Here is a 288,097-nt window from a genome sequence, read left to right as displayed (position 1 = left end):
AATGTTCCCATTGTAGAGTTACCTACCAGGACCAGGTGCCTTTCATCGTCTGTCTGGTATAAAGCTTAAAGTCGTCAATACACACAACAGCTAGATTTTTTTAATTTCTCATAAAACAAGAAACATGCAATGTAAAATCTCCTCTTTGGGCCTTGGATGTTATAAAAGCTCTTTTCTCAAGCCATCTTCTAGTGAAAGTGCCAAGGAGAAGGTGGTTAGATTTCCCTTAATTAATGCTATAAAGCAGCATTGAAGAGGAAAGGCTAACAGGGTTCTTTTTTGTCTGGGGCTATCAGGTTCCATAGCAGAAAAGTCAGAATCATCACCTAATGCCTTTAGAAGACAGCTCTAGAAGATGAGCAGAAAAAGAAGAAAGAACCTTTAAAGTTAATTAGCACAGAGACCCATAACTGGACAAAGGGCAGAGAGTGAGAGACTTCGGAGCATTCAGTCCTAAGCGAGATATCATCAAAAGTCCCCCGCCACCCCCGCCGCCCCTCTAGGCTCAGGGATTTATGAGAAGATGGATACATTGTAAGAGGCAGGTATGATGGAGGACTCCAAGAAAACACTGTCTTCCAGACACAGGAGGACTGATGCACATATAAATTCACAGAAACTGGCAGTGTGCACAAGACCTGTTGCTGGCTAGTGCTGGCACACACCTTTCATCTCAGCATTTGGTAGGCAAAGGCAGGTGGATTTTGGTGAGTTCAAAGTCAGCCTGGTGTACAGAGCAAGTTCCAGCACAGATTCCAAAGCTACACAGAGAAACCATGTCTTAAAAACAAAATAAGCAAAGACCCACAGGTTTAAGCCAGACAGGATCTCAGCACTGAAAATAGGAAGTGGACATAGGCTCCCACCCCTAAACAGGAAGATGCCTGCAATTAACACCACTTGGCAGAGGGAAAGTCATTTTTCCCCAATAGAGTGTAATTGTGTTCAGCAAACACACTCGAGAGCAGGCCCCATGTCCAAGAGTAGTTGTCCAACACAACATGAGTTCAATGGTATTTTTGCGAACTTTTTCTTTCATTTTGCTATTAAGTGTATTTTTTCTTTTCTTTTTCTTTCTTTTTTTTTGCTTGTTTGTTTTGATTTTTATTTTTCTGTTTGTTGTGGAAGGGGCAGCATTTTGCTTTGGTTTGCTTTCTTGTTACTTTGTTTTTAAGAGAAAGAAGGAAAAATACTTAAGGTTGGGTGCATAAAGAGAATCTGGGAGGAATTGAGAGAGGGAAAAACGTGATCAAAATAACGATATCTTGAATTTTGCAGGAAAATGGATGGAGCTAGAAAACATTATTTTGAGTGAGGTAACCCAGATACAGAAAGACAATTATCACATGTATCACTTATAGATGGTTTTTAAACATAAAGCAAAGAAAACCAGCCTACAAAACACAATCCCAGAGAACTTAGACAACAATGAAGACACTAAGAGAGACTTACATAGATCTACTCTACATGGGAAGTAGAAAAAAACAAGATTTCCTGAGTAAATTGGGAGCATGAGAACCTTGGGAGATGGTTGAAGTGGAGAGGGGAGTGGCAGGGAGGGGAGCAGAGGAAAATGTAGAACTCAATAAAAATCAATTTAAAAAAAAGAAAAATATCAGCGAGATCAAATGAGATTCAGACAGTCTATCCACCCACATTCTGACTTTACTATGCTGGCTGGTTGTTTTCTACCTATGTATTGAATGTCTGAAACACTGACAGAGTCTTGACTTTTATTGAAGTTTGAAAGTCAAAACGTGGGCTCTAATAGCCCTAATAAGGTAGGTTCAGGAACCCATTCTCAACATGCCAATTAAAGGGTTAAGTAGTAAGGGCTGGAGAGATTCCTCAGTGGTTAAAAGCACCTCCTGCTCTCCCAGTGAACCTGAGTTTGGCTCACAGAACCTAAGTCAGGCAGCTCAAAACCATCCATACGTAACTCCTGTTCAGGGGTACATGGTACCCTCTTACGACCTCCACAGACACCCACATATAAGCAGATACTCTCACAGAGACACATACATACATACATAAAAGAAAATTTTATAAAAGAAGAGTGACACTGAGAGACATGAAGATTTCATGTGGTGAGACATGGTGATATGTGGTGAGGCAATAAATAAAGAAGACCAATGACCCTTACACCCATCTTCAGAGTCCTGACAGGGCTTTACAGACTTACTGGTCACCGAAGATGGATTCTCATCACATCACCAGCTTTCAACCACAAAGAGAGGAAATAAACTCAAAACCTAGACGTGAAAGTCATGAACGTGGAAAGACAATCAGCAACATGGATGAGAAATTTAGAAGTCACAGAGAAAAAACTCAATGGGGAATCTTGGTTTCTGTAAAACAAGCCAGAGACATGTTAGAAACCAGCCAGTCGGCAGTAGAATTCATCAAACCAGATCAGGCAGCTGAAACGCTATTAGGAAGGGAAAATGAGGTTACAAAGACTGAGCATTGTACAAATATCATGACGGAAATTGTTTCAAGCATGACCACAGCCTTCAAGAACACAGGGATACTATCAGGAGACAATTTAGGAGTAAAAAGGAGCCAGGGAGTAGGGGGAACTAAAGGCACCGAAAACATACCAGGTGTAATTACAGCAGAAAATGGGACAAATGTGGCTAAATATCTAGATATAAAGTACACAAGACATTTAGGAACCCGAATAGATATAACCAAAAAAGAATTACTCCAAGATAGTCTTTCAGATATGGAAGGTGCACTGTCTTTGGTCATCTAGTGGCTAAGATTGGGTGCTTTCAAACAATAAGACTACAGAAAAAATAAGAAATATTAAATTTTTTATAGAAAATACAAACCTATAAGAACACCATCTAAACTTTGAATAGAATTTGAATAGCTACAAAATCAAGAAATAATGCATTTTATACTCTGAAAGTAAGGAATTACTGTCAAGATTCAGAGTTAGCTTTTCAGTTTGGTGAGACAAGAAAACTTTTTCAGCAAAGTATAAACGAAAAAAATTCATGGCCACTAAGATAGAATTGTAGAATAAAAACAAAACTAAAGTAATTATAGGTAGGAAAGAGTAAAAACAGAAGTGTCATAAATCCACAGGAAAAAATGAATATGTTGAGAAAAGTGAATAAATAAGCAAGAAAAGGAAAAATATCAAATCAAAAAATCAAGTGTGTTAGCTCAGGAAATCAACAAGGATCTAAGATGAATATAAAAGAAAGAAAAGAACAAACAGTATTCAAGCCAACCAGGAAAAAATAACAAAAATTATGGAATCAGACAATGCCCCAAGAGTAATCTTAAATATTAATTGTCTAACTTTCCATTTAGAAGACACAGATTAGTTGATTGGATTAAAATCCAACTGATTTTAGTCTGTAAGACATACAAATACAAAAGTTTAAAGGCCAAAGTGTGGGACACTTTGTATCAAGTAAAGGAAAGGAGAAAAGAGGTTGGAGTATCTTTCTGTGAGTGACAAAATAGACTTCAAGTCAAAATTTCTCAGAAGATATTTAAATATCATTGCATGTTAATGAAGAGAACAATTTAATACCAACAAGAAATTATAATGATTAATGATTTACTTAATTTTTAAAATAAATGTTACTGAACATAAAGAGATCATTCTATATAAATTAATTATGGTAATATACATTAGAGAATCTCATCAATAAATTGCCCACTTAAAATAATCAAAAAAGAAACTTCAGGCTTAAAGTACACCATAGACAAGTGGATTTTGCAGACATCCCTAGGATTTTCTACTCAATAACTATGGCATACAAATTCTACACAGCAACCCATGGAACTTTCCTCAGAACAGACCACATTTTGAGACATGTAAAATTTTAAAAATAGAAAAAAAAACTTAAATCATTTATGACATTTTATAATGGAATAATCTAGATTTAAACATCAATATCAAGTATACAAACATTTAAAAATGAATAATTTACTCTTGAGTGATCATAGAGAAAGTTTAAGAAATTCCTAGAAATCAGAAGAAAGTGAAAATACAACTTGGTAGTCTTAGTGTAATTATCAAATATTTGGTTTTTAAATAGGGTGAACCTTTTCAAAAAAAGAGAATCGTTTATTTTATTAAGTTACCAGTTTATGCTAGAGATAAGAAATTCCCATTTCCTCTTTCATCTCTTAGTGTGAGAAGTCCTTCTGTCTATGTGTTGCTTTTATTGGTTAATAAGTAAATCAGTTTCAGTCAGTGGCTTATCAGAATACAGCAGGAAAACTAAACTGAATGCTGGGAGAAGGAAGGCAGAGTAAGTGAGACACCATGTAGCCACCAGAGGGGAAAGACACAAGCTGCCAGCTAGAAATTTGCCAGTAGACCACGAGCCTCGTTGTGAGATATAAAATAATGGAAATGGGTTAATTCTAGATATAAGGGCTAGCTAGCAATATGTTCAAGTTATTGGCCAAAGAGTATTGCAAATAATACAGTTTCTGAGTGATTATTTCTGGGCAGTTGCAAATGAACAAGTGGCCTCAGCTCACCAACAGGATTGGAATAATAAAGGGTTTGGAAAGATAGTCCCTGGTTTATCTTCAGTATAGTATGTAGAAGCAAGCATATTCAATTATTCCAGATTCCCCACACTTCATATTAAATCAAATTATGGTACCCTGTTTACTTAAAATATTCATGATCCAAGTAATTTCTTTAAAAATATGTGAGAGGCCAGCATACTATAAATCATCTTCATACATTAGCAGATCCTAAGCCAAAATATCCTAAACTACTAATGTTACAAGAAAATTAATCTTAGGAAAATTCTCAATAAACTATATTACCAAATTATTCTCTTATGACTTTTACAGTGGAATTCCTTAATAAATGTTAGTTCTTTGCTAAATTTATTATACATTAACATACAATACAATAATATATGTATAAATATATGTATATTAATCTCAATGCCTACTACAAATATATCTAAGTGAACAAAATTTAACATATTTGGTATATTATTTGTATTGCCTAGGTTAATGTATTCCTTCCATATTCCTTATAGATAAAAGAAAATATACTAAGTCATCTATTACTGACACAACAGCACAAAAATCATTGGTTTTATAAAAGAATGTAAAATATAATTTCAAATTCTACTGCTGTTTGAACTATAAAGCTGAGTAGGTATTTCTTTTGTGGTATAAGAAGTTAATAAAGCCAGTCATTAAAGGGCATTCCTTTAATCTCAGCACTCCAGGAGACAGAGGCAGGGGGATCTTTGAGTTTAAGGCAAGCCTGGTCTACACAACTAGTTCCAGGACAGCCAGGGCTATTCAGGGAAACCCTATCTCAAAAGTAAAACAAATAAGAAAGCAAAAGAGGTGTGAGTAAATTTCACCGTAAATTTTACTAATTGATTCAGTAAAAAGGGAAGAATTAATATTTGACTCTCATTGATCATTCCTTTCCTGTCTTATTGGTCATATTCCTATCTTTAAAAAATATAAGAGGCAGGGATAAGGAGACGGCTCAGTGGGTAGGAGCTCTCACCCTTTTTCAGAGGCCCTGGGTTCTGTGCTCTGCACCCACATGTTGGCTCAGAAGCTCACAGCTGCCTCCCACTTCTCTTCCAGATGACCAAATGCCTTTGTCTGGGCTCTGTGGCCTCCTGAACTCACATGAATTCGTTCAAGCACATACCCAAACACATAAACATGGTGAATTAATCAATCCTTGACGGTGAATACAGAGGAGTTTTATGACCGAATCACTTCCTTGTGTGAGGAACAACCTGCCCTGCTGTGTTAGAGTCACTTTTAGCTTGTTAACAGTCATTGCTGACACTCTCAGTAGAGCTTCTTGTTGTCACCCTGTGTGGTGTCAAAGATGAGTGAGTAGGAAGGATTATGGCATATGACAATATATTTTTAACAATACTAAATCATTACAATAAACTAGAACTGATTGATAGAATAAACATGTAAAAGTCCATAAGACAAATATTACTTACTCAATATCTACAGCATAAAAATGACTTAAATCTATTCTTCATAGCTCGTGAGTGGATTTGTGACAGGATTCTGCCAGTGCTGCTTCATTTTGCTATTTCCTACTTCCTGCTAAGGACATTTTCTTGACATGTTTCTTGCTTTGTTGAGTTTGTCACTCAGAAGAGAATATGTTGCTCGGCATCCATCTTTAAAATTGTGCAGAGTAAAAATTATTTGTGTCAAGACCGGCAGTGATAGTTTTTCTCTTGTTTAGGAACAATGCAACTTGATAGAAAAATCCTGAGAAGGAATTGGAAATAAGAGTTGAGTGATAGGAAGGATATGAAGAAAAAAGGACAATTGCCAGCAAATCAAAAAAAAGCAAGGCACGGCACTCTGGGAAATTTGAGAACATTGCAGAATTCACCTTGGGAGTGATGTGCTTATTGACCATTTTGGCTTTGAAATTGAAAACAGGATGTACAAAGTCACAGAGAAATTGACAAAATGCTTTATTAGGCTCTGGAGAAAATGGCAGTTGGCAAGAAGCTTTTCTCCTGGGGAAGAGGGAACAGGAGGAGAGGGCTCCTATGCCTACAGCAGGTAGAGATGCTGTTTCTGATTTGAATAAGGGAGAAAATAATACAGAAATGGCCCTATACCTCATGTAATTTCTTAAATTTCATACAAGGGCACCATGATACAAGGCACTCAAATAATGCTAGTTGGGGGAAACTAGGGTACAGATCTACTATTGGTGAGATAGACTTTTCAAGGCCAACCTAACGGAAAAATCCTTTAACACTGGTTATTTAGACTGTAAGCTTCATCAACGCTACAGTCAAGGAAGCCAAAACACCTGCAGTAAGTGGCTCAGAAAGGGACTACAGATGGTTTGGAAGGGCGCCACACAGATTCTTGATAATTCTGATAATGGGATGGTATATGGACCTTTCCAAAGAGAAAAGTTGCAGAACTCAGACATAATTTTAAAAAAAAATATTTAAGAGGCTGGAGAGATGGCTCAGCAATTAAAAGCAGAGGATCTAGGTTTGGTGTCAAAATTTATGTCTTGTGGCTGTAAGTCAGTTTCAGGAGATAGGATGCCTTCTTTGGGTCTCTTAGGGTACCAGACATACCCGTGATACACATATATACATGTTTAAAACAAAACAATCAAGACAAAAATAAACAAATAAAAACTAAGAGAAAGTACTCAAGTCCAAAGAAAAGCCAGTGGAATTTTATTCATGGAAAAAAAAGTTGTACTGAAAGACAATAAAGCAGGATATTCTTCTAAAGACTTCTAATTGATAAAGAAGAGGAAGAACCACAGGCTACACAGTCCAAGGAAAAAGAAAAGCACTGTGTTCAAGAGGTGCAGACAATAAGTTCCTTCTCGTGAAGCAGGAGCAGACGTGGTAAGAAAAATTATCTGCCTCTGGAGTTTTACAGAAATTCCCAACTGACCTCCAACATAAGCATGCTTGACTCACTCAGAGCCAGCATTGAAAGTTTCCCCAATGGGCTCCTGAGTTCACTGTGCTTTCACTGCGTGGATTTCTACTCACCCATGGCAACCAACAAAAGAAATGACAAGTTTTTCTTGCTAGAAACGCAGAGAAAAGAGTGTGAAGTTAGTAGACCATCTGGAATTTTCGGAGGATTCTCCAGGTGCAGAGGAAGCAGGGTGTATGACTCAAAGGCCTTAAACTACTCAAAACTCAAAACAAAACGAAACAAAAAAATCTGAACGCAAAGGGAAGTAATATAAATGGATTGGGAAAATGATATCAAGAGGACCTGACTAGCATTTGTACATCATAAAAAGAAGTCAGAAGACCGTGAAAGTCTTCCAAAAAGTATCCTTGAAAGAAAGAGGGGGGGAGGGAGGGAGGGAGGGAGGGAGGGAGGAAGGAAGGAAGGAAGGAAGGAAGGAAGGAAGGAAGGAAGGAAGGAAGGAAGGAAGGAAGGAAGGAAGGTAGGAAGGGGTGCTGGTGTTCAGCTGAAACCTGAGGCAGGTTGAATGCCAGACCAGCCTGGGATGCAGTTGGAGACCTCTCAGCATAGTCAAATTTATGGCCTTTTCCTTTCTGTATATTTTCTAGTTTTTTATACAATATAATTTGATCTTAGTCTTTTCCTCCCCCAACTCATCCCAGATCCTTCCAACATCCCTAGCCACTTTGACACTTTTGATTGAGGTATCATTGAGAAAAATCAATCTTCCTGGGCCTAAGTAAGCATGCTTTACTTATTGTTTTTTGACAATGGTCTTTTGGAAAACATGTATTGTTCACTTGGGAAATCTGGGTTTTATCATTGGTACCTGAACTTTTCTGCCTTTGTCTACAGAAAGAGACCAGTTGCTGAAACAAGGGCCTCTTTGTTTTATCCAAGTTCCCTTTCTCGTTTTTCCATAGTTACCCCGTTCTTCCTATCTTACCCTCTGCTCCAAGGCTGTTTAGCCTATGCCACATCTGTCTCCTCTGTATGCCCTAAATAAGCACAACTCAGATTATATCCCAGGACAGTTCCCTTCTTTCTACAATCTCTTTGTCAAGTCCTCTGACTTAAAAGGTGTGTGTGTGCGTGCGTGCGTGCGTGCGTGCGTGTGTGTGTGTGTGTTGTATGTTTAGCCACACTTGCTGCTATATTGGTAGCCACAATTGAACTTTCATCAGATAAAAAGGACCCCTTTCACTCCTCTCTGGGCACGAATAGCTCCTCTCTGCCTCTGCTACCTGCAATAAGAGCACAGCTCCATACTTTGGATCAAAACAGAAAAGAAAAAGGAGGAGGTGAAAGTAATCAGAAACTCGATCAATAAGTAATATCTTCAAATTTGGGATTTTTTTTCTTCCATGTATTCAGTGCTTCTACTTTTCAGAGTTTTCTGTGGTTTTGTTTTTTGGGGTTTTTGTTGTTGTTGTTGTTGTTGTTTAACCTATGGTCTATATCCAGAGTAATTGGTTGCAATCTCTGGCAAAGAAACTATTGTGAATTTTTCTCCATTTTTATCACAAAGACAAGTATATGGTTATTTTGTTCATTATTTACTTCCTTCTCTTTTGTTCAATTTTTATGATGATATCAAACATTTGCGTATTCAGAAATGAAGAGACAAAATAATAAAAGTGTCCTTTACTTTATATATGTCTCCAGTCACTCTAATTTCCTTTAAGTGTCATGACTTTGCTTTTTCTTAATTTCAAAATACGAATTCATATGTGTATGAAAATTGTTTCATCCATCAACCTATTATTGATGACAGCTAAGCTGTTCAATTTCTTAGTTATTGTGGATAGTGCAGCAGAAGCCATGGATGTGAAGGTATATAATATTTTCCAGATGATGACTGAATGTCTGGGAGTACATAGCTTCATTACATAGAAGTTCTGCAGTTCTGCTTTAAATCATTTTAGGAATCTTCATACTGATTTCTAGCGTGGCTGTGCCGGTTTGAGTCTCATCAACAGTGAACAAGAGTTTTCTTCCATCACATCCTCCCTGGCGTTTGTTTGTTCCCAGGATAAAAATCATTCTGACTCAGAGAAATGAAAACGGAAAGCCATTTTAACTGACATATCCAGGATGGCTCTTAAAGGAACATAGACATTTTTTTCTTCTTTGGAAAACTGTCTTTTTGTTCCTTTTGCTGCAAAGAAGCTTGTTAATTTGATTCCTTGCGTCTGTTATTTGTGGGTTGCTTCCTGTACTGCTGAAGCACTGACAGAAAGCACCGCCTGGACCTGAACTGTTTGACCTCTGTTTCCTCTAGTAGTTTCAGCAAGGCCCTTCACTCAGATGGCAACCCATTTTCAGCCGATTTGGTGCAGACTCTGAGCCATGCATCTAGCTTTATCCTTCTACAGTTTCCTTTAGAGTTAGATTAAAGACTCTCTAGCTGCCTCTTTCCCTATCCCAGAAGCCACTAAACAATGAAGGGGCCCTGACGGAGCACTCTGGCTTGGGAAGTGTGTGGAGCAGTCTCATCCTAACCCCCCCAAACAAGGAGGCTTTGCAATTGTTCCCCAGTGCTGTTCTGCTCTGAGACTCCTGCTAGGCAGGCTCTGCCAGATTAGTTATGTGCCTCCTGAAACTCTGTAAGCCTCAGACTACACTTATGTCTCTGAGTTTTAAGGGAAAAACCCCTTTACGTTCATGCTGCTTTGAATATAACCCACTACGTCTTTCAGGGTCCCCCCATCATCATGATACTGTCTTCTGATGTCAGTTCCTTGATGTTGTGGGAACTCCTCCAGCCAATAGACTTTTAGATACTGGTCCATTTGGGACCTGGTTAGAGGTACTATAATCACAGATGAAGAACAGGCACATCCTTTTTTTTCTGCTTTTGGGCCAATATGATGTTTTTATTTTATTTTTCAAGATGATGTTTTTATCATGGGTCTGTAGTATAGTTTGAGATCGAGTATTGTGATGCCCCTCTGCATTGCTCTTTCTGCTTTGAAATCCTTCACTTACGTCTTTCTATTCAGTGTCTATTTGACTAGGTGATGCCTGCTCTGATTGAGAGCAGTTTCCCACCCATCCCACCAACTAACCAATACCACAGAAAAACCTACCTAAAAAACATTTCATCAATTATGTAGGCTCGCCATGACAGGAACAAAGTCTAAATTAGTCTCTACATATCCAACCACTACAAACCAAGTTACCAAATTCAGGAAGAAGTATAAATCAGCTTGTCATGAGGAAGGTGTTGGAAAATGGCCGGAGTCACATTACTAAATTTCTTTTTCTTTACCTTGTCTCCTTTTGAGCTGCTATAGCAAAATCACCAAAGACTAAGGGGCTAAACAACAGAAACTTAATTCTCACAGTTTTGAAAGCTAAATGCACAAGATAAAAGTTCCTGTTTATTTTCTCATTTAGGGTCTCTCAATGGCTTACAAATAAGCATCTTCTTCTTACAGCCTCACTTGTGGAAGTGTACTCGAATTTCTATCTTATCCTCTCCAATTAAAGTAACTAATCCTATCCTAGGGGCCCCACCCTCAAGGCTGATGTAAGTCTGCTCATCTTCTAAGATGTTACCTTCAAATATCATCATCCTGAGAGTTGCTGGAATGATTACAAATCATATATGCATATATTAATAAGAATAGGAATAGAAACTCAGGGTAGATACTAACAATCAGTCCATAGTACCTTGTGGCATATATATATATATATATATATATATATATATATATATATATATATTCAAAAAATGGATGTGAAGTTTACAGCTGAATCATCAGTGTAGAGCTGAAATTACTTAAGACAGTTTCATTACTCTCAACGTTAATCTAGGTAGAGTTGAAGCTGGGTGTATGATTAATCCTCCATCTTGTTATTAATCCACTTAATGATCTGTAATAATTATTTAAGGCCTTAAAGGAAAAGTGATTCCATCTTCAAAGAAGCAGACTGCAAAGCTTCTGATAGAGCAGATTAGGTTACATATGTAAAAGACCTATCAGTGCTTTGTATTCAGTAGGTGCTTAATAGATGGTTGCTCATTTGTGTTTCAATGATAAGAATGAATGTATTTATAGTATGTCAAGTGTTTCCAGGTGACTGACTGGGTCTTACCAAACTGAAAGTCACTTAAGTACTTAAATGTTGCCAAAACTCTAATTGGGAGGAAATAATTCATTTTAGCCCTTCTAGCAAATACTCACATGTTGGGGCTTTTTCAGAATAGACTACATTGTGCTCAGTCCTTCTCTAGGCGGCTCTAATGTCCTCCAAAATCTCTGTGCCTTGGCAGCATTCATTGTGTAAATTCCTGAAATGGGCTTAAATAATTGATTGAGGAAAAGAATGAAAAACTCATACTGCTTAAAAGATTGGATTTTGACTCTCATGAGCCTAAGTATCTTCCTGGAAAGTGCTTTCTTTTGTCTTTTAACACAATCAACTTCATCTTGATTTTGATTCTGCTCACTATCTAGGGGTATTCTCTCCAAAGGAGGTAGGGATGGTGGAGTGTTAGTGTTAATCCAATATGGTTCTATCAAGACTTCTTTGGAAGTAATTTTATTGTAGGCTCCCGATTTCATGTTTTTTTAAATATGCTTGATGCAATATCTTTCTATCCAGCTGCGCAATTTATTCAAACTCCATTGATATAACTAAAATTACTATATTTGTTGTCTTTAATGACAATGTAATATCCAGAAGTGTCATGTTTAGGAGCTAGGATGCCTTTAACCACTTGTTCATTCACTTAGACACAGTAAAAAAAAGTATCTCATGTAAGTAGAAGAAATATGTTAAGCAAAAATATTTAAAACTGGCTGCTTTTGAATCACATGAAGGATTTTAGTATTTAAAAGTACTCTGAAGTATCTCCACTGGGTATTGATTAAAATTGTCTGGGTTTTAGCAATCTGGTGCTCGTGTAATTAAAATGGAAATTCTCATTCTTATTGTAGCTGTTTGGTATAGTCAGTCCTACATTGCTGGATAAATCATGTGGATAAAGGCATTCTAATTCTCTGTATGACCTTTACTAAGACCTCCAACTGCAATCTGTCACACTGACTCCCAGGATAGAATTATTCCCGCTGCTTCTGCTTAACATTTATACAGTGACAAGATGTTAATAATGCCTGAGGGAATTGGCCATGTTTTAATATAGTTTAGAAGGAACAATTATTTCTCTAGGAGACCAAGACTTAAATTGGATGATCTATCTGAGAAGCAAAATCTCAGACATTTCTTTACAAGTAGAGTGAGCCAGAAAGGCCATTTTGGTAGTCATTTTCATAAATGTGTGCTGCAGTTTCTGGTGACATCCAGAGAAAGAGAGAGAGAGAGAGAGAGAGAGAGAGAGAGAGAGAGAGAGAGAGAGAGAGAGAGAGAGAGAGAGAGAGAGAGGATCTTGGTTGGCAATTTCACTGGATCCAGAATCAGTTTAGATATTGTAAGGAAATTTATTGATGATATTATTTGTAGTATGTAGACCCACATAAATGTGTGCTGCAGTTTCTGGTGACATCCAGATAAAAAGGGATTTTTGCCTTTCTTGTTGGCAAGCTTAGTTACCCTGTTGCTGCTGCATTGCTCCACTGATACTAAAATGTGATAGCAAAACTAATATCAAAACATAGACTGAGGTCTCCAGGAATCATCATTGCCTTTAGTACCAAATTAGTTTAGTACTAGGATTACCAAATTAGGATTTATGAGACATCCAGGTTTATGAATTAGGAAGCTACCAGATTCTAAGTCTCTCTAGCAATAAGACAGTCATTGCTTGACTATCCAAAACATACCTGGTAACCCAATCTAATAAATATCCTTTTAATATATTCTCATTCTATCAGATATTTTCCTCTAGAGAAGAGTGAATAATATAGTGTATATTGGATAAGGACACAAGGTAAATATACAGATTGTTCACATTTCTTCTTCATTATTGTGAATTTTGAGATTTTTACCCCTCACTTCCTTTCTGGTAGCAGAGTTTAAGTAAGCCTCTGAACTATAAATTCAAGTTATATATCTTTCTCTCTGTGTGTGTATGTGTATATCTGTCTGTCTGTCTGTCTCTCTGTGTGTATGTCTTTGTATTCTGTAGTGTGAGTATACTGGAATGTTTTTACAGAATTATTTTAGTCACCCTACACAGAAGCTGAATGGATAATGACATCCTAGTTAGAACATTACTATGCTGAAAGGCATGAAAAAGTTTCATCACTCACATGTGGAGGTCCTTCTGTATATGTGTTGCTTTTACTGGATGAATAAAGAATCTGCCTTGGCCTGTGATAGGATAGAGTATAGCTAGGTGGGGAAAACTAAACTGAATGCTGGGAGAAAAAAGGTGGAGTCAAGAGAAGACATGTAGCCATGGGGGGAGGGAAGGCATGAACTGCCAGCTGGAACCTTGCCAGTAGGCCATGAGACTCGTGGTAAAATATAAACTAATAAAAATGAGTTAATTCAAGAGATAACAGTGATTTAGAAATTTGTGTAAGCTAATAGGCCAAGCAGTGTTTTAATTAATACAGTTTCTGTATAATTATTTTGGCTCTGGGCAGCTGGGAACAAACAAGCGGCCCCTCCCACTATACTCACATAATAAAGCTATGTGGGGAATATCAGGTGTCCTCCACACAAGCCCAAAAGTGACGTGAAAAAGAGGGGGAAGACTAGATTGCAGTTTTAATGGTGGGTAGGCTACAATGAGAATTCCTGTGTATGGCATAAACATTCCGCAGGCATCAAAGTTATGGCTTTTTTTTTTTTAAAAAAAATCAACTTTCTCAGGTGTGAAACGAGAAGAAAAGGGAAGGGAGAGGGATACCTATCAGTAAACAGCAACAAATGAGACCAGACTCTCATTGTACCACACATGAATAAACACATAGCACACACTTGAATATACCCACTGACCCATGAGGCCTCCTGTACCATGTGTTCCCGTGAGATTCCTCTGCATCACTGGGCCTGTGGGTTACTGTATCACCCTGCATTCATCCCTCCTGTTCCCTTGTGATTCTCATTTGCATCTCATGGCCTAAGATTGCACTTGATGCAAATTCATAACAGGAATAAAAACCGAAATGAAAATACTGTACTTACAAAAGCCACTTAAATGTCTGACCGGTTACTCTAAAAGTTGATAATTCAGGGAAAGCCAGCAATAAAACGTTGACTAATACTGTTGGTAGGAATTTGCTATGCTTCTCAGGCAGAAATGCCAACGTAAACTTGGACTTTACATAACCAGTCATTTTTTTTTCTCTATAATATAAAACCATTTGCTTTGATTTGATCACATGATATTCTAAACAAATAATTTATAAAACATATACATATATATATATGTACATAAACATTATATACATGCAACCAAATGCTCACATGACCTTTGTTGGCCTGGTTTGCATCCTTGGTGTTCCATGGGATGTTTCATAAATATTTGCTTTATTTTTTAAATTATTTTTATTTAAATAACTTTGTTTTTCATTTATTTTACCTACCAACCAATTTCCCCCTCCCTCTTCTCCTCCTGCCCCCTCCCCTTTCGAACCTACCCCCATCTCCATCCACTTCCCCTCCATCTCCATTCAGACAGGGACAGGCCTCCCATGTGCTTGCACAAAGCATAGTGCATCAAACTGAGGCAGGACCAAGCTCCTCCCCTTAAGTCTAGGTGGGGCCATGTAATCCAACATGGATGAGGAGACTCAAGCAAGCTTTCTCTGGAAACTGAAGCTGACAGAAACACACACACACACACATACACACACACACACACACACCACAAATCTCTAAAATCTGACAATAACTGAACAGAGCCCAGGCTCATGAGAGGACTCCAGAAACATCCCGACCCCACACAATGCAGCTGGGGTTAGTAGAGCTCAGTGGATGGCAGCCCAGGCTTTCTAACCCAGGCATATAAGAGGACTCCAGCAACACCTCCACACCAACCAGGCTGGATGGTTTGGCCCTTTGTGATGAGGAACCATGGTCCCACTCAGGGCCGTATCTGTCTAAGCAGAAGAAAACGCTGGCCCACTGGGAACCTTGCAGCACCAGGCAGACTGCTACTATGGTGAGCAAGTGAACGGTGTGATGTGGAAGCCAGGGAGAAAAAATGCTTCATGTCTTGTGGACAGAGGTCTATCTGACGAGGTGAAAGAGATGGAGTGGGTTGATGTGGGTGGCTTCAGGGCCCCAGTGATCCGTCTGGGCCTGGGCTTCTGCTGGGGCCCATGCCTGGGGTCAAGCTCTGATGCAGAAACAATCTCTGCTGATGTCTGTGGCTCCTGATACCACTAAAGGTAGAGAGGATAGGGCTGCACACATTTGTTCCTGCCCCTCATTGGCTATAAAACTGGGAAGACTGGTCCTGTTCCTCACTGGTTAAAGCACGCAGGAGAGAGGATTCTGCGTCGCACCTGGGCAGAACAATAAAGCTGACCCTGTCCTCAAGGGCAGGGGTGAACTAGCCTTGAGGGTGTGAGAAGGGGAGAGCAGGGAACACCCCTCTTACACCATGTGGTAACATGGGGGAGGTTAAGATTACCTCTTCCCCTTGACCCTTGCCATCTACACCAGTTGGGGGACATGACCCAACCTCTCACCAGCTGCAACATTCTGGAAATGGGCCCTGCGCCTCCCAACACAAGTAGAGCTGACCCTGTAGGTTAGGGCTTGGGTGAGCCATCCCTGAGGGCATGAGAGGGGCAGAGTTAGTGGGGCACTACCTCCTTCATCTGCAGGGTGGTGGTGGGAGCCAAGGAAAGATGACCTCCTTCCTCATTCCTACAGCCTCCAGATGGCCAGGGACCTGACCGCTCTACCAACTGCAGCTTTCAGGAAAGCAGGCCCTGGACCTTTTCTGGGCAGCAAGGAGAACTGACATTGCTGATGAGGGCACAGTTGGGAAAACCTGTCAGGGACCAGCTCTGACAAGTATACCCCTTACCAGGATAGGTTTCAGGGACCAGCTCTGACAAGTATACCCCTTACCAGGGTAGGTTTCAGGGACCAGCTCTGACAAGTATACCCCTTACCAGGGTAGGTTTCAGGGACCAGCTCTGACAAGTATACCTCTTACCAGGGTAGGTTTCAGGGACCAGCTCTGACAAGTATACCCCTTACCAGGGTAGGTTTCAGGGACCAGCTCTGACAAGTATACCTCTTACTAGGGTAGGTTTCAGGGACCAGCTCTGACAAGTATACCCCTTACTAGGGTAGGTTTCAGGGACCAGCTCTGACAAGTATACCCCTTACCAGGGTTGGTTTCAGGGACCAGCTCTGACAAGTATACCCCTTACCAAGGTAGGTGTCACGGACCAGCTCTGACAAGTATACCCCTTACCAGGGTAGGTTTCAGGGACCAGCTCTGACAAGTATACCTCTTACCAGGGTAGGTTTCAGGGACCAGCTCTGACAAGTATACCCCTTACCAGGGTAGGTTTCAGGGACCAGCTCTGACAAGTATACCCCTTACCAGGGTAGGTTTCAGGGACCAGCTCTGACAAGTATACCCCTTACCAAGGTAGGTGTCACGGACCAGCTCTGACAAGTATACCCCTTACCAGGGTAGGTTTCAGGGACCAGCTCTGACAAGTATACCCCTTACCAGGGTAGGTTTCAGGGACCAGCTCTGACAAGTATACCCCTTACTAGGGTAGGTTTCAGGGACCAGCTCTGACAAGTATACCCCTTACTAGGGTAGGTTTCAGGGACCAGCTCTGACAAGTATACCCCTTACTAGGGTAGGTTTCAGGGACCAGCTCTGACAAGTATACCCCTTACTAGGGTAGGTTTCAGGGACCAGCTCTGACAAGTATACCCCTTACTAGGGTAGGGTTCAGGGACCAGCTCTGACAAGTATACCCCTTACTAGGGTAGGGTTCAGGGACCAGCTCTGACAAGTATACCCCGTACCAGCTCTGACAAGTATACCCCGTACCAGGGTAGGTTTCAGGGACCAGCTCTGACAAGTATACCCCGGACCAGCTCTGACAAGTATACCCCAGACCAGCTCTGACAAGTATACCCCTTACCAGGGTAGGTTTCAGGGACCAGCTCTGACAAGTATACCCCTTACTAGGGTAGGTTTCAGGGACCAGCTCTGACAAGTATACCCCTTACTAGGGTAGGTTTCAGGGACCAGCTCTGACAAGTATACCCCTTACTAGGGTAGGTTTCAGGGACCAGCTCTGACAAGTATACCCCTTACTAGGGTAGGTTTCAGGGACCAGCTCTGACAAGTATACCCCTTACTAGGGTAGGGTTCAGGGACCAGCTCTGACAAGTATACCCCTTACTAGGGTAGGGTTCAGGGACCAGCTCTGACAAGTATACCCCGTACCAGCTCTGACAAGTATACCCCGTACCAGGGTAGGTTTCAGGGACCAGCTCTGACAAGTATACCCCGGACCAGCTCTGACAAGTATACCCCAGACCAGCTCTGACAAGTATACCCCTTACCAGGGTAGGCGCAGGGGGTTTAGAAAAATGAGAGTACAAAGACGTGAGTGAAAATAATAAAACAGAAACCGGATGGTCCTGGGAGGGAGTGGGTACTGAAATTCCCTGCATTTAATTTTATAAACATTTATACCCCAGAACAACAGGGGGAAGAAGACAAAAGACTGCTTTAACATGATACAAAGGACAACGAGAACAGTGACTTGCTTCAATACTTAGGGCATCAATTCATTAATTCCTGAGATAACTATTCTGTTGTGTAGGCAGTGAACCCATCCTAGACCAAGTATCCTGAAGGCAGCTCCTCCCTAGGGCAAACCTCTTAATTAAAAAGAAGGAGAAGAAGTAGGCTTGAATTCTCTGAGGTTTGGTTGGGATGGAGCAGATCTACCTGTATGGGCCATCTTAATGTCCAAAACACTAAGTAACCACATCTTAGGTCAGAATATGTAGCCACACTTGTTACTGTTGATATCACCAATTTCGAGCAACCTCAAACTCTCTGACCTTCAGACAAGGTGGAAACAGGCTCAAATGTTTGGCTCTCCACAGCAACCCTGAGAACAGCATTGTGGGAGACCTAGCCTCACCCCTCATCTGCCACAAAGGCAGCATGGGTGTGGGAGAAATACCCCCCCCCCCCGCATCAACACCTGAGGCAGGTGGGAGAGCTGGCTCTGAGGTCAGAAGAGCAAGAGAGCTCGCCCTGCCCCCCACTAGCTGCAACACTTGGGAAAGCAGTCTCTGCACCTTGCCTGAGCAGCACAAGGGAACCAACCCTGGTAGCGGATGTGTAGGTGAGCCAGGCCCAACGTTGTGTGTGGGAGAGACTCGCCTGTCATGGGGCAATGTGGGCGGGGAAGAGATGCCCTCCCCTTACTCCTGACCCCATATTGCCTACAACACATGAGCAAGCTGACCCACCTCCTTACCAGCTGCAGCACTCAGGAAAGCGGGCCCAGCTCCTCACCTGGGCAGCAGAGTAGAGCCCAACCTGTTGGCAGAAGTGTCGGTGAGACAGCTCTGTGTGCGTGAGAGTGAGGGGGCTGACCACGCCCTCCTCGTTTGAACTAGCTAGGACAATGCTGGAGAGCTCACCCTGGTGGTGAAGACAGGGAAAAGCGGGCAGCCCGACTCAACTTTCCTAATGAGCCCTTTACTCAAAAAGACAATCCTTCCTGAGAGACTCCTTTGAGGCCCCAAATCTGAGACCCTTACAGTATCTAAATGTATTTCTTTTACTATAAACTTTATTTTCCTTTAAGAAAATATATCTCTGTGTCTGGGTTACCTCACTCAGGATGGTTTTTTTTTTTTGTTTTTTTTTTTCTAGTTCCATTCATTTGCCTAAATTTCAAGATGTCATTGTTAGTACTCCATTGTGTAGATGTACCACATTTTCTTTATCTGTTGTTCATTTGAGGAGCATCTAGGTTGTTTCCAGGTTCTGGCTATTACAAATAACGCTGCTGTGAACATAGTTGAGCAAATGTCCTTGTGGTGTGGGTCTGCATCCTCTGGGTATATACCCAAGAGTTTTGAGGAAGATTGATTGGAAATTTTCTGGGAAACCACCATACCGATTTCCAAAGTGGCTGTACAAGTTTGCACTCCCACCAGCAGTGGAGAAGTGTTCCCCTTACTCAGCATCTTCTCCAGCATAAATTCACATTGATGTTTTTGATCTTAGCCATTCTGACTGGTATAAGATGCTATCTCAGAGTTGTTTTGATTTGCATTTGCCTGATGGATGGCTAAGGATGAGCAGTTCCTTAAGTGCCTTTCAGCCATTTGGAGATTCCTTTGTTGAGAATTCTCTGTTTAGACATGTACCCCATTTTTAATTGGATTGTTTGATATTTTGATATCTAATTTCTTGAGTTCTTTTTATATTTTAGACATCAGCCTTCTGTCAGCTGTGGGGTTGGTGAAGATTTTTTTCCCCCATTCTGACATGGCATGCCCTTACTCATAAGTGGATGATAGATATAAAGCAAAGGATAACCAGTTGGGCAGTCATGGTGCACACCTTTAATCCCAGTGCTCGGGAGGCAGAGGCAGGCAGATCTATGTGAGTCTGAGGCCAACCTGGTCTACAAGAGCTAGTTCCAGAACAGACTCTAAAGCTACAGAGAAACCCTATCTCAAATGCACCCCCCTAAAAAAGCAAAGGATAACCAGCCTACAGTCCACAACCTCAGAGAAGACAGGAAACAAGGAGAACCCTAAGAGAGACATACATGGATTCCCCCCACCACGGAAGGGGAAGTAGACAAGATCTCTTTAGTAATGTGGCAATGTGAGGGGACAGAGGAGGGCTGTGTGGGTGTGGGGAGGGGAGAAGGGGAGTAGGGAGAAGAACTTGAGGGATTGGGAAGATCAAGTTGGGTGAAGGACTGAGAGGGAGAGCAAGGAAAGAGATACCTTGAGAGGGGGAACCATTACGGGGTTAGTGAGAAACCAGACACCAGGGAAATTCCCAGGAATTCACAATGATGATACCAGTTAATCATCTAAGCAATGGTGAAAGGGTACCTAAAATGACTTTCCCCTGGAATCAGATTGATGACTACCTTAATCATCATCATCATAGAACGTCCATCCAGGACTGATGGAAGCAGATGCAGAGATCCACAGCTAAGCACTGGGCCAAACTGCTGGAGTACAGCCATAGAGGGACTCAATACTATGAGCAAAGGGGCCACGACCATGATGGAATAACACAGAGAAACAGCTGACTTGAGCTAGTAGCAGTTCAATGACTCTAGACTGACATCTGGGGAACCAGCGAAAGACTGAACTAGGCCCTCCAAATGTGGGTGACAGTAGTAAATCTTTAGTAGTTTGTGGGGTCACTAGCAGTGGAATCAATATTTATCCCTAGTGCATGAACTGGCTCTTTGGAGAGATACATTGCTCAGCTTAGATACAAGAAGGAAAGCCTGGGTCCTGCCTCAAGTGATGTCACAGGTTTTGTTGACTCCCCATGGGAGGCCTCACCCTCTCTGAGGAGTGGATGAGGGGTAGGGTGGGGAGAAGAAGAGGGGAACAGGAGGGTGGGAGGGAGAGGAAACTGGGGTTGGTATATACAATAATATTGTTTTAAAAATAAAAGAAAAAAAACAAAACAGAATTATTTCTGTTCGTTCCACTAATGTATCTATTCTCATATTTGTTTTCTGAAGGCAAGTATTTACTTTTCAATTTACTTAGTGCAATGTGGGACTGAGAAGTAAATTACCAGAACTATAGTTTCATTTGGCATCTCAAGCATAATTTCTTTATCAGCCTCGAGCTCGAATTCCCACTTGGTGACATGCTGAGCATTTCATAGAACCAGAGCTTTGGAAGCTACGTGTTTGCTGCTCCCTTCTCTGATCTGAAGTCTAGCAAGATTCCCACTGAGAGAGCCAAGCTGATCAACCCACCTGCTTGAGATTTGACTTAGTTAAATTATCAATAATTTAGATAACTTAAATACTAGCTTCAAGGCTCCCTCCTGGCTCAGAGCATATGGCTTTAGAAACAGTTTGTCAACTCTATTAGTGAAAATAATAATGTTGAATAATGAAGGAGCCCCATAGAGCTGGAAACTCAGCACCAGACAGAAGATCCTCAATATTAAGATATATTTGTCTCTTTCAAGTCTAGCAAAGTATTAGGAGAAAAAAATTACAGAAAAATAATAGTTACAAATGCACATTTTGCATATATCAAATATAAAAGTCAAAATATTACTTTGAATTCTTTTGCATTTGGATGGTGCCTGGTTAGCTTTAACATGACATAGACTTAAAATCCAAGTGAGAGGGATCACAATGGAGATTGCTCAGATCAGACTGGTGTGTGGCATGTCGGAAGGGGATTGTATTAGTTATTAATTTCTATAGGAGGGCCCAAACCACTGTGGGTGCTTGCATTCCACAGTGAATGGTCTTGGGTTGTATAGGAAAGTTCGTTAATCATGAACGTGGCATTGAGTCATATAATAAACCAGCACTATGTGCTGTGACTTTTGCTCCAAGTTCCCACTTATAAGTTCCTGCCCTGATTTCTCCAGTGGCAAAATGCACCCTGGGGCATAGGTCAAATGACCCCTTTCCTCTCCCAGGTTGCTTTTATTTGGAGTATTTTATTCTAGCAACAGAAAACAAACTAGAAGTTTGCTTTGTTTCCATTGTTTCCTCTTCATTAAAATGACTCATAATCAGTGGGCTTTATAATCAATCTAACTCTCTCTCTCTTCAAGAAGAAAAATTGATGTCAAAAACACATACATTATCCTCTTAAATTCTTTAATTGCAGTTTCTGTAAAAAATGCTTGCTAAGCAAGCAGGAACACCCAAGGTAGGGTCCTGTTCACCCATGGAAAAAATTGGGTACAACATGTGTACCTGGAATCCCAGTGCTTGGTAGATAGAGATGGGAGAATCTCCAGAGCTTGATCGACAGCTTCAGTGAGAGAGTGTGTCTGCAAAAATAAGACGCAATCTGTAGAGTAAGGCTCCTGATGTTGACCTTTGACAACTGTCACACATACTTTGGAAGCCCAAAAAATGTGAGCCGATTTCTACCTGGACCAAAGGTCAGAGAATTGGAACTTCACTCTATTCCTTCAAGGTTATTGTGTCTCTACCTCAAACAAAGGTCCCACCTAGATTTAGATCACAGAGTTCTGCTCTCTCAAGGTTATTGTCAGCATGTGTGTTATTATTTTTGTTCCAAGGTATATGATGAATACAGCTGAGTTTGGGAAAGTTAACCACTACAGAAATTCCTATGCATATCTAACTTTTGGTAGAGCTTATTCTCATACCTTTACCAGACTCTGGTCCATTTGTGATATGGTAAGATAATAATTTGAGATGTAGTTTTTGGCTAAGGATATGAGCTATCATGACCAAAAAAGACACATAAGTAAGGAAGAAGTCAATGATGTAAACAGCAATCTTACTTATCCAACCATTAAGGTTTGGCAAAGGATTTATTAAGATAAGAAGCAAGGGCATCCAGAATCAGTTCCCTTTGCTTCCATATCTGAACCAAATGAAACCCCAAGAAAGCAAAGAGGGGAACTGAGAGTATTTAGATATTGATTACCCTTTGTGTTCTGTCTCCCATCTTTAGCACGACAAGTAACTGGGTGATCTTTAAAGTAAAAATAAGACTTACCAAAATTTTTGAGTGATAGTACAAGAGCCAAGGAGACCTGTGAATTACCAATGCTTTCTGGACTCTGGTGATTGGAAGCCTTGCTGATGCCCTCTGCCAAGATTTCACAAAATTTCTCAAGATTTCTATGAGAAGTGTTGGAAACAATGTGCTTTCTGGGCATTGTAGATGGGCCACAAGTAATCATAACCTCCCAACCAGCAAAGTAAATGAAGGAGAAGATGTAAAAGAAGGAATGGTTATCGTGACTTTGGAAGTGATTCTTGGAGTTGAGATGGAAAGCTTTAGAGCAGTAGATACGAGCAGAATTGCCAGGGATGGATTGTAAGTGTGGCTGTATATGCTAGACAGAATCTAGTCACCGAATGTCCAATCAGTTCACCACTGTGCATAATCACGTTTGTCTGTGACTAATTAAAATCAAGTGGGTTAGAGGCATGGTTTTATTTATATTTGTTGCATTTTTTGTTAACTTGGTTTGTAGTCAAGATTTTCTTGGTTCAATAGTCATAAAAACTTAATGACTTAAACAATACAATGATATATCAGTTTATTATTACTTCTCAGGTGCTATGATGAATATACCACGACCAAGGTAATTTATAGAAAGAAGAATGTATTGGGGGTTAAGGTTTCAAAGGATAAGAGTTCATCATAGTGGGGAGAAATGGCGTGTTAACCAGAGCAGGAAGCTGAAAGCTCACAGACTTAATGGTAAACACAAGGCAAAGAAAATAATCTGGAAGTAGGGTGAGACTATATAATCTCAAAGCCTCCCCCTAGTAATATATTTCCTCCAGCAAGGCTACATCACCTAAATCTCTTTGAACAGTACCACTAACTGGAACCAAATTTAAGTACTCGAACTTATGGAGACCATTCCTCACGCAAACTACCACATTAGGTCTATGGCAACGGTAATGCTCCATTAATACTCCCTAGGAGAAGGAGGGAAATAATCAGAAGTACTGTGACCCCAGTCATTGCCCCCTATTGGTTCCTCCATCAGATGTGTTATTTGGGAAAACACTAGAGTACATAGGAAGTGGAAGGATTAATATGAGAGTGAAGATAGGAGAATAGGAAACAAGATAGGGGAAGAGATTCTATATATTAACTTATGGATAAAAGACTATAGTAAGAGAAGAGGCAATGGAAGACAGGGAGCCTTCCTGACTGTTGTCTCTATGTAGGAAAAAGAACTTGCATAAAAAAGAACTAATATACAAATAATCCATCTTCAGTCATGAGGAGCTGTTCCCTTCCTCTGTTGGAGCTGGACTGAGGTCCAGGCCTTGGATAATTTCAAGCCTCTCTGTCTCTTCCCTTTTATAAAATATTTTTCCCGTAATTATCCATCTACTTCTCTATACTTGACTGTAAAAAGGCATACGTCCCTGGAGACTTCAGTGGGTAGGCTGTGAACTCAAATAGTGCCTATAATATTTGGTGAGTCAACCAGCAAAGAAATAAGAAGATGTTCTCTCTTTACAAGGTGCCAAATGACCTACTAGTTCTTCTCACCTGAACAGTTACAAATGATGGACATAATTGTGTGGAAGGTTTACAATGACCTGGAGAAATCAGATCCAGGCAGAAGCCTGGGCCCTCTGAGAAGTTTATTCATTGGCAGCAGCTGCAAAACCTGAACTTAAAATTGGAAGGTTTCTGGTGGTGAGGCTCCACATTTGGGCTGTAAGATGTGCACTTGTGTAGTGAGACAATATCCTCTACTAAAACCATTTGGGCAGCATTAAGTTATCAGGCACAGATAATCCTTAACAGGTAATGCTTACTTACGGGAGAAGTTCTAAGTGAAGAATGGAAAGCCGGGTGTGCTTTGGTCAACCAAAGAACAGTAGTAAAGATTTCCACATTAATCCTTTCCCTCTCAGCCCCCAAATCTGAACTATTATCTTCAAACAGAGAAGGCACTCTGGGGAAAAGGGGAAAGATTTATATCTACACTGATTAGAAAACTTAATGGTTTTACATGCCCATGCTATGATCTGAAAAAGAGAGGCAATAGGCAATACTGTGACCATAATATATAAGGAAGAGACTATAAATGTATTGAAAGCTTTTCAACTGCCCCATAAGTGGTGGTCTCCTTCAAAACAGATCTTTCAGAAGGACGTATAATGGTGACCAAGAAATAAACTGGCAGAATAAGAGGCAATAAAGGCAATCATATAGATCTCTTGGTAGTTAGCACTGTTCTCCTTAAAGATAGAGCATTAAAACCAAAGTATAGAATCCAGTAAAATACGGACTTTAGAATGAGAATGTAACCCAAAGGAGACATAGATCTAAGTGGGGAAGAAAATCTCATTACCCTAGACCCCACAGTGGAAAATAATAAGAGGAATATATGAGTCATTACATGTGAGAAGGGATGACATTCTAGAAAAGGCAATTTAACTGTTCCTAAAACAGGGGCTAACCACCCCAGCAAGGAATGAGTCAGGCCTGTGCTCTGTGTTTATAACAACTCTGGGCATCTTCATTCTCCACTTTCTGAACCATTCCGGAGGAGATACACTAATCTAGGAGGAGTGGCAGATTTACTAGGCTCCTATTGCTTCCTTGTGTCAGTTTCAAATTATGTTCGTGTTTGTGCACACCTTTGCTAGATAGGTAGAAGTTTTCCCCAGAAGGGTTGTTAAGGCAACTGAAGTGGCAAAGCTCCCCACAAAAGGAAACGATCCTAGGATTTGGCCTCCTCTGCTCATTTCTGAGTGGCAACAGGTCATCTTTTATATCACATGTTGTTGACTGGGGTTTCTGTCCCACCAGGTCCCACAGCCATTGAGTCCCAAATAAACACACAGAGGTCTACATTAATCATAAACTGGTTGGCCTAGTAGCCCAGGCTTCTTATTAATTAATTCTTACATCTTTCATTAACCCATTATTCTTGTCTGTGTTAACCATGTGGCTTGGTACCTTTTTTGGCAAGGCAGTCACATCTTGCTTGCTCTATGTCTGGCTTCCTCTGTGTTTGGGTGATAACCACAGACTGACTCTTTCCTCTTCACAGAACTCTCCTATTCTCATTGCCCCACCTCTACTTCCTGCCTGGCTACTGGCCAATCAGCATTTTATTTAAAAAGTACAAAAACAAATCTTTACAGGGTAAAACCCTTATCCCACAGCAACATGTAATGAAATCTATACATAGGTCCCTAGGCATGCAATTAATATCTGCATTCTGCTTGGAGGTCAAAGTCTTCAGGCAAATAAGAAAAGACTAGCCAAACTGTTAAATAGATCATAGCAAAATATTGCTAGAAAACATCTAAAAATTTACTCATTGTCTTAAAGACAGAAACACAATAAAATCTAAGTCAAGTTGAACGCCTACGATATATTATACAGAAGGGGTTTTTTTCGCACTAAATATGCTGTCAGACTCGGAAGCCAATCAGTGGACTCCATACATAGTAAAATTGGAGCAAATCCAGTGACTACTATAGGAATATGGGAACAAGTTTATACCCATTCCAAAGGATAGAACCACAAAGAATATAGACACTATGGGCTGGGTCCTTCTAGTGTTGTGGGAAGAAGGATCCACAGAATCATCAGATGTTTGGTGAAGGGACCTTATCCCGTCATGCTGAGCGCTACAATGACTGTCAAACTGGTGAGAGTTGACAACAGGCTTCATATCCCCATTCAAAACCAGAGACCTCCAACCAAGAAATTCACCTGAACACCCAGGGGAAAAGACATACAGTGTGAATTATTGGAAAATCTCTAACTTCTGTTCACAAGACAAGAATAAATGGCACCCTAATGAGTATTGACTCAGGTGTTCTGGAACATTTCTTGCTCTTGCTTCTCCTGATTATTCTAATCGCAAACCTTGCATGAGATTTTGCATGCTCCTATTAGAAGGGCATCACTACTTCCGCTCAAATAAAAAAAAACAATTTAAAACTGTTTCTCCTGGTTTTTTTTCCTTCCTCTTCCTACAGAAATAAGATATTTGCCATTTCCCAGTTTAAACAAGGTGACCAATTGATGATTATTGGCTTTGTCATAAGCTAAAACTGCACCACCAGGAACGATTATCACGAAGAGGCCTGTTTCCTTGTGGCTACCTCTCATATCTTAATTTAACCCATCTCTATTAATATGTGCATCACCACAAGGTCATTTCACCAGCAAAGTTTCAGCATATCTGTCTCCTACAGAGGCTTTGTAGCTTCTCCCTAACTCTGCCTTCTTTCTCCCAGCATTCAGTTTAGTTTTCCCCACCTAGCTCTGCTCTACCCTATCACAGGCCCAAAACTGCTTCTTTATTAACCAATGGTATTCACAGCATACAGAGAGGAACCCCACATCAGGACTTATCTTCCAGACAAAGAACCAAATACATTTCACTGGGGTGGGAGAAGGGCAAGTTTCTGCTTTTTCTCATTTTAATGGAACTGCTGGCATATCCATAGGGTTCCTTAAAGTCTTCTTGTACAATTCCAGTGTATAATCTCTAAAGGAAAGACGGTCTACAGTAGGAAACAGGGGTTCTGGGGCAAACAGACCATCCTGGGGCCAGTATGATGGCTATCTATTAGTAACTATTCTAAATCAACAATATTGAAGATGAGTCTTTTGAATTCCTCTAATAACAATAGCATTTTGTTACCCATGTAATTCCTACATGTAGGTCTGGTCTTTCTACATAAATTAACAATCAAGACAATCCTTTACAGACATGCCCACAAGCCAACCCAGCATAGAAACTTCCTCACTGATACTTTCTCACTCTGGAGGATTTCATACTGTGTTAGGTTCATAGTTGAAACTTAAGTATATCACTTTTCCTAGATTTTCCTGAAAGTATTTCAGTGTAATTTTCATTCTGTGTTTAAACTACTTCTTAGCACATGTGTACATTGAGCACTCTTCTGTGGATGCTTCGAGACTTATTTGGGCCCCTCATGAACATTTTATATATGTAGCACACACACACACACACACACACACACACACACACACACGGATAAAGTTGAAGTCAGAGCTATGATGTATATTGCCTGAAGAACAGTATTATTCAGAACATCTTTCCAAGCTTTCCAAGAATTACAGTTTTCACATACTCTTATTACTCCTAAATTAAGTCCACATACTGGGAACAATCTGATCTAATGTAAACACTGACATCTGCTGGAAATGCATACTGCCCACAGTTACTACAGTTGGCTAAAAAGAAAGAAAAAAAAACACAGAGAAACAAAATGCTAAGAAAATACCTAAAACAACCATTATAACACAAACAAAATAATTGTGAAGTTGAAAAATGTTGGGTATTTATTCTACTGAGCATGCTATTTTAAAAACAATGTTTGGAGATACACTTAATCAGCTGTTTATGACTGAATATCTATGAGTAGCCCCAATCATGACTCAAAATGGATTTGATATATTTTAACTAAAGAATTTATTATTATTATGGTGAATGATGTGTGAACATCAAAGAACAACATTATGTCTTTAGTTCTCTCTTTTCACCTTAACATGGACTCTCGGGTTCCTACTCAGGTCATCAGGCTTGTACATCAGGGGCCTTTAGCACCTGAGCTATCTTGGCACCAGATTTAAGAATCTTTACTATGAAATTTAATACATATGTCTTGACTGAAGAATTCAATTGTCATCTCATGTGAAATAGACATTCAATAACATAGCCAGCTCTCATGGGAACAAAGGATAGTTTGAATCACTGCAAAACCCTGTGTTTGTGGACCCAAAGAACTCACTTGTGACACACAGCTCATTGCCCGCTCTCATGAGTGTCCTTTCTGCCATTGTACATGTGATAGGAGTGAGATATTTGGAAAACAGGCTAAATGTAGAATACACCTTCCTTAACTCATTTATATACAAATTTTTAAGTTTAATCAGATACAAAGTACTACAACACTTATTTTTATTTACTCACTAAAACCTTTCAATATAGAGAAAATCTGAACAAGGAAACTGCTTTATTTAGTTTTCAAGGAAAAATCCTGCTTAAATCAAATGGTTATCTGTAGAAATGTTAGTTCCTAACTGCCTCATATGAATTTTCCAAGTGAAGAAGTAGTTATTTTTCTTTGTTTATTTTATCTCATAAGTTCTTCAATTTGATTAAATTTATTATTTTTCTCTCCACCCATCGTGTTGCATTCTGTTACACTGCCTAGAAACTTTAGAACCATCCTATAATCTGTTTCTCTTCCTCCTCTACGTGAGATCAATTGAAAGTCTTCCGTGAGTATTTTGACACCTCCTTGCATGCTGTGTTTTATCCTTAAGACAGCAGCGAACATGCACTTCTCAGATCTGCAGTTTGTATACAATTGACTGGCAGTCTTAATGCTACTTCATTGGATTCCCCACCACATTTTGCCCATGCCAAGCTCCTTACGGACCATGCTCATTAATGCAGATGCAGTGACTCCTCTAATAGGCAATCTTGGTTTGGAAAATCATTCTGCCTAGATAAAACTTTCTTAAAATATCCTGCAATCTAAAACTCTATTTTACCCATCTTTCCCTCTCTCTTTCACAGGAGTGATCTTAAATCACCCATAGGATCATTTCCCATATCTTCTGACCTTTTTTGGTTATTTCCCCACTAATATTTTAAAAATTTTTATTCCTTTCTTAAATGACCCAAATTTAAAATTCATTTTCCTAATCTACCACCTCATAAACAATAGCTGGGTTTCCTGAATTCAGTTTCATCCTCAGCAACCCTTGCCAGTAGTAACCCAAATATTCTGGTATAGTCCCTTGCTGAGAGTATAAACTCTCTTGGGGCTCAAAATGATTTCATAATAGTTCCAGTCTCTCAAATTTCTCCATGTCTCTCTGATCATCTTACATTTTTTTTTGGTTTATTTGAGACAAGGTTTCTCTGTGTAGCTTTGGAGCTAGTCCCCGAACTCACTCTGTAGATAAGGCTGGCCTTGAACTCACAGAGATCCACCTGGCTCTGTCTCCCAGGTGCTGGGATTAAAGACTTGTGCCACCACCTCCAGCTCCATCTCATATTTCTATGTGTTGAAAATTTAGATCTGATGAAGTCTTCTTGTGTCTTCTATTTCTTTCCTCTGTTCCTTAGCTAAAGTGGACTCCTACAGTTGGGATTAGCTTCTCATTTCTTTGTCTAGATACACAGGCTTATCAGGTGGTACCATTGAGTACCAAAAGAATTTCAATAATGCCCCTCATTAACATTGGTGCCAGTCCTTCCTAAATACCTTATCTTCATTAGCAGTGATATACCTGGCATGTTATTTCCTTTGTGTCTTCCTCATCAACTGATCTGTGGCCTCCATAAGAACAGGGAATCATCATCCACACATCATCCTCATGTGCCCAAAGCTAGTCCTTGTTGATTTTCAAATAGCCTTAGGCTGTTAGAGTTCACTCATTCTTACTTTAGAAACCCCTAAAAACAATTAACCTGGTCAAATATTTCTAAGTCATTGGAGGACAGATTAGTTATATTTCAGAAGTGATTTCCAAAATTGTGCTCCTTTGGGGGTTACAATAACATCTACTGGTTGGTGCGCAGAAGAAGAAAATCATGACCAGATAAGAATAACTCAATAGAAAATAAGAAGGAGGATAGTACATCCATTAAGATGAAATGTAAATTTCTTAGAGAGCAGGTATATTAAGAAATTATAATCTTTTTATATTTGAAATAAGATGAATAGATTAATAATTTACTATTCTAAATTTTGAAAAAGGTACAATGAGGTAAATCTTTCAACAAAATTTCCAATAAGCATTTAAATTTGAATCATTAATATGAATGTATAATAATAAATTATAAATAATAAAATATAAAGTATTAATAAATATATGTTTGGCAGTAACAAATGTGGGAATTTGACATGATGTGCTCAACAAATTTAATTGAATTAAGGTAAAAAAATCATTAAACTTTGTAAGACTAAAGTGTGGGTGACAATAATATTCTGATTTTATGAATTTCAGGCCTGGGTATTGTACAGTTTTGGAAGGAATAGAACAGTGGTCTTGACTTCTGTGAATATCACCATGTCCAAGGAGTTACATAAAATGAGAAAACCAAGGAACAGTGATGTTGGGTAGACTGTGTTCAAGTGCTGATAGACTCACGTGCAAGCTCTTCTCCATTAACCTTGGGATCAGGAACCTATCTCTATCTTTTTCCCTGCTTCCATTTCTGTTGTTGTAATAAAATTTCACAACCAAAAGCAAGTTAGGGGTGGAAAGTTCCTTTTAACTCATAATTTAAGTTCTAGCCCATCATTTCAGGGAAGCCAAGGCATGATATCAAGTAGGTGGTGACATCACAACCATGGTCAAGAGCAGAGAGAAATGGAGGTACCTATCTTGGCTACTTGCCTACTATTCAGCTAGCACTCTCTACCTATACAGTCCAGGAGCCAACTAAGTGTACCTATGTGGGCTGCGTGCCTAGTATTCAGCTAGCCCTCTCGATATAATCCAGGACACAAAGCCTTGCCTTGCTGCTGCCCACAGTAGGTTGGGTCTTTCTACATAAATTAACAAGTAAGACCATCTTTTACAGACACAAGCACAGGTCAGGCCAATGAGGAACAGCCCTCATTGAGGCTCTCTCCCTAGAGATTTTAAGGCTGTGTTTGGTTGAGAATTAAAGAGCAAGCACACCGCTTTCTTCAAACCAGTGGTTCTGAACCTTCCAAATGCTGTGACCCTTTAATAGAGTTTCTCATGCCACGGTGAAATTACTTCGTTGTTACTTCATAACTATAATTGTATTCCTGTTGTGAATCATAATGCAAACTTTTTTTGGAGATGGAAGTTTGCCAAAGGGCTCACAGCTCATGTGTTTGAGAAACCCTGCCCTAGACCATCTTCAATGTGTGTTAGTGTAAGTTTCCCTGTGTTTGCACTACCTCTTAGCATGTTACCTGGAACACTTTCCCATGGATTCTTAGATGCTTGTTTGGATCCATCATGCTGTCTTGCATTTCTCTGATAGTGTATGATACAATGATACAGATTAAAATTTTGTGTACCATTAAGGAAAGAAGAACAAATATAATGATGAAGACAGAAGACAGAGGAGGGAAGAAAGTAGGGAGATGAGATAGCTTCTTGGACCTAAACCAAACAGCAAATGAAGAATTATTCAGTCTATTCAGTCTATTTTTTATAACAAGAATTCTTCTAGGAGCCAAGACAGTCTAAAATCGTGATCAAAGCTCAGCGAATTCTGAGATTATATAAAAAGAAAGATTAAAAGCTAACTACAAACAAGTAAATGTTAAATGCACCCAGGCTGTAGTTTATATATTCTACAAAACCAATGTATACTATAATAACTATAATTTGTTCACAAGCCTTATGTTCCTCCTGTATTCTGCTGTTGATGCTAATTATCACAGGCTTGATATGCCTGGCAAAAGAAGCAAATACTGAAATGAAAACAGTTTAGCAGGTGGCAAGGAAAAGGATTTTGCATAAACAGTACCAAAGCTGTAGGTTCAGACTCAGCATTATTCGGAAGGATGTAAGGATTTGGAAGGTGCCTTTTATCTTTTGCACAGTTATTTTTTTTAATAAGTGGATAGTCATATGGTTTCCAACATATTTCAGAAACTTCCCTACTCAGAATCCCCTCTTCACTGATAACCAGTTAGATAATCACATTTTTTTTCTATTGTAAAAGGAGAGATGTTTTCATGCAATGGAAGCCATATTCTGAGTTACTTTGTTCAGTGGGAAGGTTCAGAGGGTTATGAGTGTGGCGTGTGCTAGGAGGTGCCACTTCATTTCTCGAAACTGTTTTTCAAAGAATGGAAGGCATTGTGAGCCTATCAGCATTTCTAGATGCTCCGTGGCCACATTGCTTTCACTGCCTGAAAAGCAGAGTTTGACAGAATGATTCGAATCCAAATTTTTAATCAAGACTAGGAACACAGTTAATTACAGTTTAAGTAAACAATCAGCCGGTGCCAGCAAATGTAAAATGTGGCGCTACTGCGGAATAAGGGAGAGTAGCAAGAAAATATCTGCGTGAAGAGAGTCCCAGCTGTAAACAACAAACTCGTAACATCATCACATGGCAGAATGAAAACCGAGACTGAAGGAAAAGCAATCAAAACACTGAGATAAAATAGAGCAGGGGTGGGGGAGAAAGAGGCAGTAACAATTGATGTTGGCATCTTGGGAGACAATATGGCAGCAATCTTGAGTTTCTTTTTTCTTTATTTTTTTCCCCTCAGTCTTCACCATTTATTAAAAATAGATTTTTTTCATACTATATATTCTGATTATAGTTTCCCCTCCCTCTACTCTTACCAGTTCCTCTCTACCTCCTAGCCCTTCTGGATCTACCTTCTGTATCTCGTTAGAAACGAACAGGCTTCTAAGAGACAACACCAAAACATAGTAATGAAATAAAATATGGTAAGATAAAACAAAAACCATCACATTGAAGTTGGAGAAGGCAAGCCAGCAGAGGGAGAAGAGATCTACTCCTTCACACACTCAGGAATCTCATAAAATATTAAACTGAAACCCATGCTATATATGCAGAGGAGCTGAGTTAGTGCAGGCGTGTGCAGGCCTTGGGCTTGATGTTCCAATCTTTGTGACTTCATATGAGCCTTGCTTCATTGATTTAGAGGGCCTTGTTCTCTTAGTCTCCTCCACCTCCTCTGATTTCAACACTCCTTTTGCCTCTTCTATGGGGCCCCCTGACACCTGAGGAAAGGGATTTGAAAGAGCCATCCCACTTAGAGTTATGTGTTACAAAGTCTTTCTCTCTCTCTGTCTAATGTCTCTCTGTGGGTCTCTGTATTTGTTCCCATCTGATATAGAACAAAGCCTCTTTTATGCTGGCTGAATAAGACCCTAGTCTATGACTATAGCAGACGATCATTAAGAGTCATTTTATTGTCTTTTTTAAGACCAGTAGTAGTATTTGGTTTTACCCTAGGTCTCTGGGCTATCTAGTTTCTTGTGCTTAGTCTGGTACAGGTTCTATCTGACATAGTGGGTCTTAAGTAACACTAGTCACTTGTAGGTTACTACCATGAGTTTTGTGCCACCACTGCCCTAGAATATTTTGCAGCAGGACATAATGTTTGCCTGTGGGTTTCTGCATCTACTCACATCAGTTTCTAGATGAAGTCTCTCTGATGACAATTGGACTAGATTCTGGTCGTTGACTATTACAGAGGAATAATACATTAGGAATAATTTCATTGCTTCTTTTGTGGGTTTTTTTTTTTTTTTTTTTTTTTGCCAGTCATGTTTGGTTCTATCCTAGGTCTCTGAGCCATCCAGCCTCTGGATCCTCATCATTCAATAAGTGTCAGGCATGGGCTCCCTCTTGTCTTGTGGTCCTAAGGTTAAACCAGTCATTGGTTGACCACTCCCGCAAGTTCTGCACCACTATTTCCCCAGCATATCTTTGAGGCAGGGCAGATAGGAAATCTCAGGTTTAGTGGCTGGGTTGATATGCCTCCACAGGAAGTCTTGTTTGGTTACATAACACGGCCAGTTCAGGCTCCATATCCCCCATTACTAAGAGTCTTCGCTTAGGTTAATGTCGTACACCCCAGAAAGCTTCCACTGCACTAGGTTTCTACTTCGTCTCTGAAGTGCACCCCAGTCCCAGTGTCTCTACCCACTCTCTATCCCTCCACAAACGGCACCCCACTCTGCATGCCAAAATAGATTTCAAGGGTGGACTGAGGGCAGGTGGGAATAAGAACAGGAGGGACCAAGATGGTTTTTGAGGCTATTGTAAATGAGATTGTTTTCCTGATTTCCTTCTCAGTGTGTTTGCCACAGGTGTGCAGGAAAGTTTCATATTTGTATATGTTAAATTTGTATCCTGCTCCTTTGCGAAGAGTATTTGTGAACTGTGTGAGCTATGAACTCTGGCAGTTTTCTGCCAGATGAGGTCTTTATGATATTTTGTGTGTAGAATCATACATATGCCAAAGTAATTTGACTTCTTCCTTTTCAGTTTGTATCTCCTTCATGTTCTCTTGCCTATTGCTGTAGCTAAGGATTCAAATACTATCTTGAATCGGAGTAGACAAATTTGATACTATTGATTTCTTTCAGATAGTAGTGAGAATCTAACTTTTTCTCCATGTTTTAAAACACGGGCTACAGGTTTGTCATATATAACTCTATTATGACTAAATATGCTCCCTTATCCATAATCTCTATAGGGCTTTGATCATGACATGATGTTGGATTTCATCAAACATTGTTCTGTGTGTATTACAATGATCATGTGGTTTCAGTCACTGAAACCATTTATATGATGCACTATATTTACTGATTTGTATATGAATGAAGGCATCTTGAAAAAGATGAATGAATTTTAAGTTTTTACAATTAATTTGCAAATAGTTTTATGCATCGTTTTTTATCCCTGAGATTGGGCTACAATTTTCTTTTAATGTTGCGCCTTTGTTTTGGTATCAGGTTATTAACGACTTTGTAAAACAATTTTGAAAACGATCCTTCACTTAGATGTGCTTATCTTTCTCTTCAACCTAAAGTGTTCCTTATAGTAACTAACCTCTTCAGGCTTGTGACTTGGCCGTCGTCAATTCCATTGCACTGTAAAAAATTATTCAAATGTTTCTTTCTCCTCCAATTAGAATTCTGTTGGCTATCAGTCTTGTTTGACAGACAGATAGTAGGAGGGTACTCAGTAGTAGTAGTACTTCTGACTTTTCCCGTTTCTCCTGAAAAATCATCTGCTATTCTGAAGGATTGGCCTTTTGTATAGTGCTTGAGCCTTATTTCTTTCATCTCCCCGACCCCATATATTCAGAGTTTAGATGATATGACCTGTGACACTGCTTTTCTGCTCATGTTTGTTTGTTTGTTTGCTGTTTGTTTGAGACAAGGTTTCTCTGTTTAACAGCCTTGGCTGTCCTGGAATTAGCTTTTTAGAAGAGGCTGACCTTGAACTCAAATATATCCACCTGCCTCTGCCACCTGAGTGCTGGGATTAAAGACGAAAGGTGTGTGCCACTGGACCCTGCTCTCTGTGCTTTTCATATGTAGATGATTATCTCTTTCCCTAAATCATGGATGTCTTCTATGACATCATTGAAAATAATTTCTATGTATTCTGTATAATTTTTTTTCATTTTTATCTCTATAATTCATAATTGACTCTTTTCATGATATTCCAAAGATCTTATGGTTCTATTTATACATTTATGTTTTATTTAATTTTTTTTCAATCTGTTGGATGTTGAGACAGAGTTTCATATAGCCTAGGTTGCCCTTAAACTCATTATATAGCTGAGGATAACCCTAACTTTCTGATCCTCTTGACTAAGTACTGACTTATAGGCTAAGACCACCCATTTTTCTTAGATACTGGTGAAACCCAGAGTTTCATACATCATAGGCAGGCACTCTATTAAATGAGTGACATCTCCAACTTCTGCATACATTAAACACCACACACATGCACACACACACACACACACACGCACACACAAATTGATTGTCAATGTTAAATAATCTCATTCCTCAACCTTGTCTTCAAGCTCTGACAAGTTTGCCCTCTACAATGATCAATTCCCTTGGGAAGGCTTTCTGCTGAATATTTTATGACTAATGGAATTTTCATTTCCATCTTATTTCACTTTCTTATTTTTTATCAGCATGTCTCTATTAAATTCTATTTTCATATCCTTAACTGACTATCTTACTTGATTAAGCTGTTTGTATTCTCTTGTAATTCACTGAGTTCATTCACATCTTCTTTGACATCTTTCAACACATTTATAATTGTTCTCTTGATTAGTGTCTCTAGAGTTTCATTTACTGCTCTCCCATGGAGAGTTTCTGTGGAATTTGTAACTTTTGGAGGAGACATATGATCTTACAATCTATGTTTCCTGTGGTGGCATTTGCCCCCTGAGATTATCTGGGGTTAGATCATTGACTAAATTATTTTTCTATTCTTTTTTAATACAGTTTTTCTTACTTCTTTCAGTGTAATTGTTGGCAATGTTAGAGATACTATACAGGTAGGGTACAGTAAGATTGCAGTGATGCTTTCTTCTTCTATACTGATGTCCAGAACACCAGGCTGTATTCCAGATCTTCCCTGAGAGTTGAGAGCCATCTGCAATAGCCATGAAATGGAGTAGTAGTTTAATACAACTCAGCCACTCCTTAAGTGACAGCCGTTTTACAGTAGTAAAAGAATACTAATAGTACTCTGAACAATGCTCTATTGGCTATTGTGCATGAGTACAGAAATAAAGAAAAAGAAACAAGAAAAGGGATTACTAGTTATTATGTTACTGGGTAGAAAGTCAATGAGATGATATGCAAAGAAATGTGAATGGTAGCGGCAACAATAAACTGAGCGTAGGCTGTATGAAGTTTAGGTGATGGTAAATGGGAAAAAGGAGTAACACTATCCACTCAGAGAAAGCAAGAAGAGTTCAATTGCTCTGGAGGGTGAGGAGCAGAATTCCTGTAAACCAGGGAAGCTTGTGTTATTTGAAAGACACAAAAGAAGGGGTAAAGAGGAAGAGAAAGGGTGAAAAGCTTCAGGCACCCTGCTAGATTGATCTTGGATACACTATAGTCAAGAAATAGCTACAGAAGGCAATGAGAATGGAGACTGGCTTCCGGTGGGAGTCTTGGTACAGACGTTGACCTCACAGGATTGTCTATGGTGGGGTCAATTTTAAGCTTTAGTGTCTGATGGTCAGTGGAAGGTCAGGTCCATTCTTAATGTTTGTATAGCAAACATTTTATCCATTGAGCTATCTCCCTAGTCCAGAAGTCTGACTTTTATTTAAGACAAGAAATCCAGAATGAGTGATCGCAAAGAAGAACTATCTAGAGACAATATGCTTTATTTGTGGTTTGTTTGGTTTTGTTCTTACGGTGTTGTGAATTGAACTCCCTAGGTCTTGTTCATGTTGGGCAAATCACTGCATGGCTTTTAAATTTTCATGGCTCCAAAGACATAATTCACAACCAGGATCTATATTTAAGCAAAGTTTAAGTTAAAAAATATGAGGTGGTTTATGAATATTTCTCATCTTAAAGAAATTCCTTTGGTAAATGGAATTACAAGTTTTAATTTTTTATGATGCTTAGTGTTTAGGTTCACAGATGGGACTGGAGTGTAGATGAGGTTAAATTCTAAGCACTTCTATCCCTAGGCATGAATTCTTAGCTGTTTGAACTCTTTGTTTGAAATACCAGAATAAAGAGAGTAGTGTCTCTACGAAGGCAATCTTTATAGTTGATTTCATCAGTTGTGTGCACTTTCCTTGAATCTCAGCTAGTGAGATCCTAGAGGTGAGGTCCCCTCTCTTCTCTATGAGCCTTAGTATTCTATCTTTCTGCCATGCTTTATCAGAAGTTAAAGAAGCGTTCCTGGATTCTGTGGCATAGAATATGAAAAGATGAGTCGGTGTTCTAGAGCAAAGACGACGTGGAATGTGATGACATGGTCACATAATGTCGCTTTGACTTTATACAAGACTTTCTGCTCAATGTCACCTTGGGGACACTTGCTCCTATGCATGTAGTTACCATTCTTACCTGCTTACAAATCTTCCCAAGTCATTTTGTATGACTGACTTCTTGTTAAAATTATTGTAGGTGGCTGTATCTAATTCTGGTGATGGGAGGTACCTTTTTGAAGTAGGAGGGTGAAGAGATGACCATCTGCATAAATAATTTAATGTACTAATTTAAACTGGAAATACAAACTCTAAATAGGAACAAGGGATGGCAGTAACAAGGAAACATCACCAATACAGGTAATTAAGATTATGGATTAAGATTAGGAAGGTCTTTTGGCTTTCATCACGAAAACAACATAAGATTTTTACATATTGGGTACAATATTTTGGATCTCTTCTCATCATTAAGTAAAACCATGTTTTATCTTTGAAAAAAATTAAAGTTTAAAGAACTGACTCACTTCAGTGGGAAAATGTTCTAAGAAAAATATCTAGATGAATTCAAAGTAAAATGACAAAAGAATAAAAAGATCTTTTTAAAAAGCAAGGTTTTTAAAAAGAACATTAACTAAAAAGATTTTTAAAAGAACAGTAACTAAAAAGAAAGTGAAAAGGCAAAAATTTAAAAACTAGTAAATTTGAGGTCTCACAATCTTACCTTAAAGTTGTTTTTTCATGTTAATAAGTCAATTTCAAAAGCGCTCCACAAAGAAGCCATGTTCTATAATCCCTAATTACTGAAAACAAGAGTGTTGGCTTTTTCTTTAACAAAAATGCTACCATCAGCAGGACACAGCATCGGGGTAGGGCAGCAGAGAACAATCATGTGCCGTAGGTCTACAAGGCTAGAAGAAAGCGTAGTGAACACATTTCCCTTGTAAAAAATGAAAAATGCAAACTTGTGCAACCACTTTTGAAAGCAGTGTGGCAGTTTCTCAGGAAATTAGGGATCAACCTACCCCTGGACCCAGCAATACCACTCTTGAGAATATACCCAAGAGAGGCCTTATCATACAACAAAAGTATATGCTCTACGATGTTCATAGCAGCATTGTTTGTAATAGCCAGAACCTGGAAACAACCTAGATGCCCTTCAATGGAAGAATGGATGAAGAAAGTATGGAATATATACATATTAGAGTACTAATCATCAGTAAAAAACAATGACTTCTTGAATTCCGCATGCAAATGGACAGAAATAGAAAATACTATCCTGAGTGAGGTAAGCCAGACCCAAAAAGAGGAACATGGGATGTACTCACTCATATTTAGTTTCTAGCCATAAACAAAGGGCACTGAGCCTATAATTAGTGATCCTAGAGAAGCTAACTAAGGAGAACCCAAAGAAAAACATATAGGCATCCTCCTGAATATTAACCTCATCAGGCGATGAAAGGAGACAGAGACAGAGACCCACATTGGAGCACCAGACAGAAATCTCAAGGTCCAAATCAGGAGCAGAAGGAGAGAGAGCACGAGCAAGGAACTCAGGACTGTGAGGGGTGCACCCACACATTGAGACAATGGGGATGTTCTATCGGGAACTCACCAAGGCCACCTGGCCTGGGTCTGAAAAAGCATGGGTTAAAACCGGACTCTCTGAACATAGCAGACAATGAGGACTACTGAGAACTCAAGACCAATGGCAATGGGTTTTTGATCCTACTGCATGTACTGGCTTTGTGGGAGCCTAAGCAGTTTGGATGTTCACCTTACTAGACCTGGATGGAGGTGGGTGGTCCTTGGACTTCCCACAGGGCAGGGAACCCTGATTGCTCTTTGGGCTGATGAGGGAGGGGGACTTAACTGGCGGAGGGGGATGAAAATGGGAGGCAGTGGTGGGGAAGAGACAGAAATCTTTAATAAATAAATAAATTAAAAAATGCTTGAGTCGATATAGGTTTAAGTTGGTTTACCATTAAAAATGTACACATTAAAAATACCAGTTTCCACATGGTATAAAATTTTTATTTTGTATGCCTCACTTGAAAACAAATGCCATTAAAGAACTTCTGCGGTAATATTTCTTTTACTTTCAGAAACATGCTGCCGGAATACAGCCTCAAATTCACTCTTGTTTCAGCCTGAGTGCTGGGATTACATGTGTGCACAATAATGATGCACGCGCACACACACACATGCACATGTGTGTGTATAGGTATTAATACTTGGATAATTTTTAATGAACAATGAGCTACTAAGGATGTTGATATTCCACTGAATAAGGGTGGGTGGTTGTTACTTAATCTTATTTTAAGTTACTTTGTAGTATACTCAAAAAGACTGAGACTGGTGTTGGAGATAGGAACTCGGGATAACCACATAGTTACATGGAATATTCTATTTGCCTTGCACTAGACATATCATAAGGTTCTTACTTTCTGCCCTGGTATCTAAGAATATAGCACAGTCCATAACATACTGTCAGGTATGTTTCTTGAACTACGTCTTTGATTATTGAAACATATATAATAAACTAATAATAAAACATGCAGGGGTGGAGTTTGAGAGCAGGGGTAGATCACTTGCCTAGCATTAACAAGTCCTGGATCCAATCTTCTGAACCCACATATAAACACACGCATATATTTTAAAGATTATTGGTGCTAACTTGGATGCTGCCATATTTCAAATAAATTTAATAGCACAATACACATGGTGATATATATTGTTTGATGTTGAGTATATTATTAAATTTTTAAAGGGTCAAACAGTAAAAAGTGCATGTTTCTGAATGGTTGCTTTCAAACTGACAGGGGTTAGGCATGGTCTATTATTATATCCAGCTAGGACAGGAAGTACACATTCAAAGACAATTAGAAAAAGTGACGTTAGTTGTAGTTTTAGAAATCATCATGAGAAGCACAAGAGATCTGTTACGGTGTGGTGCTGAATGGCAGCAAGATAATGTTTCAGTAGTCAACGAGGACAGAACTAATTATGGCAAAAGTGGATGGAGATGGTGTATGGAAATCTAGCTGCAATAAAAAGCAATGGGTGACCCTAAAACTAGGAGGGAAAGTTAAAGATCCAGTGTGGGGTTTGGAAAACAGATGAAGTAAAATTAGCCATACTTGTTAACACCATTACTGGTTCTGTAGTAGATTCCTTTTAAAACACTATAGATGTTAGCCTATAAGTTTTCCCCATAGCAATTAAGCCAGGTTTCTAAGGAAGCAAGTAGCTACGCTTTAAAGATCCTGCAAACAATTCCAAACTGCAGCAAAACGTAGAAACTGCTGAACTCTCCTGTAATGTTCATACCCTTGTTACTACATACTGAAGGAGGAACCATTACAGACAGCTGAAGATACTTATCACAGCCGAGGCCTTAAAGTACTGAAAAACGAATTCAGATGGTCCTGCTGTGAGCCCTTCACTTGAACTACTGTGTCTTCAGTTCTTAGTTTAAGAAAGCCGTCAGTGCACATCTTAAAAGCAAACATTTTATGACATTAGCCCACTGTGGTTTCGATTCTTACCAATCTTCGTGGCATAGCCTCGCTGGGTCACTCACATCCTTCCATTCACAAGGGGATTTGACAGTAGAGATAGAGAGAAGAGTTCCTGAGTCCCAGCTCTGACCTGACCAATGCTTTCATTTTCCAAACACAGTCCAGGAGAGAGCTGCTGTCCACACCCTGAAGACTTAGGAAGAGATCTGCTTATTCAGTGTAGCCCTGAGCAAATATGACTTGGGAGTGGACACCTCAAATGCTGTGGGCAGTGTCAGGGGCTGGCTAAGTATGGTGATGATTATCAGGGCCACCATAAAGTTATTTCAGTGTGGCATTTTGATACTGTCAGACTGAGTTCAAAGCAAGCCCTCTGGCATTTCAGTCTCTAAATTTCATTCTTGTTTCACTTCATAATGGTAAGTAGCTGGATGCTGAACATTTAGAATAAATATATACTAAGCTTTCAAAAGTCTCCAACTTCTTATAATTATAACATAGATGATTTCCCAAAGATATAGTGGACTGCCTCAACCATGGCAGAGATTGTCCAGACTCTCCAGTCAATGGAGTTAGCAAACCAAAAATTTATCAATATTGTGTTGTTGTGTTCCACAGGTTCTTTTACACCTGCAGATGCCTAGCTACATGAAGGAAACCACCACTGCAGAGTCTCAGAAAGATGACGACACCGTCATGTGATGCTGAGTGTCACGGCCATTCCAAAGCACAAAGTAAATCCCTTGTATGTGTGATAAAGTCTTACATTGAGCAAACGATTTTATTCTATGTGTGTAAGAAAGAGCTGGTGCCTAGCAGAGGGCCCCGATCCATGAACTGGTTTTTAGTAGATGCCTCAGTAATACTATATCCTTCTGAATGATGTTTTCAGGGGAATACTACTACATGCAAAATTTTTCAGTAGACTCATTTGCTGTTGTGATAGAATAGAGCTTCATGTGAAGTAATGTAAATGCAAATGTAAAAATGATTTTCATTATAGCATTTTCAGTCGATCAAAAACACCTGAGATAGGGTTTGGAGAGAGTTCAATGGTTGTGAAGACCTTAGTGCCATTAGCAGAACCCATAACTGTCTGGAACTATAGCTCCAAGAGAGCTGGCATCCTCTTCCGGCTTTCATAGGCACCCACACACATATGGGCATACACTTACAGTCAGAGAATCATGTGTGCAAGTAAAATAATAAAAATAAGTTCTTCATTTGTGTGGTGGTGGCACATGCCTTTAATCCCAGCACTCAGGAGGCAGAGGCAGGCAGATTTCTCAGTTTGAGGCTAGCCTGGTCTAAAGAGTGAGTTCTAGGTCGACCAAGGTTACACAGAGAAACCTTGTCTCAAAAAAAAAAAAACCACTAAAACAAAAAACTGGATATCTCAGACTAGAGAGAACTAGTTCTCCATTATAATTTATTTTTTATTTTATGTGCATTGGTGTTTTGCTTGCATGCAGGCATGTGTGAAGGTGTCGGGTACCTGGAACTGGAGTTACAGACAGTTGTGAGCTGCCATGTGGGTGCTGGGAATTGAACCCAGGTCCTCTGGAAGAACAGCCAGTGCTCTAAGTTGCTGAGCCATCTCTCTAGTCCCATAGGGTTTTTTTTTATGGCACTCAGAAAAGTTGTAGAGCTTTCTCTCTTTGATGAATGTCATACAAAATGGTTGCATATGTTGAGAACTCGAATCACTAACAGAACTGTTAGCGATAAGTCAACAATAAACCAGGCATTTATCATCATCATTATTCCTGAAAGAAGTTTTGGGGAAAAAAAAAGAAATGAAATTCAAATGAGAAGTGTGCAGCCTTTGACAAATACCAGAGCAAACATATAATAAAACTGAATGATAAATACAGTTTCTTCATATTAGAACTTAATTCTTCACAGCTATCTGGTAAGGGATACCACATATCACTAGCTGTAAAGACTTCAACAAATTCAAACACAGTTACACGATCACTTACACACACACACACACACACACACACACACACACACACACACTGAGGAGGTATGCAGAGTGTGACTCAACCAGCTGTTTAACCTTTGTGTCCTTCTGAATAGAGTGCAATCTTATTGACGAATTTGTCTCTCAGAGCTCGTTAATAGGAATTAACCAAGTAATTTACATTTCTTCATAGAAAGATCTAGAATTAAAAAACTCTGTTGTTGTTTTTTAACTTACATATATTTTCCTCATCTACCATTTAAGTTAGTAGAGCCAGGAAAAGTGGGCTGAGAAATTTTACAAAGCACTGGGAAAATATCAGTTATCTCTTCAGTTTAGATTCTCAGCATCGAGAGATGATGCATCAGAAAGCATTAGCTGCCTTCGCTGCAATCTTTTGAAACCAGACAATTTATACCTATGTTCATTACGGTGTATATGTAATGCATGTGAAATGCTGAGAAATAATTCACTACTCAATCTCAGATACACATATGTACTTAAGAAAGAGAAGTTTTATTAGGGCAATTTCACTTTATTTTTCCATACAGCAAAGTCAACTACTGCAGTAATAATAAAATAAGCATAAAACAAATTGCAGCCCTAGACAAAATACATAATTGTAAGCAACTACAAGCAGAAAGTAAGTTGTGATTACATAATAGTAAAACCAAGCACATTGTCCTTTCGGCAGATGAAAGTGGTTGGGTTGCTGGTAAGGGCAACATCAGCAGCCAGCTGGAGTGAAGGCTGGGCAACCAAGTCATTAATCAAGTGGCCATTGTCACATTTTGCTCTTTTGAGTACTTCCGAGTTGAAAATTAAAACTGTGAAATTTGAACTTCTTTTTTCACCTGCGGAAAGAACAAGATCTACAGCAATTAAAAAACAATCACGTAACAACTACGGGTGTGCTGTTTGGTTTGCCTGTTTATGGTTTAAATTTTGTGAAAGTCAATACTTGTTTTGAAGATTTCATTTTGTGAACAATAAACCATTGAAATTGGCAGAAACAGATTTGAATAATATATGTCCTTAGCATAGTTCTTTCTCTCTTTTTGTTGAAGTTTTAAACATGCAGTAGTTTGGAAAACAATGTAAGGAATATCTGATCCATGATTTCACCTTAATGGCTGAAGTACCTGCTATTTTTGGTAATGATCTTCAGGCAGATTTGGCCCAATGGAGTTTTGTCAGTCATGAGATCTTGGAAGGATGGCAAATCTTTCCAGCTGAAAAATCCTGGCAAACTACAAGCTGTCCACAAAAAAAGCAAAGCAACGCATCTGAAGGGTATGGAGTGCTAAGTCTGTGCCACTTTCGGAAGCAATTTTGCTCAGTCTGTCATCTCATTAGCCTTAACAAAACTCCTTGTAATTATAGACGTTTTTATTCAAAATAAGATCTTGCTATTATACAGGTTTCTCTCTTTTGACTATATACAGAAGTGCAAAAAGTCAACCTTTCTCTCTAGACTCTCCAACATGCTCAACTGCAGCATCATCAACCCTCAAGAGTTTGCACACACGCTAAAATTCTCATTACGTAAACTTTGAGTATTTGGATTATCAACAAAAAGTCCCTTGTTCTATTTATTGATTATGCAGCTTATTTATAACAAGGCCTGATATTCAGGGATTTCAAAAATATTAAACAATACTTTAACATTTGAAATGGATACAGTAGAAAATAAATTTTATTCTAATATCTAGGATCTAGATCTTCTCATAATAACTAATTACAAACAAAATAAATCATCAAAATATTACTCAATTGTCTGCCAGGATTGTTGCCATAGCAACAACTTAACTTCTTACTTAGCAATGATTATATATTTATAAGATATCCATATAAAAGATCTTTGTTCTTTTAATGAAAACTAGACAAGAACAATGACTGACATTCTTACACTGTAATATTAAATCAGTAAAATATAAATCATTTAGTTAATAATACGGATATTCATATGACACTACATGTAATTTAAAACTGAGTATGTTATGAAGGAAAAACTACTTTAATTTTTTTGTATTTTGAAAAATTCATTGGTAAAATCTAATAAAACAATAGTCTATAAACTGAAATGGTATTCAATGTTAATAGAAAATGAAAATCTAATAAATGTAGGAAATGAAAAACTACATTTTAACAAGAAAAATAAGTAATATTCTATAATGTAACTAACTACAATAACATGTGAAGTCACCATTACTCTCTTAACACGATTGAAATTACATTGGTATGGGTTCCAACCCGTAATGTAATAATCTAAGGCTTTAATAGATGTACAGTACAATCAGTAAATCAACACATCAGTCTTATATTAGAAAGCATCTCTCTCAAGCATAAAAACTTGCAGTAAACTTGGAAGTACGGAAAGTTCTATAACGGAACTCTCACTTCTCCCATTCCACACTACATCTGCCAGTAACCTGGCCCCTACTCAGCGATTTTAGAATTGCTGAACAGAGCAAAAATATCCTTTACGAGCTGCAACATCCAAACCACAAAAAAGGGGAATTCCTTTGGATGAATCCATTCTTAAAAACTGAATGCACATCTATTTTTAAAATTTTTAAAAGGCTTTCTAAGGCTATAAGCAGTTAATCTGAACAAAAGAATCACATATAAAATTCACCCATGTACTTAACCCACCCAATTACTAGGTTAATTAAACATTTCCCATTTTCATATTTTGGTTTTCATGCATCTGATGACAGTGCTGTTCTCTTTGTTTAGAGTCACTATTTTGAACGTGACTGTGATGAAGCATTGAAGCAAACGTGAAACCATTTCTGCAAAGCATTTATAGTCTTTTGACTTTTGACAGAGGCTATAAATAGAAGCAAAATAATTTCCTCAAACATTTTTTTGTTATTGTGTCTCAGAAATGGCATATCCCTTTTGAATAACATGTTATATAGTTGAGTATGCATAAATATTACACTACAATGCATTAAAATAATTTTGTATATCTATTATATATATCTCCAGTATGTGAAAGTTTATCTGTACTGACTTTGTGTTGTGCTGTCTATTGTTACTGTAGAGTGAAATTGGCCATTTCTGAGACAGCTTTGGTTTCAAAAACAAAAAAAGAAAAGAAGAATGGTGCCCTTTGATTGATTAGTACTAGCAAATAAGCAACAAAATGTGGCTCTGAAAATAATAACACTGAAGAAATAATACTCTAATTTGATGTACAGTCTATGGCACTTCATGAGAATCCTTAACAACATGGTACTTAAAGCCATGATGTGCTTTAAAATATACACAGTTGTGGTTTTGCTTGGCACATTCATCTCTGTCAGATCCCTCCCTCACCACGTCTTACAATCTATTACAGTAAAAATATTACTCTTAAACAAAAGACTGTGCATGCGCGCTCTCAGCTCTAATGGCAACTTTAAATACAAGGTGCACCTTTGTTACTTGTAAACCTTGAAAGAAATAAACTCATTTTTTAAAAAATTATATCTTGGTCTACAGACGTACCAATACATAATAGAATCATGGTTACACCATAGTCTGTCTTTTCAAGATGGCATGAATATATAGGAAACTAATTATGTATGCATATTTTAATGCATAACTCTGTGCTACAAAAGAAAGACAATGTTGTTCTTTTAGATAGGAATATCACCTCAGCACAAATACCAATTGAATGTACAAAGTGTGTAGGCAACAGTGTGCAGCAAGTTCCCATGTTGTCTTTTCTTCTGGTTAACATGCAATATGTGGATGTCTTGTGGCTGAGGGATTTTTGTGTGTGTTGCTTGACGGTATATACAATATGGCTAATGACGTCGTCCTTACTCTAACCAAGCACACTGTCCTTTCCTCTTTGATGATCTACAATGGAAAAAAGAGATAGTCTTTGTTAAAACACATTAATTGTTGAAAACATGTTCAGTATATAGTTAATATACATCACACATATACACAAACACACACATACATACACAAACACACACACACAGAGAAGACACCATGTTGACAACTTCCTCTAAACTTATAACGAACAAAGTAATGTCCTGACTCCATGCATTTGAGCAACTACGAAGGAACTGCATTTTATTTCCCACCCACGCTTCCATTTTTAGACAGGGTCTCACTGAGTATCCTTCTGAGTCTGGAGCTCATTATATGGACCAGCCTTGAGCACATAGAAACTCATAGTTTCTATGTGCTGGGATTAAAGGTGTGTACCACCATACCTGGACAGAACTGCTTTGAGAGAGCTTACAAAATGGAGAAAAATCAACTTAAATAACTTGACTGCAATGCATCTTTTGCAGGCTCCTCAAAATCTCAGTTCATTTCTTCCTTAAATGGAACTCATACTCTGCCCACCATTCTCTCTAGTCTGGGATCTATCTGTGTCTGGCTCTTGGTGTGGATTCTTCTCGCCTGGTTTTCTAAGCACCATGAAGACCTGATTCTGTCCCTTCTGCCAGGTCCTTACTCTCCCCTCCACACAGGACCTTCACTGTCCAAAAGCCTTCTCTGACCATTGAGAAGAGGAGCCCTGGACCTCTGCCTCACAGGACACTCGTTCAAAGTTCTCTTGTGCTAGCACACAGTTCTGAAATCATTTACATCATTGATGGGGCAACTTACAGAAAAGCAGTACAAAACCTTACTTGCCAATATGTCAGCGACCAAATAAATGCAGGAAAGCAACAAAAGAACCTTCTACTGACCAGACTGAATTTTAAATGGCTCTTTGCAAATTTACAAATATAAGTACCTGTCATGCTTCTGTGGACATGATCTAATTTAAGTTGTATATGTTGAAGAAACATGTACTTTAGGGAGAAAAAATAGTAAATTTTGCAGGTATTGAAAACAATGTCACAGAAAGCAAACCCTTGTGAGGAACATTAACATCTTCAGAATCCTATATCACTAAGCTAGCTGTCTTGAAGTACTATTTAACTGATAAAAATATCTGTACATGTATGTATGTATATATGTGTATATATACATATATGTATATAAAGTTATTTGACTTAGATCCATTGTTCCCTACTAATCCTGTACATGATACAGGTGGGTATGTATTATCACATAGGAATGAGTGAAATAGTAGTTAAAATAAAATTAATGACTTCTACGCAGTCACCAAATAACTGCGTATGAGCCAAATCTAGTTCACTGTCTAATTTGAAGAGTTTTCTTGAGGTACAGTCCACATCTACTTATTTCTGCATTCTCTAAGTGTTTTCGCACTACAGTGGGGGAATTGCAGCAGAAGCTGAATGCTGCATACAGACAAAAATAGCTGGTCTGTAGGCCTTGCAGAAAATTTCATCAAATGCTAACTCATGTTTTTGTCTTCTAAGTACCTTTGCCATATTTTATTCATGCTTGTACTTATTTGTAATATCAATTAAAATACCCCCAAATATTTATCCTTTGTATTTTAAGTATTAACATATTCCAACCACAAATACTGAATGATTATACTGCATAATAAACTTACTGTTTTGTGACGACAACTCTACATCTGGGTAACATACTTGTGGCTAGTCAGATGTTCGGCAGATATTATGGGTATCTAGCAAATAAAAAAATTATTTAATGAATGATCCATGCAAGCAAGCCAACCACCGAGAGATGAAAACATCTTAATATTAAATTTATACAAAACAGTGAGATTCAGCTGTGAGGTGACAGCCCTCATTGGGTCAACATGACATAAAGTTAATATAAACGCAAATGCCAGAGAAGCACCTCACTGCTTGTAATCTTCGCGTTAAGTACTACTCTACGGATGTTACCAGTACTTAGAAAGTAAGAGAAGTACAGCTATCAAAAATTCATGCAGAGCAGTTATTAAAAGAAGCCCTTTTTGTTGGCCTACACACACACGCACACACACACCCTTGTGGTTTCAAATACTTAGCAATGATACTGAAATCAAGAATAAAAAAAAATGTCTTGCCTGAGTTTGTGCAACCAAATTTCTAACATTTTCATTCAGATCAAAGTGTTTAACTTTTGACCCAAATTAAATAAACCAAGTGTGAATTATAAAAACGTGGTTCAAAAAATAAGTGGGAAAGAGAACCGGTTTGTTCATGAGCTGACTTCGGAACCTCAGCTACACAAGCTGTTGCATTTTAGATAGGCAGGGACTCGGAGAACTTCGGAGAAAATACAATGAGAAACCAATACAGAGGTTACTTTTTTCCATACAAAATCAAACATGTGACTTGATTCTTCTTCAACCTCCAATTAAAGGTTGATAATGTGGGCAAGGCAACCCCACAGGTTGAGTGTAGCCGAGGCCTGAAAACATTGGTTCTAACATTTATTTGTTTCCTGGTTGTGTGAACCTGAGCAAAGGAACTAACTGGTGACTATTTCAACTTACTCTATACAATGACACTAAGTCCATTTCAGAAAGTTAGTTGGGGTAACAATGGTCTCACATACATGAAGGCTTTTATTGTTTTCATTTTAAATATCCTAGACTATGTCAATCTTCTAAAACCTATAACTCACAGTCTGGAGTATCTATTACTATGTTCCTTTTAGTTTTAATTTCTTAGCTGACATTTTTACACAATTTTACAGCATTGGCAAATGGCACAAAAATGTGCTCCAAGCATAATGAAGCTTCTCATACCATTGTTCCTGCTGCTGCAGGGCAGGATGTTGCACCCAACAGTGTAGAAGCATCAAGGATGGGGCTGTCGAAACATACCAAGGACCTTCAACACCACTCGATGCAGATGAAGGGCCAGCTATAAACTTCTGCATGCATGCAGGCTGCATTTTGTGGCATCAGCTATTCCCAGCATTGCTAATGTACTGTAGGCATATACATATGTATGTATATGTAGATATAATATATGTGTGTATATATATATCCATTCCCTTTCCTTTGGTTGTAGAATAGTAATAGTATGAAGACCCAGGGAATTATGCATGAAATGGTCACAGCACAATGCAAAAAGTAAAGTGTCCCCTACAACCCAAGTGGCCAAGGGCATTTTGAATTTGCTTTGCTATAGTTGTGCTTACACCAGCAATTCTATAGTCATATATGGAATACACAGGAGATTCCAGCATCAATGATGTGCACCAAAAATGGACTGCACTGCATCTACTGAGATTTCGGTCAACCTATCATGCCACATATGCACAATCTAGCATTCTTGTAAATGAGTCTTCTGTGTTAGTACAAATCCAAGGGTATTTTTGATAAGTCTGAAAAACTAATGATTCTTAGCCAAGAATTATTTAAGGCTTGTCTGAAACCTAAAATTAAATCCTTTTGGCATTATGATCTCGAAAGGTTTTAATGACTATATTAATAGCTCAAAGCTCATCAACAGACGATGATATATTGAAAAAACAAAAGAAAAACAAAACAAAAAGAAAGCAGATGCTCCTCATAGCACTAACTTTTGGTTCTTAGTTTCTCTACCTGCTCCAAGGACACTATGCTAGATCCCATCTGACAAGGTTCTTTTCAGTATCACCAGGCTCCATCTAACTTCTGCCAGTGAAACAGGCATAACCTGGTTTAGTGACTTTCATGCACCACCATCCCTACTAAACTGTGCTTTCATAATTTATTTATCATTCATTCTTTCTTTTTCTTCCTCCCTAAATGTCCCATATTTATGCAGGTTAACTGTGGAAGTGAGAGAGTACTTAATTTCCTTTTCCATTTAAAGCAGCTAGAATCAAGGCTGAGAGACGCTGCATAAAAGCAATTCATTTTAATAAGCAATCTGCTTATCAAAATTAAGCTATAAAAATATATCAAAACTCTATTTACAAGAGTGGTCATTTGTGGCATAGGAATACATTAAAATATTTTCCCTTTTTTTTTTATTAAGAATTTAGGAACGAGCTGAGAAAGTATATACCAGATGCTTTAATATTAACCTCATAATTGCTCCCACATTGGGTGGCCAAAATCCTTAGACGATTGGTTGAGGAAAATGAGAATTGCTTGTGTAAATATCAGTTTAGTAGCTTCAGAAACAGAGCTGCGACACTTTGGAGCACTTATAAATGGCATAAAAGCAATCGGCTGCTTGTCATAGAGAGAATGTGTAGGCCAACAAGAGGTATCTTTGAACCCCATGCTCATGACGGCACCCTCTACAGCTCTCACACACACGCGACTCCCACTGAGCACAATGGGAGATCCATGTGCGTTAAGGCTGCTGGACTTGGCCCTATTAAGAGTTGGTTTTTAAGAAACAAAGCTGTAAATTAGCAAACCTGGTTGGCTGTGGCTGTTGCAGCGAAGGGAACACTTGTGGCAGATGTTGTTGCTGCGGACACAGTGGCTGGCGTAGCACCGTGCACCATGGGAACTTTCGGAGGGAAAATCATATAAGCAAACATACAGAAGAGTGTAGCAATATGGAAACCATGGCAACATGGAGGAGATCATTGGGCAATGGTATTTATCATAGCAAGAAGCCATGTGACAGAACATCATCACCAGCGAGTGACATGCAATCACAGCGCAAAGCAGGACAACATTCCAAAGAGAGAAGGGGAGGGAGGGATGAAAGAGAAAAAAAAAAGAGGGGGGAAAAAAAGCTTGTTACCATTAAATCAAGAAAATTGATACAAACAGGCTTAATTTGCTAAGTTAAAAAAACAAGAATTTTATATAGTATTCAAAGACATTAAAATATAAATAAAATACAGGTATTTACTTTGTATGTACAGTTATCCATTTGAATAAAAGTTCTTTTTTATTATTCACTACTATAAAAATATACAGTCATTACTTTTATGAGAGAGACTTGTTTTTATATACCAGAACTCATAGTCCAATCAAAATCCACTAATAATTAAGTGATTAAGGAAACTTGTGTGGAAAGAAAACATTTATGTGGGGAGGGGGCATGTCAATTAAATAGAAATCGGCATTTAATTGACAGGTGTTAGTAAAAAGGAAATGGACTTGCCCAATAGATACACGTTAAACTTAGCAGTGGATTTTGAGGGGCTGTGAGATGCAACGTAGGTTTAAGATAATCAAGAAACAAAGCTGGCACCTACCAACACTTGTAGCGGGTGTCATGCACAATATTGAGCCTGCCCATCATGCATTGCAACAGGAAGGTGGATTTGAAAAGGGAAAAGAATTAAAACATCCCATCACACGTGTAATTAGGAAATTCATTTGAACAAAGAAGAAAACTTGTTATTACGGGAACAGTGGCATGTAACTGTCAGCACAATCAAACCATACAGTAGCACAGTGGTCAGTTAGAACTAGCCCCAGGTGAGGAGTAAGAGCCAATTTCACTGTGTGCTGGTATACTTGCTTTCTCTGAACTGCTGCTTCTAAATAGAGCACTTTCAAGAAAATTTAAACCTATTTAATTCATTTAGAAGAAATTCTGTAATGTTTTGTTTTAATCCAGCTGCCAGCTCTTATCATTGCTTTGCTACTTCCAAATCTGACACATGCATTTTTTTTAAGACTAAACACCCTGAGTAATGAGAAATAGTGTTCATTATTAAAATGCTAAATACCCCAATGCACGAAACTGACTGGACAATGTCATGAAGCGGAAACTAATTTAAACTCTTGGGCTTTGCTTCTCTGTTCACTGTAGCAGCAACCATACAGACACAACGAGGATGTGACCACCCAGACAGAAACTTTATTCAGAGGGATAGCAAGCAATAAAAAAACAGTATGCAAAAAGGGAAAACTCTTCACTTCTTTAGTGTAGAATTCAAAGGAAGAAAAAGCATTGTGGGGGAGCATAATTTTTTGGAATCTCAAACCAGTTTCCCTGTAGGCATCTGGCAAAAGAGAGGGACTTCCACTGCTCGCTTAGACCTTTAAGGCTTCTTAGAGTCGCCAAAGTTTACAAAATCTCACAGGCAAGAATTTGCTAATTAGACTTCAGTGAAAAACCTGAGTGCAAGATAATGAGGATGCCCATGTCACCTGCAGGGCCTTAAGCCCTGATGTCCACAGAGGTGTGACTGTAAGAACTGAATATAATGCCACATTCATAGTTCCTGCTGCCTCCTGACATATTGAAGCTCTATCTATTTTTGTCAAGTATAGGCCACAGTCGCATATGGAGAACTACTGTTCTTTCTACAAAACTATTTTCGACTCCTTAAGGTTTAAAATCTAAAATGGTTTTACATTTCTATCTAAATCTCTGAATCTTGGCACATCCTGTTTAACTACGAGTAGCATCTGGGATGAACATTTGTTAGAAAAATATCTGCCAACTGAGTCTTGTCAGAAATGGTTTTACACAACAAACTGCCATTGAGAAACATAACTGAAAAGAGGATTACTCAACTGGCATTGCTGTTACATCTGCAATACATCCGCGACCACAATTAGCCCAGGGCCACTGATGCCCGGTTAAAGCGAGTAAGGGATCTAGGGAAGCAACTAATAGTCTCTAGGGAGGCATTATTTAAGACATTTGAACAGCTTTGTAATTTGCTACTACTACTGTATAAAGACTTGTGAGGGGCAACAAGAACAACAAAACAGACCAATAACAAAGAATATATTTAAAGACAACAGAGCAAGCAAGACTTAATACTGGGTCAAGATTTTGTGAAGATACTACCCTATAGGCAGGAGGATTGGGAAAGAAAATGTACAAAGGTAAACAAAGGAGTAAGTAGGCTACTTAAGGGATGTGAAAACTAGTTTAAAATATTATCCACGTTACAGGTTTTAAATTTAGTATTATGCTACAGTTTGCCTACAGTAGTTCATGTGTAATTGAGCCTGCACGCACTGGAAGTGAGGCGACCTCACACACCTCTCTAAAGCATTTAGCTTTTTAATAATTGAATTTTTCTTTGGGTTATCATCCTCATTATCAATGTAACCAATGCACACAGCTTCAAGAGGGATTCATAGCAAATAAACACAAGGCAGCGATGAAGATACTAGCTGGGGTGCAGAAACTCACAAGTATGAAGACAGTGCTGTAGGACCCTCTTACCATAACCAAAAACCATTTTTGAAATGACCATAGTAAACATCTTTACTTCCAATTGGTTGATTTACTCATAGTGATGCACAAAGAGGCAATTTAAATTTTCCCTCAGTTTTCAGCATAAGGCAGAATTTAAGAATTTGTCAATTCCCAATTTTCCCTACAAAGACATTTGCGCAGCAGAATGGTGTGGTTGGAGAAATGTGTCACTGTAATCACATTATTTTTTTAAGTTAAAATGTGAATATAAAGGTCGGGATGACAATTTGTAAGTGAAATACAGGTATAGTCACAAAGACATCAAGGAGAAAGAAATAAAAAGAAGAGAGACAATGTTAAAACCGGAGATCTGATTGGAATTTCTATATTTACTTATTTAAGTTTATAGTAAGGAGTACAAAGGTAATTTGTGGTATTCTAAAATTAAAAAAATATTATTTATTAAAAACTTGCAGTCAATTAAATTGTCAAATTTGATATTCAAGTATGTAATAGCTTCCTTATTTTTCATTATTTATAAATCTTTTTAGCATAAATAAAACTATAAATATATATACTTAAATTGATTATAATAAAAGTGGCAGACTAGAGATTTTTGTGGCATCTATTCTATAAAAATGGTCTCATCTTCCTGCCTTCCTGGACCAAACATCTACACCACCATCTAAGAGAGTTTCCTGGCCATTTCTTTATATCAGGTATAAGCTCAATATGAGCCAACAAAAAAATTGTGTTAATGAGTTTAGCTCTTTTAAAAGCTGTTCACTAATATTGCTTGAGAGAAACATACTAGGGAGAAAAAAGTGATAGGTGCTTCCATGGAAGACAAAAACATAATGGAAAACTCAAGAGGGAGGACACAGAAATCTTTGGACCCATGAATTGTTAGCCCATGGCACATTCTTTCCTTGGTGTTGACATACACTTAAGGCAGGTCTGCTGAACTCAGGAGCTCAGTCAAGGATTCTTATTGTCTAGGTGGCATAGGACCCCTGGAGAAGACGTCTATCCAAGGTCCTCTAATTAGGTAATGCTTACAGTGAGAGGCAGGGACTGAATGGGAACAGAACACTTGAAAATCTGGGCTGTAGAGGGTAGGGGACAGAGGGAGGAAGCTGCCAGCGGAGGGCCTCAAAGTTCTCTTGGGATCCAGTAAAAATTAAAATGGCCCTAGATTTACATTCTAGGCTAAAAAATAAAATCAAAAACAATGAAAATATTATTTCTAACATATCAAAGGGGTGAAATTCATTTTGTTATATAAATGGCCCCTTACATTATTCCTGGTCTGTGTCATTATTCTGCTTAGTTTTGAAGAGTAAAGGTAAAATAAAAAAATTTAATGTGTCATTAAAATTGAAACAAATAAACAATACTGAACTTAATTTAATATTTATATATACTAGGTAGAGGGTGTGAAACAGGTGTGAAGTTCAGTGATTGGTGAAGCTGGTTCTGTTTCCTGAAATTCTTTTTAAGGTAACTATATAGCTAACACACAGCTATTGAAAAATTCCCCTGAGAGCCATGTAATATGGTGATAAATTGCTGGACTTCACTAGGTCTCATATTACTCATTGGTAACATAGAAAATTCAAGTCAGACTTTGGGTCTGAGAAAAAAGGAGAAAATAGGTCTGTATTGTTTGGCAAGCACAGCAAGGAGTCATTACTCAACCAATGGTGGCTGTTTGGAATGAAACATGGAAAATAAATAGGAGGGCTGTGGGGCTGAGAGGCTGGAAAGCATGTGCCCTAACTATTTCTGGATACTACATTTCCCCCTGCAGTCAGGAGTTTGGAATCTCTAGTGTAAATACTAGCATACCGCACGGCATATAATCAATATGTGTTGACTCAATAGAAGGCAAGATGGACGCAGAGAAAGGGAGGTCGGAGAGCTAAAGAGAGAATGATACCTGGATAGACAGACACATGGGTGGATATAATCGTGAACGGTGGATTGGGTGGATGGATGCTATGTAAGTTCAGGTCTGTTCTTAAATATGTGTGTATTTGTCCTTGCTAGCTGACTAGCGTGACACTGATCCCTGATCCTTTCTCAACAAACTAGTTCCTATGTATGTAGTCAATGGTTCTATGGACTTAGCAAACTGTGCTTCCCTGCAATTTGAATGAAACAGACTCACACTTATCTACAGTTACTAAGAAGCAACCAAACCACAGGGCTCTAAAAAAACCCAGCTGTGAAAATGATAGTGTATCTTCTTAATTATTATGCCGCGATTAGGAGACTGCTTCGCTTATATGTAATTCTATTTTATATGTATTACCTAGACTTTGGGAAATAAGACTATTTTCTCCAAGATAGTACACATGTGACTGTATATAAATCTATGGTAAGATCAACTTTCTTTAGTTCTAGCAAGATTTCAGAAAGTAAAATTGCCAGTATTTTTCATTTTGTGTGTAAATACACAAATGTCCCCAAATTTGAATAAAGCCACTGTCCATAGCAATCTGTGCTGTATTTGTCTACGCAGCTTTGTCTGGTCAGCCCTACGAAGCAGAGAACCAACCAACCCCATTCACAAACACATGATGGACATGGGCCATCAGGAGGCCTTGGTACCACCTACCAGGCAATCTAAACAGTAACTAGTCCCCTTAGGCTGGGTCTGGACTCCCAGAGTTTTCCAGACTCCACAGTTCCTACTTGTTTTGGTCCCAGTGTGGCTTTTGGGGTATAGGTTTATTTTCCCCGTAAAAATTCTTCATTTTCTACCTTTCTGACTAAGGGGTGTGGCAAAAATAGAGATATCATAGGGTCATTTTTCATGTACATGCTGATATCTATGTAAAATAATGGAAGTATTTTTATTTTTAAGTCAGGATGGTAGCATTTATCTCTGGTTATATGGCTAACGAATAACTCAACCTGGCTGTACGCCCTTCAGATCAGGTTGCAAATATATATTCTTTTATATGCCTGCTATCACAGTTTCACATAATGGTATAATGGTAAATATAATATCAAGATATCAGAATATCTCTGATATAAAAATTCATATAAAATGCAAGTAGATCTTTAAAATTTCAACCTATTTCAAGTATATTTTAAATTACTAAAATATCTTTCAAAAGTAGTGGGCAACTGATTGTGAGGCATGGATCCAATTACTGTCCCCTAACTTGAGCCTGCACAGTTTAGTTTAGTTTATAAACAGACCACAAAGCTGGTAAAGGGTCAAACTGTCAGAGCCCCACTGCGCTTCACACACAACTGCTGGCCACGGTGATTTAGAGGAGGAGGAAATGTTTGAATATTAGTAAGAAATTAAAAAAAAAAACACGGATAAGATGTACTATTTCAAGTTCTCTTACATAACACATGGAAGAAGATAATTTATTTCATTTTTAAATTTCAAATAGGGAAACTATGATTTTAAGGGTAACATTTTATTCAATAGAAAAAAATGACAGAAATATAATTTTAATTTGTTTAAGTATTCTAATAATCCCTTCAAACCTGGCCTAGAGATCTGGTTATATAAAACTGAGCGACTGTTCATTGAAAACAGTAAAAATCTAGAAGCACAGAAACTTAACCAAAAAGCAAGACAATGAGTCACTGGAAGTCTCCAAACAACGCTATATAAGGAACTGAGAGATACTGTGTGCTTTAGTGTAAAAACTTCCCTAAGATCAATGAATATGTTATAGATGAAGGTCATTTAATTTTTATCCTAATCTGGCTGGACAAACTCCCACTTGAAGAATGCTATCTCAAGAGTATAGCTACCATTTTACCCTGGAGCATTTTAATAAAACAGTTCAGCTAGCTTATTTATTTATTTACTGTCACCATAGCACAAGGTAGTAGAGCCATGATGTACATACCTAGCTATCAATTTACTAATTTTTTAATAAATTATTTTATCAAAAGTAGCATATATATGTTCAAAGTGTTCTCAAAATAAAACCATGTATGGGAAAAAGAGATTACTCGTACTCTTGGTTAATTAATTTTAAAATATGAGGTGTAGCCGGGCGGTGGTGGCGCACGCCTTTAATCCCAGCACTCGGGAGGCAGAGGCAGGCGGATCTCTGTGAGTTCGAGGCCAGCCTGGTCTACAAGAGCTAGTTCCAGGACAGGAACCAAAAGCTACAGAGAAACCCTGTCTCAAAAAATCAAAAAAGAAAATATGAGGTGTATAAAAAGTGAAGCAATGTACAAAATAAAAGAATTAAGGATGTTGAAATAGTAAATTTCTAACAAACTTAGTGAGTTATTAGTGTTTTTAACCCTTAAATCTCTATGAATGAGAGTATGTGCGTGTGAGCAAGCTGAAAGGGAGCTGAAACCAGAGAGGCATGACTAAGCACTAAAGAGGAAGACCATGGGATGACTAAGCAGTAAATACAAACACCAAGGGAAGTTGGACTTTAATTTCAGCATTGGAACAAGAGTAATTTTAGCAATGCATAATTAATACGAAGAGCACATCTTAAGAGCTCTAGGATGAATACATTTTAACTGCCTCGGTCCATTTTGCAAACTAATGGTTGAAAATGTCAAAATTGAGTCATTTCATAAAACTGTGGTGTCTTGAAGGCAAAGGGGTCTTACAGCAAGAGAGCGTCATAACACAGCTTGACAAACATACAACAGTGTTGAGGAAAGAGAAAAAAAGAGAACATTTCAATTCCAAATATCATAAACACCCACAAATATATAAACATCTCTGTCTCAGTAAGCTCAAGTCTCAGTTTCAAAGGAAAGCCATTTATGAAAGCTGAGTGTTTCCCCAGCTGGCTACCTTACCTTACCGTATGACACCCTCTCTATGACTTAACGGCTAACCTGGGCTGCAGGGATTAACCTGCTCTAACAGGAGAACCCTGAGCAGGTCATCAGAAACGCATTCCGTAGCCAATCCAAGCCCTTACCTGGTGGGAGGAAGGCGGTATGCTGCTGTAACTGCATGTTGGCTAGGGCCTGTTGGTATTGGAAAATACCAGTGTTAAAGACTGCGGTGGCACCGTTGGTTTTTTCAAGAGCAGGCCTCTTTGGCAATGGGGGAAGTACAGCTTGAGGAATTCCCTGTTTAGTGAATGAGTATAAAAACAAATACCAGTAAAAAGAGAAAAAGAAAAAAAAAAAGAAAAATCAGTTGTAGGCTAAAACTGTTAGGGAGCACGAGCAAGCAAGCAGCAGAGCATTTAACTACCCAGGGAAAAATCCAGTCGACAAAACCAATTAAGGAAATTAAGCAAGATAAAAGCTTTAAAGGAAGCATTATTTCGTCCACAACGAAAGCCCACTAGTAACGAGAGCAGATGTTATCATGAGTCAGGTGTTTTATGTCCCATAATGCTTCAGGCTTTCCGTGAGAAGCCGTTGATTTAGGGAAGAAGGAAAGGCGCAGTGCGAGCTCCGTGAGGGCCGAGGAGTGGAAGCACTGTGAGAAGGTCACTGTACAGTGACTGGCGGGGACACGACCTCCAGCCAGCTCTGCCCACCCCAGTCCGCTGACACATGCAAATGTCCCAGAGCATGCAAACTCTCCTCAAATACTGCACTCTACAGGTTAAAATGTAAGAATTCTACCACTAAAGCCATGCTAACCACACAGGTACAGAAATAAATATACAGTGAAAACCACACTTTACTGTCTTCCGAGTATTTCATTAGAACACTTTACAATGGAGTTAAACTGAATGTGGGCTGCTGGATTCCAGTCTTTCATTGTATCATAGCCATTTATGTACACATTTTAAGTCTTTCTGCTCATTTTTCAGGAAACCACACTCAGTTTTTCATTGCACTTTACCATTTTAAACAGGAAAAGGATTATATATATATATATTTTTTAATTGGTTAAAAACAAAAACAAAACAAAACAAAAAAAACTAAGAAACAAAAAACCTTGTATCTACAATAAAGCTACATGCCAAGCTAAAAGGTGAAAGGTCATAGTACCAGGTCAAAGGTTGCCTCGAGGGGTCGCTTCAGTGATTTGACAGCCGACTGAGTCTTAATTAGCAGGCAGCGAGCACATGATGGCAATGGGCCAGTGGGGTTCAAGCGCATTAACATAAACAGCAAGCAGAGGTGCATCATGGGGGCAGCAGTGCATTTTGGGTAGGTGAGAAAAAACAAATAAAAAAACAAATCATCGGAATGCCATATACAACGAATAACAAGACTAAGCATGCACAATAGAGGCACTATTGAGTTGTTATTGGAGGATAATTCCTCTTTGTAGTTAATTACAAACAATACTCTAAAGAAAAAAAAGGGAGTGAAAGAAAGAGAAAAGGAGAGAGTCTGCTTTCTGTATTTTTGCTCAAGTATCCATAAACAAACACAGAAAAGACCACTCTCATTTTATGGTGTAGTGACAATGATTTTTATGACTATTTTAAAAAGCTATATATTTTATATGTAAGAAAGGATAACATTAAAACAGCTAAGCCAAGAAATGGACCCCTTAAACTCCGCTACTAGGTCATACTGAAGTTTATCTTAAAAAAAAACCATTTAGTATCTATTCTAAATGACCTGATTCTTAACTCCTTGAGTAGCGCAGTTTCTTTTTCCTTCATGTATAATGGCTTAGTCAAGACCTGGCTCTTGAACAATCGTGTTTATGCCACAGTAGGCCTTCACGCTATCTAGATGGCAGGCTATGCAAAATGTTGCAGCTAATTTAAAAACAATTTTGTCAAAGTGATTCTCCTAAATAGTTTCAGATTATGTTATTAAAAGCAAGATAAAGGTAAAGAAGAGCTCTGATGTGCAAAAGAACACACCCAAGGAGAACAACGGCTGGTCGATGATGTACAGAGACTGGAGATGGCAGTGTTGTTATGTCAAAGAGGAGACAAGTGGCTCTTTATGAAGCAGGAATGTCAGAAACCCTACAGCAAGAATAAGACAGATCCTTAGGGGTTAGGCCAAGAGGAGGAACAATCTGAACCATCTGAGGAGTTACCCTCACTTCTGTGAAGGGCAGCTTCTTTATGTATTGTGTGGGATACCTGAACAAACATATCTTCAGCAAAACATAACAAAGAGGTTAATAGATGAAGGGCTTGTAGTAGACAAATTGTTCAATATCCTTCTGACTGCAGACGAGGAGGGCACTGCTCTCTCTACTCACCATGGCAGCTGCAGTGGCCGCAGCCTGTGCTGCTGCAGCCTGGTTGACCTGGTATTGGGCAGCCTTGATCTTGGCTTGCAGGTGTGCAGGAGGGTGGAAGTATTTGCACTTCTCCCGAGAGCATCTCCCTTTGATGTAATCCATGCAGACGGTGACGGTGTTGTCATTGGTGTCAATCATTGTGCTGTCAGCAGGGTGAGCAAACCGACAATCATTCTCTCCTCGGTTGCAGTTGCCTCGCTGGTACTCTCGACACACCTATGAGGTCATGAAATGAAGGGGATTCAGTCAATGTGAGCAGGCAGGTCCTTTCTGAAGACGATTTTTCAACGATCGACTCTGGGGGCCAAGGGTGTATATGGAGGGGGGAAGGTAAACTGGAGCAATGCAGCAGCGTGATTCGGCAGTGCTTAGTATGCAAATACGGAATCTTTCCGGCGAAATGTCCTTGAGAAAGGAAAGGCGTTCGTGATGAATGGAAAGCATGAGCTATCTATTCCAGCACAGTGTTGCTGTACTTATTCATTACCAAGGGGAAAATGTGGACTTTAGAGTGAAGAAAGCCAGCAGACACCACTTTCACCAGGTGAGCACATGAATATTAAGAAAGAATGAGACACAGGAACACCACTGTATTAATGTGACTTCCCTACTTCCCTCCGCAAAAAGCCCTATCACACATGGTGTCTGTATTGTTGCCGATTGGTAAATACTAGACACACTGAATGGGAAGTATTTTGCAAAAATAACTAAACATTCTTTCAAAGTGTCAAGGTTGTTAAAATAAGAAAGATTAAGAAGATGTCGTAGACTGGACATCATGGAGCCAGAGCAAGGATGCTGGCAGGACAGTTGCTTATGTCTGACACAGCCAATGAGAGCTACCCCACCTGACAACTTGAGCTTGATCCCTGGAACCCACAGGGTAGAAGGAGAGAACTGACCCCTAAAAACTGCCCTTTGATCTTCACATACATTGTGTGGCATGCAAGTGAGTAGACATATATATGCATAAATAAATAAAAGCAATAAAAATTTAAATTAAGTCAGATTCAGGTATACAGGTCACTTGATTCACAGTAAACCAAAGTTAAATTATGAGATTTATAAGTGGTACTGGAGTTGTTTAAAATGTTAAAATATTTAGTTTAGTGAATGTCAGGCAGCAAGAATTTGGGTAAACAGACATTAGCTCTGAGTGGAAACACAAAGCACTCTAACTGGACGGCATTTCTACCAAGTGTTTCCAGAAGTCACTTCTGAGCACTGAAAATGCATTCAGAATCAGTGTGAGTGGAGGGAGGAAGATTCACTTGTGTTACTGCCTACTCGGTTTATGGCTGTTAACTTCAGTGTGGGGATCCTGGGGAAGAGGTAAAATACACGATTTTCTTATTCTCTTGCTCTTTGAGTCTCATTGAAGTTTCCAAGTCTCCCTTTGGGAGTTTGATCTTTTGACCAGCAGAGGGCCATCTAAAACACCGAACGGCTTGACTTTATTGTGTGCCCTAGCTTCAAACCTCGGTAATTTTTTTTTTTAAAAAAAACAATGCACACTTCAAAGACAGTTCTCATACTTCCAGCATGCCCCCTCCCCCAACTGGGCGAATGCAGACACTGAACACTCTGTTTTGCAGTTAAAGAGGACTGAGATGCTGGGACTTTAAAGCGACTCATAAAAACGACTGCATTTAAACCAGTCCCTATTATGTTCAGATCCTATTAGGATGGAAGGCGGCTCATACCAAGAACCTGGGTTTGGCTACATATTAAGAAGCATGCTGGAAATGACTACCGGGAAACTCCGAGCTAGGAAAAGACGTGTGTTCTTCAGCACAGCAATGGCCTAGCACCGCTCACCTTCTTACTGATTTTTTAAGCATATTGAGTAACTAAGGGTACAGATGATTTAGGAAGCTTCGGAAGGCTGTTTTAGTACTATATTCACCTTCTTGAACAGAAGCAAGGAAACTCAAGTGTAACCACGAGTTTACAATTTAGAAAGCAAATGTGGCCAAGCTGTGTTTCAGGGCACTCCCCTTCTCTAGCGGACTACAAGAGGAAGTGGTGGGGCCTTCAGAGCACAGGTTCCCGGAGCCTGTTAAAAACTACAAGCTTATCACTGAAGCCAGTAAAAGAGATACTCTGAAAAAAAAATTACAATGTAATGAGTGAGCCTACCCATAGAATATTATGTTTTATGTTTATAACGCCATGTTGTGAAGAACAAAGGTCACTTTTGTGCTTAAGCAATTCATCCAAGAGGAAGCTTAGATGGGCCCATATGCGCTCTCTCCAGCCAGTTCTCAACAATTTCCTCTTTCCCAAGTCTGCCCAGGTGAGAACTGAAGGCAAAGACCTGACGCTATGTTTCACGTTTGCCACACCGGCAGGAAGGTCAGGTCCATTGGTGCGTGTATGCTTTCTATAGGTTAAAGACTGCTTGACTATAATTTCACACTTCATTTTTTTTTTTTTTTTTTTGGAATGCTAGCAGGGAGAGTTGTACAAATGCTTGATCAGAGAAAAAAGAAGCAGAGTTTTACAGTAAATTTTAAAGTTTTGAAAATGGAAGGTTCTTTTTTTTTTGCTGCATTTTGGACTTACACATGTTTTTCCAGTGTTTTGTTCTGACCTGGATGGGGACGGACGTGGAAGAACACAGAAACTGCTACCTTCACGTTAGTTTGCTGTTCAGGGGAAACGTGAAGGAGAAACCTTGTGAGTGTTGGGCTGCTGACAGCCGGTGGGGAAGGTTTGGTGGATAGACAAACTCTGGAATGCTGGGCACTGAACGGGGACAACTTTCAAACACATTTCCTCCTAACAGTCACCACCAGTAAAATGGGGTCTAGCAATGACTGCGGAATATGAGTTTGGTTTGTTCCTTTCTCTGAAAATTGGAGGAAACTTCTGACTAGGTTTACCAACCTCATTTAAAACAAAGCGTTGAGATGTAGTTTATCTTGGTAAACTAAAGTTGACAAAATTTGCAACAGATTTAATCTCATATTCCAAAACAGGATGAGAACTTATAAAATTTAACAGCAAACTAGCAGCAGAGAAGACAAAATTAAATAAAAATTATCCGAGCAATCTTCTGACTCCATTTTCCTTCTGTGTAATTTCCTGTTTGCACACATTTTAATATGAGGATGATCACAGTTTAGCGACAACTTGGTACCTTTTTCAGAAAACAAAGCCGTAACAGCGTCAACATTTTCATCTCCCTATGTGAGGTCCAAATCATCATTTCTGATTGCACATCAGATATTAAATAGCGCACAGACTATGGGTGACTCTTGAGTGGATATATAGATTATTTCCATCATTTTCATATTACAAACAATTTTGCGAAGGAAATACAACAATAGGCATTTTGGCTAATTTCCTAATTTTCTAACATGAATATGTAGAAGCAAAATTTGTTGGTAAAAAAAATTTGGGGTATTGATAAATGTTTCTCAAACCTAAATTAAAATGATGAGATATACTGAGATATACTAAGCCATACACAAAATAGGATTCACTCAAAACTGAACACAGAGTTTCTTACTCTGTGTACATCAAAGCAGAGCTGATACCGGAGGCCAGGTTGGTCTACACAGTGTAACAGGAAATGGATAACGCAGGAAAAGCAGCACTTCAACTGCAATACTCACCAAAACCATTCTAAATCCCATTTCTAACAAAACTTCTGTAGGATAATTACAAACCTTAAAGAGTCAACAGGAAAAAATAGCCAGAACAAATATCCAAAGAAATGTCTTCATAAGTCTTTGAACTATGCAGCCCCCGAGGTGTGTTTGGTTACTACTGTGTGGTAGGAACTGCTTTCCTGTCACCGTGTCTAAAGTCCTTCAGTATACTGCGAGCAATGCTCACTGCAACTTAGCAGTCTGTATAAAACTATGAGCTCTAGAAATACATCTTCAGTTCAGAGTCACGAATAATAACACTTGAAGGGGTGCAAAGTTGAGAGTTATAAAACAAGTATTCTGAAGGCTAGTCAGTTGTCTGATGAGTGAAAAAAAAATCCTGAAACCCACTACCAGACTAGCAAAGTCTACATGAACGAGACTGCCAGATTTAAACTACCACCCCAGTGATCCTAGTCTCTGTTAAGTTGGTAAATAAATTGCACCACGTCTAATAGCACAACCAAGACAACACGTTTTCTAATTGAAATGGCCAAAACCTAAACGTGTCCCTCCAAAAGGTCAACAAATATTTAAACTTTTCCTCAAAGTTGTTATGTCTAATCACCTATCATGAATACAATCTCTGTGAGGGAATGTGTTTTTCTGTGTCTAGTTAAATTCATAGCAGGTTGGCGAGCTGACATTTAAGGGTAGGAGTTACATGAACATTACTAGTCTTATGAGGGTCCTTTCTTGGTAACAGACAACAGCAAGTAAAGGCTTCACAGGTATCCAAAACAGACCTTTAACTTGAAGGACACCTGGTATAGTTCTCAACTGGATATGGTAGCATAAATGAATCTGTGGATCCATTTTGCAGAATGAAAGCTTACTATGATTCTTTAGACTAATCAATGATTTCCATTATTACCAATGCTTTGTAATGAAGCACACACATGACCTTAAGTCTTAGTTAGCCATTTCTAATACCTGTACACACTGTAATAATTTCTTTAAAGACTCTTTAAGCATTAAAATGATGCTGGGAATTACAGAAAGAATCCCAAGACCACAAAGCAGAATTATCGGAGCGTATTTTTAGTGACTAACAAACTGGCCTCACTTTAAGAGAAAACCACAACTTGAGTGTATAGTACAGAACATATAATCTTTGTAAAAATATCCAGCAAAGAATGGATGCATATATTGATACAAATGCTACCTATCTGTGATGTGTACATAACACACACACACACTTAAAAATAAATGTTTTAACACCTCTTTTGGTTGCTGTTGAAAGACAAAGAATGATTTAAATGTGCTGTGACATTAAAGATAAAATAAACCAGTGCAAATCTCAAATTTTACATATAAGCAACATGAAGTCATGTGACAAACCAAGCTTAAGTAGTTAACTACCCTACAAGCAGTGATTACCGGGTTTCTATTTTCTACCTTCAGACCTCTGCATCCAATCTGGTCAACACTAGTACTTCTAAGTGATTTGAAATCTCTTTATTGTGTGTCAATTAGAGACAAGGAGGAAAAGATGTAGCAAGAAGAACTAAGCCAAGATCCTAACTGTTTTAGACCAATTTTACCTCAGAAGAAAATAAAAATCCAAAATATTTTATTGTAGAACACGACTTTAATCTCTAAGTAATCACCGGTGTCAACTGTGAGAAAAGAGTTGTGGGCACTTCTTCCATGTCTTTCTCCCTCCAGTACTCCAGCTCTGGAGGTGCTGGGGGTTGGGGGAGCCCTGAATCCCTGCAGAGCAGAGGCACATGCATGTCTCCCACTGCAGGCCCTGTGACTGTGACAATGACTCACATGCTGGCAACAGAAGGGACGGCATGCTCACTGCTATCAGGAACGCCCGTATGCAGAAGGAGAGATTGTTCTAGCAGTAGCAAAGGCAAATGACAAAACACAGCAGCTCTTCATAAGGAAGAAAACTAAATGACAAAATACAACTACAGAAAAACTACCTAAAATTTTAAGGGAAAAAATAGAGTTTGAAAACGTAGCTGAGTTTTTTTAAGACCATTTTCAGTGTTTTGAATATTATTACATATTAATAATTAATATACTGACATTTCTCTCAGACGATTTGAGTCTCATTAGTCAATAACAATCATGGATTAAGAATCCTGGGTTTGCTTTACAAAGACCAGGGGAATAAAGCTGACGCAAATGCTGTTGTATTGCACTTGCAGACAGCATTAAGAAGAGAACTGCTGCACTTGTGTAGTGAGAAGCCGAACAGCAGAGTGTATCCCTATGGCAAGGGCAGGCTACATGGCATCTCTTTCCTACCCCGACTTACCTCCCTAGGAAACAGTGGTAATAACAGTGTCTTCCCATCAGATTGTTCTAAGGCTAGAAGGAGTGATGTCTGTGTCGGGGGGGACATCCTGACAAAAATGCTGTGATCGGATACTCTTTCTAATACATCCCCAAAGCTTTAACGAATAAGTAAGGTATTAACACTTACTATACTTCTGCTAACTTCACTAGTTATTAGACTCACGTACGTGCCTTCACGTACTCCTGACTTTGTTGCTTTCTCCTTAATTAGTCCACGCAGGACTTTTCAGCCCAGAGTCCCCTCTATGCAGACAGGCAAGGGAAGGCTGTTGGATGCAGATCTGTGCCTTACTCAGAGGCCATTTTCCTGCGGTCTACCAAGCCTGTTAATTCATGACATGCTGGAACTCTGCGTGCTAATTTCAAATTTGGATGTATAACTTTAATTTCCTCTTCAGTCAGCAACAGCAAAACCTGGGCATCTGTTCATGTTCCACCTATGACAGCCAAGTGACGTTTTCCTAAAAGGCTCTCGTAAGGGCACATTCCACAAAACGGCCTTACTGTCTCAACGGATGTATTCCAGAGCTTATGGGAACATCTGCAGTGAGTTTTAGGATGTCTCATGCCAATGCCTTCCGTGTCTGTGAGCTCCTGAGGGCATCAATCATTTCTAATTTTTGATTGCTACAATGCCACAGCAATAAACATTCAAGAAGCAACTGTTCAGTGCCGAACGCTTTCTTTCTTTCTAAGTTTTTGAGGTATGTGCATGTGATATATTTCAAAGAAACTGATGGCATAGGGAAGTAACAGGCACCCCAAGCCCAGTTCTAGTCTTCACCTAGTAGCCTAAACACAGAAGAGTAGCTTTTATAAAATTCCATTACTCAAAACAGCAGAACTCCGGTCTAACTAAATGCTACAAATAAAATACTGAAGGAAAATCATTGCTTTCAGCGTTTAAAGTCATTTCTGGACATAATACTTAAGAACTGTCATGGAAACTACGCAGATGCAATTCTTGGTCTTACCTCGAGTCTATCTGTCCGCATTAATTTCTGTGCAGCAGCTGCAGCAGCAGCTGGCACTGGAACTCCAGGATTCCCCGTGACCAACATTGGTGCAGTAGGCAAGATTTCTGCTGGAACCAGGCTTGGGGAAACAGGCCCCAGGTAGGGATTAAAGGCTGCTGATGCATTGGTGGCTAAGCTTGGTGCAACTGAAAACATTGGCTGAAAAGTAAAATAGAAAGCAAAATTTAATTGCAGGCCTCGCTTCCAAGTTGATACCCTACTTTATACAACTATCATTTATTCTTCATATGTCACTCATTCTTCCTTCCTTCACTTCCGTTTAATTCTGTTCTGAATTTAGTCTAAAAGGTTTTAGAAAAGAGAAATTCGCTAGGTCATGTTTTTCCTAAAATCTAGCAGATGAACTTCCAGAGGGTTTCAGAAGATTTGCATCTAAAATTGGGGTTTTGTCCTGAATATATCAGTGCAGACACTTGCTTGTCGTCACCCATCCTCCACCTTTGTCCTAGCTCATTCCTAGAAACTTTTCTGAAATATACATTTTGTAACTACGGATACACTTGAAAGGTCTGTTCACAAGTGTTAACAGGATACAAGGGCCCTATCGTCTGGAGCAGGCACAGGAGTCCTGGAGCATCACTGAGTCCCCTGGCCAGTGCACAGTTAGCACATCTTGTGGGCTGTGAGGGGCAAAGATTACACTGTCTTTTGGGTGAAGAGGAGATAGCATTTGGCCTGGTCACTTGATATGGGTTTCTCAGAAGCAATGGTCAAGATTCTATGAGTCCATCACATCCTTGGGAGGCATTCGGCAATGGACTAAGCCTCACTAGAAAGAGAAAAGTCTAGCATGTGAAGACTGAAATAGAACACTTCCCAGGAAATGCCACAGAATTATTCAAGAATTACACCTGGCAGCATAGGATGGGCTGTCAGCAGACAGGATTTATGAAGGAAATACTTCGATAGATGAAGACTTATGTTACTTTTTGATATGCAAATCAGAATGTCAAAGAATAGATCTAATCTTCAATAGTCTGCTGAAATCTATTTTAAGAGTTTGTCCAGGGTAACAAGACACAACTTTCAGTTTTACTGATTATAGGTTTTCAATAAATTTAAGTTTTGAAATTTAGTGCTTTGTGTAAAAATTATTCTCTCTATATGTTTGTGTGTGTATGTATGTATATCTCTAAGGTTTTCTTTTGCTTTCTCTCTCATGGAAAAATGGTACCTGTACTTAAAGGTAATTTTTAACAGTTCTGATAGTAAGAAATAGATCTACTGAACAGTTTTATACTATGATGATATTAGATTAAAGTGCTGCCAATTCCTCTCTCTGATAAGAAGTTATAAGATGCTAGAGTATAGGAAAGACTCCAGAAAGCTTTGCAATAAAACTTTATGCAACAAAGAATATACAAATTATTAGTATAACATGAAGTCAAACAAATTACAAAATAAAATGTCATTTCCATAATACTGCTATGACATCGTGCATGCAGAGGAATAAAACAGTTTAGACCCTTCTACACAAAAAGTGGTTTTCATTCTGGGTGATTCTACCTCCCTCAGACATGTGGCAATATCTGCATACCTTTGTCACACTGGGGTGGTGCTACTGTATTTAATAGGGAAAAGCCAGGTATGCTAAAAGTGTAAATGACATTCTTTCATAAAAAAAAGTGTTAGGTCCCAAAAGTCTTCTGCAGCAGGGTTGAGCATGCATTCTACATGATAGCTGTGCACCGCACACACATTGTACTAGGAAGACTATGAACAATAGAATATTTAATGTGTACTTTGATTCACTGGAAAGAATTTATTTATAGCATAGCTCACAGTGATATTTTCAAGCTAAAATACCTAGGCGTCTAAGCATGTGATTCTGAATACCAAGCTTAGCTACTTTGACAGGTGCATGGCTCTTGAAAGATGAAGTCGCCTAAAATAAGACCTTCACCTCCACCCCCCAACCTATCCCTGTCCAAAGCAGGTATCCTCAGGCTATAAGAAACTGTTCATGTGTTACACTATTAAAAACCATCATTCATATCTAAAACTGAGCCCAGGGGCTTCTGTCTTTCAGCAGTTCCTTGAACAGCAGCTGACTGCAGGATGCCTCTTTGTATCCTGGAGGCCAGGTCAGCACCATGAAAGGGGCAATCCTGCATGGTGATCACACATTATATTTCAACATCTGTCCAGGAATATACTAGTCAAATCTGTACTCTGTTCCACACAGCTAGATGTAATACATGCAAAGCCATTCAGACCAGTGCTGTAACTAGATAAAAGAATTATTAGAAATTTAGCAGAGATCTAAAAGACTGGGAGCTAGTTAATATTTTTCCTCTCTGCATTCCATTTCTGTGAATTAAAATGGGTTTCCAGAAAGCCCATTTAGTACCTATTTCAGAAAGTTACTGAAATGTTTATGTCATTGTACACTATAATAATTACTTTAAGGCAAAGGCTGAATTCATAAAGTCATTCGGATGAAGAAATATATTCTGACTTGACAAAACAACGACAGTAGGCCAATAAAACTCAGGCTCGTTAAATCTCATCAAATAAAATACAGTGAAAACCAATATATGGATGAAATGTAGCTCTTACAAACATGAGCACCTTGTGTTTGGGGCTGGTTACTGTTAGCCACTAACCCTCAGGAAATTGCACTTGTGACCATGGCCACTCCTGCATTCCCAGAGCTGTCCTGCAGAGGGCTCAGAGGATCTCAAAGATGGTAACTGATACACTGATGTTTGAAGTAGCCCTTATGTCCACTCCAGTACTAACTGGATAATGTCTAACTGTGTAACTGATACTGAGTACATCCCTGTAACAATGACTAATAGATATATTTGTTCCAAGGTCGCATAAAGGACGTTGGTTTATGGTTGCCTTTTCCCAGGGCATTTTCCAGTGAGACAAATAAATTGCACATTTACTAATTGCAGGGCTGTTTATATATCACTTGTTTTGTTTTAAATGAGACATTTTGCTTACATTAAGGTAATCAGGCTTCATTATAACTGAATACATTATTCAATTTCATATTACGATCCTAGTTAACTACATAAACATGATTATTACTAGCAATTCCCTATCTGTGGCTTGCATGCTTTACTTATATTTTCCTAATATAAGGCTTTTCTTCCTTTAAACTTTCTTTGGGGAGAGTCGGAAGAGTAGGGAGATATCTTTTAGCTCCCTTCTAAGTCCCCAAAACACAGAACAATGCCTGGCCTACAGGAGGCATTCCATGAATGAATGAATTGCCATTTTTCTGGGGGACATCATTATGTCTGTTTTCTAAATAAAATGCTGGCAAATGCTGTGTGTTCATCATCTGTAAAGGAATGAATGGAAAGTCAGGGAGTGAACACATCTGAGTCTAATTTCAATCTGGTTTGAAATCTGGTTCTCACATAATGACCAAGTGTGAATTCCAATTATCTGGAAGTCTTCGAAACTGTGATTTCCTCAGCCACTCCTCCTTGTCTGAATTCCAAGGAAAGGCACCTAGGAAGCAGGTTTTTTTTGAAAGCCTCTATGTGATTTTATTCCCAGGCACTTAAAGAAACAGGTTTCATTTCTGATTGGACATGGGGTTTCTAAGGAAACAAGTCCCTTTGTGGTTCTCTTTTGCTGAGGATGGGTCTCAGGCAACACTGACTACTCCCAGCCCACCTGTCTAACTCCTAGATATGCTTCAGGAGCCAGAATTCTACCTCTTTAAGTATCCCCAGTGAGTCCACAACTCTCTGTCTCATAGAACTCCCTCTCACTTGATTGTAGCTCTGACCCCTAAAAGCCACCTGTGTTTCTGCTGTTCCTATCAAGCTGCAGATTCCCCCCCCCCAAAAAAAGTGGTGCCTGTTTTGTACCTGTCATTCTGTATCCAACTAGCAACTGGCAATGCACCCACCTCTGTGACTATTGTATAACACAGCCATTACAGATTTGCTAATTGCTTTTCTTTGCCAGAGAAAGTACCAAACACATGATATATTTTCTAGCATAGATATCAAGATGCTAAGAGATATAATTATATATTACTTTCCACTTCAGAGTTTAGCTGTTTTCTTATGACTATTTAAAATCTTAACTTTTCTGTTTTTTAATTTTTATATTAACGCTACATCTTAAGTAGTATAATTACTATTCTGTACCACTGCAAACAACACAGGGTTTTTCATTTTAAAACACTGCAATGATATTTGTTTTTATACAATGAAAGGGTCATATATAATAATGTAAAATTTATTATTCTGAGATTATAGAACAGAAATTTTACACGTTATATTTTTCTAGAACGTATGCATGTGTACCTGTGCATGCTCGATAGAATGCATGCATGTGTACTTGTGTATGCTCAGTAGAACATGTATATGTATACCTGTGCGTGCTCAGTAGAATGTGTGCATGTATGCTTGTGTATGCTTAGTAGAATGCATGCATTTGTACCTGTGTATTCTCAGTAGAATATGTGCATGTGTATCTGTGTATGCTTAGTAGAATGTGTGTGTGTGTGTACCTGTGTATGCTTCAGTCAAACTTGCAATCAGTGAAAATCAAAGCTCTCTTAAAATAGTTTCAGGAACTACTGAGAACTCAAGAACAATGGCAACGGGTTTTTGATCCTACTGCACGTACTGGCTTTGGGGGAGCCTAGGCAGTTTGGATGCTCACCTTACTAGACCTGGATGGAGGTGGGTGGTCCTTGGACTTCCCACAGGGCAGGGAACCCTGATTGCTCTTCGAGCTGATGAGGGAGGGGGACTTGATGGGTGGAGGGGGAGGGAATTGGGAGGTGGTGGCGGGGAGGAGGCAGAAATCTTAAATAAATAAATAAATAAATAAATAAATAAATAAAATAGTTTCAGGAAAGCCTTAATATGGGCAACTGCTTTTAGGGAAGCACCATTTTGTAGCCAGAGACAGAGCTAGTCTTGGTGGGCAATTGATTTGAATGTAGACAGTGGTCAAAGATAACAAGAATTATCCATAAATTCACACTCAAGTCTTTGTCTAAGAACGTAGCATGTGACTTGAGTAAAACAAAGGCTGTTGTGGCCTCTGCTCCCTGGCTGGCTTGTGAATGGGAGGAGGAAGAGGGATGCTTGCTTTATCTGCTTCGCTATATCCTTTGATCCAGTTTTACTGAAACAAACATTTGAATAGTGGAGACTCTTTCAGTAAAACGGTTCCAAATGAACAAAGGTCTGTTCTCAGAGTTCAGGTCCTGATCTCAGGCTGCTTGAGAATTCACAGACTAATTGGTACACAGCTGGACTGATGAATATATCAATGTAACTGATGAAGAAGAGACACTATAGGATGAACTGGCCTTATCTCCTGTCATGACGGTGGGTAAACAAGACAGTAAAGCAAGAAAACACTGGTGATTTCGATGTGCTCCTTACAGGAGGACAAATGATGTCTTCAAAGCATTCTGCACCCTAGTGCTAAGCAACACTAGGAACATGGAAGGGTGGCAAAGTCAAGGGGACAAGAGAAACAACGGCACTGGAGACGTGAGCTGAATTTGAAAACTCTGAATTGGTCACATACATGTCAGAGTCACTGAATGCCTGGGGATCTCAACACAGGCTACGCGTCTCAAGGTGCTGGTGTAGACCTCAGGAACAGCTGCTTCCTGAAACTGTGCAGTAACTGCTAACCCAGGTCGCAAGTAAAGCGGGTGAGGGAACGTTAATGGAACTCCTGAGCTCATGTCCAATTCTCAGCACCCACTGATTACAAAGATCTCTCTGCAGTTCAGAGAGCTTGGAGCTGATCCTGGAGCCTAAGATATATACTAGGTGCTGCTTCCACGTTGTCATCCGGAAGAGGCAGTTCAGGGTCAGCTAGACTGTATGCCAATTTCTCATTACATCCCAACCTCCAGCCAAGATGTAGCACTTATGAAGGAACATGGAAGGTTTTTCCTTTTTGCTTTTTTTTTCTTTTGGAAACTAAGTGCTATAATCTCATTTATCTTCAAAGATCATATATTATAAAAGAATTAAAATGATTTATAAAAGAATTAAAATGAATTTATAATGATTCTAATAAATTAAAATAATTTATTAGAAAATTTAACGCCAAGTAGAGTTAAGGCCCCAAAGACTACAATTCATTATGTAAACTTTCAAGGAATTAGGCATACAAAAAAAACCTATACTTCTTATAATCAACCCTATTTTTTACTAGTCGTGTAAAATGGGAATGATGTTTATACAATTATAAAGACATTCTTGATAATGTATTTAATATTCTATCTCCATGTGGAACATCAAAGAGCTCAGTCAATCAGAAATCCAGAGTAGCAAGACAGTCTGTTCCCTGGATGCTCTTACCACATGTGTTCTGCATCTGGCCAGGCTTGGTTAACATCTTGACTTTGCTATTGACTAGCTGCGCAACCTGAGCAGTGCAGGCAACCTCTCTGAGCCTCTGGGCCTCAATCTCTAGCTCTGAGATACTGATACCTACCTCACAGGAAAGGTGTGAGAATGATATATGGAAGTGCTGTGTGCAGTAGATGCCCTCCAACTATCGTATTTGTCTCTAAAATGTTATTTAATTGATATACTGCATGACAATCTAATGAAATCAGAGAAGTCTCCTATGATTTCTTGCATTAGCCAGGTTATCAGCACCATGTCAGGGTCTAATGATTCAGTGACTGTTGACCTAACTGTCACCTCTCCTATCTTGGAAACACTGCCGACAAGTGCTGGCCACTGTGGTCCATCTGAGGCTGTCCTCTCTGGCTTGTGCTCTGGCTCTGAGTTATAACTCCTTCCATCTTCAGGGCAGAGAAAGCACTATGAGCCTCTGTCTGGATTATGGATGACCGGGCAACTCCTTACTCCTACTTCTGTCTGTCAGGAATGCAGGGATGTTTCTATGTTTCCTTTCATTTGACCACATCCGCTCTCCCCTCCTTGTTCCTCGTACTACGTTTGGGGCTTCATTCGTTGAGCACCGAGAACTAGAACATTGTCTTCTACTTGATGGCAATCTTTGTCTCTCCTCATAGGCCTTTGGTACCCTAATGCTCCGATGCCATGGCTCTGTTCACAGAATTTCCACTTTCACACCGCCACTGCCTGATCTCGTGACCACACATCCTCAGACACACACTTCAGTGTGTGTTCAGAGCCACAGTTCATGTTAGGGACAGGGCAGCTCTAGCTTAGCTGTATTCTATAGGGAGCCAAAATCAAAATTTCAGAAACCAGTTGGTTACGATCATCCCATTTCTTTCTATATTATTATCCTCATCAAAACAAGGCTGACTACGAAGGGGATCAAACAGTCTCAGGGGGGTTTTGAAGGCAAATTTCCTGTATTAAAGCCTTCTCTACAGTCATTATAGTATGAATAATTAAAATGATTTCAATACTTATTATAATAACACCATCCTGAACAGAGACTTTTCATCTATGGTTTCACAATACTTTTGCAAAGGGTAATTTTCACTGAAATATAATGATGTGAGGAGAAATTAACATAAGGCCTGTGCTCATAACTAATACAGACAATGACGTTATCTAAGTAGAAAATTTTCTAACAAAAGTACCATAAATCTGATGGTTTCAGAAATCTATGATTTAGTGACTACGTAAACACATATGTCACTAGCATTTCAGAGGATAGAGGTCTTTGGAGTTTGTCCCAGAGCTAAGCATATATGACCTTGGATCAGCCAAGAGAGTAAGACTTAAGGACAAGGTCAGGACATGGCCTGAGACATCACAGAAAGCATCTCAGAGCCATGGTGGGCATAGCCTCTTCCATCCCAGACCTATGCTTGCCCATCTCAGTGGTGTTCTGGGTCACAGAGAGCACAGAACAACAGTAAATATGATTTACAAGTTTAAGTGGAAAAAAGGACCTCATATCAGTCAGACGCAACCTTATACCCTTATACCCTAAAGCAGAAACTGCCCCAGATCTTTGAAACCATACATGAGAACCAAGCTCAAGAAAGATTTTTTTTGTCCTATATTTTCTGGAAGAGAGAATGATTGATTATACAAAACATTTTTAACAAATTTAAAATATTTATGTTATCACCATACAGACATATAAAATTAGGAGATGTCATAAAAATAAAGAGATCACATTTTAACTGAGCCCCCAATAATGTAATAAAATAAAAATCAGATTAAAATGATAGAGAATTAATTATAATATTCTCTCACCTCGACTGTACAGTACTGATAATTGGTATCACTGCCGGTGTAATATGGGGATCCCTCCCACCTCGAAATGCAATCCCCCCCTCTTTTTTGGAATGACTGTTGCATTAAGTTCTAAGAGAGAATAATAATTACATTGAGTTCAGGTGTTAAAATGTATTAGGAAAAAAATCAGTTAGCACGCATGCTACAATTAACAAACTAGAAAAACGTGTTTTCATGAGCTTATAATAAGTTAATAATACGTTAGTGATAAAATTACTGTCAGATATATTCTGATCACTACAAATTTCGTCACATACGTAAGCAATTTAGGATTTCTGTACAATAATTAACATAACACCATTTCAAACAAACAATAACTACGGCATAACTAAGATTATTAAATTCATTTACCACATGCACATCATCAATCTAAACATTTAAATAGGAATGTGTGTTCATAAGCAAGTTACCCATGCACACGGCTAGGAAAATATTAAATATCTATGATCACTCGTAGCTTATCAAATCTAGCTATTTTCAAAGGCCCTTGGAGTTCTGTCTTGGATTAGTTCTCTTTGGAGAAGGCTTCCAAGCCTGTGGTTATGACTCACCATGGTGAAAATTTGCCTAGCCTTTGTGAATACAAAGTCATTTCAAGTTAAGGTTTTCACAAAGTCTCTTTTTGGAGAAAGAAAAAAATGACAGGGATTCTCTTCAATGAGGGAAGGAAAGGAGAAAGAGCCTCAAAACCAACAACTATTATATATCTATCTTCTTTTGTTTTTAAATAAAGCATCATTATTACCTTTAAAGGCAATACAGAATATATCTTACCTAAACTGACTTTCATGACTATTTTAACAAATACCAGGCTAACACCTGCAAGTTAAATGATTAATTTTGAAAATAGTGTTAGGGGAAGCAATGCTAGCCTTTAAATTGCCAAAGACCTTTGGCACAAAGCTAAGAAACTTCACGGGGTGAAAATACCAGGCAATGGTCACTGCTGCCTGTGTTCACAGTCACTGCTTCTGCACAGACATGGAGCACTTGGCCACACAGACAGGGATAAGGATGAAAGCGTGCTCACCACGGGCTGTAATGGGGTACCAGGCATCATGGCATTGGCTAGCTGCATCTGCTGGGCCAACATGGCCATGTTCTTCTGCTGAATCAAGTTATTTCGTCCATTAATCTCCAACTGCGTTTTTAAGTGTGGGGGTGGGTGAAGATATTTGCAGTTCTCCCTGGAGCAACGACCCTGAAAGATGAAAGAAGCAAGCACCGTTGTGAAACAGAAAACTAGTGAACTGTAGAAATGATATGCAAATAAGTCATCTATAGCTATGACTTTTTCATAAAAGTTATCATTCACACCATCTTATTACACATTAAGAAAAAGTAATAAACCCAATCACAAATGTATTATCAAAACGAAAATTTAAGACATTTGAAAAGTTCAAAAGCTGAAGGAAGTTCCTTCAACATAATGTTAGTGTTACTGTTTCCATTTAAAAAGCCTATAATTACAAAGTTAAATCTAAAGCAGTGACTATTAACTAAAAAGTTCTGAATGCTGGCCACAAGGTCTTCTTTCTCAACATCATTAAATCATGGAGAGACTGATGCAGGCTTATCATTGCTATTTTATGTATACTGAATTCAAGCAAATCAGCCTGAGGACTCAAAGAACACTGCTTCTTCAGGAAATGCCTCCAAATGAACCCAGAACAAATAAAATGGAAACTGCTATTGAACTTTTACAAGTCTCATGCATTAGGGATTTTATGGCTGACAAGAGAACTACCATTTTCTCACAGCAATGGAGATTTACAGATAATCAAATACTTGTGAGAAATGAGCCTTCTGCCCTTCAAAGATAACACTGACCCATGACCCCAAACTATGAAAATAATCAGAGGCAGAGATGCTCACCCTGCAAAGAACTGACAATGAAAAATAAAACCAAAATAAATCACTAAAGCTTAATAACTATAAGTATGCATGTACCCTGGCGTGATTCATCGGAAGCATTTATTAAAGATTATAATATGCTATACTGTGGGAAATGCTTTAACCATATTGACAAATACATCTCCACAACTACTTTGACAACTTTTTCATCAGTGCATCTCCTCAGAACTCCTTGTTTGTTAAGAAGATATCACTAAGATTAAGCTGTCAATAACCTTCTTTACCCTTTTTTAATCTATAGAAAAGTAAATTCTGTTTAACTTGACTTTGCATCAACTAACTCTGAAAACTGATGCTTATGCCACAATTGTAAGTCAAATACTCTATTTAGGTTCTTCTCCTTTAAGAGTTTTTAGGACAAGTCTCTATACTGAGAGTTTAAGGCTGTGAACAGTCTATAGCTTCCTTAGTCTTTCTCAGGTCCAAAGGAAACCCCACTCCTCCAAACCCTGGTCCCTATTTCCCTCTACCAAAAGAGCCAGTCTTCAGCATTGTCAGAAGGGACACATGGCCACCCATGGGCTTCCCTTCCTCAGCTTCTTATTCCCATATAACCCTGCCATTTTGGTTAGGCACCCTCTTTGTTCCTGCTCGCTCGCGCTCTCTCTCTTTCTCTCTCTCTTTCTCTCTCTCTCTCACCATTTTTTTCTTATCTCCTGGTCAGTCATTCTCTCTCACTCCCCATCCCCACTATGGCCAAGTCCAGTCTGCTGGCCATGTGAAATCTACTACTTTCTCTCCCTGCTCTGGACCCTCCCAGATGCCTCTGGCTGTACCCTCCCTCCTATCTACAGTCAAAATCTCCCCTTCAACCACATCTTGGAGCGGTCATATCCTCAATTTATACATCTAATGCCCAAACCCTATTTTCTAAAGTCATTAGCTAGGCAAATGGCCGGAGACATTAAGTCCTTTAATTCGTGAGCTCTCTGTTCAGCACAGCATGCTTAGAAACACATCAACCCCACACAACCTAATGCCATATCAAAGGGGAGCAAAACACAACATTGCCAGGAGATGCCTTTTTACATTATCTGCTAGTTATGGCTCTTGATAGCTCCACAGAATTCTGGCTCCCAGTGTCTCCACCTCTTTTCCTTTGCTAAAACTGAACTGAAGTATAGAAAAAAGGTCATGTCTACCCAGATGACTCAGGTGCAGTCAGTTCACCGGTCAGTTTCTGTATTTATTCCCATAAATAGCACAAACAAAGCCTGGCGTTGAACTTGTAGATACTAACAGTTGCTTCTCTCGTGCTCCTTTCTAGTGCCTTCCCTCACCACGCATCACCAAGCCAGCCCTTCTAGCTACGAACACAGCGTTGACTGAACTCATGGAAAAGAATTTTATGTCCTGGTTATAAGTTTTGCATCAGTGTGTCCTTTCAAAGTTTTAAAATAATATGCCTTATATTCCACAGCATGCTCATAGAGACCGAAGAACCCACTTGTGAGAGTCACTTCTGTCCTTCCATCACATAAGTTCTGGGATAAAACTTGGGTTGCCAGGCACCCTATACCTGCTGAGCCATTTGCAGGCCCATTCGTCTTGAAATTTAGAAGTGCACACAGGCGCATGGCCTCCTTTCTGTGCTTAAGATAACTAATCAGGGGGAGAGGCATCACCTGAATACACTTCTTACCTGTTGCTTAATTTGTTTTGGTCCCTAACTTTCCAAAAGCTGTGGGTATATTTTAAACAGGATGTTCCTACTCGTCTTATCTGTCCTGTGACAATTCCTGGGGAGACTTGAGAAGATGCCTATTCATTCCACACAGAGAAATGGCAGCTGAAGTAAGGCATCCACCCAAGTTCAAGATGGCAAACCAACGTGCTGACTGGGGTTAGAGCATGAGGGAAGCTTACCTCTAGTGCCTGTGACCACAAGTTGGGTCCAGCAATGTGAATTTGCATAAGCACATTGATGGTTCTGGCATAACAGAAGATACTACAGAAGACATCTTATGCAAAGCCATAGGAATTTGCTTCGATATGCACAGAAAAAGTAACAGTAATCCACGCAAGGGATATTTCATAAACTTTTACTTTTAGGGGGTTTAAAATAGGTTGGGTGCTGACTATACTACGGAATGACTGAAGTTCCACAAATAAAAAGATCAGGAATAAGTTAGAACAAACATCCCATGCTAGAGCATTACCTAAATGTCTAAAACCACAAAACAACTAAAACCCACCAGCAGCATAACTTCCTTTGAGAATTCAGGTAACGCTAACAGCAGTATATCCTAGTGCTAATGAATGTTATGGAATACAAACCAAATTTAATACCAAGTGTTTATTCTGAGCTATGCTGACCAAATGCTTTTATTCAGAGACCAGAAAATAATTTATATTCATCACAAGCCTTTAAATACACACACACACACACACACACACACACACACACACACACACACAAAGCAGGCAGTCTGTAAGGTGATTTGGGAGGTCAGGAGATCTATGCACACATCCCTTGCATTTGTATTTGGCACCCTAAAATGTAGAAAAAGACAATACACTCAACAAGTCTAACATCAAATTTGTATAGCCTATAAAGCTCACATCTGGAGATTCATGTAGGAGTTACTATTCTCAATCATTTAGATGTCACCTCAGCACACATTAATTTTGGTTACTAGGATTTAATACCATAAAAACAGACATTTGTGTGTGTGTGTGTGTGTGTGTGTGTGTGTGTGTGTGTGTGTGTGTGTGAGTGTGTGTGTGAGCATGCATGCGTGCACGAGTGCAGGTGCCCAGTCTGCACACTAATTGTTCTTTATCCTTTGAGACAGAGTCTCTCACTGAATCTGGAGGACACCGACCGGCTAGACTGGCTGGCCAGGTAGCTGAGCATTCTCCTTTGCTCCCTCCCAGCACTGGGATTCCAGGTAAGCACAGCCTTGGTCAGCTTTTCATGCGGTGCTGATGATTTGAACTCAGGTCCTCATGTGTGCCTTGCTGCCCTTGGAGTGTATTTGCATCTGGCTTCACAGACATGTGCCCTTGCATCTATGTTGTAACTGTACAAAGATTGCTTTAAACAGCGGCTTTGCTGTTCGGTTGGGTGAGTTCATGGAATCGGTGAACTCTATGTGGCCATGTCTTCTTGTCAGAATAACCACAACAGGCGCTGTGCCTCTGTGATAAGGGAAACTGAGAAGGGCTCAGGCCGGCTTTCTACATAACTGGATACTGCACCGTCTGAATATTGTTCCTACTTTCCTTAAAGCCTTCAAGTAAGAACAAAGTGGCTCACTCAAGCACTACAGCTTTAGAAAATCCTGAAAATAAACAGGCACGGAACCCAGTCATCAATGATGGACAGGCTGCGCTTCCTTAACCATCCGCCGAAGAAAAACTCCATTCTAACCCATGTGTTCGTGTGGGATTTTTGTGTTTTGCATTTGTTGATTCCAGGTCAGTCTTACTTCCAGATTGCCATTAAACTGAATGAAATCAACAATGGTGACTGAGAACATCACACTTGCGAATTACGATATTAAAATTCATTCCATCTGAATTTAAGAACAAGCTCAATTAGCTTGAGAAATTATAATCACCTTTGTGATGAAAAGAAGTGAAATTTTGTTTGAGCAAAGTGTTTAGTCCTCACAACAAATAAATGGCTCACTCTTCAACCTTACAACTCTGTACTACACATTTAAAAATAATTGTATGGTTATGTAAACAGAGTGAATTCACAAAGTGAATGGATGGGAATCATAATTCATGCCCACGAAGAGAGAAGATGGAGACCATGGTGAGTCCCCGGCAACCAACAGGACAGAAAGGATAAAACATTGAACCAAGAGATGGGAAATCAGAAAAATGCAAAAGCTGTGCCTGAGCGATTTCTAATATTTATTTTAAAAACCTGCTAAATGACGAAAAATAAAACAGCACTTTAGTTAGAAGGTATAATAATTTAATAATACAAGAAAAAAGGTCAAAATTACATTTTGATTGTTTTTCATTAACCTGAAATAAAAGGATTCCTATGATTATGTAGTCAGAGTCTAAAAAGATGCACTGTCTTGCTGCCAAATACTAAGGATAGGTAGGACAAAATTACCCAGTCAGATCTGGGTAGACACTAGAATAAGGGAGCCAATGAAAAAATTATATACCCCTCACAAGTCTTTTCCATCTTCCTTTGGCAACACCGAGTTTCTAGTAAGGCTCCTCAAACTAGAATCGTTTATTTCAATGGTTAAAACAAAACCAGTATTTCCTTTGTGAAATCAGAGACAGAGACTTTTTTTGAAGCACTTTCTGGAGCTATTTACTGCATAGATCTTGGCCATAAATCTGACTGTGGAAGCAAGTAGCTGCCTACTGAAACTTCTTGCTTGTTTTTCCCCCCACAGCTGGTCCATATTTTCCCAAAATAAGATTATTAATGGCACTGGTCACTAAGATTTCTCCCTTCCATGAAATGTTTTCTTGTGAACTGACCTCATTGTCTAGTTATTCTTCTATGCTATTCAAAATATATTATGTGACATTAACATAGTTTAATATTTATTTTGTTTGCCTACGTGTACATATGTGCACTGTGTGTGCCTGGGGACATGGAGACCCAAATTGGGCATCAGAACCCCTGGAACTGGAGTTACAAATGATTTTGAGTAATCATGCAGGAACTGAGACTTGAACCTGGACCCTCTGCAAGAACAGAAGTGTTCTTAACTATGGAGACATTGCTCCAGCCCCTAACATATATTACAATTTTAATTTCAAGTTTTGGTGGTAGGAAATTTACAACAGTCGATATGATTTACTTTAAGAAAACTGTATTTAGTCCAAACATTCCAACACTAATATATAAATCCTTCCATTTGTCTTCTTTTAAAAGATGGTTGTGCATTCAATTAATGCTAGAAATCATTTTATGGGATTTTGCAAATGTAGAGAAAAAATTGATGCAGCTAAAAAAAACTGTACTGGAGTTTATAAAGTAGTATTTCTTAAAGCATACTTGCTCTCATGGATGGTTTATATTGGTTTGCAAGAGAACCTGCACCCTAAAAAGACATTCTATGTTTTCCAACCTCACCATTATTGGCAACTAGGGCCATATATAAATGTTGTGGTCCAGATGATTGGCGGCACCAGCTCCCTGTAACACTATCATGCCTAGGTAGGAACAAGCAGTGGCTGTCATTGGGATGATTACCAGTTGAGAAAGGACCACTGATTTATAACTGGTGAAATATAATGGACGCTCTATTGGTAGGCTAGGGACGCCATAACAAAACTACTACAGTCATTCAAACAGACATTAATTTTTTCAGTTTTAGAAGCTAAAAATTTACGATGAAGGTGTATCCTATCCAGTTCTCAATCAGAACTCTCTTCATGGGCACCTTGTCTTTGGATTCATATCACCTCTCTCAGTGTGTATGGAAAGAGGAGGACGGAGAGAGGAAGGGACGAAGGGAACAAAGGATGAAAAGGCGGAGAGACAGGGAGGGAAGGAGACAGAGACACTACTGCTCTAAGCTCTGTGGTATTTCTTGTTATAAAGACACTGACCCTGTTAGATCAGAGTTCTAGTCTTGTGGCTTCATGTTCTTAGTTCTGGCCTTAAGATCCTCATTTACAAACGGACCCTGGGATTAAGACTTCAGTCTATTAATTCTGTATGGATATATATATATATATATATATATATATATATGATAATCTAAAATTAGCTATATGTACCTTAAATATTTCACCATTTTAAATGGAGGAAGTTAATCTGGAAATTTTCTCAAACACAAAGTACTAAGTTTGTACTGAGAAATTCAAAGGAAAAGGAGCAGGTGGTTGACCAGTTATTCCTTCTAATTTAATCAACTACTAACAGCTGCAAATTTTAAAAATTTGTAATTGATGAGAAAATGAGTTTCAATATTTATCTATTTTTCTTTCACGTTTCTATAAAAAAAAGTCTAAAAGTTAATATTTTTACCAGAGGCTAGTAAGAAATACATTATGTCCTAATTTCTTACAATTACCTTATCATAGATACGGAATATGTATCCAGCCAAAACAGAAAGTGCTGGGAATTTAGGCGTTCCTCTTTTCTGGCACCCTGAAAAGCTCTTATTACATGCATCACACACAGCCTGTTGACTTTATAATTTATCATTACTTGAAAGAACACTGGCTCCATTTACTACACACTAAACTCCCTCCTCAACTAACTGGGTAACAAACGTGAAATTTAGTTAACAGTTTTAGGTATTTAAAGAGTCATTTTCAGAACTCAATAGCGGTTCTAGACGCTGTCTTGTAGAACATTCCTAAGGTTTGATGATGAAGATTCTTGTATATTAAAACCAATAGTGACATTTACGATATCCCAAAATACCCTCCTTGCTGACGCAGTATCGAGGCACTCTACCTCAGTGGGATACTGTGGCTTTCCCAGAGTGCTCGGGAGCTGGCCTTGCGCAACTGCATTAATCATCCTGGAAATGACAGAAGTGAAACTCTATACCTCTGCTCAGTGTTCTGAATGCAGGAGCTTTGGGTTGGCTGCCTGAGGGGTAGAGGGAGAAAGGGAAAAGGCAGCAAATCAAAGACATTCTTGTGACCAAAATATCATGTCTCCCTACAGCAGCTTTTGTTTGTGAGAGATCATACACACACGCAACTGTGAGAACAGCACCTGTATGGTCGTCGTCAGAAATCCAGACCTATTTAGAGCTGCCTCTGATGGCAAGGAACACAAAGAAACAGCTTTCCTTCCCTTATACCCGTGGACCCTATGCTACAGACATTAATGTCATGGAGACTTTTCTAGCCCCATCGATGTTCCTGGTTCCAGAGTCCTTGTGGGATCCCAAGATGGATTTGGTCTGCACCCCTGAACCAAAGTGGAGTCTCTCTGACCTTGTGAAGTCCAGTGACATTTGATAGGCGTCAGTGCCATTAAACAGTACAACATGTGCTGGCTGCTGTTTTATAGCAGCATAAAACTGGAAATGGCAGATCACTACATTTATATTATTCTTTTCAATTTCTTCAGTTATTTTTCACCATAGTGACTCTCAGACTTCAGAACTATGGCTCAAACACTTGTGCCATTTTATGCGTTTCAAATCAAGGCAGCTAATAATATAAAAGACCAATGTTTACATAATAATCTTTGGTGGTGTGTTTGTAGGGCATGTTTTCCAGCCGCAGAACAGAAAGTACCTCACAAACAGTACACAACTCATCCCTGTGCCGTAACTAGGTGGATTATAATATGGCACAGATAAAAAGGGGGCAAACTTAGGTGAAATACACACACGCTACTCACAACCATCTTTTAGAAGGCTTACTAGCATAGCTGTTTGCAGACACATGCTAGCTCCTGGACCATGTATAAACAAAACCTCCATCTTATATCTTCCCCTCTTTAAAGCATTGATTTAAAACCAAAAGACATCTTATCACAATAAAGGAATAATAACGCTTACATGATGCTCCTGTGTTAAGCACTATGCTAAGCACATAATAAACGTTGATCATTTAATGCCCCTGCATCACAGTTATTTTACAGGTTCTTTTACATTTGCTGAGCACACATGGTACATGCGGACCGCACATAAATACACCACTGAGCCCAGCAGACCCCAGTCTACTCGCTGAGCTGGTGCTCCTAGACACATTCCTACCGAGTGCTCATCTCACAATAAAACCACAAATGGCTCTATCAAGAACAGGTCAAAACTAAATGAAGGGTTTTAATCATTCTTGAGTTCCGTAAAGGGAAAACAAATGTTCCAAGATGTAAGCTACTAACCCTGAAAGTTAATTCACATAGTGTTCCAAACTATAATGGAATAATTAGACGTGCTTCTACATTTCAGTTTGTCTGTCACATCTTGCCCTTCCACAGCACCAACAGTAGAGGGCAGGGAAGTCAGAGTAATGCTCCACACAATTCATTTCAACAAGAAATGTGGAGTGTCAAGAGTGAGTGAATTATCCATGAATTGCATGAACTTCTTTGATTTGCATACATCTGAAATTATATAAAAGGTATGTGTATATGTATGTATGTATGTATGTATGTATATATATGTGTATATATATATATATATATATATATATATATATATAGAGAGAGAGAGAGAGAGAGAGAGAGAGAGAGAAACATATGGTGAGCCTTAAGGGGCATGGTTTTTATTCATGGATATAAAAAAACTAAAGAAAATCAAAAAGTGACAACATTTTGATAAAGTCCACTTATATTTATATAACAAAAATACTACAATTATTCCTCTTAGATCCTAAAATGCCTACAATATATAAAAATTAATCTTGCTTTTATATACTGAACTGATACTCATCATTGTCACGACAATTTTTAAAATATCTATGCTGTATACTTACACCAAATAATGTTAATATTTTTATTATAAATCTTCAAAATCTACTAGCTATGACAATATACCTAGTGTATAGAATTGGTGATTAAACAATTTCTTACACTAAACAGACAACAGTTTGTTGTCTTTTTCACATTTGTTTGTTTTTTACTAAAATTACTTCACCACATTCCTCTTCAGGCTTTACGTACATCATAACTTTGCCAAATATGAGATTCTTTCCCCACTAATATTTCAATGGAGTTCCATAACCCGACATGATTCCCTAATTTAAAATACATTGACACTTTCTGTGCTCAAAAATGCTGCTCAAGTCTAGCTTTAAAGGTTACTGTTTGTGCAAATGACACAGAAGGAAGGAAGGAAGGGTGAGCCTATCAGAGTGCTCAGCACCGGTTTACCAGCATCTCTTTCTGACAGGTCAACTTTGTACCTGAACAAAATGTGCTCAATTACACTGGTTCTTCGGTTCTTATGGGGGGAAAACCCTCTTCCCATCCCCATGACTATCCACTAAAATTGTGCATAGCTATCACCTCTCTCAGACTTGAGGCTATAGTGAGAAGAAAAAAGAAATTGTTTCATGAGCCCAGGACACAGCTCCACTGGGTGCTGGCAGCAGCAGCAGCAAAAGCAATCAGGGTGGAAAAGATCTTGAAGCAAAAAGTGGTATTATCAGGACACAAGTTACGAGAGCCTGTCTCTCTGCAAGTCTCCCATTGGCTTCCCAGAGAAGCCCCTCAGATATCTAAAGTAACACTCAAAAACATTCCCTGAAGTTTATCTCGAGAATAAGACACTACAAGGACACATTTTACACGTTTGGTGTTTGGGGAGATTGGCTCCATACCAGCAAATAACAAAAGCAAATACAAACCACAGAAATTTGGAAAACCACTATAGATGAGCTTGGCAGTGAAGTCACCCTGTGAGCATGCAATCCCGAAAAAGCTTAGTCATCCCAGGGTGCTGCGCTCTGAACAGATCCCGAAGCTGCAGAGCATATTTCAAGTGATTAGGATGGCACGGACGGAGCTGTGGTGCCTGGCGCGAGTGCAGACATGGCAACACTGTTTTCATAATAAGCCAAATGCGAATGTAAGAAAAGAGGCGCACAGAGATGTCATGCGATGCTTTTCTCCTAGTTACCAACATAGCCAGACTGGTGTGCCGTGTCAGGGTAGCATGCCTGCCATTCCTACATCCTACTCCTCACTGAAGCAGGTGGACTTAACAGAAAGACTTCTTTTTATTTTCCTTTGAGTAAAACTCTCCTCATCTGTGTATTGTTTACCCATCTTCCTCCCCTGGTGAATGTTTTCCAGAAGGCTTACTATGCCTCATAGTTCTTGTATCCACAGCCTATGTTGGGCAAAGCCTATGTCAGACTAAAGTACTGAGTCCCTGACTACATTTCAGAAAGGACCTGTTCATGAAGCTTGTTTTAGTTTAATACCTCTTAACCTTATAGTATTTAGTATCTGAACTACAACAAAACATCCTAAGTTGAGTTGCTTACAAATACTAAAAATTTATTTTCAGAGTTCACCAGCTTGCAGAATCTGAGAACAAGGCATCAGAAACATAGCCTCTTGGTGGGTCCACACAGAAAGGACATTTTGCTCAAAAAGATAGTCTCAACCGTTTTTCTGTATCTTCCCCAGAATCTGCACTGACTCACATCCTGTCACCCCTTTTCCTTTGAGTAGAGTTGCTTTCTGCTCTAATTTCCTACCATATGTTCCATTTCATGGTTAACATTGCTGGCCAGGCACAGCTCCCCGAGCCTGCAGGCAGGACTCACGGCCATTCAATGGCGTGTTCCTACCCAGCACCACCTCAGAGCCCCATGGTTCCCAAGTTGGTGGGAGAAAGCAAGAGTGCAGCTTGGAAGAAAGCTTTCTGCTCAAGTCTCACCTTTGACTCTATTAGAAGTTCTACCTTGAATGCAACTTCCTCCTCCATGAAAATGATGATCAGAGAAACCAAAGGATGATGTGGACATTAAATTAAGGAATGTCTACAAACTTCAGCTGTAGCTGGGACTCAATAAATGGAAATGACTCTCCACATCATGGGAACCTTGCAAGCCTTGCTTCCCATCACCTGCGAAGTTCTCTTAAGACTAGGTAGGGTCTTCAACAACCTATAATCTTTTGATTATAGTTTATTTTTACTACTTATTTTCATGTAAAACGCTATTGCACTATTATATAAATAGAAAATGCATATTCCCACACTATATTATTTGCTTCCAAAATTCACTATGAATATGTTGAGTCCATAAAATAATTAAGAAAACTAGATGTCTATCTGACTGGTAACACAGCACATGCACACATACTGTGTACAGGTCACGCTAAACCATGTTTAAGCCCTTGCACAAGATATGTCTATATCCACGCTTACCTAGATACAAACTGCTCTCCACCCACCCATGCCTGCCATTTCTTGGATGACTTGTCAGTGGAGTTAAAGACCCAGGTTAAGAGCCACCTTCTCCAAGAACTTTTAAGTCTCTGTTAAGAGTCCTTCCAGCTGTAACAGTGCCTGGTATATTTCAGCCGTGAGTGTGCTTATCAGGTTCACACGCTCATCCTTTTACTGTATCAGACACAGGGAAGGTGTGAACCATGGCTCTTCACAGTCCACATCATCACAGAAAGAAAAAAAAAGAGTAAGAGAGGATAAATGACTTGCCCCAAATCAGATGTTGGTAACACAGTTAAGTTCTCAAATGTTGGTCTGATACTCATTCTGCCACTGTGGTTTCCCTTCTTTCTTTTCTTTTCTTTTTTTTTGTTTTGTTTTTGAGGAGGGGCATTCAAATCAGGGCTTCGCTGTGTGTCCCTGGCTGTCCTGGAACTCATTCTGTAGACCAAGCTGGCCTCAAACTCATAGATTCACCTGCCTCAGCCTTGCAAGTGCTGGAATTAAAGGTGTACGTCACTGGACCACTGAACCACCATATTGCCTTTTAACACAGTGACTTCCCAGGATGGAATCCAAACAGCCAGGCACCCTCCATGAGTAAGACAGAAATAAGAACTATACCACAGATTGGGTGCAAATATTCAGGAGTGTCAGCTGACTGTGGCCAAACTGATCAGGGGAGTAGGGTTTGCTCAAGACAGCTAGGTCAGAGAGTTAAGGAAAGGATGTAGGCATAGCTCAAAGGAGAGTAAGGGGCCCAAATGTAAGCAAAAAATAGCCCCTTGCTGGGTGTCTTTGCAGCTGCCCTTTGGACGTCAGAACACAGGCCAGGTGAGATGGCCTAAGGGCATAGAAAGACTGCACTCATTAAACCCAAGAGCTAATAGTACTTTGGGTGGTTATTTACTATCTAACGACCTAAGGCAAAACAGCTGCCCACACTAATCAAGTGAGGAGGAGCAAGGGAGCTCCTGAGAGCCATCTGACAGTGTACACACCAGAAAAGTCTCAAATTGCTAGTTTAAGAAATTACCAGGATTATCCTGTGATGAATAATGCAACTGGCCTGAACCTGCACAAATCAAAATGTCAAAATCATTCATAATATATCCCACGAAGAGAGAAACTGTAGTCAGTTACTTCTGAAATATGATCTAAAAAGTCCAAACCAGAAGTATGGAGCCCTCGTACGTTGTTTCCCTCAGGAATATGTTTGTGTCTTATGGAAGCTTTCCTCACATCACTATAGCACCCTGGGGTAACTGCCTTTCATCGGAGCACCACCGTACTGGCAGAACACTGAGCTGTTCCGAGCTGCTGCTTTTGTAACGTATCTGCCTTCTTCCAAGTGATTTCCCTGCCCAGAGATTGCAGCTCGCCCAATTATGGCTCTTACGTAATTTGCCAGGGAGTACTAAAATAGAAGGTGGTTAAAGAAAAAGTTAAATCAGACATTTATTACTGAAAAACTAATGACTAACACTGGGCGTTTTGTTCTCCTTCTGTGCTTTGCAAAGGCGCAAATTCTGGGGTGGTTGTTTATTCAGGGGCAGAGGTAGGATAAGCATACAGGCTTTCAAAAGAATTCCACTCATTTCTTTTCTTTTCTTTTAGTTTTCAAGCAGTCCATGAGATAAAATGTAAATATGTACAAAAGGCTCACGTGGTTGAACTTTGTATCCCATTAGCGTTTTACTCTGTCACTCTGCAATTTCAGTTCTACATTTTTGTCTCAAAAAGATGCATGACATTTCATTTCATAAGATAAGGCACATAGCAATAAACACTAAAACACACACATGCGCTCGCTCTCTCTCTCTCTCTCTCTCTCTCTCTCTCTCTCTCTCTCTCTCTCTCTCTCGTGTGTCTCGCTCTCACTGTTGCTCTTTCTCTCCCTCACTCCCCAGGCCCCAAATCAGAGCATTAGTGAGAAGAAGAGCAAAGGCTCACCTTCAGGTCCCTCTTCCCAGAGCTCTTGTTTCTGGTAGGACATAGACGCTGTAAAGCATAGTCACTTTGCTCCTACCGCCCTGCATAAATTTCAGCTCTCTCCATTATCGTACCAATATCCATCTAATTCAAAACATCTTGGAGACTTGCTGTTGGCTCCTTAGTCTAAAATGGAGACGCAATAAGCAGAGGGCTCAGCAGGTCTAAGAAGCATTTGTTTTACTACTATCTTAGCCGGCTTATACTACATGGTCATTTTAATTCACGTGGTGGTGGGGTGACAAGGTATGTACTCTCTTTTAACCTTAGTGAAGATGGCTGCCAGCCACATGGTTGCTTCCATCCTGACAAGGTCATCAGCAAGATGGAGGCAATAACATGGTTGCTATTTAGAAAACATCTATTTTACTAAACAAATGTTGGATCCAAGTTACATTTATAGTATGCTGTAGCAGATCTATTTTTCTAAACATGAGTTGAATCTCAATGACATATATAGCATTATATAGAAAATTAAGGTAGAGATTTTAACTATCAGCTTTTTGTTACAAGTTTTAAGCTAACTTTTTAATTACAGATTTTATAGATTTTAAGTCACATCCAATAAATTTACAAATCCTGAGATTGAGTCTACATAATAGCTTTCAGAGATTTTTATTGAGCGCAGAAAGAAAATACATAGACACAAAAGAGTTTCAAGAGTGGAAAGTAAAAAAAGGGACTTAGAAAAAAAGAAACTTTCAGAGGTCATTGGCTTGTGTGGTGGCAGAAGTTGTTGAATATGTGATAATTTAAAAATCAAGTGTGCCATTTTGTGACCATTGAACTGTACTGAGGCTAGGCCTTTTGCAATCAGATATTAAGGCTTAATACAATCTCTTGGTCCAAGGAGGAAAAGAGAAAGGGTCAAAAAGAGGAACTCTACCACCAGGGAGGGTTCCAATAAGCTCCAGGAGGAAGCTGAGAGACAGAAAAAAATAAGGATTGCAAACAGGAACTCTGCTCCAGAAAGGATTCCAATATCACACAGGTCTAAGGAAAAAGTGGCAGGCTCCAGGGAGCCAAGGAGGGGGACAGAGATCAGGCAGCTCCTAGGGGGAAGAAGAGGAAGATTCAGGAGGCAGCTGAGAATGTATGGGAAGGGAGAAAAGGACACGGATGAGAGAGAAAAAGGTCCTGGTGACAACAACTTCAATGTGGATCATCTCCAAGTGGACGGAGAGACTTATCAGAGAGAAATGTCCCAAATCACGGAGAGGAGGCACCCCTTTTCCATATGATGGGGTCTCAGGAGGGTGAAAGTGTGGCTGTAATAGTCATAGTGGGCTCTACCCAGCCAAGAGAGACAAAGCAGGCAGTTGTGAGGTGATACTTAACCCAGTGGAAGAGGAGAGAAGGAGATAGAGGGAGAGCCAGAGCTTTTCCTTGTGAAGGGCACCAGGAGGGTGAAGTGGGCTCCAGGCAAACAAAGAGATACTCCAAATCTCAGTGGAGAAGCACAGCAGGTAGAGGGAAGGAGCAGGTGAAGGGGTAGTATCTAGAATTTAGAGACAAATACGGAGCGGGCAGAAGCCAGCAGAAAGAAATGATCCATACACACCTTAGGAGAGTCAAAGCAGCACCTTAGTTTGCTTAAGAGAGGCCGGGCCCCTTGAAAGGGGTTCATTTATACCCTACCAGGAGGTTTTAACACCAGATGTATAAACTGAGGGTTTAGACATGATCACTCCAAGGTATGGTTGTGGGGAAGGTTTTTATTATAGCTGTGGGGGAGGGTTCAGAGAGTCCACAGCAGGGAGAGAAAGTAGTAGATTTAACAAGGCCAGCAGATTGGATGTGGCCATGAGACAGAAGCGTGGAAAATGAGAGAAGAAGATGAAGAGAGTGTGGGCAAAGGAGACCAAGAGAAGGGCACAGGAGAGGAGGCCAAGAGAGGACAACAAAGAGAGAAGGGGCAGAGCTGAAATAGTAGGGTCACGAGGAACAGCGAAGCTGGGGGAGGGAAGCCTGGATGAGAAGAGCTGACAAGAGCCACAGGGAAGTGGTAGACCCTGGGAGATCCTGGAGAGCAGCACTTTTGCTAACAGATACCACAGACGGTCATCTTCTCCTTCTGAAAGTAATAAGGAAATGGTTTCTTTGAAAGAAGGGAATGAGTACCAGAATTTGGGGGAGCAGAGTTTCCTTGGGTCTGACACTGTAAAGTGAAGTCACTTTGCCAAATCTGCCATGTATAAATTTCAACTATCTCCATTGAGAACAGGTAAATTTTTAAAAACGAAATTAAAGGACTCAACGATTTTCCCTGTATTCGTAACCCATGCACAGTAAAAGAAGCTTAAGTCTGCAATTCATTGAGATGACAGTAGAGACCAACAATACTTCATCATCAATGCTCTAAATCTGCCTTGCCTACCAAAATAGAACTGGAATGGATTCCTCAGAATTTACAAAATGTGCTTTGCTCTGAGTCCACTGGGTGGGGGGCGGGAATGGACAGACATGCCCTGCCTGCCTCAGGCAACTGCATGATATTTCTCAGTGCTTCCAAAGAGGATGTCAACACTCTGTTGGTCAATTCATTTTTTCAGCTCTCACATCCACTCTATAACACTCTGAAGTGTGTCAAGGTGTTCGCTTGGAAACTATCCTGGCAATGGTGCCTGGCACATACTACCAATAGGCTGGAAGACAAAACAGTATTGGATAAGAGCTACTGGATAAATCTCAGTTACATAGCATATACTGCCATGAAGACTTTCTTTAAACACGGGACTGTAATTCTTCATCTTTGCTGTGACATATTACAATGTAAGTTTCCTTAAAACTGAGATGAGGATAAAGTTTAACAGTGAAGTTCAAAGAAGCAAAAACAGGCACATAGATTCAAAAATTAATCTTGACCTTTCCAACCTGTGATTCTGTGCTTATCGCATAAAATGGTAATAACTATACTATAACCCAGGTAAGGTGAAAAGGAGGGCTTTTACGTGAAAAGCTGTAGGGAAGCCTTGCTTCAGTGTCCAACACCTGGAGAAGACCATGAGAATGTGGCCGTTGTTAGGGAAGCTCTATCTTCATTTGTTAATGTGGATTTTCCAGTCTCAGGGCACTACAAAGACCCTTGTGCTGTTTTGACTCAACTGGAATTATACAAAGTACTGGTTTCTAGTCTGCTCTGGAGGATATCTAGACAGGGATATCCTGGCCCTGCTTCAGAACTCTCTCCCTGTATGAAGGATTCCAATCTGGGATGGAGTCACTGCTGCCTGGATGTGCTTTCCTATTACATAAAAAAGAAAGAACATTTCATTTCCAAACACATGATCTCACCCTAAATACCTGTATGTTAAGGCTGAGCTTATATGTGTGCACATACATGCATGGGGTATGTATGTACTGAGAAGAAATATCATGTATGGAGACTGAGCCCCATGCAAAATTTAAAAGCATAAAAGGTATGTGTCCTATCAATGTGGGAAAACATGAGAGCAACTAAATTAGGCTACCATATATTTTTATCCCACATTCCTGCGTCCAGCAACTTTGAAACCCACTTCCATGCTCACGTTCTTTCTTTGTCATTTAGAGCTTGTAGCATAATGAAGAAAGCTCTTTAATAATTCGGTTCATCAGATGTACTTCATAGGTAACCTGCAAAAACCATCAATAAAGGTTGTGGATGTGCAGCTGTCTCACCTGCTGGATCTGGAGCTATCATCTGGTCCAGTAGAGACACTGTCTTTCCTATCCTTTCCCACAGGTTCCCCATAGTGTATGTAGGTAGTAATGCTCAAAGTCAGACTGACTTGGAAGAAGAGGTAACAATAGCAAATATGACACTTCCAAAACCAAAAGAACTTCTCTCAGCATGGGAACTGCTGGAGAAGACAGAAGGCAACTGGCTGCATCGCTGTTCTCAACTATTAGGGGGGTTGCTGAGGGTTAAAAAGCCAAAGATTTAAAGTCTACAAGCTAGCCTTTCTGTACTAATTTCTCAAGTCCTGTTTGCACAGCATGGGTATGAGAAGAATCCTGACAATCTGATGTAGGGTGTTCCACAGATCTCTAAAAGTTACCAAATGGACCAATACACACTCCATCAGGGTTACTATTTGCTTGAGCAGACAACAAAGCCATGCTGAGGTTAACAGCCAACAAGGTGTATGAGGTCAACTCCGACACCATGATTTAAATTTCATCGCAAGCACCAAGACAGTTGTGTGTCATGATTCTTTGGTATTGTATTTTTTTAATATTTAAATACCAGAAAGACAAATTACAAGAACACGAGCAGTCTAACAGACTCATACTGATCAGAGAATAATGTTCAGGGCCCGTGGCTCTGAGAAGGGTCCACTCTGCAGGAGTTCTCCATTACTTTCTATACCCCTCTGGAGGATAGTTTTTTAAAGATGACTTAGCACTTTATTACTTGACAACACCTCTTATTTTCTTAGACTACTGAAAATAAATGCATAAGTCAAATAATCATAAAATGTGGCTACCTATACACACACGTTAGTTATTTATTTTCTAAATATGTATAATTATTAGGCTACTGGGGTCATAATTAATCAGGAAGCATATTGAAATATATAGTGAAAGTTGACTGAGGCAAAATTGAACTAATCAGTTATAAAAGTTTTCCATGACATCTGATAAAAGGAACAGATCTAAAAAGGACATGGAAACACCTTAAGAAAGGAACAGCTTTTCAGAACCCCTGCAGTGGCAGGAGGGAAAGTGAGTGACGACACACACTCGGATTCTTCGCTGAACACAGTCATGTCTTTTGAAGGTGCAAGTGGTTATTTTATCCTTTTGTAGTCTACTTTTTATATTACAACTTTAAACAGCGCAAATCTTTAATGCAGAGCCTCCCTCTTTCCAAGGATTTGCTTTGTTAGCTTTCGTTTAATAGCAATTTTACATTCAACACCAAGTGTAATGCTGCCTCGTGCTTGGTGCAGGGTTACGCTACTGCAGGGGTATAAAAATAGCAAAGGCAAAAAAATAAATAAAGAAGTCCACAATAGACAGTAATAGCTGAAAAAGAGAGGCTTTCAGATAAACCTCCCTGAAATAATTTTTAGGACATATCACTCGATTTTTTTTGCTGCAAAACAGCTCCTCCTTCATTATATAATATTAAAATCACCCTAGAGATTCATAGCTTTCTCTAGAACTATAGCCTATTAAAGTTCTACTAAGTCTCCGGAGGATTCTGAATCCAAGCTGCATTGGCCTGCTGTGTCTGTTTACTTAATCTATTTTTGTAACACTGCAGTAGCTAAATCCAACTTACCAAATACCTGCTTCAACATTCTGCACCACATTGATTCAAAAGACAGAGTGTAAGATGAACACCCAAAATCGTATTTGTCATAAATCAGTCTAGCCTATACTACTACAGTACTGACTAGGAGGAACTAAAAACCATCAGTAAATTGTCTGAAACACCTGAAACGCTGCTTTCATGGATTCAGCGGGGAGGGAGGGAGGAGGTTCAGATGCTATTTATTTATTATTTTCAGGTAGGAAAGGCTGTCACATACTTGTAAGCCTAAAGTGTCAAAAAAAAAAAAATACCAGTCTTCACTGGCTTCTTGACACAGAGCAAGGTTGAGATAGAAACATAATCGCCACAGCAACCAACCATGCAAACATAGTATGAATAATTATTTAATAAAAAATAAGCCCTGGCCCATGAACATGCTTCCTGCCAGAGAACTCTGTCAAGTCCAACTTGTACCGTGTGAAGCATCTCTGACAATCCAGTGTATCCAAGAAAAACAGGCTTGAGAGAACCAGCAGAATAGGATTTGCCAATTAAAAGTCGTTGCCATAGAAACCGAATTTAATATATTCCACGACAAATATGAACAGGTTACGCTATCTCTTCGATCATTTACATTCGAACATAAAATGTGAAAAACACGATTATAGAGAAAGGTGTAGCTCCCTGAGGGAGCGTCAAACACATTCTCTTCTTCATAGAAAAACAACCAAAAATGAACAACACACTGTTCTCTACGATTTCTCAAAGGTTATTTGACTGATATACCATTAAAGTGTGTGGTATAATTTTCCTCCTTGAAACCGAGTTCTTTCTCTTCAGAGCACTTTATTAGAGTCCTTTACAACATCTTTTGAACCATACAAGAAGATCATGACAAAGGATCCTTTGACATTCTAAACATTCTAAATACCACATGTTAAAAATATTTCAAGTGTAGCACTGAATGTCCCTGACTGTTGACTCAAGGGATTACCATGGGGCAGGCTGCAACGACATAGCCCTGACCAGTCACAGGATGTGACATGAGAACTACTCTGTCATTTTTATTACTGTTTTACTAACACAGACCATGACAAAAAAAATGCTAGACTCAGACATGGTGCACAGTGTTTGTGTAATGAACAATAACTGAGGTGACGGATATGCTAACGAGCCTGATTCACCTGGTAACTGGTCCACGTGGAATTCAGATACCACAATATTACACCCCACCTCCAAAACAACTGTGAATTGTCAACAGACAGAAAAGTAAAGGGCCCGAAGCTCTCACAGCATGCCTGTATCCTGGAACACATGCAACTCTCTGTTCAGCATTATACAGAAAAGTGTGCCTGCAGGATGCCTGTAAACAAGCTGGAGGGCTGCTAGGGTGTTAGCTCCAGGGCAGCAGCTCCTCCAGGGAGATATGAAGCCTCTGCTGATCTGGTTACAATGGATCCTTCAGGGGAGCTCAACTAGTGTGACAAAACGTATGCCCTACTCATGAAACAGTAATTCTCTGTGGGCAAACTTCCCAGACCCCTCCCACTTTCAGAACACTCTCTGGCTCTGCACAGCGCTTGCTAACAACTCTGAGGCAAACCTCGACACTCTGGAGTCACTCCTGAGAAAAATGACATGTGCCATTACCTAAGATGGCAGCTCCTTAACACCTGTGGACCACAACTATGTCTTCCCCAGGGCTTGGTGAACTTCTAAGACTCCCTGGTTTCAGGTGGGACTAAATTCTACCCCCTTTTAGAAGCTGTTTAAGATTTCGGAAAGTACGCGCAGTGACCAAAAAGCAAGGCGGTTTGAACCAACTCACACGAGGAGGTATGGAGGAAAAACAGTGCAGCCACAGGTGACAAAGCAAACACTTGGGGCCGCCATCTAGGAACCTTTGTTTCAGGGGCTCCTTGTGTCCAGGATGGCCACCAAGCAGCTCTTGCTTCCTCATCTTTGTGAGTCTGGTGAGTCTCGCCATCTAACTGAGAGCCACTCCTTTGGAAAGAGGTGACCAGGAGTTGTGAATATACCTCTGAAGTACGGAATGACCCTTGAGGGAAAGTCCGATTTCCTTGTCCAGAATGTACAAACCAGTAATAAAGTGAAGCTGGACATGATGCTTAAAGATAGCAAAAGCTGGCTTTGAAATATGAAGGAAAGCTGGGGGGAGAATAGCCCTCGCTAGTGCAACTGATGCAGCAAGAAGAAATAACGGAACAGAAGCAGTCTGCACAACTCTTCTGTCATTGAAGGAAAACACACTAAACCCACCAACAACCACGAAGGGTGGTCTGTGAGATGTACTGTGAAATCAAAATGAGTCATTTGTGTTAGGTTTCTAAAGTCTTAATTTTTCTGCCATACTTCAAATTACTTGAACACGTTGGGAGGGGTCCTCCTTCCATTTTTTCTCTCCCTGTTCTACTAGCACAATGTGCTCTCTCTAGGTTTGCCCCCTTTATGCTACATGACATGCCCCTGATGTCAAACAACCAACACAAATCTACAATGTACACTTTTGGCAAAGAAAAGGGTTTCCTTTGCCTTTATAAATTTTTAAGCATGCCGAGTTCAAGTATTACATCAGACAAATGGACAGCTAGCTTATTCCTCTCTCGGCATTTGTCTGCTATCCGAGAGAAGACAGAAGTAGGACTTCACTGTCAAGGAGGCTGAGTTTGAGGACTTCATGCTTGGGTTTGCCGGCTTGGTTAACATCACTTACTAACTAACCTCATCTAAATATACTTTTCTTACAGCAAGTGAGCAGGGGTAAGCTACACTAACTACTTAGTTAACTAAATCGGTTTACAGATCAGTTAACAAATATACCTAGTAAAGTCCCTAGAATAAAGAAACTGATTCGTGCACTGAAGCAGATTAGAATGTCAAAAGAACAGAAGCTGAAATGAGAAACCTACCTAACAACCACTTGATGTCAGATGGCAAAGCTTTCCACTGATTGCATCACATGCAAGGAAACCCTGTGCTTTGTCATGCCCACCTCAAGTGCACAGACACCCAGGCAGCAGAGGCCCCTGACCTGCTCCTTCACAGGTAATGGTCACTGCCCATTCTCCAATGACCCAAGCATGGTTTTCAATCAAAGTGTCTTACAAACCACTTGGAATGTAGCTGGGCTTTAGTCCCTCACCCCTTTCACATAACACAAATGCTAGTAAAAGGATCTACTCTTGGAACAGAATTTTTCAAAAGCAAAGCTAATCTGGAGAAGAGCAGTCCATCCATTCTATCGCCGTCCTTGACCCTCAATTTTAGACACTGTCTATCCTCAAAACTAAAGCAGAAGAACTTGGTACTAGAAGCTAAGCTAAACGAAACTACAAAAAGAACTTAGAATTCATGAGTAAATAGTTCTTTGATCCAGTCTTTCTATATAATACTATAGTAAAGCTTACCAGTATTTTAAAAGAAAAGTAGTATGTTGATTTGTACAAAATGTCGATTATACAGAAATAAAAATGACTGAGAATAAACTTTACAAAGGACACTGTGTGACACTTAGCCTAGAACACATCATATGAAAATCGTGATAACCCTAAAGGAAGGAAGACCTGATAGAACCCAGGCAGGTATTCAAATCCCACTTATTCAAGTTCTCCATAGCCATCAGGGAACGTCTGCAGTCCCCCCCCCATCCTCCCCAGTCTCCAGTGCACAGCTGCAGCAGTTACTAAATGCAAATGTCAATTGCAAATCCATGATCTGATAAACTAAATAAAGGTAATTCTGAGCAATTTGAAAAGTTTCCAGGAAAGAACACTACATCTTGCCAAATCTATAAACTACAATCAAAGCGACAGTTTGAAAGAAAAGCTAAAATGGCTTTAATTTTTTTTTGGAACCATTCAGAAAAAGTTGCTGTGCTTGAAGAGGAAAATTACACTGTAAGATACATGCTCCAAAGTATTTACTTGATATCAATGATCACTGCCTCGTTAAACGCTTTGAGAAACAGAGACTTTGAGAGCTGAGCGCTGGCTGTATAGCGGCTGCTGCTTCAGTGAACATTCTGTCAGTGTTCTAAATCCTTCCACAGAATAATCAAAGGCCATCCAGAATTTCAGTAGCAATTCATATAACAAGTATTTATATTTAATTTCCACTGCTTCCAACCTAATTTAAAATTATTCACTACATGTTTAACAAGTAGAATAAGTATAAACATTTTATAAATAGAAATATAACTGGTAGAGTTATAAATATAACTGGTTCAGGGCTGGAGAGATAGCTCAGAGGTTAAGATAGGCTGTTCTTAGAAAGGTCCTGAGTTCAATTCCCAGGAACCACATGGTGGCTCACTGCCATAATGATATCTGGTGCCCTTTTATGGCATGCAGACATACATGCAGGTAGAACACTATACATAATAAATAAATAAATAAATGTTTAAAAATGTGTAAAAATATTAAGAATATACATAACTGGTCATTATATCATATATGCAGTATAATTCCAAGTAATGGTTTACCATAGCATGCTAAGAAGGATTTTTCTGATATTATTTAAATTAGTTAAAGAGAAATTGGGGAAGATTTTAAAGAAATATTTCCATTGCAAAAAAAGGACATAAATGTACTTGAAATAATTTTACAAGTAGTTGTCTAGTTATTACACAAAAGACAAGTAAGTAAACACTAATGAAGACGTAAATAAAACCACAGTCATATTAGCAATGGAGATGTGTGTATTACATTACAATAATGTGCAAATAAAGCTGCCAACAATAAAGCAACTGGACTCCCAATTATAAGAACAAATACTCTACAGTATCTCTTGATGGACAGCACACAGATGAAATATCCTCAATATTTTGTGTTTGTGCCCATCCTTTGACAGCTGTACATTTTATGAAATAACCAAGGGATTAGTGTGACAGATCTGATCACAGAAACAGTGAGGGCACGCAATGTTAGATAAATCTAAAAGGAATAAATGTCAAGGACTCTGAGCCGTGAATTTGATCTCCAAATACAAAGACGTGTACCAAAACATAGGTTTCCGATTTATCAACATTTGTTTGGGGATACATAATAACAACATGCATTTACTGTCATGTAATGTGCTGAACATGGCCCCACGTGCTGCAGTTCATTAGCTCATTGAAGATGCCACCATTCTCAGAAGGCACAATTTCTATCTGCCCCCCTCCCCAGACAGAAGGACTTCACATGAAACAGACTGAACTGGCAACGCTCTATAGCTATGTGGGCATACTGTGGCTTAACTGGGTCCTATCACCACAACATGGGTCGCAGATCCATTCTTTCATGTTAAACCTAGGTTCGAGTCTCTGTGGTTTATACAGAAAGCAAACAGTAGGTAGTTTTAATCAGGCCTGATTCAAAGGCCCACAAAAGCACAAAGGCTAGGCTAATCCAGTGGGAAAAGGCATAATACCAGGGCACAATTTTATATAGCTTAATATATTTTAATACCCTACCAAAAAGTAGCGACCTTTCTAAAGAACAGTTATAATCCTTATCAATTCTTTCTCACCGCTCTGATGGTTCAATTACTTGGAACGTGTTCCCTGCTAAGGCTTCAGAACCCTCACTACTGGGGACTTGGGTTTCATTTTAAGTAACAGGAAGCAAGCATGTGAATCACCAACCACAAATCCTACTTTGAATCATTTTTTGAGTACAGGGAAGAAACAGAGATGGGGAAGAGGAAACAAGAAGTGAGAAAAGAGGGGACACAGAAAAAAATGGGGAGCAGGCAGCAGGCAGGCCTTGAGCAGAACCAAAAGAACCAGAGTTCCCCAAAAAGATAGAGTAGCTCCCTCTCAGACCATCTGCCAGGAGAGGGGTGTCGCCTGATGATGGGTAACCTCTGGATCCTTTACAGCACCCTTTACTCCTGAAAACACAGGAGTAAGCAACCAAATGCTCTTTTGGTTCCTCAGACTTTGGCTCTGCTTTTAGCCAGATCAAATCTAGGAACCAGGATCGCCCATGTAACTATCTGACAACTGGACAGGTTCCAGCTGTTATGACTCAGCAAGTCGAAGCCACTGCAAACATCTCAGGCTGCTTCTGAAGTAGGTCTGGCTATCAGATATACATCAAAACTAACATCAGCCCTGACGGTGAACATTTTAATTTCCAAGAGTTTAACTACAGATACAGAACGGCATCCCTGTATTAGTCAAAAGATTAACGCAGAGGAGATAAAGTAAAATTCTCTTTGGCACTTATCTCATTACAAAATGTGCAAGTATTTTTTTTTTCCTCAGATGCCTGAGTCAAATATCTATATACAGTATATCTGAAAACTTTAATAGAAAGTAGTCCTTTCCAAGAAAAACCTTACATTGAAAATTTTAGTCATTTAAAAGATGTTTGAGGCCGGGCGGTGGTGGCGCACGCCTTTAATCCCAGCACTTGGGAGGCAGAGGCAGGCGGATCTCTGTGAGTTCGAGACCAGCCTGGTCTACAAGAGCTAGTTCCAGGACAGGCTCCAAAACCACATAGAAACCCTGCCTCGAAAAACCAAAAAAAAAAAAAAAAAAAAAAAAAAAAGATGTTTGAGGATTTAAAAACCTGAAGTATTTTCTATTATACCTCGTGATGGTGTCTGCATGCCCCCTAGCTCGAAAAACAGCATGGTGGACCAACTTGATGGGATTGAAACAGAGATCTCTCACAACCTAAGAACATGTGGAGATTCCTGTACAAAAGAACTGATACTTTATTTTAGATTTTCTAAAGCAGGGGGAAATACATGGAGCTCACACTGTATCTGAAATATTCTCATTAAGAAATATAATAGTATTAACCAGCTGGATAATATCTTTTTTTAGGAGTGGGGAAATATATGGAAACTCACTCAATCTCCATTATAGTAATTATTTATTTTCATGAGTTAATTACACAGGATGTTGCAAATATTTGTATGCATAATTCAGTGGGTAATCAGCGGTGCTTTTCTTGACTGACTGATAATGCAGCACATTATGATTTCAGGGAATTCGTGTTCAGTCCTCAACACTCTGCTGTGCAAACATTATGAGCTGGCTGCCAAGAGGACCCTTCTAGTCTCAACGCTTTATATGACTTAGAAATACTACCGAGTTACCAACAGCAGTCCTTCAAAGAAGCTTCGTAACTTCAATACCTTGCAATGCGCATGCCTTAGAAACTTCTTTTTATATCACAATGGATGCCAATTGTCTTTGCCCATGGACAAAACAATTACTCTCACATCCCAAGCCCTATTGTGAACTGGGAGCTGTGGACAGCAGGTGGGTGTGTATCTACATGCGTGTGGCCATATCCGCCTTGTTAACAATGCCAACATGGTTAAGCACTCCGCTTCTCCAGCGATTTTTGCATGCTGACGTCCACAGGGAAAACTTTACTTGTTTGGTAGGATTTACATATTTTACTCATGAGGTGGGCACCACTTTCACTTCCCTGAGAGTCAGAGCCTGCCCTTTTCCCAGTCTGCTTCCTTCGGTTCCAAGCTGACACCCTGGCTTGGGTTGTCTGGCACAGAAGGTAAATGGCAGGACATGTCAGACAAGCTAAGGGATGAAGCTACAACAGGGATTGACAAAGGTGCTGGTGAACGAGCCTCTGCGGTGCTGCTGGGAGATGCTGGAGGCCGACACTGTCGGCTGGAAAGATGCTGATGGTGCTCTGAGCGTTTGTTTTGTTTTTGCTGGATCACTGCCAGTGCCCATTATGCAAAAAATAAAAAAAGGAAGAAGAAAAATTCCTGTTGCCCCCTCCCCCGCCCAGATCTCAGAAAGTCAGGTCTTTTTCACTGGCATTTTAGAAATAGAATTTGCAATACTACACAGTAATTTAAAACAGCAACTGGGTCTGCCAATGGTTTGGGATTTTAATTTTAATTATAACTTATAATTATTTAAAAATTAAATGTTCCTAAATAAACCCAAGATAAAGGGGGTGTTCATTTTAACACAGTATTTATGTGTAAAAGATAAATATACAACCTTAAATCATTTAGGCTAGAAATGATTCACCAATCATGATGAACTTCTGCATGGTGCTGCTGAGCCCTCACCTGATCTAAAAAGAAGTAGAGGAATAGAAAGAAGCAATGAGGTCAAGAAATAGGAAAAGTGTGCAGTGTATCGTGGTCAATTGTAGTACTCACTGTGCCTTAATTTCTTTTTAACTTGAAAAAAACCACTTAAGACAGTGGAAAGGCAAGTTTTGTTCAGATCGATGCTTTTAAAAGACCAAATATAGACCATGTCTAATGTACTTTTCCTTTGGAATTTACAGCTTTGATCATTTCAGGTAAATATATAACACATTTTCAATTCCATTTCTGAATTACGAACACTGTATGAATTTATTCTCTTTACTAAATAAAACATTTAATCTGATGTTCGTCAAACCGTTCCTTCCCAACAGTGGACTATTACAGCATCAACAATGAGCTTGGCAAATGAAAGTGATGTTATCTAAAGAAGTGGCCGTCTTCATTCGCCATTCAAAATAACTGACAGCAGGAAGCAATTAGTCAGATGCCCCTCATCTTCTTAGTGAATAAACAACAAAGGATTCTGACATTCAAAGGCTTGCTCAGCTCCTTAACTGGATGTGATGTTTGGGTCTATGGTGTGCCAATATATTCAAACTGCAGCCTGTTAGAATGCAAAGCCCCCGCCCAGCATCAAAAAGAGTCCTTTCCAAAATATAACAATGAATAAAAAAGTCTTTTATTCACCCTCCAAGAGAGCACTGAAAAATAGGCAAGGCTTTAGTGTTATTCAGGTGTGGAAATGTGTGTCTATCTGCCATCTTATTCGGGGCGGAGGCTACTGCATTACAATCTGAGGAACTAAGCAAGAAGACTCACACAATCAAATGTATTGAAATGGAATAAAATTAAGTGGTATCAACTTGTAGAACTCACGTGTGATGGAAGGTGTGGACCTGCTCTAAAAGCCATTGGAATCAGAGACTCGTTGTCTTTAGACCCTGAATCAGACACATCTGATGGTGATTAAGCTGAAGGTTAACATACTGAAACTCAGGATTCAAATGGTACCAAAGTCTCTGGCTATCATTATCAATCTACTTAGCAGCTCTCAGCTTCATTGCAATCACTAAAATTACTCTTTCTCAATGATAATTGTCATGGAATCCTAGAGTTAATGATATTAGTATGAGGCAACGAACTCATTTCGTTGATCAAGAACTGAAGGTCTGTGAAAAATAAATCTTAAGAGTCCCCTCTTTACATGCTTGTCCTGAAACAGGCTGTTTTGCTTATGCCTTTGAAAGTTTCTGTTCTGAATCCAAAATCTCTCTGACTCTGTCTCTCCTTCTTCCACTCCCCCCCTCTCTCACACACACATACAAACACAAATGGACACACAAAATCTTTCTCATTTATGGTGATAGAAAATCTGAAGAAAAAAATGATTTTGAAATTTATTGAAAATTTTAAGCCTTAGAAACTTTTCAAAAGATGATTTCCTAATGTAGTAATAAAAAATAGGTTTTTTTTCAAGTTTTGAAGAAATCTTAGTCATTGATACATTCACCAAAGTATTTTTAAATCAAATAATATATAAAATATGTTGTATGTCTCACTGAATCCAAAACCCAATGGACAGATACTGAGAATTCTTGAATGTAGAAACTGAGTATTGTGGCAATTACTACTCTGCTACTTTACATTTTTCATAAGTTTGAGTATTTTAATACTAAAAGTCAAAAATTAAAAATAATAAAAATAAAATATGCTGAACACATATACACAGTTAAAATAACACGATGTTATTTTACTGAGGTCACAGCTATATTCATTGTTCAAAAACAAGTTTGAAGATAAAAGGTGCAGCTAAGTATAGGTTTCTCTTTTCTATTTTCAGAATTCATAGTTTTTGAAAAACAACAGAATAAAAACAAGAAAACTTCACTGAGAAACCCACATTCCCATGGATACATGTGCAGCCACCTCTGTGTTTTGTCAGAAAAGACAAACTCAATTTACAGCCTCAGCTCCTATGGAACTGGAGGTATCAAACTTTGAAGCTGAAAGGGCTTTAGTGATTTCGAACAGACACACACAACAATAGCTTCCACATGTCAGCTGTTCTATCAATAGAATGTCATTCGGAAACGGCAAATGCTTAAACGCTTTTGTTCTTCGTTGGCATCTAAAGAGAACAGGTAAGTCATGTCACGGTTTTTCACTCAATTAGTGATGAGATGGGTGGTGCAATCATAAAAATTATCAAAAGGTATTTTTCATTATAAAAATTATCAGCAGTTTCCCCAAGGAAAGGCCAAGTGCGGAAGACTGCACTCTGTGGCAGGAGGCTGAGAGCCGGGCACGGGCCCGGTTCTCAGAGCTGGAGACCAGCAGTGAGCAGAGTCCCAGCACTGCCGCCCCATCATCACGTGAAAACCAACATTTTGTGGCCAGCAACGGAGAGCACGACAGATTGTAGCTGATTCCTTTCACTTCTGGAATAATGAATTTCCTCTCAATTCTTTTGCAGCCTGTCTCTGTGTCTGATCCAGCCCTCTGCTTTCTCGGGTCAAAGGTTTTTATTAGAACCTAATGCTACTAGTTTAAAAACATGTTCATAAGCCTGACTCCAGAAAACAGGCTGGCAAGGGAAACTATTCCAAATCAAACTCCTTAATTATGTGTAGATTTTGGTCACTGAATCAAATCCCTTTAAGTGTCCTCTGCTGGGGACGACATTCAAGGCTCCAAGAGCTCGAATGGTCTCCTCTTCCTCCTGCGTTCTGAAGTGGGTGGGTTTCTGCTAACAGGCAGGTAATGAGTGCTTCCCTCCTAAGTACAGCACACTCCAAGTGTCAAGCTGCAGGGGTCAGACACACTGTTACAAAGCCTGCATTGTTCCTTGCACGTGATCTCTGAGATCATAGAGATCATAGAGACACAAAGTTACCGTAAGTCACACCAGAGCTGAGATGTGTACACGTGTCGCTTATCTTCTGGAATTGTAAATAATAATAATAGTTCTATTAATGATAATGATAATAAAGATGGAGGCAATGCTAACCCAGAATACTACACCTCAGGCGATACTGTAGTATAGGCTACAGTAGTTCTCCACCTTCCTAACGCTGCGACCCTTTACTACAGTTGCTCATGTTGTCGTGACCATAAACATAAGTTATTTTGTTGCTACTTCACACTGTAATTTTGCTACTGTCAAGAATCATAAAGTAAATATCTAATATACAGTATTTATGAAGTGACACCACAGAGGTTGCAACTCACGGGTTAAGAACTGCTGGCTTAGATGGACACATAAAAAGGAGGAATTCTCTTTTGAGAATTATACATGAATAGTAAAAAAAAAAAAATTAAATTACATCCTGTGTTTAAAAACAAATCCACTAGTCTTATATCCGTTGTAGAAAAAACGTTTGGCTAGAAAATGATTACTGTCTCTACATAAGTTATATGTCCTGGACCATCATTGTCCGATGACTTTATCTCATGCTCAAACTGGTTCAGAAACAAAAAGACAGGTATGGCATTTTCTCATCAGAAATATCACTGTAGGTCCTTGAGGGATCGTCATATAATAAGGACCGGAGGCAGTATGACTGACCGTTAGAGTACAGCCCAGTGTGCTTTGGGATAATTTGGTTCCAAGAGTGAGGCAAAAAGAGGAAGGGGGAACAGAGAAAAGGGAAGAAGAGATAGAAAGGATGGGAACCATCGCAACACCGGGTTAAAGAAAAACTAGTTTCACTACGCTCGTTCACCTTCATTTCCTCAGAAACTTACTGGAATTCGCTTCCAGACATTAGTCTCCGACCATAGCTACAATTCAAAACAGTAGTAAAATTGCAATTATGAAGTAGCATTGAAAATAATTATATGGATGGGGGTCACCACAACATGAGGCACTGTATTAAATGGTTGCAGTATTAAGAGGGTTGAGAACCACCTGTCTAAGAGGTCTTGCGGATCCATGAATTTAATAAGTTAGCACTTTAGAATAAAAACTGGGCTCTCAGTGTGCAAGGTCTGTATGAAAACCAACAATTTAAATTCATATCCCTCAACGCTATTTGCATTTCCTGATGGTACTTTTCAAAATGTAAACCAAAAATACTGTTTATAAATACAAATAAAATTATTAAAAAAAAAGTCGTCTCCCAGTATGGCAAATCTGACTAGCCAGTACTATTTCTGGACCTCATCCTTCCTGGTTCCTGGTTTCTGCTGCTCTTCTGTGGACATGTGGACCTGTTACGGAATCTCACACACTTCATTTGAGCTGCATTTCTGTGACACTGTGCTCTGGCTTATTACTGTAATGTCAAATCTAGAAAAACTTCATAACACTTAATAGACAAGGCCATATACTCACTAGCACACAAGCATGAACACACACATAGCCACGTGCATAAACACACACACACACAAATATATATATATATATATATATACACACACATGTATACACATATACACAGACAGACTATGACAAACATAATGAAGTAAAATTAGTAATCACAGTAAGCCCACAGGAAGATACTTCATAGATACTTCATTTTCATGTTTTTAACTCTTTAATGCCTACATTTTAATCAAGGACAATTTTGTCCACAAGGAAACATCTGGACACGCTTGGTGACACAGTTGGGGGTTAGAGGAGAACAAATGCAGGTGCCTCAGATTTTCCTTTTCTGAAGGCATCTTCCCCGCAAGTACTACTCTGTACAAAACCGCCCCTGGTTCTTGGGATCGTCTCCATTTTTCATGCGTCTTAGACTTGAACTTGCCTAGTCTATTCCTCCTTGCACTACAAACTGCTACCAGAAACACTGAGGGATAAGTCTGGACTCCCTTTCTGTCGTGCCCAGGATGCCCCGTAAACAAATGGACACAGATTCTGCTCTTAAGAGTCAGGGGCTCTCTGCTACAAACAAGTGTTAAACACTAATGACTGAATAAAGAAATCAGTGAATAGAGGAATGACAGAGTGAGCATATGGGCTCCTTTAACTGCATTCAAGGGTAACAATTATCCTTCTTGTGACTGAAGCATCCGTCAGTCTCTCTCCCTCTCTCTCAGCTTGTAGTCAGGCTGTCTACTTTAAGGCTTAGCTTCAGTTCCTGTTAATAGTAGCTCTAATTCTTGATAAATGAGTTAATCCAGAAACAAATCTTCAAAAATTAAATATAATTAACTCAAACGTAGCAACATCTGGGTAAAGTTAACTAACAAAGGGAATGAGAAAGTTTTATTTCGTTTTTTAATGACCCCTGCAAGCTGTCTTCTGACCTCCACAATCATGCTATCTATACACAACAGACAAATATCTACACACATGTATACACACACACAAAAAGTAAAAAAAAAATGTGGCAAAAATGTTAACAATTAGTAAATTTACTTGAATGCTATACAGGAATATATTCTACTAACATGACAATTTTGATTTATTAGGTTTGAAAACTTTCAAAGTAACAATAAAGAAAAATAACCAGTAGTTAAAACAATAAATGTGGAAATGAATGGGACATACTGGGAAATGCATAGAGAAACAGAGGACAGAAATCCCTAATTAGCTTTGGGAGACACTTAATTAGAGGAACCATACAAATAAAGGTTCTGAGCTGAATGTAGGAAGACACTATTTGTGGAAGTTTATATAAGAAAACTGCTCTCCCTCAGAGAAGGCAGAGTTAGGCATTGGAAACCAGGGATGGTTTACTTCATGTCTAGATTCTCCTTAAGCTCTTTAAATCACGGTCAGTCTCTGAAGAACTTTCCATTAATAAAGTGACCACATCCAATAATACCTTGGGAATTATCTGGAGCCACGCTAGCTCCAATGTCCTCCTGGGATGTCAGCCCTACCAGCAGTGTGCTAGGGCCAGCCCACAGGGCTCCACAGTTTACGAGGCATCCTGGCTCATCAACTCCACCGGCAGTCACCTCCCTTTGGAAGTATGAAATCAGTAACAAAGTGAGCCATTCACACCACAGTAATCAACTGACTCGACACACCAGTGTCCTCCCTCTTCCAAGAGGAAACTGCCAATCATCAACATCCCACTGCATCTGTTCCCACATGACAATCATGAACCAAAATACCAATCTCATGACAAAGAAAAACCGACCAGAAAGTGTGAGAAAATTAGATTGTATGTATTTGTTTAAATTTGATTCAACAACCTTTGGCAAGGAAATCAGTTTGGATGCCTTTTATAAATCAAATGGTTTGAAATCTGCAATGTAATCTGTCCCGCCCAAGTGACTAGGTCAAAATATATATAGTTTCTGCTACTGTCAGCAAAGACGGAAGCAAAATCCATTTCTTGCTTATACATGTAGCTGAGGTCAAATGACAGAACAGGTGTATAAGCTTAAACTGTGTTATTTTGGGTATATGAAGTTTTATTCTCCACGTTTATTTTAGACATTGTTTATGAGGATTAAATCTAGTTTTTCAATGAGTTAAACTGTTTTCTTTTCCAAAGAAATTAGTAAAAAACATTCATTAGTATGCTCTTAGCAAATGACACTTAAAATTGTATTAGTTTTTGCAAAACCAGGCTCTTTGATAAAAAAAAAACCATAGTTCTATTTTCTTTGCAATCCATAATCAGGAAAAAATATAAATGTTTGTCATTATGCATAGAAAGGAGACGTGATACATATACTTACAGCTATCCCAACCAATTTCTCCCTAAAATCGAAAGGCATGGTGAAGAAGAAAACAGATTGAAGAATGAAATGAAATGTTTTTAAAATTTCGTTGGCCCTCTTTTCTATCATTTACCTCAATGAGACATTTAAATATCATTATTAATATCTATCTCATTAATCAATTCTTCCTTTTCTTTTTAGTTCACTAATCATAGTTATGCATTACTTCAGAAGTTAGTTGGTGATTTAAAGATTATTATCTTCATTAACAATTTTTGTTGTAATTTTACCAAATTTCAACCTTTAGCAAATGTGTATTCAAAGATAATGACATATTTATAAGGGATCAACAAAATTTTATATTACTTACAATTCTTTACATCAGTTTGTTTTAAAGTTTGTCTTTTCTTGCTTGCTTTTTTTTTTTTTTTTTTTGAGTCAGGGTTTCTATGTGCAGCTCTGGATGTCCTGAAACTCACTCTGTAAACCAGGCTCAAGAGATCCACCTGCTTCTGCCCACTGAATGCTGGGAAGAAAGGCATGTGCGACTACCACTGGACTTGTTTTGAAATTTAACGATTGTTTTATTCAAGTTTGACTTTTTATGGCATGTCAAAAGACATTATGACTCATAAAATTCAGGCTTCTAAAGTTTAAAAATCTCTTTTTCCCTTAAATATGACCTAAAGAAATCCTTATTCCTTGATGCTCTTCCATCTTTACTCCCACTTATCAATGTTTTCTGCTCCATGGATTGTCACAGTCCCATGTTGGGGTGACATCGGTTAGGGTCCAAACTCTACGGATTTGTACTTTCCAGAGTAGGGGCATTTGAATCAGAAATGTCAGGCAGACAAAACAGAAATACAAAAGAAATAAAAAGAGACACTGAACAGAGCTGAGAGAGCAACCCAATGAATACTGAATTGGTCTGCGTTTATTTTCCATATGCTTTATATACCCCAATCCAAAAAAGGAGATGGGAGCCAAAAGACTTCTTTGCCACGCTATAAAGAACAAACAGAGCATTTACCTTTTCAATATCTGAAACATCCTGAGTTAAGTATTCTGTTGTTTAGGCGGGACATACAGGGACTGCACCCTAGGCTAAGCATCCTGTGCACAGCCACTCTCTGGGTCAAACCTCCTGTCATGACCTTTCAGGAGCAAGAACAGAACTGAACCCTCTGATCTTTGGTCAAGGTGGAACATCCATGGCTTCCGACAAGGGATTCCTCATTTCCCACTTTTCTCATTTCATTGTGAGTTTTCGTCTCTCTCTGCCAGCATATACAGTGACACTAGACCTCTTATCTTATTTCTAATTCTGTTCAGTTGTGATGTAATCATCTCTTGTCATCTCACTGAAGCTTAGATTTCCTGAGTCAGTAACTGCACTCTGTCACATGACAATCTCCTAGGCTTAGGGGAACAGCTGCTGAGAGCAGAGAAGATTAGGTGAGAGAAATGAAGACCTAACATGGAGCTTCCATTTCTTGGATACTCTTGTCTACATATCCGTCCTCCGACCACATCTCAGCCCGCTACACACACAGACTCCCAGAACTTCAATTGCATCCCGAAAGCATGTTAACCATGTCTTCCCACACAGCTGCCGAGCTGAAATTCTTGCTCATAACAACACTACCTCTCAGAAGTGAGAATGCAGTGCCGAGAGAGCATGGGAAAGCTACAACTGTTTGTTTACACAGTACGCTATTATTTTCTTTTCTATAAATGTCACAACAGTCACTGGAAGTAATTAAGGCAAATGCTATCTTATTTTTAGAGGTAAGAAAATCAGCTTGAAGATGTGAAATGTTTAATCAAGGATTATGTAATCAATGAACAGGGGTGGACTTAATTATGATCATGGGCTTCTAAAAATTAGACCCTAATAACATCACTGACCATAGCTACCATTCCTCTACTTCTGACTGGGCCAAGCCCTGGGCTCTCTAAAATCACAGTCTACCAGCAGCCTAGAAAGAAAGCAAGGCATGTTTCGTAATTCAGGACTGAACGATCTTTGTTTAGGAAATAAGTAATGTGGGCTGACAAGAGGCTCAGCAAGTAAATGCTGAGGTTAATCCTGAACCTCTGACTTCCATACAGGGACAAGCATCATACAAGTACATACATGAGCATGCATGTGTGCACACATGCGCGCACACACACAAATAAGTATTTTAAGTATTTTTCTCTAAAAAAGAGAAAAATAAAGCCCAAAGCTCACACAAATAATAATCAGTGAATCTGCTCTGCTTATTCCCAGAATGTCTGCCTATTACAGGACACAATGCCGCTGGTGGATTATCTGCATGGCAGTATCATAGAGAACATGGGAGACTTCTCATTAGACCAATTTTGTAAGAACATGACACACTTACAGACACAGACCCGCAATACTCACATGCATAAAGTTACCTCAGTAAGAGAATAAAATAATTATATTTTATAATGTCAAAGAAAAAGAAAATTATTTCTACAATGATAGTCTGAAAAAATGTTTCATTGTTTTTCTCCATAAAATCTGTAACTTTTCAAGTAGTATGCACTTAAATGTGACCTTCTCAGAGGTGCAAGTGACCTCCTTAGTTCTCGGATTGGGGGACACCAGGTATGATGGGGAGGAACTTTATATCTAAATGGAGACATCTGTAAAGTGGCTTTTCAGGCCAACCTGACCATGGAGCAGGTGCCTGGACTCCTAGCACAATCTAGGAGTCAGCGGTTAAAGGAGCAAATATTAGCTGTCAAATTATTATGTATTAAACACCACACATAGTAATCTACCAAGGTTTAAAATATTCTTTTGCCTTACTTAATTAGTATCAGAAGTGATGACGTATCTTAATTTCTATGTTAAATTTAAATATTCATGTCCTATCTAAATCATAAGGCTGGGGTTGAATTTAAGAGGCAATGTTAAACTGAGTATTGGTGTGTTTCAGCGTTTGCTACAGGAATTCACTTCATCCTCCCAACAGCAATCAAGTTACCCAGTGATGTGGCCAGTCTCACTCAGGCAAACAGGGACGCAGAGCTCCAGCTTATAGCTAAACTGAGGACGCAAGGCTCTGCAGTGCCCACCTCGAGTCACAACGCTATTATGTCTCTAGGGCAGTGGAGTATATATTCACACACAGGCACACGTGCACGCACACACACACACACACACACACACACACACACACACAGCCCTTTCTGTTCCTTCATACTTTTGTTTGCTCCCACATTGCTTTAATCAGGAAGAAACTACTGAACAAATAATATTTGCTTTATAATTTTAAAAAAATAATGTAACCTCGGATACATGAAAAAGCTGTGGAGATGTTATGTAATGCTGTCATTAATCTCTATGACCCACAAGCTTAAAAGTGAAATGTTTTAATGTAGATCACTTCGCCATCTTTGCAGTACTGCCATGGGAACAAGAAGAGTTTAGGCTTAGCACACTGATCACCGCCGCAGCCTTACACAGGACAGATCAGCAGACCTTGATCAGTCGGCCCCTGATAATGCATTCATTAGCAGCCTTGTCTACATCTTCCCCCCTCTATTAATTAACTGTCAAACCATAAACTGTCCTCTTCCACTCAGTCTCAGGAAGCAAACCTGAACGTTTGTAAACAGCCTCTCAGCTTTTCCTGTTCTGTATAAAATGATGTGGTGCATTCCCGTTGCTCTAGCTCCATGGTTCTCAACCTTCCTAATGCTGTGACCCTTTAATATAATTCGGCATATTTTGGTGAACCCCCAACCACCAAATTGCTGTCATTGTTACCTCATAACTATAATTCTGCTACTGTTAGGAATCGGAAGGTAAACATCTGTGTTTTCTGATGATCTTCGGGGTGACAATCCACAGGCGGAGACCCACTGGTCTAACTGACTGAATACATACTGCTGTGGGAATCTGCAATGGTGACAAGATAGGTTCAGAGCTTTGGAGAGCCCTGGGGTTTGTTACATCTTGATTTTCAAATTAATATAAAACCCCCAAAGCGAGGGGGAGAGGTGTGGGGGGAGGGGGAGAAGGGTGGGAGGAGGGGGAGGGAAATGGGAGGCTGGGAGGAGGCTGAAACTTTTTTTCCTTTTCTCAATAAAAAAAAAAAAAAGATAAAACCCCCAAAGCTAAGATCTATAGAATTTGCAGTGCTTAATATGCCTAAATTATGACAAGAATTCAATAAATATCTACAGAATTAATTCTTCTCACTCGAGGTAGCTAAGTGACGTTTGTTTCCTAACATACCCTTGCATTCATGTGCCTCTTTATGAAGAAAACTGGAAGAGGAGAAAAAATAACAAACACAGCATCTGTATCAAGGTCTTTGCATTTTCCTAATGTTTGTGCACACACACAGATGTCTTCTCCCAGTCTCTGATGTATCAAATTGTCACAATGTCACTGTAGCCAAGACAACCTAAGAAGAAATGGGGGCTTGACTTCTGTGCAGAGACAGAGAGAAGTCAGTGTCCTCCCATCTCTGCCACAGCATGGGCCTCTGTCAAAAACCCCATGTTCATCAAAGGCAGAGCAGGCTCGGATCTCAGAGGCCCCTGATGAAGGAGTGGATTACTCCCGCCTCAAAGCCAGGAGCCTTTCTGAGCCAAGCACTGTCATCAGGATAACACCTGCTATCAGGATGACACTGATTACAGCTCTCGGCTCTGACGCTCTCCTATGAAAGATGCATACCTGACATTCAGAGCTGAAGTCTGTGATTTACTGCCAGCTTTATTTATTCTATACTTCTGTAAGTTATCACTCAGAAAGCAGACGAACACAGACTTGATAACCTAGGCCATAACCCCAAACAAGTATACCTATGTAAGTCCCTAATAAATAAGAATAAATATGTTTTAATGTCAAAACCAAAAAGCTATGCCAGAGTAAGGTCATTCCAGGACCACAAACTGTCAGTCCTGCATGCCTCTCAGGCAAATGCGGGGAACTAAGAACCGATGCTGTGGAAACATCCCTCCGTGTCTGAGCAATGGGGCAACAGAAGCTCTCAGAAGAGCTGACAGTGTTAAGGGTCCCCACTCAGAAAAGGTTTTATGAGAAGATGAAACAGAGGATGTGGAAGCAGACATGTAAGAGAAACATGTTTCAACACTCTAGGGAGGCAGAACAGCCCAGAGAGTGGTTGGAAGATGAAGGGAGGTGAGACAGGGCAAAAATGTGTTCCACTTTATAAAGTGTTTCTTTCCAGCTCAGGAAAGGGACCTCTGCTCTTGTGCTCTGTAGGGAGCATCTGAAAGGAACCAGATGTGTGCAACTGCATACCGTAAGTCAGCATCAGTCAGACTTTAAGTGATGACGATCAGTAGCAGCAGACGCACATATAAAAAGATAGAAATACAGTCACTAGTTTTTATTTTACTCAAACTAGAATTTTGACTTTTCTTTCTGTTTCCTTCTACACCGCTTTGAAAAGAAGCAAAGGGTTTATAGAAAGAACAAATCAAGTGTCTAAAATTTATAATTCTGTAGCTCTACATTGTTTAGAAATTAGAACAGCAAGACTGTTTACTTTAAATATAATGTTGAAACAAATACCATGAAAATAGTAGGCAGTTTATTCCTAGGAACTTTTTTCCCCCAAAAAACAATATGCATCAAAAGAAATTAAGCAGAAACTCAGAGCAATAGGAGAAGATATCAAGAATGGACTTCTGAGGCTTGAAATAGAATCCAAAAATGAGACAATAAAATATAAAGAGGCTTTGTCACAGGCGGGACAAGTGTGGATTCTCTGTATGATATAACACCTGGACATTCCTTAAAGGACACCTTCGGGAGGCACTCTATGTAGTCCTGAATTACAGGTGGCATAATTGTCACTTAGAGTAACGTGTGTGAAAACACAGCGTGACTTAAAAACCAGCAGTATGCCTTTAAGTAAACTATATTAGACACCTCCCTTGTGTTTACATATGAGTATGACTCTAAATATCATGGTAATATAAATATATAAATAAACAGTAACAAAGGAGTTGTTGGGATTTAAGAAATACAGCTCAACTATGAAATTATATTATGAAACACAAACTTTTTTATGATTTTGGTGGTGGTGATGGAAGTTACTCTGTACTGGGCTGGTACAGACCTCAGAGGTTCACCTGCTTCTGCCTCCCGAGTGATGGGATTGTGTGCCACCACCGCTTGGCACAGAAGTTTTTAATTCATAGAAAAAAATAAGAATCACCAAGACAAACCCAGCCTTCTCTGCCATAAGGTAGCCTAGCATACAAATCTGACTACTCTGGTAAAGGTCTTGTGTTTAGCCAAACACACACGGAAGACAATAACAATTCAGATTTGTTTTGTTTTGTTTTGGGGTTTTGTTTCTGGCTGCTAGAAATAGCACTCAGCAACTATTTGCTTTGAAAATTTTAGTCTTATCTATTTTCTGTTTTAACCAAGGATTTCCACTTTCTACGGTGAATTATGTGCCTTTGTATTATCTGCTTCTGTGCTCTCTGTTGTTTTGTTATATTGTAATATTCTTTGCAAGATCAAAACTATCTGATATAATATCCTGTCTTATTCATTTGTTTTGGAAATCACTACTGAGGTTCACTTAGGTAAGGAGCCTGGAAGCCAAGCACTGTGGTTGTGGGGCAGTCCTGCAAAGCCATCTCGTGCTAGTCAACTCCCACTCAGGATATCTGAATCCATTAGAGCCCTTGAATGGGGAGGGTTCAGCCAGTGCATGCATGGCCAGGACACAGGCCTTCTCCTCACAATGTTCTGTTAAGCTTATTAAAACAAGCAAGAACACAGGCAGTGGATCGCCCAGACAAAGACAAGGTACTGAGTGGGTAATGTAAAAACAATCTCATTGTCTAGACAGAGTCTTTATCATACTCTCTCTAAGTCAGTGTGAGGCTATCTTCAAGTTCAGACTCCAGCGCTGAATTTTCTGATACAGCCCCAGCTTCACCCACGTTTTCCAGCTAGAGATTTCTCATGCCTTGGCTCTCCACCATGCCTGTGACCTCATTGAGTGGAAAAACAATCTGTTATTTCACTATTCTTCAACAGCCCCCACGGTGCTGCTTTCTCAGCTAATACTCACTTCCCTTCCTAAACTGTATCATCTAAAACTTGATACCACCAAATTCACAAGGTAAAGTGGACAGGAACAATCCCATAAGGCTTTAGCTCTAGAAAAACTACAGGGAATTAATACTTAGTGAAGAACTGAGACTCAGTTTTCTTCAGGGATGAGGATCCTGATAGATTAGGAAATTCCCAAAAGTCAGTCCTAAGTACATATAAGAGCACCACTAAATGATTTCAATAGTTTGTGCTTATAAACTTCACACACACACACACATACACACACACACACAAACACACACACACACACACACACACACAACACATATACCCTGATTATAATTAAAGAATGAGAAGTCACAGACTTGAAAAGGAATGGGAGAGACATGAGAAACACGGAAGGAAAGAAGAGGGAAATGTTGCAAATACAGAATTTATAGTATAGGAAATTCTCAAAAAAATTAAAAATGTTTCTTATCTTAGAAAAAGGCAATGCTCCAGGCCCAACTGGTAACATTTTAATCCTTGGGGTGACTACCTGATACTTTTCCTTACCACCACATTGGAAAAGAAGCAACAAGAGCACAATACAAAAGACTGAGTGTGCCTGCTTTGTAAGCCCGACCATTTCCAAAGCACTGCCTGTTTCCCTAAGTGCATGTGAGTGGGCTGTGTGATTTTATTGTTCAAGATGGATGACTATGAAAAGTAGGAACTACATAGTTTCATATTATTAGATGAGTCAGAAATGACAGCCAGCCCCTTTCCTCCAGTTCGTTCCTCTAGTTAGAACAAAGTCAGGAACTTCTCCAGCACAGCACAGATCAAACAGAGAGCTAGGGTTGTTATCGTGTGTTCGTGTAAAGGTCCAAAGCACGTGTTTTGTTTTTCATGTTAAAATTGAGTGTTACATTAATCTAGTCAATAAATTTTTAATACATTTCAATAAGTTTTGTAGCACTTAAAACTGGTTACTTTTCTTAAAACAAGGAAGTGTAAGAACACACAACTTACTAAATGTGGTCATTTATTTGTTCACCCAAGTAAATTTTTACTCATATATACATTTAGTCATTAACACACATTTGACATATCCAGCCACTTCAGGAAACTCTTGTTGATCTAGTACATCCTCCATTCTCTAGTGTTGGTTAAAAATACATTTTTCCATAAGGAGCAGACGGTTCTGTCTTCGGTACTCACCTTCCCTCCCATTGCATTGCTTTCTCACTTAGGAAGTGCGTGTGAAATTCTTTAGGACCAAATTTTAAATATCGCCTGCCTCATGCGATGTACTTTAATAGAAAATAGTGCTTGAACTCTTCTCCGCTATCTTAAGAAGGTTAAAAATTTACACTACCAATACTAAAAACAAATTTCTTTTCCACTTTAATGTTTTTAATGAGAAACAGCAAAACTGAGGGGGAAAGACGGATTCTCAGCCCTCTTCTAAGCCTCCATTCACTGGGCATCGTTTTCCAGAGACCTTTCACGAGATGCTCAGGTCACTTTCTTCACTAGCCCCATAAAGTTTGAGGAACCAAGATGGCGCCTCCAGAGAACACAGCCTCAGGCTGCCCTGTGCGGAACCCAAACTGCCTTAGAAAGCTGAGAACTCAGGACAAATGCAAGCTTTGCTTGCTCTCTTCTCACCCGGCTTCCAGTACCTTCACTAGAAGGCTGTGACTTCCATTGAAAACTTCAAGTATATTAAAACAAGCTTCAGTAGAAACTAATCTGTCTCTAAAAGAATCAATATATCTTAGCTACTAGCAGAATAACACCTATGAAAAACAGGAAACTGAAATGCAATATAGCTTTAAAATGAAAAAGTTATCATTTAAATATTATTAGAAGGATAATTTCATTCCAATCTGAGGACTTGCAAAATATTATTTTTACAAAGATAGTACCAGTTTTAAAATAATCAAGTCTTGGATATTAGTTTCTTTTTTTTTTTTTTTTGTGCTGGGGCTCTAGGTATTGTGTCTAGAGTACTGTGTACACTAAGCAATTGCAATACCACTGTCTAAGCACAACACTTTTAAAAAAATATTTTTCTTTCTTTTTCAGACAAGGCTTCTTGCTAAGTTAATCAGGCTGGTGAATTTGCTCTGTATCCCAAGCAGCTTTGACTTTTCTACCCTGCATTGGCCTCTCACTCAGCCGGGATTGCAGGCCTGTGCTGCTAGGCCCTGCTTCAAAATGCTATTGCTGTGGTTTGTTTTCAATGTGACTTTGACCTCAGTAAAAAATATTTGTTTTAGATAATTTTTGTTCCAGAATGGTTCTCAATCAACTACCTCTGGGCTTAGATGTCTTTTTCAAGGGATCTGTTTCTACGCTGCCATCTTAAGAGTATCTGAGTAAAGTTAATGTTTTTTTGTTACCTGAGTTTGTGAAGTGTTAGGATAATGACAAAGTTGTACTTGCATGTGAGAAACAAGATCAACTATTCATTATCGGACTTTGAAAATGCAAAATACGTTACTTAATTTCTCAGGGTTCAATGCAACAAAAGTCTGTGTACAGGTTGGCCAGACCATGTCACCATAGCCACTGCTTTGAACAGGCCTGAGAGCGCTCATCACAGACTCAGAAACCACTGTGGGAAGCTTTTGCTATGTCAGTGTTTTTAATGGTCTCCTTTTTGATCCAACTTTACTTTTTAAAGTAAATGATATTGTGAACTTCAAACAGAAAAAAAAAAACAACTTTAAAAAAATTGCTGAACAGCCTTGAGTTCCAGGATAGCTGGGTCTACATAGAGAAAACCTGTCTCAAAAAAAAAAAAAAAAAAAAAGAAACTACCACTGGAGTTACTCTCTGAAAAACGTTGGAATGACTGAATACACAGTTAGTGATACTCATCAGGCTGATTCCAAATGGCAATAACAAGTGCAAAATCTATAAAAGAACTCTTCATAGGAAAACGTAGGACAATGCAGGGAAAATAAATATGGAATGTTCCAAAACTAATGCATCTAGATTATGTTATATAAAATACCTGAATATTTAGGGTTATAAGAAGGTAGCCACAGAATGTTGCCCAACTATAGGTCACCATGCAGGCCTGCCCTTGAGTAGGCTCAGCGAGGGAAAGGTAACATTTTCCAAAGGGGCACCATACCAAACAACAACAGCCTTGCCAAGGACTTGCTGTGATTTCTGTCTCTGGCTTAGCGCTCTCTCTTCACTTCCCCGTGGCTGTGAGCTCATGCGCCTCACAGATCTGACCCTGCTGACTTCTAGGCTCGATGGATTCTTACTATGTTCTATTTGCCTTTTCAAACCACTTCCCTCTGATCTCTCTTATTAAACAAGAAGTTACGGCAGAACAACAACTTCCTTAGTATTCGGTGTATTTCAGGCATGGCTCAATGCATTTGTAATGTCTATGTAATCCTCAAGGAAACCTGTGGTCTATTATTGTACCCACTACAGAGACTAGAAATCGGGGTTCCCCAGTGTAACAACATCAGGAACCTTCATGGGTAGTACCACCGTTACATGGTAGATGAAGGGGTTCCAGGATTCTCTGCCTCTGGACCTGATATTCTTAACCACAAGGTTAAACTGGAACATTTCTAATTTTACTAGAAATGGGATAAAATTTCTGGAATTTACATCATGTGATCTAGAAGTTTATATTTAGTTTACAATACTTTCACCTTTAGCACTTTTTCTTCCCCTCCAGACAAAATTCTCCTTAGGGAGAGACCTCACTGATCTCATTTATACTGCGTTATCTTATATTTTAAAACAGAGGAAAATAAAGCAAATTAAACCGCCACACACACACACATTCCACGACAAAGAAATGGGAAGCGGGGGAAGCTGCACCCTATTTCTCTAAGTTATTCATGTGTCAAAGATTTTATAATGGGTTTCATTTTTACTAGTTAATATGTACTGCTTCCAAAATATCACTAATTTACCACCTAATTAAAACACAAACAGCAAGCTGCCAAAAGAAACTAAAAGTAGGCATGAGAAAGTAAGACACAAAATGAAAATGTTTACCAGGGTAAGAGAAGACTACATCTCCACCATGGCAGAACTGTGTAATTCAAACATCAGCATCAGAAAGGCAAACGAAGAGGCCATACCCAGTCACATTCAAAAATAGTAGCGGCCCAGAGGATCCCCACTTTTTATATAAGGAGGTGCACATGAGTTCTAATTTTTCTCCATTCACACTCCATCCTATGATTACCTTTACATCTGTGTTATGTTTTTATAGCAAAGAATTTTGAAACGTGCGCTGGGTTTAAGTTTGTTCTGATGATATTCTTGAAAGTTCAGCACTATCTGAATCTTACTGGAGCGCTGCTGCAACATATGGTCTTTTTCAAACGAAGACACAAATGTTCATGGAACATTTGCTCATGTGGTTTGATTTTTACTCTCGCCTGATATTTTCTAAACATGCTCTTTATGGGCGACAGCATACACTCCCCAGAATCTGAATACAAGGCGTGAATGCATGTAGCTCAGACACCAGAATGCCTCTTACATAGAGCTGAACTCACTCCTACAGAAGCCAAAGAAAGGTCCTTCTCCTTCCCCCTTTTGTACATTGCCGCAACTGCTAATCACAGAGTGTGTGACTGAAGCCCAGTGGGCAGGTTAGTAGCCCAAGGGAGCACTAGTTCCTCCTTAGTTTGAGATGTATCAACACAAAGTGTTTGCTTTAATATGGAGCATTTCCCTTTGTTTTTTTAAGTCTTCTGTTTTAATAAAGGATGAGAGAAGCTGTTACCATACTGCATCTGTGAATAAACATCAAATGAGCAGTTAGGGTTCTAATACAAAACAAGCATCAAGCTATTCCAATAACCCCCTGCAAACATTTCAGCTTTTATACCCTTTCTCATACACATAACTCCATGACGTTTTTGTTGCAAATTACAGTTTCACAACATTGTATGTTTTAAACCATGTTTTGAGAATTTCTTCAAAAAATATTCACCAATGACATATTTCTAATACTTTGCCCCTCCATATTCTGGCATCAAACTGAATTTCTAATACTAGGTATATATTTCAGCATGAAAAACATAAAATGTGGAGGGGTTCCTGTGGTTCTCCCTTCCTCAGCGGTGATGTGTGTGCTCATGAGTGACTTTGAACACGTTATTCCTGTGCTAACTGCAGTAGGGCACATTTCAGTGCCTACATTTTCTCGGCCAGGCACTGGAAAACACAACCACGCACCGCTTCCAACCTGCAGCATCTTTCCTCATCTGTCCCTTCATTCCTAGAGATTCGTGGGGCCCCATGCTTCCCATGCCATAGCCTTTCTTTCTAATCACTTTGGCACCATGATATCCTAAAGTTAATCTTTTACCCATTTTTGCAATATATTTTCTTTCATCTAATTAAACATAAGTGTCCACTTTCTCCTAGACACTGTGCTGAAATTATAAATCAATATATAAATCCCTGGTCTTAAGCTTTTCAAATCTAGTAAGAGGTCAAAGAGTAGCAAAAACCTCGTTGAAAAAAAAATGCAACACCTTGAATCCAATACCAGCAGGTAGCATTCAAAGTTAAATCCAGATATTTTAATTTTGATGACTCTCTCTCTCTCTCTCTCTCTCTCTCTCTCTCTCTCTCTCTCCCTCCCTCCCTCCCTCCCTCCCTCCCTCCCTCTCTCTCTCTCTCTCTCTCTCTCTCTCTCTCCCTCTCTCTCTTCCTGATGAGCCTTCGCTGCTAGTTTGGGTTCTCCTTCAAAGAATAAAGATAGCCCAGGCTAGTCTCAAACTTGTGATCTTCCTGCCTCTGCCTCTTTCAGCAAATCCTAACAGCATTCACCACCAGAAAGACAATTATCATATGTACTCACTCATAAGTGGTTTTAAAACATAAAGCAAAGAAAACCAGCCTACAAATCACAATCCCAGAGAACCTAGACAACAATGACGACCCGAAGAGAGACATACATGATCTAATCTACATGGGAAACAGAAAAAGAAAAGATCTCCTGAGTAAACTGGGAGCATGGGGACCATGGGAGAGGGTTTGAAGGGGAGGGAAGAGGATGGGAGGGGAGCAGAAAAAAAAGTATAGTTCAATAAAATCAATAAAAAAAGAATAAAGATAGACTATTCTATCATCTGTGTAGCTTCCATTACTCTCACTATCTGGGACACTCCAGTGTTAGTAGCAAACATTAGGCAAGATGAAAAGAATGTCTTCCCTTCTCCAATTATTTGGGTTCAGTCTTTGATGTCCTTCCCCCTTTTCTACTATCTGTCTGTGTCATGACAAAGCTCTAATAGGGAACACACTTTTGTCCTTAGACAGTGGAAGGCTGATCTACCTCTGAATGGTTTTCACTAATCAGACATGTCAATTTGATTAAAGACACTATGCGGTTAAAGAAATGTTCACATCTCAGTCAACAGTTAATAAGAGTCAATAGTTATTGGAGCCTTTAATTTGTATTTGTATCATTTAATGTCTGTGATAATACATGCAATGATTCTTTAATTTTATTATTTTTAACATAATTTATAGGAACAGCAGAGGGATTAAGAAACTTGTTTAAGATCACAGCTTCTAAACGCTGGAAGTGAAGTTCTAATTCTCAATGGAAAAGTTCATGTGACCCACTAGACTCAATGGTATTTACTTCTACCTCTGCATTCAACACTTATCATCCATGTATGTGTGTGTGCGTGTGCGCGTGTGTGTATCAGTGGAGAGGGAAGACTAAGGTTCAAGGTCCAGAAGGAGTATGACATTTGTTTTACAGCTTCTGTAGTAGCTTGTGTGCGTGTGCATATGTGAGTCTATCTATTCTAGTTTCATTTACTTTTTTATTCACAAACACTTGGATTTGAGTTGTGACTCAATCATTTTCCCGCAGTGTGACCTTGGAAAAAATGACACAGTAACAGCCACACTTTCACCATTTTCTGTATGCTAGCCACTGTGCTAAGTGCTGGCACAAACTGTCTCATTAAATCTTCATAAAAACTCTGACAAGGAGATAATATTATGCATATTTTAGAGAGGGTGAGACGATAGCTGGGAGAAGACTGCAACTGAGCAGCCCAAGGTCACAAAGCCAGATAGCAGCTTAGAATGAACTGGGTGGGGGCTGTGTTGATTCCCCTTGGTAGCACTGAGCTATCCACAGGATGAGAACAGAAGGCTGGCACTCAATGCTGAAGGTGTTCAAAGAGCAAAAATCTTACAGTCAGCTTCTGTAGCTACAATTTCTGGTGTCAGTCAGGAGTAAGGACCATGGTGGGCCAGTGAGCCCTGGAGAAAAAAGCATGGTGGGCCAATGAGCCCTGGACGGAAGACCATGGTGGGCCAGTGAGCCCTGGGGTGAAGACCATGGTGGGCTATTCAATTTCATAAAGTCTTACTTTGTTCATCCTCATGATACAATGATAATAGTATCATGTTTCTTTTTATTAATTTTATTTGACGATTTCATACAGATACATGTATTATCATTACCCTCTCCCCTACTCTTCTCTTACCTCCCTCTTATCCCTACCTCAAGTTTCATATGAAAAAAATTAGATGTGATTCAAAGGTAGACAATCAATAAAATATGAAAATTAACAAAGAGATCCTTTTAATTCTGTAAAACTGATCAATATGTCTTTAGCTCTATATAAAAATGACTAATAAATAGGAGTGTTTTACAAATCTCTAAAGTATCAGCATGTGGTCATAGCCCTGCATTTATCTTTACATTCAGTTGCTCTGACAAAGCACAGGTCTGTTCTTTTATTTCTTTTCTACATGGGCATGTCTAATGAAGCTTACAGACTTTGACTTAACTGTTACAGTGAGTAAAATAAATAATAAAAACTTTATATTTGCTTGGTTCAACATCTATTGTAAATACCACCACCCCCGACCCCATAGAGGTGTCTGCTCCAGGGAAGAAGAAAAAAGGCAGGGATGGACAGTATTTAAGTTTCAGCACAGCTGAGTTATGCAGAAGCTAGGGTCTGGATCTTATTTTATGAAAATACTTATTATGGACAAGAATTCATACTCTTCCTGAAATAACTACCATTGGCAATTAATTTACAGGTATTTTCATTAGTTTTGAGAGTTTATATTCTTATATTCATCTGTTATTTCACCCCAAGAGAATTTAAGCTCCCCCTCTGGAAAAATACAGCAAGGGAGGTGCACACAAGGCAAGCTTCAGCATGATGTAATCTCCTAGTCTTGTTCTCCACACCTTGGTTTGTAAATGACTAAATGGGCTGAACACAAACAGAATAGAAACAAATATTATCAAATATATTTTCAGTTCGCAAAGTTACCAGCAAGGATATACTTTAACTATAGTTAGTACTTTAATTAGGTTGAACTTTGGTTCTAGCTTAAGAGTATTGATTAAGATATTAGATTTGTATTTTTAAAAAGGTTTCGAAAAGTTATGAATTGATAGTAATGCTGAAATCAGATTAGTGCCTGTGAGGGCAGAGTGAAGTATGCTAGAAATAAGCTACGTGCAGGCATGGTGCTGTGCTTCTGTGTGCATGGTTTGCACTACCTCCTTCCACAGCTCAGAAACAGCAGCACTAGCACCCAATGCAGATCCTGTACGTACTCACAGGTACGTTTCCCTCGTTAACTAGACATAGAGGGATAACCCTGAAAACTGCAAACAGGCTCAGGTAGTGGCTCCCACTTGTAACCCCAGCACTAGAGACTCGGGTGGAAGAGTTGGTGTGTGTGTGTGTGTGTGTGTGTGTGTGTGTGTGTGTGTGTGTGTATGTGTGTGTGTGTGTATGTGTGTGTATGTGTTTGTATGTGTGTGTATGTGTGTGTATGTGTGTGTGTATGTGTGTGTATGTGTGTGTATGTGTGTATGTGTGTGTATGTGTGTGTATGTGTGTGTATGTGTATGTGTGTATGTGTGTATGTGTATGTGTGTATGTGTGTGTATGTGTGTGTATGTGTGTATGTGTGTATGTGTGTGTATGTGTATGTGTGTGTGCATGTGTGTGTGTATGTGTGTGTATGTGTGTGCGTGTGTGTGTGCGTGTGTGTGTATGTGTGTGTATGTGTGTGTATGTGTGCGTGTGTGTGTATATGTGTGTGTGTGTGTGTAGCACATCTGCACTGCACTCCCGCTTTCCAGTTAGAAGAATGGAAGCAGGCAACTCGTTTAGTATTTTTTGTTTTAAATATTCAATGGAGGGGTAACTAAAATACAGGCATTTTCGATAAAATAGAAGCCTTTTATTTTTTATCCATTTTAAATCTCAAAAAACAATCTTACTAAAGACACAAAGAAGACTGTGAGATGGAGAAACAAGATGCTTTAAAATTCCAAACTCAAAACATGAAGTAAAATACTTTCAGGTTTGTTCAATGCCAAAATTTTGTATAAGTAAAATAAGAATAGAAATAAATAAAATAGAATAGAAAAGCAAAGTTCACACAGAGCCACCCTACCCCAAAAATGTTGGCAGTAAGTATTTGTCCATTGAAGGACAAGTTTTGGCTGTGTTAGCAAACAAGAATTCTCTATGTATTTATTACTAAAATCCATTTACGTTAAACCCACAGCTAGAGGTTTTGTTTTCTTTCCATCTGAAATAACTTCCTAGAGAAATCAGAATCTTACCTTTTACATATCTTCTGGAGAAGTTTCCTGGCGAACTCTTAAAATTCTTGAGGTCTATGTCAACAGCCACTCTCTTCCTCCCAAGGCCTTAGGAGTCGGAGAAATCCCAACACCTGCTGCTACCACTGAGTGTCGAAGCTAGGAAAGTTTCAGGGTTTGGACAGTAGGACCACTGAGCCACAGCCAAAGCTCGGGAAGCCTTCGCAAATGGAAGCAAGTGTAGAGGGCTCTGTGGGATCCAACACAGAGCTCAACTGTAGCAGCAGGGGGAGGAATACTCCCCACCCTCACAAGGGTTTAGAGGCAGCCATCCAGGGACCATGGTTCTACCAAGGGGCAGTGCCAAGGAGGTAGAGACATGACCAGCCAGCACAAGACCCTGGGAGGAGAGCAGCAACCAGCACAGAGTTCAGGTAGCAACTGAGAACAATCACCAAGATTCCCACCAGGACACAAGAAGCAATGGAGAATTGCAACAAAATACATGGGGCAGCCATTCACACATCCCACAGAAAGCCATGGATGAAGGGGATGGAGAGCTAGTTCTAGAAAGAAAAGTGAGGGACACATGGAATGGCATGCCTGCTGTACTACTGTTAAAATTCCAAAAGTGGCCTAAAACTACTACACCCTGTCATTGCAACCCTCATATCAAATTAATTTATAAATGTTAAAAAAAAAACACTCTCAGGAAGCTGGGTCCACAGAAAAAAGGTAGAAAGCCAATGCTGTGTAGAATTGGAAGAGAAAATAGGAAGACACAGATTAAACTCAATTAGTTTTTTTAAAAACTACTTGAGAGAAATAATTATTTTCTAATTGTGCAACATATATTTCATCAACTATATCACTTTCAACGAGATTCAGATGAGTGTGAACAGGGAATTTGACCAAGAGAAGAATCTGATAAAAATGAAACAAAACAGGCAGGTATTTAAGGAATGTACAGGCTTAAGAAGGGCAAGAGATGAAGCTAAGAAAGACAAGAGAACCAGAGGGGAAAGGCAAATGTGTCAGTCCTGTCCAGTGAACCTCTCATGTCTAAGACTAGGACTGCCCGCACTGCACGGCTCCCAAAGCCTTGAGGAGCCCATGCAAGTTGCTTACTATGTCCACTAGATCATGCAGGAGATAGATCTCAGGCAACTCTGCTTCGGTAAGCAGGATGAAACTTAGAAACTAAGTATAAATGTTGAGAAGATGTTAGTAATACCTATTATATATGAAATGGAAATGACTGTGATAACTTGGGCAATTTCTCTTTACAAAATTATGAGCAAATTAACGACGAGCAATACTTTAGACTTGCTTATGGACATCTGAACATAGGTGTGAAAAGACATAATGATAGCTTCATGTGTGTAATTCTTCACTTTGGGTATCAACTTCAATTTCAGAGCAACTGGATTGCTAACAATAACCTGTTTGGTTGGTACATAAAAGCTCAAGTAATTTAATGAATGTTTAAAATAACCTTTTTAAAACAAAGTTAATTCCCTTCCCCATACACAGTCAATAATATATGAAATAAAGCTATTTATTAGAGGAAAGGGAAGTTTACCTATGTCTGATAAGTCACCAAGAACCAACTATTGTTATAAAATAAAACAGAAACAATGCTATCATATAGCCAGCTCTCATTAAGCAATTAGCATGTTAATTTGGAAGAAATTGGGATTTTATAAAGAGAACAAAGAATCTCAAATTCTGTTTTTAGAAATTTGTTCTCTCTCTCTTTGTGTGTGTGTGTGTGTGTGTGTGTGTATACATAGCATGTGGAGGAGTACATACAAGGAGGGCAGAGGACACCACTGTGAAGTCTTTCTGTCCACCCGTAGTTGGCTATGGGGATGAGCCTGGTCTCCAGGCAGTGCACAGCAAATGCCATTTGTACACTAAGATACTGTGACAGCCTTCCATTTCCCTTTAAGTGTCCTATTTCAGTAGGCTTAGATTTTGGAACACGTTTGTTTCAGCGCTATTTGCCACAGCCTTTACCATTTACATTTAGTTCTCAAATGTAACTGTTACAGATCTTAGAAAATATCTCTTAGGTATCTATTAATATAGGCTAATTAGTCTAGGAAAAGGTGTGGTCTACAGACTTAGGGAAAATTTAAAATTAGTATTTCTCCCAAACTATGAAAAAAAAACACACAAGATGTTAATGGGTGTGTTATTAGTGCCTGATACAAGTCATGAGAAAATGGATCTCTATACCAAAAATGAGTTCTATTTTGAAGACAGAAAATACTAGTTCATTCAGAGTATTAATGAATAATATAAAAGTAAGGCACTATCTGATTAATATAAGCATTATTATACTAATTTGCTTACATAATTCTCTCTACTTGAAAATAATGTTCCTGACAAGACTCATGCACATCAATTTAATTTAAAATCTATAACCTACTAGTGTGAATAAAACAGGCGTGCATTAGAAGTGAAAGGAAAATAGTTACTTTCATCTAAGAAAGCATAACCGTGACTCAAGTAAAGGGCAAGAATAAAAGATAAAGAACAGAATAAAAATTCTATGGTAAACTCTATCCCTTTGGTTGAACTGTCAATCCAGTTTGAGAATTAGCCTGATCTGTGAGTAAATGCCACCTCTACTTAGGACGCTAACTAAGCAAGCTACAGATCAGGCACTAACGTGTAGAACACCCCTTTCTTAAGCAAGCTCTCGATGTACATAGCCTCAGAGGTTCTTTTCCCTCGAAATCCTGAAATGCTAGCCTATCTCTCAACATCTTAGTTAGCTGCCTTCCCATTTGCCTCACTCACCAGCATCCATTAGCCAACTTCAAGCTTCATCTTCAATGAATAGTATACAGTTTCTTTCTGCCACTGAAAAGGATTCACGGTGCTTCCCTTAAACAACACATCCCGTCTAACTGCTACAGCACTAACAGTTGGGAGCTTCCTGGTCAGCCATTTTCCCATGCCACAGTATTAGCAGTCCTTGGTGGCAGCAGTAGCTGGAATAGTGTCAGGTCCACACCCTGCAGGACGCTAGCCAAATCATTCTTGTTTGTTCCACACCCACACAAATTACCCATGTGTTTGCACTTATCCCACACTAAGAGTCAAAACAGGTGTTTTCCTGCGATCATACTTAAAATCTGTTCTCCAAACAAGTGAGACAAATACTGTTACTATAAGATACTAAGTTTCTAATTCTATAAACGTTGCTCCTAAGGAAACCACACTTACCCTTCCATATTTTCTTTACCCTCCTCTCCCCCAGCAAACAAATTAACTAACCTAAAACCTGTTGCTGAAAGAAAGCTACCACATAAAATAATTGCTACCATGAGATTTTGGTCAATTTTAAAATAATACTCTACCTGCCTTCCTGGAATAGAAACACTTTTGCAAAGGCCACTGTTTTCATAACCTGTACAACATTCTAACTACATGGGGAAACATCAGTTCTTGTGATTTTTTACAGAATGAGCAATGCTTCTCTGTTTCCATATTTCATTTCCATTCTGATGTCATTGATCACTTACTTCCTATTCACTAGAATATGACTGGATAACGTGGCATGTAGAATCATTAACAGGCATTCAAATGATTTGTCTAGAAGTTCAATCATAGAGATACAAAAGATAACAAGATTTATTTCGTTGGAATTTAAATAGCTCAAGGGGAAATAAAAAGAGATTAATATATTACTATCACAGACTTACTAGAGAATTATGAACATGAAAGCCCAATTCTCTGCATAGTAGACAATTATCCTTATTGGTGAATCTGGAAGCCTGTGTGCCAGGACTTGACATCAGCACAGCAAGGTGAATGCCAGGCATAAAGTGCCACCTAGGATCATGACCCTGATAAAGCAGGAAAAATGTTTTTCCTGTGCCACTGTCACATCCTCTTGAGAACTGACTTCTAGAACCCATCAAGAATGGGAGCAAGGGGTGGCAGGTCGGGCCAGAACCACGGTGGGAAGAGGACCTGCCAACATCCACTTCCTTTGGAAATATACAGACAGGAACAGATGTTTGCACAGGTGAACACATTTCTCTAACGTTTTATGGTTCTCAAATGTTAGACTTTCAAGAACTAACCCAGTTGTCATGTGTTTCTAAACAGATCATCTCTTCGGAAGCCCCACCAAGACAATGGCATTGTTACCAGCGGTGCTCACTCTGCTGGGGGACCACTGCAGCAGTCACTGGTAAATCCATTCCCTCTCAGCCTGTGGATTTAATTATGTGAAGACTGAGACAATAATTATGAGTTCACACAGAGCTTAAGAAATTCAAGAGGCACCCCATGAGATACCGGCTGAAGCCCCTGAATACTGAGTAGCCAAAGTGACTGCCCTTGAAGGAGCTGAGGTCACAAGTCTATCAGACCAGGCAGTTCAAATCATGCAGCCAGGTCCCTCAGGGTAAGGCAAAAATAATACAGACACCAAGCAGTTCTTTCACCAGCTGTGAGCCGAAGTCCAGATTTGGGGGGTGGGGGTGGCTTCTACTTGTTCAGTTGAAACTTAGGAAAGCTTGGACCAAAAGAATCCATGATGACTCCAGAAGTACATTCTTTGCATGAAAGCACTTTCCTTTGGTGACAGCTCCACCATGAGCTTTAGAAACACAGCCCCTGGGCAGCATTTACCAACCACTTATTTAAGTGTTTATGTGGCTCCCTCCAGGTGACACGCCATGTAAGCTTATTTGTTCTCAACTATTTCTAAAATAAAAGTGTCCATTAAAGGGGATGGACGGTTCTATCTGGTTTCTAGTCCACTCTCTTCTCTCCAGAACCCCTGCACAGTGGTGTTTTATATCAAAGAACGAGCTTGATTTGCTCAGCAATTAATAACAGATTTATGTCTGTCTCAGCCTCCAGTAGGAACACTGGATTTATTTTTTTCCTTTTATTTATTTATTAAAGATTTCTGTCTCTTCCCCGCCACTGCCTCCCATTTCCCTCCCCCTCCACCAATCAAGTCTCCCTCCCTTGTCAGCCCAAAGAGCAATCAGGGTTCCCTGCCCTGTGGGAAGTCCAAGGACCGCCCACCTCCATCCAGGTCTACTAAGGTGAGCATCCAAACTGCCTAGGCTCCCACAAAGCCAGTACGTGCAGTAGGATCAAAAACCCATTGCCATTGTTCTTGAGTTCTCAGTAACATAGCAAACAATGGGAACACTGGATTTAACACACACACACACACACACACACACACAAAAATGCTGTAAAAAAACGTATACTCTACCACCTTTTGGTAAGAAAAATGGAATAAGAGATTTTTGCATAAGATGGATTATAGGATTTATGTGTAGACAGAGTCCAAATAAGAGAGGCCAGGTTGGCACTGAACTGATGATATTGCTATCTTACTTCCTGTTCAATGGTTTTATTACCTTGGCATTATTAAGTGAGAGCTAAGAAGATCCATCAGTAATTTCTGTTGTCATAGAGCATATATAAATAGGGACAGAGACTTATAAATTATGGTTTTCAACCTATGCAGAGCTCGTACAATCTGTTTAGTGATTTCTTGTTGATGGCAGGGGCAGTGTGGGTGGTAAGGGTCAGGTGTAAGCACCTAGTTATGGAAACATTTCACTCACATGCAACTATCAGTACAGCCAGCGTTTGCAGATAAATACACGAGGTACTCTTTATATCCATCAGCCCTTCCTGGGCCCATTCCTTTTACCTAATTCCTTGAATAAGGCTTCTTATGAAAACAAAATATTAATAAACACAAATAGAGGTCACATAGGTCAAACAGGTGAGGTTTCGGTGCACTTCCATAGTAGATAAGCAAAGAGTCACAAATATTTAGTAAGGAGAGGTTTGTGTGGGAATGGTGCCCTAAACGTGAACCACTCTAACTGTGCTACACTCCCCTGAGTCATTTGTCCTTACAATGTGATGCTTTAAATAAAACTGGCTAAAGAGAACCCTCAAGTGACTCAGGATGACTTACTGTGTCTACTCCAGGAAAAGGAAGAACTTTCAGGGTTTGAGATACGATTTGTCTTCTACGGTTTAGAAAACAAACATTTCCCTTTCCATTACGCATGGGCCGGGGAAGGCAGGGAAAGTTAGGGTTTTGTGAGCATTTAGCATTTGGACTACCTGGGTATTTCGTGAGACGTTAGCATTTACCTGTGCAAAGTTTGTGCACATGAACAATGAAAAGTACAATTGGCGACAGGACCAGCAGAGCAAACCGGCTCACTGAAGTTTGCATTTCCATGAGTACAATGATACCGAATTATATATCCCCTATAGCAAAATGAAAAAAAAACAAAACTAAGGTCTCTATATTAGGTGAGTTTTCTATTTCTATTTTATTACACATCATTAATTTATACTTTTAACTGAGAAAGGGATATTATCCCAAATGGGGCAGATTGTGTCCTGTTATCTAATGAGAAAATACTGAGCAGAATTAATAAGGAGGGGGACTTGATCGGGGAAGGGGGAGGGAAATGGGAGGCGGTGGCGGGGAGGAGGCAGAAATCCTTAATAAATAAATAAATTAAAAAAAAGAATGACTAAGAGATGGACAAGTAAGAATTATATATCTACTAAGTATAGATACACACGCAACACAGCAAATGACATCACAAATAACCAAGCAGCATAAGGAAGAGTGTCCCTGCCAATATCCACCTTTCTCGTGAGCTAAAAATATGTCATTCAAGCCAGTGGGCCATACTTGACTAAAGAGTCAAATAAATTAACAGCATGCTATCTGAAGTTTATATTCTTGCATCCAGTTCCAGTCCGTTCTCATTACGTGCTTTTGAGGCAAGCATCTTATTATTCCCATTTGACATGTGAGGAGATTCAGCAAAATCCATTTCTTGTACATCCCCTACTCCTTTTACTACAAATGGGAGATTAACAGAACCCCATCAACACCCACAAGCATACAGCTTACTTTCTGGTTTTCAGTTATGGGCTCCGAAGCACCATTGATAAAATATACAGATAATGACTACTAACACTTGTAGGAGGCCACAGAAATGACTCTCAGAATAGTTGAATAGCTGTACTTTTTAATTGCATATAACTGAATGTTCTATACAAGCAAAAATTATTTCAAAGAGTGAACACAATCAAGACACTCAGAGTGCTTCTGTTTGCAAGGAGTATCTGAATGGGACCTCGTGTTGTGAAGGGCTTTCTTTCCCCACAACCAACACAGCAGCCTGAGTTAAGCCAATCAGCTCCACTGAGGAACATTACCAGCCTTTTATTTTATGCTTCCTTAAACTCAAACCTAACCTTTCCCCATTTTTGCTCTATTCCCAGCTTTTGCAAACTTTCTACCTGGGTATTTGGGTCTTTGGTGCTACTGGAATTTCCTGTTTTGGCCACTGTGGCCCCCAAAGGGCTCAAAACTGCATATTAGTCAGCACCCCTGCTTAAAATACACTCTCCCTGCCCCGCCTTTTTTTTTTCCTTCTAGAAGTGACTAATCTTCCTGTTGTTGCACTCTCTCAGCTCTCCGCCTGGTATGCTTTCTGTGTTGTATAACATTTACTTTTGCCAGCTCTTTCTGGAACTCCTATCTCATTGGGGCTAGCCTTCCGGTTAACAGTTTGAAACAGTCTTTATGTTTTAACAAATTTTGTCATCAACTTGTTTGCTATTCTTGTGAAACTATTTTCTCCAGGCAAATTTGCAACTACTATTTGAAGGACATAAATAAATACCCATTTGCAGATCTTTAAAGTTTAATTCAGCTAATCCTTGGTGTTACCAGAGACCATAAACTAGCTTTCTATTTTCCCTCCACCTTTAAAATGTCCACAAAAAGTAACAAATATCACCCCACTTAAAATATCTCTTCACAGTACTTCTCTGTAATATCAAAAAATATGTCTACACACAATTAATAATTCAATGTAAAAGTTCGATAGTGTCTACATTCCTATTGCAAAATAAACTTTATGCCAAGACATTACCTTCTACTTTAACCTTAAGTGATTATAACAGCTGCATTATCGTACTTAAATGTACATAAAAGAACTATTTCTGAACTATAGAAGACATCAAGTATGCAATCACTATTTAATACATGCTAAAATCCACAGAAGAATCACATTCCCAGGGCTGCTGAGACAGCCAGGCTCGCAAAAGTGCTTGTCTAAGCCTGGTGCCAGCATTTGCTCATGTCTAGTCTACTAAATGGTGGGGGAGAGAGTTGACCCCGCAAACTAGTTCTCTGATGAATACAGGCATGCCTTGGCATGTCCAACCACACACAACACCACACACAAGCAACAGTAATAAATGAAGTACATTGTCAGACAATTACATTTCTAACAAAACAAAATCATAAATGCTAACCCCAGACTTCCACAGCACATTTTGAATGAATTCTATATATCTACATGCTTATTATTCAACAGTTATCTTAAGAACCCCAAACTTTTCTTTAATATGTACAAAATACATCTTAGAAGAGATGATGAAAAACTAACATTTCATCCTTATTTTCTAAAACTAGACATCCAGTGAAGCTCGCATATAACTACAGAGGAACCTCACAGGATCGTCTCATTTGCATTCGTCTTAGGGGGATTTCCAGTATTCTTGATTTTAATTTTACTTTCAAAATGACTAATTTAAATGAAACAGTCACTTATGTTTCTTTGTGTCAGTGTGATTTACTCAACTCCCAAGGATCTTACTGTCATGATTTTAGATAATAAGGCCAAGAAATTTGAAGTTGGAGATCCTCCTAAAAATGTATGCAGAAAAGGCAAGGTTGTCTGGGCGTTGTTTAATATTAACTGAGGGACGAAGAGTATGTGAAGATGATAGAACAAAATAGATGGAGATATTCACTGATGTATCCATGAGTATGTGCCTACAACATGCTGGCTTATTCCTGTATATATAAACACATATACCTATGGGTTATTAAAATGGTTTGCTCTAATTTAGTATATGTTCAAAATTGAAATAATAAAAAACTCTTACTCCCTGTCACAACCCCCCCCCCGAATAATAACATTAAAAAAAGAGAAGAATTGATGTCTAGGAAAATAATCAAGGTATATTTCTATTTCAGCATCACAGATACAAAAATTGGTTTCTGAGATGGGCTTGCTATTTACAATCTAGCCTGGACAGCCTAAATCAATGTACTTATATCCATGGGCAAACGTTCACATGTTTGACAAAGAAATGCCTTCTTGTCTTCCTGGGGGAAAAAAAAAAAGGTTTTCATGTATTTGAAAATGAATTATCTAAAAAGAAAAATCTATAAAAAATCTAAAATTATATCTATATCAATGGAAGTAGAGTGAGGGAAGAGTAGGGTCAGCTAAGTGCTCACTGTGCAGCAAGACAGTGTACTAACTATTCAGCTCACCCCGCTACAAGAGGGGTACTATTATTTCTACATTACAGACCAGGAGCTGAACCACAGAAGGGCTAAGGTAAATGCTGTCACTCATCTGGTACACGAAAAGAATAAGTTATGTGTTAAATATCTCTATAATGTGGAGAGAACACATCAAAATAAAATATTTCATGGCTACTCAGCATAGGCTAATTTTTCTCAACGAGGCTCTCTGGAGAAGGAGTTGTCCTTGGATTGTAGTGTTTGCCAATTTCCCTGGTGTAAATCATCTTTCCACAGCCAATCTTAAGTTGCCAATGACACATCACGGATGAGGAGACAGCCCAGAAGCTCCAGTATACAACATTGGAGAGAGTGAAAGGAAAGGAACGGGCCAGTGGAACAATGAGTAAATAAAAGAAAGTTTGCAAGTGTTATCGGTGTTGTGTACAGGACCCTACGTAAATATTAAATTTATATTCTAAGCTACTAAGTTCCTAAGGAGAATACTGTGATTCGTTAAAGCAATGAAAATAAACAATTAAGAGATTTTTTCAAGAAAATACTTTCTCTTAAAGACATTTGACATTTAAAAAGCATTCTTTGCAGGTGATGAATACACTGTGATTATTACTAACGGATTTCCTGCTACACTCTTCCTATTACTCTCTCTGGGGCTCACAAGACGATTTGCTACTTACTAGAGCAGCTGAAAGTAAAAGCACAGCTAAGAGAAACCATCTGACCTGGGTCAGCAGCAGACATTGTAACCAAAAACGGAGGGAGGGGTATTTTTGCAGGTCCTACATTTTCAAATTACATGTCAGGGATTGAATGATACAATAGGATCAAAGAACAAGACCAATCAAAGGACTAGACACTTTTACCATAAAACATTTTAACTTACGTACTCTCATGAATAGATGAATATGAGAAACTTTTATCAATATTAATATATTTACACTACAGCATTAAAAGCATTAGTTACACATGAAGAACAGCATTAAAAAAGTAAAGGGAAATTTTACAGGTATATTAAAGAAGGTCAGACTACTAACACATGGATCTTATCGCTTTGAAGTTCCCTCACTCGATAATCAAGTTAGTTATCAACGAATAAAGTATTTTAGATACGTTTTAAACACAATATTTATCTTTCTCATAGAACTGAATACGATACTAAACAGAGGCAACTAGTGATCAGCAAAGTAATGTGGCCAGTATGTTCCCATTTTCGGCATCTGGCAAGCCCTTTGCTGACTTGTTACTAAATCTGGTTTTCAGAAGCCCGCAGCTGATTTAACAGAATCCAGTGACTCATTACACTGATACACTTATTACATTTATATGAAAGGTGCTTCTGAGCTTCATTAAGTGTCTGTCCATGCTGCATTTGGTGTTTTCTTGATCTCCTGATCATGACCCCTAAATTTCATGGGGTCAAGTTAATTATTGATTTGTACTCCTAATGCTTATAAACGCCAAAGCAAAGGTCACAGTTTCAGTTTTCTGCATTAGGGAGAAAAACTCCCAAGTATGATAAAAATTTAAAAAAAAATCAATCCATAATATTTCTGTCCAGTTGGTAAAATAATTCAGCCAATTTCTTTACTTAAATCAATGTATTTTATAGTCCAATTCTTCAGACTGAGAACAGGATACACACATATGAGGACATTTTATCATTGTGCTATTCCACATTAAATTACATTAAATTAAAATACTTTTGACATTTCATGTTCATGGCTATTTTCATATCTTTGACATAGACTTTCAAAACATGGCTTATTCAATTTTTAATGAAATAAATGACCTAACTGTAAGGACTCTGATTAAATAATAATTTTAATCTTGGGGATGAAGGAAGGTTTGGGCATTGGTTATCTTATTTTGATAGTATTGCATAATCCACTCTACTTTATATTCAACGCAAGTCAAATGGTATTTACCTGCAACCTCTCCTGCAGTCCTGTGGCTAGTCAATATTCACAGGGACTAAAGAAGGAATACCCTCACTTTGAAAAGTTCCCAGACAGGGAGGGAGTTGAAAACCTCACAATGATATGCAGTAGGAGACTGGGTAGTTTGGCTATGCTTCTCTGAATTTTATGCAGTAAAATGACAATGAAAATGTAACTTTATTTTCTATATTGCTTTCAGGTCTGATCATTCTGTATCCTCTACCCTGAGTGAAACTGTTTCTTCTGCTCTCAGCAGCCCTGAAAAGACATGCATACCAGAAACATCACAGGGACCGAGTAGCTTGTATGTGTGTATTCAGGAATATGCTCACACACAGACACAGTGACAACAATGACAGTGTTGTCAACTTCAGTCTTCAATAGCTAGCACTGGTGCTTGGTAATATCCCATTTCTTTGTTCATTTCCTCACATGAGCCTGGATCAGATTGAATGCTATCCCCTCGTGTCGTGCTCTTGCTGGATGCTCAGTCTGAAGAGCCTTTTTGCTCACAGGTGCCATGTTATCAGAAAGACTCATACCAGAATTAAAGCCCTCAGGGGCCGTGCCCTCAGCATTCGCTTCAGTGGTGACTGCTTCAAATTCATCTTTTTTTATTATCTTCCTCTGGTGCCATATCTACAGAAATATCCATCTGAACACTCTTTTCAGAGATTGCAGTTTCAAGTAAGATAGAAAAGTTTTACTTACACTTTATTGAACTGATAAAGGTGTTTATATTTTTTCAAAATATTTGTATTTCTTGTGCCTGGTGAGATGTAGTGGGATGCAGAGGAGAGAGCATCTCCTTTAGATAAGACATGGAGAAATCTTGGAGAGACATACCCTTTCAACTCGGTAGTTAGAATAACAACGTTTCATTTGCTGACAAATGCTGCTCTGCCTGTGAAAATGTGCTCTTATACGGTACAGTGTTCACTCTTAAATGCATGATTGTTTGGACGTTATGTATAGAAGACAGTTTCTTTATAATTTGTAAATTTCAGCCTTCACTAATAGAAAAACAACAATAACAGAAAAAGAGGTCATGAATTTACAAAGGGTGGGGAGTGCATGGACAGACTTGGATAAAGGAAAAGGAAGGGAAAATCACATAATTATCTCAAAAATGATTTTAAAAAATATTTTAATAGTTTCTACATAATAGCATTATCTGACTTTTCCAAAATGAGAATGAACAGGCTGTAAATTAGGGATGAAGGGTCTCTTAGGAAGAACTTGATAGGTGCATAATTTTTAAAAGAAAGAACGAAAATCCTCTAGAATTTAAAAGCAGATTTGATTGAGTTTATATTGCTACTGTGTGCCTCACAGATAGGAAGCAAAATCAAAGCCCACAACTGCAGTTACAATACAAAATGCTTCACAGCCTGACGAAGAAGACCATTCCAGGCTCAACTGCTGTCGCTTGGGCCTTTTATTTTCCAACATTCAAGATAAGAAAAGAAAACTAGCCCCATAACCACCAACAACCGAAATGGATGTAACATGAAGGTTCTGTCGGCACTCATCTCTTCTGAGCACCAGGAGAACAAGGACCCATTGTTCTGACGTAGGAGGCTACTGCACAGCAAGAAGAGGTGGCTCACAGAGCTGTCCTTTTACAGAACTCAAACAAGATATATCTCCTCTGATAACACACACAGTAAGAAAGAATCAGGAAGCATCTACAGCCATGTGACTTATTCTTAGGGAGATGAAAACTGTGAGGCTCCTTGACAAGAGACAGAAAGTGCCCAACCGACTGCAGTACTCGAGTGGTGATTGCAGCATCGCCAGCTACATAAATAATTATTCCACTCTAACCCTTAATAAGTGTCAAGTGCTAAATTTTTAATCCCTCTTGATGATCCTTTTCCAAAGTGGATAAACGTAGTGGCCTCCAGAATCAGATGCTTAAGTGCCGAAACTGCTGGCACCAACTCTTATCTGGAGTGTTTTCCTCTCTCGAAAAACATTCATGCCTTATAAAACATGGCTTCTATCACATCTCTGTCAAGAATGGTGAGAGGTTAAGAGTAATGATCAATTCTGCATTTAGCAGAATCTGAACACATTTTGTGTCTTTGGATTCTCTCCTACTTTAAACTGAAATTTTTCAAACTAGAAAGTGTTTAGAATTAGAAAACGTTTTTCTAGTATTTTATGTGTAGCATGGATACACAAATCACTGTAAAATATCCTACTCCCTTTTTAGTATTATTTACTCTATATTAAATGCAACATTAAAATAGCTGTAGTCTGGATTCTAAATGTTCTTCCCAAAACCTAACAAAACTGAAAAAAGCTATTCCCAATATTCTCAATATAGTAACAAAACAAAGGAAGCACCAATAGTGCAACAATTTCTCCATGTGCAGCTGCTGAAGGGTAAACATTCTCTGTGAAAGTCCCACACTTCTAACAAAGCATTCGTGAATAAGTGTTAATGATTTTAGCAAAATAACTATATTGTGCCACTGCAATGAACAATTTATCACTCCTCCAAGAGACATGGGATGTACAGCCAGCCAAAGGGGGCAGGTCCCTATGAGCAGCCAGTGCAAGATAACATAAAAAAAAAGGCACTCACTCCAAGAAAAAGGACCTGATCCAGAAATTCACTTACAGAAAAGAAAGGATCCTTCACTCTGCCAGAACCAATCAGAGGTGCGTGAAACTTGCCAGAGATATTTTCACAGCTCTGCCATGGGAGGAGTCTCCCCCATGAAGGGTACTGCGTTCCTTAGAGAAGGGATTCCCAACTTCAGGGAAATAGATGGCCTAAAGCTGAATTTAAAAGCGTTTAAGATCAGCTAATAATTTCTGGTCAAGGTTAAGAAGAAATAACTGCTTCCACTTCAGTGAATATCAAGAATATATCCCAAGAACCACACATAAAAAAGTTCACTAAGGAAAGCTTCCTAATCTTCTAGGGCTTAAGAGAATATGAGAAAATGCAGACAGATTGACTATAAAATATACTCTACTCTATAATACATAACATGCACGGAATGTGGAAGAACTTGTTGTTTAAGAACAAAGCATGCTATGGACTTTGATGCAACCAACAAAGCATCATTTTATTCAAAAAAAGATTTCAGTCGGGCTGGACCTAGAGTGGTTTTCAGCTGTCAGGAGAGCTGATGTGGCTGTCCTCATGGGATGAAGACAGCATCATCAGGTTTTTCTACTTGACTTGGCAAGTACTCAGGTTTCAGAGGTCCTGGTGACCTTGACAAATTGATGAACACAATTAAGCCCATCCCTCTCCACTCCCTGTTACCCTAATATGTAAAGGGCCTACGTCACATGGCCTCATTCCTTAGGCCTCTTCTGATTGCACTGGCAGAAATCTGTGGTCTGTGGGAATTTTATGCTGAAAGTGGCAAAGAAAAAACTCATGTCGAAACACTAAACAAAACATCGCATGCACAAATAAGTGTAAAAATAGCAAATCTTAAATACAGACTTGAAAAGTGTAGATAAAATCTACCACCTAAATTTTCAATGCTAAAGTGTTTTTTCCCTCAATTTTTTCCCTCAAAAAAAAAAAACCCACTAATTATTTAAAAGGCTGATTACTCAATGACTTGCTTCTGTTGTTACTCTAATGAGGACTTTGTGCAGCCATTGGGATCTACTTTCTCTTTTTGGTTACTTCAAAATGTTGGTAACCTCTTCTCTAGCAAAATAAAAATAGGGTAGGTGGTATATGACATTATAAACACTGACCCAAAACTGGAAAATCACAATAACCATGAAAGCTTAGTATTCTACTTTGACAGCTGGCTGTAATCTTGGTCTGTTCTTCGAGTCTGTATTGATTTATTGCTATTCCTCAAACTGGCTTACTAGCTGGTTATGGCTTAGAAATGAGACTGCAGCTTGTCTCTTCACAGACATATTCAGTAATGATAAACCTGGGGCCTAAATCCATCAAGCTCATGAAAGAACTATGTGTAGGTGAACAGTTGCTTCTGGCCAATTGCATCTTCCAAGCTATGGAGAATGAGATCTGTAAACCCACAGCAAATGATTTTCCATCGATCAAGACCTACTTTAATTCAAATGCAGTATTGAACCAGACAGTAGAAGAAATCTGCATTAATTTTATAAACTTAAAACACTTTATCTTTCTGCTTGTGCTGATAACTATTTATGCTACTAGAATATAACATACATGTTATGAAATAAAACCTTCAGATTTCCAACATGATGACCAAACCAAAACTGGTAACGGTATTCCAGAATTACCTGTGGGGTTTCAAGACTTACTCATCAATTTGAAATGTATTAAATGTGATCCTTTCAGGAATGTTTTTAAGATAAATACATTTTACTGGTAAAATTGAGCTCAAAGAGCAAGTACTTTCAGATTTGTCTTTTTCTACCAATGGTACCTTGCTTTTCTCTGGAACAGTATTTCAACTCATTATAAACACAGCTTCCTGAGAAGCCTTTTCTAGAGAATTGGCTTGTTGACTTCCTCATGCTGTTAAAGCTCACCAGAGCCTAAGTAGAACCATCCCTTTTCCCTCTGTCCTAGGACATCATGGAATTTATACTCAGAGTTCTAGCCTGACAGCATTAGTTATGCTGGACTACCCGTATGAGACAACCTTTTCCTAAGAAACTAGGATGACTGCTCATTATATAAGTAAACCTCAAAGCAAAGAGAAAGAACAAAATAACAACCTTAACTTCTACGAGATTATCATCCTTTCTAATCACTTCACTATTAAACAAAAGGAACAATTAGAAATTTAAAGATGATTAAGTAGGTTTTTTTTCAAGTAGCTTGATAGAATTATCTGAAGATTTATAAAAATTAAATAAAGTATACAAAGACATGAAACTCTATAACAAACAAAATAATATGAAACCATACTAAGTATTCATCGAAATCCATATTTCTAAAGAATATAATTGTAATAGTATTTTAAAAGACAATACATCACTGTACAGATAGGACAGTCTATCGTCAACAGGGAAGATATAGGAAAAAGAAGGATTTGTACTAAATGGATACATACTTATCACAGTCAGTGTACATCAGGTTCTTTTCTCGTTTTGAGAACAAAGGTCATGGGAAACAGCAAAAAAAGAAAAAGTATTTTAAAATAAAAATTTGAATAAAATGAATTACTTTATCTTCTACCCACCAGTTTAGAAGGAAGGTAAGAAAGATATTTAAAAAAATGCCTTCTAAAAATGTCTCTACAGTACTAAGAAGAAAAGCCAGCTCTGTATACATCTAGAACGCTTCAAGGTTCCTGGATAATATAATCCTTCGCAGACAAGAGTCCTTAGTACAGCCCTACTAAGCTATGGTAAAGCAAGTGTTGTTAATCAGGAATATGGAGCTGTAGAAAGCATCTAATCCTGTCTGTTAGAGGCTCTAAGTTGACATAGAGCAAACTGTGGGGTAAGAAAATGCACATGTCTGAGGGCCGTAGGCTTCGTACAGAAACCTGGAACAAAATGCCCTTGGACACACTGCAGAAAAACCATGAGAATACTGACTCCCATCCACTACAGTGGAGCCTACTGCCATACACTGGTCCCTCAGCAAGGGCAAAAAGACTCTCCAAGGCATTTGCAAGTTGTCTGGTCTACACCACCCCTCATATTCCTTCTTCCTTTAAGACAGTGCTTTCACAATTCTACTGTTAAAATTCCTAAAAGGGTGATTGAGGCCAATATTTAATATGCATTTCAAAAAAACTGGTCGCTTCTCAAAATTCATACACTTGTCAAACAAGTCAGGGGTGGCAAAAGATTATGGGTCAGAATGCCCCAGTACATGCTACCATCAGCTCAACCAAAAGCAAATTAATTAAAAACACATTGAGGACCATAATGTCAAAAGATTAACAAAACACGGCCTGAGAGACAGCAAGCAGAGAGGGAGCACAGTGTAACCGTGTGCACTTTGAGTCCTGGGTTTATCTAGAGAGACTTGTCTTCTGAAGATCTTTCTCTAACTCTGCTTTGGCTCGTGCCTTGGAGCTGATGGGACATAAAACCTTCTTATTCATTAGAGCCAAGTGAAATGCTAGAATGAAAACTGACATTCCTACGCAGACAAGGATGAGCATGGTAGCATGCTTGAGGTATCCTTTATATAAAGAGATGAATTACTTGAAGTGTGGTAGCTAGGGAGAAAGCTCAGTCATGGGTGGTAGGCATCTATATTTCAGGTGCAGTCGAGAGGCACAGATGAGGAACCTGGGACATGTCTGCAGGATGTAGAAACCAAACCACAGAGCTCTAGGATCAGTGCCTGACACAGACTCGGTGAATCAGTTTAGAGCAATTGAGGAAAACACCTGATCTTAAACTGCCTTCCAGATGTGCAGTCAGGTGCACAGTGTGCATGTGTAACCTGCACACACAAGCAGTCGGAGACATGCACACACGGAAAAAGAAAAAGCTTGGAAAATCAGATTATCAATGTCAAAGAAAGTAAATAAATATTAGCCCTGTTTCATCTTTAAAAAATTACGAAACAGGGAGCAATCCATTAAGATAATAAAATCTCTCATCTGATCCTCAACTTAATCCTTGGCTTCGTTTTCCATCTCCATGACCCCCAAATGTCAGCAGCAACGTGTTTACACACTGTTATCCTCTCGCTACAGAACCTATAATACAGCTTCATCATGGAACCACTCTTATAGAAGTGAAATTCTCTTGAGAAATCCTGAGTGTTTTATGGTGCTAAACACATTTGGCTTTTTATAAGAAACACAGAAGTGAAATTTCAATTCTTACACATCTGCTAACTAACTACAAATTGATTTCATGATTGCAAGAAGATAGGATTGTACCACTTATGGCAACTACCAGAAAGTTGGAGATACATTTTATTTTTCCGGCCCTCAGAGGTAATCCTATACTTTTCTCCTGATTGTCTCTCAACATGCGAAAAACTCAAAAAAACCAATTCAATTAAAAGTCTACAAGCAACTCCACTGAACACATGTCTGACCTTCCTTTAACATTAAATAATACAGTTAACTCATTGCCACACACAAAATCAATACAAAACAATCCAGCACGGGCAAAACCCAGTAACAGTCTTAACAAGAAGGCAGTGTGGCATGGCTAACTGCACCGGTCAGTGCACAACTCATACTTAGGATATAAAAGCAGCATTTGCATATCATGCTATTCTCTTGCTGACAAAGAAAGAGAAAGGATTCTTCTCCTAACCTCGTCAAGTCTCAAACTTTTGAGTTAGGCTAATAATGCCTTTGGATAGCTTGGATTATTTCAATAGCTAGCACTGGTTCCCTGTCTACAACAAGTATAAAAAGAAAAAAAAATAGGTTAAAGTAATCAGAATATTTTGGGGTGCTAACTTTAGACCGTTCAAGAGGGAGTGTGGACAGACCTGAGGTTTATACTCTCCATTATCAGAAACTCTCTGGGATCTAACGAAGACAAAGCTGAATCTGTGGCTTGAGATATACATGTAAATATAAAAGGAGCAAAAGAATAGGAGGATGAAACACAACAAAGTGGACTTAAGATTTATGCTACCGTGGGCAGGAACTTTACTGAATAAATACAAGTTTTACATTTTAAAAAAGCATATATTATAGGACTAGAGAAATGGCTTAGTGGTGAGGAGCCCATCCTACTCTTTCAAAAGACCCGAGCTATTCTCCTAGCATCTACACAAGGTCACAGTCATCTGAAACTCCAACTCTGGGGGATGCAACACCTGTGGTCTCTATGGGCACCTGTGCTCACACACGCACAGACCCACACATGCATACATAAATATGTAATTAAATAATGAAATCTTTAAAATGTCTGAATCTTTTAGTATGAAATTCACATATTGCATTTTGCAATGTAAAATATGATTATGGTAGAACAGCAAAGAACTAAAGAAGCATTTATTTTGGATGGGATTAATGTCAGCCCAGATGTTTATAACTGTTTTCCATTCATGGATGACTACATTTATTAAATGGGTTTTAGGAACAGGCAAGAATTATTCCAGTAATACTGCCTCACTAATGTGAAGTCAAACTTATGCTCGGTTTAGAGGTTGTTTCCTGGGTAAGTAAACAGCCAACTGTATAAGACTGTGTTTATACCTCTTAGTACCTTTTAGATTTTAAAATAAAACAACACAGTTACCTTTGTACAGTATAATATGTAAAATAATTACATTTATTCTAAACTGAGACAAAATTCCTCATACAAAAGAAAATGATAATTCAGACTGAATTCCAACATTCAGACCAGAACAACATGATGTTCTGTATTGTATGGGATATCCACATATTTCGCGATTTATATGATGTAGTAGATTCTACTGAATCCTCTTAATCCTTTGAAGCAATGTTATAAATGAGGAACCAGCATGAGATAAGGGAAAGACGGAAGTCACAGACTCCTTTCCAGTAAAAAAGGCCTGGTTGAATAGACTCTCTGTGCAGCAGAAGGTGGGTTTGCTGCTTGCTTTGTTTCTAACTTACAGAACTCTTGGCATGTGGCTTTGTGTGATCACTCCGAACACACACATCAGACTACGAGTTCAGAGGCAGCAGAAAGCTCGAAGTAAAAACCCCTGCTGGCCACATTCTCATCACTCTTGGCATCAATGTTTATTTAAAATTAGAGTTTTCAGGAAAAGTTTAATTCCATAAAAACAGAGTGAAGTCCAACCTAGACCTTGGAAAACACCAAAGGGAATGAAAAAGCAAACCTCAATCTATAGAAAATTAATAAAGAAAACAGAGAAGTCAGAGAAATGAAATCTAAGGGCAAAAAAAAAAAAACACCACAAAGGTTTCCCTGTATTCTAAGTGGTTCTAGAGAAAAAGCCAGTTTGGTATATCAGAATCCATGCAGCTTTCAATTTTGTAATATATATATTTCTAACTAATTTTTTGTCTATATATTCAAGACACTGGCTAAATGGAAACACACTACTGATCCTCTGGGGAAAGGGCTCTTGTCCTACCAGCTAGTACTATGAAACTGAGCTGCTCTGGGAGAAGACTCTTGTGTTGCCAAGAGAGAAGTATTATGAGCCCTAATATTTGATGTATCTGTTTAATAAAAGTTTGGGATTACACTAATACTGATGAACTATCTGAGAAGCCTAAGAATTTATTTCATGTTCTTAAAGCCAAGTTTTTTAGCACAATATACTCTTTCTGCCACATCTTGAATAAAATGAAATCAGTAATTTATTTATAGTCATTTTTATTCCATTTAACTGTGATACAAAAGTCTTTAAAAGAAAGATATAAGCGGTTTCAAATTATTTAATAAAATTATTATATTACATGAAAAATTACTTGAACTAGATGTTTTGGCATTATTAGTATAGTAAGTAAATATTGAAGATATACAAAGAATAAAAATTTACGATAATTTTTGTCCTAGATAATTCCCGAACTGTCCTATTAGAGGTCATAAACACATAAATACAACACATGACAGGAAGATCTTTCAAGAGTCAAAGCTCTGAGTGGGACCACCTACATTCTAACGTCACATAATACTCACGGAAGACTTCACAATTATTATTCCCAGTAAAACTCACAAAATAAGATGAAATCTTAATCTCATGCAAAATGCTATCTGCAGCTGCATGGACTCGGCTATCAGTTAATAAAAGAGATACTCCGTTTTACCCGAAAGAACTAGGGGTAGCCATTAACTGAGAGGCCTCCTTATCTACTGCCCTCTCACGTCACTGCTGACCTTTGTCTCAGATGTCGGGTACTCTGGTGAATTTGTTTTCTAGCACACGCTGTATTTTGATCTGCTACCTCATTTGTTCTCTGTGTGGTGGGTAAACATGCAAATGCAACTTGATCTGAGACTTGTATTCTATGTTCTAAAAATGAAATGTTTCCTATTTTGAATGAGAGTATGTCATTAGCAAACATTCAGAGACTGTATTGTTAAGAAAGCATGTTGCAAGAGTTTGTTTTTAAAAGTACCCTTTAAATTCAGGCAATGGCTGCAACGCAACACAATACTTGCGCAAGGTTTACATATAGGAATTCGTTGGTAATTAAATGCAGAATGTAGGCACAAGACCATGCCATATGTTTCTCAGTATTAATCATTTAGACAAGACTACCTGTGTTCAAGTACCGGGGAAGCTGCCTCGCCTCTGACAGTGTGACCTTGGAAAAGTAACTTAACTGGTTCTGAACTTTCTACTTTACATAACAGGTAGATGATGAACAAATCAGTTGAGTAAAATTAATGATTTCTAAATATGTTGTCTAAAAAATCAATGTGACTCAAGTTTCTCACAGGATCACAGACGGTGATGATGCGCTTACGTAACTCTCTTGCCGTATTAAAACCAGCAGTCTGACCACTCTGCTGAAAACGTGCCAATTATCCCACTTCTCCACAGACTAAATGTTTCCAGTGTGTTTTAGAACAAAAATACAAAAATCAAAATTGTACTATTTTATGATCTCACAACAACCCCAAGTCTATCAACAACCACAGAGGCATATTTTGTGGGGTTTTCACAGTGTGTAATAGAGCGAGCAATGAACAGGGCAAGAGTAGCATCTGTTCCTGCAACTAAGATATGTAAGTAGCACATATTTTATAGTATACCTGGTAGCTATGCAGGTGGACACTGTAAGGCCTTTGGACAGCATCTCTCACTGAACCAGCAGGTTGCCTTTTCAGATAGGCTTGGCTGCGGGCTGGCTTCTCTGTTCTGCCTGTCTTTGTCCCCCAGTTTCAGATTTGGATACAGGTCTTCATGCTCGTTTAACTGGGTTCTGACCCACTGAGTCACCTCCTCAACCCTCTAAGGCTTTAATTAGATCTTAGTTAAGTCTTTAGCATATATATATATATATATATATATATATATATATATTCCCTATCATTACTCATCCTTGGCAGGATTTACAGAAGCCAACAGTCACTAATAAAGATGCTAAAATCCCTCTGCATTTACTGCTCCGCCTATTGAAAACTTTTAATGCAATCGTACATTGCTAAGCTACTAAACTTCAATCACAGGTTACAAGTATTACAGAAGCTATTGAAATAGATCCCACTGTAAAAATGTGTTTTATGTAAATGACTCTTATTAAACATGAATAATGATTTATAATTCGTCAGAAGCTGAGCTAAGGGTTGTTCGGGGCTTTTGATAGTTTTGTACTATTTTTTCATTTGGGGGTGTTTGGGGATTTATTTTGTTACTTTTAAATCTATTTAAGTTTCTTATGTGGACGTTTCCTTTCATTTTTTTTTTTTTTGTTGTTGTTGTTAACTCTGCTAAGATTCATGGGAAACAATGCCTGGAAGCAAAAGTTCCTCAGAGAAAATAAAAGAGTCCAATAAATAAAAACCATGATGATAATCTTTTCTCATGGCTAGACTTAGATCTCATTAGTCACCACTTAGCCATGAAGAGATATGAGATAATGGTGGGATAATTCATTCAGGACACAAATCTTCCTTAGCAGGATTCCTTATTTAATAATTAATTCTTTAAGTGTTTCTTCATCTTTCTTCTGGGGGTTGCCTCTCTTTCAGGAGAATAATCTTTAGAGAGAAACAATGTCATCTACCAAAAGAGGACTTTGTCTGCTTTTCTCCAATGGCTCTTTAAAAACTTTTCTGCCCTCTTTAGAAGCTGTTTGGATATAAGGGCTTCCTCCATAGGGACAAGCTACTAGACTTGTTTTCAGTCTACGGACGATTTTAGAATATTAGATGAGCAATGATTTCTGAAAGCAAATTATCGCCTGGATGCAGTAACATGGGATAGAATGAATTACACATGTAATTTATCCATCACAGGCAGATCCTAAACACTGATTATGTCCGTATCTGTGCAGAAACTGAAGATGATAGGAAAACTCCCCAGCTTTGCGAACTTTAATTTTCTGTGTTTTATTTTGTGTAATTTCCTGACAACTATTAACTGCAGATGGTCCCTGCCTCATGGAAGAACAGCCTGGATGCAGATATGAGCAACTCTAAGTCTGCACTGCAGGCAGAGATAACTCTAACAGCATACTGGACTCCTGTGGGCCCTGAATCAACAAGATTTGGGACCTGATAGTCAAGCCTCAAACTCACACCAACACAAAATACAACATATGCACCACTAGATAAATTCAGATAACTGTAGCATTCTATAAGCATTGAAACTGAGACCTTGGGTTAAAATAGAGTTCCATCTAAGTGGGGTCATCCAAGACAGTACCCTAAGCATTGGGTTTGGGACTTTTGAGTTTTTCTTTTGGGGACTCTCTGTTTCTGTTCCCATTTGTGGTTTCAGAGTCAGTAAGTAGTTATGGGAAAAGGTAAAGTTAAACCACTAAAGATGCCCCTCCCTTCCTGTCTTCAGTTTGCTCTCACATTGACCTTCCCATTACTGTTGAGGAGTTTCCTCTCTTGACCTCCACACCACCTGCTCCTAATACAGGTCTCCCTGTAAACTCCAACCAATCCTCCTAACCTCCACCTCATCCCCTTGTAACCTCTACTCCACCCCCTTGTAACCTTCACCCCACCCCCTTCTAACCTCCACCCCACCCCCTTCTAACCTCCACCCCACCCCCTTGTAATCTCCATCCCATCCCTTCCTAACTCAGGTCTCCCTATAAATGGCAACTCCTCCTAGCCTCCACTTCATTCCGTCCTTACACAGGTCTCCCCATAAACAACACCATGTGAAGAAGAGAATTTTTAACTTCTGCCTTTGCAAAGTCTGCCTTTGCTTGTTATCCTCTTTAAATTATTCAATCCGTAGCCCTTCTCAGCTCCTAAATGTCTTTGTTTTTCACATCTGACCCTTAATTGTTACTATAATAAAATTGTATTTAAAATCTGTAAAAAAAAATGGAGCTTACAATGTGTCTGTGGAATCTCCTGGGTTTAATTAGTGGTTGGAGTTTTAGAGCAAAGCCCAGAACACTTAAAGTTACTTTGGTTTCTTAGAGTGGCCTGGATGATTTAACTGACTTAAGTCAAACAATGAAGACACTGGGCCATTTTTCTTCTTATACATTGATTTTATTTTGTATGCATGTATGTATATGTACTACCTGCAAGGCTTGTAACCACGGGGTTTAGAAGAAGGCACAGAACCTTCTGGAACTGGAGTTACAGATAGTTGTGTGGGGGCTGGGAACTAACCCTGGGTTCTTTGGGAAGGCAGCATGTGTTCTTAAGCACCATCTCTTCAGTCCCTCTTCCTATACACGGAGGCAGCTATCTAGCTGATATAGTGGTACTGTCTGTGAAGGTAAACCTGAACTCCTTTTCTTATAATTTAGAACAGACTCAACCTTTGTGTCTGAAGCCACAATCTTCCTGTTAAATCGTGGGTTCCATTCTTGATCTACTTGTTAAGTCAAAACATAATTATCTGTGTTTATTTACTGCCGAAGGCCCAACGCCTTCAATATTCCCTGTAACACCATGTATGCTGAAGCGCTGCTGTGATTTCTTTGTTGAGGCCTCTGCACACGGATATGTAAGTTGAAAAGCAATGTTTGGTATGGCGTGACTGAGTATGGAAATTGCAATCAAACCACCAGGCATGGACCCCAGCTGACTAGTTGCCCCACACCTGACTTCTCTGTATTTCACTGTGCCTGTTTGTCAAATACTATATCAAAGAGTTGTTGTAAAGGCTATTGTCATAAAATGAAGACAGTGATCAACACAAAGGAATTTAGTCTCTATTAACCCATTTTACTCTATACCAAATAAATAAAAATTACATTTGCAAAGGAAGTACAAATGAAAATTATGGTAACAACAGACTCTTCTGCCATACAAAATTCACTAACATATACATTTATTTATTTATTTAATAGGAAAGTAAAAGAAGCATCTACATAAACAAAAAATAATTTCTGTGATATCAAGTTTTATTGACAACCAAAACAAAGCGCTGGCCTCTTTGGTAGAGGAGTACTGAAGTTTCCCTTTAGAAGGGTCTTCCCTTCAGTGACCACCACACTCCCATACTTGCCAAAGAGATTTCTTTGGATTCTGGGACTTTCCTAGGGGTAGTAATTTCTGTAATTCTCTCATCCTGGTGGCTGAAACTAGAACACCATTTTTCTCTTTGCACAGTACCTGAAAAATAATTTTAATTAGGGAATAGCTGAGCAACCACTATAGTTCCCAGCAATCCAAGACAAATCAGCCAATGAGAGGTCAGGAAAACCATGGTGCAGACTAAGGGACCTCTGTTAGACAGACTTTGAGTGTACCAGGTTTTACCTCTTCTGCTCTTCCCAGAAAAGGCTGGGTTCCTGGTGCTGCCCAGTCCATCTTACAGTGCTGAAATAATGCTAAATTTAGCAGACATGCGCTTCTCGGGAACTTAAGATGAAGAACCCTGAACAGTGGGAACTGCAGAAGACACTGAACAGGCTTAGACAACTGACGAAAATTCAAACTCCTGCTGATGCCAAATGCTGTGGAGTGGGAGTATGAAAGCTGACTCTAACCTTTTACAGCTCAGATGCTTACATCACATCTGCGTGTCTCTGGGACTCAGAAAGATCAGATCCACCTGGTCCTAAACTAGATGGTTTAAAAGTTGCAGACATTTTGGAGGAAACAAAAGAAGAAAGGGTGAGGCCAAGGCCCAAAGACATTTTGAAGTTAGTCTGCCAATCAAATTATAGTATATAATGTGTTCTATAGTTTGAAAACTGTCACTAAATTCTCAAAATAAAAATTCCATAGTATAAAAAAGTTTTTTCCCCTAGCAAATCAAGCATAACTCAAAATTTAAAAAAAACAAAAAATATTAATGTCAAATAGAGCTGATATAAGTACATGTATTTTTTGATAACTATACAAGAAATATGTTATTTACAAAACTACAGTTGTTTAGCATATTGTAAATGACTATTAAATTAATGCTGACTAGAATTAATATTATCTAGTATTATTGCTTCAGTGAAGTTCACAGGAAATTATTGTTCTAATACACAATACATCACACAACTAAATATTTTCAAATCAACCTTTCCAGTCACTTTTACTTGAGTTTATGCATATGAATCTCTATCAGCAGTGTAATCACAGGTCATTTGTTTACCCATCTCTACTGACTCTCATGAATTCTGATCTAAGTAAAAAACACTGAAAATTATTCCCCTAAAAGCACAGGATGTGTGTCTGTTCAAGTTTTTTTTTTTTTTCTTAAAGCCTCAAAATTTCCTTCCTAGGATCTCTCTGTAAGAAAATACGAATCTTTGTCTAGGTCTGTGGGAAGGCTGAGACGCTGCTCAGCATGAAAGGTAATGGATTAGTGATGCCAATAGCTCAAGTCCTCCACATACCCTTAGCAAGGAAAATGACAGGATAAACAACACACCCTAGGTCCCTGTGTGGCCTTGGGTCTGAGAAGCACTCCGTGTTTGGAAGCACGTGAACTGGATGCATGCTCCACTCCCATGACTCTAGGTTTACCCTACAGATCACAGAGAACTTCCACAGCCCTGCTAGGAGGCTACTGAATGGATGTGAGTACTTGCAGATATCTGACATGCGGGCAAACTTTGAACCTGTTTACACTCTATGATACTTTGGGTTAAAGTAGTTTTCCCTTGATCACTCTAACACAGTGAAAAAGATTTAATGAGGAAAAGGGAAAAGCAGTATGTTAAATTCTTACAAAAGAAAGGAAAACAGCAAGAATCTGTGCCTTAAGTAGTTTTACATCTTCCATTTTGTTTGTCTGATAGTTTAAAAAATAGTCACTCAGTTAAGATAGCTCTCTAAACCACACCAATCAAAATGCAGAGTTGGACAGGCCATTCCCAGTGGCTACATCCACAAAACAGCCCTGCACCTAAGGCTCAGGGAACATAGAAGAGGGGTTGGAAAGATTGTCAAGAGCCAGAGAGCCAGGGAGTTTGTTGTGAGACTCTGTCTCCTCATAATGTCAGGCGCTCACCCATAAAGTTTGTATCAACATGATGGCTTACGTGTATGCTAGGACAATAACAAGAGGCATGCCAAAGTGAACAGGGGAAATACCAGGAGGCCTCAACACTACACAAAGAACTACAGGCAAGTAAGGAATCTTCAGAGTAGGAGAAATACTACTCAGGGAAGAGCACAGTAATTGGTTACCCAATACCTGAAAACATACATACAAGTAATGTTATATAGATGGAGCAGGTTGTATTTTCGTGTTTAGTGGAAAAATACAAGTGTGTGTGTGTGTGTGTGTGTGTGAGTGTATTTGCATGTAACAACAATTAATAAAAAAAGAGGCCATGAGTCTGGAAACGAGCAAGAGGAGTATACTGGAAGGTTTGGAGGGAGAAAATAGAAGGGAGAAATACTATAACTATAGTATAATCTCAAAAATAAGAAAAAATGAATAAAAATATATTTCTAAAGAATTTAAGGACACGAACAGGCACATGTCTACAGTTATTATTAGGACTGCTGAAGCAGCTATAACTACTGGGCATTTTGTTACAGAAATGTTCCTGTCAGAATTAATGATTTTGCCACACAGGCACAGGAACATCTCAAGAGTTGTGAAGTTTCTGCTTACTGGAAGAAAAGTGAAAGCCAGTAACGCTGCTTCACAAGCTGTGTCTTTCTGTGAGTCCGTCTCTGAGAGCATTACTGTAGGAACAGGACCTGCTGTGTCAACCGCTCACTGAAGGAAACCATGCATACGTGTATGCACAAGCTTTAGAATATAGGATGTGAACGTCTTTTCAAACTGAACACCGCATGTGAAGCGCTGTCAGGAAGAGGGCATCAAGTGCTTAGCAGGAGTCAGTGCAAATAGGAATATACAACATTGAAAGTATAGTGCAAAACTGAATGGACTTGCACATCTCATGCATTTCATTTTGCCAGAATCTTCAGATAAAATTGTTTGTAAAACATGATGAAAAGACCATGATCTAGTATCTCTAATAGAACAGCAATAATACTAGCCATTATTATGGTGCCAATACTCTGTGATAATAACAGGAGATATTCTGAAATTAACTTCATTACTTTGAGGGAATCTCATCAAATCAGTCCAACTGCCTAATGCAGATGTTAACACCAGAGGTTCATCTCTACGGACGACATAGTAAACATTTCACTTTTGAGCCTATATACATTCACTTCCACACAAAAATACATTCCGTCCACTCTTCCCATCATCTCTGAACTTGAAGCTGAGTGACCAGGCCAGAGCAGCACTGCATGACCGTGACTGGAAAGACCGCTACTGAAACAGGCAGCTTGCAGTGCTGGGACCTTCTCTTCCCATCTGTTTTTTCTCTTTGGGAGACCCATTCATAAGCCACAAAAACCTTCTTCAGAAAACAATGATGCACTTAGTCAACTGTTCTGAATATCTGCAGTGCCTCGTGCACACGGACCTGCAAGTGATAAGCCCTTCAAGCCATAGGCAGAAGTCACTTGTAGACTACCATAAATTTAAACTACACGTGCAAATAAAAATTAAATTAATGAAGCACTTATATGTTGTTTAATTTATACACTTGACCTCTTACTCATCTTTAGTTTTCATATTTACATTTGGAAAGATGTAGCACGCACATATATTCCTACTTACCACAATCCAACCGTTGTAACACATTTATTATCAAGTAGAGCTGCTTTGCTGTACTCACCTAACCTTAATCCCACCCTTAAATCTTAACATCACCACAGTGCCAATGAAACCCTATCAGCTAATTTTCTCCTCATAATCTCCAGTAATATGCCTAATGATATCTTTAGATAAACACTTTTCTACTGTTAAACTTGGTGTGTGTGTGTGTGTGTGTGTGTGTGTGTGTGTGTGTGTGTGTGTGTGTGAGTGTTGGGGGCCAGGGAATGAGGGAATTCTCTTCTTCTAACCAGAAGTCAGCTATAAACCTAAGTCACCTGGGAGCTCAGCCAAAGTCTGAAACAGCACAGCTGAAGGGTACAGCCATTTCACAGGGTCCTCTCAGAGAGTATTTGGTTTGCTTTCCTAACTTTCTAAAAATAGTAGATTACACAAGCTACCTCCATCTCATGGCTCAAGAACTCAAAAGAGGCTGGAACAGGGATTAAAAGCAATACAGAAAGCAGATTTCATTAAAGAAGTCAGGCTATTACGAGTTTTACTTGTAAAACGTCTGTTTACTCTGAGACCAGGGAGATGATCTGCTGGTTGCAAGCCTCAGAATGCTCCAAACTTCAGAACTTCGAGCATGAGTCACACGGATACTTAAGTGTTTTAAGATGTGTTCTGGATCTATTTTAGCCACAAACATGAACACCAGAAGACTACTAGCTAAAAGGTAGAATTCCAAACACCATATAAAGAAGAAGGGCTCTTTCAGTGACACATGAGACACAAATACTTAACTAAACATCCAAACAGAGTTGATTGATTCTTATTACTTATTTTACTAACATTTAAGGAGCTATTGTCTGGGTATAAAATTCTATTATAAATAAATTTGTGTTAATTTGTCTGTCTAATCAAATAAAAAAAACATTTTACCAAATTTAAAAAATTTTTAAACTATAAATTTCAGCCTATTTTAGAAAACCAAAGGAAAGGGATGAACTTTGCTGTGATTACAGGTATAATAAAATCATTTCACAAATAGATTTTAAAACTTAACATTCTTTTTGTTGTTGTTGCTTTTTAAAAAAGTCCTTGATGTGGCAGTTGAATCTCGTTAACCACACAGCGTGTCTGTAAGCTTGCTACTTTACTCAAGGGGGAACTGTTCTCTGACCACAAGTGAATAGTAACTTAAAAAAATATTTGGAGGTGGAAAAATAGAAACTGAATATTAATAGTTCACAATGTTTCCAAACCCTGTGTAGGCAGGTCTTCTGTGAAACCATTCAACATCACAGCCAAAAGTAATGTCCTTCATTTTATAGCTAGGAGTTCACCAAGAATTATCTATAGGATTAAAAACTGGATTTGCTAGGAATTGGGTCATAAAGGAGTTACTTATGAACACGGCTGGTTACCGACAAGAGCAATTAGTCCTCTGCTTCATTTTATGGATCCCTGTCTCCCTGAATTCCTGACCATTGATTTAGGACTGACTTTCACGAAGGTCTCAACGCTGTGCCTTTATCAACGTGTTTCAAGGCCAAGGCAGGGGCAGTAGTAATTGACAGCCCCTGCTTACCTGTCTCTAGGGCTCTGCTCATAGCCTGCCGTCCTGACACAGATCTGTGGTTACTACCACACACCTCCGCTTAGCCTATTCTAAAGACTGAAATTTTAAAATCCTTGGCAAAAAAACTAAAGTAAACCAAAGTGAGAATCCCAAAGTGAGCTAAAAGCAACCGGGTGAAACAGTTAACCTCTAACTCACCCTGCTGTGGTGAACACAGCACTGGAATCACAGTATGCTGTGTTTTCAAAAAGATATGATGGAACTATGAGACTTCTTTACAGATGTATATAGGATCTTGGAAGTGTCAAAGAATTAACTGCAGGTGTTTAGTATTCAAAAATCCATCTGATTAAACCAAGTAAGTTGAAGGTACCCCAGAACACATTTCTAGTCTTGCCCTTGCATTTCAAACTAAAGACATGCTTGCAATCTTTTACAAGATCCATTTCAAACTCGATAAACATGCTAACATAAATCTTTTCTTCTTACCATGCACACAAAGCTAACTATGAACATTTCTGACCAAGAACATAGTAAGTAACAACTGGCAAGACTCTCACAGGAAATGAACATATGTGTTTCCTCAGTACGAAAAATCTAATGAACAACACTATTTGATTCATACCTACATATAAAGACCACATTCAATAAAGAAGGTGGTTCACATAAGCTACCATAGCAACTGAAAGAAATATTACATCTAGTCAAGTTTCCCCAAAACTGCGTGGCTTTAGCCACTAAAAATTATCTCACAGAAAAGTAAAGATGTATCCATAGAATCTGCCATTCATTTCTAACGACTTCACAAGTTTACCAGCAAAGGAAAACAACTCATATTCAATCAGTGACCGTCTTGGCCTTATTCTAACACATGAAAGTGCTGGACATGAACATTTACCAGTGCTGAACAAAGATCACACTTTGTTATCATCATATTACAACTGCATAGGTACACAACACTTTCTGCTCTAGGGGGAAAAAAATCAAGGCGTCTGGAGTTCAAGGCCTGGTAAAGTTCCTTGTAAGTTTGGCCGGACTCGGTTCTATGACATCTCATTGAGTGTCCCAGCCCAACACATGAACCGGAACATGCTGCATAACTAAAGTGTTAACAAAGCAATCCATAATCCCAGAGTTACTGTACCGTGTGCCCATGCCCCTTAATCAACCATTGAGTATCCTTAGAAGTACAGAATATTTACTCACTTTCAGTGAATCAAAGCAGGCGATTACTCGTCCATTTTCAACTTGGCAGCTTTTCGAAGGGTGTGCAAATTTACACTCCGTGTCTGGCCGTGAGCAAGTCCCTCTTTGAAACTCTCTACATACTTCCAGTGTTAGCCATTTCGTGTCCCGAATTGGTGTGACACTAACAGCCATGTTTATATTTTACAGGTAGTTAAATGGTCAATGAAACCAACAAACCCAACCCCTCTCAAAAAAAAAAAAGAAAAATCAGTAACCAAAACAAAACAACAACAACAAAAAACAAAAACCAAAAAACAAAAACAAAACAAGATAGGAACTGATAAAACTCAGAAGTGTGAAATGGCAATGAAAATGTCCAGAAGGCTGCTTCCCCACTCCCTGCTTTCACGGCACGTGGAAAAGTGTGACTTCAATATCACTAGACCTCCACTAGAAATTCACAGCATGAAACTGTTAATTCAAAGAGGTTTTGGTTTTTAGAGGAATACCAGGACTGTGAGTGGATGGGTGTTTACAGGAGGGCCTGGAATCAGCCCTGTGCTCAGTAACCCCTTCCCAGTGCCAATTTGGAGCCCAAAATGCAAGCATGAAAACGTGGCAGACCCTCTGACACCGAATTTCCAAGCCGCTCTCAGCAAAGTTGTCTGACAGGGAATCTCCTCACAGCTGAATTTGCGATGGAGTTTGGTGGTGCAATCGGTATTGATTAGTTTGGCATAGACAGATGCAGCAGTTTAGAGCAAAATCGAGAAAATGATTTTTTTTTCCTCCTTGATTTCCTGGCAGAAGGTATCTTACTTTTTCAGCAAACTTTTCTTCTAAACTAAAGCAGCCTAGGGCAATGGCAGATACTCAGAGCTTTTCTCCTGATTAGAAGTAGAAATGGGGTGTCTGGGCTAGAGGTGGAGGGCGGGTGTGCTGTCGTCACAGTCTAGCTGGCAGCAAGCAAGGCAAAAGCAGAGGCTGCTCTAGAAGCGGTTCCAAGCAGCAGAGACGTCAGGAAAGGCACTTCTTAGTACCAACCTGTAGAGAGAAGAGATAGGTTAAGATTTACTAAGTAGCATTCACTAATGTCCTATAGTACCACAACCTTGCCATGTGTTACCAGACTAAGCAACTCAAAGTCAGCCTCTCTTTCTGTCTCTGCCTCTCTCTTCTCTCTCTCTCTCTCTCTCTCTCTCTCTCTCTCTCTCTCTCTCTCTCTCTCTCTCTCTCTCACACACACACACACACACACACACACAAACACACACGCAAAATACTTACAGTGAGGCATATTGCAGCCAGCCATCGTAGATTTATTAAAAAGGGGGCCGTTTCCCCTTGTGAAGCAATGCATGATAAAGAGATAACCAATCACAGATAGTGTTGCAGCAATATTCTGGGCAGAAAGCCAATAGTGTGGGTTGTCTTATGAAAGGTCGCGCCTGTCAGACGTTCATTACTATGCTATAAGCACAGAAAATGTCCATCAGATGTGACTTATTCCACTGCAAGAGGACGAGCATGTGGGTTTTGAATTTACCCAACATGCAGTTAGTGGACTAAACCATGTTAGTTTCCAAATAGCTTCTAAGGCAAGAAGTCCAAGGACTTGACAAGCTCTCCGGGGGAATCAAATGAAGGTCTAAAATCTGCAGCTGAAGTCCAAGCTGCTTTCCCTCTGGCACTTCCCAGGGGTGGACACTGAGCAGCCTGCTGCTGCTGCTGCCCTGACACGTGAATAAAAAAGGAAAGGGGTGTTTACGAATGGTACATTCTCCTGACCTATCCAATTCACTTCCTCCTAAAGCCCAAGTCCTGCCCCTCCGCCGAAAGCAGCACTCATACTGTAAAACTATTCCATTCAGCCATCAGACACTGTGTCACTATATCACAGGCAGGCGAGGTATGAACAAAAGCATCCTTTATTCAGACCTTTTTTAAAGCAGAAGCTGAGGTCTTGTGGCGAGAATAAGGAGTGCAGTGTTGTCAGCGTGTCTGGTAAATCTGAAGTCAACCTCCAGGGAGAAAGTGATTCCATTGCAGGAACATTAATTATTAAGTGAGCAATTTGATTTGGGCAGCAGGATGCACTTCGGAGGCTCAGTCCCACACTATGCTGGAGAGTGGGGGCTGGAGGGTGGGGGCCGAGGCGGCTGCCTGAGGCTCTGCTAACTTAGGAGACCACTCGTTTGAACAGGGCAGCTTTGCTCACCAGCTTACTTTCCCTTTCGACAGGACAAAAAAAAAATCACAAAAACTTAACTAGTTACAAAAATAAAAGTGTGTATGTTTGGGGTTGCTTTCCTTCTGAACACGGTAAAGAAAGTCAGGCTTCTTACCAGCACCTTCCAAGTCGCCAACAACACAGAATAATGGTGATCACAGTCAGTTTTTTAAAAGAAGCCGGACATAAATGGTACCTTCGTAATTTTGGAAATTAGAATAGAGGCTATGAAGATATCTGTTCTAAAAGCATGACTATGTAGTAGAATTTATTTTTTTAGGATTAATCCTAGTATTCTTAATAGTATTCAGAGAAAATTCTAGCTACTTAACAGGGTTTTATATTTCGAAAATGCTAAAACAGAAAACTGCAGTTTCTAACAGGGACTGAAGAAGTAACTAACCACAGTGTTCAAGAGTCCTCAGGTCCTAAGACTCAGCTCTGCCGAAGCAAGGTCAGTCTGTCCAGTCCTGGCAAGTCGGTACTCTGTCTACCGCTCAGTTTCTGCCCAGCAGTCAGTTTCTTGGAGCCTCCACGGCACGAACACAGAGCACATGTGCTCACCTCCTCTTCAGCCCACACTGCTTAACCCTTCATCAGCCACCACGCCCCCAGGAAAGCCAGAGGTGCCGCATCCACCTTTGCTCACTTACACACTAGCATCATCATTTCGGAATTACCTCTACACACCATCCCTGTCTGTGAAGCACTGTATTTCCTTGTATGTTGGAACCACTGGACCACATGCTTCCAAGGGCAGAAACAACACTACTGTCTCGGCACCCTGAGAACAGTGATAAAGTGACTTCCCAAAGCGAGGGTATACAAAACGACTGCTTACTACAGTGGAACTGAGCTTACCCTAGGACACAAAAGGAACACACATACACACGTGAAATCATATGTGAATGCACTCAAATACACACCGAAAGCATGAGCAGACCATCACCTCTATAAATTCCAGGGTCCTGCAGGCCCTCCTTCTGCCTAGGAGTCTCTGCACAGCCTTGGACCCCTCCCTCTCTCACACAGCAACCTTCGAGCCACCCCACTTGAATCCTCTTCTCCTCAGGTTTCACTCGCCCAGTGGTGGGTGATCTTATGTGTCACATTTATTTTTTGTTCAAACAGTCGTCCTGAGGTCTGAGCTCTCCCTGACACTCCTGCTTGTCTGACTACATTTTCTGTTGCCACTCTCCCCAGTGTCAAACGTCCCCAAGCCTCCACCTTGACTGGCTCCTTCCCAAAGGCGCCGTCCTTCTCTAGACCTATGCACACCTGTCTGCCACCTACATACAGCACTTCATTCTTAGTCTTCACAAGAGCGGAAAACCCTGCACCAAAGGGGAATAAAGTCCTGCATGACTGCACTGTCCTCCTCCCCCCATGCTACGTATCTTCCCCAGACCAGAGTCTACAATCTACACATGCTGCTTCTCTGCTGTCTTCATGTGTCCTTCACGTCTGTATCCACGTCACTATAACTCCCATACTTATCACTTTGCTGCTCAACAGGAGTTGACAACCCTAGAAAAGCCAAATGCATTTACATTTCCGTCAGTGCCACACCGCAACACAGAACCAAGACACACAACTCTTTAGCTTATGATCCCACAACCCTGTGTCTTTAGAGGGATGAGCTCTTGGGGCTTCTGACTATAGCAGCTACTGAACCCCAATAGTGTACTACACACTATCACTTCATTTGGCTGAAGACCCCATATCCCTGCAACCCAGCAAATCTATGCTTGTTTACAGTGCTATACAGACACCATCTTCTCTGTAAAGCTGGGCCAGCTATGATGAAAAAAAGTAAAGGAAAATAGAAAAACATGCTCAATACTTTAGAATTTTTTGTTTAATATTATCAACTCCTTGACGACAAGGTGTATTACCCAAACCCTAGATCCTAGAATATAGAAGATACTATTAAGTGCTTAAATATATGTATAAATTTTATTCATATTAATAGGAGCAAACATGTTTAGGCAGGTATATTACCAATCATTGGGGACTATTTAGTTGTAAAATACAAGGTTCAAGCTACATAAAAAAGGAGAATTGGCACCATTATAAATATCCATGTTCTCTGATGGCCAAGGTAGAATACAATAAAGTTTATTTCTTGTATTGGTTATTTTTCCTTTTTGTCACGCCACAGGCTTAGCCGCACTTTAGTATGAAACATATATTAATTACAAAATTGCCTAGAGATTCTAGTTTGCTCTATTCAATTTCCAATATATTTAAGAGATTCTTCAAAAGTTCCAACAAAAAGAATTATAAACACGTTTGTAAACTGATCATACTAGAACACACATGCAGACGAGAAGCAGCATGTTTATGACTGGGCAAGACAGGGAATAAGGAGAGACGACATTTATCTGTGCCTACTGGGAAGTTCAGTTCGTGAAACTGTTTGGTTTAAGGTAATACGCAAAGTACTTGGATCAACACTGAACTCTCAATGTAACTTCAACTAGTAAAGGTGTTTTTACTCTACGAGCCGATTATCAAAGACACTATTTAGCAGTGTGTGGGTCCTCATACCTAGGAGATGACAGAACAGCAAAAACACTAAGAGTTTGAAGCCAGGTTGGGCTAAAGTGAATTCCAAGCCAGCTTGAGCTACATAATGAAAACTGTCTCAAAAAAAAAAAGAAAGAAAGAAAGAAAGAAAGAAAGAAAGAAAGAAAGAAAGAAAGAGAAAAAAGAGAAAAAAGGAAAGAAAATTATATAAGGGTAACATACAGATTATAAGGATTTATGCAAACATTTTTCTCTGAAATAAAGGATTGGTTTTTAAAATAACTATTAAATGAAATGAATCTACTTCTAACATGTTTCTGACTTTATCAATATATTATATACAAAGTTACCTCAAGAACAAAAGGCTTGATTTGGAAATTTAAAAGTTTTCTAACAAGAATCAAACTTTCTGGTACCCATGGGCAAAGTTCTCAGTGACTGGTTGATCAAACTCTAACCATTGCATTTCCTCACTCATATGGCATATCAACAGCCAAACGCTCTCTGCAACACGAGCTAATTTCACTTAAAGTGATGTCAGAAGCCATGTGTACAGTCTATGGTAAGATAAGGTATAACGGAAGAAGAAGTGCTTGCCCCAAATATTGACAGACTTCAGGGGAAATAATACTAGGAATTTTGGGGGAGATCTGCAGTCACACTGTCCTGACTGCTTAAATAGAGTCACCAAGCTGTGGTTGTCTGAGAGGGTGAGTGAGCCTTCCGGAAGTATTGCTCTTGTTAGAACAAAGAGCTAGGCTGGGTGCTTCCCAGGGTAAGTGAATTAGGGGCAGCGCCCATGGAGATCACACAGAGAAGCACACTGTGTAATCTTAACAGATGCCCCAGAGTGCTGACACCAGCTCCTCCAGCCTGTGCTAGGTCATGTGACAACTGGCAATGATGCCAAAGAATTCAAAGCATAAGACTAAGTCAATATATTGGCAATAAAATCATGGCGTCATGCAAGCGACCGAAGTTTTGGAACTACTACTAAGAAAAAGATAACCTCCAGTCACACATCCTCTGGAACGACAGGGACTACCAATGTGGCCTTCTGGTATGACACATTTCAGACAGGCGGCTGCTGGGAAGACCCCGTTTACTGACTGGCACAAGTAATCTGAGGTCTGTCAGCGCAGTCTTTCAAAATCCCCATTCCCCAAACAGACAAACGGTGTGTGGTAGGGCAGATAATGAAGGGGCACAAGTTACTTGATACCCTGTTGTTAAAGACTAGAAGTACAGAACTATAATCACATTAGAAAATGACTTTTAAAACAAAGCAATACACATGTCAATATAGGCAATGATTTAAAAGTGAGTGGTGAATTTATTTCTATGTTATTGTGCGAGGAAACTGTAAAGTATTAGCATCAATAGATGGTGAGAGCAGTTCTTCACATACTGGTTACTAGCTCTGTACATAAACGTTATCAAATGTGGCCAACCTTTTCCCATCCCAAGAGCAGTCCAGATTTTAAGACAAGTACATGATACCCCATCAGATACCAGCCATTGGAAGGAAGGGGGTAGAGGAGGACAATAGGTCCATATTCCATTGTCAGCTTCTGTCTTGGCACAGAAGTCCCATGAACAAGGCTAGATTTTCCTCTATGAGCAGCATCAAAACTTGCACTGGCCCAAAGGAAACAAATAGTCATGTCATAAGACTGTAGATGGGTGGTAGAGAGATGGGCAGAGAGATATGTATAGGACAGGGATAGGGACATGACAGAGACATAAACAAAGAGACATGGATGATATAGATACAGATTAGCCCACGGCATGCAAATACTAGTCTCAAAGTATCTTCTGCAAGTTACTCCGGATGCGCAGCTTGAAACACTGGCTATTTCATCTTTACAATTAAGAGAACACAATACTAACTGGCAAGAGAACAGGACGCAGTAAAGTTCCAATAGAACCACATTTAAATGTCTCCCTGATTGTGAAATTAAAAGATTTGCTTTAATCTAAAATATAATCCCTTTGTATTATCTTATGGCATTCAAACAGTCAGTGGTGTAGAATTCCTCTCCCTTCACCAAGAAGACAGGAGATAAGACCATGCTGCTTTACTGTTCTTCAGGGGAAAACACTGCCCCTATCCTCATATATTACACAGACGTTATTTCGCTAGCCTCACGTAGTGTGTCTGATCTGCCTGTAACATTTACTATTTCAAAGTGATAAATATAAACCAGAATACAGGCAAGAAAAGAGTTAATGCTGTTTGTCTTCAACGGTAAATCAGACAAATCACCTCCCTTGAATTTTCAAGAAAAAAAAAAAGATACACTGGAAAACCCAGATTTTGCCACTGTGAAACTAGCCTGGCCAAACTGCTAAACAGAACATGACTCACAGTGGTGTTCCTATGCTCTAGCAATATTCTGATTGTGGACTAAGACTATAAACCACGCTCAGTGGAGAAACAGTTTATTTGACATAGTAACAAGCAGCAAATATATTTAAAATGACTGGTGGCATTTCTACCTAAAATGTTTTAAATGTTTAAATGGTCTTCAATGCTACAGGGAAATCTATGTTTTCTTAATGACAACAATACATAACTCAACCAGAGAACTAAGAGAATACGCCCAGGGAACGTAAGACTTCAGTGACATAGGCAACCGATAGCCTTCACGATGCCATTCCAAGGTCCCCTCCAGAGGTCCCAAGACAGCCTCCGTAATAAACCATGTATATTCCATTTTAGCAGAATCAAGTGACATATATTATAAAAGTAACATAGGAAGGAGTGGCAGATACAATTTAAAATCCGCCCAAAATAAAACTGAATCTCTGTGAAGACCCAGACTTACTCTTCCCTGTGTTTTCTGGGGCTTCTGGAATTATAGTTAAACATCTACTCTCCCTGCTTTCGGCTGTGCCATTCGACAGGGAGATCTGAATGTCAAATACTATATTTAAACCCTGACACGATAAACTCAGAAAAACGTTTATGGATTATGACTATTTAAAATTATCCTAAATATGTTGCTCAACAAATTATAACAAAAAGTATGAAAACTTTGTTTATAATTAAATAAATATCCATAATATTTTTTTCTTAAGAATACAATGAATGAAATTATTCATGAGCAAATACACCATATAATTATTTGAATATATTCTAAGAAATGAATTAGGTCAGGTCTCATAAGGAGACACTATACCAAATATTTCCTCTGTTCCATGAAATCAACAAAGCATTTTTCACCAATGCATTTCTTATTCCCAGGTCATAAAATCACATGGGTGCTGCAGAAAACATCATTTCAATCCTACAAATATTTCTACTGATTAATAGATCTGACTTTAATAGCAACCTTATTTCATTATCAATATAATGTTGTCATCACATAAATTGAGCTTTACTTAAAAAGCTGTAGCTCATACATATATGGTTGCTTACAAACAGGAGCAATATTTTCACTAAGAATAAATGATGTTCCTCTGCCTTTCTGATTTAAAACAGTCGGAAATGTCAGAAAGCAAAGACAAGCACTAACAACTCATATTTTCACAGTGGGGCTTCAGCGCACCTTAAATATTCTTTAGGGCCAGTTCCACATAAAATAACCTACTTACCTAGACCCAAGATATTAAATAGCAACAAATTTTGCTATTATTCTAATATACAAATGGATAATATCTCAATGAATAAACATACTGTCTGTGTTTTAAGGATGTTTCTATGCCAAAAGAAACAGGGCAATATAATTACATTTTATTTAACAGCTTCACATGGTGTCCCTGTCTGCGTGGCCACCTAAATCAATGCTGGTTTTTGATGTCTCATCAAGGCTCGCAAGTCCATATGGAAAGCTCTTACGCTGCCATCGCTTAATAACATAAATCCTTAGCTCATAAGACATGTTCATGTGTTAAGTCTGAACTAAACAAGAAATTTCGAAGAAAGCATTTTCCCAGACTTTACCTTTCTCAACAGCAAAGCATGCTCTTTGATATTTTTTAGGTATTTTCTGAGACACTATCCCTCCATCTACACTGTGAAGTTCTCAAGTAGGAAAGCATGAAAGGCCTTTCACCTCTAAAGAGTGCTTAAATCTTTCTTTGTATCTCTAAAATCTGTTCAATATCCTCCCGTTTATGGCAGCCAACTAATGGAAGCATTTGTACCATCAGTTTCTAGCTCTTGAAAATTCAAAATAAAGTACTACATTGCTCAAAAAAGAAAAAGAAACAGATAAAAAAAAGTAAGTGCAACTTTTGAATTCTGTAATTGTCAAAAAAAATGTTAAAAACATGAATAAATGTTTGCATTGACAGTGGGGGAGACGGACAATACATGCTTATTTCTAATTAATAGAAACAAGGTGTGCGGTGTGAAGTGACTACAGGAGAAGGAGTGCGGTGTGAAGTGACTACAGGACAGTGTGTGGTAAAGTGACTAAGGGAGAAGGAGTGTGGTGTGAAGTGACTATGGGAGGAGTGTGGTGTGAAGTGACTATGGGAGGAGTGTGGTGTGAAGTGACTATGGGAGGAGGAGTGTGGTGTGAAGTGACTATGGGAGGAGTGTGGTGTGAAGTGACTATGGGAGGAGTGTGGTGTGAAGTGACTATGGGAGGAGTGTGGTGTGAAGTGACTATGGGAGGAGGAGTGTGGTGTGAAGTGACTATGGGAGGAGGAGTGTGGTGTGAAGTGACTATGGGAGGAGTGTGGTGTGAAGTGACTATGGGAGGAGTGTGGTGTGAAGTGACTATGGGAGGACTGTGGTGTGAAGTGACTATGGGAGGAGTGTGGTGTGAAGTGACTATGGGAGGAGTGTGGTGTGAAGTGACTATGGGAGGAGGAATGTGGTGTGAAGTGACTATGGGAGGAGTGTGGTGTGAAGTGACTATGGGAGGAGTGTGGTGTGAAGTGACTATGGGAGGAGGAGTGTGGTGTGAAGTGACTATGGGAGGAGGAGTGTGGTGTGAAGTGACTATGGGAGGAGGAGTGTGGTGTGAAGTGACTATGGGAGGAGGAGTGTGGTGTGAAGTGACTATGGGAGGAGTGTGGTGTGAAGTGACTATGGGAGGAGGAGTGTGGTGTGAAGTGACTATGGGAGGAGGAGTGTGGTGTGAAGTGACTATGGGAGGAGGAGTGTGGTGTGAAGTGACTATGGGAGGAGTGTGGTGTGAAGTGACTATGGGAGGAGAAGTGTGGTGTGAAGTGACTATGGGAGGAGTGTGGTGTGAAGTGACTATGGGAGGAGGAGTGTGGTGTGAAGTGACTATGGGAGGAGGAGTGTGGTGTGAAGTGACTATGGGAGGAGGAGTGTGGTGTGAAGTGACTATGGGAGGAGGAGTGTGGTGTGAAGTGACTATGGGAGGAGGAGTGTGGTGTGAAGTGACTATGGGAGGAGGAGTGTGGTATGAAGTGACTATGGGAGGAGTGTGGTGTGAAGTGACTATGGGAGGAGGAGTGTGGTGTGAAGTGACTATGGGAGGAGGAGTGTGGTGTGAAGTGACTATGGGAGGAGGAGTGTGGTGTGAAGTGACTATGGGAGGAGGAGTGTGGTATGAAGTGACTATGGGAGGAGTGTGGTGTGAAGTGACTATGGGAGGAGGAGTGTGGTGTGAAGTGACTATGGGAGGAGGAGTGTGGTGTGAAGTGACTATGGGAGGAGGAGTGTGGTGTGAAGTGACTATGGGAGGAGGAGTGTGGTGTGAAGTGACTATGGGAGGAGTGTGGTGTGAAGTGACTATGGGAGGAGGAGTGTGGTGTGAAGTGACTATGGGAGGAGGAGTGTGGTGTGAAGTGACTATGGGAGGAGTGTGGTGTGAAGTGACTATGGGAGGAGGAGTGTGGTGTGAAGTGACTATGGGAGGAGGAGTGTGGTGTGAAGTGACTATGGGAGGAGTGTGGTGTGAAGTGACTATGGGAGGAGTGTGGTGTGAAGTGACTATGGGAGGAGGAGTGTGGTGTGAAGTGACTATGGGAGGAGTGTGGTGTGAAGTGACTATGGGAGGAGGAGTGTGGTGTGAAGTGACTATGGGAGGAGTGTGGTGTGAAGTGACTATGGGAGGAGGAGTGTGGTGTGAAGTGACTATGGGAGGAGTGTGGTGTGAAGTGACTATGGGAGGAGTGTGGTGTGAAGTGACTATGGGAGGAGGAGTGTGGTGTGAAGTGACTATGGGAGGAGGAGTGTGGTGTGAAGTGACTATGGGAGGAGGAGTGTGGTGTGAAGTGACTATGGGAGGAGGAGTGTGGTGTGAAGTGACTATGGGAGGAGGAGTGTGGTGTGAAGTGACTATGGGAGGAGGAGTGTGGTGTGAAGTGACTATGGGAGGAGTGTGGTGTGAAGTGACTATGGGAGAAGGTTTGTGGTGTGAAGTGGCGACAGGAGAAGGAGTATGGTGTGAAGTGATGACAGGAGAAGGCTGTGGTGTGAAGTGACTATGGGAGGAGGAGTGTGGTGTGAAGTGACTATGGGAGAAGGTTTGTGGTGTGAAGTGGCGACAGGAGAAGGAGTATGGTGTGAAGTGATGACAGGAGAAAGCTGTGGTGTGAAGTGACTATGGGAGATGGCCTGTGGTGTGAAGTGACCAAGGGAGAAGGAGTGTGGTGTGAAGTGACTACAGGAGAAGGCTGCGGTATAAAGTGAATACAGGAGGAGGTGTGCAGTGTGAAGTGACTACAGCAGAAGGTGCGGTGTGAAGTGACCACAAGAGAAGGTGTGTTACGGGAAAAGGTTACGGTGTGAAGTGACTACAGGAAGAGGTATGTGGTGTGAAGTGACTATGGGAGAAGGTGCGGTGTGAAGTGACCATAAGAGAAGGTGTACTACGAGAGAAGGTTACGGTGTGAAGTGACTACAGGAGGAGGTAAGTGGTATGAAATGACCACGGGAATGCTCCATCTATAGGCTTCTGAGTAGTACTATGTCATAGGATTCAAGGAATGTTTTTCTTTCACATTATTTCTATAAATATCAAAAACGTCTTGTTCAGCTTCTCCTTAGAGACTGACTGAAGGTAGTATTTCTAACAACTTCTATAAGCAACACCAAGTGTTATCAAAGTAACTAAGGCACAACAGAATCTGGGAGACCAGCGTAAGCACAAACGCGTTTCCCAGTTTCCCATATGTCTGGAATCCACTTCAGTCATTTACGAATCTACAGCAGGCTCTTCCTGAAGCGGCTTGTGCTTCCGGTTAAACTAACATGGGAGGTACAACAAGCTCATAGGAGTTTGCCTGTGCGCCTGCCTGGTTAGGGAATAAAGGCTCTCTCCTCTCACTTTGCCCCTTCAAAGTTGGTTACTAAACAACAGTTCACAAGACAAAGTATCTGGAAGAGAAGCTTTAAGACTCACAATGGTTAGATGGCAGAACCTGGTCATTTCTATTTCTTCTCTTCTTGTTTCAATAATGAGATTTTATGACTGGGCCATGTTTCTCGTGAAATAAAAGATTTTATTAGAATTTGGTACTTTCAAAAGAAGTACCAATTTACCAAATTAGCAGGCAGCTTGAAATCTGGCCCTTTTGCTAAAGAGAAAAACCTACTCTTTCCTAATGATTTTAATTGCACATAAGATTCTGTGCATTTTGGAAAAGCTGCAACCCATGGAGAAGCACGGAAAGCCGATGACACCCTGTTAATGAGACAATGATTAAAGCTCCGTAAATTTCCACCAGCATCACACGCTCTTAAAAGCCAATGACCACCTCCCCATGGCAAATCACAAGACAACCATAGTTAACAATAAGCTCCAATAACTGCCAATCGTGTATTAACTCCCACACTTACTGTTCTGGGCTACGGATGCCTCAGAAATGTCTCGAGCTGCCTGAGTCAGTCAATTAGGCTTCACGGTTGCAAGTCTGTATTCGTGGGACCTACACACGTGCCGAGACAGGGAACCCGGACTCCACGGTTACCGTCTGAAACTATTCTTTTACACATAAAATTTCAGCAACTGCAAGCAACTAAAACTGAAAGGTTACTCTCCACAATGATTGTTCACTGTTTCTGCTTGGCCTCAAAACCTAGGATGTATTCTCTGGAAAACAAGCAAACAAAAACCCCTTGTTTGAAGACTATGACAAGCTCTTTGGTTACATTCTGTCATTTGCTTCAGAAAGCTAGCGTGTTTAAACGATAAATATTATCATAAATCACACATAACCCTCCACATCACTGGAACGCACTGGGCATTATGTAATACCACCTATTATGTCTCCAACCAGTTATGTTTTGGTCTTGCCCAACAATCCCCACCAAGCTAGTAGGTAAGAAGGAAGCTTAACCTATTCTGTTTCATTTAAGGAGTATCCAGATGACAATATGGGACAAATTAAAACAGTAATCTGATAACAATGTCAGAGCTTGTCATATGTTCCTACCATTTGATTGTCTCATAAATTATTAAACAATTACACACTTATATATAAATGATTTTAAAGAAAACAGCTTCTTGTAATAACATTATTTTGATTAATCAAAATAAAATACATGATCTTCTATAATATCAAATATTTTATAGACCAATACATTTAATTTTCATAATTTGCTGCTTGTTTTCTGTGAGTATATCTATAGTCATCATCTTACTATACCTAAAAATCACTATCGCACTCATTGTGAACAAGCAACTGATATTTGTGTACCTCAGTGACTGACTCACTGAAGTCTCCCTAGGTAACCAAATGGAAGATCAAGAACTCAAAATCAGGTCATGTGTTTTCAAGTGTAAAACTTCATTCAAAACACACGCTGATGATTTAACATCGAACTTAGAAATGACGAAGATAGAAGAGCAAAAGAACAGAAAGGTTGGAGCCGAGTGGGGTGGACACACTGGAGGGACCACTACTACATCAATAGTGTTTTGCTCAGAAGCTTCCAGTTGCTGCTGAAGGGAGGGAGGGAGGGAGGGAGGGAGGGAGGGAGGGAGGGAGGGAGGGAGGGAGGGAGGGAAGGAGGGAGGAAGGGAGGGAGGCAGTCTCCTTTAAAGGGCTGTGGGAGGCATACCCGCCTTCTCTGACCATACAGCAAACACCAGACAGTACACAGAAGTAAAAATCTCACACCATATCTATCAGCTCTTTCTCCATTACAAAACGAATCTGTTTTGAACAGGCTGCGGTGTTGGGCCTACCCGGCGGCTGACTGACAGACTGTTGAGGTGAGCTCTTTGGAGAAGAAGATTGTTACTAACGTACTCAACACCTGGAGCCTGCTCTCTCTTTGGTGTGAACAGAAAACATCCACAGAGACAAAGCAGAATGCGGCTTCGAACACACCAAAGTGAGGAGCCATGCAGTGGTGTGGATCTAAATAAGCCACGAACTAGAGTTTACAGAGCAGCAGAGAAGAGGGGGTGGTCTGAATCAACCACATCATGTCCTTTTCGACAGCTGAGAAAACCATGGGAAAGTATTCCAAGGAGAAGGCACTAAGAATTTGAGGGGCAGAAATTACTTTTCTAAGCCTACACTATATTAGTTACCTGTTGGCAAAAAAGAAATGATTAATATGAAATCGCTTTATAAAATGAAAAATGAAAGTCAAAACAAAAAAAGAAAATTAAAGCTCTGGCTCCAAGGCCCCAAAACATCTCCTTGGGCAAAAACTGTATGCGTGACTTCTCTTGTTTTGCCTCTTTTTAGTCCCTTCTTTCTCTCATTAGCATAGAAGGGGGAAAAACTTTTCCTTAAAAAACACAGTTAATTCACTATAACCACATTAAATGAATAAATACAGAGATGGAATCATGGTGAGTACGGATCATGTCTACTGGTCACTCTAGAGACAAGCACAGGGAATACATGGATCGAGCCCTCGAGACATTTGCTGCTTAAACAGAACATAAGCTAATAGTAACTATGTTATAAAAGGTGAGACATATACAGCGGGAGATATTAATAATAAGGGCTGATGTGTGAAACGAAAGAGGTCAGAGGTGGTTTCAAGATCTTGGATGGATGTGGCTGATTTTTTTGTAAGTGCAGTGCTAGCGATCGAGCCCACACCTTGCACATGGCAGTCAGGTGCTCTGTGGCTGGGGGGCACCACTAGTGCAGGAAGAACGAGTGTAACATCTGGCATGGAAAAGGCAAAAAACAAAAAGCACACTATGGAAGTAGCAATGGGCAAGGCAGGCGTGGGAAACCCTGACCACAAACACTAGCAACTGGTCTCTGTGGAGCCACTACACACAATGGTGTCAGCAGCTACAGCTCTGGGCTGGGATCAAGTCGGGAAGGGTCCCGACTGAAGAATTCAGCATCCACTTCCTAAGCGCTGGGAATGGATCCTTCCCAACATTTAACCCAAGGGGAAAGCTGCATTATTTCCCTGAGTATCTAAGGGTTAAAAGTAAAACACAATACAGGGCAGAAAGAAATTGTATTAAATAAATGGATTTTTTTTTCTTCCTAGAGTTTTTTGTTTCAGTTGCAGCAAAGTCGAGGTAAATTTAATGCTCAATTTCATCTCAAGTACTTACTCTATTCATATTTCCCTTCTAACTGATTGCTCTCTTTTTTACAACTGTGTTTTGTGCATACTTTACTGTAGTAAGCCAACTCATCTCTTGTTGTTGTTGTTGATTTGTTTGTTTCTGATGAAGGACATCCTACATATGTAACGCTAAGGCGACCTCTGTCCTGTTTACCACGACAAACTGAGGAACTGAAGGTGAATAACAAACTTTCAAAGGATAATAAATTTAAGAGTCACCAGTCAAATAAATCTCATTACTCTATCAATACCACAATGAGAGTCACAACCAATTAGGCCACAACGCCCAGTTACTGTGACTGGCAACTGCCCTGAACTCAACAGTCCCTGGGTTCAGCAACCTATGTTTTCACCCAGCTGTCTAGTCTGACCTTCCCTGTGAATCAGCAGTGTTACCCTGATGCCAAAATGACCTTCTGAAGCTTCCAAGGCTTCCAAGGCTGCAGATATTTTCAGCTGTATCAGCCCTGGCTGTCACAGCATTCTGCATGACATTGAGTGGCAAAGCTGGCACCTTCTGCACCAGCCTGACCTTTGAAACTCATGAGATGTTGCTGCCACTCAAAGATGGGTTTTCTTCTTCATAATCTTATGGAGCAATTTCCCTTAATTGTGAGGTTGTGATTCTAAGCATAAAATCTCAGTTTCCTTTACATGAAAAAGAATATTTCCTTTATGCACACATGCTAAATATTTCATCAGCACAGACTTTAAAATAAATTCTAATTGCCACCTATAAATTATAATTTTGAAATTACTGAAAAGATTACATAATTTAATGTTAGCAGTACCTAACAAAACATCAGTATTTCTATAATGGTCACTTCAAAACCTGAGAGATGTCTATACTTTACAATCATACTTAATATTCGTGTTGACTATAATGTATTCAAGATCCAGTGCAATATCAAGAATATAAAGGGCCCAATGTAAGTAAACACAGTATCTGCAGGCTTAATTTATTTTATTTTCCACTGACACTATAAACAGGAACACTGATGTTTAATTTCCTCTCTAAACAGTGTGTTCACATGGAATTTTCAAAACTAAACTTCTTTATCTATGTAGTTGCAGCTGTCTTTGAAGTATTTGATAGATAAAGGGAAATATTTGAGTCCATTAACATCAATTACCAATTAAAAATATGATTAGTAGATTAAAATTTAATACAAGTGGAGGAAAATGTAAGTGGAATCCAATTCATTAAGACTTGTTAAGATTCTGAATAACAAGGCCCACTAACTGTTTAATGTCAAGTCTTCACAATCAAAGAATAGTTACATATTTAAATATGCATGCATATATTGGAGTATTCATATTTGCTCCTACTTAGAGGACATCACTTACTGTATTGTCATAAATTCACAGTAGCAATACATATTTACAAAACGATCTGATATTTCAATATAGCACTATAAACTGACCCAGTAGTTGAAGACCCCGTGCCTCTGACCCTCTCGTCTTGTCGCACTTCACCTACAGCTCATGGGATACTTTGTCATCATTTCTAGACTCCATAAGGACATCCGGATATGACGTAAGATTGTGCACACACACACCCCAGCACATGGACATGATGGAGTTGGGGCGGGGTGAGAAAGTTATTCAGGAAAATCCAAGTAACTGCAGAAGTTTTGTTTTTCATTATTTTAATGCTGAAAACAGGTTATCTAATTTGTAATGAGAGAGATTAGGTTAATTCCCAGTAATGCAGTAGAGCAGACAATGAGAGCACTTGCCCCTTCCTTCTCAGGCTCAAGACACTTCTTCAGATGCGGCACGAGGCAAACCAGCCACCCAGCAATTGAGAGAGAGAGAGTATCTGTTCCAAGTAACATCACTTTGCTTATCTCCGTGAGTGCTGGGGCAAAGGTACTGGAGTGGGTAGAACAAACACAGCAGGGACCATAAGGGAGATGAGGCATCTGATATAGCCTCACTATAAAGCCAGAGCGCTTCAAAGTCCACTCCATCCTCTGCTATTTTATGATCACAATTCTTTAAAAAAAAAAAAAAACCCTCCTCTCCATATATTATCTCTTCATTAGGCCTTTCCAGAATTAACTTGGAGTCTCAAATTGCTAAAAATAGATATATATTCACTTCATTCAGACCATACCGAAGGCAACAGAGCACCACATAAAAACCAGAATGGCAGGACTGAAGCCGGGTTTCCACAGCACTTTCCTGTGTGGCCCTGGAGCAAGTGACCTGACCTTACTTTTCTCAAGACTCTGTTTCTTCAGCTGTGGGCCAGAGTGGGAGAAATGCCTGCTTCTTACACAGCGTAGGAACTTTTATCAACGCAGAACTAAGCCCACCAAAGAAGGAGCTACTTACAAAAGACTCCAATTAATTGTCAGATCATTTCTGGTTGCTTTGCTTCCATTATGTTACTCAGAATAGGCCAGACGTCTTTTAAAATCCTACGTGAAACTTCCATGCAGTGGGCCTTAAACAAATATTTACTATTTAAACTGAATAATGATAAGCAATCAAATAGAAGAGTTGGGTTTTCCAACCGAGAATGCAGATTAAATCCCGAGAACAAAGGGCAAACACTTGAGAGGTGAGCAGGGATATAAACACCAGCAATGTCACCAATCTGAGTTTAGACACAAGCCTACTCTCCAGAAAAGAAAAGAAAGGAAAAGAAAAGAAAAGAAAAAAGAAAGGAAAAGAAAACAGGAAAAAGAAAGGAAGACAGACAGACAGATAAAATAATTTCTTGCACACACAAAGAAAAGATGAAAAAAGAGCCTGGTGTATCTATCTGTACCTCTGGTCAATAAACTTAAAAACAGTTCACCTCTCACCTATGGATTTTCCTTTCCTCTTAACATAAATCTTGTGTGCTCTGAAACTTGGTTGTCAGTACACAGAAGTTTTTTAATTATCTTTTTTTTGAGATTATAATGCATCATTCCTCTTTCCCTTTCCTTCGTCCAAACCCTCCCTATTCCCCTTTTTTTCTCTTCAAATTAATGGCTTCATTTTCATTAACTATCATGTATATGTGTGTATGTGTGTACACATATATGTATATATACATGTATGTGTGTATATGTACATATAAATATTATCTATAGCTTGCTCAATCTGTTCCTAAATCAGCTACTATGAAGAACTTAGTGAGAAACGACTTGATTCAATTCTGTACAGCCAGATGATCCTGTGCTCCAACTCATTTAGTAAGTACTTAAATAGAAAAAGAAATAATGTAAATACTTGGCCACATCATTTTAACAAATTTTAAGTTGATTTTGTCTTTCCGGGAGAGTTAATGCTTCCTTCTGTTTTTCTGAGATTTAGGAGATTTAGCTCCTCCAAGCTCCTCTGCGCCCACTTTGCCTTGTGCCACATCACTGGAGAAGGTTTTTGCTACTGCACTTAAAATTACTCAGCACACGACATCCTGCTCCTCACCTCTCTAGAAAAGATGATCCTGACCCAGCCACTCATGATCAGTATTTACTACAGAAAAACATTTGCCTTTGAAACCAGAATCAAGACAAAGACAACCCCATTCTTCTCTTTAAAAAAAAAATTATTTGCTGTATGTTCTAACCAGTTCATGAAAGTGACAATAGTTAGCAAATGTCTCCTACAGAGTAAGACTTCAATGAAGAGCTATCATTAAAGCCACATGCTGTGTGTCACAGGGACAATCGCAGACAGCACCAGCTGATATATGGAAACAGTGTATTGAGTGAGCATAAACTAACAACGTGAGAATGGTCGATGAAAAAAAAAATCAGGATATGTTTTGTACACATATCATTTCTTGGTGGAAATTCTACAGTAGCGTATTTGCTGGGAAAATACAGTAGACCTATGTTGATGGATTCTGCATTGGTAGACCAAACCAAACATGAACTGGAGATGTTCAGAAAATAAAGTACATGCATATGTTACATGATATTAGGTATCATAGGAATCTAAAGACAACTTAAAATATAGAGAGCATTGTATATTTCAGTTTTCTTAAGGGCCTGGAGTATGAATGGTTTGGGGCATCTGTAGGGGAGTCCTAGCACCAATGTTCATGGTTACTGAGGGCTAATGCACGTCTGACGTTCCCAAAGCTCTCTCCAACAGAAGCCTGAACTGATCTACCTACAGTAACTGCAGGAGGAGTCACACAAGAGCAAACAAGAGCAAATTCTTTCCACGTCTGCTGATAACAGGAGGGCCTTAAGATGTTAGGTTTCACAAAATAAAAGAAAAACAATAATAAGACTTCCAGCACTTTTTGGGTTCTCTGTAATTTGTAGTCTAACACTGAAGCAAGACAGTTTTTGTTTTGTTTAATTAAGTCTGTATCTTCTTCATTCCCGATTTTTTTTTAAGTCAGGCATGGTGGCCACTGTCTGTATTCTCAACCCTTGGGAAGCTAGGAGAGGAAGCAATGCTACAGAATGAGGATCACACCAGCCTGGGCCTCAGAATGAACCCTACCTTGGAAACTGAATATTTAAACATTAGTGTAAAAATGCCACATTTATTCCCATAAGAGTCACAGAAGTAAGGAGAGTACTGTGAAAAAGGATTTGACTTCTATTCAGTTGGCTACTGCAGCTGTGAGAATCTCAGCGTCCTCATCAACATCAGGAAGAGGTGTTCTGCCTCAGGTGCACATCCGTGCGCCATTATGAGGCCGTGGTTCAGTACCCAGTGTTTGTTCTGGAAACACCAGGTTTCACACAAAGAAGAGGTTCCCGTATGAGAGCTCTGTGCTTATGACTACCATCCGCATTTACCAAAAGCAAGTGACTCTGTAAAAAGTGCCCAAGGTACATTCATTCATGATTATTTGGCATATAAGATTACTGTTCTTAGTGTTCAAATGGTAAAGACTTAAGGGCAAGGGGACAGCACTTCCTAGGCTGTAACCCAGAACTGAGAAGACTCAACAGACTCCTTTCTAAATTAATTGTTCCTGATACAGCATTAGCTTTTAAACACCCCCCTCTTCAGAACTATATTCCTCTCCAGTAGCCACTTCCTGTACACAAGGCTCAGCAAGTGTGGTCCGCAGGAAAGCATCATGCCGTGCAGAATTAAATATGAGGTATGTATTCCTCAACGGTCCAAAGCATTTTCAGATTATTTTGGGGAAGGTCATGCAGTGCCTCAGAGAGCACTGACACCTGGTCAAAGGAATTCTGAGATTCCCTGCTCTCACTTGCTGTGATTATCAAATCTCTTAAATCATCAGGTAAATGGTTGCCAAGCGCCTCATCTGAATGCCACCACCTTGACTCGGCAATTCCTCCTGGAGGCATTAACACTGGAGTTAAAATAATTTAAAGGAAATGTGTCTAGTTCAGATTTGCAGTGTTGAAATAGCTGAAAAGGTATATTCTAATGTTAACGCTGGTGGGTCTTAGTTGAGAGGGACACTTTCTAAGCTTAACGACAGCACACACACTTTCACTGCATCTGCCAAGCACAAGGCAAAAAACCTAGGTAAAAAAAAAAAACCTAAAAGTTAAAAAATAGGGTATATAATAAATGTGTGTGTGTTTCAGAATATTAGCAACACATAAAGAAAGACAAACTATGTCAACATTATTCTCTTGTCCTGCATAAGCATCCTATATTAAAACCATGAACTGTGCCAATTCCATACTACTATTCACGGAATAGAGTCTATTAAAACAGTAGGCATCAAGTGGTTACTTATAGAAATTTTGTGTATGGTTTATCACATGTATATGCTCATAAGAGTATTGGGGGAGGTTAACATACTTCTCCTTTAGGATTTTTCACTTTAATGTTTTGAAATCTAGTCTCTGACCCTGAGCTCAGCTGGTGGGGCTCCACTTCCCAGTGCTAGGAGACAGGTGTGGGGCACCACACTGATTTTATTTTTCTAGAGGCCCTGGGATCTGAGCTCCAGTCCTCACACTAGTACAGTGAACACCTTCCCTACTGAGCAGTCTCCCCAGTTCCTATAAATACATCTTTCTGAAAACTGTCTTGATTTTACGAGGTCCTCTATAAATATTAAATAAAACAGAGTCTATTATTTCTATCATTCTAAGCTAAACAATGGGAGGCCATTATTTGTAATAGGCATTAAAGAATCTCAGGTAAAATAAAATCTCAAGCCTTCTATGTCAAGCAAAGGTATTCTCCTAACCTCAGATAAAATTCAAGCACAAATGCTTCTTTTTTTCCCTTATAAGAATCAACTCTCAGTTTCTAAGAGTGGCTGATTGTTAAGGATTTTTGCTTTCAGGAGAAAGAATGCCACAGCTACACTGATACCATCCCTAAAATAGCAAGGTCAGAGAAGTCTAAGCGTCAACCACATTGAGCACATTGCAACCTCGTTCCATCATGACTCTCTCTGCTACCTTGCTTAACACTGAGGATAGGATGCACAGCAGTCCTACATGCAATAAGGGACCAAAAGTCCTAATTTACACTAAGACATTTCCCAGCAGATAACAGCATGCCCAGAAAGACCCAAGGTTGCTTACTGTAGCACGGCAAATGTGGGATAAAGGTTTTGGTGGTCCTCAGACCGTGCTTCCAAGGTTCCCGCACAGCAGTGAAATGCATTAAGAACCTGACACATCTTAATAATTGAGTTGTAATCCTAGATAAACTACAAATATGTGGTTCTCTCTTACAGATATTTTGAAGTATAATCCTTCATTATTTGTTGATGTTTGGCATTTGGTTTTTAATGCAGGAGTTTGCAAGGTGACCCAGGAGGTCAGTCTTGAACACAACATCTTTCTGCTCCCACTTACAGAGCACAGAGCCTGTAGGCAAGCTCCACCACGACGGGTTGGCTCTGCAACTCTTCATTCTAGCAACACTTGTATCAATACTATTAGAACAATTATAGAGTTTTAAATAATAATTTTACTGATGTTTTGTTTAATTATTAGTATATTTTAAAAAATCCTCTTAATATTCACTATATCAAATCATATCCCTTCCTATTGTTCACATCCAATAACTGGATATGCCCTATGGAACCAGAAGTTCTATTTCCACTGCAAAGCATTACCTCCTTCTCATTCTTCCCTCACTCCCAACCACTGTACTTTTTGCCATGCATCATACTCTTTCTACTGGGGCATTGCAGCACAATTCCCTCCTAGAAGGGGATGTCTCCGGACAATCAGCTTCTTGTGCTATCAACTGTCATGTGCCTGCACGTGCTGCCTGATGGGCAATGTAGTGCCGGTGCCCCTTTCCCACCTGACACCTTTCTGTCCCCTTCCTCTATCTCTTCTTTCCTCGACCCTACCGTCATTTACCCTTTCTCTACAGATTTCCTCATGTGTGTGACCCTGGTAAAGTATCTCAAACGGATATGACCTTATAGCACCTGATAATCCCCAGCACACATATTTCATTCTTTTTATTCTTTCACATAAGTGCAGATATTCTGAAACTTCACCATGGCTCAAAGTCCTCCTCGGGCTATGTGGTAATTAAGGCACCTTGTGCAATAAACCTGAAATATCTGTGACCCAGTTTCCCCACGTCTGAAACCAAGACATTAGCAAGACCATTTCATGAAGCTCTCCTGAGGAACTATGTATTACTTTAAAACCTCGCTGTACACACGTAAGCCATTCTCCAAACTGTTAGCGTTGTTAGTGCAAGTATTCTCTTCTCTAACTTTGGGGACAAGACAAAATGTTAAAAGGTTAAAATTTGGACATTAAAAAAAAATCAAGTCTTCAGGTTCTGGAAATAACCAAAAAGTCCTAGTCATGCTAATTACCTTTTAAGACAAAAGTCCTAAGATTTATGTTATAGCTACAGAGAATACTTAATGAGACTTTATAAAACAATACAGAACTAGCAACTTCTATTATGTTTATAATTGTTACTTGTCCATTTATAATGTCACAGACTAGGGATGGGAAAATATTTCTCTAAAAATCTATTGTTCTTTTTAAGGAATAGATTAAAGGCAATAAGTACATATAATAAAATTATAATATTGACATCAGCACTTACACGACAAAAGATGTAAGACCAGGGAGGTCTTTATTATTCTGCCTGTAGTGCATTCAACAGAGAACATTCAGAACAAACCTAGATATGGTATTTCTAGGAAGTTTTTTAGAAACTCTTTTCAAACTTAGCTTTTAAATCAAACTTTAGTAAACATACAAATGACAATGAGGAGCCTCTTGAAGAGGAGGACTGAGCTGAGAGTGTTGTCAATACTTAGTGTGTTCCACACCAACCTGCCCCAAAAGCATGTCCATTCCCTTGTCTATTCCCTTCCACCTCTTCCATCCACTGGCTCATGTCACCACCTCCCTGCTTTCTCTGCTCTGTAAGGAGAGGAGACGCACAAGTGTGCAGGCAGCTTTCTTCTATGACCAGACAAGACACTAATGCGCCATGCTTACTATCCTCACCAACACTAAGGCATAACCGTGGGCCAGAAGGGTAAAACTGACAACGGGGAACAGTCAGTAAATTCTTAGTCACATTCAGAAAGGATCTTCGATGTATCCAGTCTGTTTATTACTGTTTACCGCCTAGCTCAGGCATCCTTCGACCTCGATACAGTTGTGCTGATGACATGATGGGCTGACCGCTAACTTTTTTTAAAGTCTTCTCCTTTGTTCCCTCACCTTTCAGAAGTTTTCACTGCAAACAGAAGTCAGTACCAGAGTTCTAAGAGAAATCAGACAACTTCACCAAACCTTCTGTAAACTGTTGCCTAAAATGGCAGCGGTGTTTGTTGCTTTTTACTTCCTTTTTGTTCCTTTCATTCAAAGTTCAGAGAAGTTAGACATTGTAACGGTTTGATTAAAACCTCCTTGCTCACGTGCACTTCCCTCTTGCCTGCACATTATATAGCTTAACTTTCATTTCCCCTAACAAAATCCCTACTCATTTGGTATGCTGAGCTTGAATGCTAAAGCGATCGTGGCAATTGAGGTAGATCTCCTCACTTTTAGTCTAGCTTTCTCTTTGGCAAATTCTGTATCTTTTCTTCACCGCAGTGGCCATCTGAAAAGGTTGGGTGTTGCAATGTCCACTAAAGCTAATAAACAATACGACCAATGTTCTTTTGAGTTCAGGTCATTCTGGATGAGAGAACTAAAGAAATGAGTTACAATGTATATACCTGAATCCTCTGTGTAGATGTTACAAAGAAACACAGGGAAACATCACTGGGTGGATGCAATGAGTGCTTTCAAGGGCAAATAATAGTAAAGCTGGAAAACTAAAAGAACACTCTAGGCTTCCTTAGTTCTCGGGAGACCACTTCCTCTGGTGCATTTATGTTGCCCACAGTTGCATCAGGATTTGTCTCTGTTTTCTCCAAACTTCTGTTCCAGGCTGGGGCTACAGCTCACTCACAGGCACCAGAGTCCTCACTTGGCATCTGCTGAGATGGAATCCTCAGTGCCAAGCACACACAACACCTTCAGTGCCGTCCTAACTGGAGAGTCCTCATGAAACACCACTGTATCATGGAATGACTCAAAGTTCTTATTTTCTCAAGCAAGATGTCATTTCCTCAAGAATATACAGACCTTATCAAATAGTTTTCAGTGGGCCTGCATTACTATTTTGCCACAATATGGACTACATGAAAATCATATTTACATGGTGACTTAAATGTTTCAAACTAGCATCGGATTGTTGATTTTATAGGATTAAACCTATTCCAATCACCCTAGAATTCTCTGAGTCCCGCTAAAGAAAGTAACATTTTAGTAAGTTGCTTCTAAACTTTAAAAAGGAAGAGAGGGGACTTCAGGGTGGAATATAATTGTTGAAAATTGCCTTTGGAATACAAAATCTCTTCACTTTGTGACCTTAGGTAAGAGGACTACAATGGAGCTGATATCTGCATGGACACAGTAGTCATAGGAGGAGGAGGAAAATTTCATATTTATGATAATTATTCTCAATAGTATAATGTATTTCTATTGTTTTCAGAAATAAAAATTCAGATAAGTCAGTTGGTCAATTTGCCTGAGGGCCTGCGTTTGATTCCTAGAACCTACATGGTAAAAGAAAATTGACTCGAAGGTGTTCTCTGACCTCCACAGGCATGCTATGAGGTGCACACACATACACATACACACACACACGTCATTACACAAGTTCTGTGTTCGCAGGACACAGAAGCCTATTTTCTGTGTACCTTCGTCAACCTTTTATTACCTTTTAGACTTATGAATGAAACTATCTCTGTTTCTTAATATAACGTCAAGAGAGGTAACAAAGCTTCCTGGGGAGTAAACTATTTGAAGCATAATTCTACTTCAACATAGTATCTTCCCTTTTTCATACAACTATCTAAGGAGACAAATAATTGCCTATTGAATGCAATATGACTTCCCCTAGTCTTCAGATAATGGATCTTGTACTGCTTTAACAAAGAATCATAAAATCCTAAAGAGAGAGCTTTAAAAAAAGGAAAAAGTATCAAAAAGAACCCTAAGAGTATAAAAATTAAAACCCTTTTTCAAACTCTTGGATATCAGACACATGTGACAGGTACTTCTCTCAAAGTGTAAAAGAGAAAAGAGATACAGCAATTGTGTTATGCTTTTCTTAAACTAATAATATGTACAAAACTATAACCATGGATATGCTAGGATCTTCATTTCTCCCAAGAATAAAACTGCAGTGCTTACAAAAACATATATACATAGAAATAGGAAAGCATTATATAAACATCAATTTCCCTTTCTTAAATCTTAAAACAGAAATGTCTAGACACATTTCATGGCATGTCAATTGGTCCTTTTCAACTATCTGCTTTTCAATTAAAAATTCTCCAAACCTTACCGAATACACTTCATGACTCATCAGACATGAACACAGTTTAACAGGGATGCTCTCACCCCTCTCTTTCCACCACAGCTGTTAGTACTAATATGAAATATGCCTGCGACAGCAGATGACAGATCCATCATGCTACCGAACTAGAATGAACTCTACCTGAGGCTCCAGATGGGCTATGTCTGCCACCCCAACAACAACAACAATAACAACAAAACTTGTGTACCTTTGATATCCTTCAAGAGAACATCACCAAACATAACTTTACATGCTAGAAAAGAACCACATTTTGGGGGGCATAACACTTTGCAAGGCAAATGCACTCCAGTTCTGATAAAATGTCCAAAAGGAGTGTGCCCAGGACCTATGCCGTTGTACTTTGTTAACGAGCCAGATGCTTTCTCAAGAATGTGATCTAATTATCAAGACTCAACACATAGGAACTCCTGAGAGCCTGCAACAACACCACAGCAGTGCTGGTTCACCGCTCCTTCCATGCAAAGTAATGCCCTGCTCCATACAGGTGAGACTCTTATTCCTGCCGGCTTGTTTGGCTTTCTTTGGTGTTTTTATTTTCTAAGGAAGGTCTGTCATAACAATAGAAAACACATATTAAGCATTTGAAGGTAACTGCTGTTTACTGAAAACTATTTTAAAATAAATCTCACTGACTTGCTTCTGTTTGGTAACTCCAGGACAATGATAACTATAGTGTTTCCAAACATCCCAGAGTAGCAATCATACCCTATTCTGGCCTCTGAGAGGTGTTAAGCTTATCCTCCTAATTATAAGCCTTTCTCTGCTATTACCACCTCACCATTAACTCTCTAAACTAAATAGTAGTTTTGAGGAAATAAAAATAGACGTAAGGTAGTACTTTTGCTCAAATTTTGGCTACAATGGATGAGAAAGACAAGTCATTTTGTTTCTGTGTATAATAAGCATCTTTACCTTGTAAAAATAAAAGTCACTTTTACTGTATTTTGACTAGCAAACTCTAATTTAAGCTTTTTCTCAGAATACTGCTGCTTTCTTGCTTTATTTCACAACAGTGCTGCCCCACAGAACACAAGACACACTTGTTAGATTAAGTTTTCTAGTACTTGGGGTGAGGGTGGTAAAAAGTCAAACAAAACAATAACAAAAAAAACCCCAATACTTAATACACTATCAGTATAACATAGTTAATTTAAATATAATATAATCAAGTATTTTACATTCTTTTCTTGGCACAAACTTTTCACAAGCCAGTATGTATTTTACTCTTTAAGGCAACATTCAGAACTGGACACATTTGAAGTGTTCAAGAGCACATGTGGCTAGTGGCTTTTGTGCCAGCCAGCATATTCTAAACTTCCGGAAAAACAGAGATTTAGATCTATAAGTCCAGATGCTTTACAATCTTTCAGTGCACAGGACCTTCAAGTGAACCACATATCTTGTGAATATATTTTGTTCACTTCCTCTACTTTCCTGATCATCATATCCATTGCCTTCTCTAATGCCCTTTAGAGCATTCAATAAATACATAAATAAACCTCAACTGTCCATCTATTGGGACTTATTCCAAGAAAGATCTAAGATGCTTTTTCGTCCGCACATCTATCACCAAGCAGAAAGCCAGAAGGTGCGGCAAGACCTTTCTGCTTCCATAAATAGACAGATCAAATACAGGCCTACGGTATGGTGACAGTCATGAGTACATGGTAACAAGTTTACCTTACAGTGACAACAGGAAACATTATATAAGAATAGCACGCTCTTCCTCAGTGAAAACTATCACTGCATGCTTCTCCCCACCCCCTCCACACTCAAGGAGAAACCTTGAGGTAATCTCTTTCTGCTCTGAACAGAACCAAGTGTTTCATTTCACAGGAATTCTGTGCCCTGAGCAAGAACAGAATGTTAGAATCAAATTTTAATGAATTCCACTTGGAGCCTGCCTCCAGTGTGGAAGGGCACACACAAACACAGCAGTCTCCCAGGTCAGGCAGCACGTCGCTTTCTCTCCTGGCATGTTCCCGACACGTGCTTCGTAGGCTCTCATTTGCTCTCAGTTCCAGGAGGAAAATATTCAATGAAACATACCTGCGCTTTGTCTAAGTCTCTCCCAATAAGAAAATGTGGCAATGAGGTCTTCAGGGACCGTGTAATTATAAAACAGATGAACAGGTTTTCTGGTGCTGACCTAACCTGTTCTATAAACACAGCCGTCAGCTTCGTAGTTCTCACCAAGGGAACTCCGCGTTAAACAAAGAGGTATAAAAACTTTAAGTCTAGATTTGAAAAAGGGCCTAACAGTGATTAAAAAAAAAAAGAAAAGAAAATGTAACCCCCTACAACTACATAGAACAGGAACAGTGGGCCATGATATGTTTCGGAAAAGCTAGTTTAACTGTCACCAACTTTTAGAAGGGCAAAGATGGAAGTGACAGCCACGTGCTTTCTCCAGCTATGAAATAACGTATTGTCTCGGGCAACTATGTATCTCTAACACATCCTCTGTACTGCACTAAGTCCTTCAAAGATCTATAGTCCTTGAAATTTCATTTATCATGTCTTGGTGGTCAGAATTTTATCTGGAAAAATAGGACCAGGAAACAACACCAACACTCTAAAGCCAGAGACGAGAATGGGGACCCTTAGCCCGGTGTAGAAAAGTTATGCCCTAAGTAAGTTCTTTGTATAAACACTGTGTTGAAACCCAGGAGGGAGGAATAGCATGTCCGTCGGTGTACTATTTCAAAGCACGTTGCAGAAGGCCTGCAAATCCAAAGGCCATAATTATGACTTCCCTCGTCGTGTATTAATTTGTTTCTGAAATTCCTCAGAGTATGGCAGAGTTTATTAATCGTTTGCTCGGCCTGTGTCTGTGTCGGTGGGCACCGAAACCTAAGTCGGCGGCAATAACCTCCCAGGCCGCTTCCAACTTTGTTTTTAATCCTGGGGACATAGGCTCCACGAGAAACCCAACTTAGCATCCCAGCAGCCAAACAGGATACACGCCAGAGAGACTTAAGAACACACTGAAGCTTGTCTCAACATCCCTGTAGCTGTAACATGCTGCGGGCTGGTCAGGAAGGCTTCGGCTCCATTTTTATATATGTAATCTTTTGATTCTCATGTTACAGGCTCTGGAATCAAAGTATTCTAACGAGACATTACTAACGATAACAGATTCGGGCTTTTTTTTTTTCTTTTTAGGGGATTGAGGGAAGGCTAAATATTTTCTTAGTTTTGTCTTTTTTTAAAAAAAAGTCCATATGCTGACTACTTTTCATGAAAGCAATTCCACCAGCCTACTGCGGCTCCGCCCTGGAAAGCTCTATACTTACTTTTCTTACAGTTTTTTTTTTTTCTTTTTGAGTGACGCACTACAAAACGACCAGAAAGGGAGGAAAAGCGGCAGCCCTCTAAAGCAGGGCGTCTTCCGCCCTGTAAACTTGGCAAAAAGCACACTGGACTGAAATACAGCACTCTCCATATAAGGCAGCCCAGCTAAACATGTCATGCGTAATTTATGGGTGGCAGGCAGAGCATTAACCTCTGCGTGCACATACTTGGCCCACATGAAGCCAGTGCTGGATGGCAGCCCCCCACCCCGGCAGGAGGATGCGGGCGCGGCCCGGGACCCGCGCAGCCGGTGGCCGTCCCCGCCGTCCCTGGCAGAGGTCACCGAGTTCAGAGCACTCGGCCACGCACCTGCCCCCCGCTCCCCGGCTGCCAGTCCCGGCCCGCAGCACCCCCCGGGTATCCGCAGCGAGTCGCGGGGCCGGACCGGGAGCCGCAGCGCCGCCGCCGCCCCCGTGCGGGCCGGGGACCCCCCGAGCGCCACCCCGGGTCGCCGCAGCGCCGCCCGCAGCGCCGAACAATGCGCGGCCGCCCCGCCACTCACCTCTCACGTGGCCGTGCAGGCTGCCCGCCGGGGCCCCGACTGCCCGGGGCATTGTGGGATCGCGACTCCGGGATGCCCGCCACGGGAATGGGAACTGGCCGGGTCGGGTCACGGGAGCATGGCGAGCGCCCCGACTCGTCGGGCAGCGGCGAGAGACTGTGGCATGTCGCCGTGCAGCCTCTTATCGCCGCGCGCCGGTTTCCGCCGCTGCGCGGCCCCTCCCCCGCGCCGGCCCCGCCAGGAAGGCGCGCGGACGCGCCGAGCTCCCACGCGCAGCCCCGGCCCCCGCCCGCCCGCCTGCTCGCCCGCTCGCCCCGGCCCGCGCCGCCGCTTACCGCCGCTCCGGCTCCGAGGGCTCGGCGGCCAGCCCGGGAGGCCCGCAAGGTTAGACGAAAGGTTAGAGTCAGCGGCCCGGCCTGCCGGGACAGAAGCGCCGCACCGCCTGGAACCTGGAGGGCGAAGGGCGGGAAAGAAGGCGCAAGGGTGTTGGTGGGGGATTTTCCTCCAGCAGTCAGCACTCCACAGTTTCGGAGTTCTCCGGGAAAACGGATCGTTTCTCAAGCACAAACACAGGCCACCTTCCCATCTAATCAGTAAATCAAACTTGCAACTGAAAGGCTCCCTGACTTCCAACTCCGCAGTGTGGTGTGCAGAAAGCAGGGCTCCCTCTTTTAAAATAAAATAACATCTTAGGAGATGCAGAAGTACTCCCACGCAAACAAGCCCTGGGCAACGGCCTGAGCTAATGAAACCCCAGCCCCCTAGTTCACTGGGTGCTGTACTGTAACTTGGCTTTAAATGAAAAGAATCCTGGGTTTCTGAGAAGAGATAAAGTTTGAAGATTTGCGGACGGGATTTCCTGTTAATTTAAGGAATTCTGATAACTTGGTCAAGGATGGTTTTTAACTAAAAACGTTTGTTCCGCGGTTTGAACGTGATTCGAGGGAGATGCAAACCCAGACCTTAACAGGATTTCTCCCTGCATGTTTGTACTGAGAGGATGAGGCCGTCTTTCCCAGGAGGAGTAAAAATGTCAGGAAAGGTGTTAGGTGCGCAAGTGGTTTGCAGAGGCACCAGTCACAGACCCGAGTAACAGATCCTGTGCTTGGTCCACGGTACACTGACTTAATCCTGCTTACTGATCCCTTCCTGAACTAATTAATTACCTAGCGCCACTTCTTGGCGTTAATCATTAAAAGTCCCCAAGTCCCCAACAATGGAAACAATGTAGAATTGACACTAACATTTTCTCAGCCGACAGGGACAGAGAGTTTCTAACTGACAATTAGTAACCACCATAGCCCTGGGACTTCCTTTCTTCTCAGTATTTATTTCAGCAGCTGGGTGGAATGCGGGCTATGACAGAGATGTTAAGTATAGGTGGGATGGGGGAGGGGACCCTAGCCAAGGATTGTGCTATATGAGCAGCCTTTCGCCTGCTGGATAGATAGGTGCTATGATGATAGACAACCCAAAATGAGCCCAAGACAGGGAGGGAAGGGGAGGTCCCTGGAGGAATTTCATATAACGAGTGCCTTGAAAGATGTGCAGAAGTTAGTAAGATAAGAAGAGAGTCGAAGGGCTAGCGAGATGACTCATTCTTAAAGAAACGTGCTCAAGCCTGAAGACCTGAGCTGAAATTCAAAGCACCAGGGCCAGGTTCTGTAGTTAGTGCTGGAAAGGAGGTAGAAAATGGGAGATACTCAGAGTCCATTGGTCAACACTGACTTCAAGGCTCAATGGAAGTCATTCAAAAACTAAAGTAAATTTCAGAAGAGACCTGATATGGGCTCCTGACCTTCACATGTACACATACATAGGCACAGGGAGTTGGATGGAGGTGGACCTTGGGACAGTGGAGAAAACAGAGCAGAGAATGAGCCAGAAACCTATCTGTTCAATTCCCCGTAGAATGACTATATTCATCTTTTTCTAACCCTTCTGTAAAAGGAGAAAGTGTAGGCAGAAGAGGAAGCCACGAACTTCAACTTTACTCCGAAAACCATGGTGAACTAGTTTGCAGGACCAGGGAGATAGGGTGGAGTCTGGACTTGCATTCTAGAAAGGTCTTTGGCAAATGCTTAGAGGGTGACTAGGAGTATTCAGGGATGTTGGCAGAGGAAGGGTGAATGGGTGTAGACACTCTGGAAAAGTGACTCATGCAGGGACTGAGGAAGGGAGGGGCTTTGGGAGACTCCCAAGGTCCTAGTTTAGCCCACTAGATTGCTACTGGCCTTTCAGTTGCTTCCCATTTTCTGCCAACAGAAAAAGCCCTGACTTCCTGATAAGATGGCTACCTTTGTACCTACTGTGGTAGCACCCGGTGCCTCTCTGATCAGACAGTTCAGTGAGCTGCAAGACCTCCTATTTGGGAAATTAATTTACAGTTATGCTCAGACCCCTGTCTTCTTCCGAGTTAGAGACTTCCTGGTCTTTTTTTTTCATGTGCTAGAAAACATGCCCTTTGCAACTGAACATAGTAAAAAGCAGGACTTTGAACCTATGTGTGGTACAAGAGGAGAAACTGCTTGAACTCTGCAGGTTGAGGAACTTCTATAAACAAAAGAAACATTGAAACAGACACAAATTTTGTTTCACCAAATAGAACAAAAAGGAATTCAAGGAAGGCACTTAATGTTAGAAACAATAGAATAAACATTCCAGTAAAGTTTTAAAAGAAAATGTTATTTTACAAGATAAAGAGAAAAAGAATGCCATGATGTGTCATTCAAGCCAATCTAAACCTTAGAAATGAGCCAAAATAGATTAAGGTCTGAAACAACATTGCCAGCGAGTAAGCCTAACCTGTTATCATTTAAATTTTTGAACCACTGAAGCAAACATAAAGCCATATGATAAAAATATTAAACCATGTTTCTTTCAACTACCAATAGCCATCCAGTCACTTTTCAAATTGTGGAAACTACTAACAAAAAATCATGATTGTAATAAAAAGCTAACAGCTCCCCCATTTAGAATCTACCAATACTTCTTCAGTGCCGGGAGGCCATTTAGGTTTTCTCATACACTGTGAGGTGATGTTCAAGTTTTCCAACTCATGAATGCTCACATCCATAAGCACGAAGTGGTGGTCATTTGCAGGAAGAAAGGGAAATTACAGGAACAGTTTCAGATGAAATAAAACTACATTTTCTTGGTAAAGGAAAAAAGTATCCACGGCAGGTTCCTGAACTGTCTCAGTTCTTTCCAGTCTTCATTATACTGATGAGTCCAGCAATACTACAGTCAGAGGACATGGATTCTGCAGCTAATATCAGCTCCTTGTTTTCCAACAATATAGATTAAAAAAAGTAACATTTATCTTTCTCAGGCAAATGGAAGTCTTTAAAACCCATGTAAGAGTGTTTGTGTTATACACTCTGTTCTTCTATATAGCGCATTCACGCTCAATAGGTCCTACTACTGCCTTTCAATATAATGACTTTCTGCCTCCTCCTTCCATATCCTCCAAACCCAAGAAAGAGGGTTGTAAAAGCAGAAATATAAAAACCTTCTGAAGCACTTATCTATAATTTATTTTAATATAGCAGGATAAAATAATTATCTATAATAATAGTTACATAATATATAATGATACAATATATGATATAATATGATGTGATATGATATGATAATACTGATTAAAAATAATTGATTTTGTGACAGTATCAAAACTGGGACCCAAATTCAGTCCCTACACTTCCTTATCATGCTTAAGTAAAAATAGTTAAGAGAAGAAGCTACTAGAAGTAACAAAAACACTGTAAGCACCTTTGTATGGAGAATCACTGTTAAACCTATGCATCTGTACCTATGTTATATTTCATACCAGGAAAAAGGTAACTTCTTCTGTATTTTTAATTCAAACTTGTTCACAGCTGAATATCTATACTTGACTGACTTATATGAATCTATTTATTTGTCTGTTTATCTTCAAGGATAATTGTACATTTCACACAAAATGTTCTTTTAATGCCCATTATCTAAATATAGATAACATATCTTAGATATTATATAATACAACATGAAACATATACTGGTTATCGTACGAGTCGTAAAAATATTCCATATAAAATCCATATATTTTCAATGTTTATAAAATTAGAACACTTCAAATATTGATTTAATGGCACACTTTCTAAGTTACCTAAAAGTTAAGTCTTGTGTATCACTATTTGAGGATATACAAAGTGAAGAGTTTGGTAACGTGGAATGGTAGTAAAGACCGAAGGTCGGCACCATTGGCCTGTTCTCGGAAGAGGAGGACAGTGTCATTCAAGCAGAGCAAGACTGGCATTGGTGCTGTCTGACTCTTAGTTTTTGTCTTCTGTGCTTAAGGCAATGGAAACAATATGAAGACCTATCATAGGCCCATCTCCTCTGTTGAATGTGAGCATCAACTGCTTTAGGCTTCTGAGTGCTCTTCCATCTCGGTTCTTCCTTCTTTCCTTTCTCTCATTCTCTTGTCCATTCTTCTTTTGTTCTCTCCTTATAGAAAATACTTTCCCCCACCCCCCGCAAAGCTTCCATTCATTGTACAAGTATTTAGTGAGCATCAGCTTAACCAACCAAGTATTTCTGGGTTCTGTGTTTAGAAGTAAACACAGAGGAGTCACTTTCTTCACAGGGGTGGAGGGTGGCTGGGAGAGACAAGCAACAAGCAAATAAATAAAAGGAAAGCATAGGGATAATTGCATATGCAGATGAGCAGTTCTAAGTAAAACCAAAGAGATAGAGGAATTGGGTTATGTAGAATAAATCCAGACTGAGGTGACCATGACCTGAGGAAAGAATGGATTCTCTGGGAAAACAAAAGGCATAAACTCTTTGTGGAACAGGCTGGGGGCAGGTAAACAGAAATGGGCTGCCTAACCTCAAGGAATTTACAGTTAAAGGAGAGAACACAAGAATCTGAAACAAAGCACTCAGGAACCGCAAAGCGATGACCACAACCTTTAGGCTCCATGGGAAGCAGGGGTGAGCTGGTTGTATTAGAGGTGAGATGGGCAGACACACGTGGTCCTAAAGATGACCGGCTTGTTCTCCCCTGCCATCCAGTATGGTCTGATCTCAGAGCAGAAGGCAGGAAGTGCCTCAGTGCTGAGAATGAGCAATGCTATCAAGAAAGGCAAGTGGAAGCAAGCGGCGGGCAGGGCAGCCACGGAAAGGGATTTGGTTAAACACCTTTAGCAATATAGTCTTGCAAGTGTTGTGAATGTATTCCCTAGAATTGAAGAAAATGCAATAGTCACCTCTTTGCTCTGAGGCAAGTGAAACATGGTGTTTCTATGTGCAACCAATCTCTTACTTGGGACCAACACAACAAAGAAAATTACTGAAGATAGAATATCAGAATCGGTTCAATTGGTGGGTATGCATGGAGCCCATGGAATAATCTTCTTCACCTACTTTCCACCTTCTTCTTTGAGTCAGGGTATCTCAATCAAACCCAGAGATCACTATATGACTAACCAGCCCACCAGATTGATCCAAAAAGCCAGAGTCCCATTGCTTCTCAGTAGCAGACTTACAGGCAGGCTGGTAGGACCACCGCACTTTTGTGTAGGCTCTTGGGTTCTGAGCTCCCAAGAGCTTACGCCGTGTCCTAGCTTGTTTCTTTTGTTGTGATGTAACCTGACACAAGGCAGCCTACAGGAAGGAAGGGTTGACTTGTCTTTCAGTGGTACTTATTATTGCAGGGATTTCTAGCAAACAAAATGTGCAAGGGAAACAAGAAAGAGGTAGCGGTGTAACGTGGGCTTTCACATGTACAGTCGAGAGCAGAAACAATAAACACATCTTTGCATGTTTGCTCTCAGCTAGCTTTCCCCTCTCTTATAACGTCTGAGACCTTGCCTAGAGAGAGTGGTAGCCCACAGTGGGCTACTCTTTCCCACACCAACTAACAATCTAGCCAATCACCCTCAAACTTGGTCAGGCCACCTCCTCTAGACATGAAGTGTCTCAGGTGATCCTAGGTTATATCACGCTGGCAGTTAAAACTGACCAACGTTCGCTGTAAACACTTTAGGCCCTGAGGCATCTCTCCACCACAACTGAAATGTCTGATACAACCGTATGGAACAAATGCCGCCCCTCATGTCAATCACATCATCATCATCTTCAAATAATAGAAGAGAGGCTGTAGAGTCACTCCTCTGGCCAGAGCCTCGCAGGGGAAAAGACATCAAGCCTCCTGTCCTGCAGAATTCTACCTGGAATTCCCCAAATCATGAAACAAGAGTCAGGTATGGGAGATTCTTAAACCAATGTATCTAAGATAAAAGTGTGTCATGGGAGGGAGAGGCTGTAATTAAAATAATTAAATATGTAATATTGGCATTTTAGTAAATAAAAGATATAAGATTAAACATGAAACAGGTAGTGAGGAGGTCAAAGTAGATATTTTATCTATTTCTGCTTATGCTATGTAATTTTATGTGATGTTGTGAAACACTTTCTAGTATGCAATAAGTTTATGTGGTATTGCCTTATACAGAATTTCTTGGCAATTTTTTGTTAATATACATATGTTAATAAATATTTTGGATTATAGTACACAAATGAACTAAATTATATATGTGTATATAGATTTTTAACATTGTTCATTGTAGAAAAATTTGTGACCTTTTTCCTTAAAGATATGGCCACAACCTTATTAATTCTTAAAGCTGATACTCCTAAATATGACAACTACCAGGGTTATTTTTCATTCCTGAAGTATATTCTAATGGGTATCTAATTATGCATAACATTCGTTCTTTTGATTTTATAGTATTCTATATCTCTGTCCTTTTTTATTCTTTTGTGTTCTCTCTCTCTCTCTCTCTCTCTCTCTCTCTCTCTCTCTCTCTCTCTCTGAATCATCCACTGTGGCATCCTATTACTTCTTACTTTTCTGGCATCCTTGAAATGCTTGAAATGTCTTTAAGTCATGTCTCAAGGGATGTCTTAATTCTTGACTCTGAATAAGAAAAAAAATCATTATCACCTCAAAAATTGATACAAGTTTCATAGACACATTCTTTCCACTTTACCTTGTTCAAAAGCATGTAGACTGGGAGATATGATTATAAAGTAATGTTATTTAGTGTGTGTGTCTGTGTGTGTGTGCCTGCATGTATGTGCACATGTGTGTACTTACCCAAAGAAGTCAAAGCTCTCCCGTTTCCTGAAACTGGAGAGTTTAGCAGTCACTGTGAGCTCCCTAACACTGATGCTGGGAACCAAACTTGGCCATACGTGCTCTTAACTGCCATAGCGCCGGCCCTCGATTTTAATATCAGTACACTGGCCATGGCTTATTAATCCATTTAACAATTATGTATTGATCCCTGACAATATGTGAGGATTTGTGACTGGTGCTCAAGCAGCATGAGTTTTTCTGTCTTCCTTGAGGTGTTCTCTTAGTCTGGAGCTGGGAAGGATTTGAGAGAGAATAAAGCTGGGAGAGACTAAAGATGGAGAAGCATGTAGCAAAAGCAGCAACTCAGTTAAGTTCAACAGGCCTTACGTGCTTATTGCGCTAAGCAGGTGGCAAGGAGGACAGGCCTAGGCAAGGCCTTGGTTCTCATGGGCTTCTAAGCCACTGGCAAAGGGTAAAATTATTCAACAATTGTTAAGGGCTTCGTGGTAGAGGAAAAATAATCAGAGAAAGGTCATGAAGGATCAAGAGACAGACAAGTGAGTTGGTCAGATGTATACTGCGAGCACCCTGCGATGTGAATCGATGGTGTGGGTTCCAGAGTCATCATATTGCCCTATGCGTGTTTGTCACGCCTGTTTCCTGGAGGCTGGGCTGCCAGACAGCGACATCCTAGCATTTCTGCTGTAAGTCTCATGGGACCTTGCAGCGTTCTCTCCTCCTCCTGAAACCTAAGTCACAAATCTTTTAGAGGCGTCAGGGGATTATCTGATCAAAGTCATTTGCACTAAGGCAAGGATGGAGGCTTGCCTTCACAAAGGACAGCTTGTTAGCCCTAATGAACTGCTAAGAGAGGAAGCTTTGGGCACCCCTGGGAAGGATCCCGTCCCCTCTCCTTCTCAGGCTCCCACCACACTTCTCACCCTTTCTTTCCTGCTGAAGTAAAGGGATTAGAAGCTGGTGAATCCTCAGACATCCTGACATGACTTTGAGCCTCCCAGAGGTAGACAGGATGCTATTAGAAATGGGGTAGCTAAAATTAGGCCTGAGGGCTCTCAGCATTTTGGGTCAATATAAAAAAAGCCTAGACTAACAGAATCAATTTTCTGGGAGTCACCCCTGCATATTGACATCATAAAGCCCCCGAGATGGTTCCAGTGTATGGCTTATTTCTGCTGAGCCAGAATTCAGAAATGGAAGTCATTCGGGATCAGGAGCAATCCATTGGCATGTTCCATTGCAACTTGTGCTGGGTAAGAATTCATTGGCTCAATAGAAACAAATAGTGGTAGTATCCATAGGAAACTAGTTTGGGCAAAGTGTTGCTCATATGCTTCCAGAAAAGTTGGGGAGTTAGGATAGCTGTGCAGAGCAGAATTGGTGAAGGAAGAGTACATGTAGTTGCACACTTGCTTCGCAATGATGCTTCGCAGGCAAACAAAACCGGTGTACTCTATTCGGTGTGCCGTAATGGTCTACAGGCATAAAACCAAACTAGACCAGCCATTGAGATCACACCGACGATAACAACACATGTTTTTAAACGCTTAGGTTGCTGTTGATTTCAATTCCCTGCCTTATCTCTGCTACAGAAACATATCCCAAAATCCCTTCAAGAGCTGTCAGAATATCAGAGAAAGTAAATGTGTCCCGGCACTTCCTTGTGTGCACTCAAAAATAAGCATTCAAAAACCACTTTTGTATATGTTACTACAGTTTATAAATTTACTCAACACATTTATATTCTTAAATCATACACATAACTTAATAAGAAATGCCTCACTTGATTTCTGTTGAAGTTTTTTTGGCAGATTTTAACGCACAGTACTGTGAGTTTGCCATCAATGCAGATGACCCACCCGCTGGAACAGGGTTGTTCTGAATGCCCATGCTTCCTCAAAGGGCATCAAGAGCACAGAATTACAATAGACTAACCCTGCAGCTTCCCTGCGCTGTGCATCCTTAGACAAGGAGGAGCGTTCGTTTTCCTTTCCAGACTTTTCAGGTTGTAGCTTACCAGGTCACCAGACAGTGAGGTACTTTCATGCTAGAAGTTAGTGCCGTCAGTTTTTCTATCTGGGCTACACGAAATGGAATGGTTGGCATAACCTCTGCTTCCCCTAGAGGCTGTGGGCACTGGGTCAACAAGGGTAGGTTCCGAGCACCTTGAAAGACACAGTCTAGCTGTGACAATGACTTTGAAGCTGTAAGTTATGACCAGTTTTAGAAATCACGTGACTGTATTGGTAATATGTGAGAGAAATGTGTACAACTAATGGGTCTAATCAGACAATGTTTTTTTTTTTTTTTGAAAATATCCTTTTTTGTTTCTGTTTGCTTTTTTTTTTTTTTTTTGAGATGGGGTTTCTCTGTGTTACAGTTATGGCTGTTCTGGAACTTCTTTTGTAGACCCAGCTGGCTAGAGCTCTGAGAAATCCACCTGCCTTTGCTTTCCTAGTGCTGGGATTAAAGGTGTGCGCCACCATGGCGGGCCCAAAACTGTGTGTGTGTGCGTGTGTGTGTGTGTGTACGTGCTCGTGCGTGTGTGTGTTTGTGTGTGTGTGTGTCTGTGTGTGTGCCTGAGTAAAAGCATGTGCACCGCACATGCACAGAAGCTCTCAAAAGGCAGAAGAGAGAATTGGAGCTCCTTGACTTGACGTTATAGGCGGCTGTGAGCTGATAGGTGCTGGGAACCAAACCCTAGTTCTTTCAGTGAGAGCAGGAAGCGCTCCATCACTGAGCCACTGCACCTGTCTTATCATCATCATCAGCAGCAGCAGCAGCAGCAGCATCGTCATCCCCATCCTCTCTTGCCATCAGATTCAAACAAATGTCTAGACTTATAGACAATTGAATCATCAAAACATGCATACTACACATCTGGCTGCCCGAAGCCCTCTTCTTTTCTAGGCTAGAATTCTATTACTAGTTGCAGAAAAGAGTGAGTACTTCTGTAAGGAGTCTGTGCAGTCTTCCAAGACAAGCTCATCAGCACTCTGTGGCTGATCACTTTGACTACTGCATGCTGTCCCTTACTGTGTTTTCTGGTGTCAGTTTCATCGATTTTGTAGAATCACTCTTTTAAAACTGTGACATCAACAGACAAACAATGCTTCTCTTTAATATCTTCAAGGACTAGAACATGTAAGCTTTGAAGTGATATTTGAAAAAAAAAAGAATATCCAATTGTGTTATCTTTTGTTTTGTCATAGATAAAAGCGCTTTTAAAAATTGTTTGTCCTTGATGTAGTTACCATTTATCTGTTCCTAGATATAAGGTAATATGTGCTTATTTCAAATAATATAACAAGTGCCTATAATAGGAGTGTATTGAATCTTTTCATGGCAGCACAGTAGAGATATTTATGCACGATTATATTCAACTAGTCTATAACTGCCACCCACGAGCTTACTCCCATGCAGAGATAAGTTCCTTCCACAGTTTCAGACGCCCACTCTCTGCAAAAACACTTTCCTGCCTGTCATTTACTCTTTACAATTAAATAAAGTAAAAGCTAACTGCATGAAAGAGGCTGGCCACGCTGTTCCTCCTGCAGCAGTGCTTTCTAAGGGCCGTTTAAACTAGAAACTGAGTCAGGACAACTTTTCCCATGGGGAGATCTTTGAAGTCTGTTTATCCTAGCAAAGTCCTAGTGGGTCTGTCAGCTAGAAACCAAAAGTAATTTTCAGGGTCCCCAAATACCAACCACTTCGTGAAGGCACCGAAATAGTGGCTTTGCTAGATCAGTCTTGAGCATGTAGAGATAAACAGTACTTTTGGCCTGACACCCTGCTTGTACATAGATAACAGCCTAAAGCATTAGGAAACAGAAGCACACACGTACTTGTGGCATAACCAGAACCTTCATAACCTTCACTGAGGAGAAGTAGCCAAAAACAATATTTTATTTACCCATAAATAGGTGCTTAGCAATTCATTCTGAGGACTCACAATTGGAATTCCTAGCAAAAGGTGTTCACATGCTGAATACAGCACTTGAGCCATTTTCCACTGGTAAGAGTCCCAGACCTGCTGGCTTGTCTTTGACCTCCACAGGGAGCAGGGCATACCTGTGACCCTTCCCCAGCTTGATGGGCCTGGGCCTTCCTGTGTATGCAGCAACAGTTCTGGCAGAATCAGATCACGAAATTGTGGCCCTTTGTTTAAGGAAGTACCAAGTGCATTGGTTCCTGTAAGCGAAGACTGCACATTCGTTTCCCGGCCGCCCAGACCCAAATGATGCTCCCATTTTTGTGTGTCTAGAAGCCCTCTTTAATTTTTTCTTAACTTTTTTTAGGTCTTAAGTGGATCCATGCCCCAGACAGTGGGTGCAATTATGTAAGCAAAGACTGCACGTTTGTTTCCCAGTCACCTAGACCTGGATAATACTCCCGTTTTTGTGGATCTAGAGGTCCCTGAACAATAAAGAAGAATAGGATTCAGACAGTCTCTTTAAGTTGCGGTTTCCAGTGAATGTTAAACACCTCTAATTCTTGAAATTATGACCAGAAATGACTTCGTGATTGGACCTTCAATAATTACAGTTATTGTTGTTGTTTTATAAGTGGGAAGTAATTATTAATTTTAAAGTATAAATCATTTTTTTTAAAAAAATAGTGCCTATGAAAATTCACATCTGTTCAGAATGCAAGGACTTGAATCACATTCCAACGTTTAAGAAACATTCAGCAATGGATTGTCAGGTAGTCCAATCATAGGGATAGAGCTTACTTGAGGTCTGCTAAAGGATCAGTAGGATATGCTTAACAGATGCCAGAATATTTCCTTGAATGAGAGATAATTGAGAAACATCACTCTGGTCCTGCCCCCCAACACCACCAGTGCTTGGGTCAAACCAGGGCCTTTGACTAGGTAGAGGAAGCATTGCATTGCTCTCAGTTGTCCAATGCACACCTTTCCTTTACCCAACACTCCTTACTTGCCTTATGAGCAAAAATATGAGAAGACAAGTCAAACTAAACCAAGAAAATCTACCAATTTAAAGAAAACTGTGATAGGCAGTTGTATGGGAACCACTTTCTTTGGGACATAAGGGGTTTATTATATGTTATTTATTTATTTGTATACACTCAAGGAATTTGGTCCAGGATAGAAAATTCGGTCACCTTTTGGTGTCTTTTACGGAACATGAGTATAGCAGCTGCTCAGGTCTCTGAAAGGGTAATAGTGGTTGTGTTGCTGAGGACCCGTTTGTACCAAATGCTTGTGCTGCAGGAATGAAGGACTCACCCCAGGAACAATTCAATTTTGAAAGGTATTCTTTTCTGACTTGGCGGATTTCTAATGAGAGGGAGGAACACAGCCAAATTAAGACGGGTGATGAGGGCCCTTTACTTTCGGGAAGGCATCCTTGGCAGATACTGCTAAAAGACACTCACCAGTCCAAGCTAAATTGCTGGGCCTCAAGGCACTTGCTGCTCCCGCCTCCTCTTCCTAGTATCTAGATCATCTCTACACATGGGTGCATTCTTGTTATTCAACTGATATAGCTTACGTCAACATCTGAAGGTGTATGTATTTATCACACCCAACACAGTTCCTTGAAATTAGACATTTTAGAATTGTACCATCTAGCTTGTTAACGTGTATGACTTCCCATAGTTGCCATTTGTGTGTGTGTGATGAGTACATTTAATATCAATATTCTTAAGTACCACCTGACTCTGCTTAGAATGGCTATCATCAGAAAGACAAAACATAACTATTTTTGTTAAGGTTGTGGGGAAAAAGGAATCCTTTGCACTGCCAGTAAGGATGTGAATTGGCATTGCACAGTATGAAGGGGCCACATAAAACTGAAAATGAAACTTGTATGATCCAGCAGCCCCGCTACTTCCTGTACATGCAAAGAAAACACATCAGTGTTTTGAAGAAATATAACACTGTTATGTTCATTGCTGCACAACTTAAAGTAGTCCTTGTGGTGTCAACCTGAGCGTTTGCCAATGGATGCATGGGTGAAGAAAGGGCATAGCATTCTAGCTGCAGAAAATCCAATATTTTCAAACTCCCTTGCTTCTGGATCATTGTGCTCTAGCCAGAAAGTGCCCTAAGTATCATCATGTCCTCTCCTACCCAGTGTAGATATTCATGGGTTTATTCTCCCATGTATGCATGCACTTGGGCTCACATAAGCCCTTCATATTAAGGGAAAATGTGGTAATATGGTGAGTCATCATACCAGATAGGACTATGGCAGGATGGAATACATTGATCAATTAGCTAGTAAGCTCTTCATATCTCTGTTGAACCTGTACAAAAGTTTTGTTATGGCTTTTTCTATATATTTAAAGGGTAGCAGGAGTGTTCAAAGCCGAGTTTACAAACTTATGTTGTGTGGGTCTGTCTCCCTAAGGGAAGTAATGAGCACAACTCTCTAGCCTACCTAAGGTTCTCCTTCTAGCACATAATTCATCCAAGACCAGTGAGTGGAATCTTATTGTCAGATGTTGACTCAAATCAAGAATATAAGAATCCATATTTCATGCCACTAGCTCTTTGAGTATGAGAGAAAGACATTTTTGGTGTCAGGCACATGGGCATGTGCGTGTTGTGTTTACATGTGCCTGTATGTGATGTGGTGGAATGTGTGGACACAGTTCCATGTGCATGTTTGTGATGGCCAGAGATCCACCTCAGAGTTTTCCTTCAGGCACCATGTTCTATTTTATTTATTTATTTATGTATGTATTTATTTTTGTCTTTTTATGCAGGGTCGACTATTGGCCTGAAATTTGCCAAGTAGGCTAGACTTGAAGCCCCCAGAGATTCTCCTGTCTCCAATGGCCCAGTGCTGGGATTGTGGGTGTGAGCCACTATACCTGGCTCCGGGGTTCCAGGCCAGATCCTAGTGTTACACAAACACTTTACCAATGAAGCCCACTCCCCAGCCTGGGCATTTGTTCTTGTGGTCCCTCACTAACTGATATCGAGGATGTTAGATCAACTAAAAACACACTTTTCAGTAAGAAACGCAATAGCCCCTCCGCAGTTCCCACCCCTCAAGCCTTAGTTCAGGCCAGCTGATGACTTAAAGGTGACTCTGGGGATTGTTTACATCTCTCGGGGTAATTGTAACAATCAGAGGAAATTTATAATCAATACTTACGGAAATAGCATGCTGGCACCACTAGGGTTCAACAGTCATTGGCGCTTTGGAAAGAATAAACGAGGGAACCTCGGAGAGATTGTCTCCTGGGGCTGGAAAATCGCTGTTCCTACTCCATATGCACAAAGAAATTAAGAGTCAGGATGACCCTCGCATGACACCAGTGTACATATTTTCAAATGGCTATGGTGACAGTCAGTTATTCTGTAACGATTTCCTTTTAAAACTCTTAAGCTAACAAATTTAAATAATTTTTGAACCCTTTTCACTTTTATCAAACTTGACCTATTACTGAAATTAAAGGGCAAAATGTGTAGTTAACCTCTGAAGGTTAGCCTGTCTTATCTGCAATTCATCTAATACAATAATTTATCTCCAAGGAAACTTCTGACCTGTATCATAATTGCTGCTGCTTCTCACACCCAAGTATTTCCTGGCCTATGTTAACCAGCAATAATGAATCTTTCGGTGCATTTCTGCCCCCAGCTCATGCATGGACATCATTGCAAATGTTTGCTCCCAGTATACAATGTTGCATCTTTGGTTTTTCCAGACAGAGATATTCTGTAGCTTCAGAGCCTGCCCTGGAACTTGCTCAATAGACCAGGCTGGCCTCAAACTCGCAGAGATCCGCTTGTCTCTGCCTCCCGAGTGCTGGGATTAAAGGTGAGTACCACCACCACCCAATCTGTACTTAAGTGGTTTATCCAGTGCTTCTCCCTTCTAGACTGCAGGCCCTTTGAGGGTGGGAACTGATCTAAGTTATCACCACTTCTCTGGCTTTAGAACCATGCCCAAAGCAGAGTCTGGTATGTAAGTGCACAGAGAAATGTACTTCAAAATGAAAACCAATGTTTCTCACACGACTTAAAATCTTCATCTGATGCCATTAGTGTTACCTACCAATTCTTTGGGTAGAAATGCTACATATAAAATGGCTCCATAGTGAAGTCACCAAGTATTAGAACTGCTTCTTACTTCTTTGAATTTTCTCTGAAATTTCCTGATCTCATCTTATCTAATCATTTTATGTAAATGTAGATTTTTCTGCATCTAAGTAAATAATGCAAGAATTTCCCTTTAAATAATTTTTTATTTGTTGAGACATAATATAATTATGTCATTTAGAGTGCCATTCTCCAAGAGAGCCTTCAGTGTGTACAGTGTTGACCTACATAGGGCTTCTCTAAGTCAGAGCTGCAAATGTCAGATCCTTGCCTGCATCCAAACCTGAAGTTGGCTTGCTTTCCTTATCAAACCTAAGTATTAGAGGCAATGTCAGAACGCCCTGAAGATTCCAATTGGAGATCAATATGTCAGGATCAAGTCTTGTGACTTTATCTACCCATCCAATCCCTGAACTTGTATGTTTTTCTTATTTTAAAAAATGTGAACAATAGCTATGATTTTACAGAATTGTTGAGAATATTAAGTTAATACATAATATGAAGCACCTGAAAAATTATGGCACAAAAAATGTCATCATTACCATCACATCCTCCTCCACCTTCTCCTCCTATCCTCCTGCTCATCATCATCATCATGCTTCTCCTCCTCCTCCTTGTCATTATCTTGTTTCTCTTCATCATCATCCTTATGTTCATCCTTAGCCTCCTCCTCTTCCTCCTCCTTCTCCTTATCATCCTCTTCATCTATCTCATCATCTTCACTATCATGCTCATCCTCCACCTCCTCCTCCTCCTCCTCCTCCTCATCCTTATCATCATTTTGGGCCTTATAATCTCAAGAGCCAAGGCACATGTTTACATCTTTCCATTTTAAATTTTGAGCACACAAGAAAGTCAGTTTCCCTAGAGTAGCTGTGTAATCGTTTTCAAAATCAAAACTAGATCTAGGAAGCATTAAAAAAAAAAAACCAGCATGCTTAGTCAGGAAAGCATTCTGACAGAGAGAGGTTTATGGACAGCCATGACCTCTAACTGTTAAAGAAAAGTATCACTTGGATTTCTTGGTGGTAGGATGGGTATTAAGTTGAAGACAGTGGGGAAAGCAACACAGAGCATTACCCTGCCCTCTGGGATTCTGAAATGCTAGTGGCAGACACTGTGAACTTGTCTGTTTTTAGCTCAGTGGAAAAAAGCCAACACAGGAAGAGAGAAAGAAAAAAAAAACCCTGAACATCTTGGTCTATTTACTGTCTCCTGGGGCCACATTTCAGTTTCAGTTCCGTTGACTCAACATGAACAGTTTCTCCACCTGACAACTGCACGGAAGCTTCGAGCACAGCCATAATCAAGGCCTCCCCCAAGCCACCTCGGGATGCAGCGATTTCTGCTTTGTGGGGTTGATTTGTATGTGCAACTCAGAAATGGTGAAATATTGGACTTATTCATCATTTACCTATGAAGCATGGATTACATACTATACAATTTACTAGAAACTGGGAACATAGCATAAATAACTCGGGATCTTGAGATCTAGTAAGAAAAATATACAGAAAAGAACAGATTTTTAAAAAAAAAAAACAAATTAAAACCAGCCATGGAGGCTCATTCATTCCTTAATCACAACACTCAGGAGGGCTTGGTCAGGTGGATCTCTGTGAACTTGAACCCAGTCTAATGAACATAGTGAGTTCCAGATCTGTTAAAGCTACACAGGCAGACTCACTCTGTCTGAAAATCAAAATGACAGACAAAGAATAAAATTGTATTTGCTATTAATAATAGTAAAGAGGAAGGAAGGAAGAGAGGGAGGGAGGAAGGGAAGAAAGATGAAAGAAGGGAAGGAAGGAAGGAAGACATCCCAATGACATGTGTGCACGACAACCATATTTCCAGCAGTTGGGAGGTTGAGGTAGGAGAATCATGACCTAGGCCAGTCTGATTACATACTGAGGCCCTATCTCAAGCAAATAACAAAAATGAAAACAACAAAATGGTAGAGAGCTGTTAGGCAATCTACTGCAATTAAATAGGAAGCTGGTAATGAGAGACAACGCCTAGGGGAATGTTTGCACTGAGGTGTGAATAAGCTGTTGTGTCCCAGTGTATGGGAAGAAAATGCTAGAGAAAGAGAAATGACATGTGAGAGAACCCTTGGTCAGTAATTAGCTGGGAGCCTGCCGTGGTTAGAGAATGAAGAGTAAGGAGAGTAAGCTATGAGGAAGGGCGGGTAGGTAGAGAACGAGACAAAGCCTCATCTAAGGTTTTGGTTTTCTTCCAAAAAATAAAAAAAAAAGCCTTTAGAGTGATGTGGGATAGTTTATAGACAAGAGTGAAGAGTTTCTTAGGGGGCTACAGGAACAAAGGCTGCCTTGTTGTGTTATATTGTGTGCACAGTGTGGAAGGAGAGCCCACCCAGACTCCTGTTGGGCCTAGTTCACAGTCCCGCAAATAGGTGGAGAGCAGCTGAAGATAAGGACGTCAATCAGCTGAGTAACTGGGATAAGGGTGCTGATTCGTGATAATTACTCTAGCTGGGGCAGAGAGCCACCTGGGTCAATGATCTTGGAACACTGAGGCTGGGGATTGGAAGAGAAAAAAAAATAAGCAACCTGAGATGGCAGTCAGTAAGTAACAAATGGAAGCTGAAAATGAATCTTTTTTCTCCATAACACAAACATTAGGCAAAGTTTGTAGCCATAAATTCACGAGTAGACTATGGGAAGTCTTAGTAAAGGGATGTCCTAGTATTATAGATGGAATGACAGATTTTTTTCAGTGTGTATAGAATGTGCAGATTTATGATTTCTAGTTTTCTTCATTACAGAATGGTTTCTGCAACTGTGAGTCTGTGTGCACATTCAGCTTACAAAAAAGAAAAAAACCAAACTGGGGCATGATAAATCTATAAAGTTTTCCAGTAAGGCTACAGGTATTCATTTTATTTTCTGGAGATTACATTTTTTTGTAATATCAAAATAACAATTTGAGCTAAGATAAAATATAAACATGTTAACATAAAAATAGTAAAATAAAAAATAAATCCTAACAAATAACTTAAGCAGGTGTTGCTGAATTATAGCCACAATATTTAAGTCAGAATGTATTGAGTTATTAGTATGACTGGCTGTGGCAAGTTGTTGTGTCAAGTTGAAAAACAAAGAAAACACTTAACAAATTAATGAAACTAAGAATAAAACCAAGAAGAATGTAAATGCTAAAATCTCCCTAAAATAGAACGACATTGAAACAAGCTTAATTAATGGTAGAGTTACCCTGATAGGAAAGGGAGTAGAACATAGGAAGGAAGCACTGAGCCAACTAATTTGTAAACAACTATCTGGTGGTAGTGGGGAGGATGGCGAACTAGTGCACAGACTCTCTCTCTGGGTTCTCTTTTCAGTAGAAATTCTGAAATTATTCTCCCTGTATCATATAGAACTGGGTCAATATATAAGTTTGTCAATTTTGTCAGGCCACAGGCGTCTCCCCATGAAAAAATAAACAACACACACCGGAAATGGTAAGATAAAAGCCCTATGACGATGGATTTACCTGATGTTACAGAATGAGCTCAGATTACCCAAAATATAGAGGAATGTATGCACGGATAGGAAAGGTTTCACATGTTTGTTGATAAATGCGTAGATACTTATATGTTTGTGTTTGCACGTGTGCACTTACACTATTATACTCCACTACAAGGGTCATGGAACAGAACCACTAGCGTGGCAGGGACCATGTCTTATAGCGACACCAACCAAAGAAATGGTGAATGAGTCTAGCAATCCAACAGGAAGGAAGTCGTAGCATCTTAGGGTAACTTTTTACGCCCAAAGAAAAAGCGCACTAATATGGTAGATGAGCATCATAAGGACATAGAAACCAGAATGAATGAAGTTCTGATGGTCACATGTGTAAAACTTGACAGCAAATAATTTAGGCAGTAAAGAATTACAAGTCACAGCAAAAGCTGGAAGTTCCTTGAACCTATACCAGCCACATAAACCAAGACATAAATGAACAAGTGTGGAATAAAAGATTCTTTGGTCTACAGTAACTTGGAAACCACACGCAAACATAGGAGGTGATGTCAGAAAATGTATGGCCACGCCAAACAAGAGGTGCCATTTGAAATGTATGGCCATCCCACGTAGGAGGTGATGTCAGAAGATGTATGATCACCCCAAACAGGAGGCAATACCAGAAAAACACTCCACGGAAACATGCTAGCAAAATTAAGAATGTTATGGATAATAGTTATGTATTTTTATAAAAAGTTATCAGAAGAGATCTTGAATACTTTCCCCATAAGGAAATAATAAGTATTTGAGATTGATATGCTTACCCTGATTTGAGGATTACAGAATTTATTCATGGACCAACATATTACATGTAAGACATTTCTCAGGTGTGTACAGTTTCTGTTTTATATATCAGTTAAATATAGTTGTTTTACAAGAATTTTAAAAGGTAAAGAAAAAATGTTGATGAAAGATTATCTCCTTTAAATTCTTTAATTTTTTCCAAAGACAATGGTATGAAATTTTTCCAAGCCAAAGAGAGCAAGAAGGCAAAGCATTCAGTATAATGACTGTTAGTTGTATTGTATAGTATCTGTGGAAATTGCCAAGAAAGTATCAACTTGAGTACTTTAACAATATAAAATAAAATAAATATGTGGAATAATATATAGACTAATTACCTAGAATTATCCATTCCAAATATACACATACTTTAAAACAACATGTTGTGCACAATCAATATAAGTAATTTTATTTGCCAATTAAAAAACAAAAAGAGAAGTAACAATTAAATGTGATCATCAAGTCATATTACAAGTCATTTGATTGAACTGATTACTGGAGGAATAACGTTATAAAGGATATTACTAAACAGCAAAACTTAAATAGGGACAGAGATTAGAGAAAAGTAACTCTCGGCACAGATTTATGAAGTAGACCTTGTATATATCTGCTAAGAAAGACGGTACACTTAGTGACTGCACACAAAAGTCAAGGGACTTCTTCTTAGAGGGGCAGAACAAAATAGTGACAGAAAGAAACTTGTGTTATGAGACAAAAAAAAAGAGTGAGATGCACAGATGCCTATTAAACTATTTTATGACACTCTCAAGCTTGGAATTATTTTTACTTTGTGTTGTAAAGGCCTGCTCTTACTTTCTATCCAGCCTCGAACTCATAGCCTAGGCGGTCTCAAAAATCATAGGGATTCTCTTGTTCCCACCACCCTTGTGCTGGGATGACACGTGTGAACCACTTAAGTCAGGACTTTGAAAATAAGTAAAAGTTAAGAAAAAAATAGTGAGTAAATGTTGCTGGTGAGTATCTGAAGCAGATAAATTCTCGTTGCTTGGCAGCCTTACCAAGAAGAGTACCTTTGTGGCTCTTCTCATTCAGGTCTTTCATTTCTGCCATGAAAGAAATGGACAAAATAACTCGCTTAGAATTATTTTCTTGTGAAAAGACAAATGAAGTGAATTGAGGTGTGCTCATGAGTGTCTATGATATTTATCCAAAATTAAAACCAGCTACAATGAGGTTCTCAGAGACCGCATGACAGCACTTGTTTCCAAGGTGTAAAGAGTTTTGAGGGTGTGGTAACATCAGAATAAGGCAAAAGTAAAGGCTCACAATTAAATATCTATAAATGCCATGTTAACGGGGAAGGAAAGTTATCCCAATCCAGGTGCTCATACCAACAGGCTGACTTCATTCTTATTTACTTATGACATTTCTGAATTTATCAATTCTAATGACATGTTATATACCCTTGGATTTGGATTTTAAAATAAAAAGTGGTATTTTTCTCAGTAATATTAGAAGAAAAAGTATATCATATAAAAGATTGAAAACCATTTTCAGTTTTGTTTATAATGATGAAAATAAAACTGGAAGGAACATGGACAACCGTCACTCTAAGAACCAAGAAAAGGTAATGGTCATTCCCAGAAGAAAATTTACATTTTTAAAAAATGTAAAAGCCAGGATATAATACTTTCAACTTTTTTTACTACAGCTCAGATGTGTACATTAGACCCTATGCCATTGAATTTGTAAAGATGGATGTAGTCAGTAACAAAATGGGCTTGCTTATATCTTATTTTTACATAAATAATTTCATAGATTGATATTCTCATTCTCTGAATGCATTTTTTCACAGTGTACATTCCTGTAAACATAATAATGTTGCCATTTACTCAGAACATATTGTGTATATATAGTAACTTTAAATATGTTAAGGATTGGCGCTTATTTGTAAGCTACATTAATAAAAAATGAGAATGTCCAAGGTCATGTGGTTTTGAAAAGCTAAAAGACCCATGCATTTTTTTTTCATTTTTTCAAGATAGAGTTTCTCTGTGTAGCTGTGACTGTCCTGGAATTCATGCTGTAGACTGTGTTTGCCTCAAACTCAGAGATCCTTCTGCCGCTGACTCGCTAGTGGGAAGTTTAAAGGTGTGTACCTCCACTGTACAGCAAAAGACCCAAATATTTTAAAGCAGTGATTTCTAAATTGAAGTCACGTCATTTCCTTTTGTGTGCATATAAATAATATTCTACTAGACAATGCAATTTCTTCTCTCTATTCTTGCACATGTGATAATGGCTGAATGAAGGAAAAACAATATATGAAAGAAAAAAATTTTAAAAAATAAAGAAAGAGAGAAAGAGAGGGAGGGAGGGAGAGAGGGAGGAAGGGAGAGAGAAAGGGAGGGAGGGAGGAAGGGAGGGAGGGAGGAAGAGAGAGAGAGAGAGAGAGAGAGAGAGAGAGAGAGAGAGAGAGAGAGAGAGAAAGAAAGAAAGGAAGGAAGGAAGGAAGGAAGGAAGGAAGAGGAGGTTCATAGTGTTCCAGTGGTCTTTTGGAAGTCTACCCATTAATACAAAAAAAAAAATTAGTCTTAGTGTTTCCAAGTAAAATAATTTTTGAAAAATACTTTTGGCTACTGGTTAGGGTGGGATAACAGTCATGACAAGCAGGTCACTTTCTTCCACAATGGCTAATTTGGGGCTCGTCAGTGTGTGGAAGAAAAACACCTACTCACTCTGAGCTAATCAGTATCAACTCTGGGGCTTTGATCCCACACATCCCTGAAGCATCTCCCACATGTTGCAAACCAGGTCTTCTTAAGATTTGATTTACAGCAGCTATGCAGTTTCAGCAACCATTCATATCCAACAATGGATATATGTATCACATATATGGAATTTAATGAAACACTGAAAAGTGTGTGTGTGTGTGTGTGTGTGTGTGTGTGTGTGTGTGTGTGTGTATTTATCTTTCTCAAAAGTTAAAATTTGTTTCTGGAAATACATTATAATATTCTTTCTAAATCCACTAAAATAACATTTTGATTTGGGGGCAGACTCTAAATGCTCTGCCCAAGTGAGTCTCTGAGAGAAGAAACACAATGCTAATATTGTCCAGTATGTCCCTTCAACGTTCGCATGTCTCCTGGAAACAGCCAGTCCAGCACTCATGTTTCCTGTCCGTAAATAGATTGTTTTCAAAGAAGAAATTCTAAACTTACGTTCCACAATCTAGAAGCCGGCTGTTAATTCAGACTTATAATAATTCACATCAACAATGTCTCCCCGGCCAACAAGACAGCATGTTCTCTACAGCCTTGGCCTTCGTTTACTGCCCTGCGTTACAGTGGTGATCAGTTTATTCCATAATTTCATTGGTTCTTATCCAATATCCAATATAAATGGTAGTGTCTCATAATGTATCACATACTCACAATACTTAGTAGTTCATGATATCTAGATATCTCATAGTTAAATGTACAGATATTTGAAAATACAGGTATTGATAAAGTAGACATTTGAAATCGTATTGTTGCAGTAACATAACCAAATTTGAATAGAGATATTATTGAGTTAGTGTGTGAGACTTAAAGATAAAGAGGCACAATGTTATAGAATTCTCAACTATCAACTTACTCTAAGTTCTGGCTAAAATGTCCAACTTTCATTACCAATTACTTTCCTGAATTTACAATGGGAAACATTTGCTTTCCTGAGTCTATCATAAAACAAACAAACAAACAAACAAAAGAACAAAATCAAATCAAAACAAAACAAAATCAGTGAAGACGATTAGGACCTAGTATGTGAAAATAGTTTTAAAAAGTCAATAGGTACCAGAAGCTGCAACGGAATCAGGAAGACATCACTGCTCAGAAACACTAAAAAACGAGATCCGGCAAGAAATGAGATAGTGCGGGTTTTCTTTGCTGGAGGCCATGATTGTCTATTTTAAAAGTAAAATTAAATGTGCTCTCAGATAGGCAAGTCCAGAATGCTTATTTCAACAAATCTCAAACAGTGAATATGTAATGTGTGTTGTTTCCTTAAATTACTTAAGTTTTGTGAATTTCCACAGGCAAACCATTCAAACCACAAGCGTGTAACTGAACAGCGCTCTTGAGTGAGCGCCATTGTTCTTCCTAAAACGAGTTGGTTGACTTCAGTTTACTATGAAGGGTTTTAGCAAACTTGAGGAAACCGAGAAGTCCTAAAAGGAAGAGTGTTACATTTCTATGTTGAATACCCTGTTAAATAGAGTTTGTTTGAGGAAACCACAAGGTCCTAAAAAGAAGATTGTTAAGTTTCCATATCTGAATACACTGTTAAATAGAGTTTGCTTGGACAGCCAGCTTCTCACACTGGCACAAATGGGAAAAGGATATTTTCTACACGACTTACACTGTTTTCAGATTTGACTCATAAAACGAGTGTAGTTTGATTTGTAATTACTAATATGAATTATCTTTGTTCTAGTTTTTTCTCTATTAAGTATCATAAATACAAACCGTTCTTATTAGGAAAGTTTATACTTATTTTGATTTTAAATTCATGTACTAGATTTAAATTTTAAATCATTCTTCAACATTTAAGTATCATAATGTAATAATATGAAAAATCCCAAATACTACATGTTAAATAACATTGTTTTTATAGAAGGTAAAAAGAAATACATTCTTTTAAGAAAACTGTTTAATAAATGAAGCATAAAAAGAAGAAGAGACTGTTGGAGGATTTTTGAATGTTAGGAATCAACTGCTGGGGGAAAAATAACACTTGAATTTATTATTAATTCAAAAGCTTATCCAGCAGGTAGTTGTATGTAGGGCTACCTATAAATAAGGAAGATAGTTTTTTTTTATTTTGTAGCTAAAATAACTTTTAGGTTAAAGAAGAACTTTAATTTTTTTACAGCTTAGTAAAAGCTTACATTTGAAGCTAAAACTTGGGAAATTGCTTAAACTTTTTCCATTTAAAAATTTCTACTATTTACATGAAAAAACCAGGCTTACACAGGCTAGTTTCTAATCTGGCCAGTATGCATAATATTGTACCATTGGCATAGAAATAGAAATCCAAACAATAAAATTAAAAGTAACGAGTAACATGTTCTTCTTACCTCTGGAACTTGTTTACTGCTGCTGGCCTGTCTGCTCCATCCGTGTTTGACCGGCAGCACCTTCGAGAGCTCTGTTCTCTGCCAGACTCTCTTCACAAGTGGCAAAAGCACAGAGCTTTTGCTCTGCAAAGGGATAGTGCACAGAAAGAGGAAGTTGCAAAACACCAGTCGTTACGCTTTACAAATTCTACAGAGAAGAGAAATTATTCACGAGGCCCTTATAATCATGGGAGCTGAACTATAATTTGTGCATCCATTAATATGTAATTAATGCATATGCATATTTGTTTAAAAATTTAGAGAAGTCGAGTCATTGAGGTTTATATTCTGTCAAGTAGTGCTCACTTGTATAAGGAAAAAGCTCCTTGAGGCTCTATGATACTTAGAGAAACACACAACCAGAAAAAAAAAATGCTGTTCTGTGTAAGAAAGGGAAGAGCCTACACATGACACATAAGCTTGCTTTGATAGATCTAATTAATTTAAAGTTATTGGAGTATGACCCAAGCACTCATTTGACTAATGGAGAAAGAGAGTGGGGGAGGAAGAGAAGAAGGGAGGGAGGGAGGGAGGGAGAGAGAGAGATAGCACATTTTCCCAGAACTGGGGTAGTGGTTCTTTACCTGTAAGTCTTAAACTTCCTTTCTCATGGCAGTGGTCTGTTACATGGAGATAAAGCACTGCAGAAATGAAACCACTACTTATCCACAATCTCTCACAACTTCAGCCACAAGAGTGAAAAACAGGCACAGATCTTGTGTCGCTGAACACGTCGATGGCTGAGTTCCTTACCAGTAAGGAGAGCAAACAGAAATAGCTGAAAGAAGATGGCTGAAAAAAGACATGTTTACAAATACTGGGAAGGCCTAACCAAAGTATCGGCTATAGACAACTTCCATAAAAGTCTCTCTGTGCAGATGGTTGGGCATGTGTATTTCATATGTACATATGTGTTCTCTCAGATTCAGTCTGACAGATAATATAAGTCAATGGTAGCCAACGGGTAGCACTTCCTCCCGCCTTCGCTTGCTTATTGGGGAAGAGAAGGGGGTGGATTGCAAGAATAACACTTAAATTATGCAACGCTTCACACACTCTAAGAACCACTTTCTGGACTTTGGAAACTGCTGTGCGGAGGGCAGCATACTAAGCTTTCTTTTTCTTTTTTCTTTTCTTTGGCTTTTTTTTTTTGGCCTTTAAAAGTAATTTATTTTCTTTGTAGACTGTAGTATGATTCTGTCATTTCCACCTTCTGTTTCTTCCGTCCAAACCCTCCCATATCCCCTCCTCACTATTTATCAAGTTCATAGTCTCTTTTTGTTAATTGCTATATGCATATATGTGTGGTTATTAATGTATTTTCATGAACACTTAGGTATTACCTGCATAATATTACTTGTATGCTTTCAGGACTGATGATTTGGTATTAGATAACCAATGGCTGTGCTCTTCCCTGGGAAAGACTATTCCTCTAGCTTCCGGTACTCCTTAGTTGCCTGTAGTTCTTTGTGTAGGGTTGTAGTGGATTACCTACAATATAACACTGCAGCTATGGTTCAAAAACCCTTGCAGAAGATAACAGAAAGAACGTAAGAGTCAAAGGATTGAGGAATGTGCTGCGAGATCGTCTCCTAGGCACGTCAGATGCTATGCCCAGGAAGTCTCACTAACGTGACTGCCAAAACATGAGTACAACCAAGACAATAACAGATATGCTAACAGGGATTGGGGGAAAGCCCAAGAGGCCTCACTCAACCGCACACCCTAAGCTTTTTATTTAACCATGTGGCCAAAGGACCGCTGTTGGGGAATGATTAAAAATGGAGTCATTTTGCACTTGACTCACACGTATTTAATGCGAATTGGCAAGAAGTAGACTCGAATAAACCAAGCTAAGAGACCAGCCTGCAGTGAGATACCACAAAAAGAAACCCAAACAAACAAACAAAAAACTCCAAACAATAACAACCTAAGTGTCATCGTCTGAGAGTTGGTTTGAATTCTTCAGTGACTTCCTGGCAGAATCGTCCATGAAGGAAATGCCACTGATGTGAACAGGGCCCAGTCTCACCTCCTCAGCACCCATGGGTGCACTAATAGCCCTTCATCTGTCGTTTTCCTATCTACTGTTTCAGTTACAGGGGCCCAACCACAGTCCAAAAACATTTCACGAAAAATCACAGAAATGATACGTAATTTTCAGTTGCCAGAATTCTGTAGCATGATAAAAAACAACTCAGTCCCTTGTTGTGTAGAACATGAATCACCTGAGTGCCCAGTGAACCCACATTGGGGGCACTACCCCCCATAGTCAATACTACCCATTTATGTGATCGGCGTCCCGTCACATTGTCTTAGGGCCTAGGCTGAAGTCACCCTATTTTACTTAATCACGACCCCAGCATTCTAGAACAGTGATGCTCTACCCACTTTAAAATACCAAAGAGAAGACAGGAAGTGTTCCTTTAAAAGGAAAAGGTGAACGTTCTTGGCAATTCAGGAAGAAAATAGATCTCATGGTGGTATAGGTCAGGTTCATGTAATGAGAAGGAAACCATTGGCAGGCATGGGGAGATTTGGGCCGTTGCTGTGGGGAGATCTTGAAATACAACCTGAAGGTAAGTTCATAGACAACTACAATCACCTTCCTTTTCATCAGCACTAGTATCCCCTTTATCCGAGAGGCTGGTGTTCATGCTTCTCCAACAAGAACTTTATTTTGGCAACTGTGCTTGAGCTTCTGCCAGCTTCACAACGCCATAACTGACCTAATCCAACCTATCGCTTTCTTTTTCTTCCTCTGAAATTTTCAAGGTCATTGCCAATACTAATTCTCCTTGAGTCCTCCACTCCTTCGTATTTGTCTCAAAATGTAACACAGATCTCACCATTTTAGCCGTTTCATGTGTGCAGTTTGAAGTTATCAAGTACATCCTCACTGCAGAACGCCAGCACCATCAGCCCCCAGGACTTTCTTATCCATCTACACTGAAACTCACTGCTCATTCAACAACAACCTGTCTCTGCTCCCTCCCTGTACTCCCTAGCAACCACCATCTATTTCCAGGATTTGACTACTCTAGCGAGTACAAGTAAATGAACACATGTGGCCTTTGTTTCTCCCCCACCCCCCCGTGCCTGGTTATTTCAATAAGGTCCTTAAGTTTCTACCATCTGTCCAAGCTATCTTTTCAAGGCTGAATACTGTCCTGCTGTATGCAGAGGTCACATTTTATTCCTCGTCAGGGAACGGTTGCGTTGTTTCTTCCATGGGCTGTTATGGATGATGCTACTGTAAACAATACTGTGCATGCATCTTTTTGATCTCTTCTTCTAGGTCTTTTGGCTATGTAACCTCAAAAATGTATGTTGTACGACAAAGCCAGGGTTAGCATTTGGAGGGAGTGGCAGATTACTAAGTCCCCTCGTGTCATACTTTCTCCTTCTGCATTTGGATCCCTGCTTCCTCTATTCACCAAGACTCCTTGCTAGGCAGGAAATAGCTCCGTGTTATCAAGCTGCAATGACATTTAAGCCCTCTCTTGCCATCTTTTTTCAGCACATGCCCTCTACTGACCACTTCCTCTCCCTGGACTTGCTTTCTGAGCTCCATTTCTGGGCTTCCCCATCACCTCCTCTGACTAAGCATCAGCTTCTCTGATTTTCTCGTAGGAGCTTTGGCTGTGTACCATCTAGATTCTGCTTTTGCTTGGAGTTGGGTCTGGTAGATCTCTTCACCCCACTGTCTCCTTAACACGCTTTCACTTGCCGTCTCTGTGAACAAAGCCTAGCAAATGCTAAATCTTTTAGTTCAAGTGTATGTTTTCCTGAAGAAGTTCTGACATAGTGAAGTCCCAGACCATATTTCCCAGTGATATGGAGGGGAAGAATGAGAGATCAGCCTCTACTATCCGTTAAGTCTGACAAATCCACCATCACTTCTGCGTCATTTTCTCCTTTGTAAGCGGCCCTTAAATGTTCACCTAAAATGTTATTGAAGATTACAAAACAAAGTTCTTTCTTAAGGACTGTAGTATAACATGAATACAATAGCAACATCCATTAGAATTTTCTCCAGGGTTGTTTTTCTACACATGATGTAAGCACTATGTATATATTTGGTTTATGGTCATAACATCCCAAACATACCCTATCTCATCTAATATATATATATATATATATATATATATATATATATATATATATCCTCTGATTCTTATAAAATTATATCTATCTATATAATTTTAACATATACAAAATTAAATTGTTTTGTGAGTCTATTTAAAGTTACATAAAACATCACTGCATATTTTCTCATTTTGTCTTTTAAAACATAATTTCTAAGATTGTGTGTGTTGCCTCCTCCCTAGGGCTAAGATTACCAGTTCATGTCCCCTGTACATGAGGTTTTATATTGCTCTAAGACATACTTTTGTAATAATTTATATATGAATTTCCTTCATTGACTGAATTTTACAGTTCAAAACAGTGTCACAGAATCAGCATCATGAAGGCCTCCCTACCAAAATCCTCAATTCTTTCTTCCAAGAAGATATAAGAAATAGGACTATTAGGACATATGACATAATACATGTCATATGACAACAACTAGTTGTTCTTGCTGAATTACCTTCCCGTAGAAGACTTCAAAATATAAACTGTCATCATTTTTAGATCTTCCATGTTGTTGCTAATATTTGATAAAATCAGATATTAAAAATTTGTCACTCTTGGGTAAATAAATGATGTCTTCATAAATTTTAGTTTGTATTTCTAATTAAAATAGTAGAAAACATTTTAATGTTACAGTCTTTATTGCTACTGATGGCTGTTTCATAAATGCTCATTGGTGGACGTCGCTTGCTTTTGTCTTGGGTAGCTGGCTGATTGTTACTAACTTGCAGGGTTGGCAGTGCATTCCATGTTAGCGTGTGGTTGCCCCTTTCAGATGCTGCTGCAATCATTCCTGCATCTCTTTGGGGCTTTTCTTTTTCACCATGGGAACCTTTTGAGATGACCCTCACATTCCTTGATAACGCTCATGCCTTCTGGCACAAGATACTTGGGTTCATTTTGTATATTTTCTACCCCAGACCTAAAGTCATTGACTTCTCTAAAGAACCACGGCTTCTTTTAGTAAAATAGGATTTCAGGCAAGTGCAATTAAACTCCTGTGCAACTTATTACTAAGTGAGTAATTGACAGCATTTGGAACAAATTTCGTTTATTTATTAAATCAATAAAAATTGTCTTGGGGTTCAGAGTCGTGGCTTATTAGTAAAAAGCTTGTACTGCTTTTGCAGAAGATCCATATTTAATTTCCAGCCCCTGAGTTGGATACCTCATAATCATCTGCAACCTGCAACTCCAACTCCAGTCAGAGCTGGTACCTCTAGCTTTTGCAGACACATATATTCATATATACATACCCACAAGTGGTCTCAAACACACACACATACACGTTCATAATTTAAAATAAAAAAAATGAATATGTAAATTATTTTAATTTTCTATATGCCAAGCAATACATTCTTTAAAATCGTATGTGTATGCACACATAATCATACATATGCACCTTGTGTATCAGACATTCTATAGCATGCATGAACATTATATCATATATCATATTAAATAATTTATACTGATAATTTCAATGTAAGAAAATACCTTATAGACTAAAGTTGGGCACAATTTTTATTAAAAAGGACATTTTAATGAAGAAAAGCAATAAAATAATTATTGATTCATATTTAGATTATAGTAATTAATAATAATTAGACTACTATTAATAATAATCTAATTATTTTGATGAATCATAATTGATATAATCTTTCAAAGAAATTTGAAAAGTCATGTAGTTTGGAAGAGGAGCACAGATTCCTTGCGTTCTATGGTTTTAATTCAGATTTACTACTGCAAACCCATTTCTCATTGCTATTCCTCCTCCTCTTCAACTCCCTTTCCTTCTCTTTTCTTTTGAAGGGTAGGAATCTCTAATATGAAAACCTAGAATCTGGAATATTTCAAAGCAGAAACTCATTTGAATGCTGATATATTGTTACCTGTGGAAAATTCTACTTCTGACTTCATATCATAGATCACAGTCAAAATATTGCAGAAATTATGTTTAGAATTTGTGTATTAAGGTATGTATGAAATGTAAAAGAACTGAGAGTTTAGGCCTATGCCCTAATCCAACATTTATCATTATGTACAAGCAAATATTCACCCACATTTCAGATAAGGAATACCATATATATATACCATATATATATGGAATACCAGGTCAAATTATCATGGGAGTACAGTGATGACTCAGGAAATAATGAACTTACCCCACATGTGTGAGGCCAGGGGTTGGAATCATTAGAACCCACACAAAAACCAAGTTGTTGCAGGAATCTGCTTGTAATCTAGCCTGCCACATACAAAGAGGTAGAATTCCCTAAGCAAGTGCATGGCCAGACCTGCCCAAAAGATGAGTTCCAGGTTCAGATAGACTCTGCCTCAGTATGAGGTAGGGTATTGTCAAGAAAGACATCAGGCATAAATGTTGGGATTTTACAAACATGCTTTGCACACACATACATGTACAAATACACACACATACACACACAAACATACATTCGCGTGCACATACCATACACATGTACATATACAAAAATTTATCGCATGACTGTACTTATTTCCTTAAAAGGAGATTTCAGTTCAAATGAAAGACAGTCATAGTTTTAGGCACGAGTTCCTTCCCAAGCACATTTTCATGGGACTCTCAGACTACAGAAGTAGCACTATTCCAGTTGCTATCATCACAGCTTAGTGGTGAGGGATGAACTTCTAGTTCACTGATTTTATTTCTAACTTGTTAAAGAAACATTTTAATATTTTAACATTGATATATATTCTGATTTTGCTTTTATTAAATTAAAAGGGGAAGGCATGATGATTCCAAGTATCTTTGACCTCATTTTGTCTTCTTTATAAACTGTGAAGGAGACTTCCAGTCAATAGACTATCAAAGACAGAGAGCCAAGATGACTCTGTTACCGGATAAAATGTTACTAGTGATTTCCAAACCTAATTTGAGATATAGAATTGAACAAATACTTACCCTGTTGGTCAGTGTGTTTTGTGAAACATTGCAAAGACTTAAAATTTAAACCTGATTGCAGTAATGTTGAAGATCTTTAGAGAGGCATTCACCTACTTAATATTTTTCTCCTGCAATTTGTAAAGAGGTATAAAAGCAAAGCAATGGGGAGAAAATCCGTTAGTAGTCTCTGTGCCCTTGACAGTCCTGCTCTATGGTCCAGATGCTGACCTCTGCATACCTTACCAGGCTGCCTTGTCCCTTTCCTTCTGACTGACCTTGGCCAAAGGAAACACTAGTATAGGCATTGGGTGTAGGCAAATTTTGAATGCCTTTATCGTCATAGTCCTGCTAGGGCATGTATTCAAAAGTTACTAGATTTCTCTACCTAGAACTTCCAGCCTGGACTTGTCCCCAGTTCCTTAGCTACGCCTCTGTCTAGGTTCCCACAGTGTAAATCTTCCTTGATGTTCATGGGTGAGGTGGGACTGGCTTCCTAGCCAGACAACCTGCCAGGGGCTTGTCATGCCTCAGGGATTCCTCGTCATGCCAATACCTCTAAGAGGAGACCTCATTCAGGATATATATATATTTACCCTTCCATGCAATCAAATTTCATTTTAGTCTAACACACTAGCAGGTGTACAGTATCAGAGGAAAAACAAAGGAGCAAGTTTAAGGAGGTCTGCTAAGTAAAGGCAAACAGTCACTTAACTAAGACCCAAGGAGTAGGTCTATGCAGGTATTTGGAAGGGATAATCAAGTCGAAAAGGATACGGCAGTCAGAGAAAGAGTGTCACATTCACAAGGATGTGTAAGGCGTGCAATTGAGGAGGTATGACTTACAGGCTGGTAAAAGCATTAGCAAAGAAGGGCTGCAGATCCAGAATAGATAATGTGTGATATTGTTAGAACAGGCTTGCTATACATCCTCTGAACAACAGAATAAAACAGGCAGACAAACAAGCAAACAAACAGACATTTAAAAAGCAGAGCTCAGAATTGCATCCGTGTTTAGCACACAGGCTCGGGTTTCATCCCCTACCATAGGTAAACACAAGGAGACGAAAACAAAGAACTCCCACTGTGAACAGTTAGGTCTTTGTATCTTCACCTTTTCCTGCTCATTACTGTTGTGTCTTGCAGAGAATCTGCAAGAGATTTCTCAGAGAAGCAAGTCCTTGCTTGATGCCTGCCCCAGTACGGAGTGAGACACTGACTTCTCAGATTTGTTAGCACTGCAGCAAACATGTGATCCCCGCCTGTAAAGAAATTAAAACTTTTTCATTTGCCAAAGCTCTGACTGCTTCCAAAATAATTGCATAATCCAAGTCAAGAAAGATGATCTAGCACTGGATATCCATGTTCTCCTTTTAGGAAATTCTGAGGAACCACAGTGAAAAGAGAACCAGGAAGAGAAAGAGGGGAAGGTGAAAATGAATTTTAAATAAACAGGTGATAGAAATATTGATAAAGTATTTTATTTAATACTAATAAATATAAAATAATAAAATTTATAGTATATTAACAATAATATAAAAACATACCTATTTCAATAGAAAGAAATACACATGGAAATACACACATTATTTCCACTTTTAAATATAAATTTAAATCACTTAAAACTAAATCCAATGAAAAATTCAACATTTAGCCACTCCAGCCTAGCCTCATTTCAAGTGCTCAGAAGCCTCCTTCACTGTCATTCCTCGAGTACAACAGGAGTAAGCTGAGAAAAGACGCAGATGAAATTATGTTTCAATGAAAGAAATCCCGGAGCTACAGCATCCAGAAAGGTTTGGGTTCCTCACGCAGGTTAGCAATGACGCCATTTGCTAGACTCTCTTTATACTGTAAGGTGTTCTATGGGCAAACATTTGCTTATGCCTTTACAGGAGGACAGCCAGGGAATGCATCTCACATCCCATATTGTTTTCTTTCTGAGAAGTCGGATGTTGCACATTGGGCTCTTGTATGCTGTGCCCACTGTACCACCAAACTACGGCCCAGTTGGGAAATCTCATGTTGACTAGGCTTCTCTCAATACTTTTTTGTTGTTGTTGTTCACGTCAAGACTTGGAGCATCCCTATGCCAGGTAGCAACAATGGTTTTCTAATTTCTGCTTCAAGGTCATCAGGAAAAAAAAAAAACCAAGGAAGAAAGAAAATGGAGTCAAATAAGGAAGGAACAAAACAGTAAAATGTTCGCTTATGTATGAATTAACTAAAAGATAAATTCTTATTTGAGAACTGCTCAGAAAGGAAAATAATAAGAGTCTTTGAATAAAGACATATACTATTACTTATATATTCAAAGATGATACTTATACAAACATGTATAAGTAATCTAAAGATTTCTGCCTATCCCATTTCCTCATCATTGTAGGGTCTCAAAGATTATATTTGTTTAATAGAACAATTAAATTATAAATATAAATAATATCCCTTCAAATCTTATTATATATATAATATCAATATTATACTTTAAAAACAGTTTTTCCATTTTTAATTTGATTATGCTCAAATAGCCTTAATTAGATTTTTCTGATTTATGCTTCATTTTATTTTTTTGTTAATATAAAATGATTTAAGGATATAATAATTTTAATTCCTGAGAATTTGTTGAATTTAATCAAAAGGTTACATAAATTCTAACCTTAAAATTGTCTTAAAAATGAATTACACTTGAAAAATCAAATCTCTCTCTCTCTCTCTCTCTCTCTCTCTCTCTCTCTCTCTCTCTCTCTCTCTCTCTGTGCATGCTTAGATAGATGAGCAGATTTTTGTATAGTAAGTGAAATGCTTCCTTTCTGCCAACTGGATGAAGAAATGTTTTAAAGTTCTAAATTAAAACAAAAACTCAATATATATGCATAGCACATAATCTGCCCAACACCAGGGTATGTGTGGCAAAACGGGAATCAGATCAAGAAAAATAGTCCCTAGAGTGAAGTGTTAGAAAATATCACACTTACACCCAGAGGGTTATGCAATAGCCCACGGTGGCAGCCACAGCAAGGCAGAGCCGCTGTGAAATGTTGGGCTGCTTTCATAATCAGAGTTCCAGGAAACGGCAGTGCCATTAGTGTTGGAAGTTCTCATAGCACGATACATTAGCTTCAAGCATTTGCTTTTTTTTTTTTTGTTTTGTTTTGTTTACTTGGAGCTGTGGTGAAATTTGCATTTGGAAGTGGGGAGATTCACAGTAACACATTCTGAAAAAAATGTAGTACTTCTAGGTGGGGAAGTGGATCCATGTTTACTGAAAGCAGCTGCCTGTCTCAATATTTTTGACATTTGGAGAGCAATTCCAACAGCGGATGGCCAATACAGCCCATCATCTGGCCACTACAGCCAGCCTTTGGACAGCCATTCTGACATATTGAAGAGCTTTACAATGCACTATTTTGTTGCAAAACACGAAAAAAAAATTGAAGCTTAATGCATTCTTTTCTTCCCAAAAGCCAATTGCCAGCAGCTACACAGCTTTTAAAAGGTTTCAAGGAAGTCACTTCTGTTCTCTGGTGACTGAAAATTTACAGTTATCAAAGCTCTGATCCAAGGCACATGCTACAGAAGTTAGTCTGTCATTCCGCACTCAGCTGATTCAGTGGTTTGCAGTTGTTTTCCTAACTCTCATGATAACGTACCGTGCCCTACGGCAATACTTTTTATGAAAGCATGTGTGCATAAATGTGTACGCAAGTAGTATCTGCACATAAACATGCCTATCTACTTATCTATAGCTACATTTATCTATCTGTATCGTGTTGGGAGGTATAGAATGTGATTATCTTTAAAATTTGGAAAATAAAGACAAACTGCAAAGCCTAAAATTTATTTCAACCACTCGGGGATTATTACTATATTTTGATGTACACTTTTCCAGACTCATATTTATCTATATTTGTCTATCTATTGATCATCTACCTATCTATCTATCTATCTATCTATCTATCTATCTATCTATCCATCTATCTCCTAGACCACAAATTTAAATATGAGATTTTAATATTCTCTATATTAAATTACATCAGAAGCCTATGAACGGTTTTCCTTTTTTTTATTATTTATAGTGTGAAACTGGTGCTATATAATGATAGGGCTCCTATAAGTTTAGTAACATTTCAAAACTCTTTTCATGGGGTAGGGTTATAGCACAGGTAGAGCACCTTCCTGTGACATGCATGGGTCTGATTTGAATTCCAAATGCCAGACAACATTTCACCCCTCTTTGAACATTTAAACAGTTGTGCATATTCCTTTATAATGTTCTGCCAACTGGATGATAAGTTTAAAACTTCTTTTCTTTCATTCATTCTTTCTTTATTTTTGAATGTCTTAAGGGCTTTTTATCTTTTACATACAAAGACAAGTATGATTAGTTTCACTGGGTAGATGGAGGCATGGCAAGAGTGAGAACCCTGGCCCGACTTCCTTGGTTTGATTCCAGGAGAGCTTTGGTGACCCATCTTGCTTTCAGATCGTCAATGAGGGAAAAAAAAGGCAGTATATTAAAAGAAAAAATGAATGTGTGTGCACAGCACACAAGCTGCACAACGAAGGTGTGTGTGCTTTAAAGTGAGGAAAAGATCAAGAATAATAGGCCCATAGGGCAGTATTAGAGAATATGACACCTATATCCAGAGGACCGTTCAGTAGCTCTCAGTGGCAGCCACAGCAAGCCAGAGCCACTGCACGCACACACACACACACACACACACACACACACACACACACAGAGAGAGAGAAAGAGAGAGAGAGAGAGAGAGAGAGAGAGAGAGAGAGAGAGAGAGAGATTCACACACACACTCAAGCTATAAAATTATTTGGATATAATTTTATAATTTGAAAAACTTTTATAAAACCTGTGACTAACAAATTTCGAGCAACTGATGTAAATATTTTAACATGTCAAGCTTGAGTGATCATGTTGATTGCTCTATGTTCCAAGCAGTGTCAATTGCCATAGCTTCTGTTGTTAACAAACACATACAAAGTATCTGCCCTAAACTCGGATGGGCCACAGCTTGCAAGAGTCAAGCCTGGAAATCAGCAAGTGTGTGGTTTCAGGAATTAGGGATTAATTAGTACAACAAGTGGATACACAAAGTGTCTTCTTTCCACAGAATCTTCAAAGGCTTTCCAAAGGCAATAATGTCTAAAGAAGACCCTGAAATAATCACAGTACTTCAGGGACTTCCAGGGTTTACATGGCTACAATTTAAGAAATGTTCAGTGAGATTTATACTGAATTTAACCAAGAGTTTATAGCTGAAAGGTGAATTTATCAGAAGTAACTGAAAAAAATGCTTAGAAAACAATGAGGCTGCTTATAATTTTATAACAAATTTCCAAAGTTCTGAAAATGACCAGCCAAACACCTGTGAAATTATTATCAGAATAAAGACACATTGTTCTTTTCCATAGGTATATAAATCTTTTTCCAATTCAGTTGAAAAAAAAAAGCAAGAACAACTTTGAGTTGCAAGGAGTACCTGAGGATGTATTAGGCTGTTATCAAAGAGACTGGGAGAGGCATGAATTCAGTGATGCCAATGCCACACACTTGCTTTTAGATGAATGACTCACTGAATCCATTCAAAACTGCACAGACTCACCAATGAAAAGAAGATAATTCTGTCAGGATTCAACATGTTCTAAGCAATTTTGTCTCAATAGTCATTTGATTATAACTCTGAAACTGATTTATTTCAGAATTACAGACAGACTTCAGGTTTCATAGAGATTTGATTCACATCTTTATGTTAGTTGTTTACATTTGATTCTCAAGAGCACAAAGGGCACACTTTGTTAGTTGTCATTGTTGACTTATGAGAATCTGACGAACACAGTACACAACAGCCAAGATTTCCAGTTCTTTAATACCCAATATATTGAAGTTAGTAATCTCTCTGTGAATTGTGTTAGGCATCATTACAATGGTATGGTGATTTTATTTTTCAGAGTTCTAAAGTGGTTTTCTTGTATTTCTATTTATAGCTATATAAATATATATAGTTTCATTGTTCTGTAAATTTCCACAGTTGTCAAGCTATCACAAAATTTGGAAATAAAACCAATTTTTCAGTAGATTGGGAATGTCACACTCATATAACATGGCTTGGTTCTCTGGTCATGATAAACTGCTGAAATCTTGGTCTCAGCATGGCTTCCTTTCTGTCATGTAGTGCTCAATATGATACAAGTTGTGGGCACAGAAGACTTCTCTGTGCCTTTAAAATTGAGGTCCCTACTCTATAACTTGTTTTTGACCAGAACAATGCACAAATTCCACTCCTTACCACCACGCTGCTTCCATCTTTGAGATACTCTTGCTGTCACCCCCCCAAAAAATTTCATAATTAATCTGTATTTCTGTCTCTGGATTCTAGATCAAGTGCCATATCTATTTAGATTATTCCAAGGTATTCTGACTTTGTATGTTCATTACCTTTTCAAATTCTTTAAGAGTGGTACCCATGGAGTCTTTGATTAACTGGAAAATGTGAGTATTCAGGCATCTAGGGAACTATGTTAGATTTTGCTTCCTCAGTTTTTATATTATTAACAGGGCACAGCACATATAGCCACTGAACACACACATATACACATATATGGACACATATATGTATATAGGCATATGTATATATGCATATATATGAACACACACACAAACATCTGTGAGACAGAACAGTCTTATGCATGGGATTTGCATTTATCAACAGAAAAGAGCAAAGAGTACTTGTGACAAATTTGATAAGATATGAAAAGCTGTTAAAACTTAAACACGGGGAGTAAGTGCAAACTCTCCCCAGCATCCCCAAAACATACAAATAAAAAGCCCCAACAAAATCCAAAAAATCCTTCTCAGCCTGAACCTCGAGACCTAACCTTTGTTTTTACCCTCCCCATCAAGTGTCCTTCCTCCCACATTCTTTGGATTTTGTTCAGTCATTCTTTACCTCTTAGACTGGACTATGTTTCTAAAGCACTCCCCGAGGCACAAAATGGTAGCCATGGGAACATGACTAAGTACGATAGCACTTTCCATGAGGAACATATGTGTGGCAGAGATCTCTTGTCAACAGCAGCAGTGACCAAATGATCCTAAAGTGGAGGGAAGAAGATGAAGTGGGAGCTCTAATAAACACAGGCTGTCTTCCATACAGTTCATGTTGTGGTGGTCCTTGGTCATGAAATTATTTCACCATTACATTGTAACTTTAATCTTGCAACTATCATGAGTAATAATTTAAGTATCTGATATGTAGGATATCTGTTATGCATATGAGAACCCCCCCAAGAGTGTCAGAACCAACTGATTGAGAACCACTGTTTTAAAGCAATTTGGATATTTGTACACATTCCCTAACTTTGAAAATACTTGTTTTACTTTCCTGTTTGTTGGTGGAATTTCAATAAAATGCAAAGTTTTAAAAACATTGTATGGAAGATAACTAGAAATCAAAATTATTTGCTAAGAATAATAGTCATGTATTTGTTTGACATATATGAAGAGAACTATTAATGTCAACCTCACAGCATGATTAAAACAAAAATATAGAATTATTGAACTTACACACAATTTCAAAACTTCTCAAGTAGTACAGAGAATTCTAAAAAGTTAATGATTTATACATTTGTTACTATTTTATGAGATAATATACCAGGTTTACATCTCGGTATTTGCTATGTGTATGTCATTACCTTAGCCACACTTGCACATGAAATATTCAAATACTAAATAGATTATAATTTACTTTTAGTTTTTAATCCTGAGATACTTTTTGAGACAGGGTGTTATGTAGCACAGGCCAGCCTTGAACTTCTGATTCTCCTGTTTCTACTTTTTACATGCCAGATTAAGGTGAGAACCCCATGTCTATGTTAAAGGAAACATTTTTCATTTGTTTTAATTAATATAATAAGTTCTTTGGCTTTTTAGCATAATCTATCTTGTAAACTTTCTTTTACTTTTGAGTAATAAGAATAAGGACTAGAAAAAGATTAAATCCCGCCTCATGTACAGACATTTAAGTGGTTTTAATAGAAAAATCCAAAAAGTGTTACACAAAAAGCCTGACTAAATCTCACTGAACTATTATTGATGAATCATATTCTTTCTCCATGGGAACATAAAATGTTCCTTGGAAAAGACAACAAGCTAGGAACAGAATTCTGTTAGAAAAGAATTTTAATACATCGGTATCTACTTCATAAATATACCATGCCTGTATATTCTTATTATAATCTCCTTCTTTCTTATTATAAAGTTTAGTATTTATTTAAATTATCAGGGATTTAATTTTTATTTTAGTCTTCTATTTAAAATAGATTATATATAAAAATACATGGAAAAAATAAAATAACACTTTCTATACTTCAGATTTTTTCTTCTATTTCAAACATAGAAGCTAATATTTAAGAACAAAGAGAACAACACACTGACCAGAAGACCAGAGAGGAAAAAGAAGCCAAGGAACAAACCATCCAATCAACAGAACAATTTCTATTAGCACCTAGACTTATAATTACCCCATATCCAGACACCTAGACACCAGCATAAAAACACAATCACAAGGCAAGGGCAATATGTCACCACCAGAGTTCAGCTATCCTACTAGAGCAAGACCTGAATATTCCTACACAGATGAAGCACAAGAAAAGACCTTAAAACCAACTTTAGTAAGATTGGGGTCCTTAAAGAGAAAATATATGAAAGCATTAAAGAAATCAAGGAAAAGACAACAGAAATTGGAAGAGGAAATGAATAATCCCTAAAGGAAAGCCAAAAAAATAAATGAAAGAGTTTAGGAAACCTAATAAAACTGTTTAAAACCTGAAAATAGAAACAGAATTAATAAAGAATACAGCAACTAACACCTCTGGCTGAAGCCTTTCTCCCCATCAGAGGCCAGACCAGAATCCTGAATCCCAGAGGACCCCTAGCCAGATCAGAGGACATGAACATAGCCAGAACTTCAGCCCCAAACTTGGAAAGCAACCTATTGCTGGACCAGAGGCCATCGGGATCATCAGAAATCCAGCCTCCAACACGGTGGCGACCCTCTACTCAATCATAGGCCACCATGACCAAAGGCTCAGAGAAGAAGTAAAAACCAAGCAATAAAACACCCATGCAACAAAGACAAACCAAGAAATCTGCACCTAGACCTGTAATCACTCCAAATCCAATGCCTAAATATAAGTGTAAGAGCACAAACAGCAACAGCTAGTGCAATATGTCACCACCAGAGCCCACTACAGCTGAAGCACCTGAAAACAACATTAAAACCAACTTTATGAAGATGATAGAGGTTCTTAAGGGGGAAATGAATGAATCTCTTAAGGAAATCAAGGAAAAGTCAATCAAAACAATTGGAGGAAATGATGCCAAGAAAATCAAGAGAAAAAAAAACAGTTGACAGAAATGAATAAAAGTATTCAAGACCTGAAAATGGAAATAGAAGCAATAAATAAAACACAAACTGAGGTAATTCAGGAGGTAAAAAATCTAGGTAGTAAACAGGAAATACAGAATAAGATTGACAGAAGAGATAATCTCAGTCACTGAAGATACCATAGGAGAAAAAGACAAATCAGTCAAAGATAATGCTAAATCTAAAAAGGTTTTGACAAAACCCATCCAGGAAATCTGGAACACTATGAAAAGATAAAATCTAAGAATGGTAGTAATAGAAGAAGGAACAAAATTTCAGCTCAAAGACACCGAAAATATTTTCAACAAAATCAGAAGAAAAATTTCCTAACCTAATGGAGGAGATGCCTATAAAGGTACGAGAAGCTTACAGAACATCAAATAGAATGAACCAGAAAAGAAAGTCCCTTCACCATATGATAATCAGAACATACAAAACAAAGAAAGAATATTAAAAGCTACAAGGGGGAATAAATAAGTAACATATAAAGGTAGATGTATTAGAATTACTCCTGACTTCTCAATGGAGATTCTGAAAACCAGAAGGGCCTAGAAAGGTTCCTGCAGACTCTAAGAGACCACAGATGCCAGCATAGACTACTATACCCAGAAACCTTCCAATCACTGTAGGTAGAGATATGCATCTTAAGATATGTCAGCTTCCATATCATATGAGCTAGTGCCTGTAATTAATTCTATGTATATCCCAATGGCTCTTCTTCCTAGGAATCTTGATGAACACAACATTCAAGCAATGACATACTAATTTTGGATACATTTTTCACATTGACATATTTTGAAATTACTCTTCTTTTAAAAAACCAATGCATTCTAAAATAACATTTCATTGCACAGTAAATTAGGATGTTGACCACTATGTTCTGAGGTAGTGTACGTATAAACCAAGTCAACCAGCATATTACATATCATTATATATATATACACACATATATACATACACATACAAACACGCATACATACATAGCTCTTGAATGAGTTAGTTAACATACTGCCCTATTGTTAAGAATTATGAGATTTTAGTATCATTTCTGTGTATTTCTCTCATTTTCTAATGTTTTTCCTATTTCAGTTTCAAAACTAGCAAATGTTTTACTACCGAAGCATTGCCCCTTGCTCACAGTAACAGAATGTGCTTAACAATGCTTAACTAAACAATAAGGAACAACATTAATTCTACCCTCTCTCTACTCATGTGCCAAATTCACATCTTTGTCTGATTTACTTGCATCTGTTTTATTTTAGCTTGGTCAAGAAAACAATTGAAGCTGAACAAAAGACAAGAAATGAGGCTGAATCCATCATCGCTCATAACTGCTATTCTTGAAAGGGATGTTGTTTAAGAAAATGTCCCATAGCTAATCACAAGGGAGAAGAGAAAGCAAAGGTACCTTTGCACATGCTGTTTTTGTAGTACCTCCATCCATTGACCTGTTGCGGCATCCTCACTCTTTCTGTGTCATTTGCCTGGGAATTTAAAAATGAGTTTATGCTAAATCACTGTTAATGTTACCAAAAGGTTAAGGTTAGAATTTACTATAAATATGTTGCAGTGATATTTTTCTGTTTATCTCAATAAATTTGTTTAGAATGACTTTTAGAAAAATAAGAGTATTTAAAAATTACTCTTCACTGTATGCATGTAATTTATAAATATTATTAGACTAAGAGCATCCTTGAATATAGGATTTGTGTCAAAGTCAAAATGTATTTGGATATTCTTGCCAATCTCTGTCAGTATGTGTCAACTTTGTACTCAAAATTGTTTTACTTGAGTTTTACTATAAAGACATGAACACTATTGAGAAACAACGTGTACAGAATAATCTATATACCTACCACTTGCATCTGGCAAATATCCTGACTCCACAGGAACAGGGGTTTAAACTAGCTGCCTACTGATTCTATGAGATGCTGAATCTTCTACTCTGAATTTCAAGGCTATTTCCCCATTTCTCTACTTCAGGGTAAATAACATGATGATCTCCTACTTGTTGGATCCGGAGCTCATTCACTTCCAGACTTGGACTCAGGACTAACCACCCCACTGCACAGTTGTGTTGAAAACCACGGTCTAGGCACTTTTCATATAAGAACTTATCAGATCAACTTGATTTAAAATTCAAAGGTGCATAAAACTCTGAGGAGTTAAAAGTCAACAACAATGAAATACTCCATCCTTTATCCTCAATTAATTATAATAAAGTCATAATAATAAGCTTCTATTTTCACTAAGAGCTTGTTCCAGGATAGATACCAAAGAGCTATGCAGAGAAACCCTGTCTCAAAAATCAACAAAAAAAAGTTTGTATTCTCACTGACATTAAAAATTAATTTTCTTGATGGACAGAAACTGAAGGTATCATTCCTAATAAATATAATTATGAGTGGACAGATTCTTATCCCCCAAGTAGCTTCATGTAGTCAACAAACATCTAGATCAAATAATGTTTTAGATTTTTCTTGACAATATAGAAAGTCAGTGCAATAATAGAAAGCAAACACCTAGGGATATTTTACTCAATAGGGATAAAAATAGTAGAGGAAACCTTCTATGTCACCAGAGTGAAATCACAGCATAAGAAACCATGTTTGAAATCTAGGGAATTTCTGATTCTGGCCACAAGCAAATGGCAATACATTTATTTACAAACAAACAATCATAAGATGTTGAAATAAGGGTGGCGGGGCTGCATCCCCGGCACCCGGCCGCCCCCACGGCTAGCTTTACCCGAAATAATTACACGGAAACTGTATTCTTTTAAGCACCGCTTGGCCCATTTCTATCTAGCCTCTTCTAGGCTAGCTCTCCCACCTGGACTAGCCCATTTCTAATAATCTGCTGTAACCCACGAGCTGGCTTACCAGGAATGATCTTAACCTGCATCTGCCTGGAGTAAGAGAATCATGGCGACTCCCTGACTCAGCTTCTTTCTCCCAGCCTTCCGTTCTGTTTACTCCTCGCACCTATGTTTTAACCTATGAGGGCCAAAGCAGTTTCTTTATTGCTTAACCAATGAAACCAACAGATTGATATATGACGCTCCCCCATCAATAAGACAGGAGAGAATGTTTTTGAAAAACACCCATTTTTAGAAACTGGACAGCTTAGATGAATAGTCCTAAAGCAAAGAATCAAACCAGTTGTGATTCTTATTCGGAAGCAACTTCTGAACTTCGTAACTAAGTAATGGGGAAGTGAAAACAAACATGGCAGTCTCATCAAAGTTGGGGCGACAGTAACCCCAACTGAAAGACATAGCAACAGTTAGCTATGTTATCTATGAGATATAGATACAATGTAAAGAAATATGTACAAAATCTTGAATGTAACTAAAGATTCTGTAATACTTGGTTGCAAATATGTACCCATACTGTGAAGCCCCATGAGTCCAAGCTAGGAATATCTTCTAGGTTCAGAAAACCTGTAGGAAATATGAGGAATAATGCATATGATCCTTATGCTGGGAGAGTTTTCAGGTAGAGCAAAGATGCTTTACTGAGCATGTAACATAGTCAATAAAGCTCAGAGGAAAGTCTGTATCAGCAGAGAAGTGGAGCTAAGATCTCTCAAAGTGAAGGCTTTCTATCTTCCTTGAAATAACTGAAGAAGAAGACTCAGAGATCATCATTCTAAACCGTGACTAAACCATAAACATCTTTAAAGGAAGACAACAAAACCTGTCTCAGCATCCTAACATTCACAACATGGCATGTCTGGTAAAGCCTGGGGAGCTTTGTAGCTCACCCAGAGAAAAGTCATTCAATGGAAACAGTTCTAGAAAGGAAGAGATGATAGCAGTAGTGCAAATGCTTTGATTATAATGATTCCCCATGACCTTGAGAGTTACAGAGAAATCTTAACAAGAGAAAATAAAACCAAATGTGCAATCGTGAGATTGAGTATTTTGGAAGAGAATTTCATAAGAATTCAATTTAGAAGAAAAGTTTTATATGTATATATATTTACATTCATATATATGTATATATGAATATATAAACAATAGAAGTCACCTGAAATAGGGGCTGCTCCAGAACTCCCCATCAATCAGATCCTGTAATCTACAAATCCCACTTCTCCCCCAAACCCACCCATCCCCAGAGACCTCAGTGGCTCCTTGAGATACCGTGGCTGCATAGAGAGGACCAGGAGGTAAATGACTACCTTCCCCTCCCCCCAGCTGAACAGCCCAGCTTCTAGGCCCCAGGCTCCAGGGTAAAACTCTGGACCCTACCCCCACTTACCTCAACTGCACTAGCAGGTCAACAGGCAGGTCTTCTGCAGGCAGGCTGCTCCAACAACCCCCAATTAGACCCAGTAATCTACAAGTCCCATACTGCCCCCAAACCAACCCATCTCAAGAAACCTCAGAGGCTCCCTGGGACACACACAGTGACTGCACAGAGTGGACCAAGCAACTGTGACAATAGGTCAACGAAAGGATCCCTGAGACATAGACACCAACAAGGAGTGGACCAACAGGCAGAGATACTGCCTGCACCAATTGGAGGAAGAGATGGGTAGGCACCAATGCAAGAATGCATTTAACAACCGAAAAAGAACATGGTAACACTAGAACATAGTGGGCATATAACAGGAAGACCTGAACATTCCAACCCATAAGAAATAGAAGAAAACAACCTTAAATCTAACTTTATGAAGATTATAGAGACCTGTAGAGAGGAAAGGAAAAGTTTTCTTAAAGAGATGGACAAAAAAGACAAACAAAAAAATGGAAGAAATCAATAAGCCTCTCAAAGAAACCCAAGAAAAAAACAATCAAACAGGTAAAGCAAACAGTTCAGACAATTCAAGACATAAAAATTGTATTAGAGGCAATAATGAAAACACAACCTGAGGGAATTCTGGGAATGGAAAATATGGGTAAACAATCAGAAACTATAGATGCAAGCATAACCAACAAAATACAAGGGACTAGAAGAGAGAATCTCAGGTATTAAACACAATAGAGAAAATATGTTCATCAGTCAAAGAAAATGTTAAATTCAACAAATACCAAACACAAAATATCCAGGAATCTGGGACACCATGAAAAGACTATAAGAAAACAGGGATAAAAGAAGGACAAGAAATCTAGCTCTAAGGCATAGAAAATATATTCATCAAAATCATAGATGAAAGCTTTCCCACCTAAAGAAATACATGCCTCCAAAGGTATAAGAAGCTTACAGAACACCAAATAGACTTGTTCAAAATAAAAAGACCCTTTGCCATGTAATAATCAAAATACTAAACATACAGAAAAAAGAAATAACACTAAGAGTTACAAAGAAAAATGGTCAAGTAACATATAAATGGAGACCTATCAGAATTACACTCAAATTCTCAATGGAATTTCTAAAAGCCAAAAGGTTCTGGACAGATGTGCTGCAGACACTAAGAAAACAGTAACAGCAGATATGAAGAAAATTCAGAGAATCATTAAATCATACTTCAAAAGCCTGTATTCCATAAAATTGAAAAACTTAAGGGAAATGGACGATGAGTAGGTACCACATAACAAAATTAAATCAAGACAAGTTGAACAATTTAAATCAGCCTATATATAACCCCTAAGGAAATGCATGCAGTAATTAAGTTTCTCAACCAAAAAACCCCAAGGCTGGATGGTTTCACTGCAGAATTCTACCAGAACTTTAAAGAAGAGCTATACCTATACTCCTCATATTATCCCACACAATAGAAACAGAAGGCATATTGCCAAACTCTTTATGAGGCTACAGTTACCCTGATACCCAAACCACACAAAAATGTAACAAAGAAAAAGAATTACAGACCAATCTCCCTCATTAACATTGATTCAAAAGTACTCAATAAAATACTGGCAAACCACATTCAAGAACACATCAAAAAATCATCCACCATAATCACATTGGCTTTATCCCAGAGATACAGAAATGGTATGACATACGAAAAATCTGTCAATGTAATCCACAATATAAATAAACTGAAAGGAAAAAGAAACATATCATCATCTCATTAGATGCTGAGAAAGCATTTGATGAAATCCAGCCCAGCTTTGTGATAAAGGTCTTGGAGAGATCAGGAATACAAGGAATGTATCTAAACATAATAAAATCAATAGACATCAAGCCAACAGCCAACATAAAATTAAATGAAGAGAAACTAAGAGCCATTTCCCCCAAATTAAGAACAAAACAAGGCAAACCACTCTTTCCATATCTATTCAACATAGTATTTAAAGTTCTAACTAAAGCAATAAGAAAACAAAAGGAGATTAAGAGGATATAAATTGTAAAGGAAGAAGTTAAACTTTTGCTATTGGCAGATGATATGATAGTATATACATAAGCGATCCCCAAAATTCTACCAAGGAACTCCTACAGCTGATAAACACCTTCATTAATGTGCCAAAATACAAGATCAACTAAAAAAGAAATTAGTAACCCTTTTTATCCAAATGATAAAAGGGATGAGAAAGAAATCAGAGAACCATCACCCTTTACAGAAGCCACAAATAACAGATAATAATCTTCGGGTAACACTAACCAAAGAAGTGAAGCATCTGTTTGACAAGAACTTTAAGCCTTTGAAGAAACAATTGAAGAAGATATCAGAAAATGGAAAGATCTCTCGTACTCTTGGATAAGTAGGATCAACATAATGAAAATGACAATCTTACCAAAAGCAACCTACAGATTCAATGCAATACCCATCAAAACACCAACACAGTTCTTCACAGACCTCAAAAAAACAATACTTAACTTCATATGGAAAACCAAAAAGTCAGGATAGCCAAAACAATCTCTTACAATAAAGGAACTTCCAGAGGCATCACCATCCAAGACATCAAGCTCTATTACAGAGCTATAGTAATGAAAACACTTTGGTGTTGACATAAAAACAAACAGATGGACTAATGGAATTGAATCAAAGACCCTGATATTAATCCACACACCTATAAACACCTGACTTTTGACAAAGAAGTTAAAATTATACAATGGAAAAAAGAAAGTATCATCAACAAATGGTGCTGGCATAACTGGATATCAGTATGTAAAAGAATGCAAATAAGTCCATATTTATCCCAATGCACAAAACTCAAAACCAAGAGGATCAAAGATATCAATATAAATCCACCCACACTGAAACTCATAGAAGATAAAATGGAAAACAGCCTTGAATTCTTGGGCACAGGAGACTACTCCCAAAATATATTACCAGTAGCACAGATACTGAAGGCACCAATAAATAAATGAGACCTCCTAAGACTGAGAAGTTTCTGTAAAGCAAAGGCACAGTCAAGAAGACAAAATACCTGCCTACTGAATGGGAAAGGATCTTCACCAACTCCACATCATACAAAGCTTATATAAAGAAATCAAGAAACTAGACATCAAAATACCAAATAATCCAATTTAAAAAATGGGGTACACATCTAAAGATAGAATTCTCAACAGAAGAATCTCAAAAGGCCGAAAGACACTGAAGGAATTGCTCAACATCTTTAACTGTTGGAAATGCAAATCAAAACAACTCTGAGACACCATATTACACTGGTCAGAATGGCTAAGATCAAAAACACCGATGACAGGTTATGCTGGAAAGGATGTAGAACCACTTTGGAGATAAGTATGGCGATTTCTCAGAAAATTGGGAATCAAGACCTAGCAATAGCACTCCCAGGCATATACCCAAAGCCTGCACACTCATACCACAAGGACATTTACTCAACTGTATTCTTAGCAGCATTATTTGTAATAGCCCAAATTTGGGAAAAAACCTAGATGCCCATCAACTGAAGAATGGATAAAGAAAATATGGTTCATTTACACAATGGAGTACTATTCAGTGGTAAAAAAAAATGACATTTTGAAATTGGCAGGCAAATGGATGGAATTATAAAACACCATCCTGATGAAGTAAACCAGACACAGAAAGACAAACACAATATGTACTCACTCATGTGTGGATATTAGACATAAAGCAAAGGATAACTGGCCTATCATCCACTACTCAAGAGAAGCTAGGTAGCAAGGAGAACCCTAAGACATACAGGGATACTCTGGGAAGGGGAAATAGACAAGTTCTCCTGAAAAAATCAGGAGTGTGAAGGGTGGGGGTAGAAGGGAGGGAAGAAGAGGAGAAGTAAGGGAGAAGGGGAGGAGGAAAGAGAATATGAGGGAATGGATGATCAGGATGGGGGAAGGATAGAGAGGGAGAACAAGAAAAGAGATACCTTTATTGAGGGAGCCATTATTGGGTTAGCAAAAAATCTGGCACTACGGAAATTCTCAGGAATCCACAAGGATGATTCCAACTAAGACCCTAAGCAATAGTGGAGAGGGTGCCTGAACTGGCCTTTCCCTCTAATCAGATTGATGACTATCTTAATTGTCATCAAAGAACCTTCATCCATCAACAGATGGAGACAGATTCAGAGATTCATAGTGAGTCACTGGGCAGAGCTACCAAAGTCAAGTTGAAAAGAAGGAGGAGCAATAATATGAACAAAGGGGTCAAGATCATGATGGGGATATTCACAGAAAGAGCTTACCTCATATAGTGGGAACTCACTGACTCCAGACTGACAGTGGAGCAACCGGCATAGAACCAAACTAGGTCCTCTGAATGTGAGTGATAGTTGTATGGCTGGGGCAGTCTGTGGAACCACTGGTAGTGGGACCAGGCTTTATCCCTAGTACTTGAACTGATTTATTGGAGCCAATTCTCTTTAGAGGGATGCCCTACTCAGCCTATATATAGAGCAGAGTGCCTTGGTTCTGCCTCAAAGTGATATGCTAGACTTTGTTGACTCTCCATGAGAAGTCTTATCCTCTCTCAGGAGTGGATGTGGGGTGGGATGGGGGAAGGTGGGGGCAGCAGGAGGAGGGGAGGGAGTGGGAACTAAGATTGGTATGTAAAATGAGAAATGATTGTTTGAAAAATTTAATAATAATAAAAACGAAATCACCTGAAAAAAAGCACAGAAAAATAACTACTGAAAAATGTTTGACAACCTTAGGGGTAATTACCAAGTGATCTAGTTTATAAACATTTACAGATCCAGTAATGGAAATAAGAAAACTTTGCAGAGGTAAGGGACAAAAGTTTTCTACTTGTTGAAAAGTATGAAGTTAGAAATCTCATAAACCCTAAGCAGAGTGAACACAGAGAACCATCCTACCATATAAATTATGATCTAATTGCTGAGAGATTCCTGGGTCTGAGAACAGAGAGTGCCATGAAAACAAATAGGGAAATGGAGGCAGAATAACAACAAGGCAAGTTCTAGTCACACCGTGGGCATTTATTTTATGGGTGTCATAGGTCCAGCTGTTAATCTGACACAAAATAGAGTCACTTGGAAAGAAAGACCCCTCAATCAGGACATTACCTCCATCACATTGGCCAGTCGGGAATTGTGTTGATTGTTGGAGAACTTAGCCCATGTGAGCAGCATCACCCCTGGGTAGGTAGGCCTAGGCTATGTATAAATGGAACCTGAGCCTGGGAGCAACAGAATCTGCCCTTTTCCTTCATGGTCTCAACTTCGGTTCTTGCTTCCAAATCCCTGCTTGAGTTCCTGTTCCGACTTCTGCCAATGATGGACTGCCATGTGGAAATGTAAACTGAAATAAATACTTTCCACCCCAAGTTGCTTCTGCTCAGTGTTTTGTTACAAGCCACAAAACACGAGCTGGAAGAACGAGCTCTCTCTGAGGATTTTTAACAGGCTGCTATAAACTTTCCCTGTGACTTTAATTATCACCACAGTTTTATGTCAGATGAAAATAAGCTAAAGTACCAAATGAGGTGAATTCAAACATCTTCTCATCTTGAAGATGTTATTTATGTACTGGTTCTTCCATGTTAGAAATGTCTCCATCATTTATTCACTAAACCATCAAAGATGTACTCAGAGAATTAAAAGGTGCTAAAAGTACATAATATGTACTAATTATTTGGCATAGGGGACGTCAAACTCATATGGAAGACACCAGGGGCTGATCCTAAGTGGGCTGAATGGCAATGGTGGAGGTAAAGACAGATAAGCTCAACAGGTGATCCCCTGATGGCACCAAAGCAATGGGCTGCATTGTTGGCTGGGGGCTTAAGGGCTTTCTCTGCCTCAGCTTTAATGTGAATTGGCATGGCACATACCAACTTCATTTGCACATGCCATAAGACACGTGTCCTTGCAAAGCCTCAATTATTCTTTCAGCTTTCTTCTTAATCGTTCTTTCTCTCTTTCTTGTTACAGGTGGAACCTCTTAGAAAGTAAGTCTATGTCATTGGCTAAAGTTTTCCAGAAAGCACGTTCCTCCAGGATAAAGGAAGAACTAACTTTAATGCTCAGTGCCCTATGCTGTTTATATAGCTGAATTCCACCTTTGTCTTTGAACAGATACCGTTTATGTATATTTGCAGAATGACTTATATTTATTCATTTATTATTTGTTTGTGGATGTGTGTGCATGCATGTGTCTGTGTGTATCTGCATGGGCTTGTGAAAACCATGTGGATCTGTGGAACTCAGAACTCCCTCCTTCACAAGGGAATGGACTCAGATCATCAGGTTTGGTTGCAAGCACCTCTATTTGCTGAGAAATTTCACCTTTCTCTGTGGAATTTTCTTTTCTTTTTTTCATTTTTAGTGTGTGTGTGTGTGTGTGTGTGTGTGTGTGTTTACATGGTGATGGGTGTGCATGTCTGGGTTTGTGTGTGTGTCCTTGCATGTGAAGATAAGAAGTCTACATCTGTTGAGTAAATTGGGAGCATGGTTGAAGGGGAGAGGGGAGGTGCTGTAGGGAGTCTGACAACCAGTGGTTACCCGCCCACTGGGGGCGTGGCCTCTTATTCTATATAAGCCAAGGTAGAGCACTCTCTTTTCGGCCTTCTCCGCTGTGGGATTTGGTTTCTGATCACTGTTCAAGCAGAGGATTCTGATTTGTGAGTCTACCCCTAAATAAATAATCAACTATTTCTCATTTCTGAGCTAGTGTGGGATTTCTTTTAAGAGTCCTTCTTTAGGGAGGTAGGGACAGGAACAGAGAAAAATGTAGAGCTCAATAAAAATCGATAATTAAAAAAAAAGAGCTGATGTTGGGACTTATCCTAGATTCTTATTCCATTTTATTCACCGAGACAAGACGTCTCAATCAAACTCAGAGATTGTTGATATGGCAAGTCTGGTAGTCTTGCTAGCCAGCTCGCTGACTCTTTCTAGGGCTGGAAGTACAGGCTGGTCACCATGCCTATGAGGCATTTCATAGATTTCTGGAGAGCCAAACTCTTGTCCTCACAGGTGGGCAGTAAAGGTGACACAGGGACATCTCCCCAGCCCCATGGAATTATTTGTAATGTATTATTACCAAGGCTATCTCCATGACTCATGTTAGACTTCTCAGAAATACGCACTAAGTTATAATACTCACTGGAACTAAAACAGAAGCAGTAAGTTATTAAATTTGGTAAGAATGAAGGTGGAGAAATAGTTTCAATATTTATTGAAGCACCGCTCTACATAGTAGCTAATAACCATAGGAGGCTATTCAAATTTGAGAATTAAATTATTTAAAAATTAGTTGAAACACATCATCTCCCACTTTTCAAGGGCTCAACTGCCACATATAGCTATTTGATACTTTATTAGATAACTAAAATACTTTTTTCATTTTTACGGAGATTCTTTTGGCAGCATTGCATTAGAGAGAGAGGGCAAATTGAAGAAAATTGCCTTGTCATTTCTAGGCATAAAACCAACCTTCCTCAGCTCTTGTCATGGCAAAAAAAGAAGTGTTTCTGAGAAAAAAAGAAAATCTAGTGTCTTTATTTCCTTCTGATATGTCACTCAGCAGGCATGTCTTTTCTGCCTTATACATTTCCATGGTTTGTCTTTCTTATTCAACCTACATGAAAGCAGAGGGTTGACAACCATTCCCATTCACATCTATCTAACCTGCTAACGAAGTGTTTAAAACAGTCGTCTTCAAACACATACAGGAGAGAGCAGGCAACTGTACCAGTGGGTAGACACTGTGCCTAGAATCATTTGCACTACACAAGTTTAGAACACACTTTTCTGTCTGTGGTGTGTCTCCAGCGACTATTATTGCCTCAAAAGATCTTCCAATAATGAAATCCCAATGCTGGAAATTCCAATTGCTTCCTCAGTTTTTCTTTAGCTTGCTTTTCCCAGTTAATAGCTACTGAGTTTCAGGGATGTTTTGCTCTCTGGCTGGCTGTAATTTATTGGGGAAGTGTCCTTAGGCCTACGGAATCTGGAATCCAAAGACCTTGGCAATTAAGGATACAGAACCCAGAATCCAAAGGCCTTGGCAATTAAGGAGGTCAAAGTTTGTCAGATGGAGCTTTTATGAAATGCCAGGTTGGTTTTCAAAAATGGAAACTTTCTTGCAATAAAAATAAGTAAGATGAGGCAACTCAACAATCTGCCTTCCTTCCTGGGAGCCGACAAACTGACTTTCAGCCAAGGTCTGTATGTAATGTTTTCTTTTCCGACATTAGAACATTTACCTAAGATCTTGGACTCTAGTTTTAGGCCATTAAAAAGCACCCAACAGTAACTTCTCATTAGGCCAGTACTCAGAAGGCCTAACTTTCACCAAACTCTCATTGGAAAATGGAAAATGGTGCTATGGCGCTGTTACTGGGATTTCCTGCAGCCTTCGGTCCATTTTAGGCTTGTGAACTTTTGGGTTCTAAATCAAAGCAATGAACTCATTCAATGCCGTTTTCTCTCTGCTTGAAAGACAGATGCCAGAACCAGGTTCTGACACCAAATTTGAAAGAAAACTCCATGAGAGCTTCTAGTCCATATCTGAGAACCACAAAGAATTGGTTCATAGGGGACTGGGGCATAGCTCACAAGCCTATGCCAAATTCATGAAAATGCAAGTCTATTCTAGCGCTGCAACTAAAGGAAATAAAGCAAATACCCAAAGAAATAAACCAAGAATCGGTTCCCATGGAACAGTGGACCATTGTTCTGAAGTGACAGATAGGCTGCTGGAGAGTTCATATGAAGGGGGAGATTTAGAATTTAGGACTTGACAATTGTGGATTTATGTGTATTTATGTGGAGGGTACAACGGGGATCAGGCAATCTAGCTGATCCCCTAGGAAATAGAAACAGTGAATGGTTTATGAATCATTTATCATCTTTTGTTTCCTAACATTTATGTAGTTTAAATTGACCCCTATATTTTTCAAATACAGATGAAAATTAGTGTATATTTTAGATAACTATTTGATGTTTATGTCTCTCCATTCTCTTTAGGGTTTATTTTTATGTATCAATTGAAAGACATGTTAGAAGAAACATAGTCATAAGGAAAGAAGACAACAATCACAGTAAGAGTGATGTAGAGAGAGAAGGGTCACTGGTCAGGAATTAACCCCCAAGGACAGTTAGTAAAGTATTACCACTCAATGGATATTGTCTGTGCAGTCATGCCTCTTAAAACAATGGTGTTAGGATTTGTAAGGAAATGTACCCCACGGTTCACTCACTGTACTGGAGACTCAGATACTAGCTGATGGGTTTAAGGGAGAAGGCTGCATTCTGAGGGCTGTGGACTAATTCCTACACTGGTGCTTTTATGATTCACAGTGTTGGGATATTATTGGGAGGTACTGAAAAATAGAAGGTGGGGTCAGTTTGGAGGAAGAAGAGAAGTAAGCTGGGAAGATGAGTCTTGTCCTCAATTTCTTCGGGGTAAAACTATGCCCCCTGTGAAGTGAGCTTTCTGTTCTTACACGTGCTCCCGACTGTGTTCTGCTTTTTTGTGCACAGCGTCAGAGAGCAACAGATCCAAGCGAATGCGAACAGGAACATCTTGACAGTGTGAGCCTGATGAGCGCCTTCCCTCTTAACTGTCTCAAGAATGGGGCGCAGCCGGGCGGTGGTGACACACGCCTTTAATCCCAGCACTCGGGAGGCAAAGGGAGGCGGATCTCTGGGTGTTCAAGGCCAGCCTGGTCTACAAGAGCTAGTTCTGGGACAGGCACCAAAGCTACAGAGAAACCACGTCTCGAAAAACAAAAAAAACAAAAAACAAACAAAAAACAAACAAACAAAAAAAAAAGAACGGGGCGCAACAGCGTAAAACTAGCAGCTGATTAGCTAGCCCATGTAGCACCGTCACCTCGCATCCTTGCTATCTTGTCTTTTAACGAGAGTCACTCAGGACATTGAAGTGTTCAAGTTTCAAGTGTTCTGGAAACTTGCAGTCATATTCTATTGAAACAGAAACGACCCCTGAGCAGCCCCAAGCATTTGGGACAAATTAAGAGAGCAGCGAAGTATGCTTTGGTTGCTACGTGGCAGTCACAATGTGGTCTTGAGGACTGTCACTTCATTTTGGTTCTCTTCATCATATACAATTATATGGCATTCTTTGTGCTTAATTCACTTTAATAATGATCGTCCACGAGGCCAAATAAAGCTGAGAGATACAAGGAAAGAAGGCTCTTTGAAGAATAAGGTGGTCATAGAAGATCAAGCAAAGATACGGAATTCTGAAAGAGTATTTTAAAGGTTCTTCTAGTGTTGTGGTTCCCAGAGGAAAGCAGTGTGGGGTGCATGATGGGAGAGTTCCTGAAGAGACTGAAATGGAAACCAAAGGCGGCTACCATGATAAGGATCTACTCTGCAGAATTTTCACTTAACATAGAATACTAATTTTCGTGGCGATGATTGATAAATGAAGTGTTGGAGAAACTTTAGACATTACTATTTAAAATATTTGCCTCAGATTTCTGAAACCTTGAAATAAAACTACTGTAAACATTTGCCTCTAAATTATGCTCCTAGTATCAAGTGAAAAACCGACTGTAGGGAGTAGGAGCAATGTAAATAGAACTGTAATCCTGTTGTTCAGGTTATGTATCAAGAAATAAAAATTCAGGGGTCTAGACTAATTTAAATACAGCTTTAAATGTTTTATACGTGGGAAAAGTGGTATGTGTTTCATATCTGATATATCTGCTTGAAAGAGTGACCTAAGAATATGGATGAATAATGCTTACAAATATAGGCCAAGAGGTAAAACAATCCGAAACACTGAATTAAACAGAAAAAAAATAAAATAAAATTCCTTTTAGAAAAGCATTGCTAGCCAAATACAATTGAAGCATCTAGAATAACAAAAGTTTCCATTTCTTTTATAACAGTTTTCTGAGAAATTAAAATGAATGATTTTTATGCATTAAGTTAAAAGTAGTAATAACTACAGCACCATAAAATTTGTAAAATTAAAATAGATGCTTCTTTGAAAATAATGCTTCTATTTAAACTAGAATGTAAATGGAGAGACCTCATTTTTATGCTACCATAATTTTGGGTCATAGTTCAGACTTTTTGGTACCATTTTTATTGGTGTAATAAAAAGAAGGTTTCCTCATCTGAGCCCAATCCCACCCCTCTGTCTAGTTTGTTTTGTAATATTTATCTTTCTAGACAGTGTTCCTCTGTAATTCCTACCACTCTAAAAAATGCTTTCACTTTTGACTAAATACACATCTGTCAAGGTATATTAGAACTGTTTAGATGAATTCTCTGGGATCCTTATTTCCAAGTTCTTTAGAAGTTTTCTGAAGTGCAACAACTATTAGGTGCAATGAATGCCAAGAATACAATCACTACCCATGACCTGACATTTAAATCTCTACATGTCATTAGAACGGAACTAGATTTAACAACTGTGCAAAATTTTATCTAATAAAGTAACTTCAGTCTAATAAAATCACTTCTCTGAAATCCATGGTAGGAGAGTTCTGTGGAATGTTTTCTGGGTAATAATGTCTAACTAATGGAATTTTAAATATGATAATGCCATGCTCAAGAGTCTACCACCCAGCATGGTAGAGTTTCCTGTGCTGACTTTCATATTTCTCTTTCCCTGATTCTGCCTTTTCCCATCACTTCTCCATGGTAACATGTTGAATATCCAGCTCTGTAGTTGAGGTTTTCTTGGACTACCGGGCCCCACACCATAACATAGACTTCTTATTAATTATGAATGCTCAACCACAGCTTAGGCTTGTTTCTAGCTATCTTTGTAAACATTAATGAACCCCTCTCTATTAATCTACGTGCTACCCTGAAGCTCATTTACCTCACCTAGGTTCTGTCCATCCCCCTTTTCTGCTTCCTCCATGTCTTGCTGGCTGCACCCCCAGCTTGCTGGCCAACCTCCCTTTTCTCTCTACTTGCCAGTCCCACCTGTCTCTCTCCTCTGCCTCCTCCTGGCTGTTCAGGTTTTCATTAGACCAATCACCTGCCTTAGGCAGGCAAGGTGAAAGAACAACACATCTCTACAGAATTAAACAAATGCAGCAGAAACAAAAGCAACGCATCTTTATATAATTAAACAAACACAGCAGAAACAAATACAACACATCTTTACATAGTTAAAAAGTTATTCAGCAACACAAACAAATGTGACACATCTTTACTTAAACAAATATTCTGTTTCATGACACAATACCACCAAGGCCTTTGCTTTCCTCCAACTTTCTCTTAACCTTTTTGTCATGTTTACCCATTGAATTTTCATCCTATTTTTCCTGATTTTAATATTAAGTCTGGTTTTCTTTTGAAGAAAAGAATTACTTCTTTCTTTTCAGTCACTGAAAACAATAATCTTAAAGAGTGGAATTGAGCGCTGAGGTTTCTGGGAGGAGTAAGTACCAGCATGGATCACAGGCATTCCACACCTTCTTTTCGGAGCTGTGTCTTTTAAACATTTAAGAATGACTTGATAATATGGGAAACTATAATTAGTGATAACAAGAGTAATGAAAACAATGGAATACTTGCCATCCGTATGCAAGCATTTTCTTACCTCAGTTTAGCAGGTCTCCAAAATGGGTAATATCTAGGTCTACAGAAATGGCTCAGTGGATAAGTGGGTGTATGGCTCTTACAGAGGACCAGATTTGCTTCTGAGCACCTTTCCTGGGCAGCTCACAGCCACCTGTAACTTCACCGTCATGGGATCTGACATCTTCTAGCATAGACTGGTAATGCATTCACCTGTACCTACACACACAGATACACACAAACACATGCACACATGAACACGCACACATACACACACACACACACACACACACACACACAGAGAGAGAGAGAGAGAGAGAGAGAGAGAGAGAGAGAGAGAGAGAGAGAGAGAGAGAGAGAGAGAGAGAATTGAAAACAGCTGGCAACATCTCTGTTTTGGAATGCAAACCTGATGCATGAAGTTAAATCATTTGCTCAAAGTTACAAGGACTGTAGGAGTGGGATACTCAGAACTCAAACTTGAGTCTGTTTGCCTGTGTGTTCTCTCTTCACTACCACTCAGAATGAAAATTAAAAAAAAAGGACAATGAGTATGAAATATTCAGAAGATTTCAATGCTATTGATATTCAATATGTTGACATAGGACTTTTTCCTTCTCTGTTAAAAATTCCATGCCTGAAGATTTCTCTCCATAAGCATGTACTTGCTGAACAGATAGCTCTGACTGGGATACAGAAGGCATCAGAACACATGGCAGCAAAATGGATAAAGTAGGAAACAGAAATCGAGCCTGCCTACTTCATGTTTAAAGCTAGCATTGGCTCTGATAGACTATGAATGTATGGAATAGAATATGTATGTGAGCTAAATATGGATTCAAGAGCAGTTGCATTATTGTTGAGTAATGACTAACGGCAAATAAGAAAACACAGATGTCCTCACAGCAGAATGTTTGAGAGGTATTGATCAGAAAGCTTTCTCTTAAAGACTGAGCAAGCGTGGGCTTCCAACTCATGCCCTGGCTTGCTTGTTAGCTTGAAGGAATGCCAACAATGTCAGTCTGTTGGAAAGAATGATTGTCTTTTTGCTAGCTCATCCAGCTAGTCTGGGCTCTGAAAACTGTACCTGTTTTCACCTTCCTGTGCTTGGCTGTTTCCCTTCTTTCTGTTCAGGGTTTCAGCCCTGTGACTCTGGCTGGAAACCAGCTACTACAGCACTGGGCATTTAGCAATTCAAACATTTATCTTGAGGCAAATGAATTATGCTTTCTCTTTGGTTGCTCCTGAGCACGGCCTTTTATAATGTCATTCTTTCTTAGGCATGATACTTTAGAGTTCAAGTTTCTAAACTACAGTAACAACTATAGCTACAGCATCAGGTCCTTTGAAAGCATCTCATGCAGAAATCACCTTATTATAACCCCCAAGGGTCCTAATATAAAGACAGGAGCCCAATAATAGGAATGCTTGAAGAATAGAGGATGTGTACCTATAATTCTTAATGAATGCCAATACTGAGGCCACAGTTCCACGTGCCTATTGTCTTGAAGTTTTTGTAGAAATTGATCTCTCAATGCTCTTTATTCTCCATACTGAGTTTTATTTTTCATAGGCTCTCTCAGTCAGGACTGTTGATCTGAAGAATGACTTTTCATTTCGTGAGAACATTTCTCCTAATTCACAGTATAAGGAAACATATAAATATAAACTACAATACTGCCAGGATTTTCATGGAGGGACACAAATTTTACTTATTAGAGATGACTGTAATTATACTCACTTAAAAAAGATTTTACATATATTTTAAAATGGAAAGCAATTTGTATCCATTAAACCTAGTCATCATTTTGTAAAATTCAGAAATTCTCATTGAGCGTTGGGTATTCAGAATTTGACATGAACATTTTTATGCAATCTTCAACGTCAGAACCTATCAGAACATGACACTGTTATTTATTGTTGTCATAATGTTTATTTACTATAGGTGATGGAATTATTAAAACGTAAAGAAATTTGCCCAATGTCCAGATAAAGTAAATATTTCAAATTCAGAATTTGAAACTAGAACCTATTAAATAGAACACAATGCAACTATAACTCTTACCACATATATTGCTACAGACTTTAAATTTATGAATTTAAAGATGTATCTTGATATACCTTTGTTCAGCAGCAGCTCTGCTGAGGTTATCACAGAATAAGCTAAATGAAATGCAGAAAGCTGTCCAGCCAGATTTTACAAAGAACTAATTTGTGTCAATGAGAGGATCAGCCCCAATAACAAACAGTTTGTATCACATTACCATATTAAGGTAAAAATGCCCTCCCACAGAACTTAATGAAAAGGAGGCATCTATGTGGTAAGATAGTTGAAAATGCCATGTCCTGATTTTCATATTAGTCCTAACATTTTTTTCTCTAGAACTGTCCTTATAGCTGAAGAACAAGGATTTGCTGAAGAGTAATAACTTCTTATTTGTGATGAACCTATGTCTACGGAGACTATCACATAAAAAAATAACATGAAATACTTACATATAATACTGTCCTGACCTTCGAAGTCCAGTTTAATGTTGTGCTCTCATAGATGGCTTATTTATTTAATGAGATTTTATTGAGTCTCCCTTGTGGGTAATGAGTTTCAGGCAATGAAAAGGCCATGCCCTTCCTATGTCAGACTTACTTGATCTACCATGGCTCACCGTCAGATCAGACAGGAGGGCTAAAATTAACCCCTGCCCCTCATGCCACTGGACATACTTCTAGGTCATCTCCACCTCAGATGGAAGGTGGATCATTGATTGAGGCTTAACTAAGCAATATTCTTTCTCTTTTTGTTGTTTTTGAGACAGGGTTTCCCTGTGAAATAGTCCTGGCTGTCCTGGAACTCACTCTGTAGAGCAGGCTGGCCTTGAACTTACAGAGGTTCACCTGCCTCTGCCTCCTGAGTGCTGGGATTAAAAGTGTCCACCACCACCGAACAGTCTCAGCAAAACTTTTAACCCAAGATACTGAAACCTGTTTGGCTTCAGCTGTTACCATTTTTGGAGAGAACTGCTACAGGTCCTTACACACGTGGTGGAATCTCTCTTGTAGTAAACAGGTCTCAGCTGTGATATTCCATAGGACACTGTGGCTTTGGGTTGTGTCTCTTGCAGAGAACGTACAGACAACACTCTTACCAACCATGTCACCCAGAATTCCAAATGGCCAAAGCTAAAAGTTCTAGAAAAAAGTGAGCCTAGTCTCCACGCATCATTATCAGAACTAGAATGAAAGTCAAAGATCAGTTGCTGCTTATTGGAATTACATTAAAATTTCAAAGAAAATCAATGAACTTCAAATAAAAATTTAAAAATTAATTTCCAAAATTAAATTAATGAGAGAGCTCATTTTTTGTAGATGTCTGTGAGTGTCTGGGATGTATGTATATGAGGGTGGCATATGTGTTGATGGTATAATATATGTATAAATGTGAGTCATGAGTGTACATGTGTGCTTGTATATATGTGTGTAATATTTGTATGTGTGGTATATGTGTCTGTATCTATGTGATTATAGTACACGTGTGTTTGGTGTATGCACATGTATATGTACAGTAGTATGTGTCAGAGGAGAAGGGTGTTATGTGTCCTGATCTGTTATTTTCCACCTCATTCTTTTGGGACAGGAATTTGGAGCTCAGCTGGGTTGTCAACAAGTTCCGGAAATCTGCCTTCTGCTTCTCACCATGCTGAGGTTACCGGCCTACATGGGTAATGATCATCTTTTTACAGGGATGTTGAATAACTGAACTCAGGTCCTCATACGTATGCTGCAAGCGCTTCCCCTCACTGAGCATTACATCCATCCCTTCGCATTTTCAAAAGGCTAATTAAATCGGAATGGTGGGTAGTTGAAATCAGAGTACAGTGAGAAAACCCAATGTTCCTCCCAGTTCTCCACCCTCGCTGTCTCATCACACCTACCAGTCTACAAGACACATTGTTAAGTCTAGTAGTAATTTTTCGTGACAATATTAAGGACTGAACCCAGAGCTTTGCAGGTCATAGACAAGGGCTCCACCTCTGGGATATTCCTTTAGATAGAAAAAAGCCTTAACTGGTGATTTAGTCAAATAACTCTGAGTCCTAGGTACCTTTCTAAAGTAATACAGCCACTACATCTGGGACCCCAATATCAAATCTGATGCATTAGGTTTGCCAGCGAAAAAGAACCGATAGTTTGTGAACATATATGCAAAACCACATTAGGGTATAGATAAATCTTGACGTAGATCTACATACAGATTTACAAAGTCAAAGATTTTGTATTTTTGCACAGAAAGAGACAGATTTACTTTAAGGAATTAATTATGAGGGAAAGGCAACCCAGAAGGCTGGAAGCCCTAGAAAATTTGAGATAACATGATTTGTATCGAGAAGTGAGAGTCCTTCTTTTGGGAGTGGGGATACTGTTCTCTGTCTCTTAAGGCCTTCAGTTGATCAAAGGATGTCCACCTTCACATACAAGATTAATTGCTTTATTCAAAACTGTTCATCACATCTAAACAATGTATCTTTACTGTGACATCTATGTTAGCACTTGACCAGGTATCATAGTATAGCCGAATTGAGATAAAATTAGTCCTTATACCAGACCATAATAAAAACAGTGATCTTTCTGTTGGATGAGTGAGCATTTAATAATCACAGATATCAAGGATGCCAGAGACACAGACCACCTTAGATGTTATGCTGATGATCAGCAGTAATGACGAAGTGCAGATTTCAATTTAGCTTTGAGTTTGATTTTCTTACACTGGGTTATATATTCTTGCCAGTATATAACGTTAGTACGTTGTGTATACTGCATCCTCCCAACACGCTCTCTCTTCCTGTCGGTCTCCCCTGTCCCCTAGACAGTTTCACTTTTACTTCCATGATATCTTGTACATATATAATTCCATGTGTCTATGTAAATTCTAAGACTCTTAAATGAGAGAAAATGTGGATTTTGTCTTTCCAAGGCTGATTTTCTTCTTTATTAATGTGATTACCCCAGTTCCATAAGTGTTTTATTTCTTAAGGTTTGCTAATCTATGCACTCTAGAGCCTTAACTGACACCCACAAGGACACAGATATGTCTCTATGAAGAGACACTGAAGAAGGAATACTGGTGTAAACCTGGAGAGTACCTGATGCAGAAACAAGGGTTTCTATAAACTAGATACAATGAGCACCTGGGCCTTATTAGGGCCCTTTAAGCGGGAACTCAGGAGGATGGACAGAATCATGAAGTCAGCCAAACAGAAAGGTATATACAGGGAGAGAGAAGAGAGCTATTTAGAAGAAGCAATTTTCCTAGCTTGTGGTTTGGAGGATGCTGGGACTAATTACTGTGAAAACCTTGTTGTTGTTGCCCCCCCTCCCCCACTTCTGGACGCTCCTGAGCTAGACAAGAAAGGGCAAGCATAGGACGGGGTGAGGTGAGGCAAATGAGCTTCAGAATCTTATCCGCACAGGTCTCCTCCCAGAAGGGCCAAAGGAGTTCTTTTCTCTATTTCATCAGAGTAGGCCCCGTTCTTTCCAAGTCTTTGGCTCACACTAACTGATGAGCATCCTACTTGTGACCACGAAAGCTGAATAGCAAATCTATTTCAGACACCATTTTTTAATTATAAAGGGTGAGTTAGGTCCTGTTAAGTGTATTAAGGTAATCTCAAAAGAGACAAAGAAAAAAAATGTTTTCTGTTATTAGTGAACATTAGATTTTTATATTGAGCCATAAAATCATTCATGTATGTACTGAAGGGAAGTGGGACTACCCAGGGGAAACAAGAGGGCTATCAGGAGTAAGGAGAGAGAGAAAAAAAATGGAACTGGACTTACATCATAATCTGTACAGATCCTTGAAAAAAATCAATAAAAATAATGTAAATTATGAACATAAATTATAGCATTCTCTCCTACATCTATCACAGCAACAGTAAAACTAGATAATTTAAAAAGGGTGGTGTTCGAGAGAGAAAGGTGGTTAAGCTAACCTGGGATGACAGGAGTTAACCACTGCTGTGCGTAGGGATCAGGCACAACTAAAGACTGACAGAGTTCGCCTGATGACAGTTTTCTTAAGAGTAATCAGCTTCTAGGCAGAATGGTGAGAGGCACAATCGTACTGAAGACATAGGTGGGAGGAGTTGAGCATCTTCTTATCCAGCCAGACTTGAGCTGGGGAAGCTGGGAGGGATGGATGACCAAGGGTACAAGTCAATCACTGGAAGTGAACACATATTGTCTTCAAGGAAAAGAGAGAGAAGGTGGCAAGTTTCAGTGCAGTTCAAAGAAAGAGTTGTGAGACCAAGATGTATCTATTACAAAGAGATCCTGTCGGCAGGAGAACTAGCTGGAGAGTAAGAAAACAGGTAGTTGGGAAGTCATGGCTTGATCACAACTGAAATCCTGATAAAGAGAAACACGGCCTGCCTCTCTCCATCCCAACTGTCCCCTTTCTCCTTATGCCTTTCCTCTTCCTTTCCTCCAACTGTTTCCAAAGGACAGGAACCATCAAGATTTTTCAGAAGGATGGAACTTGGGGCCACTGGGAAGCACATGGGCATTTAATATGTAGCTTTCATTCTCCCAGTCAGGGCTTTCTCAAAACTCAACTTGTCGTTATGCAAACGTGTTTCCAGTGATGGTTTACCTTGAGTCTACTGGGAAGCATAGAAATAAATACATACAGGGTATTTCTTCAACTATTTTTACTGTCCTTTGTCTGCTGTCAGGAGTGAGAAATGTATATAAAAATTGCATTAGATATGATTTTGAGAAGGAGATAAATGGATTTTAAAGATTTGTAGTACAATAGACAGTATGAATAATGTCTGATTATAATGTCTTACCAAGTCTATCATGACAAAATGGAGAAATATTTTATTGAATAAATATCTACTTCTACCATTTAGAAATTAACAGATATTTATTTAAGTATTCTGGGAAGAGCTCATGGAATGGCATCCATAAATATCCCCTAAAGGCTTTACTGGTGTGTTGCAACTATCTCTGTGTTTCTTCTGCCCTTCACTCCTTTCCCCATATACATTACTTTTGTAGTTAACCCACATCCAGACATTTAATTAGAGTTTAGCATTTGTTGAGAACCTGCCTTGTAAACATGGCATTTAACTTTCACAATAAACATCTCAAGCTTGGAACGATGGGGGAGGGGCATCGGGATGATAGCCATTTGTTCAAAGTAATTCATCCAGTCAAAACAGAACAATTCTCTCAACATTCCTGTACCAAAATTATCAGCTTAAAAAATGCAAACAAAACGGCTGGGTTTCGTATCCTATAATTTTGTATGCTGTGTCAACTTTGCAGAGGACGAGGCAGAGTGATGATGGGTAAGAGTTGAGGAGGATTGCGGTTTAGAACAAGCAGACTTGTATAATAGACTCATGACATCGGTTGCACAATGAACTCCTGCGACTAGAGGTGCTTTGGAAAGATCCATCACAGATGAGACATTGGCCTTCTAGCTGAGAAATATATTTCTCTGTGTAGAGAAATATGTCATTGTGTAGCGGAGCGTGTGTGATGGGTTTAACTTTACTGACACAAGGAACAGATTCACTGGGAGGCACGACAATGAAAACAGCTCTGTCCCAGTCCTCACTGCTCTTCTCTGGTCCTGGGCCACACCTCAATGGCTCTGTAGATTGGCAACAACATATCTGTGTGCTTCCCAATATACAGAAAAGAGTAAGTAATGGTCTTGTCCCTGTATCATCATGTTTTATTTTTTATTCAAAAGGAAAACTGTGTGATAAGCAAAGGGTTATACTCAGTATTCACCATAACAAAGGATGACGTTTCAAAATGGTTTGGGATTTAATGGTTTCAATGACTTTGTCTTTTGCCTTAAGATATTCTAAGAACTGGAAATGCGTTAAACCTTCAGAGAATATGACAAACATAAACATTTGGACATGTTACAAGCTTCATAAGAGCTAGAGCATGTCCCATGTCCTGTTGGAAGGAGGTCACTTGTTTGTCCCAGCTGCCCAGAACCAAAATATCAAACAGAAACTGTATTAATTAAAACACTGCTTGGCCCATTAGCTCTAGCTTCTTATTGGAGAACTCTTATATTAATTTAACCCATTTCTATTAATCTGTATATCACCATGTGGCATTGGCTTACCTGCAATGATTCGGCATGTCTGACTCTGGTGGCTCCATGGTGTCTCTCTGACTCTGCCTTCTTCCTCCCAGCATTCCATTTAGTTTTCTCTGCCTAGCTCTGTTCCCCTACAGCTCTGCTATAGGCCCAAAGCAATTCCTTTATTAGCCAATGAAAACAACACATAGACAGAAGGACCTCCTACACCAATGTCCAATTCCAAAAAAGCTAAATTCTGATTATTTGCTTAATTTATAGAAGAGTGTTAATTAAAAATTTTAAAAGAAAAACTATTATTTCCAAATCTTAGAATATTCTTGTCCCAATTTGAAACAAATATCATAAAATTTAAGCATTTCCTGTGTAAGGATAAACAACATAACTTTATTTTAATGTTTTAAAGCAACACTATAACCTTTTAGACATTCTCCAAATATTTTATCTCTAATAATGAGACTAAAGGTAAACTAATCTTTAAGTTGTTAGCATGTTCATTTTATTTGAATATTTTTGGAGTTCTGCATAATATTGAACACTACCCAAAACTCAATATTATTTTCCCTTTTATTGAAAATCTATTTTTTCCTCACATAATATATGTTAATAACAGTTTCTCCTCCCTCTATTCTTCTCAGTTCTTCCCCACCTCCCCTCCGAACTAGATTCACTTCCTTTCTTCTATCTCTCATTAGAAAATAATCAGGCATCTATGGGATTATAATAAAATAAAATTTAATAAAATAATATAGAATAGGATAAAACAAAAAGTAGCACATGGGTATCAGGCAAAACAAAGAAGGAATGATTCCAAGAGACAGAACAAGAAACAAATAAAGATGGTGACCTACTCAATGGACATTCAGGAGTCCTATAGAAACACTAAACTCCTCAGAGAGGGTAAAGTCTCCTTTGGGGCGTCAACAAAGTCTGACAGACCAAGTTGATGTAGAACCAAACCCTTCTGCTCTGTATCAAGGCTGAGCAAGGTATAAGGAATGGGCTCCAAAAAGTCAGTTTATGCATCCAGGATAAGCCCTGGAGCTATTGCCAGCCGTGCCCCTCCCAACAAATCAAGCCACATAACTGTCATCCACATTCAGAGAGTCTAGTTCAGTCCCATGCAGGTTCCCCAGTACAGAGTTTGTGAGCTCCTGCTAGCTCGGGTCAGCTGTCCCTGTGGTTTTCCCCATCATGATCTTGAACCCACCTTGCTCATGTGATCCTTCCCTCTCCTCAGCTGGACTTTGGGAGGAAGTAGAGGAGGTAGGAGAAGGGGAGGGAAGGGGTTGGTATGTAAAGTGAAAAATAAAATACAAAAACAGAAAACAAAACAAAAAAACCCCACTAAACTAGAAGTGATAATATATATGCAAAGGACAAGCAAGGCAAAAAGAGAAAAGAAAAATACAAGTAAAATAAAATAATACATAGTAAGATAAAATTAAAACCATCAAGCAATCAGGAAGACTCCTACGAGGACATTATGAAACAAAGAAACTCCAGAGATGTGGTTGAGTTAATTTTCTTTTTGCCATCTACTTCTGGGCATGCAGCCTACCCTTAAAGAGTTGTTGTTTTCCCAGTGAGACTCCCTTGGAGGGAAATAAATTTTCATTTTCAAGAGGTTATCAACTGACAGCTGCTTCTGGGTTAGGGGGCAGGCACATGTCCACTTCTTAGTCCATCCATTGCAGACCTGCGCAGGCCTTGTGCTTGCTACTTCAGTTTCCGTCTGTTTGCTTGTACGTGCATTGGTCATGTTGATTCAGAGGTCCTTGTTTCCTCCATGTCTTATCCTCTCTCCCCCTGGCTCTTATCTTCTTTCTGACTCCTCTTCCATGGAGTTCCCCGAGCACTGGAAATCTCCAGATTCTTAAGAAGGGAAAAGCCTCTGATTCATTGCAGCAGCCCAGAGCAACACCTGTGCACATAACACTACCCATCACAGCCTCAGGAAAACTTAGCAATCTATCAGCTCAGTCATACTTTTTCTTTTTAACTTTTTATTGCATGTTGGAGGCTATCTTGGAAACATTAAGTAACCTCAAAATATTATTATCAAAAATGAGACATAAGCCGGGCGATGGTGGTACACACTACTACCCAGCAGTAATCCCAGCACTAAGAAGGCAGAGACAGGCGAATCTCTGAGTTCGAAGTTAGGTTAGTCCAGGAATACACAGAGAAACCCAGTCTCAAAAACCCAAACAAACCAAACTACAACAAACAAAACAACAACAACAAAAAAAAAAGAAATAAGAAAAGAAAAAGAAAGCAATACAAACTACTCTAGTAAAGAGAAAAGGTGGCAGTTAGCTAGCTAGGGACCTGGGAACAACTTCCTGAGGGCAGCACCTTCAGCATCAGCGCTAACAGGATGAGGATGTGGGCACGGGACGGACAGAACATGTATGTGGCATTCACCAGCACGTCTTAGAAACAGCAAAGCAGTCAGGGTGTTTGAGGCAGATGTTGAATGCTGAGCTGAACAAGGACTAGTGAGGCAATCTGAAGCCACATTTTAAAGGACGTTTTAGACCAAACAGAATAGATTATTTTAGGTCTGTTTCAGTGAGCAAGCCAGTGAAGAGCTTTAGGATGCAAATGTGATGATATAAATCTTTTGAAACTAATCTCTTCGAATTTCAAAACTTCTGAAAGGGCAGCTAAGTGTTGTGTGAATCAGTGCTCAGCCATCCCAACAGCTCTGTGTACATTTGGCACCAAATCCAACCAGTCTGCTCATCATCTCTTCCAAGTTTGTCTACCTTTCTTCCTTGTGTCTGTAGATGAACCCCACTTAACAGTTTTCAGCTAACCTTTGGAAACTCTTATGATATTGGACACCTGTATTTTAGCTTCTCTCCTTCTACTAACGCGTTCCTTGTAATGGTGGGGTTTTGAAGTCACAACGAAGAACAAATCAAATACACCAGACACTTCACTCAACACAACTTAACCAGGACCCATTATCTACTATAACAAGTTGTTAATATAGTTGCACTTGAATGCATAAGCTTTGGCACCACAGTGGCCCTGTGATGGGCAAACACTCTACAGTATTAGAGACAGAGGTGACATCAGCACCCTCACAGGACTTTTATCTTGAAAGGTTTACAAGCACTACAGCTGACTCCTTCCCATCAGTAGGACAGAGGGCAGAAACTGCCCCAGGGATACTGCTTTCATGGCATTTACCTGTTTCAAGGTAGAAGTCATAAAATGATCAGTAGGTCATTTTTTTTATTTAAACTGGATCCTTTAACATTTGCAATTTAAAATATTTCATATGAAATTAAGATTTGTGGCTTCTGTTAAAGATGAAGACGATCTGACTATGATGGATCAATACTTCAAGTTCCATGTAGAAGAAGGGCATATACTTAAAAGGGTACCACCATTTCTCTTTCTGTGTCTCAATGGACCTCTGTCTTCTATTATAGCTGCAGGTCCAGTGAGACAAAAGAGAAGAAGGATGAGAAGGGGTATGGAAAGATTCCTGGCATTGAGTCTTCTGTCATCTAAATGAGAAAAGGTTTTCAAACAATTAAAGTTTTGAACATATATTAGCAAAAGAGTATTTTTTTGAATACTTGCACTGGGTATAATGTCAATTTCCTTGGATGGAAAGCATTTTTTACCCAAATTTCTAAGTACCTCCCTCATTAATCTATAACTCTTATAAGAAAACTGTGAGATCATGGTAATAGAAAATAGATATATAGTCGTAATTATAGAAATCTAAAGAAGTAAGTTAAGTTGGGAAAAATAATAGGTAGAAATCTAAAGAAAAACTGTTCCTTGACAAGCGAGATAGAGCAACAATTCCTGGTGAGATAAGATGTTAATGAGGAAGGTGAACAGGAGATCCTACCTTATTTAGGTGTTTGAACTGTCCTAGCCTAGAGCACATCAAAGGGTAGGTAGGATAAACCACCAATCCTACAACACAGCCATGTACTCCTATAGTTTACTGGTATTTACCTTTAGCCAATCTGGGTTCATGTGGAAGGAAGAATTTCCTTCCTGGATTTAAAAGAGCTGTGTTTGGGCCTCTTTTTCTAAAGAAATCTCATTTTCCCATAGTGCTGCCTATAAATTTATTCCTTGCCTAAACCCATTCTGCAAACATATAAGAGCTCAGTATTGGAACACACAAAAGCCAGTAGTTGACAGCATTGTTCTGTGTCCCTTTAATTAACATGTAGCCTAGGAATGTATTTTCCATAACATGTACTTGCATTGCTCTGGCCATGGGCAGCTCGAGACACCCTGAAAGGACCCAATTTAGTGTATTAGACAGGATGGACTCAAACAAGCAAGTGAGGGTACGAGGAAACTGGAAAGGAGGTACAGGCTAAGCGAGGCAATGAGGACCCAGGTTTTTAAAAAAAATACTTTTTTACATTAAAGATATTTTGACCTTAACCATTGATTTCATTGATCTCAGAGGGAACAAATTTTTCCAAAAGAAGAAAATGCTTCCTGCATATTTTGACAAAAAGCTTTCATATCTGAATTTAAATAAAAAATGCCTCTTCATACAGAGATGTAAAAGAATTTTAGAACAGCTTAATTTTCTTTTTATTAACTAAAACAGAGATGTAATTTGATTTGTATTCCAGTTACGGTCTCTTGCCTATAATGTAGATTGAAAATTATAGTTTGAAAAGAAATGAAGATAATCCCTCAAAGTTCTCATCGTTACACCTGAAAATGCACAGCTTTGTAATGTGGAGATGCAGTAGTCCACACAGTTCTTTGCAGGTGAGTTGAAGTATGTATTACTACAAAAGCAAACCGTTCTCCCAGGCATCATTAATTTTTAGAGTTTGGACATATTGGCATCCTCTGTCAACTTTTCCTACATGGGTCATAATTCCAAATACATTCTACTAATTCCAAATTTAAGGATTTTACCACATATATAAAATTTGAATACATAAATCACTGTGATCTGAAGGATTGAACTGCTCTATTATAGAGAGTCAATGAGTCCCAAGTAAAAAGAGTATTGGCACTGTGGGATTCCAATCATTTATTATAGTTGTGATTTAGCTAACATCCATGCATCTACACTTGCCTTAAAGATTTTGCAATGTTTGACGTGAATTATAAGTTATATATTGTCCCTCTGGTTCATTAACCAGACAATGAAATTCATTATTACAAATTTGGCATTTCTGCACTTGAAAGCTAATGTCACAGAATCCTCTCTTACTAAGAAGTGAAAAATGGCTACGAGGTTTCAAATTAAAGCTCCATTTAAACATGCTCTTTATTCTTGTATACCACTGTGCATTTTAGGAAGTCATTTTTAGTTCTACTCCACTGCTCTATGCTGCTTTAGATTGATATTGGTGAAACGTTCGTTTGACTTCCCTGAAACACAGCTGACAGAATGGAAACCGCATTTCCCCCATAACTTACGATCTTCTGGGATGTCTCACTACTTCTTTGGTTGGAGCTAGCCAAGGCGATTGCTGTTACTATTTTATTTTAGCTTTTCAGTAAGTGCCAACAAACAAAATTATATTCCTTCCCTTTTATGGCTTTCTTCAAGGTCCTGGATTGCAGAGAAGGCATTTGCAAGGCAGAGAACATTCAAGCGAGTGTTAAACCGCTTATATTTTAACCATACAGAATTTGCAGGTCAGATCCATACATATTTTGTTTCTTTGCCACGGAGTTATTTAAAAATGGGGAGGGGAAGCATACTCTATCCCCATTTCTTTTGTTTTTGTTCTGGAATGAGATGACATATTTAGAAGCTTCAGAGAAGCCTCTTGGTTTTGAAGAGACAGGAAGAATTGAGTTCGCATGGTATGAAAAATGAAAGTATAGGCAATCAACACCTTTTTATTTACGTTACGTAATTTTGGAGCCCAAAGCTAAGTTATTTCTCTTTGTCAAAGAGTGAGGCCCGCTCAGCTTCTGCTAAAGACAGACATGAACAGTGGCACGTAAAGTATGCCACTGCCTGGAAAAGTGCAAAGGTTTTGTTTTGTTTTGCTTTGTTTTATTTTTTTCTCTAGAAGCCATGGTAGCTTGCCATGAAAAACAGTGGCTGGTCCAAGACGTCTGTGACCAATGCCAGACACTCTATCAACAAAGCAGGGCAGCATGGCCTCAGACGTACTTGCAGACTTTTCTTGAAGGCATCTGAGTGATCTTTAAGATAAGCGTGGAGAGCACAGAGCCTTGTCACTCATAACTGTATCGCAAGCGGTCGATTGGGACCTCTCTGCCCCCGCTGTGGTTGTTCCTTCACAGCCCATCTGAAGGTGACAAAGACAGTTAATAAATAATGTGTTCATCTACAGGATTATCAATTTCTGCCATCTTCCTTGACCAAATATATTGAGATTATTTAGAAGCAATAGAAGAGTACGAAGTGGACTTAGGTAAAATAGTTAAAAGGTGTAGCTGGTACCTAATAGCACTGTAACTGCCAAAAGTACTGCTCACAGTAAGCCTGTTGTGGACTGTCATAGAAACATCAAAAGAGTTCTTGAATACCTAATATTGTAAATTACTGAAATCTAGATATTGTAATCTTCCTCATGTGGCTGTGTATTATATAAAAGGGTATTTTTATTCATGGTGTCTTACTGAAATAGCTATTTTGTTTGTTTGTTTTTTTAACTAATTGTACTCTAAAAGTACTGCATGTTTTGTGTCTATATGTGTAGTATATTATCAGCAATGATGATTAATTGTGGTACTCAACCAATTATTTAATATCTGATGTTTTAATGTAACTAATATTAAGTAGCATTTCTGAGACAGTAATGAACCAGGGTACCTCAATAGCTTATAAGATTTCACAGCTGGGCAGTGGTGGAGCATGCCTTTAATCCCAGCACTTGGGAGGCAGAGGCAGGTGGATCTATGTGAATTTGGGGTCAGCCTGGTCTACAGAGCGAGTGCCAGGACAGGGTCAAAAGCTACACAGAGAAACCCTGTCTCAAAAAACCAAATAAAAAAAAAATACTGCTTTGCTTGTTGTTTTTTAGAAACTATTTAAATAATCTTTTGTAACACAAGGATAGATGATTTTAAAGGTGGTAAGTACTTTTTCCCTTTTTTCTCATCTATCTATCTATCTATCTATCTATCTATCTATCTATCTATCTATCTATCTATCTATCGTAAATGGAAACTGCTTGTTTGCCCTTGGCCACCCAGACACGAGTACACGAATAATCACATATAAACTATACTAATTACAACACTGCTTGGCCAGTGTCTCAAGTGTATTTCTAGCTAGTTCTTACATCTTAAACGAACCCATTTCTATTATTTTATATTTTACCACAATGCTTGTGGTTTCTTACCTCTTGCTTCTCAGCAGCTACATGGCATCTGCTTCCTTTGGTAGCTAAATGGCATCCCCCTGACACTCTACTCTCTCTCTCTCTCTCTCTCTCTCTCTCTCTCTCTCTCTGTATCTCTATTCAGATTTTCTGCTTGGCTTTACTCTGCTAAACCATTGGCTGAAACAGCTTTATTCATCAACCAATAAAAGCAACACACATACAGAGGAACATCCCACATCAATTTACTTAATTTTTGCAGGTTAAAAGAGAGGGTCATGGAAAACAAATGCAGACTGCATTCCTACCCCATCTGTGAGTAGAGACTTGAGAGAGCACTCTGACGCTGAAGCAATAAAATATATTCGAGCACCTTTTCTGTCCTCTTTCAGTGGCAAAACAAGCTTCTACCTACGTGTATTTCATTTTAGATAAGAAACTCATTCTTTTCCTCCTGAAAATTATTTTTTATCATAAAATTATGCAGATATGTTTCTTTTATTGACTCAAAAACATTTATAGAACATGATCTCTGTGTTAAAGAGACGACTTAGTGGTTAAGAGCACTTGTTCTTTCCAAGATCTGGGTTTGATTGGCAGCACCCACACGGTGGTTCAAAACTGACTCTGGAACCCCAGTTTCAGGGGATCCGATACCCTCTTCTGACCTCCATGAACCAACACACACACACACAAGCGCGTGCACGCACAGGCGCACGCACACAGTACACATACGTACACTTAAGCAAAACACTCATACATAAGAGAGAGAGAGGAAGAGAGAGAGGAGGATTGCTACCCCTACAAAAAACTGAATGGGACATCGCTGCATATTTTTCTAGTAGCAGTCAACAGCTTGTAATTGAAAACCTGTCCCTGTCATGACTTGAGAGTGCATTTTTGCCACTTTAAACAACTCCTCTACAAAGCCTCAGCTATACAGAGGCTGTGCACTTTCCAGCTTCTAGGTAAGCAGCCGTTGAGAGGCATGTGTTTTGCCACCAGGTCTTTTCTCATTAGTCTTGCTTTTGCAGCAATGGCAGCTGACATAGATGCATTGGTTTTTCCTTGGGGGAATTATAAACTTTTAAACAAAAGAAACATAACTGTATGATGAAATATTGTATAACCTTTTAGCACTCTGCTGCTACTTTCTAATCTCAAAGGATAAAGTATACATTATGATGGGAAGTAAAAAGAAACATTTAGAAAACAATTTTAGACATACAACTCATATATACACATATATACATGATGGAGGAGGGTCTTTATCTATCTGTTGCTTTCATTGGTTAATTAATAAAGAAACTGCTTGGCCCTGATAGGACAGAAAATTAGGTAGGCGGAGTAAACAGAACAGAATGCTGGGAGAAAGAAGCCGAGTCAGTCAGTCACCATGATCCTCCCACTCCAGACAGACACAGATTAAGATCTTCCCTGGTAAGCCACCTCATGGGCTACACAGATTATTAGAAATGGGTTAGGTCAATATGTAAGAGCTAGCCAATAAGAGGCTGGAACTAATGGGCCAGGCAGTGTTTAAAAGAATACAGTTTCTGTGTAATTATTTTGGGGCATAAGCTAGCCATGCGGGAGCTGGGGTGGCCGGAAAGCAGTTCGCAGCTCCTTACTACATATACACATATATACAGAGGATTTGTTTTGGGAGACTATTCTCTTTTCTAAATAAGTGCCTATATTTTCATATCTTTATAATTAGCAAATCTGTGTAAATAACTATAAATATTAAAACTAATTTCATAAAACACGACCACTGGAAGTGTAAACTGGAGTGTGATGAAGCCTTGTGGTTTTACATGGCTTGATCTTGGCTGGCCAATAGCTTGTTTTCTCTAGAATATGGGTTAGTAAGTATTATAAGAGGCAATAATGAAACAAAAGACAATTTCTCCCCCTCAGTAAAAGATTAGAAGAGTTGAAAAACAGGCGAGCTGAACAGGAAACCAAGGTTCAGGGGGTAAGATAAGGGAAAGCTGAGAAACAAAGGGGGGGGTGACTCACAAGAAAAATAATATTTCCTGAGTGGTCCTGCCAATGAGGTACCTTTCAAGGAGGGAGAAGCAAATGCTCCCTCTATCAGACATGTAATACGGTGGGACTGTCCTGACGACCTGCTGTGTTGTACGGGGCTGTTTGATATGATTCCCCTCAACCCAGCGTGTTAGCTGCAAACACAGAATGACCTGGGGTTGTGAAAACCAATGTGAATTCAACCACATGGTCCCAGAGCTTACATGTTTTGTGTTTTTCCACCTCTCAAGAGAATTCTGAGGAAATAGCGTAAGGTACAGTTTAACTTTTAGATTCTTTTACCATGGTAATAGTTACAATACTGGCAGTTAAGAAAAGGCAAATACAAGAATTTTTTTTTTTTAGACAGAAAAGTAGAAGCAGGGAGAGGCTTAAGTTAGGCACAGTTTTTACTGGTCTCGGTTTTTATATGTAACACAAAGGGAATGGTCACTGGAGCATGAGCGGTGTCTTCAATTCCTAACCCCGACACTGGCCTGATGGCCCCAACAGATAAAACTAATCTTTCAGAATCTCAGATCCCTCATCTGTAAAAGGCTTTCATGATGCCATCTTACAGAGCAACAGAGAGGATGAACGAGGCACAAGTCAAAGCATCACCAGAATCGAGCACACAACTGCCGGCCGGCAATCAACACCCCTTCCCTTTTCCTTGATGGCAGCCTTGGGTGTGTGATGAACTAAGTGCCTTCTCCCAAGGAATTTTATCAGTGGCACCAGCTTCCCATAGAAGGTGGCAGCTTACACTTAGATTCTTAGGGATGGGAAGTGACTTTAAAGTTATCTCCCTCCTTTTCTCCAACTGTCCATTGTCTCTTTATCTATACTTTTTGAGATTTTTTTCCCCATTGCACAATCCAAAATCACCATGACTCAGTTTTCCATTATATTGAATTTTCACTAAGAGCAAAGAGAACCTCAAGTGTATATGAAAGGAGTCAGTTTTTGAGGCAGAGAGCAAATGGGACTCATATTGGTTAATATTGTCTAGAGTTACATTGATCTTCCTTCTTTTTCTTCTCAATATACATTCATCTATCATCTCTATCCCTATCCTCTATCTATCTATCTATCTATCTATCTATCTATCTATCTATCTATCTATCATCTACCTACCTACCTATCTATTGCTTCATGTAGGACATTCTCTCTGTGTCCCCTCTAGATCCTGTACTTTTGGTATAGCCTTGTCTCACATTGAAACTAACTGTCTGGATTCTCTTTCTATTGGGTCTTCAGAAATGCTGGCAACACTTACATACTAATTAGAAATTTCTGGGCCTTAATGCCATGCCACTGGGTCAGAGACCTTGCTAAGGGGTGCAGCAATATGTGTTTAATAAAATGTTTGTCAAAATTGGAGCATCAGTAGGTTGAACAGTTACACTTAGTCAATGCTAGCAAGTTTTGACACTAGCAGTAAACCAATCACCGAGTCCCAGCATCTGTTCTTCTGTTTCCTGTGAAACTATCATTATGGCCCCTCTTTCCAAGGCAATTTAGGTGTTCTGTAAAGTGTTAAATTAAATTAGTTCATGCATTCAACAGTCTCACAATGTGACATTTGGAGTAGGTCTGTATGACTTTCCTTTTTCGTTTTTTCTTTCTTCCTTCCTTTCCACTTCCTTCCTTTCCACTTCCTTCCTTCCTTTTCTCTCTCTCTCTCTCCTTCCCTCCCTCACTCCCTCATTCCTTCCTCCCTTGCTTCCCCCCCTCTCACTTTTCTTGGTTTTCTTGACAGGGTTTCTCTGTGTAGACCTTGTTCTCCTTGAACTCACTCTGTAGACCAGGTTAGCCTCAAACTCAGAGATCCTCCTGCTTCTGCCTCCTGAGTACTGGGGCTAAAGGTGTGTAACACCACCACCTAACTGTACAGCTTTCTTAAACATGTCCTTAAGCCTTGCAGGGAGGAGAGAAAAGTCTTTCACCTTGTGTTCGTTTAAAACATTGACAATTTAATATCTTCTTGGTGTCAGGAACCTGTGACTCACTTTATAGATCCCAATATTAAAGTCAAACCTCAGTCAAAACAAACAGGAAAACCTCCAAATGAAATGAACAAAATGACCAGAATATAAACAGCTCACAGATGCACCTTCCTTCCACAGACATAGTAAATGTTAGCAACTCTCTGGCTTGGCAGTGGAGGAAGGAGGGTCTGTCTTTGTCGCTTGCATCTTGTGAAGCTTAAGCACACACCTGAGCTACATCACTTTCTGGTGTAGCTGTCAATGTGGCCCAGACAGAGAAACGTTTGTGAAGCAAAAGAAAATGAAGGGCTAAGTTGGTTGGGATTTCTATTTTTACTTGGTGGTTTGTTGCCCGTGGTGCACTGTCTCATCCACAAACTGTGGTTTCTCAGTCAGAGAAGCTGTTCTCTCTGCTAAGACGGAAACCAGGACTTAGACTGTGAGTTGGAAACGAAGCTGTCCAATTTGTCTCAAGCTTCTTGTTGTCATTGATGGTGCTTCAGAGAATTTGTTGGAATGTTTTCTCTTCTCGCACAATGTAACCAGCCCCACGACTGGATTTTCTAATTTATCTAAACGTGACTATTTCCCCTAAGGTTGATTATACTGTATAGTTTCTTTGCCTAGATTCATTTATCAGAAAAATGAGCATCAATTTAGGAGCAGTTTGCAAAATAATTTTAAAGCACAAGTTACAAAAGTTAAATACAAGAAAGGATGAGTACAACAGATGTACCATAGAGACACGGAGAAGCGATTTTCCGAAGGACATTTACTGTTTCCCTCTCTCCTCAAAAGACTGCAGAAAGGCCAATATATATTTTTGTGGGGATATAAGAATTATCTATTGTTCTTATTGTCAGTGGCATGTATTTCATTAATTTAAACTTTAGTAACAGATTATATAATCTGCTTGTTGTGAGAAACAAAGCATTTTAGTACAATGACCACTTCACACCCTAAGGCCAGACCTTCAATATTGTCTGAAGCATGATAGGCATAGAAAGCAGAATACTTAGGATTATTTTCTCTGTATTATTCTGTTATCATTTTCACTCGGCACAGCCCTGGACATGTTGTAGACTGCCTGTTACTGTTGTCCCTTCATTAAGGATTTGTGTAGTTTGAAGGACACTCTTCAAACCTATAAAAACCTATAGAAGAGGTGGCTTAAGTTCATTTTCACAGATTACCCGGTGGGAGTTTATGGACTGAATGGTATCAAGAAATAACATTAGGCATGATATCTGAGTGACAGTCTCAGTAAAGAAGCTGTTAAATATTAAAGCATGTTTATAACATTTTAAAACAATAATAAATATTAATACCAAGCAATCCCTTTACTAGCATTAAACTTACATGTTATGTGAAGCAGCAACTTGTCACTTGTCAGTTAGAGAGTACACAGAAATAATTCTTTTTCTGCACTAATCTAGCATTCTTTCTTCTTGTCATAGAGATGGTTGCACTTTTGCCTTATGCTAATCTGGGAAGAAAGTCAATCCATTGATTTACGATAGCTCGTAGAATGCTCACACACATTTTTTTCATTTGCCTATCTAACCTGAAAAAGTTCTTTCGTAGGACTATTTTTTTCTAAATTTTTTTTTAGTTTCAATATTTTTTTGTGCATGGGGATTTTCTTTTCATTAAACTTTTCCAGTGATTGGGAATATTTTCACAATCCATTTGGAAATTTACCCTAAAAAGTGTAAGCTAATCAAAAGTATGCCATGATCTCCCATGAGAAAGAATGGAAACCAAAGGGCCAGCACACTCGGAGCTCACAAGTGTTTCTTATTTAAGGCTCCAACTTCAGAAAAATGAACCAGGGTTTATTAACTTTTCTATTAATTAAACAACTAATTGGGTGGGGGGGAGATTAATTCTAAAATTGTTTCCGAAGACAGGAAGTCTGATGCTTAAATCCAATTTTTCTGTTAGTTACTGTTTTGACTGTTTGTCCTCCTTTTCATGCATGTCACAATAAAACTGATGTAGACAACTACCTCTTCTAGTAACACGTAACAGTGTTGCCTTATTGCTACAGCTAGTCACACGATCATTCCCAACCATGGTGGCTCCATGACACTCTGTTTTTATTTCCCAGTCATGTCAAAACTCAAGCAACATAGACTTTTCCACCTTCTAATTACAAATGTCAGGCTCATTCAAATTTTTATTTCCACTTTTTCTGCCTTCATTTTCTTGCTCATCTTATCTACCTCTATCGGATATTTTACATTATTATATAACAGATATTTATTTACTTCATAACTACTTGTTAAATGCTTTCTGACTCTGACCCAAAGCTTGGTGTGCATTTACATACCAGGATAACAGCAGTGGAGAAAGGGTCCTAAGGTATCAACAAATAAACACAAAATCATCAAAATAAGTACAAATTTAAATATTTATGATAAACATCTGGAAGGCAAGTTCACTCTGGAGAGCAATGTGAACAATGTGAATAGATCTCAATTAAATTTTGGGATACCTTGATTAGACATAGCATGTCAGTATAGTCAGTATGAAACCAAGTTCAGTATAGCCAGTATAGTTCAGTAGTCAGTATGAAACCAGTCAGAATGAAACAAAGTTCATTTAGAAATAAGTTCTGTCCGAAAGAACAGTAGTTTCAAAAGCAGTGGAAGATTTCATAGAAATGATGCCATGTAGTTACAAATCTGGGGAGAGATTTGTCTTTGGTGTGTCTGACTTTATCTCCATTTTAAGACAGCAAGAGTAAGTTTGTTTCTTGAGGACAGTTTCAAAGCAGCTAGCTGAGATGCTCCATCGTCACAGACTACTCTAACCAGGACTTAAGACTTGCACTTTCCTTTTAGGCAGAGACTAGGCAGCAAATGATACAGCTAGCTCTTTCAGAACTTGATAATTATCCCAATTTTTTTCAGGGTACCCTTAAAGATGCCATAACCCCCAGACAGCAGCAAGTAAATTTAAGAACATGATACTACACCTTCCCAAGAGGGATGATGATAACCTTCAGAAGTTTTTTTTTATTGTACAGGATTGTTTAAGCTGTACTGGGTTTCTTTGTTTTTCCATATGAAGCTGAATATTGGCCTTTCAAGTTCTGTAAAGTTTGGTGTTGAAATATTTAATGGGATCACTTTGAATCTTTAGATTGTTTTTGATAGGATGACTATTTTTACTATGTTGCTACTACTGATCAGTAAGTATCTTCTATCTTCTGATATCTTCTTCAAAAACTTGATTTTTTTCATTCTTTTAGAGACAGGGTTTCTCTAAGTTTGGTGTCCTAGTACTTACTCTGTAGTACAGGCTGGTCTCAAACTCATAGAGATCTTCATGCCTTTGCCTCCCAAGTGCTGGGATTAAAGGCATGCACCACCATCTCCTGGCAAGACTTGAAAGTTTTTAATCATTATTTGACTTCCTTGCGAAGAGTTACTCCAAGGTATTTTATATTATTTGTGGCTACTGGGATAGGTGTTATTTCCATGATTTCTATCTCAGTCTATTTGTCTTATATAAGAGGGCTACTGACTTTTTGATATAAACTTGTATCCTATCATTTTGCTGAAGGTGTTTATCATATGTAGGAGTTCCCTAATGAAAATTTTTGCAGTCATTTATGTAGACTATCATACCATATGCAATTAATGAGACTTTGACTTCTTCCTTTCCAATTTGTATCCCCTTGATCTCTTCCAGTTGTCATATTGCTCTAGCTAAAACTTCAGGTACTATATTGAATAGATATGGAAAAAATGGACAGCCTTGTTTTATTCCTGATTTTAGTGGAATAACTTTGAGTTTCTCTTTCTTTAGTTTGATGTTGGTTGTTGGCTTGCTTTACATTGCTTTTATTATGTTGAGGTATGTCCCTTGTATTCCTACTCTATAACATACTTTTATCGGGAAGGACTGTTGCATTTTGAAAAAGGCTTTTTTGGCATCTATTGAGATGATCACATGGTTTATTTTCTTTCAGTTTGTTTCTCTGGTGTATTCCACTGATTGATTTTCTTATGTTTAACCATCCCTGAACCCCTGGGATGGATTTTGGTTAGTCATAGTGGATGATCTTTTTGACGTATTTTTGGATTGTGTTTGTGAGTATTTTATTGAGTATTTTTTTGTTTGTTTTTTTTGTTTTGTTTTGTTTTGTTTTTCGAGACAGGGTTTCTCTGTGGCTTTTTTGGAGCCTGACCTGGAACTAGCTCTGTAGACCAGGCTGGTCTCGAACTCACAGAGATCCGCCTGCCTCTGCCTCCCGAGTGCTGGGATTAAAGGCATGCGCCACCATCGTCCTGCTTTATTGAGTATTTTTGCATCTATGTTCATAAGGTAAATTTGTCTTTAATTTTCTTTCTTCATTGAATGTTCGTATGGTTGGGTATCAGGGTGACTGTGTGGCCTTATAAATGAATTTAGCAATGTTCTCTTGAATTTCTTCATAGTTTTGAATAAAGTGTCTTATATTTTTCATTTTGTACTGAGCCCACAAATTATGTTGACATTTGAATGAATAGCACATTCTACAATGAATGAATGATTCAAGAACCAAATGGGCCAAATAGGAATACTTCTAGAAAACATTTTTTCCTCTTGGTGTCTCACTCCAGGTATATGAGTTTCAGTTAAATCACCACTTCTTAAATAATACATTGAATTACATTGAATTCTACACCAACGTTGCTATTTGTGATATTTTTGAAAAAAAATCTCAACTAAATCATATGCCTTCATGAGTATCACCTTTTGAATCTACATTCCCAACACTGCTGAGAAAGAAGCAAGACAGCTTTGACACTCTTTACTAGACCATCCATGCCCTTTCTTTCTACAAAATTTTGTTGTCTACTGCATACAACAAAAGCGAGTGGGAGTTCTTAAGGTGGAGAAAACATTTTGTCCAGGATCCCAATTGAAACAAATGTGGAGAGCTAAAGAAAAGAGAGCAGCAGCAAAGACTTTAAGTAGGAAGGATTAATCATGCTACCTACCTGCCTAGCAGTGGATGAGAACTAAATCTACGGATGACATGTTTGGGAAAAAGGGAGGTACAAGGACTAGTTCTGTTCTCAGTCCAGGCAGGAAGGTTCTGTGAATCATTTGTGAGGATTTCAGCTAAACACTGAGTTGCTGACTCAGTTCTTCTTGTCAGTGTTGAGAAACCCTTTTGAAACCTCAGAAGGATTTTGACTAATTCACCTAGTCTACCCAGCTATGACCAATATACCATCATTCTCACACCAAGCCTAACCATGACAGGCTGGGGTTGTCCTGATCTGTCTGTTCCATTATCTGTGGATTACCAGTTGGCAACTGATAGAATCTGCAGTCTAGAGGAGTTGTAGAGTTTCTTATAGTATTGAAGATAAAAGTTGCCTGAAAGGGAAGCCATTAAACAACAAGCCTTTTAATTCATTGTCTGGGATACAGTGTACTGATTCCAAGTTAGTTGTATAGACCATGGTAGCTATGAGCTATGCTTGGGTTCCAGCTCACTCTCCATGATAAACAAATGTTACAATAATGGCTTAATACTTTATTGGATTTCCGAGGAGCTAAAAACAGACCATAAAATTAGTGGCAAAAATATTACTCGGAGAGATGTTGAAATGTAAGCACATTGACCCAAGTGCTGGAACACAGTCCATGAAAGGAGTCACGCAAGAGGAATTCTGAGTGCTTGTGAGAAAACTCCAAGAAAACAAGACATGAGGGTTTTGATCGCAGGTCCTCCATAACACAGAATTGTTTGGGGAATGTGTTTTCATGCTCCTCCAAGGTGTAGCAGGTAGGAATCAGCTCACTTCACCTGCTGTTGTTCATATGCCTCTTTGGATAAACATGTTTTTGTCACATGTGACTGTTTTCTTGGGGTTACTCTTTTTAGTCCTCAGGGTATAAAATGTCTGATGCTTTGAATAAAGTTGGTTGCATGGGGCTTTAGTCTGCCTCATTTTCAGGCCCTGCTTTCCCTGGTTGATACCACCAACCAAAATGGTAAATGCCCAAGTAAGATTAAATAAATCAGTATTAAGTCTACTGGGTTACTATCTGGAGTAGGGAGATAGCCACTTGCTAACACCGCACATACATGCTGTGATTGTTAAGATAAAGTTTTTAAATTATTTATGAAGAAATGCTATCCCTCAATTACTTTTTCTGAACTGGGTCATGGAAAATTCTCCTCTGTACCTGTATGCCTTGAAGGATTTCTTATTCTTTCCTTTGGCTGATTCAGTCTTTCTGTTTGCTTACTTTACCATTTTACCTCATTCTCTCTAGGTATTATCTCTGTGTTTTTAGCCATCACCTGTTCTGTAATGCAGCTGTTTCCTCAAGGCTGAAGATCAATATAAGTATCTTAAAGCAAAGTTGGCGTGATGATATCCAGGAGGCGCTTGGGGGACTCTCCTTCATTGATGGAAGGGGGAAGCTCATGCCTAAGGTCCATGAAGCTCATGAGACATTCACGAGGCCCCTCCACACCAAGTGTCAAACACTACTCAGTAAGAGATTAAACAATTTGGGCCAGGATTTCTGAATTGTGACTTGTAAGGTACTTGCCAGTGTATAGGTTCAAGTGAATCACCGATGGCTGTATAGAACCTCCATGAACTAATTGAGTCATGAAGCTAGACCTGGATAGAATCATTTTATTGATATGCTGGTACTCTCTCTATCTGTGGAAAATAGATGATTCTTGACATCTCTTCAGAAAAAGCCATGCAATAATATATTTATAGTTTCTACAAAATAGACCCTGCTCACTAAAGGGACAAGGAAAAGAATGTGGGCATTGTCTTAATCATTCCATAGCTTAGACACATTCCATAGCTTAGACAGCAGCTTAGACACATGAAAGGCAATCTGAGCTGATAAATTAACATCAAATTCAGGGGTGGGTGGAGGCACATGTAGGCACTGGGTTAGAGGGTGCTGGAAAGCAGACTGCTTCTTTTTTAGGAGATACTGATGTATAACTTGAGGGGTCAATGAATGATAGTTTGGCAAGCCTTTGGCTTGATGTGAGTCACAGCCTGGCCTGGCAGTGGGCTGCACTCTGAAGTGTCTCGCTTTTAATCTAATGTTTCAAAGGAAACATTTACTTACAGCAGGCTTTACAGGAGGCACAGAGAGCCATCATTACACTCATTATACTGACTCTTTTCATATGTTAGATAACCACTGATTTAATGAAAGGAACTAGGAAGAATTTTCAAAGTAAGATTTTGAATTTATAAAATTCTATGAGCAGACTGTCGAGACACTCATCTAGAGAAGTAAGCATCTTATTGTTTCACTAGTCTTACATGGCATCTTCTAAGGAGAGTTTCCTCTAAACATAGTCAGTCTAGGATTTGTTCATTTCTCTCTGGACAATCAACCTTAGCTCCTAACAGAACCCTATGCTTGTAAAAAATGGCCTAAAAATAGTTACATACCAGAGAAAACTTTCATCTGTGGAATCCATTACATCATCCCAATGACAATTGGGTAGAGACAGAAGAATATTGACAAAATTGTTATAACCCATCACTCCAATCCTTCAACTTTGCTGCTTATTGAACACTTTACCCTTTTCTTTTAAGTGATTCTAGTGTTCTCTAAAACTAATTTATATAAAATTCAGAATTTTGTGGTTACTGACAACCTTAAAGTATTTTTCACTTACTTTTATTTTCTAAGATCATTTCAAACTTATATTTTATTTCTTTGCAGTTATTATTTTATTTTCTACACCTTTACTAGAAAATTTTAGTTTTATCATTGAAAGAGTTATGGCTCCTTTCAACCTCTGACCCTTCTATAGGTACACAAAGCAATGATTTAGTGAATACTTAAAGGTCATTGACTTTCGGAAAGTATAGCATTTCTCTCATTAACTGGTGAATATTAGTTCAACATGATTTCTTATTTTTCTAGAAATAAAAGTGGGCACATGATATAATTCTAGCTAGTAAGATACAAAAGTTTGTTTGAAGGAACCTGGGAAATGATTACACAATCTAAACACACAACCTAAGGGAGTCTTTGGAGACTGGGGGCTATTAAGAATGAATACTCAGAGAAGCTGTGGGCAATTTACTAGGCGGATTGGAAGAGACAAGTCGGAGGTCAAACTCAAGGGATAAAAGGGCCACTAGCTCCTGGGCTGATGGTAAAACATCCCTTTCAGTGTGTGAGTAATCAGTTGTCTTCTGTTTAAAATGATTTTGAAGAGCAGAATCATGGTCCACTCCAGTGGACAGTGTCCTAATGGCTGGACTACCGGTTCTGAGAACTGTTGGCTTCACAGGGAGAAGAGTGACATCAAAAGATCTTCTTTCTTCACTATTCCTTACTCAATGCACAGGTTCCTAATTTAGTTTATTGTTTAGAAGAAGACATATTAGACTAAAAGAACTATAATATCAAGTATCTGTTGCTATATTATTTTTGGAAGTGTTTTAAGACTTATGAGGCTATAGTCATAAACTTAACCTACAAGGAGTTTATATTATCATCTGTCATTTATCAACTTTATACAACCTTCAGCCTCTAATTGGGTTTGTGTGTTCAGAAAATGCACTCTATAGTCCTACATCATTGGCCGTTGGGGGACACCCATTGTATTTTAAAAATTCAAGGTATGTAGAATTCTTTGTCGCTTTTCTGGTTCGTACATTATTTCTCTTCCTAACACCCTAACAAGCAGCTCTCACCCGGCGTCTTTCCACTTATCACAATGCTTGCGACGTGCTATGTTGGGGGCTCTTTAATAACTATGAGTTTAAATAATATAAGAAGACAAATCTACTCTGTAACCTGACTCAACGTCATTGCATTGAAATACTCTAATATCTTCTAGTATTTCTCATAGTGAATTTCTATAAAGTCGAAATTAATCAGACCACCAAGTCATAGCAACCTCAACTAAAATACGCCTCAGCTGGTGCCAACTCCATTGCAGTCACCTGGTGAGCATTCCTGGCATGAGTTGCTCTAAGTTGAAACTACAGAGCCTGCTTACCAGCAGTTCCTTGTGGTCATCTCAATTGTTCCAGGTAACCCGGTGTGGTCCTGAGATGAAGAGCAGCTTTCCAGGCAGCATTTGGTGTGAGGGGAGGAGCCACCCTTCAACAACAACAAGGAAAGGCCTGCCTCCGTGACAGGATGACATGCGGTCTATCTACTGACCTCTTGGTGTTTGCCGTAGCACTTGCATTTTCCCAAATGGCGGACTGTAGGCTCCTCATTACTAGAACATTCGTTTCCATTTCTCGGAAAATTTTGGACTCGACACATCAGGAAATCATTTTTCGCTGTACTTGCAACATAGTTTTGTTCCCGGAATCCCCATAGCAACTTCACTAGAAACATCAGACAGAGAGAAGCAACTTTGCGATCTCAACGGTATAAAGGCTTAGCGATTCCACAGCCCCTGATGCTACTGCACAAAACTCAGCCACACTGCCCTGTTAAGTATTGACACGCACTGCACAGTAGCCATACAGTAGCATTTTTCAGTAACGAAAATACTCCCTGTGCGGCTCTGCCCATGACACTCTCAACTGCCACATGAGAGCGTGGTCACTATAGCATTATAAAACCCACCGTACCTCTGTACAATGTGGACTTTGGTGTCGTGCTACAGAGGCAAGTCTGAGCAGTTCCTTTCTCAAGTCTTACTTCTTAATGGCCCTTTATTCATATATTATTCATATAATAAATATTAATATTTAAAGCATATAAATGACAGAGCTGACACCATACCATTATTATTGTACTTAATAAAGACTAATGACCAGAAAAACTTCTCATCGTCTTAATAGTGCTACAGGGATAGTTGTGAAGACCGCATCATAAGATAATGAAATATTTTTATAAAGGTTCTTGTTGATTGAAGGTGTCTCTCATAAAGCATTTGCAACAGGTGATTTTTACCTTCTCATCTTCTAATAGATGTTTATTGCCATGAGGTCGAAGTGGGAGACATAAACGGAATTCAATTAATCCTAACTTGAAACAGATGTCGCTAAAATGTACTATGTATTCTTTTCTCCATGAGCAGCTAACAGATCACTATGGACCAGGAGGAACACCCAAAACCAGATGTCTTGAATGTCTGTGGAAATGATTCCCATCCTTAACCATGGCCAACTGGATTACTGTATGCCGATAACTGAGATAGATCCTCTTTAATTGCCAATTACTATACTTTCAAAGGCATCTCTTGGGCTTGTAACAATCACTAGGTGACTCTACTAAATGAGAAACAAGTGGGCGTGCCAAGCTCAGTGATATGTAGCATATAGAGATAGAATTGTTCGGAATTACCTGACTGCAGCAGCAGCTACAAACACCCTTTCTCTGCCAGCCTCACTTCATATGTGAGTGCAGTCAGCAAGCCTTAATGGAGCCCACGGCAGTTCCGCAAATTCCAAGCCAGAGATCAGCAGGTACAGTGATGTATGATTTAGAGTCTGTTGCTAAAAATATGGTATTGTGGCTTCAAGAAATATTTGGACATTCCTTAAGCTAACCATTATGGGACTGAAATGAAGGTCTAAATGTTATGACTGGAACCCATTTCCAGGTTTCCAATTTTTTTAAACAGTCCAGCAGTGGACCACACGCATGCACATGCACACACACACATACACACACAAACACACACACTCACACTTGTGCGCACACACTCATATGGACACACACTGTATATAGTATGCCCCAAACAACAACATCATTCATGTTTTGTGTGACTACAATTTCCCGATCTCACTTATTTCTGAATTTAATTGATCCATCCCAGCTTATTTAGAAGTGACAATTCATATCTGAGCATTCAAGAACTCTGCTTGCCTCCAAACATTCCTGTCAAAGTCTTCATGTCACAGTATCTTAAACACTTTCTGAAATCCCTCTTTGGAAGCTGTAACTACTACCCTCGATCAACTGCCCCTTCACCTATGATCCCTCTTCTGATTCAAAGGTGCTTATGACCATCTAACCCTTAGCATCTCTATAACCAGGAGGAAGTTTGCTCTTACATGTAGGCAGCATGTGTGGCTGAAGAAGCTTTGGGATGACTCAAGACTATAATCTACAGTTCCCTTGCTTCTAGTATGAACTTTCTTTGGAGTCCTTTTGAAGCATTAATCCATGGGAATGTATTGTCTTCCTGTCATGTTAACTTTGACGTCTGTATATTTGGATGGGAGAGCACTTATTCTGACTTTTCTGACAACGTGAGAAGATACTTGTGGTGAGATCAACCAATGAATGATGGTCTCAGCTTAGTTTCCAGTGACTCTGCGCACCTTGTACCAGGATCACTAACATTCATCTGGGCTCCGCCTGTGATGTATCCTGTAGCTCTTTCTCAGAAGCAACCTTGTCCCTGCCCAAACTAGTCCACATTCCAAACTTCATACCAGGTGCTCAATTGGTTCAATGATTTTTCCCCATGTTATATAGCAAACCAAAGATAAGTAGGAAAGTTACATCTGAGAATTTCATATGAACTGACATGATCACACCTTGGCCCCAAAAGATTGGGGATCAAGATCAGGAAACATTTGATGTTTAGCTCTGTTGTTTACTGTCCTCTCTCCTTTCTCATTTTCTTTATATCTTTCTACTTGGTTTACTTTGTCTTTTTATTGTTGTGATAAAATGCAAAGACCCAAAGCACTTGGGGTAGGAGGTGTTCTTCAATCTTATAACACTCAGGCCAGAGACCATTTTGTTTTTAAATTTATTTATTAAAGATTTCTGTCTCTTCCTCGCCACCGCCTCCCATTTCCCTCCCCCTCCCCGAATCAAGTCCCCCTCCCTCCTCAGCCCGAAGAGCAATCAGGATTCCCTGCCCTGTTATTAAGGGAAACTAAGGAACTCAGGCAGGAACCCAGAGGCAGAAACCAGAGTAAAGACTATAGAAGAATATCTAACCACAGTGGGCTTAGGACTGCCCACATTAACCATTACCTAAGAAAAGGCCTCCCCTAAAGATGAGCCTCTTACTGGTTATCTAAGACAAAATGGGCAGCCCTGAAATCATCTACACAGAAACCCACAAAACAGAGTCAATAAGGTGTACTTATATATGTGTTTGCATACACATTTATGCTTCTAAATACAATAAAGAAATAGAGAGGGAAAGAACACAGGAGGCTTGGTGGGACAAGGCCTGGGAGGGGCTAGAGGGAGGAAGGGGAAAGGGAATGCGGTATAATTCTGTTTTAGTTAAAAACATAAAAAAATTGAAAACTAAAAAGATAATTTTTAAAAATATAAAATATGTAAAAATTACACATTTATATTGCATAATTAAAAATAAACTAAAGGGAAGGGGGAAAAAAAAGAAAAGTTCTGTTTTCTTTCCTCTAGGCAGTCTGATGGAGGTATATGCTTTCTCAAGGTTTCTTTTCCCAGTTCACAGTAGCTTTTGTTAAGGTGACAGAAACTGATCAGGAGGCTCCTTTCTTTCTACCGTCTCTTTTGTCCCACCTTCATTTATGATTCTGACCTCCTGGCAAACCTTAATGGGCTTAGGACACCTTCTCTCCACTGGAAGAAAATGTCGGTACTAATCCTCTAGGCTTCCTTATTAAGATACAGGAGGCTGAGGGAGACAGATGAGGACAGTTTTCGCAGGCCGTTTTTCAAGACCATATCCTGGTTTATAAGGCAGTTTCCTTGCTGCGGGATCGTATTTGCATATCGCAAATGGAAGATCTCCTTCCTTTTCACATTCCAACTGTAATAAATGGTTTCCTTTTGTCATCCATCCCAATCTTCCTTCTGCAGATGGTTACTTTAGGTCTATTAGAGCCAAGCTTATGAGTTCATGGATTTAGAAGGCAAAAATGGAAAACGCGTTAATGATCCCAAGGATACCAGGTGCTCTACTTCCGCATTCCCTTCCTCTGGCCTTGAGGCTGAGGCGGTAGTACCTGTGAGCGGGCGCCTCGAGGACACTGGGTTATTGTCTGGCTTCCCTTCTTGTACCTAAGGATTAATCTAATGCATAGATTATTATTACACAACCACGCATACATCCAGCCAAGGCATTGGTGGACAGTGCTGCCGTGTTCAGACCCAGAGACTTTCTGTACTCACTCCGTAGTCTTTTGTTTTCTGCCCTGAATAGAAACTGGGTAGAAAGCGCAGGTGACAGGTTCGTTCCAGGACAGGCAACGTTCAGGAGGTTATTATTAGTATGTGGAACTCAGAGAACGGGTCTCTATTCAGTCAGAGGTCAGAAGAAAAGGAATTAGGATGCAAATACAGCATGTTTCATTGTAGCCAAAGAAAAGGAACTGAAGAATGATAAACTGTTTCCCTAGGACCCTGAGGGACATCCAGTCAGTAGGAAGCAAGACTCCAGTAGCCACATACAATGAATCCAGGTAATTACTGAAGGAGGAATTCAAGGCAGGAACATGGAAACAAAGACGTTAGCAGAGACCATGGAAGAACGCTGCTTAGTGCCTTGTTCTCTGTTGCTTGCCCTGCCTGCTTTCTTATTCCCCCATTGATCACCATCCAAAGAGCGAGCTGGGTTCTTTCACATCAATTGTCAATCAAGAACATGTCAAGAAGGCTTTCTTACAGGCAGGTTTGATAGGAGTGCTTTCTCAGTTGAGATTCGCTCTTCTCAGAGGACCCCAGTTTGTGCCAAATTGGCCAATAAGTAAAAAAATAAATAAATATAAAAAATAAAAAAACAGATGAATAAATAAGCAAAATAATAAAAGTCAAATCAAAGCAAAAACCATCCAACACAATATAAGGAAATAACAGCATTAGGAGAAATGAAAGCAGTATGATGCGGGTAGAGACGGAGCAGATGCACATGGTATATGGGAAAAGCTTGGAGTGGTACCCTGAACAAGAAGAAGAAAGGAACTCAATGACTCTTGTGCCGAGCACTTTAGAATAGATATTCACTGATGTTTGGGAGCCATAGAAACTCAATGCTAATGTAGAAAATGCCCTTGTAGATAGGTTCCACTTATCTATCCCTGTTCTGAGACCTTCAGAGGAAAAACCAACCTTTTCTTTTTAATGTTGGGGAAGGGCTGCCTTTTATAGAGCTACCTACAGAATCTGTGGGCTACGATAGACAGACACTGCTGAGACAATCCATCAAAAAAAGAGCCAATAAATAATAAATATTCAAAATTCTGAAAATAAAAAGCTAATCCAACAAAAACCTATACTAGAGGTGTGTATCTATAAGTTCACTTTCCCTTTTAACACAGTTGAACTCACCCATGCTCCTAAATATATTTTTCATATTTAAAAGCTAAAAAATATTTCTTAAATTAACCAATGTATTGTGCATGGAAAAATCCAAGATTTAATGGATGGTCTTTTATAAAATGCAAATATTCCTGGGGGGCACTCTGAGAATCTCTCCATGGGTCATAAAAATGCGGTTGAGAAAAGTGAATTACTAACACACTGGCAAACGTGAAGGCAATGCTAGATTGTGAGGAAGGCACAGGAGGACAGGGCACTTGACAACACTGAGGTCCTGCTTAACAGATGTGTTGGGGAAAATTTTAAACCTGTTCATAGGTGGTGTTTCTTTGGTCTTACAAGGAGAAGGGTGAAGTCCAGTGTGACTGTGACAGTCTGGATAATACTAGCTCTTTAGGGTTCAAATTACCACAAAATACTTTATTAATTTCATAGAAAATATATTCTTGCTTCTTTTCACTTCCTTTGTCTAAGACAGAAGAGGGAACAAAGGTTCGGAAATGAGCCTTTTCAGAGAGTTGCTGCTTCTCTGCCTTGCTGGCTCAGAAGAACTATTGTAATTAATAGTGGGGGATAAACAAGGTGTTGTCTTGCATCTAAGTCCTCCCATGGGTTGAGTAGTAACTTAACACCAGAAAGAGACACAACTAAAGTAGTCTCCTCTGTCATCTGAAGATGGCTTCTGGATTCAGAGAGATCTGATGAATATCTGAAAGCTTGGGAGATACTTACATCATCGCAAGAAAGACTATGTATTATTATAGCATAATAATATGTACCACTATGCCAATATTGAAGAAGAATCATCCTCTGACCCCCTCCCCCCAAAATTGGCTACCAATTAGATTTAACCAATTTAGTAAGCCCAGGAAAAACTCCACCTATTTTATAAAAGTTTCATAATAAGTCTAAGGAAACTGGCTAATAAATTAATCATTCTAATTGATATATTTTTCAGCCATCTCTTGTGGTGAGAGTTCCACTTTTATTTGGTAACGAGAGATCTGAACCCAGATCCTCCTGCTTGCCTGACAAGCACTTCACACAGGACCTTCCTGCAACCCTCAAGGCCCCCAGAACCTAGCCCTTCCCAGTTGCCTGCCCCACCTTCACCCCTACCCTCTAGCCATTTCTTCTATAAGAACATTACTTTTTGATATGACAAAGAGACACTGATGTTTCAAAAAATGTCTTAGCAGAGTAAGCCGATTTTAAGGACTGAAGATGAACTCATGAAAGATCACACACACAAAAGAATATGCATATACTGACTTAATTCATTACAAACTTGAAATTTCAGGTCTTCTTAATGATAGCACACATGATTTCAAGTAGCATGCAGCTACTGACCAGGTTTGAACATTTCCATCTGTTATTCTGAAAAATGTGCAGAGGTTTTCACGTTCAGGGTCAAGAAAAGTCATTTTAGGAGATTTTTCTCCCAAAAGATGTATACCTACCATAAACCACATGTGTTGCTATGATTAAGATAGTTAAAATCCAATATTAAAGAAGGGACGTGTGCTGATCTGAGATTTAAAGCCTTTCCCTTCTAATGTGTCTGGGTCTTAGGTTTCTCAGAAGAAGTCAATGAAAATGTATGCTGAATTCCCAGTTCAAAATTCCTTCTCTCATAAAGGCATGTTTATCTAAATGTTGCCCACGGTATGTGTCTGCAGCCTATTTTGTATAGAATTTGGTTAGCCTTCTTGAACCTAGAACCAGGGTTGTTAAAAATTCTTTGTACTCTTTTTATACAAGCATACAGCTTCTTACATAAACATCGCTTTCTCATCTTGGAATGATTCACAAAGCCTCTAATCCCATGGTATGATAGGACACTGATCACGCACACAGCCAAGGCATGAGTAATTTCACAAACCAGGGAAAGAGATAAGTGTATTAAAATGATTCTGCCAAACAAATTTCAAGGAGAGAAAGGATAAAAATGGAAATGAACGCAGCTATTGAAGATTTCCTCATTGTGAAGAAAGGTGTATTCGATCTGCCAGTCAGAGCCCTTAATACATAAGCCTGCACAAGTCGTTCTGGCAGTCACCCTGCCCAAATCCTTCTTCATGTGCACGTACCTATAAATATGCAATTGTCTTTCTGTTAACTATGGAGTGAGAATTGCATAAGAATCAGTTTGCAGTGAATGAGAAGTCAGAGAATCTGTAAGGAATCTCATATATCCTTTCATTCAGGGGTGACTTTTCAGAGGCAGAGTGGCTGGTGGCTCCTAGGATTTGAAGTTTGTCATTAGTAGCTGTATGTTGGACCCCTGATGTTTTGGAGGCAGGCTGTAGCCAGGTGAATGTTGGACTGTGATGTCACATGAGACAGATCTTTTTTTAGAAACAGAACTACATAGCTAAATAATGTCCTTTGTCCTGGATGAGAAAAGCTAAAGATAGAAAGAGGTTGGCACAGGCAGATTGTTTGAATAATTACATAAGGCTTCCTGGATGAACAGACAAATTGAACCTAAAAGGTAGTCTAGATAAACAGAGATGGAGAAAGATAATGAGATTTAGACATGGTCTCATAAGGAGAAACAATATCACAGATGGCTGGGGATTGGCATACTTAAGACCAGTTTGCAGAAATCTTAGATGCTAGATTTAATGATATGAAGCTGTCAAATTTGTAGGGCAGAGTCAAGGATCACCAATTTAATAAAGCTCAAAACGTGCATGGTGGAAGACAAGAATGGATGGGTCTAGTTAATAAAGACAGTGTGTATGTGTTATAATAATAAGTGGAAAGTAGGGTATGAATTCGAGAAAGAGCAAAAGTGGTACAGGGAGGGGTTGAAGAAGCAACCTAAAAATATTATGAATTTTAGACTTTTCTAAGACTCCAGGAAGTATAAATGTTTAAATTTTGACCAGCAAATGAACCTTTATCATTTGATTTTATGAGTTTGATGATAATGAATATATACCTAACTAAATGTTGTTCCTTCTTTTAATACATTTAAATAAAAAATATTAGTACTTAATTAAATTAAATTAAAAATTAACTAGTTCTAAGAAGGCAAAAAATTGCAACTATTTATCTGGTACCCTGTGATGCTTTCATTAACCTTTTCTTTAGCACTTACCAAGTCTTGGCTGAAACACTTAAGATCTTTTTTGTTACTATTACTGGTTACATGAATCGTGATTAATTAAAACTCAGAGAGAGAAATTGGGGTTCAACCTGAAGATCCAAAAAAGCAAAACAGCCAGCCATTGGCTCTTACTTCTACCCCAGTACAAAATGACAATCCTGCATTCAGGAATCTCAGAATAAGACCGTGACTGTGAGATGGTTCCTTCTGTTTTATAATTGTCTGTAGGGCTGGGATTAAAGGCATGCACTGCCTCGTTTCTATGACAAAGTAGTGTGGCTACTGGGATCAAAGGTGTGTGTTACCACTGCCTGGTCTATAAGGCTGACTGGTGGGGCTCTTTTACTCTCAGATCTTCAAGTAAGCTTTATTTATTAAAATACAATCAAATGCCACTACAGTTACACTATGATGTGGGCACACAATGGACTCGCTGCACATGACTTAGGGGAAAGAGGTATTTGAATTAGTAAATTCATCTCCATTCTTCAACCTCTCCTCAACTCTCTTGCCCACTGACACTTCCTGCCTCTGAACTAACACTCTCAAGTCCTGTTAAAACACGTTATATATTTCAAGCATAAGTGAGATTATGTAGTACTTTTCTTCATGCTAATTTTCTTTTGATCAATTCTAATTTTTTATTTAACATTAATCCAAAGATTACTGCTATAAGCGAGATAGCATAAAAATAGCATAATTCTTGCACCTCCCTTTTAAATCTTTTTTCTAATACTTTTTCCTCTTAATTAAAATAGATTCTTTTGTCTTAAAGTATATCCTAATGATGATTTCCACTCCCTCTATTCCTCCCTGGTTCTTACCACCTCTCCTCCCCTCTGGGTTCATTCCCTTTCTGTTTCTTATTAGAAATATCGGTCTCCTAAAAGTCAACAAACATGACAAAGTAAAACATAATAAGATGACTTAAAAACTGTAACATCACAGTTTGACATGGCAACCCAACGGAGAAAAAAGAGTCCCAAGAGCGGGCACAAGAGTCATTCTCACAGTCAGGAGTCTCTTAAAAATACTAAACCAAGAGCTATAATATATACACAGAGAACCTGGTGCAGACATTGTGCTTGTTTCTTTAGTCTCTGGGGGCTCATAAAGTGCCTTGCTCAGTTGATTCAGATTACAAGAACAACAGAAACCCTGGCGTTCTCCATCTCCTCTGGCTCTCACAATCTTTTTCCTCCTCTTCCTCCTCATTCCCTGAACTCTGAGGGGAGGGATTTTATGGACACGTCTCATTTAGACTCTCTCCCAGAATAATGTCTGGCTGTAAGTCTCTGCATTTGTTCCCATATACTGCCAAGGAAACCTCTCTGATGATGACTGAATAAGGCACTGATCTCTGCATATAGCAGAATATCATTAGTAGTCATTTTATTAATGACTTTTTCTTTCTGTAGACCAGTAGTGTTTGGTTTCTAATCTCAGTCCCTGGGCTACCTATTCTCTGGCTCTTGGTTATCCAAACAGTATTGGGCATGGGCTCCTTTAAATGGAATGGGTCTTAAATCAAATAAGGCATTAGTTGACTATGCCCACAAGTTCTATGCCACCATTGCCCTACCATATTTTTCAGGCAGGACAGATTGTAGGTTAGAGTTTTTGTGGCTGAGTTGGTGTCCATGTTTTTCTTTCAGTAAACTTCGGAGTACCATCCTGCATCAAAAATACTAGAACACAGGGGTGAAGACTCCATGTAGGCATCAGCTTGACTTCCCTGAATTGTTTGGGGTGGTAATGGGGTCTCTTTGTCAGTTTGAAGAAGGCAATCTTTTGACTTTTTGATTTTAAATTTTAATTCATTTTACATACCAACCACAGTTCCCCATCCCTACCCTCCTTCAACTCCCCTCCACAAACTCTCCCCTACCCCCATCCACTCCTTAGAAAGGATAAGGCCACCGATGTGGAGTCAACAAAGTCTGGCATATCAAGTTGAGGCAGGACCAAGTCCCTTCGCCTGCGTCAAAGCTGAGCAAGTCAATTCACCATAAGGAATGGGCTCCAAAAACCCAGCATATGTAACAGGGATAGATTGTTGCTTGGGAATTTTCATGGGGCCTCCTTGGCCGACAACTCAATTAAATACAAGTCAGCCCCTCCTCTGGAAGTCTTGCCTGGTGACAAGAGATGACCAGATATTCAAAGAAGAATTAATGCCAACATTCCTCAAATTTTTCCACAAAATAGAAACAGAAGAAACACTGCCCAGTTCAGTTTATGAGGCCACAGTTACCCTGACACCCAAAGCACATAAAGACTCAACAAAGAAAAAGAATTACAAACCAATTTCCCTTATGAACACAGATGTAAAAATAACTCAATAAAATACTTGTGAACTGAATTGAAGAATACATCAGAAATATCATCCACCACAATTACATAGGCTTCATCCCAGAGATGCAGAGATAGTAAAAATGTATATTTATATTGAATTTATAATATAGTTATACCCTCCTCCTGTTATCATTTGCTCCCTTCCTCACCTCCCATGCATTTACCTTGCTCTCTCCTAAATTGTGGCTTATTTTTCTCTAATTGTTGTTACAAACACACACACACACACACACACACACACACACACACACACACCACATTGTAAGTCCAATCTCAAGCTTTTCTTTTGCACATTTTATTGGTGTATAGCAATACATAGTCCTTAATACACCTGTTGAATGAGGTAAGACTCAGATATAAACTCCTTCATAACTGTTTGAGTTTCAACAAACCATTTTATGAAATACCAGTTGCTAAATTCATTTAATTGTGCTGTAATTTGATCAATAATTATTAATCTCAATTAAATGATGTCAGATACCATCATAGTTATATTGATGTTTTGAGCATTCACTATTTTAGAACCTCATTATTATCATAACATTCACTCTGTAGTCTTATCCACAATTTTCATGTTAAGTGAAGCCTTTATAGGTTTCCTACAATGTATACACTAAGCAAAATCAATGTA

General features: G+C 39.2%; 1 protein-coding gene across 35 annotated transcripts; it reads right to left on the bottom strand.

Moving 5' to 3' along the window:
• Positions 1 to 44,536: 44,536 nt before the first annotated feature.
• Mbnl1 (muscleblind like splicing regulator 1) lies at positions 44,537 to 215,022 on the bottom strand. 35 transcript variants are annotated; one of them, XM_075950487.1, is made up of 11 exons: positions 214,899 to 215,010; positions 190,605 to 190,718; positions 78,421 to 78,591; positions 69,124 to 69,324; positions 62,139 to 62,396; positions 60,956 to 61,009; positions 59,923 to 60,076; positions 53,082 to 53,117; positions 52,287 to 52,381; positions 49,525 to 49,599; positions 44,537 to 47,891 (listed from the first exon to the last, which is right to left on the bottom strand). In XM_075950487.1, exons 3-10 carry the CDS (start codon positions 78,487 to 78,489, stop codon positions 49,543 to 49,545), a joined length of 924 nt encoding a protein of 307 aa, XP_075806602.1. In that variant the 5' UTR covers positions 78,490 to 78,591; positions 190,605 to 190,718; positions 214,899 to 215,010; the 3' UTR covers positions 44,537 to 47,891; positions 49,525 to 49,542. The 35 variants fall into 35 exon arrangements, with proteins under 35 accessions (XP_075806602.1, XP_075806567.1, XP_075806569.1 ...); XM_075950452.1 differs by lacking the exon at positions 190,605 to 190,718 and adding an exon at positions 160,357 to 161,382 and having other exon boundaries at positions 214,899 to 215,005; XM_075950454.1 differs by lacking the exon at positions 214,899 to 215,010 and adding an exon at positions 160,357 to 161,382.
• Between the last annotated feature and the right edge of the window lie 73,075 nt (positions 215,023 to 288,097).

The sequence above is a fragment of the Microtus pennsylvanicus genome, chromosome 16 (genome assembly GCF_037038515.1).
Source record: "Microtus pennsylvanicus isolate mMicPen1 chromosome 16, mMicPen1.hap1, whole genome shotgun sequence".
NCBI lineage: Eukaryota > Metazoa > Chordata > Mammalia > Rodentia > Cricetidae > Microtus > Microtus pennsylvanicus.
This window is presented reverse-complemented; position numbering and strand designations above follow the sequence as displayed.

Coding starts and splice junctions, on each gene's coding strand:
- Mbnl1 (XM_075950452.1), bottom strand. CDS start 160,530: ATGGCTGTTAGTGTCACACCAATTCGGGACACGAAATGGCTAACACTG. Junction 69,325..78,420: donor GTACCCCATTACAGCCCGTG/GTGAGCACGCTT, acceptor TTTACTTTTCAG/CCAATGTTTTCAGTTGCACC. Junction 62,397..69,123: donor TGCGGACAGATAGACTCGAG/GTAAGACCAAGA, acceptor ATGACCTCATAG/GTGTGTCGAGAGTACCAGCG.